Source organism: Mustela lutreola, chromosome 6, assembly GCF_030435805.1.
Source record: "Mustela lutreola isolate mMusLut2 chromosome 6, mMusLut2.pri, whole genome shotgun sequence".
In the NCBI taxonomy this organism is placed as follows: Eukaryota; Metazoa; Chordata; class Mammalia; order Carnivora; family Mustelidae; genus Mustela; species Mustela lutreola.
This window is the reverse complement of record NC_081295.1, coordinates 100444075-100687867: the sequence shown is the minus strand read 5'-3', so window position 1 is coordinate 100687867 and position 243793 is coordinate 100444075. Positions and strand designations below refer to the sequence as shown.

General features: G+C 41.4%; 1 protein-coding gene, 2 long non-coding RNA genes and 1 pseudogene across 5 annotated transcripts; 3 read left to right on the top strand and 1 right to left on the bottom strand.

The window, feature by feature from the left end:
- Positions 1–878: 878 nt before the first annotated feature.
- Positions 879–1676, top strand: LOC131834642 (protein phosphatase inhibitor 2-like; annotated as a pseudogene).
- A 19700-nt stretch (positions 1677–21376) lies between these two features.
- Positions 21377–151253, bottom strand: LRRC1 (leucine rich repeat containing 1). Its single transcript, XM_059178279.1, has 14 exons — positions 150801–151253; positions 101681–101798; positions 67546–67624; positions 63864–63953; positions 48654–48710; positions 48310–48373; positions 47867–47941; positions 45849–45993; positions 43344–43462; positions 41721–41804; positions 31802–31917; positions 25140–25312; positions 23726–23862; positions 21377–21866 (listed from the first exon to the last, which is right to left on the bottom strand). Exons 1-14 carry the CDS (start codon positions 150957–150959, stop codon positions 21708–21710), a joined length of 1575 nt encoding a protein of 524 aa, XP_059034262.1. The 5' UTR covers positions 150960–151253; the 3' UTR covers positions 21377–21707.
- Positions 22530–37113, top strand: LOC131834114 (uncharacterized). Of its 2 annotated transcripts, XR_009354757.1 has the most exons (4): positions 22530–22640; positions 33743–33818; positions 34799–35095; positions 36958–37113. It is a non-coding gene; the product is annotated as an uncharacterized LOC131834114 (long non-coding RNA). The 2 variants fall into 2 exon arrangements; XR_009354756.1 differs by lacking the exon at positions 36958–37113 and having other exon boundaries at positions 34799–36413.
- On the top strand, positions 149739–230769 carry LOC131834112 (uncharacterized). 2 transcript variants are annotated; one of them, XR_009354754.1, is made up of 4 exons: positions 149739–150328; positions 154170–154228; positions 225684–225820; positions 230364–230769. It is a non-coding gene; the product is annotated as an uncharacterized LOC131834112 (long non-coding RNA). The 2 variants fall into 2 exon arrangements; XR_009354755.1 differs by lacking the exon at positions 149739–150328 and adding an exon at positions 151306–151911.
- Positions 230770–243793: the final 13024 nt, after the last annotated feature.

Here is a 243793-nt window from a genome sequence, read left to right as displayed (position 1 = left end):
GTTCCGTGGGTCCTCACTGAAGACATGCATGGCTGTGCTGTGTTTTCCAGCCTATATTCTGGTGCCAGCAGATCTAGGCAGGCATGAAATATGTAACTGGTCAAGCATAAAGTACCCATACAGACTCCACACCGATTAAGATTGAAATGTGAAGTCCAAATTTTTGAACACTTAGAAGATACTCTATTTATGACCTCAGAGGAAGGATTTCTCAATACACATCACGAAAAAAGCATTGTTATGTTTGACTACATCAAAACTTTAAAACTTTCGTTCATGCAATTCAACAGAGCCATCATGACGTGAGGGAAGAGATGAGGAACCAATGGGAAGCTGTATTTGCAAGACACTTAAAAGACTGCAAATAAAGAACATCTATGACATAATAATAATTTTTTTTAAAAAACCTATAAAGCAGGGAAAAGGAAGGAAAAGGAATTTCACAAAAGAGGAAAGAATAACATTTATAATTCCTGAAAAGATGCCCAATCTCATTAAGTTAGACATTGCATTAACCAGGGAGATGCAAATTAATATCATTAGTTATCATTTCACATGCACCAGACTGATAGAGACGTAAAGTCTGATGGTACCAATGATAATCAGGGATGTGCCACAGTGGGAACTCTCATACATTGTCGGTATGATTGCAAATCCCAACAACTACTTCGGAAAAATAACTTGGTGTCACCCAGTAAAATTGTATTTGCTTACACTTTACCAGTTAGTTACCTTTTCCAAGGATTGTAACCAAATAGAAACTGTTGCAGATGCACTGCAGAAGCCATGTTCAAGAGTGGTCATAGTAGCAGTATTCCTAAGAGGAAAAAAAAAAGTCAATGTCTTGATGTCAACCAAAAAAAGATAACATAAAATTGATGGGAATCACAGACCACAGAATATTACAGAGCATTGAAAAAGAAGGAGAGCATCAGTGGGAGATAATTGCGGATGGTGAAGGGTGTGTGGTGACAATTGATTCCACCCTGGCATCGTGGTCCTCGGGTTGTGATTCAGGAAGCCGACCCCATAGCAGGTGCGGTCACTCTGGCCCCAGCGGTAGCCTGGTGAGTGCATGCTGGCGCCCAGCCCTTTCCTTCCTGGTCCCGGTGCTGGGCAGCGGGGCTAAGCTGACCACCGACTCTGGACCTCAAAAGCCCTGGTAGGCCTCACATCGGCCCATCGAGGGGGTCCTGAGGAGCATGAGCTCTGCAACTTCTTCTCGAGAGGCCTTGGCCAAGCAGCTCAGCAAGAGAGTCCACAAAGAACTGGGGAAAAAATCCCAGAAGTGGGATGAAGTGAACATTCTGGCCACCTATCACCCAGAAGACAAAGACAATGATTTGACGAGAGTAGAAGAACCCGGCCCTCCTCACCATAGTATGGTGTGATGGTGAAGATGGGTGCAGTGGTTTGGAAACCACTGCTGCCCTGACCCCGGATTCCTTCCCTAAGAAATCAGCTGCTGCTGAACACTCTCAGCCAAAGTATGGGGTTCACGAATAAGAAAGCAGTGCAGACAAGAGAGACCTCTCACCTGAAGAACAAGGAGAAAAGCAACAATTTGAAATGAAAAGGGAGTGTCACTTCAATGAAGGACTGACTATTAAATTCGCTGGACAAATAATTTTCAAGGACTACATGAGGAGGAGGAAAATGAGGACTGTCAGAGATAGCTGCTAAAGAAAGCATGGAGACCAGGACCTACTGCAGAGGGGCCAATTGCAAAACCAACCACAGAGTTCACAGAAAAGATTCACTCAACTCTGTAATTGTCAGATACAAACCCTATTACTATTACACACTGCTTCTTGTTCTCAACAGTTCATGACTTCAGTACCAAAATGTGTACCAATTATCATATAGTCTCAATAGTTAAATAACTTCAGAGACTTTTAAAAAAGAAAAAAAGGAAGAACTATGTGAATTGATAAGGATGAATCTAAAAAATATAATTGTATGAAAGAACAAGATACAAAAGACTATAGACCATACATAGTTCCATATCTATATAAACTCAAAAATAGATAAAGCTAAATAAAAAAGAAGCAAGGGATGGAGAAACAAAACTTCTGGAGAGAGGTTCCTTCTGGAGAGTGGGGAAGGAAAGGCCACCATCAGTTAGGGCATAGAGAGGAGTTAAAAAATGTTGGCAATATTCTGTTTATGAGCTGGCTGATATGTAAGAGTTGTCATTTTTATTAATGTTTTTTGAGTGTAGTTGACACACAATGTTACATTAGTTTCTGGTGTACAACATTGTGATTGAACACATCTCTGTACTACATGCTGTGCTCATCACAAGCATAGATACCATCTCCGTACCCAGACACCACTGTCATCATACCATTGACTGTATCCCCTACGCTGTATCTTTTAATGCCATGATTTATTCATTCCATAACCGGATGCCTGTATGTCCCACTCTCCTTTACCCATTCTGCCCATCCCCCCACCACCTTTACCTCTGGCAACCATCAGTTTGTTCTCTGTATTTATAGTGTCATTCTGCTTTTTGCTTGTTTATTCATTTTTTTAGATTCCATGTATGAATGAAATCATACATTTATCTTTTTCAGTCTGATTAATTTAGCATACTACCCTCTAGATCCACCCATGTTTTGGCAAATGGCAAAATCCCATTCTTTTTCGTGGCTGAATAATATTCCTCTGTGTGTGTGTGTGTGTGTGTGTGTGTGTGTGTGTGTGTAGCACTTTTCTATCCATTCATCATTAAAGGACACCTGGGTTGCTTCCATATCTTGGCTATTGTAAATAATGCTCTAATAAACATAGGGATACACTATATCTTTTTGAATTAATGTTTTCATTTTTTATAAGTAAATATGCAGTAGTGGAACTATTGGATCATACAGTAATTATATTTTTAACCGTTTTCCACAGTGGCTGCACCAATTTACGTTCCCATCAACAGTACATGGCAGTTGCATTTTTTCCACATCCTCGCCAACACTTTATTGTGTTTTTGATTTTAGTCATTCTGACAGGTGTGAGATGATAGCTCATTGTGGTTTTGATTTACATTTTCCTGATGATGACTGACGAGGATCTTTACATGTGTCTGTTGGTCATTTGTATGTCTTCTTTGGAAAAATGTCTATTCAGATCCTCTGCCCATTTTTTAATTGGATTATTTGTGGGGTTTTGGTGTTCAGTTGTGTAAGTCCTAAATTTTGGATATTAACCCCTCATAGGACATATCACTTTCAAATATCTTCTCCCATTCAATAGATTGCCTTTTTGTTTTGTTGATGGTTTCATGCATTGCACAACAGCTTTTTATTTTGATGTAGCTCCAATAGTTTATTTCTGCTTTTGTTTCCCTTGCCTCAGAAGACATATCTAAAAAAATATATTGCTATGGCCGAAGTCAAAGAGACTACTGCCTGTGTTCTCTTATAGGAGGTTTATGATTTCAGGTCTCACATGCAGGTCGTTAATCCATTTTGAGTTTATTTTTGAGTGACAGAGAAAGGGGGTACAGCAGAGGGAGAGGGAGGGAATCTCAAGGAGACTCCCTGCTGAGCGCAGAGCCCAACCTGAGGCTCAGTCTCATGGGCCTGAGATCATGAACTGAGCTGAAATCTAGAGTCAGATTTTTAATCAAATGAGCCACCAAGTTTCCTCATTTTTAGTTTATTTTTGTGTATGACATGAGAAAGTGGTCTCGTTTCATTCTTTTGCATGTTGCTGTCCAGTTTTCCCAACACCGTCTATTGAAGACTGTCTTTTCCTTATTGTATATTCTTTTCTCCTTTGTCATGGATTAACAGACCATCTAAGTGCAGGTTTATTTCTGAGCTCTCTGTTAGTTCCATTGAGCTACTTGTATATTTGTTTGGGAGGGGGAGTCCTTGTTTAATTTCTATTATAATTGTTTTGAATATATACACATATAAACTTTTTGTGTATTATACATTAACATAAAAAATAATTTTCGATGTAAAGAGTTTGCCTTATAAAGGGTGGATATTGGCCAGTGCCAGGGCAACATCCTGGGGAGAGGAGAGTCCTCTCACGCATTCTCAGAGGCTAGTGGGTGGGAGTGGTCACACTCATGGCACAAGTGAGTAGCCCTTGCCAATGGAGCCTCTCCTTTAAAATCAAGACCTCGGTCCCTGAAACCAAGGCTTGTCCATTTCAAATTCTACAGCAACAGAAGCATTTATGCCACACATGCCTGGTTATGAAAGAAAGCCATTCTGCAAATGACTTGTGGCGAAAGGAAGGTGATGTCACAGCCACCACCGTCCCTTTCCCTCCCACACCTGTGGAGCCCATAGACCTCAGCTGTACTCTTCCAGATGCTGGTTTTCTCCCACTTGGCTCCTGTTAGCAGCCCAGCTAAGGGAAACTCTGAAGATATTTTATCCTCTGTGGTATTTTGGCTTAGCAAGAATTTCAAATTAAGATACTTCCCTAAGGAGAACCTGAAATTTAAAACCAACCTTTACAGGAGGTTTCAATCTGAAGCAGAATGTCTTCGGTATTTCCACAGGATTCCCCCAACTGAATAGACTCCAGTGATTTTGTTTGCTTTCCTCTCCAAAAGGCTACAGAGCAAAAGTGGAAAATAACACAGATTTTGAATCCCAGAGATAGCTCAACTGTGAAAGGTACTTTTATGGAATATTATTTCAATGTGTGGTGATGTAGTTAATGACAGAATAAGCTCAGTCTTGAATGTCCTTGTGTGATGTTTCTTCACATTTAGCAAATATATCCTCATTCCCCAGTTTCAAAAGCATATCATTTTGCTCTGGTTGCTTTTCTTTAATTTTGGCCAAAAAAAAAAAAAAATCACTAGAAATAATAAATATTGTACCACCTTTACAAGATAAAAATACAGGTGGGAAAATTAATTGGTTTATTAAACAAGCCTGATGTGGGAAAAACATGGGCATCCAACAGTTTTTTCCCCACTTCTCCCTGTGATCCTTCTGGTCACTCACAGCTAATGCAAATATCCTCAGTCCAGAAATAGGAGTCCAAATGAGCACTAGATATGAAGTTGTGGTTCCCCACCTTTCTCAAGTGAGGCCATCCTACAGAAGAAAGGGCAGGTCAACGGCCCTCCTCTTCCCTCACTCCCCCCCAACCCATTTCCTCCTCCTTTGCCAGCCTGTTCAGCCATGCTGGCTTCATCCATTTTGTCCTGATGACTGGGTGACGGTTTTTGTCACTGGTGCTTTTGTAGGTGTTTTGGCAGTGTACCCCATCACTGTGGACCTTCCCTGACATTCTTTGGGCCTGGGCATATGCATCTCTATCTGCTGGCTGCTTGAAGCTCCTAGGACTCGAGGGCCATCTTCAGTTTCTCTGTGCTGAGCTGAAATGGCTCTTCCAGGCGGTCTGAGACAAGACCTGAGGCAAGCCCATGCTGCATCTGCCTCTTGCTTGCACCTGGATCTCATCCAGGAGAAAAGTCAGGACAAACTCTAGAAGGTCGGGCTCATCTGGAGCCCAGAGTATCTCATTCTACAGCCACCCAGCTGGTCTCTGGGCCATTGGATTTCTCAGGACAGTGTTCCTCTTCAGTTGGCTCTGACGCTGTGATTCTAGGAATCACATATCTAGCTCTCTGGAATGATATTGTTAAAGTCCCTCTTTCAGGCCTTGAAGAGAGGGCAAGCACCCTCAACCCTCCTCCTTGGCAGGTGCTGGTGGCAAGTCCCCATCCTCTGCTCTTCCAGCACTTTCCACCCTTGGTGTGGGAACAAGGTTTGGAATTCATCATCCAGCTCCAAGCACTACCTCTTCGCAGGTTCTCCAAAGGAGGATACTTTCTCTCCCAACTTCCTTCCATGTTAATCTTCTTGTGCTCTCAGACAAAGATTTCAGTTACTGTCCTGTGTCACCAGGTCAAAAGCAAGGAAACTAGACAGGTGTTTGGAGTAATTGGGAAAATACAAGAACAGAAATGACAGAATAAGAGGATCCAAGCAGGATGTGGTCTGGGCAGTGGTGTTTCAAGGAAGAGCATTGCAGGTGTCAGTGCAAAACTGAGTCAATACCTAGGAAATTTTAACTGTAGACACAGGTGGGAGGAGTAGGTTGATTCAAAGGACTCGGATTTCACAACCGGCAGAACAAGAAAATGAATAAATAAAATATAAATAAACCTGGAGCAGAATACTTAGTTTGTGACCATCCCTCTATTATTTCTCAATGAAGGGGTCTGCTCTGGTTTCTGGTTTTATAAATGTTATCTGTTTCACAGGTAAAGTGATCAGTTTAGTTGTGAGCAGTGACCAAGAGGAGAGTTACTCACTCAGCCAAGCAGGCACAGAGGCTCTGCTGTGCTAGATTCTGAGGAAAGGAAACAATGACGTACAGTCTCTGCTCACAGGCAGATCATTTCTTAGTTGGGGGACCCTAGCAGAGAGGGCTAGACAGGAGCTCATGGGCCTAAGCTGTGATGGGTGATTGCACCACAACGGGGAACTGTGACAGAAAGGTCACTCAGCCAGAGGAGCTGCACCAACAGAGACTTCTCAGAAGGTCAACAGTGCCCACAGCAGAAGCTGAGAGGTGGGCAGGGCACAGCTGCCTCATCCTCTGATACGGTGGCTTCAATCCTGCAGGTGCTCCTGTCTCTCCCATAGCACAAGGAACAAGTAAGGATGATCTAGGGCAAGCGTCAGCAGACTACTGTCTGGGGGCCCAAGCAAAATTATACCAAATCATTACCAGCATCATTCCCAACCCTTACAAGAACCCTGTGTCATAAGCTCCGTGACGTTCACAACGCAGTTGCAGAATCCAGACTCACAGTCTTGAGGTAGCTGAGGAAATTCTTCAGGTCTTGTGTTAATTGTCACCCTAACCAATAAAACCTTTTCTAGATCCTCCCATAACACCCTCTATATCTCCCTCGCAGCTCTTCTGCAGTTACATTCTAACAATGTGATGCCCAGATTCCATGTCGACAGATTCCATGTCGGCAGGGCTCCTGCACGGTCCCCATCAGCTACAGTGTGCGGCAGTGCCCAACGTGTGACAGGAACCCAGGAAACAGCGGCTGAGTGGCCGGCGAACTCCAGCAGTGTCATGAGGAGCTAAGTCCTAGTTTGAAAGCAGGCAGACTGGTCAGACTGAAACTGGCCCAACTAGCTCACCTAGCGGATGGCTGTTGCTCTGTTACCACTATTTCTCCCCCTCTTGTAGCCCCTCATCACTGAGACCCTCTCAAGTTCTTCTGTCCTTTCCTTCACATTTCTTCCTCCACCCCCCATCATTCTTCCTCGCGTCTGTAGCCTTTTCTTCATATACTGCTTCATCTCCCCTTACGAATAGCCCAAAGTCAGGTATAGGTCCCGGGGAAAGAAAGACAGCAAGAAAGGAAGAAAGCAAGAAGGAAGGAAGGAAAGAAGGAAAAAGAAAAAGAGAGAGAGGAAGGAAGTAGGTGGGGAGAGAAGGAGGGAGGGAGGAAGGAAGGAAGAGAAAGGCAGGGAAAGAAAGGAAGGAAGAGAGAGAGAGAGAGAGAGAAGGGGGAGGGAAGGGAGGACCATCAAAATAGAATAAAACGAAAGACCCAAACCGTTCAAAATAGACTATTGCTTAAGTCTGAGAGATGTATTCCCAAAGAGTCATACACTTCAAAGCTCACATAATTCCACTTTAGTTTTTCCATAGACATAAATATAAATTAAGGAGACGTGTTCCCAGAGAGTGTACACACACAAGCACTGTAAACTCAGGGCCTCATTACGATGGGAGTCATATTTCAGCCATGTCTCCAACATTTTCCCTTATCCTTTCTAGTTATTAAGACTTTTTTTGATGCTTTAAAAGTGGACCTATTTTACTATTGCCTCCTATTTTCTAAGCATCAGTGCTAATATTTTGCAGAGAATTTCCTCCTCAATTACTTCACAATGTCTTATTATATCTTCTGTTCTGAATTTTGATTAGGAGGTCTGTCTTCCAACACCAGCAGCAGTATGTAATAAACGCTTGCATAACGTTGTTCTAGGATGTTTAAAAAACATGCGAACTTTCCTTACAGGGAAAGTCCTTGGAGAAGTCCTGATGCTCAAAAACAGCATTGTGGTTCACATGATTGCGATGAGCAGAGTAGCTATTTCTGTTTACGAGATAACTTTTGCCATGAAATGAAAAGAGCACAAATTTAGTCTACAATTTACTCTGCTAGCAAGCTTTTTTGGATGGGGCTAGGGGGTGATTAGAATTGTTCCCTTTTTTGTGTGCAGAAAATGAGACTTAATTTCATATGGTATTGTTTGAAATGCACACAAAATGTAACCATATATATTTGATGAAAATAACAGGGGCCATGCCTTTTAAAACCTTTTAGCCGAGGAAAAAACAATCACTGCTTTATTTCTCCTGCTGTTTCTCTAGCTGCATGCTGAACCTATACACTGATTTGGTATTTTTTAAGTTGATGATGGAGAAACAGAGACGGCAGGAAATCAAGGAAATATGAGATGGTGCAACAACTTGCCATTTTGTAAATTTACTTTTTAAATATTCTCGAAGAAAAAGTAAAAGAACCCAACCTCACCAGCCCTTTGATTGACTAAGCCACTAATAACAAAATGTATCACCAGTGGTTGAGTCCTGATTTAAGAGGTGGAAGATGGGGAAGGCTTTCACTGGACTAGAAATTAGACTATGTAACAACCAGAAGGAGGGAAGGGGGAGAATATATATATATATACATACGTGTGTGTGTGTGTGTGTGTGTGTGTGTGTGTATACACACATATATATATTTGGCAAATCTCTATGGAAATATATATGTATATACATACAAACATATATATATGTAGATACATACATGCATATATATTTAAGGCAAATCTCTATGGAAATATATATATACACACATACATACATAAATCTCTATGGAAATACATATATATACATACATACATATATATGTATGTATGATACACACATATATATGTATGTATGTATATATATGTATTTCCATAGAGATTTGCCTTAAGTTGTCTTCTGGAATCAGGATGGTACTCAATAAGTCAATGATTCAAATGTCTCCTTATGAGATACAATAAATATAAAAAAAAAAAAAGTGAGTTAAAAAATTGAGTCCCAGGGGCACCTGGGTGGCTCAGTGGGTTAAGCCACTGCCTTCGGCTCAGGTCATGATCTCAGGGTCCTGGGATCGAGTCCCGCATCGGGCTCTCTGCTCAGCAGGGAGCCTGCTTCCTCCTCTCTCTCTCTGCCTGCCTCTCTGCCTACTTGTAATCTCTCTCTGTCAAATAAATAAATAAATAAAATCTTTAAAAAACCAAAATTGAGTCCCAGAGGAGAAATAATTTAGTATTGTACAAATTCTCAGAAAATACCCACCCAGACCATTGAAGCAAGTGAGTGTCTGCTGAATGCTCACCCTAGAATCCCGTGCTGCCACCCCCCTCCTCACCCTGAGCTGATTTTCACTGAAGGGAACTGCCTTGCTCAAGCTTATGCATCCTACAGAAGCCTACCTTGTGCTTCATCTAGGCTCCCAAATATTCATTTGAGGGGGGTTGCTGAAGCCTCTGTTGCCACTGCATTGCTGCTCAGCTCCTCCCAAGGCCCTGTCCTGCCTCCTTCACTCCCTTAGCACTGTTGCTTCTGAGAACACTCCCCAGCAAACCCCTTACAAGCTCATCTCCAGCTCAGGGTCAATTTCCAGGGGACTCGCAACAATAAAATAAACAAAAGAGGGAAAGTGGTTTTTTTTTTTTTTTTTTTTTTAGTATGCCTTCATATAGAAATCAGGAAACTATCATTTTCCTATTTCCCATTCAAATATTGTAGAGACAATATTTCAGACAGCAGAAGGCAGAGCAACAAGCAGCCACAAGAATAGAAACAGTGCCTCTAACCTCCAGTTTTCAGAAAAGGGGCTGAGCTGAGACTCTCGAATGTTAACAGATGAGTTGATCTTAGCCATAGTTCTGGAAAATCCTCAATTTCTTAGCCCAACTCTGTCCTTTTCTTTTTTTTAAGATTTTATTTATTTATTTGTCAGAGAGAGACGAACACAAGCAGGGGCAGAGGGAAAGGGAGAGGGAGAAGCAGGCTTTCTGCTGAGCAGGGAGCCCAATGCTGGGCTTGATCACAGGACCCTGGGATCATGTCCTGAGTCAAAGGCACACGCTTAACAACTGAGCCCCCAGGGGCCCCAGACCAACTCTGTTCTGCCTGACGTGCTGTCGACCTGAGAAGCAGGCAGAAGTCTCCAGCGATTAACTTGACACAACATGTAAATATAAAAGAGAAACTTGGTCCAACAGGTTGTCACATGGCAGGAACAATAGAGCTCTCCACTGAGAATGGCCCAGTTTGGGTGAGGCTTTTCCCCTGACTCTTTAATAGGGAAGAGAAAACCCACATGTGATTCTTATCCCATGATGGTAGATTATCTTTCCTCCGAAAGTACACTAGGTACTATGAAACCCTGTATCCACTCCAAAAGTTCATAAAGTCCTGTCAGTTATGCAGATTTCCTTCTTCTTTTGTAATCATCCTCTTTACCTCCCTACATGTCCTACTTCCAAACCCAGTCTCCTCTGGTCACCATGCCTTTCTCAGCCAGTCAACACTCACAAACACTCCTTACATCTCACTTTGCCCTCCCTTCCTCCCCCCGCCCAAACACAACTTCCCACCAGTTGACTATACTCTAGATGCTAATAAACCTGTAAGAGGCTTCCCAGAGGCTTTGTTGCCCCTCCCCCATTTTTATTTGATTTGACTTCTCCCTCTGTAGTCCCTGCCACAGCTAACTGGGCCCAGGGAGACTAACTTGGTAGAACCCATCGGGAGGCTGGACTGGACCAGAGCAACTTGTACTTCTGTGTCTCTCAGTCTCTCTGCATCACCGCCCCATTTGGGATTTGACCTGAAAAGTTTCACAAATATTAGAGCTGAGATTGCTTTTGGAAGTGACCACTGAAAGAATTAAACCAGCCTGGTTCAAGCACAAGACCTACCACTGTGAGCAAGTAAATTATCTGACTTTTGCCTCAGTTTCCTCATCGTTCATATATGGATAATGCCACCAAGCTCATAGTGTGAGAATTCAGACTGAATGGGACTTGTGTCTGTTCTGCAGCCTGGACAGTGCCTGACCCATGCCAGCAGTCACCTGGCAAAGGAGAGCTAGTATCTCTTCCTCTCATACTGATGATAAAGCCGGATGATTTCCCTTGAGTGTGGGTTGCGTCTAGTGACTCATTTCTAACCATAGAGTACAGAAAGAGAACACTGGAAAAAGCACATTGCAACTTTACAGTGCAAAAGACTGGTTCTGTCTTAGATCCTTGCAGAAAACTCACCTGGCTTTTAACTTTGGTTTTGCTCTTAGGTTTGTCCTAAATCCACTGCAGGTACATGTGTTTCAACCTGATGACCCATCTCCCCTGATTTTGACCCAGCAGAGGTGCCTAGGAATTGAACTTGGGACCAAGATCTTTTGCTGTAGGAGCACAGTGTTGAGGTTCCAGAATGGAGACAGATTATGGAATCTGCACCATGAAGAGGAAGGATGGGATCCTCTATGGAAAACATAATTAGGAACAGAAAGCTGGAGGCTGGAGGCAGAACACTGGGGAATATAAAAAATTCTAGGGACCAAGGAGGGTGGTAAGAGATGTAGAAGGAGAAGCAGAGTAGAGTGTCAGGGAAACCAAAAACATAAGTTTTCAAGCCATTTGTGAGTCATGAAATCAATTTACTTAGTTGTAACTAGCACAGAAAAAGAATGGAACTGGAAATATCAGAGTTTCTTGAGCACTCGATTGGGAAACTTTAGTTCACCTGTGTATCTGTATGTGTTTACTGGGTTGCTATGTAAAAAGTTCTTTCTCAAATTGAGTTGCAGTCAAAGAAATTGGAAAAGCACTGAGGTAGGAGTTCCAAGGGGGAGGAGCTGTCTACAGACCCAAATGCAGTAGACAGGTCTAGAAAGGCAAGAGCTGAATCAAAATATCCACGGGAAGTGAGCTCATGCTACAGGGGTAATGATTTCACAATATATAAAGTATCAAATCAACACTTTGCACACCATAAACTTATGCTATGTCAATTATATCTCAATAAAGCTAGGGGGAACACGTCCATCAGATATGGTAACCTGGAGGCCAGGTGACCTGGTCATAGTAGTTTCCATGGTGCACTGGAGAAGGAGTGCCCATAGCACTGGATGGAGATGTGTGTGGGAACTTAGACAGGGTGAGAACAAGAATAGGTCTCCTTGTCAAAAATCTTGGCAGAGAAAAGAAGAATCGGGCAGCTATGGGGGGCGGGTGAAGACCAAGGTGTGTTGCTTACTAAGGACAGAACTTAATCGCTTCTCGGCCTTTTGGCTAAGATCAAGTGTAGGACAGAACTTAAATCTATAGAAGTGCCTGAGACATGGGGCCAAGTGGATCATTGATGAGGTGAGCTCTTGGAGAGAAAGGCTGCAAGAGCTAGTTGTGGTCGGGGGAAAGCAGACAGTCTAATGTGGATGACATGTGGATGCACATTAGTGGGGAGTGGAAACTGTGGCAGTTCACATGTGAAAGCCTGAATTTCCTCCATAAAATAAAGCTGACATTCAGACAGTAGCTCAATGTGCTATTTCATGGGGCAGCCAGTGACTCAGTCAATTGAGTGTCTGACTCTGGATTTCAGCTCAGGTTATGATCTCAGGGTCATGAGACCAAGCCTTGCATCAGGCTCCACGCTGGGTGTGAAGCCTGCTTGGGATTCTCCCTCTCCTTCTACCCCTACCCTCCAGCCACTCTCTCTCTCATAAATAATCTTAAAAAAAAAAAAAAAAAAAAAAAAAGCACTATCTTAACAATTTTTATAATATTGTAGCTCTACCTACAGGATACTAAGGAATTTCAACTTTGGAAGTTACCAGTCACATGATGTTGTCCAGCTAAGCCTAGGACGGTAAGGGCCCCAGGATGGGTGCTGAGGATGGGCTTCAATCCCTGAGCAGCCAAGAAGAGGTGTGCCCAGGCATGTGTTGCACAGCATCTCCATGTTGGCAGAGCACGAGATGGGACAGGTTATGCTGTTGGTGGCAGCGACCAAGGTACAGACTGAGTTCAGCTCAGGTGGGAAGCCAGGGTGTCCGGGCAGATGCCTGGGTATGATAAACTAGTGGTGCATCTAACGCTCCCTAGTGGCAAAAGGTACCATGTGGTTCTTATTGACTAGAACCAGAAACTCCTGTAACATTTTTTGTACACAGGCCAAATACTTGGTATTTTCGGCTTTGAGGGCCATTTGATCGTTGCACATAAAGAAATGAGCATGGTCGTGTGCCAACAAAAATTAAGGACCTCTGCACTTGAATATTTTAATAGGACAAAATTTAAGGACTTGAATATTTTAATAGGACAAAATTTAAGGACCTCTGCACTTGAATATTTTAATAGGAATATTATCAAAACAGCCTGATATTGTTCCCAAATGAAATCATGGCTCAGAGAAGGCTATCATTTAGATAGCGATCATACATTAAACAAGGCTTAAAAAATACACAACTTATTTGGAAATTATGTGCTAATTATTGGCACTACCACCCAGATCTTTAGGAAAATAATTTTCTGGTATAGATAACTTTGCTTTAGTCAATGAAAATCGATGTCATATAAAGTTGAGGCATTGACTTGTATATTACTGCATGTTTCCATACTGATTACTTATTTTGAGGATCATCCTTAAGATGACAAGGAGGGGGATAATGGGTTTGGGGACAGTAATGAAAACCTGGAACAATTGAAATAAAGCATTTTGATTTCCATTTCCTAAGGACACTACAATGACTGTAGCACTGCATGAAGAATACAACTGAGGTCTAGGATTCTGAAATTTTCAGAGATGTCGAGATTGGGAGATTTCTTCTGGACCCACGTGTATCAGCAGATTGTGGGTTGGGGATTTTTGGATCTATATCAGGCACAGACACAAATGAGTAAGGCACGGTTCCTCCATCGGGCAAGTCAGGAAGTGTTAAGTAATTTCTAACCTCATCTAACCATCAGCATTTCCAGGATTCCCCTAGGGCACTCACCCACAGGTAAGCATAGTTTCTACTTCTGTTCCCATTTCCTCTACTCCCAGTAGCTTGTGTATGTTAACAAGAGGATCCCTGACGTCCAGAACTTGGCTCCAGAAGCCAAAGTGCTCTTCTGCTTCCATAGGGAACACGGCATGCATATTTCTAGACAGCAGAAAGAGCTGGTAAGTCTGGAATCATCTGATTCTCTAAAACATCTTGAAGTAGTTATTATTCCCATTGTCGAGATAGATTGACTGAGACTTGAGGAGATGAAAAAAGAAAAAACTTTTCACAAAAAGTAAGCGGCATAGTTAGATTTAAATCCAGCTCTGCTTTACTATAGGCTTTTGCTCCTTCCCATACCCTAGAGCAGTGGTTCTCTGTGTATAGTCCCGGAGCCAGCAACAGCAGCACCTGAGAGCTTATTCGAAAGGCAAATTCTCTCATCTGAACACAGACCTACCAAATCAGAGCTGTGGGGGTTGGGACCAGCCATCCACTTTAGCATGACCCCAAGGGGCTCTAACAGATGCTGAAGTTTGAAACCACTGCACACACAGCCTCTGGGAAAGAGGGGGACTGCAGTAGATTACAGGATGGTGAGCAAGACTAGGCTTGGGTACACTGAGGAGCCCTGAACAAAATACTAAGGTGCTAAGGGAGGAGGCCAGGCAGCCGGACTGCTGATTCTTCTGGCCACCTGATGTCCAGCTCTTTAAAGAGCAAAGCACTCCTACCACACATTGCTGTGAATAAAAAGAAAGAAACATACAAGAGCTTGGTCTTACTTTGCTGATACCGTCTCTTCTAACAACCTACGTGCTACAAAGCATCACTTACCAGAGATGGGGAACAAGCTAGGTAAAGGACCCAAGGCCAAGCTATCACCAGTGACAAATCCTGGGCTTCCAAAGGGCAGCTCTGACCCAGTCCTGGGGGCATAACACCTCTGCCCGCTGGTGGACAGCAGAAAGAGGGGCCGGGGAGGTGAGGGGAAAGAAGACCGGCAGTCACTCATGTGGAGGGAGTCGACATGAAGCAGGTGTCATCGAACTAGTGATGTTTTTACACAGCACACCTTCCAGGTGTCCAGGTGAGAAAACAAGGTGGACGGAGGACACAGCATCTGTCAGGACTGTGCGAAGTGCCGCCCCAGGTGAATTTGCCCTGCTGTGAGAAAGAGGCACAGCCAGAACATAACTCCCAGAGCCATCTATGGCAATGCTCTCTGACCCTCAGACGTTCCCAAATGATTAAAACCAGGAGCAACCCCAACCTAACAACCCAACCCATAGCCTCGTTCTCGAAACTTCCCAAACCAACGCCGAAACCCGCCCCACCCATTATGCCTCCAGGCCAATGGGCAGGACGAAAATTCAGGAAGAACACCCAATGCCCAGACAAGTAAGTGTGTTGTTTTGTTTTTCCAAGCAGTAGTGACGAAGGTTTAAACAAACAAGCACTCATACCTCCAGCCAAGGAAGGGCGGGAGGGGGCAGTCAGGTGTGTGGACCTGATGAACACAGGACGCTCAGGTTCCAGACAGGAACCGACGACCAGGCCCCTGGAAGACCCATGTCCTTTACGTGCTCAGCCAGTGCTTTCCCACAGGGTTCTTGGGCAACTTGGTACAAGCAATGAGAGAGGTGACTCGGGAAAAGGACCTCAAGAGAAGCATTTGCGGATTCTATTTGCACGGCATCGGGTATGGGTTGTCACTCATTATCCCCCGGTGCTAGCAGGCCTTCCTGCAGGGTGGAGACTGGAAGGTCTTTCTACAACCAGGGTGGTAGAGCCTGTTTCAAATAAAATGAAACACTGCTGAATCACACAAGTTTTCTATTCTTCCTGTTTTCTGCCTCTTTGATTAGATGAGAGTTCCTAACTGGGAGCAATCGTTATTTGTCCAATCTTTCACAACGCTTTTTAAAAGAAGGATCTGAAATAATAAATGAGTCACACCCCCCTTATTTCCCCCAAAGGGCATTAAGGTCAAGTTGCAGCTATTGATTTCCAAGTGTTCATTATCTGTCTTTTCTCCAAGGGTAGGCTATTAAAGGTAGTGAGGATAAAAACCATTCCTAACTAATTAGCTCATTCTAGAGCTAACTGCCAATTTTTGGAACATGTTAAAGCTCTCTCAGAGAGCTGGTTACCAAACTGTCACTTCAGTCACTGTTAGAAAACATACCAATTTTTTTTTTTCTGGCCTCCCACTAACCAAATAATTTATCTCCTGTCTCTTGAGATTTGCACACAGTTTGTGATGCTAGAACAAATATCCCCTGAACATTTTCATGGCACTTACCAAGGAACAACATAATATGGAGTGGGCGGTGGGGGGGGGGTAGGGGGGAGGGACAAGGGCAGGGGGTGGGGGACAGGGTAGTGGGAGGGCTAGAGGATGTAAAGTCACAGCTTTGGCTACCACAACTAGAAACAAATGAAGGCCCCAGTCTATATAAATGGTAGCTAAATTTCATTCGGTTCTGTGCCAGGCTTTGATGATAACCTAGGCTTAAATAATCTCAAATTAAAACAGAACCATCAGGGCAATGATAAATACAACTCCAAATACAATTACAGGTTCACTGTAATTTTCACTGAGGGGGACAAAGCAAAATAAAGCAATAAGTCGTGACCACAGACTCCAGTCAACAGAAATGTGAATTTTAATTCCAACTCTGTTGTGTGCTATTTGATCATGGAAAAGTTATTAAAACTATCTGAATATTGATTCCCCCCTTTGTGAAATGAGGACGCCATGACTGACTTCAGGGGATTGTTCTGAAAAACTGTTCGGTTAGCTTGGTGTGTGGCACACAGTGAGTGCTCAGTGAGCACAGCAACTGTCACTACCATGTCACTCCCCGAAGGAGACAGCTCATTATTGGTTTTAGAAATTAGATGTTGATGCTTCAAAAGGTCATTGGAAGATCAGCCCAATCAAATTCGTACCCAGTCAGAACTCAAGAGCCCTGTCCTGTCAGACTGACTGCCCACTCTCACAGTTTAAAGTGACACCGTCCTTCTGGCGGACTGTGAGGCACAAACATCCTTCTCCAACCCTCCACACAACCTGCTGAACAAAAGTAACCCAATCAGGTTCTTCTGGTCGGTTTCCCTTTCCCGCCAGCTGTCAGCTTTTCAAAAGAAAAAGCTCCAGCAAGGTGGAGGTGTCCTCTACACTCCCCAAATCAGGCTGCATTTATTTATTGTATCCTGGGTTTTCTCCATGGATGACCTGTTTCTTAATTCGGCCTGCCGCTCCTGATACATAAAAGCCTCATTGGTCTCCCTTTGAGAGGAGACAGAAAAGGAGGAAGTAATGAAAATCAAAGTGAAATAAAGTAGACCTAAGATAGTAAATGAGCACAAGAGACCCGGACCTTAGAAACCCAAGGACCTTAGAGACCCTTTTCTCAGGCAGAGGTTGAATGCTTTCTTGTAGAAACTAGCTTCATCTCGAAGCTAGCTAGCTAGTAAGTCCAGTTACAATGAGGGGGCTGCTGTGAGACCATGGCTAAGCTCACCATTAAGTGAGCAGACAGGACAATTTAAGATTTCCCTCCCCAATTATGTAACTCAGGGGTCTCTATGCAACATAACAGTTGAGAAAGTGTTCTTGGCTAGAGAACCAGCATGGTGTCCTCATTTCTGAGGAACACTGCTTCCTGACCACATACTCTGGCCCCATGGTAGGGACTGCGGAACAGCTCATAACTTGCTAACAGCAGCAAGAACCATAATAGTGGCAGCCACAAACTTCCTGAGAGCTGATGTTTCATGTCTCCCACTTAATCCTCACTATAAGACTGCGAGAGGTCTTGCTGCCCCATTTTAGAGATGAAGGACCTGAGGCCCCCTGACGTTAAGTAGCTCATCCAAATCCACGTGGTAGGGCTGGGATTCAAATCTTTATGATGTAATCTTTATGATGCCAGTACTGGACTATGCTCTCAAAACCTTGAACTCCAAAGTGCTCCTTTAAAGGGCATATCTGTGCCCTGCCTTTTGTTTTTAAATTATTTCACTGCGCAGTCTTCTTACGGATGTATTTTTTTTTTTTTTTTATTTTTAAAGATTTGATTTGAGAGTGAGAGAGCACAAGGAGGGGGAACAACCGAGGAGGAGGGAGAAGCAGACTCCTGATGCAGGGTTTGACCCCAGGACCCTGAGATCATGACCTGAGCTGAAGGCAGATGCTTAACTGATGGAGCCACCCAGGCATCCCTCATGGATGTACTTTAAAACATAATTTGGTTCCTTCAAAACAGCTTAGTGTTGGTCTTGGGTTGATAACTGTTGAAGCTGAGTGATAGGTATACAGAGGTTCATTATATAATTCTACTTTTGTTATGTTTTTAACTATCTCTAATAAAAAGTTTGGGTGGTTTTTGTTTTGTTTGTAGTTTTTGAATTCACTCTTTGGAAATTTGGGGGAGTCAATACGAATTGCTGGAGTGAGATTTCAACTCTCCTCGATCTCACTGAGCTACAATAACCCTGACCACCTTCTACGAACAAGCAACTCCAGGACTGTCCCTCCTCAGTGTTTGCCCGGCCTTGTCACACTGCTGCCGGTGCGCCCACGGCGGGGGTGTTGGTCCCCAGGCCAGACCTGGCTATTCAGAGTGACTTTCAGATGAAGGCAGAATTTTTCCCAGCCTCCACCCCACCCATGAAGCATGTGCACTCGGGTGTGGTAGATTTCTCAAGAGGCGGCAGGCTGCTGTGGAAGGCGGTGCCTGGCACCTCCACTGGGCTTCCTTACCTGTGACAGCTACCTAAGAAGTTTTTAGATACAAAGATTGAGTTGGTCAGGACCACACCTCTGAACTTGCCAGATTAAAAACAAAAAAACAAAAAAACAAAAAACCCACAACATCCAGGCAAATAGTTCTAGTTTTCTTACCTGTACCCCTTTTCCATCAATGACTTTCATTATTTCAACCCCTCTATTATTTTTTTTATGATGTTATCCACATAGGCATAATTCCCTGGCTAAAAACAGGAAATAAGGGGCCAAAGGAAAAAAAAAAAAAAAGTAGGTGAACAGGTCACAATAATCCTTCCTGCTTTTACCTGTCACTCCCACAAGACAAACAGGCAGGCAGCACGTCGAACTCCTCCCTTTCCTGAAGGAAGGGCCAGACTGCGGGATGGGGGCCACCCCTGCTCCGCTAGGAAAAGGTCAGGAAATTTTGGCACTAGCTTCACAATTGGACAGGTATCCTTTTGCATAATTAAGTTTTCCTTCTTATGACAAGAGAGGCTTCACTGGAAAAGGCTGGCATGTTCTTGAGTTGGGTCTCCTTGGTTAATGTTTCCATTGTGAGGTCTAAGCCTGGTCCCGGAACCCTGAAGGTAAAGGGCACAGCAGTGTCACCCAGCACGAACAAGTAAAATGAAAGTAATTTTTCCCTTCACAAGTAAGGGGGAAACAAAATACTAAAAGCTGAAAATAAAGCAACAAACAAAACGGGTGAATGCATAGTAAAGAAAATAAGCCAAAGGAAACAGATAATTACTTACATAACATATCCTAGAAAAATTTAAGCACACCCTCTATTCTATTCTGTCTACCACATTCCCCCAAAGCTAGGATGAACTGAGTGGTAAAGGGTGGGCTTTATATGAAAACGAACAAAAAATACCATTCGAGTTCTATTGTTCTTTAGCATCAAGATTACTCTTCTTAAATAAAGCCAATTTGCTTATCCGTCAGTTCATGAGTTTAGTGGTATCATCTTCATAGGCCTAAAGCCTAAATAAAGTATGCCAAAATGTTAAAATGGAAAAAAACTAAACCGGTACTCACAAATTGGGGAGCAAGGTATAAAACTGACTAGCCAAAAACCAATTCCATGCCATGGTACTTCCAACTCAATAAACAGATTTTAAAATATATACATATATACAAATAACTTAAAAAGCAAAGTGAATGCAGTAAATTAATGCATAACAGTAATAGAAATGTGTATTTGGCTGGTTGAAAACAAGTTTCTACAGAGTCCAACTGGCCAGAAAGCCAGGATCCAAAGTTATTAGCAAGAGGAAGGCAGTTCTGGGGTCTGTGCTATGTGGCACAACAGCAAGCAATTAACTCAAAACTCACCAGTAGTTTAGATATTTAATGGGTGGGAGCACATCGTCAAAAAACTCAGCTACATCTGAACACAGAAGGTGATAATTACTTTTAAAAAGTTGTATGGTTAATTCCAGGGTGATTTTATTTCATGGAGAGAAAACAAAAAACCAACAGTATCATGATTTTCCTAGATACCACATAGTGACTAGTACTTTCATTCCTTTTTATGACATTATACAAAACAAAAAAAAAAAAAAAAAAGGGAAAGAAATCAATAGAAACATACCAAAGCATACCTCCATGCCCCTTAAATTAGCAGATTTAAAATTAAAACTGGAAGCAAGTATTTGTTATACTTTGATTCAAACTCTATTTACAAATTAAATTGCACTTACAAAGATAGCAACATTTCTAATATGGTTATTTTGCTTTATTGTGGTTTTATATCTCAATATAAAACTTTTAAAGCTTTCTTCCATAAAAATCATACTTTCTTTTGCAGTACATAGTTAATTTATCCACTGAATTTCTGAACCAGTTTTCTCCTTTTGTGCTTTTCTGCTCTATTTTATTTTACAAATGGCATATACCTTCCCAACAGGTACAATCAGATGCTGCACTCATTACAAGAGACTCATTCATAAAAAGTTAAAGTGTAAGACATGAAATATTAGCAGCCTAATCCTTTGGTTCCTCTTTTTTAAAAAAATCTACTGATAAAATTTACAAATTGGTGGTAACTCTTCTTTTTGGTTAAAAACAAATCCACCAGGTAGATTACTGATTAAAATCCAACACTGCTTTAAAAGTACCACTGCTCAACGATGCCACTGCATACAATTGGTTTGACATGATTCGGGATACAGTAAGGCACAAGTGGGTGGTACAAATGAAAACAAATACTTTAGGACTGGGTTTTTTTGTTGTTGTTTTTTCCTGCACAAATGCTAAAATATGTACCGTTTCCAAGATAAAATAACAAAAAAGAAATACACATTTTTTGTTACGAAATACCTATACAAAAATTTTAAATTTACACCATCTGAGCTGCCAAAAAGTTTTTTAAAAAAGGATCAATTATGCGCCGTACATAAAACTATCTCTCATCAGTAGGTCCAAGAGAACTTGGGCTCAAAATGTCCCAGCACTTTATGGGAGGGAGGAGGATCAACAAAATTTCCCTTCCTGCGCTCCCTTACCCCAACATAAGACAGAAACAAAGGTCAGGTGTTTACAGTAGTGTATTCTACTTATGACAAATGACTGGAAGTCAGGGGAGAGGCGGCATATCGGGGGCGCACCGGTGCCCTGGCTGGCTGAGGAGCCGGAGTAAGGCACTTCCATGGGGAGAGCAGCAGCCCCACGTGCGGCCTGGGCCGTGATGCGCACGCGCCCACGTTCCGGCGCGGTGACGTGCACGCACACGCGTTCCGGGGCTGTGACGGGCACGCACAACGTTCCGGTGAAGCCCCAGGGCAAAGCGCGGCTCCTGAGGAGGAGACAGGATCTCAACAGCAGGGGAAGACACGGGAGGTAAAACTCGGAGGTGAAGTTCTATACAGAAGTGGTCACTCGGTCAATGGCGTGATTGACCTCGTTTTTGTTTGAATCCAGTCCTTTAGCAGCATTCATGTCATTCCGTAAATTCTCCACTGTCTTTTTCATGTTCTTTAGCTCCCCTGGGTGTGGAGTGGCTCGCCGCAGAAGTGTTCTCTGAAAACAAGCAGGGGAGTGAGTGTGTGGGTTTTATGTCATTACTCTTTCAACAGGCAGCTTCAAGGTGGGGGCACTCGGGGACAAAGCCTCCCTTCTCGGGATGCAGGCGCTCGGAGGGGGCAGAAGCGCCTCCTCGGGAGCCCCGCGTGCTGCTTATCAGCTGCTCACTGGCAGTTCAGGGAGATGAAGGTGCCACGGGCACCTTATCTGGTCCACCCAGAAGGGTTACCTTCAGAATAAAAGAATACTCTGTAAAATGTAAGATTAGCGTAAGATAAAAATTAAGTTCCATGAAGGGCAAGGAAACAAAGATTTTTAAGATGTTGGTGTGGGGTGTGAAGAAAGAAAAAGATAAAGGGGTAAACAAATTCTAACTTACAGTCATTGCCTGGTCTATCACTATCTGAAGTGGATCTGGCTTCCTTCAACATGGAGGCATGGGAGTGGAAGGAAAAGGGAAGCGAGAGAGAGAAGAGCTTCTTTCCTTGGCCGCTGTGTGTGTTATTTTTATTTACTAAAGAGAGTTCACATTTTTCTAGTAAAGGCCACAGTGCTGGGAGTGAAGTGTTCGGGAAGGGACAATCTTTAAAAAAACCTCTTATTTGACCTATCAGGTGCTCTCTGGCTCCTGAGACAGCATTTCTGTCTTATAAATGGCCTGTCCAAGGAGTTTCAGGAGGAGGAGCCTAAAGTGCGGTGACACAACAGTCAAGAGCACTACTGAGACAGCGAAGGAACCGGTGAATTCCTCATCCTCCAGCAAACCACCAGGTAAGCACTGAGGGCTCCTTTCTGCTGAAGTCACTTTGTTGTGCCTAATTCCCATTCTGTGCTCCATTACTGTAAACATAAAATCCCATTTGGTGACAGCTGGAATAACAGACACCACAGCAGTCATTTAAAAGCCACCCTTTGCTTTGGGGGCTGTAGGTACTCCCTCTTAGCTCTGCTTATGAAAATCTCAATTAGCACAAGGAGTTTAAGAAGCCAAAGTCAACCTGTAGTAATATTTCAAGAGTTGTCACAGACTCCTGAAGATGTCAGCTGGCCGACAGACATTTTTAAAGTGTGGATAGAGTAAGGCTAAGTAATACCTTCAAATCTATTCCTGATTTTTTTAATGAAAACTTGTAAATAAACCCAACTAAGATCGCAAGCACTTCGCCTGAGGGTGAAGAGAAGAATGATTAATTACATAAAGGACAGAGAGAAGCACAGCTCCATAGAAGGCAAGCCAAGTAACACTCTGAAGTGGGAATGGAGTCATTGCTGTACACTTCTAAATGGTGGTGGGGAGGAGACTTCATTCACCAAGAACAACAAAAACAGAAAACAGATTCCTGGCACGTGGGTGGCTCAGTTGGTTAAGCATCTGCCTTGGGCTCAGGTCATGATCCCAGGGTCCCAGCACTGAGTCCCACCTGGGGCTCCCTGTTCAGTGAGGAGTCTGCTTCTCCCTCTGCCCCTCCTAGTGTTTATACACTGTCTCTCTCTCTTGCAAAAATAATTAAAATCTTAAAATAATAATAATAATAATAATAAAAAAGGGGGAAAAAAACCCAGAGCAAATTCCCAGTTCACCGGAGGCGAGAAAGGATGCTATCAAAAATAAGGAACAAGAGTATAAGCTATTCCAAGAAAAAAATCCCAAAAGGTCCATTTGCTTTATATACATTTGGTAAATCAGTACATAGAAATACCTAATTTTGTCTTCTAAAAAATTCTTACATGCTGAAGGCTAAGCAGAGAACAGACAATTTGGAATTAAAATAAATCATTATTAGGTGCCACTATTGGTCTTGGAAGGCTTTTAAATTTTGCATTTTCAGGGAGGCCAACAATCTCCATTTCCATACCGTTTCATTGTCTTCTTCATCTCTCTCATCTTCCAAAAATCGGATTGCACTGACTCTGTTCACTGCACGCTCATTCCAGGCGTCATCCGGGACATCATTCACCAAGCTCTCCAGTGCCCCACAGCGAGGCAGGTTCTCTGTCATGACAAACACCACATCAGCTGGGAACTTGAGTTTGTGTGACTGGTAACTGCTATGTAGTATTTCAAAAATTAAAAAGAAAAGAATCTAGGACAGGGTTACCCTTTTTTTTCAATGTTGCATAATTCTATTTGAGATCATATAAAATATCTGCCAAACTCATGTTTAGTATTTCATCACAGAATATCATGATAATTTATAGAATCCTTTTTCACAGTTCTTTTCTATATGCTAACTTTAAAAACTTTATTGTGGTGAGGGGGTGCCTGGGTGGCTCAGTCAGTTAAACATCCAACTCACGATCTCAGCTCAGGTTTTGATCTCAGGGTTTTGAGTTCAAGCCCCCCGTTGGGCTCCATGTTGAGTATGGAGCCTACTTAAAAAGAAAAAACAAAAAAACAAAAAACCTTTCTCATGACACTGATGTAGTTGTACTTGTTGGACTACAGTACTTTCCTTAGTAACACTTCTGCTGTCTTCCCCTTGGGGTCTTAAAAGCTCCTCTAACAAGGTTGGGATTGGCAAAATTGCTTTGGGGCTTTTCCACCTAGGGGATTCCTATTTTCCCAGTGCACTCTAGTTCTCTTTTATCAAAACCAATAATGGCAATTTGATGTTAGTATGAATATTTTTTAAAACCACACATAATTTCCAAAACAAAGATGCAATGACTTAAAATAACAGACTGGCTTAAAAACTATTTGTCATTGGGGGCACCTGGGTGGCTCATTCGGTTAAACACTGACTCCTCATTTCATTTCAGGTCATGATTTCAGGGTAGTAAGATCAAGTGCCAGTCAGGTTCCGCACTCAGTGTGAAGTTAGCTTGAGATCCCACTCCTTCTCCCTTTGCCCCTCCCACTCCTGCTCTAGCTCTGTAAAATAAATAAATAAATAAATCTTTAAAAAAAAAAAAAAAAAAACACCTGTTTGTCAGTGGTATTCAATACTAATCCTCTAAACCATCAGTTTGGATTTTAAGGGACTCTATCAACTTTTTTAAGAGTACTTGTGTTTTCAGTCTTAGCGATAATTCAAATACAAAAGGCTGTTTAAGAAATTTCAGATATGATAAGCAGGTGTGAGGGATACTTTTTCTTTGAAGGTACTGAGGAAAGAACCTTCCCAGAGGACATCCACAGTGACCTCACCCAGGCTGGCTCTAGGGGCACATTAGACAAATTACAGACGCACATGGGAGTAAGAGGTCTTATGGATAGGTATTAGCTGCTACTTATTCTCATAGCCATGTGAGTATTGTTCTTAATTTCACCTTGGCAAGTAGGTTCAGAAGGCAGCTGAGGAAGCAAGACACAGGTCAAAATCTTCTCTCCTGTGGTGTGGTCTGTGTCCGTCTGGAATGTGAGTAGGGGCTGCGACTGGTTGTCAGACAACCACAAAGCCTTCAGCTTCAAGGCAGTCAGGGATAAAGGCAGATGTAACAGCCTAATTTAAAGCAAAAGAAGACATCAAGGTCTCAGATTTTATAATTACATCAATTCCTATCAATACAGAAAGAAAATAAAAACATTACAAAGAACCTCCTGGGATTGGATTCAACATGGAACAAGATACTGTGTTTATAATAAAACCCTCGGTGTACTCTTTGTGAGCACACTCAGTTTGTCACAGTGCTTCTGCTGTCCTCTCTCTCATAAGCACCTCTGGCCACAGGGCAAAACATTAGGAGGTTTCGATTTAAAGAGAAAAAAAGCCAGTGTGACCATGGAAGGACGCAGTAGCAGGAGTTCTTACTAAGTCAATGGCAACAGCCTCCCTGACGAAGACCTGTTTTCAGTAGCACCTGGCAAAAATGAGGAAGAGTGGAAGGAGATTCCTGGGGTGCTGAAGAGTTTAAGTGGCAGTTATAATAAAGATGAAAACATTTTCTTCCTACACTGCATTTTCTTTGCCTAAGGAGATTATTTTAGGTATCCATCTTAAGCTTGTATCTTCTAGTTTCTAGAAACTTCCACTTCCCTAGACTCCTATGGGATAATGTCCACTTCACATTGTTTCAGTTTCAAGTGAGATCCTATGTATTAAAGCACTTTAAAAACTGTAATGTGACATCTAAAGATTAATTCTTTATTAATGTTTGCACCCATGTCTGACAAAGTGACTGTACCCAGTTAACTCTATTTAGCAAAAACCAGCACCAGGAATCACATACATTTGCATTCACCAAAAGACTACTTTAGTGAGGTGGTTCTTAACTAGGAACGCTTCTGCCTCAGGGACATCTGGCAATGTCTGTAGACATTTCTGGGTGGTACTCTTGGCATCTAGTAGGTAGAGGGCAGGGATATTGCTAAATATCCTATAATGCTTAGGACAGCCGCCACATCAAAGAATTATCTGGCTCAAAATGCTAACAACGGCTGGGGGTGAAAAGACTGCTTTAGTAAAAACCAATGCCTTATACAAGTCTACTAATGTACTATGAAAACAACCAAACCTCTGCAGATACCAGGAATTTAAGGTTTAATGAATCTAAGGTTGTATTTGATCAAGTATTTTTACTCTAAAGATGGCTCCATGTGCATTAAATTATAATCTCAGCAGTGACTTTACAAGCTGGACAGGAATGAGCTGACTGCATTCTGTGAGCCACAAGATAAGGCACATTTTCTTTAAGAAATCCTTGGCCCATGAACTCCGTAAAGAAATCATATGGCAGCAGGTATTGCTAGAGCTCTTTTATGAACTTGGACATCTGTCTCCAGTTTAACACATGTGGGAGGTCTACATATACATCTTACTTACCGAGAGATCAATCAATACTGCATTATCAGACATAGATGCCACCCTGAATGGGCAGGCTTAAGGAAAATTAATTTGAACTCTATGTAGGGATATGAAGAGAAGTTGTACTCCAATATTATTAAACTAATCTAAATAAAATGTAAGCACAGAATGTTGTTACTTTAACAAATGAAGTAAAAATTATATCAAAGAGTACATGGAGAGTGTTAACAACAAATGCACTATTAACAAACTTCCAAAGAACAAATTAATATCATTTACAACATACTTCCAATATATTAGTTATAGAGATGACACAATATTTTCTTTTCCTAACAATTAGTCCAGCAAAGGTTGGCCCATCCCACGCATATGTATTGGGTGCAGTACTGAGTCAGTGGAATTGTACCTTACATGGGAGTTAGGTTCTAGAGTTAATGCATCCATGAGACCTGCATAAGCTAAAGTGCCCTTGAGAAGTCTCTGTGTATCGTATACTCTAGTACTTTGCTAATAAGGGTCAAACAGTGAGAAATACATATTTTTAAATCCCAGAATCTACCGAGTTCAGTGACCGGCTCATACCATGAAGGATGCCCAAGGGATCTGAGGAAGCAGGCCTTTACAGCTCCACTTCCTATTCTGAGATGTTGGGTTTTTGAGTGAGATAGAAAGTGAAATCTCATGCTTATACAACAAATTATTCCTGCCTCTGCCCAAAGGCTGTCACACATTTACTCAAATGCAAGGAAGTTAAAGATAGACGTGTATTTGCCAGATCTGATGACAGGGATTTTTTAAAAACAATATCCTAGCACACTGTGAAAGCTTTAAGTACTTAAAACTCGTTTTCATTTTATTGAATAAAAGGATGATTCTTTTGGAAGTTTCAGGGTCTTACACAAGAAATTTACAGTCAATATCTCTAGATTTCTTAATCATAAGAGCATAAAGAAAAAAAAGAGATTTGAGATTTGAAAACTGGCACAAAACACAAATACTCAAATATGGTCATTGTACCTTCTCAGAATAACTGGCTTTGCAGCTAAGTGCTAAAGCAAAGGCCTAAATAAAATGCTAAACAGAGCAACAATAATAAGTAACAGCTTCTAAGGATAGCAAATCATATGATAAAAGTTAAAATAAACTACTAGTCTTTACAACAACAGATCTTATAATCATATTCAACCAAGCCATATAAGATTAGTGACTTGTCTGGAACACCATTTTCCCCGTCAAGAATCAGAGTGCCAGATTGAAAATGGCTGCTGCCAACTGAGCACACACCTCTGGTACCTTCTGTATACTGCAGACTCAACACAAGAAACCACAGCCCTATTTGTACACATCTCATATCTCCCTGTTTTATTAAGGACCACATCCCCTCAAAATAAAAAGCCTGTGGTTACTATTTACATCAATGGTACAAGGACTAAAGCAAACGAATAATCATACCATGAGCTATGTCTCCCATTTCCAGTTAAATCCCTGACCAATTAACCTGAAGTGACTTTCTCCACCTCCTACTGTAGCAATTGTGCTGTCAAATATACTTAACAACTACACATGGCCTACTGACTTGACCTATAGTTGCATGCTTCTTACAACTGAATGTTTCATCTTTTACCTCCTACCAGAATTTTTAGTTCTCAGTAAGTTTTCAAAACTGCTTAAAGATATGTAGAGAAAACATATCAGTGGGAAAATTTAACTAGTACCAAAATATCTAAAGGGAAAGCCCCCTGTAACCTCAGGCCTCCACTCTGCCACTAGGGGAACTATTATTAATGTTTTGTTATAATACATAGATAGGTTGTTTTAAAAGCAAAAACAAAAATGAGAATGCTGTGTTATGTCCAATAGCTATTCTTCTTACTTGGTACCATGGACATCCTGTGTTACTACACAGAGAAATTATCTCACTCTTCTAACTACTTACTATTCCACAGTACAAGTACACTGCTATGTTGCATTTTGCCTTTTAATAGTTTTTCTCCATTTTACTGAGCTATAATTGCCATGTAACATTGTGTAATTTTAAGGTGCACCCGAGATGATTTGATACATTTATATATTTCCAAGTGACTACCACAGTGGAGTTAGTTAACATCTCCAACCAGTCACATAATCACCACTTTGCATGCATGTGCATGCATGTGTGTGTGTGCGTATGTATGTGTGTCAAGCCCACTCAAAGATCTATTCTCTCAGCAAATTTCAAGGATATAAGGCAGTATTAAGTATAGTCACCATGCTATACATTAGGTCCCCAGAACTTATTCATCTTGTAACTGGCAATTTGTACCCATTGATCAATACCTCCCTACCTCCCCTACTCTTAGCCCATGGTGACCATCATTCTACTCTCTATTTCTAGGAGTTTGGCTTTTTTAGATTTCATATGTAAGATCATACATGATTGTCTTTTTTTGTGTGACTTATTTCACTTAGCATAATGCCCTCAAGGTCTATCTATATTGTCATAAATAATGATTTTCTTCTTTCTTATGGCCAAATAATATTCCATTATATGTATCATACCACATCTTCTTTATCTGTTCATCAGCTGATGTTGTTTAGGTTGTTTCCATATCTTGGCTACTGTGAACAAGGGAGCACAGATCTCTTTTCAATATCCTGTTTTCTTTTCATTTTGCTATATGCCAGAAGTGGGATTGCTACAGCATGTGATAGTTAAATTTTTAATTTTTTGAGGAACCTCCATACTGTTTTCTCTAATGGCTATACCAATTTACATGCCCACCAGCAGCAGGGAACAAAGGTTCCCTTGTCTCCACATCCTTGCTAACGCTGTTATCTTGTTTTTTTTTGTTGTTGTTGTTTGTTTTTTTGTTGTTGTTGTTGTTGTTTTAATAACATCTACTCTAACAGCTGTGAAGTAATATGCTTTAATATTTTTAAATTTAATTTTTGGGATTATAGAATGCAAAGGTACAAACGATTTCCCCATTGACAGCCACCGTTTCTAGTATTTGGTATTACTCTTCCTCAAAGATTCTCAAATACTAGAGATTGTGTAAGGGGATAGTCCTATGGGAAAGAGTAAGAATTAAGGAAATGGATTCCATGTCCATGGGTAGCTGATGACAAAAGACATTTTCTCTGTTACTGTACGAAAAGATTTGATATTTGGTTTCCAAGTGGCATTTTATAGTTACCCTATCAAATTTGTCAAAGAAAATTTGTGGAAACTAACATATAGTCTGTCTGTGTTCTTTGCTATTTTTATATGCTTGAGAGAAGAGGCAAAACTTCTGCTGTATGTGGTATGATCTCCCATGGTGTAACATTTCTGTAAGCTAAAAAGCTGACATTGTAGCCTTTTTTTATTAGTTTCTATACTAATACTTTAAGTAAGTAGTAATTAAATATTTTAATAGGTTAAAATTTGGTTATGAATCTGTATATACATGTGACACATTAAACTGACTCAGATGACAGCTATGTAACTCTACTTTTTAATGGGGTTTTCTCCACCCTAGCCCAAGCATAATGAAAATTTAACTTTCCCTTCTGAGAACTAGAGATTAGAGCCTTCACTCATGTGAAAAACAGTTTTCAGGCATCAGAGCCATCTTCTGCTCAGGAATTAAGGATACAATTTCATGCTCATAGGTGTGGCAAGAGTCTGGGAAGGTTGGGAGTTACTGAGTTTCTACTGCTGGAGATTAGGAAAGAACAATCCTTCCCAAGCTTTATGTTGCATGCAAGACTCCATTCAGCAGAAAGTCAACACTCAACTCAAATTAATTCGGAGTTTCTAGTAACCAGTCAGTGGTTTAAGAATCTATCAAGATATCCTAAAAGCCTTCACTTGAAAATGGTGCCCCCCTCAAGGTTCACTGAGTCCTGCTATTTATTAGTACCACAACCTACAATCCATTGGCCAGAATGAGAAATGGTGGCTTGTGCCTGACCTAAGTGACCAGTTAATCAGCACTTAGCACACAATCCCCCAAACACTCTTCCGACTGCTGTTGCTATCTCTCATTTAAAATCATTGATCATTTTCCCCTGGCTGGGCACTTTTTCTCCTATCTAACTATGTAACACTCGAAAGCATTTTTTTAAATTCCTTTGGTGATGCAGCCTGTGATACAGGCATTTTGCAGTGGCCACCTATTCACTCTACAAAACTAACATTTTTAACCTTTTCATTTGGGTGACAAATATTTACCAGGTTCTATCATGTACCAGGCACTGTGCAGGGATAAAAGGCACAGTGGCACAGATACCACATCTGACATCATACAACTTTAGGTTTAGACATTCACACACGCATAGGCTGGCAATTATCATATGGTGCTGAGTCCTATGCTAGGGGTAATTCAAAGAAGCAGGCTCCATACAAAGAAGGCTCCCTGGAGAAAATGAAAACAGCAGTGGGAATCAGAGAAGGGGGTCTCAGGCAGAAGGAGCAGCTGGGCTAGGCTCGGGGCAAAGAAAGGGCACATGCAATCTGAGGTGACAAAGTTAGTTCAGACTGGCTGAAACAAATCTATATTCTACACAGGTGAACAGAAGGCATATTCCAAAACCAGGAAGTGGTCTACCATGACCTCTCAAGCAGAATTTGAAAAATGGTACTGCTGTGACCTTGGGGAATACAAGTTGGGTAGCTCTTCACTTTGATTATGACTTCTTGGTGATTCTGACATTAGCCAGGGATCCTTTGGCCAGAAATGTGTCCCCGAATACAATTTTGTTTACAATTTCAGGGGGTTCAGAATCACCAGCAGAGTGTATCAAGATCCCTGGTTAAAATACAGTTCAAACTCATTCAAGCTCATTCTTCAGATAAGGAAACCCAGAGGCACACGATGACTTACAAAAACTATAAAGTTAAGGTAAAACCTAAGTATTCCAGTTCTCAGGCAGCACTGTTTCCCTTACATCACTGTACTGCTGTTCTGGGAAGCATTTCTACAGAAGAGTCTACTTAAATGTCAAAGTGTCTCCCACTCAGGTCATCCCTGACCTCTTCCACTCCATCCAGCTCCATCACTTCTGCTCTCAGATTAATAATTTTCTGGGTCCTGGTCATTCAACTAATTGGTACATATTCTATAAGATGGAGCAAAGGCAAGATGGCAAAGACACATGACAAAGGTTGGGGAGAATGAACATTTGGTTCTTTTTCTCAAAAAAAGCAAACCAGAACATGCTTACCTGTTCCCTGCCACATCCAGGACATGAAGCTCTGTGGCCTGCGACACCTCTGAAGGTATCCGAGTTAGTCTGTTGTCACGCACACAGAATACAGTGAGGCTGCAGCACCCTCCAATCTACAATGAGAAAGAAAATACATCTTTTTTCCAGGTTTTTTTTTTTAAAGGTTTTATTTATTTGACAGAGAGAGAGAAATCACAAGTGGCAGGCAGAGAGAGACCGAGGAGGAAGCAGGCTCCTCGAGGAGCAGAGAGCCCGATGTGGGGCTCGATCCCAGGACCCTGGGATCTGACCCGAGCCGAAGGCAGAGGCTTTAACCCACTGAGCCACCCAGGCGCCCCTTTTCCAGGTTTTTTGTGAAAGACGGTGGTGGGACTGGAGTATCTTGTTTGTCAAATGGCATGAAAAGGACACAAAAAATGATAACACATGATTTTAAGTTTTACTAAGACCAACTATGATTAATTTAAATCATACAAAACACTAAGTAGTCCAGTAAGTTCATAAGAATCTTGGCAATGCATTAAATGTATATGTTCTAAATTAAATCAAGAAAATAGTACAGTTCAAAAAAATCTCATTCTGAAAAGCAAGTCATTTTCTGTTGCTATCTAATGCAACTGTATTTTTTAAATATGTTAACTAAGTTACCCAGGTCCAGACAAATATTATTTGGCAATATAGGTAATATTCAGTAAATATTATTTGGTATATTAAGAATTCTAAGTTTCAAAAATAAGGCCAACAATGATACATACACACCCCTTCGAAGACCTGCCCATTATATTAAATCCAGTGTTCCCCGTGTCCCAGTTCATTTCAAAAAACAAAACAAAACAAAAAAAAAAGGAGGAATAAAAGTATACTGGATAGACAATACAGTACATTAATTTTCTATTATACATCTTTTAACTACTTTTGGTCACTCACAGCTTAATTTAGTAAATACGTTATTCATTTCCCTTTCACAAAATCAACAATATTTTAGCAAAACCTGAATGTGGTAAATACACATATTAATCTGGTAAACTTAATATTGTAGAAACATCAATATCTACATCCACAACAAATTTGATTACTATTTTTTTATTTATTTTTAAAGTCAACGATTCAAAGATAATTGAGCTTTGTATGAGCCTGGTTTTCAAAAAAAGAACATAAGCACAAAAGAACTGAATCAGTCTCTTGAGCAAACTGGCTAGTGTTTCTACGGTCAGGAAAGCTGACCCAAAGGGGTGGAAAAATAACTCAATCTCAGACACAACATTCTGCAGGACTCCATACAGTACTACATTCTTCCTGTACTCACTATCCTGACCCAGAGCAATTGCAAGCAAAGGCTCATGAAGGAACCTATTGATGTCTCTCTGACACATGGAAAAATACTCCACAGCTTCCCACTTGAGGAGAGGCAGAAGAATTGCATCTTCAATTATATCTGAGTACATCTTATACCCTTTTCTATGTATATATATGTTTAATACATGTATATACCTTAAAAAAGCAGAATGCATACTTATGAAATTGCTACATAATTACCTTCATGAACAATCTTACTATGTCTTCCCCTAAGAGTTAATATAAAGACTTGAGATCATGTATTTAAACACAGTATTTAACCATAATGGATGTAAAAGAAAAATAACATGGAAGAAAACACGAACTAACATTTGTCTAAAATGGGTTACACCCAGATATGTAGAAAGGCTTTTAGATTGTCTCCATGATCTCTCAGTGTTCACATTTCCCATCCCACCAACTGGTGCATTCACTACCCTCTAAAACATAACATTTTGATTCCACTGTGTCTTATAGAAATGCTTTTTCTGTCCTTCTAAATCTTATCAACTGTCCAGAAGTAGCTAAACATCCTCTACACCATCAAGTCTTCCCCAAACCCCACAGTCCACACTGATATACTGCTCTGTGTTTCATTTGCAGTTATGGTCTATACAAACCCTCTGACAGATTGTTTCACTGAGTTAACTTGCACATGTCCATATAACCACAGTGCTTGGTAAGTACAGTACCCATCCTACCCACCCATCAACTTTTCTCATTTAGGTATGTTTATATGCTTATGTTTATTTACTTACTAGTGAAGGGCTGCTACTTGAATATCTCCTTTATGTGTAGAAATGAAAACCACAAAACTCTTTTAAGAATCATTAGAAAGGGCTCTCTTAGGTTTTATAAATGCAGGGCCCCAATATCGTGCCCTGAAAAAGAACAATAAGATCTTTAAGGGGCTTGGCATTCTTCCCTCTTGAGGAAGGGAATCATTAGTTTTACTCAGATGCCCAGGAATATTAGGGAAGGAATCTAAGCTCTGAATGAAGATAGAGGATAGATATGATTAGATTTTCTCTGATAAACTGAGATGATCCCAACAAAGATCTATTCATGGGAAGAAATCCCCAAGTTCCTCATGGAGGGAATCCCCTGTGACCCTGCTCCCCATGCACTGGCTCTGGGTTCAGAGGTGGGTCTGTGTGCCATGTGGGAGTCTTCCAGGTCAGCATGGGGCTGAGGCTGGACCTCACCTTAACCTTAACATCCTGGCCTGTACTCCAGGGAGGCAAAGCAGTTATGCACATAGACAACCCTCACAATGGCAAAATAAACTACTGGAGCGTGTACAGAACTGAGATTGTATCATAATTGTGGGCACTTTGTCATGAAGCTGTCCACTGCTCCAGCCACCTGTTGGATATCTGTTTGGGGCCCTAATACTATAGCATGTAAACATTTTCAATTTGTATCATGTACATATACTACCTATTAAAAAATTAACTCATTAAAATGGGTTAGAGAGGGCTCTAATAGCTGTTGAAGCAATAAAAGTTCTGAACAAGTAAATACCTCTTAAGACTCTGGGAGGGGGATAATGTGAGTTCCCAATGGGGTGTGTGAGCTATCTACTGTGTTTACATCTCATTTATTTATTTTTTCTTTTTCTTTTCCCATTGTAATCTCAAATCCATTTGAGACCTCAAGGAGTGGAAAACAATTGTATTCAAGAGCCTGCTAGGCACTCTGGGTTGTCACAGCAGGCAGAGTGACCTCCTGATCTCCATTGTCGAAGGGTTTCGGGAAAACAATGAAACAATGCCCACAAAGAGAGAGTGTTATTGCCAGTGTGCCGGGACGCCTTCATCACCCTCAGATGCACATGCTGTCCCAGGCAAAACATTGCACAAACAGAGACCTTTTTCCAAATCATCCAGGAAGGGATGGCACAAGCCTTTGGCTTTGAGAAAAGACTATTAAGCAGTAAAAACCATAATTCAAAAGGTACAGTTTTCATAGACATCAGAGGGGAACATGGAGCCCTGGAATGGATACTCTGGGATCACACAGACCTGGGCTGGACCTGAGGCTCAATCCTGTGTTTTGTGTGTTTGACTATGTTACTTTAACCAAAAGTAACAATAGGATTCAATTAAATGAAACCACAAACACAATTTAGCACCTATCATAGAACCTGGTCTAGTAAATGTGGCTGGCAAACCAATATGATGGTTATTCTCTTTTCAATAAGTCAAAGTCCTGGATCCAAAGGACTGGATCAGTCAACACTTGTGTGTCTGCTGTGTTGTTGGAAATGTGCTGAGGTTGATGAGTTCCTCCCAGAACATCCCTGACCTTCTTAAAAATCTCTCCCTTGCAAGGCATCACAGTGACAAAATGACAAAATGTCACTGTGTTAAATACCAGGGATAAATACACTGTGACTTTACTGCTAGTGAAGCACCGGTTTGATCACAGTACTGTAGGATACATATGGCTCATGTGTGTTTCTGCTTTCTCTCTCAGGTCCAGGAGGTAGTTTACCAGGTCCTTAGTGATCGTCAGAATAAAATGCCTATATCATTTAGAAATTCTAGGAAGCGGAGTCACTATTTAAATAACTTATTACCATCTATGTAGGAAGCTGATATTTTTATACTTCCTAAAACCACATAATAGTACCTTCCCAGAATACAAGGGGTTGGACTTGGAGAACTACAGAATGTAGCTGAGAATCTTTGTTTTGCTGGTTTGTGTATCTTAATTCCAGAGGATACCTTCCTTCACTGTTTGGACCTGATTTAACCCATCCGGAGGAGATGGGACCTGCCGGTCATTGAGCAAACCCCTAGTCGGGTCAGCTGCACCACATGTTAATTGCCTGGAGGTGACATTATTCAAGAGGAAATAATCAGTCAGTGATCCAAAGAGAAAGCCTGTACTAGTCATCATAGCCTACCTATATTCCATTTTCTGAACACCTGCCCCAAGTGTGAAGAAACTTTCATTTTTCCTTCAGTATTGGCCTTTTAATATTCTGTATAACAGAATGAAACCCTTATTTCACTGGCAGAAAGGGAAATGAACAATAAGCGAAATCTGGTGAAAATACAATTTGAGCTGTAATAATATGGTGAGTAATTTTAGAAACCAAAGACTGTTTTTTTGCTTTTCCCATCATCATCTGTGGCATATTATTCAAATGTTCCTATTTCATAAATATTTTGGAAACCATGTGGGTTTGGGAATTCCTGAATTGTTGGGCCACTGACATCAAAATATCCACTAATAGTTACAGCATTTTTCATTTCTAATTATAAAACAGTAAGTTACGTTGATTGGAAAATAAAAACCATAAATACGCACATGTAAAGGCACAAGAAAAAAAACTAAGACCAAATCCTACCCCAAAGGGATAATCGTATTAACATTCTAAAGTACAGTCTTTCAGTATTATTGCCACGCATTTGTGATTTCATATATATATATCTATATATATATATAGTGATTTCATATATATTGTGATTTCATATATATAGATATATATATTTTACATATAAATTTTATACATGTGCACACACACACACACACACACACACTTTGATGAAATTAGGAGCAACACTATGATCTTCAGCACTTCTGTTTAGATATGACATCAGGAGTGTCCTCCCACATCAGTCTGTTTCTAAAAGGACTATTAATGACCACATAAGTATTTCATTCTACAGATGTCTTACAAATCACAAATCTCCCACATAAGACGCTACTAGTTCTGCCATTTTGTGTAATCTTGGTTGAGTTACTGTAGCTGAGTCTGGGTTTCTGGGTCTTTTGGATGTTGATAACGACTTACCTATACCTCACAGGACTGTTGTGAAGATTAGACACGGATATGCAGGAAAGCACAGTGCCGGCCACATGTGAGTTGCCCCTACATCTACTTGAGAAATAGCCTTTTGCCTGGTTTTCCTGTGTACCACAACTGTGTTCCTAGGACAAAGCCCTAGAAGTGGCATTACAGAATCAAAGGGTATGTTCCCTTCCAGAGAAGATGTAATAATTTATACTTCCCTATCATTTATGCATTTTCCCATACCCTCGCCAACATTTGGCATCATTTTTTTTTAATCTTGACAAGTTCATAGGTCAAAAAGTTTCCATTAACATTTCTGTGAATGCTGATGATGCTAAAATTTTTTCACATCAATAATCATTTCTATTTTTTCTTCTCTGAATCACTTATTGCTTATTGTGATGGGTTCTTTGCTTCAATTTTTGTACTTTTCTCCAGTGGAAACCTCTTTTTCTTCATCATTGGGAAGTATTTCAAGTAGAATGAAGTGAGACCTCCTTAATCTGTAATGTTCTAAGTGTCCTCTGGCCCTCAGGGTGTCTCTACCTTCTTGAAGATCAGAAATCTAATTTTCACATAGACAAACCTATCAACTGTTTTTTTTAAATTTTTATTTATTTATTTTTTTTAAGACTTCTTTCCACTTTCAAGTTTGGAAATGCCTTCTCCATTTTGAAATCCGATGGCCAACTACGTTTTATTCTTGTATTTTTAGGTTTTACCTTACCCCTTTTAGCAATAATCCATTTTAGAATATGATGGAAGTTTACACTAAACTGTAATAAGACAGAAAGCTATCCATAAAACGAATTCTCTCTCTGAAAATCAAAATACTTATGGGTAATTAACATTTACAGAGTGCCTGTTTAAAAACAAAAACAGGATTTGATGAATGATCTGTAAATCCTATCTTTTGACTGCATAAGTGTGATGAAGTCAAGATCACTTTCATTTTGACTTAATGGAGACAAAAGACTAGACTCTAAACTTGGACACATGCTCAATTTCTTCCAACCAGAAACTCTTTAAATGGTGCAGACTGTTCAAAGGTAAGATTTGGCTGGGGAATGTTATGAAGTTGCTGGCTCTCCTTCCTCATACCCACAATCACATATAAACCAACTCCCTGTCTGTCCACGCATCACACAACACGATCTCTTTTTAATTCTTCCCTCCACCAAAAACATGTGTTTTTTAGGGAGCCTTCTTTCCCCCAGAAGCATACACACTTACACGACAGGATGAGAAATAAAAGACACAATTAAGTTGCTTGAAAAATCAGAAGCATGCCACATGTAGCAAATAAAGCAAATCTAGCCTTTCCATTAGAGAGAGAATTATGCTGACAAACTGGAGTTCAGTGAAGACAGATGAGCTGCCACGTTATGCCTTTTGGAATTTCTGAATAACTTAAAATGTAATTCACAGAAAAGCATTCTTTTGGGAGAGAACAATCTGAACAAATCTGACAACTGACAAACACATAACAAAATAAGGTTCCAGGCCATGCGGTCATTTAAAAGAAAACAAAAACAAAACTGTGTTTAAAGAAAAATGTCCAATATTTTACAATGAGGAGCACACAAAGCAGTCAGTTGATTTGAAATCTTCATGCATTTAAGAAGCAAAATGGAAGTTAGAGATGCAACTATGGTCTGAACAATACTTACAAGATAACAAGTTTACCCGACTTTCCTAAATTTCCAAGCAGCTAACAATTAAGAAAACAAGAGACATTCATTGATTTGCAAATGTTTACTACAAATAACACCACAAAACACAAACAGAATCTATAATTGTGACCCACACAGTACATTTTCCCTCATTTGGGAGAAACAAACAAACAAACAAAAACAAATAAATGTTGCCAGAGATTAAGGGGCCGTGCTCTAAAACATGATATACACTAGCATCAAATTAAAGAAAGACAAAAAGTAGAACTACATGGCATACAGGACCAATCGCAACTAATACAACTGTGGTTTGGGGGCATATATATTGAATCGGTCAGCATTTTGGTTTAGATATGTCATGCATGCCACTTGTTCAAGAGAGAGTAGTAGAGTTTTGCAAGTGCAGAATCTAATCACGGAAAGTACAGGATATGATCAAATGGTATCAAGCTTGGAGGCAGAGCAAGTGCACACACACATAGTCCCTAGGCCCAGCCCCGCTCCCCGATTCCACACACACGCACACACATGCACGCGTGCACGTGGTTAGGGGCCTACCACACTCACGCACTGCACAGAGACTCATGGCACAGCTGTCAACATGACACACTTCACTGTCAGGTGGCCTGCAGTGGTCCAGCTGCTCAGCCCTGATGGTCAACGGCAAGCACTCAGCAGCTGTTTCTACGGGTTCACCACTGTAACCCACAGCAGAATTAGGGGCATGGGCTCAGTGCATTTTCCTACACCTGGGAGGTGAATGTGCATGAGTAGCAATGAAGGTATGCTAGAAGAGAGCCAGTTCCTAAAAACCTCAACTCTCTCTGCTTCCTCTCCCAGCTACAGGAAAGGGCACAGACTTTATTCAGTTATCAGACTCTACATGCCAGAAAACTAATCACAATTTCAAGGAGAGCACAATTTCAAGTTCGTGACAGCGAACTAAAATGCATTAAAGCTAGAACTACTTTCATACCATGTCCACTTCCCACATCATAAAATGCCATTCTAATAAATTTACACAGACACACAACACATGGTGGGTATATCCCTCCAAAGCCTGAATACAAGTTTCATTCTCTTAAAATGTGAAGAGGGCAGATGCTCACATGAGGACAGATGCTAACATGATGGCAGTAATTTTACACAAAATGTTAACGTTGTGCTTAGGATGTATTCCTTTGCAAGAGAATCAAAAGAGGGGTATGGGCAACTGTGTGGGGAAACTTCCTGGGAGATGGACATTCAACTCCCAAGTGCTCTCTTCAGCACTAACCTTGAAAATGTTCCTGAAATGTATTAATTTTCTAACATGTCCAAACGAAAGACTGTCTGACCTCTCTTTACCATCTTAAGGTCCTATCTTACCTCAGGGCCACATGTGGAAAGGCTGGACTGTGTCCGTATGCCCTGAGTGGCCATGCTTTCCTTGGCCTGTGGAACAATAGTGAGCAGGCTGTCGGGGGACACATCTCTGCAGCCCATTCTACCAACTGCTAGCTATGTGAGGCCTGCTAAGGAAGGCTTTCCACCAGCCTTTGCTTTTTCATCTGTAAAATGAGGAACTCTCACTTACAACCTCAAAAGCTGTTGTGAGGATTCATGGAGTTAACAAACACGACAGCACCGAGTACGGGACGTGGCGTCTAGAAAAAAAGTAAGAAATCTTTTCTACTTCTCTGTGCATGTGTCTACCTGTCCAGTCTGCTACCCATTCAACAAGAATAAAATCAATATTCAGAATATCAGCCCTGTGTTTTGGTTTATCACTGTGAGACCAGAACCACAATGTTCTGATTCGCAGAATCTCTTACTTGTGTCCCAGTTTAGCAGAGGTGTACTGAAGTCTTTCTGTGGGGAACAGTTTTATTTAAGTGCCAGTGCTCAGAGTAAGGGTGGGTCAGAATATGGTCACATTTATGATAAATACCCTCCCTTGCTTCCTTTCAGGAATGTTGGCTGTCTTGCCCGGGCAGAAGACTGGAAGACGGTGGGTGTAGTGTCATGATGAGGGGAGAGAAAGAGAAGCCAAGCAAAGCTCAGACACCCTGGGAAGGGCCCTAGGAAAACAAGAACCCGCAAGTTCTGGCTGGTGGGATGGTAGATTTGAAATTATCCCAAGAAAAATAAAACAAAATAATAAAAAAATAAACAAATAAAATTATCCCAAGAGAAACATTGGAAAGGGTCAAAACAGAGAAAGGAAGGACACTGAGCCTGGCCAGGGATCCCATCACACGATATCATACCTTTTCATGTGAGGCCTAACAAAGGGGGTGGGGCTCACTGACATTCGATGGGGATAAGAAAGGCAGCTGAACTGAGTTTCAGGCTAATGGTTAACAAAAAAATCAACTACCTATCTCCTGGTTCCCCTAGTTATAAATAGAAGGTAAGCCTTTTGTTAAATATCACACATGAGTCTTTGTTTCATCTGCTCTGGGTCCCCTTGTTTTCAGCAATTCCCTTGCCAGGACTGAAGTGCCTCTACATCTGTACAACTAGTCCCCACAAAGCCTGGTGACGGGCTCTTCTCTTGGTTGGATCGTTGACAGAGAAAAAAAAATCCTAAGAATCTGGCTATAGCTTCCCATTCACCTCCCTCCACATGAATGCCTTTGTGAAGAGTTCGTTCGCTCTCTCCCGGAAATGAACACTGCTCGGTATCAATCTCTGTCCAAGAAAAGGGTTGCATCAAGATCCACTTTTATAATTCCATTGGCTTAGGAAGCAGTTTAATTTCACATTAAACTCAATTAGACCCAACGTTATCCGCTTCGTCTGCTAAACCCCCAAGTTACCTATTGCTTTCGATGGTTCTCTGTATGGCAAAGCCAGAAATGTCAAATATCTCCCATCTCCCACTTCAAATCCTATCAACTCACCTTTCTCAAATGCTCATAGTCATCTGGACTCGTCTACCCTTTTTAAAGTCACTGCTGATGGTTCTTTGATATAATTCCTCCAACCATCTATATGCTCACTAATGAGAGTACATAACATTTAAAAAGCACCACATTAAGTCTTTTAAAATGTGTGACACTTTGATCCCCTGTGTGCTATTATTTCTGTATAATCATTATTGTTTTTTTAAAGCACATACCTCTTTTGGTAAAGACACTAATTTATTTCTGTCTGCATTCAAGTTGCTCAACTTCTTAAGTTTTCCAATGCTCTTAGGTAAAGTCTGTTAAAACAATATTTTAATTATTAATTTAATACATTTTTTAACATGACTCACAGTAAAACAGATATTAAATCCTTTCAGGGATTTAAAGAATATACTCTCATCCACTAAGAGACATAATTGTTCTTTCTGAATATCGGATAGGTCAAAGCTCACTTGGAAGATGTAAAATTAAATATTCTATATTTTTGTTAAAACTAGAGTATGTTTCACTGAAATGGAGTCAAAGGCATGGGCCTGGAAACAGAGAAACACCTAGTAAAGAGGTACAACCTAAGTAAGAATTTGAACCTCAAAATTCATCATTCATTGCCTGCACTTTTGAGAACCACACTGGGAGAATGGCTTGGATGACCTAAAAGCCAAAGGGCTGGGAGAACCGGAATCCAAAGTGGGGTGCTGTGAAGCCGGCAGAAGGGTAGGTGGCATGGAAACAGGAGCAAGGCAAGCAGGGCTGGGGGGGTCGGGTACGCAAAGCACTCTAGGAACCAGGTCGGACTCTGGTGGCGGGGAGAGTTTCAACACTCTGCTAGAAGCCAGGCGTGAATGTTAGTTTACCTCTGTAATGATAAATATCTGTAAGCCTAAAACCATAAACTAGCATCAGAAGATTTGGGTACTTCCACAATACCGACCAGAGGAGGATGCCCACACTGCCCGAGGAGAGATGTGGCTTGGCTCCTGCACCAGCTCTGTGTCCTACCCACTCGTGCTATTTTTCTGCTCTTTCCACCTAAAGAGCCTTGCTTATTGTTTTTATAAAGAAAGAAGAAAAGAGAAGAGGAAAAGGAGTAGGGAGAGTAAGGTAGGAAACAGAGTGACAAAATGAAAGAGCAAGGTAGGAATGTAAGCTGAAGCAAACATAGTTGCTACAAGACAAGGAAGAGAGGATACAGTGATCAGTGAGGGCCTGAGGAAAGCAGAGAAAGCAGCAGGAAGGGAGGAGCAACAGAGATCCACTGTCATCCTGCTCATCCAGATCCCCCCAGCACCACGACCAGGTGGCTGACACCAAAGCTTTGCCCTTGGGAGGATGGGGAAGTCCAGCCCAAGAGTGGACACTTGCAGCCACTGCCACCCCCAATTTCCAGGGTGGGGTAAGATCTCAGTTCCACGCTCAGCCCCCAAACAGTACTCATTCCCCTGCCCCTATTCCCACCAAGGCTTTTCTCAGCCAAACACCACTTTCTCCCCTTCTCTCTCTTTCCATCTGCTCGAAGAACCCTAGGAAGGTTGCCCCCGGTGGACCTCGGACACCAGGGTGGAGGCATCAGCACAACCACTGATGGGCTTACCCCTACCCCTCACTGGACACCTCTGTCAGTGGAGCCTAACTACCATTCTCTTCACTGAAGCAGGTTAAAAGCCAGTTGTCTTTATGCCCTGCATTTGCTTTGAAGTCCCTTTTTAGATGTAAGAAATAAGAAAATTTCCACACAGTCCACCCCAATTATGAGTAAGTAGAACCTACCCTGATAAGTCTTTCTGATAGAGAAACCACACAACACATATCCATTTGAATGTGCACCCCACACTCACCAGGAGCCGGTTTTCTGTAAGAACTAATTCAGTGAGGCTTTCACAGTCCCCAACTGCTTCAGGCAGCTGTGTGAGTCTGTTCTGATCCACCTTTAAGATCGACAATTTCTTTAGTTTTCCTGTAAAAGCATTATTTCAGCTCATTAGTTACAACTGTCTTCCTAATCATTATTTGGTATCTCTTATCTGCTGTTCTTTTTGTTTTAAATAGTTACTTTTTTTTCCCCTCACCCAGCTTTTCACATTATGAAACCACATCTTTCTCATTTAGATCACTAAAGGTGGAGAGTTAGTTTTATTGGAACATCAAAAACAGCTAGCAATCAGAAAAAAAATCATTTTAAAAGTCACTACATAAAAAATTGTATCAAAGCCAGAAACTTTATAGAAAAACAAATAACTAGCTCTTGACAGATCTTTAAGGACAGGAAATGTTTCATGTACAAAGGAGAGAGACTTTCATCTTACTCCAAGAAGCATCCTCACTGAAAACAAAAAATAAAGTGTGGTTTATTTTATCACCTGGAGTGAAAGTGGCTTGGTGAAGACTTCTGAAATGAATGGCTCTAGAGATACAGAATAAAATCGAAACCTTTGAAATGCCACATGAAGTACTGAGTGTATTTCACTCAGGGCAGAAAGGGTAGATTTTCTGGTGGTCCCCGCAGGCCATGGAAAACAGGAATGGGGTGAGCACAGCTTCCTCAATGTCCCCACTGAGTGAAGAAAATCTCCAGTCATTTGGATTCTCATTTTCAACCATAATTCAAGGAATAATCCTACAAAACAGATAGCCTTCAATATCTACTGAGAGAGGCTGGCATGGGGACACTGTCCCCAGGAAAATCAGAAAATGGCTTCTATCTTAAAAGAAATGTAAAGCTGAAGAAAAAATGTTGAAAAAATTAACTTGCTTTGTGTGTTTTCACACAGCAGGGCAGGAGAACTAACAGAGTCATAAGTTCTTTGTTTAGCATAGTCAATAACCTACTAACACTGTTTCCAGAGAGCTTCCACCTGTCCTCACCGGCAGGAGAGGCCTTCTCCACAGGGCAGGGCACACTGAATTGAATCGAAAGATCTCCGTGCCACCGAGGAGTCTCCTTAACAATATTACTGGCAGGGCACCCGGGTGGCTCAGTGGGTTAAGCCTCTGCCTTCGGCTCAGGTCATGATCTCAGGGTCCTGGGACTGAGCCCGCATGGGGGCTCTCTGCTCAGCGGGGAGCCTGCTTCCCCCTCTCTCTCTGTCTGCTGCTCTGCCTACTTGTGATCTCTCCCTGTCAAATGAATAAATAAAATCTTAAAAACAAAACAAAACAAAAACAAAATGGTATTACTGGCAAGTGGTGTTGCCGCCTCTCCCTGAACACTTCAATTTACAGGGAGCTCATCCCTTCACTAAGCAGCCCAGACTAATTTGTAACCAATATTTCATTTATATCCTTCCCCTATAGCTGTCTGAACTAGAAGATGCAGTAACAAATTGACTTCTCTTCTATAGGACGGCCTCTCAAATGCTTGAGGTCAGCCATTTCACACTTCCTACTTCCTATGCCTAGCAACAAAATGTCCCCAGTTGCTACAACTGTTTTTGGATACCAAGTATCATTCTCACCGACCATCTCTACCTGGACTCAAAATCCCCATCAATTTTCCACCCAGGCCGAACCAAAAGACAACGTCTGTGTTCCTCCCCAGTTGTTATGATCAGATACTGCTTTCATCTTGACCAAACACCAGAAAGGAAGTGGTTCTCTGTCCTAGAGCTTCTTCAGCTACTGAAAATCCTTCAGAAACCTGCTTTGATATTTTGAATAAAAGCTAAACAAAGGTCAAAGACAGCAACACTTTGTTAACTATGTGGTTAAACATAGTTTCTTACAACCTCTAAGTGGCTTCGCAATGGTGGAGCTCTCGGTCCACGTCTGTTTATACCTTCGGAGTTTATTTTCTCACACAGGACTGAATGCCTTTAGGATAAAGGAAATGTCTGAACTAACTGATTTTAAAGGAAATGACAGACAATGGCTAAAGGAAAAGACTATTCTCGACGTATGAGAAAAGGATCAACTCAAACACACCATTCCTCCCTAGGTCATGTGGTGAGGTCAGAGTCACTTTCTCATTAACTACTTAGGATGCTCACATAAAAATTTCAGAGTTTTATTTTTGAGACTGTTCCCATGCCTGAAACTTATCTATTATTCAGACTAATCTCTACTGAAAACAATGGAGACAAGATACGGAAGAGACAGAGGAGTCAACACTTAGAAGTAATCATACCTATAACTGCTACCGGAACCAGGATGACAGAAATACTTGCCTATCAAGAAACTTCAAGTGCATTAAATGTTCTCTGCATTCCTTCTTTAAGAACAAATAAATGAGACTAAAGGAGCCACATCGCCAGCCTCTGAGGGTGGTGACCAAAGGATCAGAGTGATCTCCAAAGGCCTGAAACAACAGCCAGCACCTTTAGTAGGGAATTACTTTCCGTACTTACCGATGCCATCTGGAATCACTTCTAGTAAGTTCTGGGAAATGACTAAATCCGTTAATGAAGTCAGGCCACTGATTTCTTCAGGAAGTCTTTCCAACCTATTTTCAGAGACATCTAAGCACAGTAGGTTCTTCAGATTTCCTATTTCCTACATCAGTGACACAAAAAAGAGATTCATGCTTCAACCTGCCACAGTACAGAGGAATTTCTTACAGTGATTTTTCACAGTCAAATCCCAAAGTTGTCCCGAGGATGTTTCTTTAGAGTTTATCTATATGAGAAGGCTGGAGTAAATTTCCAGACCCCTTTCCAATGAAAACGGGAAGCTGTAAAAATCACAGACACGGCTCTGGGAGGGATGCCAAGCCCTCCAACTTCAGGCAGGCAAGGAATCATTCTCACGTAACAGATGAAGAGACTGGCACCAAGAGAACAAATGACTCTATGGTTACATAATTTTAAAAAAGGGAGTCTCGAATCCAGTTCCTCAGGTTTTGGAATCAATCACTTCAATAAGCAACTCATACTTCAGGGTGACCCTGAGATTTTCTGTTAAGAAACAATCTGTAGGGCGCCTGGGTGGCTCAGTGGGTTAATCCTCTGCCTTTGGCTCAGGTCATGATCTCAGAGTCCTGGGATTGAGTCCTGCATCGGGCTCTCTGCTCGGCAGGGAGGCTGCTTCCTCCTCTCTCTCTCTGCCTGCCTCTCTGCCTACTTGTGATCTCTGTCTGTCAAATAAATAAATAAAATCTTTAAAAAAAAAAAAAGAAAGAAACCATCTGTACACACACACACATACACACACACACACACTCTCTCTCTTTCTCTCTCTCTCTCTCTTCTCCCATCATGCCCCAGAGCTGGTGTATTACTTTCCTAATAACCCCGTGGTATTTTATTCCCCATCCTGTGACTCCGAAAATAATGAGAATTCTCCCAACCAGGATTTCTCCTAATTTCCTAGAGAAATCTAGATATTAATCAGACCTTCACCACATCAGTTGCTAATCTGTCTCCTTTCTCCAAATGCAGCCAAGACCTCAGAAAGAGACTGCAATTATCTCCTTCCTTCCCTTGGCTGTGAGTGAGGTCCTCATACTTTCAGTGCTGTAACTACATCCAAAACATGCTACGAGTGCTTCGTCCTGGAGTTCGACCTCCTGCATCAACACGGCCTTCCTCACCTACAGCACACGGCACCATCACACCTGCTTCAGCCCACTGAGCAGACACCTGACCATCTGATCTGCTTTAAACTAGGGGCACCTAGGCCATCAGAAAATACACCCGGACTTTAAAGACTGGCTATAAGGTATATCAAAGAATGAAATTCAGGAATAGTTAGAGAAAAATTGAGTAAGAGGAAAACGCTTGTTTTTTTAATTGCTGGGTTTGTTGGCTTATGTTTCTTTCTTTACCAGAAGGCAAGTCTGCTTACAAAAGGACTCCACGAGATGACTATGTACCTAGAAGTCTGTGCAGACTCTAATTCATTTGGAACACGGTTCTCACATTTGATAGGAGTTGGAAAAACCTTAACACTATGACAAAACAGCTAAAACATAAGCAGTATTTGCAAAAATCGTGACATAAAAGCTTTTAACATTTCTTTTACATCAACTATTACAGAACAGAATGTGGTCACAATCATCCCAAAGCACTTGGCACATCACAGACTGTCAGAAATGGACACCATCTAAGACTCAGGAGTCCTCACAATTTACAAAGTTGCTGGGCTTGAAGTAAGCCACATGGGGAGCAAGGATGAAATAAAATACAGACTTCACCAACTAAAGGATGTATTTTCTATCTTTAGAAATTGTGGGTTGAGGCTTTCAATTTTTCTGTGGCAATGTAGCATGATGAATGCTTAATATATGTTACCAAATGTGCTTTTTCAACCAATGTTTTTGGTTTCAAGATCCCCATTATAGAAAATTTCACATAGTAGCAGGGAATACATGAGTGGTGCCTGTGGTTGTTTTATAATTTGGGGGAAACAATGTAAAATCACCACTTACCTGAGGTAATTCTGATAGCTGATTTCCATCCAACCAGAGATCCTTTAGATGTAAGAGAGCTCCAATTGATTCTGGCTAAAACAACAAAAAACAATGCTATGGTAACAAAGTTCCAATGTTGAGTCTTCCACTAAGAAAGAATCCCAATTCAACAGTTAATAAATGGGTACTATAGAGGATGTCTGTTGGGACTTTTCCAATACAAGTCCCCCATCCTAAAAGCACTCCCAGTGCTCTCCAAGCATGCTGGTGATTTCCATTTATGCCCGTCATCTCTAGTCCTGACCCCCCCCACCCCTACATCATAATTCTTAACATGTATGAACTGAAGCATATTCTCTCATGTTGCCAAGCTATATCTGTGAAAATACACCCCTACAGATTTCCCCTAAAATACCACATAGGGACAAAATTAAATCTAAATCTCTTCGATACAGACTTACCAAATTATATATTTCATTGTTTCCTAAATCAAGTTCTTCTAGTCTCCGCAGTTGGGTAAGAGAACTATTAAAATAAAGAAGAAGAAGGAACTCTTAGAGAGTACTTAGAAATGCTGAGCAACATGGTATTCCTCACTTGGATTCATTTCCAAAAACATTCAAACTGCATGGTTCTAAGAATTACCAAGTAAAAACTATTAAGGGAAGGCTGGCATCTCCCAAACTTTCCAAAAGACACAGAATCTCTTTTTGACAAAGTACTATAGTACTTATTATTTTTTTTTTTAATACTTGAAGAAATTCATGTAGTACAAAATCCCCTCTTGTTTTGCCCAGAGACTCACTCAGGAAGATATGTAAGAAGATTCTCTCTCAGTTCCAGGGAAGCCAGGTTATAAAGACTAGAAATGAACAAGAGGAAAAAAATATAAGGAAAATTCCTGAGATTCTTCTTCCCATTCTCCCCTTCATAATATACTCCACAAATAGCAATTCTTAATAAAACCTCATCACTTCCTCCCAGGAGAAAAATATGTATAACCACTACCCCTATCCTCATTAAAAACAACATACTATCTACCTCCTCAGTTTTAATATTAAAATAAAAAGAGAAGCATCATCAATGTAAAGCACCCTTATTTAAATACTTGTACAGTTGATATGTGAAAATAAGTCAGTAGTCCTTAAAGACAAACTACTGCTTGGAACCAAGATAGAAGCCAACTGTATGCTTCCAAACTTTAGAATGTCAAATATGTGCAGGTACCATAAAAAACAGTAATGCCTTTAATCTCACAAAGATCACAGCTCTTCTTCCAAACACCAGTGAGAGACCAACCATGTTTGATAGTAGGCATCTCAGTCCAGAGGGTCCACATGCTATACCTAAGATCACAAATTCTAGGGATGCCTGGGTGGCTCAGTTGTTAAGTGTCTGCCTTCGGCTCAGGTCATGATCCCAGAGTCCTGGGATGGAGTCCTGCATCAGACTCCCTGCTCAGTGGGGCTTCTGTTTCTCCCTCTGCCTCTGTCCCCCCCTGTTCCTTGCTCATGTTCCCTGGCTCTCTCTCGCTCTCTCTCTCTCCCAAAAACACATAAAATCTTAAAAAAAAAAAAAAAAAAAAAAGACCACAAATTCGCAGAGTACCTGGAAGCAACAGTATGGAAATAATGGCCATTTAAATGCATTAAGGACACCTCACGTGGTGCCCAGAACACAAGACCGATTCAATAAATGGGAGCGGTAATGTTTGTTTCATTCCTATGGAACTCTACAGTAGCATGCTTTTCTGCAGATTCTGTTGTCTCTCAGGTGTAATCCATGCCTACCAGGAGCACAATGAAAGGAGACAGATGTTTTCCCAGGACACTAATGATCTGGGTGGAAGCTTCATATGCAGTGGCGGCTCTGCCTCACCAGAAACCTCATATGCCCAGGGGACGTCAGCACGGGCACGCATTACTGATTCGGAAGGTAACAGATTCATCTATTACTCCACCAGGTGCTGTACTAAGCTCTGCACCAATCCCAAACTCAAGGTTTTGCTTGTATCACCACAGTAATGTTCAAATTTGGAGGATTTTTACCATGTAAGCACACAGAACACAAGGAGTCAAACATTATCCCAACACTCTAATCTGCCTTAATCTTCCATTCTCCTTCCAACATAAAAGCCAGAACCAAAGCTGGTTTCATAACATCAGAAAATGTAAATCTAATTTGCACAAACAATATATATACACATGTGAAGACTGTTTCCTGGAAAATGTATCTTAACTTGATGAAATGTACAAATTCTGCATCTCCTCCAATTTTAGAAAACAATACTTCTCACAATTAAGGCAGAAGCAAACAAAACTCTTCAGAACATATTTTTTTAAAAAAACAAAATCCCTGCTAACAATTATGAATTTAATGCTGACATTCTTAAGAAAAAAGGAAGGCCAAAGTTGCAGCAATGTAGCTCTACCTTGGGTGTGTCATGCATTCATACAGAAGACAGAAGAATGGGAAGGAGAGGGAGGTGAGAAGGAATTACCTGGCGTCTATTTCAAAAAGCAACCTGTACACGAGGGTGACAAGTAAACACTGCACTGCTTTGCTTTCAGCTTTGGTGTAAACCCTGGCCAGTTTCACTGGGGAGGTAGTAACCTTTAGCTATTTTCACATTCGTATTTTAACAATCACTGATGAAATTGTAATTTTATCTGTTCAACATTCATTGCTTTCACATCAATTTTGACGCATGAAAGGCACACACTAATAAAAGAAGGAAAAAGTCCTTGCTTCACAAACCTTACTGGCAGGCATCACTGAATGCCCTCTTTAAAAGTGGTCTTCCTGGGGTGCCTAGGTGGCTCAGTCATTCATGATCCCAGGGTGCTGGAAAGGAGTCCTGCATGGGGTTCCCTGCTTAAAGAGGAGCCTGCTTCTCCCTCTGCCTCTTCCCCTTCCCTGCTCATGCTCTCTCTCTCTAACAAATAAACAAAATCTTTAAAAAATAAAATAAAATAGGGGCACCAGGGTGGCTCAGTGGGTTAAGCCTCTGCCTTCGGCTCAGGTCATGATCCCAGGGTTCTGGGATCGAGCCCCGCATCGGGCTCTCTGCTCAGCGGGAAGCCTGCTTCCTCCTCTCTCTCTGCCTGCCTCTCTGCCTACTTGTGATCTCTCTGTCAAATAAATAAATAAAATCTTAAAAAATAAAATAAAATAAAATAACAATAAAAGCAGCTTTCTGCAGGCCTTGATGCGGAGCATCGTCCTGAGGCCTCCCGCCTGACCTGGACCACCTGACCACTCTCTCTGGCATGGCATACAGCTCCTCACACACATCACACTCTCTCATACTATTGATTAGTAACGACCCAGCTGGGTGATGACAGGCCAAGGACACAATTAGGAACGGGGTGCTTTGTGTAAATTCCATTAGGAAGGGCCAAAAGCACAATCCAAGTCTGGTGGGAAGCCAAAACTCCTGCCCTCACCCCACACCGCCTTGAGGCATCTCAGGGGCCCTCTATTCTCTGGACTCTCTTAATAATTTCGATTTTAAAAGCAGCTATCAATCTGGGGCAAATATGTCAGTCTTACCTTCTTAACCGCACCAAGGACACAAGCACTAGCATAAACACAGGTTTATGTCATTTTAAAAACAGGGTACACATTTTTAAATTATCTTTACATTTTCTCTTGAGGGTAAAAGGCACAGGCCACAGTTACTAAAAGCAATAATGCTTGAGCAAAAACACTGCAAAAATGCCCGCAGACTTCCAACATTCTGCAAGTTAGCAGAACTTGCTAATGACCTGTTACAGTCAACGCATGGTTCCCACCACCACCATGCTAACACCCAAGTAAGCAGAATATCCTGTTAAGCAAAAAAGTTCTGATTCCAAAACTTCTTAGTTTCTACTGTTTGGAGGACTTGGGGGAATGAGAATGTATGGGTGTTACAACAACAAAAAAACAGCTGATTTTTGTAACTTTTCAAAATTCAACAATTAATTTAAAACAAAGTATTTAAAATAAGAGCTTTTCTGAGGCAATACTTCCCCTAACTTTAAACTATTTAAAATGAAGGAACTCAAGCATTCCATCAGGCTGTGTGGATCCAGTGGCCAAATGTTACTCTGAGAAGAGTACATGGGGTTGGGCAGGGCGCAGGGAGTAGGGCCCGGCCCTGGCTCCACTCCTGGCTTGTCCCTCACTAAGTAGCTGCTGGACTGCCCAGCTCAGGTGCTACCCCAACCTACCCTAAAATAAAGATAATCATATCTACTATGGCAATTAGGGCAAACTACATTTTCCATTTTCCCATCAAGTCAAGACAGTGTTGCCCCTTATTTCCTTGAGACAGACCACAGCCCTGTGCAGTCAGGTACCTTCTAAGTGGGCCTGTCCTGCTACATGACACTCTACATCATAGGAGTCATCCCCGCTACGGAAGACTCCCTGAAGTGCAGCTCCCAGAGACAGTGAGCTGCTGGCCCTGGCCAACTTGTAGAAAGATACAAGTTGCACAGTCCCAGAGCAAGTACAGAATCCTGCCAGCCCTCTCCAAATATTCTACTAACAGCTTACATAAAAGGAGATCTGCCTGAATGCAGATTTAGACCAGAGAAATTAATATAAAATGGAATAACTAAATGAATGAACAAATGATCTCCCTTAGTCTTTCAGAATACAGCATGCATCGTCAATCCAGATATCAAGATAGTGCCTTCCCATCAAGGGAACATTCAATGTAGCACAAACACCTCTGCCTCCCTTATAGCACCTAATGAAGAAAAATATGCTCCAGCAAATGCGGCACTGGGGGAGTCAGACTCAGTTCTGTCCACTTCTGAGACCAGGCTCTTAATCCCTAGGCCGAGAGAAACAAGGAGACTCAGCCTCCACACGTCTTTATCAGCCACTTCAGTTAAAACATCAGAGTATAGAGACCAAAGAATATGCCAGGTGTTTCTAATATTTTACATGTGAGAAAATGAGACACTGGAGATGCAATATAAGAATTACTGGTTTTTAACACTTCGACTACTAGCAATGATACCAGCAGCTTATTATATGATAGATATAGTTGTAAGCCTTTATAAGAATCAGTAGTAAGTTTTCTGGTTTTTAACACTTCGACGACTAGCAATGATACCAGCAGCTTATTATATGATAGATATTGTTGTAAGCCCTTTATAAGAATCAGTAGTAAGGTTTCCTTCCACCTTCCTCCCTCATCTACCCAGTTTCCCACCACGGAGACCCTTCTCACTGAAAATCACCCGTTCTTTTGTTAGTTGCTTGTGTATTCATACAGAGTTCTCTTCCATGCAAAGACAATCAAGTATCTTCCCAGTCTTCACATGCAATTTATCCCACACACATCTAGAACTTTGCTTTGCTCTGATTTTTTAAAAAGATTTTATTTATTTATCTGTCTGAGAGAGAGAGACAGAGAGAGAGAGAGAGAGAGCACACAACCAGGGGGAGTGAGAGGCAGACAGAGGGAGAAGCTGAGCAGGGAGCCTGATGCAGGACTCAATCCCAGAATCCTGAGCCAAAGGCAGACGCTTAACTAACTGAGCCTCCCAGGCATCCCTGCTCACACAGATTTTTGTCTCATTTCTTATTTATAAATATCTGTACTTTTTTTTTTTTAAATAACTGCATAGTATCTCACTTCTATATACACCTTAATTTTTTAAACTATTCCCTCATTAACAGTTATTTTACTCCTTAATTTTAATATTTGGTGAATTAAACTTCTATGCAATACTGCTGGAGTGATTTCATCCCCATCCTACAAAAACATGATTTTCTCTTCTTCCTCTAACTGCTTTCCACTATTTCTACCAGCAAATGGGGTAAAACAACAATAACCACCACAAACAACTTAATGAGCTCTTACAGAAAAAGAGTACATTAAAGCATTTCTTCTGAACACATTAATGCTTAATGTTTTATACGGTTCATGAGAGCAGGGACAGAAGTTATAATGTAAGTCAGAATGTAGGCCATCTGTATTTTTAGGATTCTATTTCAGGGACTGGATGAGTGGTTACTTTAAAGAATTTACATCTGTTCTCCACTATACTTGAAAAATCCCCTTTTAATCCACTTGGATTTTTTTTTTTCCATTTTGGTAGCCAAAATCATTAAGAAACTAAAGAATAAAATAAATTGAGGTAGAACAAGAAAACAAATGGTAGTACACTATAAAACCATTAAAATATACAATCTATAAATATTCATGGTAATATTATTTGACGGGAGAAAACACCACAATTATTAGGGACAGGGAGAATTTACATAAAATTTCTGCTTTTTAAATACCAAATTAGTATTTAAGAAAGCTATGGTAACAAATTTCTTTATGGTGGTTTTGCTCTAGAAACTTCTAAAAATATTTATTTTTGTTTTTGAAACAAACATTTTATAGAAATTCCTAGGCCTCAAAAAAGAGTAGGGGACGCCTGGGTGGCTCAGTGGGTTAAGCCTCTGCCTTTGGCTCAGGTCATAATCTCAGGGTCCTGGGATTGAGCCCTGCATCGGGCTCTCTGCTCAGTGGGGATCCTGCTTCTCCGTCTCCCTCTGACCTTCTTCCTCTCTTGTTCTCTGTCTCTCTCAAAAACTTTAAAAAAAAAAAAGGGGGGGTGAGGGTAGGGGAGTAAGATTTATTCCTTTCAGGCAGCATGCACTAATATAATATAGGTAAGCAGCTTGGCCCTAGGCCTTATTAGTAAGGCCCACTAAAATTAAGGTCATCATTCCCAAGGGTAGCAGACACAAAATCAGACCTGCACCCTCTATTTCCATCTGCCAGGGAACCCAGGGCCTATGTACTTGCTCTACTTTTATTAGCAAATGGCATAATTAAATGTTTACTGATAATAACCATTTCGTGACTGATAGCTACGTTCTGGGCACCATGCCAGTCCGTTATATATTCCTTCTCCTATAAGAATGCTATTTTTTGAGGAGCAAATCTAAACAGAGTAGAGATATTTGGATATATTTAGACTAACTTATTTTTTGTTCTTTTTTTTTGAGGGTATGTTTCTTTAAAGGCCAAGGATAAGGAATTTCATGGAGACAGATACATAAAGTAAAGACAAATGCCCCCAGATGGAAACAGAGGCTCCCAAGATTCTCAAAATTCTCTACAAGTTCCCAATGGAGTCTTACAACCTCTCAACCTTGCTCCCACTCCTCGTGGCCCGAAGGTCTTGGAGGCTCTGGCTATGTGTACCGCCTTGTCACCAGGTGAGTAACTGATGTGAAATGACTTTAGTGCGTTACTCATGAGGCTACGTTAGAGAGCATTTCCTGCAAGAATAAAGAGGTCAGCCTCCCAGATACAACCTCATCCTTCAGCGACACCAGGCTTAAAGTTGGCCTAAAGATCCATCACCACTACCTAATTCTAGAAAACTGTCATCACCCACAAAGAAACTTCGGGTTTCTGTTGGCCATTTGGATAAGACACTACCTCACACCAGTCAGAATGGCTAAAATAAACAAGTAGGGAAATGACAGATGCTGGTGAGGATATGGAGAAAGAGGAACCCTCCTACACTGTTGGTGGGAATGAAAGCTGGTGTAGCCACTCTGGAAAACAGCATGGACATTCCTCATAAAGTTGAAAATAGAGCTAGCCTACCACCACACAGTTGTACTAGTAGGATTTACCCCAAAGACACAAACGTAGAAATCTGAAGGGGCACGTGCACCCGAATGTTTATAGCAGCAATGTCCACAGAAGCCAAACTATGGAAAGAACCTAGATGGCCGTCAACAGATGAATGGATAAAAAAGATGTGGTGTGTATATATATACAATGGGATACTATGCAGCCAAAAAAATGAAACCTAGCCATTTGCAACGACATGGATGGAACTAGAGGGTATTTTGCTGAGCAAAATAAGTCAGTCAAAGAAAGACAATTATCATGTGATCTCACTGATATGTGCAAAGATAATTGAGGAAGAGAGGAAAAAATGAAATAAGACAAAACCAGAGAGGGAGACAAACCATAAGAGATTCTTAATTTCAGGCAACAAACTGAGCGTTGCTGGATTGGAGGGGGGTGGGAGGGATGGGGTGGCTGGGTGATGGACATAGGGGAGGGTATGTGCTATGGTGAGCACTATGAATTGTGTAAGACTGATGAATCACAGCCCTGTACCCCTGAAACAAATAATACATTACATGTTAATACAGATAAATTAATTAATTAAAAAAAAAAGAAACTTCATATCCATCAGAGGTTGTTCCTTATCCCGGCTCTGCCCTCCCAACACTTACCCTCCCTCACTCCCTACCCCAGGCACTGGCAACCACTCTTCTAATTTCTGTCTCTATGCATTTGCCTATACTGTATATGTCATTTGAATGGAATCAGATACTATGTGGCCTTTTCTATCGGCTTCTTTTACTTAACATGTTTTTAAGGTTCATCCTGTTGTAGCATGTATTGGTATCCCAACAATACCTTTTTGGCTAAATATTTCATTAGATGAATATATCACATTTTGGTTATCAGTTAATCACTGATAGAAATGTGAGTTGTTTCTACCCTTTGGCTATTACGAATAAAAGCAGCTATGAACATCCATGTACAAGTTTTTGTGAGGCATGCTTTAAATTCTCTTTGGTAGTGGAATTGCTGGGTTATATGGTAGCTATGTCCAGCTTTTTGAAGTGGGACCTGCTCCTTCAAGTGTGGGGCATGCATCTCTTTACATTCCCACCAACAGTGGATGAGGGTTTCAGTCTCTACACATCTTCACCAACATTTGTTATTATTGGTTTTTATTAGAATTAGTGGGTCTAAAGTGGTATCTCACTGTGGTTTTGATTTGCTTTTATCTGATAACTAAAATGATGTTGAGCATCTTTTTATGTGACTATTGGTCATTTATCTTCTTTGGACAAATCTCCATCTTTATTTTTTTTAATTGGGTTATTTATCTTTCACTGTTGAGTTTTAAGAATTCTCAATATATTATGGATACAAGGCTCTTATCGGATACATAATTTGCAAATATTTTCTGCCACCTGTACATTTTCTTTTCACTTTCTTCATAGTGGACTTTGATGCATAAAGTCTTTAATTATGATAAAGTCCAGATTTATCCATTTTTTTCTTTTGTTGTGTGGGCTTTTGGTGTCACATCTAAGAAACCACTGTCTAATCCAAAGTCATGAAGATTTACCCATATTCTTATAAGAGTTTTAGCTCTTACAATTAAGTCTTTGCTCCATTTAGAATTAATTTTTGTATGTGGTGTGAAGTAGGGGGTGGGACTTCATTCTTTTGAATATGGATGGATAGTCAGTTGTCCCAACAGCATCTGTTGAAAAAACTATCCTTCCTCACTGAACTGGTTTGGCACTCCTGTCAAAATCAGTTAACTATAAATGGCAAAGGTTTATTTCTGAATTCCCAATTCTATTCCAGTGAACTCTGTGTCTATCTTTTTGTCAGTACCACACATATTGATCACTGAACCTTGCTAGTTACGTTTTGAAATCTGGAAGTGTCAATCCTCCAATATTGCACATCTTCTTTAAGACTGTTTTGGCTATTCTGGGTCTCTTATATCTCCATTTGAATTTGGGGCTCAACATGTCAATTAGTGCAAAACAAAAAAAAATGCCAACTAGAATTCTGATGGGGATTGAGTTGAATAAGTAGATTTATTTGGGGAGTATTGCCATCATAACCATACTAAGTCTCCTAATCCATAAACACTGAATGTCTTTCCATTTATTTAGGTCATTTTTACCTTCTTTCAACAATGTTTTGTACTTTGCTATATACGTGTCTTTCATTTCTTCTGTTATATTTATTCCTAACTATTTCATTCTTTTTGGTGCTTCATAAAGGGAACTGTTTTCTTAATTTCATTTTTGGTTTGCTCAGTGCTAGCATATAGAAATAAAACGGATTTTTACATTTTAATCTTGTATCCTGTAATCTTGCTGAATTCATTAACTAACTCCAATAGCTTTTTGTGGATACTTTCTATATAAGATCATGTTCATCTGTAGGCTAACCCATTTTTGAAAAGTAAAAAAAAAAATCAGTGTGGGATTTGAGTAGAAATTGATAAAACTGATCTCAAGAAAAATATTTCATTAGCATGTTTTTTGAAAGACAAATTCACTTACACTTTGTACCAACATTTGAAAACTCCTTAAAGCAAAAGTATCCTTCCTGGCTTTACCGGTAGAATCCTCCAAGACATTTTAGTGAGAGTAAAGCAAAAAGTCATTGTTCACCAAACATTTTTTTCAAGGGCCTATCTGAAAAGTCAGTATTATTCAGCCAGTGTCCTTAAAGCCTACCCAAGCCTGGGAACTCTGTGAAGACCATAAGGAATGCTTCCCTTCTTGGCTGTTGCCTTCCCATGATAACTGGCAATTTCAGTGATATGTAGTCATTTACTTAATTTTACCCCCAGGGTTTTCTAAAAGGGATATAAAGAGGTCTTTATAAAATGCAAACATGTAAAAAACTTCATGACATAGAAAGTGCAGGTTCTTCATGGAACAAAGTAAGTTCAAAACCCCAGCTCTTCCAGCCACCAACAACACAAATCTGGGTGAACTATCTATCCCCATTTCACAGGCAAAGCTTACGAAACTCAGGATGGTTAACACTAACCACGAGTAGTATTGCTGTACTGATGCTGTATATGTGCCTAACAGAGCATCCCCCCCTTGTAAATGTCAGCAATACAGCTCCTCCAACTCCTCAGTTTCCTGCAACTCATGGTACAGCTGCTCTCACTGATCATCAAAATTAGCTATGAGCTTTCTCATTTTTGTCTCGTAACAAAAGCAGAAAAGGAAATGTGATAAATGTCAGAACTGATATTAAGAGGAAGAAGCTTGGGATGCCTGGGTGGCTCGGTCAGTTAAACGTACGACTCTTGATTCCGAACGGGGTCCCGAGATCAAGACCCACTCTCCCCCCTCCACTCCTTCCCCTACTCTTACTTGCTCTAAAAAATCCTAAAACAAAGAAGCTTACCAGTTCTTCTGGTGAGATTTTTTTCCACCCTGAAAATATATACTAAAATCTGTCCCTAATGGCTCCTTTTATCAGGGAAACTAAGCAATTATTAATGGACAACAATTATTCTTCATTAGAAGGTTTTAAGAGCAATGGAGATAGGTTTCTTTTTTTCCATAGTTTCTTCTTTCATCAACACTATGGCATTAAGCCAGAAAAGTGACTGCATAGGAACATGCCAATGTGGTCCTCAGAAAGCTTTAAGAACCCAACTGGGTTGCCTCATCAGGTTGGAAGCTAGCAGAGTGAAGGAGGTAACACTGTGCGTCTGATCCCGGGTACTCATTCGTTATGTCAGAGCAACACCAGGGTTGGTCTAGACACAAAGAAAGTTTAACAACCAAAGACTCCCCCACTTACAGCGTACAATATGATCCAGGTGCAAACACTTGAACACTGAACCACTAAACCTCTATGTACAGATAAAAGACTAATGCGCTCACTGTGTGGGCAGTAAAGCATCGGTCAGGGAACCTGTGCGTTGAGGATCTACATCACCTCTTCCCATCGTTGGAGAAGGCTTGACAAAAGAGGTAGAATTTCAATCATTTAGTGAGGACAAACCTCGGCCAGTTGGTAAAGACAGGAAACAGGGAAACAATTTTAAAGCTCATTGTCATGACAGGCTCTGAAGCCTTGCACTGGCTTTGAGCAAAGCGTGCTGGGTCTACATCACGGTAAAGGCTCCATGGTGCAGTAGACAAGTAGTACTGGGCAGCAGCAACAGTGGTCTCCACACTTCACTTGAAAATTATTTGCTGCAGACTTTTTTCAGGCAAATATTAAATGCAACATCAATATAATCAATAAATTTGTGCCTGCCCTGGCACAAACAAGGATCAGCAAAGCCCACCCACCAGAGCACCTTTCGTACTCTCCACAGTGGCAGAGTTCACTGCGACCCCTAGGGACCTGAAAAAGAACTGAAGAACCGCCATCCAGCTTAACTGACTCCTAGTCTCTTCCAGAATGGGGGTCCTCACACACTTAAGTACACAGATGTACTTTTCACTTAATGTTCTTTAAGTAAAAAAGAAAGCATTTAAAAATATTTTATTAAAAATTTGAATAAAAAATCTTTTGTGCTGTCAGTGTGAGAGCCCTGTATTATGTAGCCAATTTTTTTGTTTTATGTCTGGGGACAAAACTATTGGTTCTAAATTATTTTAATGCTTGGTGTAATGGCTATGCTAGGTGAAAAAAATTCTTCACAAGTTACACTGACTCTTTCAAGAAGAACCATATTCTCACCTTCATTTATTAAATCGTCATACTAATTTTTAAAAGTATCCTCTGCTTATGGTAAGATCTTTATTGAAATTCTGCTGATAAATCGTCCCCGCCCCCCGATATCAGTCACTTGTTTAGGAAGAGTTATCAGAAGTTGCTGTGTTTTTGTATCTTTAACAAAAAAGAATTTTAAAAACAAAATCTTTTGAAGACGAGTTAGCATCTCACTCACTGTTAAACATCACCTTTACTTTGAAGGACAAGGTACCACACTAATGTGCCATCACAGAAAAGGGTCAGCAAATTGGGGACATTACAACTTTTTAGTAAAAGAAAAAATGTGTGACTTTGCATGAGGGAACCAGTGTGCTCCAGTGTGGTTCAAAAGATTTTCGTGATTATTCCTCGTCTCATTGAGATGTATTAGAAGGACTCTACTCTTCCAGAGACTTGCATTATTAAAGTAACCACAGTGCTGGCACCTGGCCATGGAGTGTAGGATGTGAGCTGTAGTGCTCTGCACCCCTGGAAAGCACGACCGCCGTGTGATGCCAGTTCCCTCCCACACCCTGATGGCCAGGGCTCTGTGCTCCCCAGTGTTCCTAAAAGGGCACTCCAGGATTCAGTGGAGCAACAATTTCGGCTCTCATGCACTGGGGTGCCCAGGGAAATAGCAGCCAGCTCACAGGCACACCACAGAATACTTGACACTTGAGAGGGACACGGCAAGACTCCACATCTTTTAGCCGCTACGTGAACCACGAGCTCAGATCGTTCGGTTTCCACACTAGACAGCGTGACATTCCTTCTAAGACATTGTATGTTCGCAAAGCTGGGTTTTCAGTGACAAAAGGCAACTACCGGGTGAAAAATCAGTGTAGAACGGGAAAAGAGGTGGTGGTGTGAGAGGCTGGGCAGTGCCCGGCAGGGACCTACATCCTGCAGAAATATTTGGCAATGTTTAAAAATGAAATAAAAATATTTATTCTTTCCATTTATAGGTATTGCTTTTTCAAATAGCTACCAGGTTGTTAGGGCAGAAGTACTTAAGTTGGTTAGAGTTACCTATTTAATAACTGCCCCAGTTAGATATCACCAGGGCCACTAAGAAAAGGTTGCTATGCGCTAGGAGTAGTGGGAAACACGGGGCAGAGACCATAAGAGTGTGCTCCTGTTCCAAATTTGCCATCAACCCCCAAACACTCCTCCAGTTGCCCGACCATTGGCAAACCAAACACACTATGGGACAGATGCTCACTGGTGGCCCCAGCTTTGAGGCACGGCAGTTGGCTTGCCCTAAAGGCCTCGCACTCTTCTCCAGGCTGGACGCTCCTGCCTCTCGTGAGATGGCCTATGTCCTTGACACATCCATAGCTTTCCCAGTTCATGCCCAGTACTTGCTAGTTGCTGAAAAGAGAAACTGAGGTCCCATTTTCAGTGATGCTCAAAAGACAAACACTGAGGGGGCTGGGGCATTTGACCCATAAGCCAAATTAATTAACACAAAAACTATCATTTCAGAATCTACAAAGATAACAGTGACTCTGATCATTCAGATGTCCACTTCATTCAGATGTCGTCCTTTCCAAATTTTTTTGGAATATCAAATGTTTGTGCCTGAATTATAAAACCATACTATCTCTGAGTAGTTGTTTGGTTACTAAGTATTTGGTTCAGTGCTCTAGAACCATTTCCTCAAGAAACCATTTGGGAATCCCCTGGGAAACTGAACAATTGTTTTTATGAGGTAAGTCCATAAGTTTCAAATACTGACTTGCTTAAAAATGTAGTATACTTATGCATTTCCACAACAATTTGCCATTTCAACTGTTTCAAGGTCCTTTTCAGCACAGTCTAGGACGCCAGAAGTGCCCAATCTTTTCTAAGGAGTCTGTTCTTTGTTCTTTTCTACTAAGTGAAAACTTGCTGTTACTTTAGCGTGCATAAATCTTAAATCCAACAGGTAGAAATCACGGAGTCTCTTCTTTGATTAAAAATAATAACAATCAGGAACAGAAAACTTCCCTTTTCTCATGTTCACAAATTGACCTAATAGGAAATAGTTGATTCACTTATCTGCCTCGTATTCTTATTTCCTGGGTGATGATTCACCACAGGGTACAAATTCAAAGTGAGAGTTTGTTTTAGATGCAATCAGTATACATAAGGCCATAATAGTAACACAAGATGATTAAGTCTAAAATCAAAACAAAACACAACAGTACCCTTACTATTGACAGAATATGCAGATAAACAAGAAATCCTAAAAACACTGACAGAGTACATATACTAACAGAAAAGATGGAACAAAGGATATGTAATTTATTCTAAAATGATTATTAACACTTTCCAGTAAAACAATACAGTGGGGAGTGACAGGGGTACTTTTGTCTATAAGAATATATTTTCTCTCAAAGCATTCAGGCTTATTAAAAAGGATATGAACTGGGAGACAGAAGGGGTGAACAAGCAGGCAGTGGCAGGCTGAGAAGGAAAAGGAAGGAGAGTATCAAGGGAATTAGATTCCAGAGATTCCTGAGGAGGAAGGGGAGTCAGTTTAGGTATTTAAATGGCTACTACTATATTCATTAGAAATACATCAATCTTGACACAGCAAAAGCGGTAAGTCATGAAATCCACAGTATGACATTATTGTTTCCTCTGCAACAGATCCCATAAACTCAGAGTGTACTGGGGGCTTCCTGTCTCCTTCCCCTCCTGAGACATTAAGGACACAAATCTGCATCAGCAAGTCTACTGACAAATGTTTAAACAGCTTGCATCTCAGAAAAGCATGAACTTGCAGGCTGAAACAGGGGTCAGCCGGCTGTCTTCCGCCTGCATAGGAGGGAGAGGAGGGCAAACTTGTCTGTGAAAAACAGGCTACTTCCACAGACCTCTGGAGAGAGACCCTTTGCAGAACAGACATCTGTCAGACACACTGCAGTTCTCAAAAACGAAATTTCTGTTTTGCCTTAGGACTCAGGCAGGACAGGTGAGCACAAAGGAAATCTTTTATGACCCTGGGGAACACTGGTCCACCAGCTTTGGTCGGCCAGGTTGGGCTTTTAGTTTAAGTGGTAAGGCATGAATCATGAGCCTGACTTAACCCACTGCATGTCCTGGAGGTACAGAAAAGATCTGCTGAGATAATTAATTCATCTGAGGGAATGAGTAAGAGAACATTTTTATTTCTTGACATAGCCGTCCTCCCTGACCTCTAAGCCAGGAACATGGAAATGTACTCATCCCAACCCATCAGTCTCCCAGTTCCACACCTGCTCTCCAAACACACTGTCCCCCCTCCCCCACTATTCTCTGGTCTGTATGGACAAACACTGGTGGACACAGCCGCTGTTCAGTGGTACCCACTCCAAGTTTTCAATAAAATCGCCAAGAGTCATAGTTCCTAACACTACCACTACCTAATTTATTAGCTGCCTATACGACCGGCGTGACCTTGTTTGCTTAAGTTAACTACTTTGGAATCCAACAGTTTGAAGAGCATGTCCAAACAAATTAGGTTTTTCAGTAGTAACAAGCAGCATTATCGTTTTTGGCCCTTAAAATGTAGGGGCAACTGAAAGCAAAAAACACTGGAGTCCGGTTATAATCCTTCTTTAGGGTGAGATTTGAGACTGGATAAGAGGCTTTCTGAGTAGAAAAATCAGAGCTGTAAAAGAGGAGGCTGAAGTGGATGCTATAAACACCCTTCCACCCTGACATACACAAACCTCACAAAAAACTTACTTGCCAATATTTTCAGGCAGGGACTGCAGTGAGATGTCATTTACAGAAAGACACGTCAAATTCTGTAATTCAGGAAAGCTTTCTGGCAATCTGAAACAGCAATGACAACAAAATGTTGTTAACTGAAAAAGAAAAGTGCATGTACAGTGTAAACTAGACATAAATACAATGAGTTTTGCCATATGTTAACTGAAATAACCTCCTATAAACTAAAGTATAAAAGGCATGTTTGCCTTGTCTTTCTAGACAGAAGACACTGATAAGGAAAAAAACCCACGGCTTGATTTACCTAGAAGTACAGAGGCATGATAAATGCTTGGTGGGGGGATCCAGAAATAATTAGAAAAGATATGCAAGCTCTCAGAATAAAGGAGAACAAATGCTGTGGCAGAAAGAAACAGGTAAATAGCTGCTGAAGCGGAAAGTGACTATGAGTGAAAACACTTGATTGATTAGCAGAAAATAAAGAGAAAGTTTAGCCCAGAAGATTATAATAAAACATAGCATAGCAGCTTAATAATTTTTGTTCTGTAGATTATAATACCCAAGGCAAAGCTATGAATTACTCAGAAGTGATCAATTGACAGCAATTGCTGCTTTCTTAATATTTTTCTTTTAACTCGATTTAAGATGCCAGTCACTTGAGATTATTATATGTTTCACTATGTTCTACACAAAAGGAAATTTTTATACTTCCCTTAAATTCTACTGAAGAGTTAGGTTTCAAAATAAAAATATTCAAAAACTTGCAAAGAAAGCTCACTTTTAATATTTCTATGGTTACCTCCAGTTATGGAGGAAAAAAAAAAACTAAAGTTAAAAAGATCTTGTTGAATCTAAAATGCCAAAGGTCTTTATACATAAATCTGCTGATATAGACAACAGAACACATGACCCATTTTTTTTGGAGGGGGAGAAGGAGGGGTAGGAAGAACTTCTTGCTTTAGCGATAGCCTCTGCATTAAAATCTTTCATTTTTTTTTTTTCTTTTCCTAGGTTCCTTTTTTTAAAAAGCAAATTCTAGGTTACTGTTTAACATAAAATATAGGTAATTCTAAGCTTCAAAAGCAAATCCAAGCCCTGTAAGATGAGAGTTCTAGGATTTTATTATTATGAGTGAGATACATTCTCAGGAATGGTGTTGAAACCTCTTCCATAGCATAACAGAGGTAAGATTTTTTATTTATACTTAAGAAGATGCAACTACATCTGCTTACCTGAGTTTCTACTTAAAGTACATATCATTTTATAAAACTAGCTAAAATGAGTTTCAATATAAAGAAAATGTCTTTTTAAATGGCCAATTTCCTTTTTTAACTGGCTGTCAGCATTAAGGGCTGAACCTGTAAGTGTGAGGCGGAAGCACAGACATCGGGCTCAAAGAAGGGAATTCTAGACTGAGCTACCACTCAGAGGCCACATCATCTCAGAAGGTCATTTAGCCTCTCAGCCTCGTTTCTTCAGCCATAAAATAAGTAGGTCAAACTCAATAATGTTTCAGGTCCTTTCCACTCACAGATAAGTCGCCATAATTCTTAAAGGAGTGCACCTGCCAAATCAAAAAGGCTTTAAGAAACCTCCCAAATGTGAAGCCAGGATAAAAACTGAGTAAAGCCTCCTACAATGTGGGTGTGTTCTGGTCCAGGGAGTTTTGAGATAATGCTAAAGTCATGTGTCAGCAGGCATTAGAAAAGGAAAACTAAAGAGGGAGAAAAGGGGATTAAGCAATTGAATGGCTTAAAAAAAAAAAAAAAAAAAAAAAAGGAAAAAAACCTCCAGGGTAGCATAATGAGTATTTCCCAGCTGCCTAAACCTACACGCTGCCTTAAGGATAAATAGCTTAGTTCAGTTTACTCCATTCCAGAAATTAAGGGAGAGCTGGAGGTAAAATGGTAAACAACAGAGGAATATAAGTTAACTTTCTCAGTTTAATTGGGAAGTCTTGGTCAAGGTAAAAACTTAAATATAAGTTCCAAGTGTTAATGAAAAAAGTACACATTGAACATCTCAGAAGCCCCAGAGGGGATTCTGGGGAGTAAGTAAAGGCTTCCCAAAGAAATGTCATGCGGAATATACACCTTACAGGAGTGCAGAAAGAGCAGAGAGTGAAACAAATGACCTATGAGCACTTTATAACAGCGAGTGTGACGTCTACACAGGCAACCAAGGGCAATGAACGTGGAAACACAGGCCAAGTTCAGACACAGGAAAGGGGAGGCGGCCTAACACCTGGAGAAACAAGGACTTTTCCTCGGGGACAGGGACTACAGAAAGGACTGAAGAACAGGGACAACTGTATAGAGGATGGTTAAGAAAAAAGACAAGACTTGAGGGCAGTGATGAGTTAGAGCTCACTAAATTTACTGCTTTTCATAAAAATAGATATTATTAGTAACATAGTCACTGAAATCCAAAAGAGGAAAATCAAAAATATTTTTAAAAACATATTTACTTCTTAAAAATACCAGATATGGGGAAAACAACACCAAATAGACATTCCCTGGTATTCCATACCCAGAAAGACCCAAGCAATGGATGATATGTATCTCAAATTTTAACCTCATTTCAATTTTCCTATTAAAAAAAAAAGAAGAAGAAGAAGAACAGAGGGAAGTGGGAAGAATACATTTATTCTGAGGCTCTTACAGAGTCTAGAAATCATAGACATGGATCCACCCGGCTTAGAGGTACCTCTAGAACTTCTCCTGAGGACTGCCTCTGCATTGCCAGGTGTACAACAATTCAGGTAATCTGGCAACACAGGCACCTGGAAGCCAGTGATCAGTGGCCTCATGACTCAGCCAGCAGCCATGAGGAGGGGCTCATAACAGTGCCACTCAGCTATGCCCAGGCAGGGTGCTGTGTCATACCAGAAGAAGCAAGATCAGAATCAGTAGTAGAACAGCGACAGGTGGCTCTCTGTGGAGGAATAACCCCAAGAAATCCTCACAGTTATTGCTAAAGTAAGGAAACAGTGATGAGTGATGTGAGCAGAGTTTTTGTTTGTCTGTTTTAGAGGGAGAGTTGGAGGAAAGTTGAGACAGTAAATATGCTTCATTACTGGAGTGGAAAAAACATCCCTTATTAGGACTTCTTGGATAAGTAGAGGGTAAGCTCTCTGGGAGTTTAGAACTCAGCCTTACCCCACAAGATAAGCAATAGAGTATTTATTAACTACTTCGGTGCTTCACATGGCTTCAGAAATGTAGTCCTCACTCCTGTTTTGTATACTACTCCATGGTGCCTCCCCTCACCCAATATCTATCTGTTCAATGTTCCATCAATAGCACATGTGTGTCTTTCACTGCACAGTGTGATTTATAAACAAGTATCTGTGAAAGTCAATTAACCTTTTTTTAAAGATTTTATTTATTTATTTGACAGAGAGAGATCACAAGTAGGCAAAGAGGCAGGCAGAGAGAGAGAGAGGAGGAAGCAGGCTCCCCACAGAGCAGAGAGCCCAATGCGGGACTCGATCCCAAGACCCTGAGATCATGACCTGAGCCAAAGGCAGAGGCCTAACCCACTGAGCCACCCAGGCTCCCGGAAGGTCAATCATCTTTGATAAAGATAGCCATCCATCTAGGTACCCCCACGATGGGTGACCAGGTTGTGTTCATGGTTTGGTTCTCAAAAAGGGTATCCTCAGTACTACAGACAGCAAAGCAAGCAGAAAGGTTACCTAGTCAGTGGGTTTCCGCTGAAGTCAGCTATCTGCAGTGCTTTACAGAATGAGATGCTTTCTGGAATTTCAGGAATATCTGTAGGAGCAAAGAAAACATCTATCATTTACCACCATCATTACCACTTTTAATCATCCTCAAGATGGACAAAAGTCACAAGAGAATATCTAGTAAGTACTACCTCTACCTAAACGAGGCATGGATTTCTATTTTTCTATCTTTATTTTATATTTGCTTTCCTAATAGAAGATATATTCTTAGTAGAAGCACATTAAAGAAAAACTATGCAAGAGCCAATGAATGGACCTTATACCAAGTGAAATAAGTCAGAAAAAGACAAATAACATAGACTCAAATTATATGTGAAATCTTATAAACAAACCCAAAAACAACCCATGGAGAGATCAGATTTGTGGTTACCAGAGGGGGGAAAATTGGATGAAGGTGGTCAATGGTACAAACTTCCAGTTAGAGGACAGGTAAGTACTAGGGATGTAATATACAACATGATGACAATAGCTAACACTGCTCTATAGTATATTTGAAAATTGGTAGAGGAGAAGTGCTATGGGTTCTCATCAAAGGGAGAAAATTTCTTTTCCTTTCTTTCTTTTCCTTTTATCTATATAAAATGATGGATGTTAGCTGAGTGGTAATCATTTCACGATATATGTAAATCAGACCGTCATACTCTCTACCTTCAACTTATATAGTGATGAATGTCAATTAGTTCTCAAGAAAAGCGGATGGGACCACCAAGTCCCATCACCCTATCAGAAGTCACAGATGGCATTCTGTCGTAATTCCCAGTAAGCTAGTTTTTCTTATATTTTCACATAGTTATATCAGTACACAGTATTCCAGAGTATGCATCTTTAAATTATGGGCTTTCTTCTTCTGGGTATAAACACAACAATTTGGAAAATACACAAAAGTCCAAAGAAGAAAATAAAAACCAACAGCATTTCCATTGCCTGGAGATAATGATTTACTTTGATGTATTTTTTTCACTGCCATCACACACATGCACACACACACAGTGTATATAAAAAGATTATATTTCAAAATACCAGATTCATGCTGATTTGGGCTTTTTTCACTGTACATCATTTTACAAACTTTTCTCCATCTTTATTTGTCCAGTTTGCCATTTTTAATGGCAGAAAACCCACTGCATATATTTTCAAATTTTATTTAATCAATCCCTCATTGTTAGACATTTAGGTTGTTTCCAAGTTCCTGATGTTATAATTATATTTATATCCATTTCTGATTATTTCCTTAGGCTAGCTCCCAAAATTTTAATTACTGTGTCAAAGGCATTAGCAAGTCTACAGTCTTTGGTAAATACTATTAAACTGCCTTAGAGGAAGGCAAGTTTACTGTTTATACTTCCATCAGCCTGTACAAGGTGCCTAATTCAACACTTCTCTTCCTCCTTTCTTTTTCTTACTTTTAAAAACTGCCAATACTGGGGCACCTGGGTGGCTCAGTCAGTTAAGCGTCTGACTCTTGATTTCAGCTCAGGCCATGATCTCAGGGTGGTGAGATCAAGTCCTACATTGGGCTCCACATTGGACGTGGAGCCTGCTTAAGATTCTCTCTCATCCTCTCTCTAGCCCTCTCCCTACCCCGCTCTCACTCTTAAAACAAACAAACAAAAAACCCTGCTAATATTATTGGTAAAAATAGCCTGGCAACATTTTGTTTTATATTCCTTTTATTACCAGTGAGGCTGAATATTTTTCCCTATGTTTGCTGATCACTAAGTATTTTGATTTTGAAATGACCAAAATTGTTAAATTTCTCTTTATCTTGGTACAAAACCTGGGGTTACAGCTTTTAGGAATTTAAAGATTTATTTTATAGCATTTAATTTCAAGGAAACATTTATTTTGGACATATTAACATTAAGAAGACCTTAAATAGAAAAGGTTCTCCTGGTCCCATGCTGTTTCTTCTACTAATTCTACAAGTACAAGCCGAGTCAAAACATACCTAATATTTCTCAGGTGGGAGTGGCACGGAGAAGAGAGAAATAAAGGGGGAAATGGATGCCCTGGTCCAGCAACCGCAAAGTAATCAGAAGCTATATAAACGCCTTTAGTTCAAACTTCAAAGCCAAAATCATTTAAGTTTGTGGTAACATTCTTGTTACACTCCTCTCTGCCTTACATGGTCATATAAGGTAGTAAAGAACAAACAACATGACCCTAGTTTCATAAACATCACAGCTATACACACACATCCACACACACTTAAGTCCGGAATGGATTTTTTTTTTTTTAAAGATTCTATTTATTTATTTGACAGAGAGAAATCACAAGTAGATGGAGAGGCAGGCAGAGAGAGAGTGAGGGAAGCAGGCTCCCTGCTGAGCAGAGAGCCCGATGCGGGACTCGATCCCAGGACCCTGAGATCATGACCTGAGCCGAAGGCAGCGGCTTAACCCACTGAGCCACCCAGGCGCCCGGATTTTTTTTTTTTAAAGATTTTCTTTATTTAGTTGACAGACAGAGATCACAAGTGGGCAGAGAGGCAGGCAGAGGGTGGGGGGGAAGAAGGCTCCCTGCTGAGCAGAGAGCCCAATGCGGGGCTTGATCCCAGGACCCTGAGATCATGACCGGAGCCAAAGGCAGAGGCTTAACCCACTGACCCACCCAGGTGCCCCTGGAATGGATTTTTAAAACACCCAAACATTTGGGGGTCCTGAGGTACAAATATACTAGGCGGGTCTTTTAGATGTATTACTTTATTTCACCTCAATATAAATTATTTTAACTTCCATTGTACAAAGGGGACAGTAAGGCTCAGAGATATGAAATGACTTCCTCATCATCACAGGCCTATTCCACTGAGTGCCTGAGCCTTCCATGCTGAGATCACAGCACCATCGTGCTTAAGCATGAATGACCACACACAAATCCATCACAGAACAAGCACAGCTATCTAGGAAGTGAGGCAGTGACATGCTGTGGCCTGCTTTGGTCTGAAAGGTGCTGGCTGGCCTGTGCACTCCATGACAGTCCCTCTTCTGCCACTGCTTCAGGCCTGGTGAGTGGTCTTTATAAGACTGAGGAAAGAGGTGTATGCATCATACCAGTAATGTCACAAGTGCCAAAGAAGGTCAAGCGGGACACAGAAGTACACATTTTACATCAACTTGCTGCTCTATCCTAGACAGGGGAAAAAAAAAAAAGACAAGGAAACAGAAAGAGGAAAGGTATGTCCATTAGGTATCATCTTTAATATTCTTCAGAGCACTGGAAACATCACTGAGGCTTGGGAAGATGGGTTTGTCAGGGGAACACATGAAAAGTGGCTCTGAGAAACTCTCATCAGGGCTGTTCTGGAATCTAGAGATCTGAGGGTAACAAAAGCAAGTGCCAGAGAACAGCACAGCTGGACTCAGTCCACGCAGAGCTGACAAAGAGGTCTACTTCATAGGAAGGCATTCCCTCCTTAGGGTAACCTGCTCATACACACAGGAGAAGTAGCAGATCAGCAAAGAGAACACAGGTCTCCTGACTCTCAAGACCATTTCCTTCTATCATATGCACGTTCTGAACTTAAAGAAAGAGAATGTATTTGCTTGTGCAAATAGAAGCTTTAGATAAGGATAGCAAAGGTGTGGTTTGAAGAGTCCTGAGTACAGGTTTGCTTTAGGTTGCTAAAAGTATTGGAATAAAAAAACCAAGGAAGTGGGATGCCTGGGTGGCTCAGTTGGTTGGGCAGCTGCCTTCGGCTCAGGTCATGATCCCAGCGTCCTGGGATCGAGTCCCACATCGGGCTCCTTGCTCGACAGGGAGCCTGCTTCTCCCTCTGCTTCTGCCTGCCATTCTGCCTGCCTGTGCTTGCTCTCTCCCCCTCTCTCTCTCTGATAAATGAATAAAATCTTAAAAAAAAAAAAAAAACCAAGGAAGAAAACATCTACTCATCCTTAAATACCCAGCTAAAATGTCATATACTCATAGACACCTTCCATGGGTCCCAAGATGAGACTGGATTCACCCACTCTCAGGCTTCACCTTTGTGAGAGCTGTGACAGTTTTAATGATTTTGTTTGCAGTCAATCACCTTTATTAAATTCTGTGTTCATTGGAAAGAAAGACCTTGTGGGTATTGTCTGTTGCTGCTTCCCTAAAGCTGACACAGTAGTGAGCTTAAGCAGTACACAAGTGCCAAATGAATAATAGGCTGACGTTACTAAGCCCCTATAACAGTTGCTCTCTCATTTGAGTTATGAACTCTCCCCATAAGGTTAGTATTATATTCATTTTACTACTGGTAGGAACACTGCTTAGTCCCAGATCTTTGACAAGATGGAATATAAAGCTTTTAGGTTATTCTCAGCTGAAATCCCCTTTGATCCTTAAATGTTTTGCTCAGGACAAACAGGAGGTTTGAGAGCAAAAATATGAAAAAATATGCATAAATGCCACCTTCTCAATGAAACCTAGGCTGAGCACTAACCTCATTAAAAAACTAATTTGAATCCTTTCCCCATGCAATTCTTACATTCAATTTCCAAATCCTTCTCATATTCTCTAATTATTGTTCCTGGCCATCTTTTTCTGTCCACTCCTACTGTTATCAAGTTAGTTCAGACCTCAATCATCTAGATGACTGGAATATCCTCTTTAACGGTCTCGCCCTGTATCCAATTTGTCCTCCATCAAATCCAAAGAGCCACAAAAGCAATCTGCACCAGTCTTCTGCATTTGCTAGTTTCATGCCCAAGTGCAAGCTACTTAACCTACCTGTGCCTTGGTTTCCTTAACTGTAAAATGAGTCATCAACAGACTTTTTTTTTTTTTTTAATTAATGTCAGCACATCATACCTTTGGTGCAACACAAGTTCAGAGAAAAGAGAAAATTAGACAAAGGAAACTTACATTTTGAACCAAATAAATAAGAGTGGAGGAGAAACCCAGGCATGAATGGGACAGTGAATACAGTGAGGAGAGGGTAAGTCCTGGGGACAGAAGGTACAGTATAAACTTCAGGATATCAATAATGGAGTATGTGAAGAGAAGGCTGAAGCAAGCTCTTGATAACAGACTACCAAATGCCAGGTTGAGCTATTTACAATTAATTTGCTAGACAAGGAGTTTCCTCTTCTATAAAAAGGGGAAATCACCTCTGGCTTAGGGATGTCCCAAGGATAAAGCAGAGTAGCACGAATAAAAGCACATGGCACTCTGTCTGATCTCTTTCATTAATATTTGAGGGAAACCAGTAGAGAGGACCACTGGTTTCCATTCAATGCCAAATAATCTGAGGAATAACATTAGCATTATTAATAGAGATGAGACGATTTAGAGGGCTTTTGCCATTGTTTTAACTATCTGAGAAGCAGTAATGATTAATTTCTGAACACCTATTTACATAAAAATATTAAAAATAATGAGATTTTCATCTATTCATTAAGGAATGTACCCCCAAAACTTCTACCTCCAAACAACCACCATAGTTCAAGCTTCTGTATAAGGTGAAACAAACAAATTTTAATCATATTTTTCATTATTTCAAACTGGCTTTGTCTCATCTAATCTAAGAATAACAGCATAAAATTTGATATTTACAAAATGTCTATGAATGATTATAAAATTAAGTAACCTTTTCCCTACAACTTTCTTAAGATAACCTTTAATTTGGACCCACTCTAAGCCATGATTATTTCTGAATCAGAATTGCCTCAAATTAGTGAGATATAATCGTACTTAAAAAATAAAAATAGCGAATCTGTAGTTTACCAATGTGACCGTTACTACAGTCTGTATACGGGAAATGGAAAATTACCCCTAACCTCTGTCAGTGCAAAATATCTTCACCGCCACCATAAAACAATCCTGGCACCATTAGCCCCAGGGCTTCCGAGACAGACTACAGCTTTCACCACAGATACAATCAGTTAAATAGTAATTTAAAAAGACATACTCTTTCCTGGACATCCATTTGTAACACACCAAGCTGAGATTCTACCTTCCTCACTTTCCTGCCCCCCAAAATACAGAGGCTTAGCCCACATTCTTCAGTGGGGAATGAGGGCTCTCTTCCTACATGTCCAGAATCCTCATGGTAGACCACACCCTTCCTGAAAAGCTATTGCCATTTTGGGACCCCTCTAGTGATGGAGATAGACTGGACTGATGGATGTCTCAGGTTTCTGCTAAGCACACTTGAGTTTACAAACGTCCAGGGCATTTCCTTTCATGGAGGACTGTGCACAGACAGTCTGTTTTGATGGTTGTCGTAGGCAGGCCCCTGGCCAGGGCGGCCTCCGCCATTAAAAGATGGCGCCTGGCTAGTTGCCAGGTTAGGATTGCCTCGTGAGACTAAGCAAAACGCCCAAAGAGGAAGTAAACAGCATTGGTTGCTAGCGAAGCTGCTGGTTTAGGTGCACAGCCTGATTCGCTCCCTCCTGTACCCTGCTTGCTGATTGGTCATGTAAGCGTATATAAGTGTGTAGACTTGCGGAAATAAAGAGAGAGAAGAGAGAGAAGATGCATCCGAACCAGGGTTCTTGTCGTCCTTGCGGGGCGAGGGCGATAAATGGCGCTGTCACCCGGGAACTAAATAAAGGAATCTTGCAAGGTAATCCGCAGGAAAGCGGGGAGTAAAGGTCTGCAGGTAAGCGGGGACATTAGCCACGTTCAAAAGTGGGAATTCCGCGGTAAAGCGGGGAATAAAGGCCACGTTCAAAAGTGGGAATTCCGCGGTAAAGCGGGCAGTAAAAATAGAAAAACCTTGCAAGGGAGAATTCCGCAGGTAAGCGGGGTAAAACCACGACAAAGGTGGTGGGAAACTTGTACAAGACCGCAATAAGAAGCGGGGCGGCCTTAGAGCCGGGATTAACTTGTACAAGTCTGCAATAAGAAGCGGGGCGGCCTTAGAGCCGGAATTTAGCGGTGAGTCTTTAACGTCCGCATCTGTTCTCTGTGTGTTCATAGTGGGATCTGAAGTATCTAAAGTGCAGTTGGAAGGGTCTTTAGAAGACCTGCTGAAAGCCAATGGAACTCCACTAAAAGCAAAAACTGCTCGGGCCTTTTTGAATACAGTGGAAAAGGTGGCTCCATGGTTCCTAGATGAAGGCTTGCTAAACATACCTCAATGGGACCACTTAGGGGAGGATTTGAAGAAACAGGATGCTTTAACTCTTCGCCTCAAATTTAACATAACAAAAGCACAGGCACAGGACATAGTAGTCGCCTGCAGAAATTGTGTGATCTTACTACCTGCACCGTCCTTGGGGGTTAATCCTAAGGGTTTGTTACCTAATCATATATGGCATAGGGATGTCACACATGTTTCAGAATTTGGAAAGTTAAGATACCTGCTCTGTAGGTACCTGCTCTGGAATAATTTTCGCCTCAGTGCATACGAGGGGGGAAAATCCAGAGATGTTATCGCCCATTGCCTACAGACTTTCGCCGCATGGGGAAAGCCATGCCAATTAAAGACAGATAATGGTCCAGGCTACACCTCACAACCCTTTAAAGCCTTCCTACAACAACTTGACATTCACTTAATACATGGAATACCCTATAATCCACAAGGACAGGGTGTTGTGGAGCGTGCGCATCTTACAATAAAAAATGCGCTTTATAAACAAAAAGGGGGAATAGGGGACACCTTCAGGTCCCCTAAAGATAAGCTCAACACCATTCTCTTTATTTTGAATTTTTTAACGTTGGACAAAACGGGTAAATCAGCTGCAGACAGACATGCAAGTGATGCTGCTGCTTCCCCTAAGCCTTTAGTACTTTGGAGGGACATCCTCACAGGAAAGTGGAATGGACCAGATCCAGTATTAGTATGGAGTAGGGGGTCTGTATGTGTTTTTCCACAGGAAAAGGAGGCTCCAATTTGGATCCCAGAGTGGCTGGTGCATGCAGCCTTGCCTCCAAACACCAGTCATGATGCTGAAGATGCTGATGATAACTCTGGGGATGCTACACCTCCTGTGGCAGACTCAAGCCAGAGAGCTGTGAGCAGTGGTTAAAGCATGGCTATATCCTTTACCACTGACTAACTCTTCTCTCATATTCCCTCCTCTCCCTTTGATGCATGGCAGGTCTGTAACTTGCTAGGAGCATGTACTGAAATCTCAGCAGTGTCCATGTTAAATGGTGGCAAATTCCTCAACTGTTCTTATAAACAAAATGACTCTAGTACCTTTGAGACAACAGTTAATGTGTCTTGACCCAATAATATTACTTATCAGCCCACTCCCATATGGGTCTCGCCACCATTCCTTTTCCTCGTAACAAATACTAGTGAGCTGAATGGTACGTTGAATTGCACTAAGAATTGCTACCTTTCCCAGTGCTGGAATGTCACGGCCTTCAAGCTGGCTGTGATTATGTGTATCCCTACTCATGTTCCTATCCCAGTTTCCATTCCAGAGGACAAGTTACTGGTGGTGCTATCCAGAAAGAAGAGAGATTTTGGTATCACAGCCGCCGTTGTGACAGCATTGTCTATATCAACAGCAGCTGCCATGGCAGCAGCAGTCTTGCTTGCTACAACTATACCCACTGCGGAAGCTGTGAACACCTTGCAGAAGGAACGGCGGCTGCCCTTCAAACATAGACTCAGATCAGTGCACATCTGCAAGCAGGAATCCTGATAGTCAACCAGAGAGTGGATTTGGTTCAAGAACAAGTGGACATATGGGGGGCCCTATTGGGACTGGGATGTATAGTACCCTTCCTGGCAATTTGTGTAACTCCCATAGCCTATACTAATATGAGTGACTTACAGAATGTGTCCCGACAGCTCCCAATACTTGCGGGGGAATTAGTCCGCAGAATTCCAAAACTACACTCAGCAACCTGCTACTAGGCATAACAAGAATAAATAACACCAGAGGTGAGCTTGCAACCCTCCCAGAGATAATCAAAACATTGCAAGATGTGTTAACCTTTACGAAACAATGGGCTAGCGTAATTGGTCTGATGATAATCCTCGTAGTGGGCTTGATTCTGCTAGTAAGGAAACTGGAAATTTGGAGGCGACAGCAACATAGGCAACAGCAAGCCATGGTGCAGGCCTTGTTAGCCATCGAGGCTGGGACATTCCCCCCAAGTGTGGCTAAGTTTGCTGGATCGGTAGTCAACGACGGGTAAGATTGGTGGGGGAAATATACCAACCTAAGACAGGACGCAGATCATTGATATCTGCCGTCTGATGACGGGTAAGGATATTCCCCGCCACTGACAACCTAAGACAGGCACGATCCCTGCCATAAAAGAAAAAAGGGGGAGATGTCGGAGGCAGGCCCCTGGCCAGGGCGGCCTCCGCCATTAAAAGATGGCGCCTGGGTGGCTCAGTGGGTTAAGCCGCTGCCTTCGGCTCGGGTCATGATCTCAGGGTCCTGGGATCAAGTCCCGCATGGGGCTCTCTGCTCAGTGGGGAGCCTGCTTCCTCCTCTCTCTCTCTCTGCCTGCCTCTCCGACTACTTGTGATTTCTCTCTGTCAAATGAATAAATAAAATCTTCAAAAAAAAAAAAAAAGATGGCGCCTGGCTAGTTGCCAGGTTAGGATTGCCTCGTGTGACTAAGCAGAACGCTCAAAGAGGAAGTAAACAGCATTGGTTGCTAGCGAAGCTGTTGGTTTAGGTGCACAGCCTAATTCGCTCCCTCCTGTACCCTGCTTGCTGATTGGTCATGTAAGCGTATATAAGTGTGTAGACTTGTGGAAATAAAGAGAGAGAAGAGAGAGAAGATGCATCCGAACCAGGGTTCTTGTCGTCCTTGCGGGGCGAGGGCGATAGATGGTAGCCCCCATACATTGCACAAGTTCTTTCTGGATAAATCAATTACTCACTGGCATTTCTCATTTTATATAAATAGCATCTCTTTTCCTCCTGGGCTCAAAACTTATGTGACTTTAGTAAGTGAGAATACTACGTTCTCTCCACGGAGAACATCATAAAAACACTACACAAAACAAAAGTCTTAGGTATTTTATGGCTACTCTCTAGGGTTATCTAATTCATGTTGACAGCATTTAGACATAGGAAGTTTAAGAAGCCTAGAAATGCTTAAAGAAATCAAATGCTGACATCCCCCCCCCCGATTAATTCGTCTTTTTTTTTTAAGATTTTATTTATTTACTTGACAGACAAAGATCACAAGTAGGCAGAGAGGCAGGCAGAGAGAGAGGGGGAAGTAGGCTCCCCACTGAGCAAAGAGCTAGACGCTGAGCACTGGATGCGGGGCTGGATCCCAGGACCCTGGGACCATGACCCGAGCTGAAGGCAGAGGCTTTACCTCACTGAACCACCCAGGCGCTCCTTAATTCTTTTTAAAAAATTGCAAAGAATAACATTTTAAACTTCTGGGCCTATTATGTGGCAAGTTGGTAAGTTGAAAAAAGTTATTTTTGAAAGTGGGGCAAGAGCTCTGTAAGCAATCATCTCCACTCGTTGCATCAGCAAGGTGGCTGTGTTAGCTTCATTAGTACAAGGTGCTACCTAGCAAGGTTGGGGGCCTGGATTTGGTCCAAGTGTGGGGCAGCCTCTTTCCCTGGACCCAACCGTGCTACACTCTGAGGACACTTTGTGAAACTTGTGACTGAAAAAACAGCCACGGCTGTGGAGCCTGTACTGAGCCCTTAAAAAAGTATCATGCATGCTTCTCACCACTCTGCACAAATTAACTACCGGAAGTCTTCACCATAACTAGGAAGGCTACAGAGATGGCCTCCATTTTCTGGATGAGGAACAGAGGCACGGCAGGGGTACGGGCCTGGCCAGTAGGCAGGAGGGCCAGGCTTTGAACGTGTGCCTTCTCCCTGCAAGAGCCTGTGCTCCTCACTATAAACTTGTCTTGTCTCTAGAAAGAATGTGTGAGGTCAGGAGAAACCGCAAAATCCAACCCAAGGGCCCTGCTGCCAATAGCTGCCGGCGTGAGCTACTTGCGGAAAGCCTAGGGGAGTGCTGCCTCTGAATCTCCAGACACTCAACTGAAGGGAGCCTGGGGAGGGGGCGGGGGGGGGTTAGGAGGGGATGGGGAGCACCATCCCATCTGACAGTTTAGGACAGTTTCAAACATTTTGCTTCTCCCGAATTAAACAAATTAATTAAACAAAACCAAATAATCAATTTTCAAGATAATGTAATAAAAAATATCGAAGTAACAAGGAAGCTTTAAATTTAATCCTGTGGCATGGTTAATCTTAACTTTCGGTTATGACGCAGTATTGAAGCTGAGTCTAGTATCTGATTAATAAGATAACAGTAAAATGTCTCCTCTTTATTTCTTGCTTAATGTAACTCCCACCAGGCAAGAGAAAGAATTTAACCAATACCACTGACAAGAGTGCAATACAGTGTCATGAAATTTCTATTAAACCTTTGAATCCCCTCAGATAGACTGGGCCTCCCACAGCGCCCAATACTTCTCTCTGTAAGCACTCTGTTCAAAGGTGATTAGTGATAAACATTTACTCAATACCGTGCTTCCCCCTAGATGTGTCCTCCACTAACACAGGGATCAGATCTACAATGTCTCTCAGGGGCTCCCCCGTCTTTACCACAGTGTAGGTCTAACAGGCGGGCGTCCAACAATACTTCCTCACTCACTGCACTGGGCCTGGATCAGAAGAGAGATCTCAGGACCAGCACCCTCACTTAGCATAGGTAAACATCCACTGCTTTGAGCCTTGGGTCCCTCACAAAGGGCGTGTTCAGATTATCTGCCTCATCCAACAACCAGGGCTACTGAGAGGTACAATGAGGTAAGATACAGGATAACTTGGTAAAGTACAAAGATGGAAAAGACTAAAAGAGGGGAGAAAAAGGCAATTCTCCTTAAGCAGCACTGACTGGTTTTGAGTGTGGGTCACTTTTTATATCAACTTCTGGGATCTGGGGCGAATGTTTTCTTGCCTTCCTCTTACACCCAACACAACACTCAAACTAAAGGGGAAAATGTCGTCAAGAACTTCTATCAAAAGACAAAAAATAGGTGTTTAAATAAGTCTTGGTTGTTAGTATCCAATCTTTTTTTTAAATTTCTTTTTTTTAAAGTTTTTTTTTCTTTTCTTTTTTTTAAAGATTTTATTTACTTATTTGAAAGAGAGAGAACAAACACAAGTGGGGGGCAGAGGCAGAGGGAGAAGGAGCCTGCCCACTGAGTAGGGAGCCAGACACAGGGCTCCATCCCAGGACCCTGGGATTATGATCTGAGCTGAAGGCAGATACTTAAACCAACTGAGCTACCTAGGTGCCCCTATTAGTAACCGATCTTAGAAAAAGATTGGTGTAACTACATGAACTGTTAACAAATTTGAAGACAGTACCTCATTACCACATCACTGATGTTAAACCAAGTCAGAGACGAAGGAAAAATAATGCAGCATAAACAGACGGAGCCATCACAAAGAAAGTCACCCTGTGAACTGCCCTGCAAAGAAAAACTGGGCAGAGGCAACCCTAACAGGAACACAGCAATTCACAGCGTGCGCATGGACACCAGAGACAGCTAACCTTGCCTAAACGCTGCACCGACATTCAATAATCCACTTCAAGACTTGTTCAAGGATGAACAACTGCCCATCAGAGTTTAATTACATTTATATTTCTAGTCTATAAAGGGAAAGTATGTAAGACGTGACCTAAAGGTATTAACTGGATTTAAATAAAATAAAAATTTTTAAAAAAGAAAACGAGGGGGGCGCCTGGGTGGCTCAGTGGCTTAAGCCTCTGCCTTCGGCTCAGGTCATGATCTCAGGGTCCTGGGATCGAGCCCCGCATCGGGCTCTCTGCTCAGCAGGGAGCCTGCTTCCCGCCCCCCTCTCTCTCTCTGCCTGTCTCTCTGCCTACTTGTGATCTCTCTCTGTCAAATAAATAAATCTTAAAAAAAAGAAAAAAGAAAAAAGAAAGAAAGAAAGAAAATGAGGGCCATGGCTCACCCTGGTCAGTGCTGAGCGGACAAACTCAGCTGGCCATCATGGTGGTGCCTGTGTGCACACTTACACACATACATGCAGCCCTCCTTCAGTTATACAGACACTTTACAGTTTCTAGCACAATACTGCTGCTTCCAATGAAGATCAAAAATTGCTACCCAATGGCCTGGTACTCAGAGGAGCCTCTTTTGAAGTTAATCACCTAACAGTTATTATCACTGCCACCTTAGCCACAAGTGGAAAGTCAGGCACTCAGAGAAAAAGCTGAGGATAGACTCAAGATAAGGACTAGCGACAGTTACAGCTCTGAAAAAGAACTCCTCCCCTCCAATCCCGGCTGTTCCATTCTGGCTGTACCATGGGGCTAGACAAAGAGGAAGAGCCGCCATCCTTAGGGCCTATGACTTATCAGGTTCTGCAAAGGGCATTTTGCATGAAGCATCTCTAACCCCGACAACTAATTCTGAGATTAACAGATGCAGAAGCAGGCTTGGGAACATTAACTAGATTGTCCATTGTAGAAGAGCAGAGCTTTGAAATTCTAGTTCATCTGCCTCGGGGCTGAGGAAGCCAGAGAGGTAGCTACTGAGGAGCGGGACAGTCAGATCAGTCAGATCTGATCAACTCCAAACAGGTCAAATAAGAGATGCCTGGGGAAATGACTATGGAGAGAAAGAGGAGGTAGAAACACAAGCCTGCAACTCTGAGCTATACCATTTGACAGGCATTTCACATGCAGGTAGGGGTGGATGCACAGTCTGAGAAAGCAAGCAAATGTGAACCTCCTGTTATGGGGCAGGGGCCACCCAACAGGCAGAGGGAAGAGAACTATGGGGGCACAGCCAAGAAGTCAGAGAGCAAAGAGTGTCACCAAGCGACAATCAACAGGTAAAGAAGAGGTGGACTTGGCTACTGGGAATTTGCTGTGACCTTCAAGAGGAAACATGGTTTGAGGGGAAGTCAAAAAACGGAGGCCGAGAGGCCAGTTTTATCCACTGGCTTCTGTGGAAAAAGAGAAAGGGAGTATAAAGCAGTAGGGGCTCAAGTCTAGTAAGAGACACAGGATTCCTAATCAGTAGACAAGGCAATTGAGTGGAAGGTGACAAGATTTTCTGATCATGAAGCCAAATTTATCTAAAAGGACAGCTGTCTTCTGTTTCAGAAATTATATCCTGCCTGGAAGGCTGAAATCTCTGTCTTTTACAAAATGGCATTGATAATTTTCCTTATCAAAATAAAGAACAACCCTGGTGTCATAATCCCATTTAAAAAAATTGTAAGGCCCCATTAAAAATCTATAAGACTGAGAACCTGGGAAAGTATGCCTTCAAAAAGCCTGGAGGAGAGGAAAGGGTTTTGTAGCTTGAGGGAGATACCAAGGTCAAGGGAAAAGTTCAAGTTAATGTTTTTGGGTTCGATTTTTTTTGTTGTTTGGAAAATTGGTGAACAGGGAGGCAGACAGAATGGGAGAAAGCTGTGAAAGCACATTCCCATCTTTGCCCAGAAGGCAACAAGAAGGGCGGCACAGGGAGGGAGAGGAGACCTGGAGAGTATGGATTTCAGAGCTCAGGTTATGAGAAAAGGAGAAGGGAGGAGCCTGGGAGAAGGCAGGCTCCAAAATGGAGAGCCGACACAATGGATGAGAGCCACTTATCCATAGCAGAGGCAAATGACAAAATCCCATGATCCATGGTCTTAAGAAGAAACAAGTCATCATACTATGAACGATTCTTAGAAAAAAACAAAAAAAGAAAAAACAAGAAAGGGCTACTGGGTGGCTCAGTGGGTTAAGCCTCTGCCTTCAGCTCGGGTCACGATCTCAGGGTCCTGGGATCGAGTCCTGTATCGGGCTCTCTGCTAGGCGGGGAGCCTGCTTCCTCCTCTCTCTCTACTTGTGATCTCTCTGTGTCATATAAATAAAATCTTTAAAAAAAAAAAAAAGAAAAAGAAAAATGGGAGGGTCCTATTACCATGGAATCCTTATTATGTATAAAAAACCATCAATGGAGATCTGGCCAGACACAAAATTCAAACACTGCAACTTATAAACAACTAGTGGAGAACAGAACAAGCGTGCAGATAGGGATGCGGACAAGCTGTAGTGAAATACTGAATGCTGTGACTCTGGGCACACTTGGTACATCATATTGCTTCATTGAGAATTATTTACTACTTGGGTAAAACAAGGTCCTTGTGTGCCAAACAGTCTGGCTGATTAAGACACTCTGAATGCTGTAACGCTGCTTGCCTGACTCGATCCTGCCTAAAATATCTGGGATTGTCAAACAAGACTAAATATGAATCCATGAATCAAGTCTGCATTTGCTGCCACAGCTGTTCCTCTGGGTGTGCAGGGGGAGAAGAAAATGCTAAATGGAAATTTTTTTCAAAGGCATCATCCCATTTATCATATTATTCCAACCACCACAGACTCACCCAGGAGGCAGCCAGCCTTGTAAACAAAGGCCTAATTCCTGCCTGAGCAGCCTTCCCCATGCCTGTAAAGGCACAACGTGGAGCAGAAAGGCTGACGCGGGTCTCTCTGTGCAGAGAGAGCCATGGAAGGCCCACAGAGGAAAACTTTGTCAAAGTTTTATTTTAGAGTCTTGGTAACTTCTGCTGCCAAAAAACTTTCCCAGCCCAAAAGGTTTTTGCCTAATTCCAGCCACAATTACCGAAATAACCTTTACGCCTCAGCTTTTCCTCCCCTGCAGAGTTCTGGCTAAGCAAACACAAATATGTCTTGAGACACAAGACTGCGATTTGCAAATATAAAAATAAATTAACCAAAAGGCAAAGAAGAATTACAGAATTGTAAATGTTAAGTTTCATATAGAATAATGGAAAGGGGCAAAAAAAAAAAAAAAAAAAAAACCATGTGGACAGTTTGGCATTTGGGTGAGTAACCCTGTTCCCAGAACAAAATTCTGAATAGCGCCTACTTAAACCTCTTGGTAACAGCAACTAAATACCAAAACCTAAAAAACAGCATTTGTATTCATCTCCTACTTCCACATTCATTCAAAACTGCAGTTTAATTTAATTATTCCCATTTAATAGGGAAAAAATTAAAATGACTGGTATTTATGCATCAAAATTCCCTAGGAAAATTCTAAGTCTTCCAATAGATGAATGCTCTCGATCCAAAAAATTAAGTCTTCAACTTTGCCCCAAGTCTCCTCCATCTTCCCCAGACAAGAGTCCCTCGCCTGAAGTGCAAATCAGGGCCTGTGGTTAGACCCTTCCTTTGCATGAATTCTATAAGCTTGTTTCCCTGTCTCATGTTACCTTTTTGAGTATACTTAATCTTTGCATGAGGATCTGTGACTCTTGTCAACCGAAATTAAGCATCCTACTAAATGTGTTCTCTTCTCACACCCCCACACCAAGTACAGTGTTTGTGAATTGACAGACTCAACCACAGGCTACAATGAGTCATTTAGACCCTAAAATCACTCTGGGTAACAGAATAGAAGAGAGGGTGCAGGGCCAGGAGTGAATGCAGTTCTCCAGAAAGACAAGAATCCATGTGGCCCAAATAAACTAGCCAAAACACGGATTCTCAATGGCTGTCACCAGCTCTTTCCGAGGTGCATCCCTAACCTAGGTCTACTGAAACCACTGCGTGCTCCAGAGCCTAGGGATCCTCAATTTCAGAGTACACTGCAATCACTGAGAGCACTTACTTAATGATAGGGCTGGCCCCCCTCCCAGCAACTGTTTCACCAGGTCCAGGGTCCCGGGAAGGAATCTGCCTTTTTAATGCAACACTCCTGGAGATTCAGATAAAGAAAGTCTTAAAGCTGCTCCTGAGAAACACGGACGCATTTAACTTAATTGGTTCTCAGTCCTGACTGCGTATCAGAACCACCTGGGGCCAATCATCACTTGCGATTCCAATAAATCCACCTGGGGTGGGATTAGGGCAGTACTTTAAAAAGGGCTGAATCTAATATGCAGCCATGTTAGGAACCACTACCCATGAGGCCCTGGTCATTTTAGTGTGTATCTGACAATTACTTGTGGCTCCCATCCATAATTTACCCCTGTAATAAAGCTATTTCTGCTCTTAGACTGAAGCAGAGCCAACATGTAAAGGCTGTGTGTGCCGAAGGCTGTGTTAGGTTGCCTCAAATGGGACATAAAACAACACGTAACAAGGGAAAGTGGTTTGTTGTTCAGTTGAAGATGGGGAGTGGATGGAAAGGGGAACTGCTTGAATCTACTTGAACTGCCTCCTTCCTATATTTAAGTAGAATGAATTTTTAAGAAATCTCTTTACCTATACTACAAGCATACCTTTCCAAAAGTAGCCCTTTAAAAAAAGAGGTTAAACTAGAAAACAGAGTGCAAAAGGTATTCTAAAAAGGGCTCAAAAACATGTTTACATGATTCATAGAAATATTGTAGAAAAAGCTTAATGGCTTAAAAATTACTAATTGCCAACTGACAGAAGAAAACATATGCTATTTATAATGTATTTAACTTCTTAAAAAGAATCAAAATGTATACATTAAAATTAGTATTATCCCCTGAAAGTAGTCATCACATGAGAAATGCATACAAATTCTTCTGGCACCAACACTTGCTAAATGTTCTGGAGCTCTTTCTTAGAGTTACAGTGAGTGGTTTCTCGTAACTCAGTGTTTTGAGAAAACCTTGCAGAATCAATGCTGTTTCCATGAATTATAGAAAATTCAGTCCTAGGGCCCAGTATAAAATATACTCTGTGTTTCAGGGGAACATCACTCTGAATATGATCTATTATGGCAAGTGTGGTTCTATTCTCATATCCCAAAGCAAGCCTCACAGGCCCCCAGCCGCCAACCAAGTTTAGGATGAAAAGGGTTAGAAAGAAGGGGAAATGTTTGCTTTTTTACTGAAGGGTAATTCCAGTTGTTATAATAGACACTAGATTTTTGGACTAGGCAAAAATCATTTCCTGTACTTAAGCCATTTTCTATGGATTTAATTGAAGGTAAGAAAGGTCAGATTGTGAAGACATCAATTTAACCTAAATGCTGTTTGGGATCTTGACCCCACCAGCAACTGTTTAAGTTCTGTTAGTCTCCTAGCTCCAATTTAAATTTACTTGAGTTTTCCTGGGGATTAAAATGCAAACTCCAGGGGCGCCTGGGTGGCTCAGTGGGTTAAGCCGCTGCCTTCGGCTCAGGTCATGATCTCAGGGTCCTGGGATCGAGCCCCACATCGGGCTCTCTGCTCAGCAGGGAGCCTGCTTCCCTTCCTCTCTCTCTGCCTGCCTCTCTGCCTACTTGTGATCTCTCGCTGTCAAATAAATAAATAAAATCTTTAAAAAAAAAAAAAAAAAAATGCAAACTCCAGGGACCCTGCTCAGAAATTCTGATTGTGCAGTCCTTATGTAGGGTGGAAATATGCCATTTTAACAAGGATTCTAACAGAGGCAGTGTCAAGTCCACCTGGAGAAGCACTGCTCCAAGTGAATGAGGAACGTACTCTGAAGTCTACATTTCTAGACAGAAGGAATACTTGTTCTCACCATTCCTATAAGCCCCTTCTTCTGTGGTCTGATGATCAGCAGGGCATTCTCATTTTCCCTTTTAAACCTATAAACATGGTTTTGCCCATGTTGTCGGAACATCTCTGGGGGTACACTGTGGCCTGTCATCACTTGGACAGAATTATTCCTCCTACTGCTGTATACGTGATAGTTCCCCACTGCCTGACACAGACAGGAGGCACAGTAAAGGCTTCCAAACTGTTTGAACTCAGTGCAGAAGTTCAGACATACTTCTTTTTAAGAACCTAAAACACATTATAAATATCTCACCTTCTAATTCCATGGAAGTGCTAAGCTTGTCACCCCTGACAGTCATCTACCAGGTTCTGAATAGATTAACTTTATGCACATAATTGTAGAAATCTGCCCCTCCAGGCTGGATGAAGGGACTACAAACCCTGTCCCTTGTTAAACAGGGCCATCCCTATAATAAGCGCTCCTACAAATCAAAAGGTGACAAAAATAGGTGCTTTCCTCTCAGCCAGTTTCTCTCTGAAAATTACAGTAGAAGGCATGGAAGCAATACTACGAACGGCTAGAAACATTGATTTGTTCATTTATTCATTCATTTGTTCCTTTACCCATTTATTTAAGAAGCTGCCTATGTGGCAGAAAGGACGGTGAATGAGAGAGACACAGTCTTGACCCACTGTGATCCACCATCCAGTGACTGAGAGAGGTATCAGAAACACAGCCCAGTATCGTGTGATGCCCATGACCAGCGTCTCAGCCAGGGCTGGAAGAGACTGGAAGTAGAAATTTCAGGCAGGTTGCTGCCTTTTCCTTCACTTGCCTCCACTGAGTTTTTATAATGACCGTATACTAGTTTTATAATTTTTTTTTTAATTGCAAGGACAAGTAAACTTGGAAATACCAGGGGTACATGCAATTATTAAAGGGTCTTGGACAGAGAGAACTCTGTCTGTGGTCTTTAATACTCAATGGGGAATAACCAGGCTTAAAATGTCCAGAGTCCACTCTGGTCCTAGCTCCAGCTAAGGACCCAACTCCAGAAGAAGAAAATCAGTGGCTGGTGACCCCCACCTTTTCCCCTTGGGGTCTGCTTCTCCAGCAGCAGCAAAGCCTGCATAGCTCATTCCCAAACATGTACACATTCTGGAGAGTTATGAAATTCCTCCCTTAATTATATCACGGTTCGCTGTCCAAGACATATAGCACCATCATGATGGCTCACATCCCCTCGAACTGGCAGATCCAGCAGGAAACAGTGACTGCTGCTGTTTCCTCCTGGAAATGGTCATTGTTGGTGTTTCTCAAGCCTTCCTCTGATCTCTCAGAGTCTGGGGAAAAGTATAAAACAACAAACAAAAGGGGCTGTAAACCACTTTTGACATCGCTTTTGTTGTCACAGATGACCTCCCAGATGCCAAAACCAATGGAAACTTTTCAGTCCACGTTTACCAGACTATTCCACCCCATTTTATGCTGTAGCCTTTCTGGATGTGCTTCCCTGCCTTTGGTTCCACCTTGAGACTCCTGTAGCTCTCCCATTTCTCCTCAGTCCTTTCATGATGGGGCCTGCGAAGGGGCTGTCTTTCTACAGCCCGTGCTTCAGTTACAACAACAACTGCATCCATTAACCTGCAAGCCTGAGCCCCATCCCACAAGCTCAATGCCCTCTGTGATACTTAATGTGATGACTCAGCTCGCCATTCTCCGGCTGGGCCTTTTCTGCAAGAGCAGTCAACAGTGCTGACAAACCCTCCTGCTGTTCCTTCTCTGGATCTTGCAGGGGGCCTCTTCCTCTGCTTTCCCTGTAACAGTAATATTCTGCAGGCTCATCTCCCCCGCAACACTGTATTCTCCTCCTCTCCGTGAGTGACCTCATTTATGCCTATAGCTTCAACCATCACCTACACATGAATGACCCCCAAACCTTTACCTCCTGCTCAAATTTCTCCCCTGAGCGTGAGACTCTTATACTCAGCTGCCTACTGAACACCTCCAATTAGATATCCCAAAGCATTTCACCTTCCACATGCCCACAGACATACTCATCTTTCCCCTCCACGCCTGAGCTTTCTTCAATGTTTCCCATTTCTTTTGCACTGGGAAACGAGGACTTAACCTCTCCCTCACCCTACTGCTCCACATCAAGCAATCTTCCCACTTGTCACCCATACGCCTGGCCGGACGTCTCCTCTTCTCCTGTTCCTCTCTCTGGTCTTTCCACCCCCAACATGGCCTTCAGCATCCAGGCTGCCCTCCGCCAACTTCATGTCCCTGCTAGTAACAGGATGAGATGCGAACCACCCCCCTCCTAGAAACAGTTTCACAGTTCTCCACTGCTCTCAAGGAAACATTCCTCAGCCATTCCACAGAATCTTCAAGATCTCACTGCCATGCACAAATGCCATGCATTTCCCAAATTCATCAGGCTATTTCACACCTTTAAACACACACTCGTGCCATTTCATCTGCCCAGAAATATCCTTCCTGTCATTTATCTCTACCTGTTACTTGTTCCTCAAAGCCTGAGAGTCATCCATTCCAGGGAGAAGACTCCTTAATATCCCCTTCCCCAGGAATGATCAGAATGATCAAGACTCTCCCTCCCTAGACTCCTTCAGGCAGCCTCTGAGATTCTCCACATAGTCCTGGTATCACAGATGGACTTGGTCCCTCCTCCCTTGTGGCCTCAATCCCCTGAGAGCCATCACTAAACAGACTTTTCTATCTCTAGCTCCCGGCACATAACTTACATACCTGGTGCTGGTTAAAAATTCAGGAAGTGACTAAAACTTATTCTAAAACTTTGTTCTTGCTCCCACCTACCTTATCTCAGTGAAACATACATTCTAGCCAGGACTTCAGAGTGCTTTGTTGTGCTTTTCATAATGAAATCTGATGCCTTCATTTAGAACATTTCTTTGAGCTTATCTCTTCCCATATGGATCCCTTAGAAAGGTCACAAGAGTTGGTAACACAGAAAAGAGGGATTTTGGAGATAAGATTAAATTCAATTGGCAGCAGGAAAGGGCTGTAGACCAAAGCATCTGCTCAGAAAATGCCACGCAACTATAGGGAGCAGGTCTCTCTGCCATGCTCCAGTCGATCAAAGCTGAAGGCGGACCAGTTCAGTCAAAGGCAAGGACCCCGATATACAGGAAGAGCAACAGCTACTTGTTCTATTTGCCAGTGTGCAAAGCCCTGAATAGAGTGATGCTTTGAAAGGTGTGTGAGGAGGTACAGGGCAAGTCATGACTTCCGGATGCAAAGGTGCTCCCTGTAATTGTGCTAAAGCACACGCCCATGGCATTTGACTCAACTTACAGCCAACTTCAAGCTGGCCCAGGCCCTTGCTATGCTGTGGCTCCTCGGTCTTAAACAGAGAGGCCACTATGCAAATAGCCAGCTAAGGAAAGGACAGATGCCAGGGACCTGCCCAGTCCCCTCCAGCGGTGTGATGCCTCCCCCTCTTTGCTTAGGCCTCTGCTGCGAGGGCTCAGTCTCCTTGGCCCCTCTGGCATCAACTCAGGATTCCCTCCCAGCACTAGACTGCTTTTGCTTTGGACATGTGTCAAGTTATCGGTGCTCAGTCCTCCCACTAATTTGCTCAGACCCCCTTGTTCATCCTGACCCCCCATTCATCAGCCCCACTGAAAGGAAGAAGGCCTATTCTTTAATACCTCGCAACACCATCAAACAAAAGTGAAACGACATAAGTTAAATACTTCAAGATAGCAACTCTTACTGTGTAAGAGTTTCTCTTAGGGTTTCTCACCAGAAACCCTAATGAACAAAGCATAAGTTAGGTAAATAGAGAACTAATTGCTTCACGATACCTTAAAAGCAGGTGAGCACTGTAGACTTGGTCTGCTTCTGCCCACATTCCTTCCGTCTGTACCTCTGTAACTGTGTGGCCATAGGGGCTAGCTGTGCCTCCCTGACTTCTTTCAACACAAAAATCCCAAATCAGGTAGAAATTTCTAAACTGCTTATTCACCTCCTCCTTCACTCTGTTTGGCTCTGAACTTACCACATCTGTCTGGAAATTCCCCTGTCCTATCAGTTATTTACCTAACACCAATCTTACCTTTGAAACCTATAGCTTCCTGTTGTGTTAAAGTTATAGATCTGTTCATATTTTTCTCCAGAAATATAAGAAAGTAGGAGTTAATTAATCTGCCCTTTCAAACACTTTATCTGCCTTTTACACTTTAACAACAATGAGAATAAGTGAACAAAAGTAAGATACATATGCTGCATAATCTCAATTTTATAAAACCGGTAAAAAAAAAAGAAAGGAAAAAGAAGATAAATAAAATACATTAAAAAACATTATTGATGATTATTTCTCAGTAGTAGGATATAAAATTTTTATATTGAGGAGACAGAACTGTGATTTTGGAGTCCAACAAGCCCGGGATCAAATACCAGCTCCCCTATTCATTAGCCATGTGCCCAAGAAAAAATGTTTTTATCTAAGACTCACTTTGTTTTGATCGAGGTATAATTGAGGTATAACCTTACCTAAGTTTCAGGTATGCAGTGTGATGATTCAGTATTTGTACCTATTGTGAAATGACCACCACAATAAGTCTAGTTAACATCCATCACAAGTCTTTTTTCTCGCAATGAGAACTCTCATGGTGAAAATGTAGTCACAAGTTGTTTTGTTTTTGTCTTGAGAATTTTTAGGATCTACTACTCTAAACAACTTTCAAATATGTAGTACAAGGTTACTACTAATAGTAATTGTGCCAAATATTACATTCCTATGGCTTACTAATGAGACTCCATTTTCTCATCTGTAAAGAGAAGATACAAGTGTATTTCTTGGAGCTGATCTGAGCATTAAATGAGATACTACATGATGCACAGGAAGTGTTCAGCCTCTTAGCTGGCATAGAACTAGCACCCAGTATATATTCTGATAATAGAGATTCACACCGTTCTCTTGGTTTTCCAATAATGTGTCTTTGTGATTCACTATTATTAACTCTTAATAATGGAGGGCTGCTTCCAAGGGACATTCCTGTTGTCTAATCTCTTTCCTTTCAAAGGTAAAACTCCTATCCAGTCTTAGCTTTTGGCTCTCCTTGTTCTACACTTCTAGCAAGGCACCAATCTTCTGTGATTGCAAGCTTTTGCCAAAATGGCACAATTACCTTAGAAGTGTGACATTGCATCTTATTGAGAAAAAGCCCCACGTGCTTCAGTAGATGATGTTCCATTTCTGGCCAAAGAAGATTTACAAAGCACCTCTTAAGGTGGGCCACTTCTACAGGTACTGAATTCATTTACTATGTACATTTCTAGGAGTTTAAATGTCTTCGAATCATTTTTCCATTTTAATCTCCAAATCTGGGGAGCACCAAGTCATAATACTGTCGACATCCTTTCTGTAACATCGAATGAAACGAATAGCCCTACCTTGATCATCTTCAATATGCCCCCAAAATAATTAGCAGGGCCGCTCTTCTGGGTTTCTTACTTCAGCCCAACCATAAGCAGGAGTCTGATTTGGCGCACAGCTCATTTTATTCAAGCCTCAGTTTGCTCATCATTCACCCTGAGGTGCCTCTACGCATCTTACAGGATAGCATATGCGTGAGACAAAACACAGGTGTGAAGAGGTAGCACAGTGCCTGGCCATGGGAGCCAGCATCTAAACGGCACCCTGGGCAGGAACCTCCCTCACCTGTACCACTCCAGCCTTCAAACTTGCTGTGTCCTCACCCCTGCCCTGCATTCTTAATCTCACAGTGCTAGTTCAGATCCCCATGGCCCAACATGAAGGCAATGATGAGATTAATTACAGCATCTAACACTGAGCGCTCCTCGTGCACAAGGCATGGTTCCAAGCACTTTACATACACAGCCTCTTTTAAGCGTGACAGCACCTCTATGAAGTCAGGGCTACTACAGTCTCCCATCTCACAGATGAAGAAACTGAGGCATAGAGATATTAAGTAATTCGCTGGAGATGGTGATTCCTGGCTTGAAAATCTTTAATTTTGCCTAGAGCAAATGCTTCAAACATTCCTCAAATATAAAATTCTAATTTCCAAATTATATTTGTTTCTAAAAATTTAAATTAAAAAACATACTTCCATGCTTGCATAGGTTTTATGCTAATTATTAGGATCAGTGGCTATCAATCATCTTCATCTATGCCTCAGTTTAAAAATTTTGGTGCAGATATGGGAAGAAAGGCTACCTCTTCCTCCTACGGGCATGTACCTAAACTTCCTATAAATGGATCACTCACTGGGAGGTTGGGATAGTGCAACAGGATCCTGTGTATGTGTGCATGTGTTTACTAGGGCAGCATGTGATCAGTGACATAAAAAATCATACAATTCCAGCATTCAATTATTTGCCAGTTGTGGCAGATGATGCTAGTGCTTATGTGAGGTTTCTTTTCCTATACAGGTATCTAACTTCATTCCCCAGCTCCTTTCAGTTAAGCTGGGGACATAAATCGACCAAGAGAACATGGACAGAAATGACGTAGAGCACTTGCCGACATGACCCATAAAAACTACCCATGAAGGGGCACCTGGTGGCTCAGTTGGTTAAGAGTCAGATCTTGGTTTCGGCTCAGGTTACGATCTCAGGGTCCTGAGACTGGGCAGGGATTCTGCTGGGGATTCTCCCTCCCTTTCCCTCTGCCCCTCCCAACCTGCACTTGTGCTCTCTCTTTCAAATAAAGGTTTTTACATAAACCCTTAACATAAAATTACCCATGTACAATCCCCCAACTTCTCCCCCTCCCACGAGGACCTTGGAGGCTACTAGTTGAGTGAAGATGTAGCATTACAAGCAGCAGCCTAAATCCTTGATTGTATAGAGCTTCTCACTACCAACCTCCCTAAGTCTCTGCCCACCCCTCTCTCCACTGGACTATAAGTTGAGCAGTAATAAAGTTGAGCACTTGAGATTTTGCCTTTTTTTTTTCCCCCTTTAAATCAATAGTCAGTCTATCTTGATAACTGCACAGAGCTTGGCATTTCATCTGACAGAACAAATCCTTCACAACACAGTAATAGTCAGCTATATAATAAGAAGAGAAAGAATCCCATGACAACTCATATAATTTCAGTTCTTAAGCACTGGGTACACTTCTTTGATTTTTTGATAAATCTTATAATTTTCAGTGAATATCTAAAAGGCAAGCACTGAGATATTTGCATTTTTAATGATACTGGTGACTCTGTAAATTTATAACAAACATTTGGAAGAAGTCTCCAACAATGACACAAGGCTAAGGAATCAATTCATTATTACCTCCCTCCAAATTTACAACTAAAATATAAGAATTTTAAAAGACTATCTGATTTCAACTTGAAACCACAAGAGCCCCATTCTCCCTTCAAGCTTCTTTCAAATCAGTTACAGTTACTGACAAGGCTCTGACAGCCCCAGCACTTTATTTATGTAACAGTATAATAGCTGTTATGTGCAGTTCCTCATATAAGTCTATTGGGCCTGTAGATTTACCTCCTTAAGGGATGGAAGAGTAAGACAAAGGGCCTTACACAAATATAGTAGGAAATATAGTAGGTGCTCAATAAATTTTACTTAAAATAAAAAGATAATTATTATTATTCTGGGTTATAGTTGATAACTGTAAGTATAAAAAAACAAGAGACCAGCATCCAAGACTTTTTCAAACTGAAAAATAATTCAGAATCATAATTCATTATTAACTTTGAGCAGATATATTAGGTTAAAGATCTATTCAACACTTATAAGGCTAATTTAAAAACCAAATCATTTCTATATATAATCCTCAAGCTGCAGTTCTCGGTACTGCTCCTCAATCACTTTCTCCTTCTTGGATCCTTCATCCCTTTCTAATTTGTGCCTTTCCCAGCTTAATAAGCTCAGAGCACCATTTGCATTCATGGCAGCATGTCTCTGTCACCATCCTGACAAAGAGATGCCATCCAGCCTTTAGCTGCCTAGAGGCTCAGCATCACTTGGCTCAAGGCAGATTCACATGACAAAGTAGGTGACCTCAAAATCAAAATGAAGCAATATGGCTGATCACTTGCAATCACTTTGAGAGCTGGAAACTGTCAAAGTGATGTCTACATAAATTGTCTAATTAAAAAATGAACAGAAACTGTTATCCTACATGTTGGAGTTTTGTTTTATTTCAGGAGAAACTATTTTTTTTAAAACAATTATTTTTGCTTCTCTAACTCTGCCTAATTTAGGCACTATGTAAATCCACCATTGTTTTGGAAATTTTGGCATCTAACACAGAGCACAGCATTTAGAGACCAAGCGAATGAATGAAGTGAGCAGGAACAAAGGAGGGAACAAAGGAGGAACAAAGAATTTAGAGATCCTCAAACTAACTGAAGAGCTTGTTGACCTAAAAAATATATTCAGAGGTGTTATTCTCAAATTCAAAGGTTACCATCTCTACTGCAAACCTAATTAAAAAAAAAAAAAAAAAAGCAAGAGAGAAAGTTATATAAACCTACAACTTATTCACAAAAGTCGCAGCTTTTCTGGTAATAGGGAATTAAGCTATATTGCCATAATAAATAACCACAGTTTACTCTTCTATACATTCTGACAAAGCACGTACAAGACAGGCAACCTAGGGAGACCCTTCTAGATGCCAGAAAAAAGGATTCAGATATTTGGGAGAATGGCTAAGAAAAAAATGCAAAAAGTGTCAAATATGGCCATCAAAAGGGAACTATAGTATCAAGGGTTTAACTTCTATAGATTACCTGAAAATAAAAATACATAATATTCAGACTTTATTTCACTTGTGGAATCACTGTGCAGCATATCTCCATAATGGTTTATATATAATATATAAAGCAAGCTTAGTTTTGCTTTTGTTTTTTTAAGGCAGCTAATACTAAAAGAGAAATAATAAAAAATGTGTAGCTATACTGGATTCTTAGAAGATAAGCGGTCATGAACTTCTAAACTGTGTCTTTGTATTCTGAAAACAGATATAACAGAAAACATATTTAAAGGTGTACCTGCCCTTTGGTAGTTAATACATGATTTTCAGACCTGTTTCCATTGATCAAAGTTTTATGGAACCCTTTTGAAATTGCTATCTGAAGCAGATGTGGAGTACCATGATAATCAGTGCCCTGCTTTATTGCCTAAGTTGACACTGATTGCCTAAGTTGGCATTAAAAAATGTTTGGCTGTTTTTAAAAACTAATCCACTCTAAAAAGTAAAACTACTAGTCTGAGGATATGCAAAATCATACATTACAAATTCTGAAAGAGTTCCAAAAACATTTTGAGCAAAAGACAATGTTCTAAGAATTTCCCTTCTGATTTAGTAATTTGTAAATTAAATTGGGATGGATTTTCAGTTGTATTTGCTAAAATACCATGGATGTTCCTTTACCATCCAGCAGGGAGGGACCTATATGTAAAGCTTATTTCAACTTTTTCAGTATTTGAAATGGTTTCTGTACATACTCACATTTCAACAATGCTCCCTGGTTGTGGGGGGTTGGGGGGAACCTATTTGAACCATGCTAAGATGATTAGAAATATCACATAAGCCTAATTTCTTTCTATCTCTACTTTAAAAATAATAGCTATTATTATTATCTGAAATTAAAACATGAGGAAAAGGGAATTTTTTTTCCTCCATTAACCCTTCTTAACCAAAGTGAAGGTACAAGCTAAGACAGAGAAAGCTCTCATGATAAAAAGTGGCAGGTCTTGCAAAGCTGAGACAGCAGGCTCTGGGTTGGAAAGTGTCCTGCTCTCCAGACACAAGGCAGAGTGGCCTATGGGGCTTTCCTTTATGGGAAGACTTCAACAGTGCTGGTGACAAGAAAACTCGCCTACTGTAATATTAAGCCCAGGCACCAGAGCAGGGTGCTAAACAGAGTGATAAACTTGGGCCAGAATCAGGCTGTGAGAAACGAGAAAACAATGGCTTGACTGTGGCAAGTCTGAAGTCTGCATGGGTACAAGCTGGCTTCTGCCACACTTGGGGTGTGGGTACATGTAGTTACTACAAAAAAAAAAAAAAAAAAAAAAGAAAAGGCTAACTGTTCATAATTAAGTAGGAAGACTTTTAGGCACACTGGACTTACTGCTTGCCAGGAAGAGCTTTTTTCAGGACATACTCAGAAGCACCAAGACTTGATGTTATACAAGGTCATTTCAGTAGGCTTCAAAAACTGGCTTTGGATTTCATTAAACAAACCCACAGCCGCAGACCACAGACAGTGGTCAGCATCTTGTGGCTGGACAGAGGACAGCTAACCCATCCATTTAATCAATGTCTAACCTTTAGACTTTGGGGGACAATGACCCTGCTGGTAGACAGGCAGTCCATCCACTTACTCTAAAGTGTCGTCCTGATGCTTGTGATGACTTGAACTAAAACTATCCTTTAGTTTCTTCAAGTCTGCATAGTACTTAGCCAGGGTATGCGGTCTCTGACTGTGTTTTCCTGTATGCAGTACTATCTGCCCCATACATGAAATAAATTCATGGGCTTTCTGGCATAAGATGCTCATAAGTAAGCAGTGGGGTTTGTCCACACCAGCAAGCCCTGTCCTTCGCAATGCTGGCCCTAGCAGTATAGCACCTGTGTTCTTCAGCAGTTACCTCATTCTTTAAATGTCCTCTTCAAATCTGAGTGAGATTCATTTTTAAAGAAGCAAATTGCTTTAAGTCACTAACATGAATAAAAATGGCTGCCCCCAAATATAGAAGATAAAAGTAACAATAAATATAGTGTCATTAAGTTCCACCAAAGGCAAACCAAAAGGAATATATATATATATATATATATATATATATATATATATTTTAATGGTAACGTTCTCAGCATGACTCAAGATTAAAAATGGCGGTTTTATGGCTCCACTTAAAATCAGCTCTAGCAGTACCAGTGGTGTATGCCTCGTTCTTTGGGAAAAACTGAACTAAATGGATAATGATACAGTATTGTGATGTAAGTCAAATTACAGCATAGGCTATAAAATTCAAATTACCAGCCCTTCAGGCAGGATGCATGACACATTAACAAAGTCTGCCTGAGATTCTTGGATAGCAAGATAATACTATGGGGTAATACCTTTTCTTACATATCCAGAGGTCGTTTCCCTCAAACCGCTAAAAATCAGTTAGCAGAGAATATATACATAGAGTCCAGGCATTAAAATGTTTGCATTTTACCACAGAAAACTGCTTCAGACCTTAATTCAGGGCTGTAAGGTTTCTTTAGGCATTTTAACACCATATTCAGATATTAATTTTTTACACTCCAGTCAGCTTTTAATCTGTATTTATAGGAAACGTCTCATTTCTTTTATTCCAAGTTTATTTTAGCTATTTGCCTGATTAAAAAAGTAATCCACTGTCAGAACAGGAGAAACCTGTCACTTTCCTCGCCTCCCCCAGGGTTTATGTGAAGTGGTGCCTTACCCCAGTCCTTCTCAGGATATGGCCCAACCCTGGCAGGAGAGGCCTGTCCATAGTTGGCCCAGTGCTGAGCAGCAAAGCCAGGGCTCCAACCCAGAGTCCTGCCTGCCAAGCATGTACAGCCATTTTGGAGGCAAAACCATGCTCATCCTAAGCCTCTCTCCTTTTACCCCAGAACAAGTCTCCACAGCCCATATATAAGCTCCAAGCCCTGCTCTCTTTCTTCCTAAGCTCACTGTTCTCTTTTCTAATACAACACACAATCCCCTTGACTTTGTGCCTGAAATAGCAGAAAACAAAGCCACAAAAGTCAGAGTTTGGCAGTCTTGGCAGTTCTTCTTAGCATAGGACTTGAGCCTATAAAAACTTCTTTCCTCCTCATTTATAGACTTTTCTGGAGACAAACACAAAACTTGTCTTTTCTCCCTCACTTGAGGTAGGGAACACCAGGACAGGTCTAATATTTCTCCTGGAATGAAAGCCAACTGGAGCTTGGGTTGTTAACAGCATTTTACCCATTAACCAGTAATATCCTGATTCCACATGAGAAGGTACAGGGCTGCCGGAAGCTGAGCAAAGTCATGCTCATAACTACACGAAGCAGCTGAAGGAACATTAGTAGTGAATTTGGGTAGTGATGGCTCACATCTTGCTACTTAGCATGTTCAGAGGGATCAACAGGGTTGGCAGCCACTGGGGACTTCTTAGCAATGCAAAATCTCAAGCCCCTCTCCAGACCTACTGCATCAGAATCCATTATTTTAACAAAATCCTATGGTAATTCATCACATGCTCAGATTTGATGAGCATTAATCCAATGACTTGAGTGGTCTGGTATTAATATCCTGCCTCCCACCTCCACAGCCAAGCACTGTTCTCTGGAAAATCAGGAATTGAGAAAGCCAGTGAAGGTCCTACCATGACAGAGACAGCCCTGGCTATAGAACAGCCTCTCGATCGTGGAGGAGCAGCCTCAGCACAAGCAACAGAAAAGAGAGGCTCCCACAGGCCTCTAGAATTAAAGCCAAACCCTCACAAATGCCTGTATCCACACAAACGAGGGGTTTTCACAATGCCTCACAGGCTACAGACATTGCAACTCTTATTTACCCACTCAGTTGCCTAGGAAATTCACATTAATGTGATTTTATCTATCAAAAAAAAATAATAATGAGATAGAACAGTGAGATTTGTCTGACCTGGAAACAGCTCAAGACCCATGTTCCTGTTGGTTAAGCTAAATGATGACCTTGTTCTGCTCTGTCCACACACACCACACATACACAAAACACACCACACCCACCACGCATACAATAAACACAATACACCACACACACACCATATACACAACTCACACACCACACACATAAAACACATCACACACCATATACACAACTCACACACCACACACATCACACACATCACCCACACACCACACATCCATGCTTCTGAGCCAGAGTAAAGCTCTAACCAATAGGGACCTGATAAGAAGGTGACAGGATCTGTAGGATCCTTCACAAAACTCTCAACACCTGCAGAAGGAAAGGAAACATTTTGTGTCCTGACACTGACTTCAGAGAAAATTTAATTTCTTTCATCAACATGCAGGAATGTATAAAGGGACACATGCGAAGAAGCATGTAAGTCTTCTTTGTAACTAAGAATGTTCGGCAAGAAACAGCTGATATGAGAACTGGTAAACAGGGCAGCTGCCAATGCCGACTTCCCACGGAGTGGCCCGGTCACGTCAGACTAGGCATCTTCATGTTCTACGTGTCTCCTCTCCCAAATAATTAAAGCCAGTACTTCTCCCCCTTCTCAAGGATTTCTGGACCCCTGCTTATTTTCCCTTCTAATGCCAATTTCAAAATCCTCTTCTATTTCTTCAGATCGTGTGATTTCAGTGACCATTTTCCTAAATCACTGCTTCCTTGCAAAATTAATAGCCAGCTACTCTTTATGATGGAAATAATTGCTGAGACAAGGGAGAGCAGTTTCAATGATATATACATTAGATAAATGTGATACAAGATAGCCTTAGTGGCAACTCTGGCCTCAGATGCCTGTCCCATGCCACACTCTGGGTGTAAGGGAAGCCGCATCTGTGCTGAGGAGTGGGGCCAAGCTTTGCAGGACTCGTCTCCCCTGTCCTGCTGCAGTTGATTCTTAGGCTGTCCAGGGACCTGGAGTTTATGGTTTATATTTGACTTTTTTAAAAAGATGAGCTGGGTCAACCACTTCTCACTTAGAAATATGTCACTGGCAAAGAGATGCCACAGCAGGGGCAGAAGCCAAAAAGTGCATGGAAGAGACCACAACCATTTAGGCCTGGAGAGGCTGTTTCAAGAGAGCAGATCACCCAGGAAGGAAGAACAGAGCACAGACAAGCAGAAGCAGACACACTGCAAGACAGAGAGAGGCCATGAAACTCCAAAGGTGGTCAGATGTCGGCTCCAGGCCAATGCTTCTGGAATGTTAGCTCCACCCTCATCCTTAAAATCAATACCCTCTATCTAAGCAGATCTGGGTCCTCTGCAACCAAATAAGCCACTCCAAAATGCACTAAATAAGTGAATTTATTTTTCATTGAAAAAAAATTTTTTTTTACTTTTACCATTACCTTCAAACTAAGAAATAATTCTCAAGAAAAATAAAAGTAGACCCTATGTCAAGAACATATAGCCTGGCCTACAGACCGTTTCTAATTCCAATTCCAACGGGATCTGGTAGATGACAGAAATTTCATCTGAAATTTAGAAGTAGAAGGTGGGGGGGGTGCCTGGGTGGCTCAGTTGGTTGGACGACTACCTTCAGCTCAGGTCATGATCCTGGAGTCCCGGGATCAAGTGCCACATCAGGCTCCCTGCTCAGCAGGGAGTCTCCTTCTCCCACTGACTTCTCTCCTTTCATGCTCTCTCTCTCTCAAATAAAATAAAAATCTTTCAAAAAAAAAAAAAAAAGTAGAAGGTGGGGCACCTGGGTGGCTCAGTGGGTTAAAGCCTCTGCCTTTGGCTCAGGTCATGATCCCAGGGTCCTGGGATTGAGCCCCGCATTGGGCTCTCTGCTCAGAAGGGAGCCTGCTTTCTCCTCTCTCTCTCTGCCTACTTTTGATCTCTGTCTGTCAAATAAATAAATAAAATCTTAAAAAAAAAGTAGAAGGTAAAATAATTTTTCCTTCAGCACGTTTTCTATCAAGTATTGATTATCACGGCTGTCTTAGAACAGTGACCCACCAAAAAAAAAAAAAAAAAAAAATCCCCATCTAAGCCTTGCAGTTTCTGTGGAAGACATAAGAATGAAAGATCGAGACCTGAGATTCACTGAGAAGAAACTTGTAGATTTTTGTAGGGAAGCAAAACAAAACATGAAACAGGTATGTAATATGAGAGAAGGAAAAAGATCATCATTTCTATAAATAATTCACAGCACAGTGGGGCCTATCCCGAGGAAATTATACTAGTCTTTGTGAGAACTGAACTCCATCACTAAAGACAGGACCACTGGGAACTTCCATTTTAACTTAAAGTAATTAATCGTGTAATTATCGTGACAGGCAGGGGTACCAGTCTACTTCAGGAGTGCAGTTGGGGCTATAATACACAAGGTTAAACCAGGGTACCTATTCAAAAGTGAAAGGCTAAACAAACTAAAAACCCAGTAGAATGTTCAAGTATAAAAGGAAGCACTTCATTCTCGTGAAATCTGGAAATCAAAATAAACTCACAAATACACCACACAAACTCAAGTGGGCAGAACCAACAGTGGCCCAATTAGAAATAATTAAACTGACAGAGAGGCCCGGACAACAAGCTGCTCTGTTCACTATAGGGAGACAGATTCTCACAGGCATGTACCAGGCCACTGAGCCACAGCCAGAGGAACCGAACTCCCCCATGACGGCTGCCCGTCACAGCAGCAGCCTCTGAGCACTGGACAAATGACCACACCAACAGCTCTCAATGTCATGTTCAGTAAAACAAGGTGGTTGGGTTATATTATCTACCAGTCCCCTCTCCAACTCTCTGAATCAGACTGAACCTACTTTGAGAAAATCATCACCTAAAAACTGTGTTATGAAATACCTCTGGTAAATCCCCACAAGCTGACTAAACCATTCAATAATGCCATTAATTTCATCCCCAAATTTATACATAGCTTTCCCATATCTATCAGAAAAAGCATGTCTAACAGCATTCTACCGGCTATATTTACTCAAAATCATGACCAGCACCAAGAGAGACAAATGGACAATTCAAGTGAAATCTTTTCCTTACCATTTCGAGACACATCAAGTTCCACCAGCTGCATGAAGTTTGCTATTTCTGGAGGGAGCCGCTGAATTTCATTATCACTAAGTCCAAGCTTTCGTAATTTGACTAGCTGGAAAAATTGCTGAAAGAGAAAATAATTTCACATGGGTCTCATATATATTTGCAATGTAAACTTTCTGCCCAATACGAAATGTAAAAGAATGTCTTTTAAAAACTAGTGAGGATTGTACCAATATCAATTTCCTGATTTTGATATTGTAAGTCATGTAAAGATACTATCACTGGGATAAACTGGGCACAAAGGACATCTCTGTGCTATTTTTGCAACTTCCTATCAATCGACAATTATAAGTTTTAAAAAATGAGTAAGTACCTCAATGAGAATGGTAATTACTCCTTTAAACTATCCAGTGGGTGGTCACATTTTCTACTTCTAGAAACAGATAATAAATCTGCAGTATTAAGTAAACAAATGTAAAAATTAGAAAATATTTTTAGAAGACATTTTAATAGGAATTACTGTAAATCAGAAAATATATAAATATCCCACAAATGTAAAGGGAAAAAATTTGTTTTTGACCAATCTAAAGCAGAGCCTGCACTGTACACTTCCATTAACCGTGGCACACTGAGCACACGCCTTTTCCCCCATACCTTTTAAAAGTGTACTAATATGACACTAAAAGAATACAGAAATGAATAAAATATAAAAATATGAAATAAATGCATGAAGACAATTAAAAACGAGAGGGGACAAGAAGTACACCAGACATGCCTCAAAATCCTGGAAGCCAGAAAACAGATGAACAAATGGGAACTAAAAAGAATCCAAACAAAGCTGAAATTCAAGCCTGTGAAGTGAGAAGTCAATAGGAAATTAGGTCCAGGTGACCTCCAAGAAGGAAGAACTGGTTGAAAATTTATATAAAGAACAGTTGGGTCCCCACATCTTCTTCTCTACCCTGCATAGCCAAGCAGGAGAGTGGCAATTTCCTCTCTAGGAGACTTGACTCTGAAGGACAGCTGAGGGCAGGGATGAGGCCTCCTACTAAAAATAGGGGGACTGATCAAAGCCGATCAGTGAGATCCCACCCTCTTCCCACAGCCACGTTCCCAGGCATGAGAACAGACCCTGTAGATGTGAATTATAGTAGAGAGAAGTCCCAGGTTGTAAGCCTCACGCATGCACACAGAGCTTCCAACCATCTCCACGCCCCCACCGCCCCTTTCAAGTGTCTGGATATTTCATTTAATCAAAGCCAAGGTTCTCTAGACACTTGAAGAAAGCCCCTAACATGCACGAGAGTATCCATATCCCTTCAAATATGAAAGAAATAGGATGTGGGAGGCAAAAAAAAAAAAAAAAAAAGACTTCATCAACTAAAAAATGTAAGTAACACCGTCAGAGAAATAAGAGAAAATGAAGCAACATGATACCATACAAAGGAAGCTTCAAAGTAATAAGCTTTTGGAAATAAAAAAAAAAACAAAACAACTGTAGCATTAAAAGTGTACTAAAGAATCCAATAAAAGAGGTGAAAAACATAATTAACAAAATACCTCAGAAAGTAGGATAAAAAGACTACAAGACAGAGATATGGGAGAGAAAAAGACAGGAGATCGGTCCACAAGGTATGACATCCAACTAACAGGTATTCCAAAAAGAGAGCACAGGGGACTTCAAAACATGTATTTTCTGGTTTGGAAAAGTCCACCACATGGCCAATAAAATTAATGATAGAGACATGTAAGAATACCAAGAAATATAACAATTCAGAATACCAGAAATAAGAAGATTCCAAAAGCTTCCAGAGACCAAGGGAGTCGGGTGGGGGGTCATAATGAAGAACTAGAATCAGAAAGGTGCTGGACTCCACAGCAGCCTTGAAAGTTAGAAGGCCTTGGAGCAATGCCTTCAAAATTCCAAGAAAACATTATTTCCAACCTAAAATTACATACCCAACAAAACCATCAATCAAGAACGACGACAAAATAAAGACATTTTTAGACATGCATGGTTTTAAAACTATGTATCTTCCTTGCACCCTCAGGAATCCATAAAATGTGAGCATAAATCTCAAAGGAGGAGGATCTGATACCCAGCAATCAGAGAATCAACAAAACAGAGACAAAAGAAATTCCCAGGATAGAACAGTGAAGGGACTTCCAAGATACTGGCTGAGTAGCAGGCCCTGGGAGGGACCAGTCCACACTGCAAACAGGGAGGCTCCCAGAGAAAAGATTATTGGGGGCAAAACACACATCTTTGGGATTATCTGATGTGTTTGAAAGTATCAAGATTTGTTTATTGATAAATTAAAAGCAAAGTAAGCAAAAAGGGTAGGAGTTACTAATTTCAAGAAAAATATAAAGTATGAGAAGACATAATCACAATATAAATTTAAGACCCGATTATGAAAAATATTTAGTTGTAATGTTTTAATAGCTACATATTGATAAAAACAAAATTGGTGTTACATCAATATTGATAGGATGGAGAAGAAATCATAAGTGTTAAAGTTTCATTTTCTATAGAAAGAAATCAAAAGATAACTATAAAGTGAAAAAAAATCAAACTAAAATTAGCAAGCTTAGCAATGTGGGGGCATACAACAGTAGAAACAGCTTAGAGCTGGGGGTTCTCAAGAGCCAGAAACTGGAGTGGGGACAGGGAAGACAAGAGGCTACTCTTCTTCCCTGTCACACTAGGCTTATTGGATTAAAAAAAAAAAAAAAAAAGTGATTTGCATATATTACTTCACTAAAAACAGAAATTGAATTTACAAAGTTAAGAGTCTCTGTAAGATTATAGGCTGCTCCAAATGAATAATTCTGACAATAATAATAATGCTAACAATTAATAAATGTCAGTTTTGGGGGTAAAAGAGACTTTTTACTTCTATAATCAAAAAGAAGACACTAACACTTGGGAAGCAGTAAGACAATACATGGAACATAAGTTTTCAAGTTCACTGACATTTTAATGATACTTTAAACATCTGTTCTTGTAATATAATTGAAAATAAGAAAAACAAGCTATAATGCACAAGATATCTTTGCATTATCAACAAAAATGAAAAACTTGAAAACATACATATCAAAGAAGGGAAATGATTAACATGTTATTAAATAATTCAATACTGACTAAGTGACAAAAGGATTACTATGAAGACCACATAACTTGAAAAAGACTTAGAATGCAAATATGATTTTAAAAAGACAAAAATGCAGGTACATTATGTAAAAAAGCATGTGTGCACATTGACAGGAAGGAAACACAAGAAAAAAAGTGATTTCAGGTGATAAGGAAAATGCATAAACAGCTTTAAATTATTTTTTAACAAAAAAGAAAGATATTTTTAAATAAAATGATGAATCTCAGAAAACGAATGCTACCAATTAGCTGTATATGATAATGAAAGTGCTCCATGAAAGGACTAATCCCTTGGATTTCTTTAATCATACAGTTGAGATTTAATTTCTTAAGAAAGGTATTGAAGTTTCTTGATGCTGGTTGTATGAAAGCATTAGCTGACACAAAAGCCATTCAAAAGAGTCACATATTTGAATAATTGAGCTTATGCCAATTGTTCAAAGAGCTGACAGTTTCATAATGCATCAATGTGTTTACTCAAGCATGAAAACCTCACTTTATTTTCCAGGAAAGATATAATAGCAACAGGACAAAACCATCACTAATTCCATACATTCAGGGACCATTCAGAAATAATCCAAGAAATCAAGTCACTAAGGTACTTCGATCTGCAGGGAATAATAAGTACGTTTTACGACTGTGGCAACAACATACAAATCCTCATAGCCAGTAGAAATCATAACAGCAGGCAAATTAAAGTTTTGTTCTGCATGTTAAAAGCACCCTCAAAGAGACTGTCACAAACACTACCTTCTTCAACTTGGGAAGCACATACCAGACATAAAACACCCTATCTGACAGGTTCCCAAAATGAAAACAGTAATTCCTAAGTCTTTCCCTCACTGCCCTGATGGGATCTTAATTCATCATCCAAATGTTTTATAACTACTTTCTTACAAGACGGACACAATGCCTCTGAGACTTTATGAAATCCTCAGGTTTTCAATGTCCTCAGATAGGGTGAAAAAAAAAAATCCAACAAGATCTAAGCCCTTCTGCCTCCTCTTTGACATTAGCCAGGGCACAGGAAGAACAATTCACGTAGCTGTCTTGGCAGGGCGCCACAGCGCAGAGCGATCATGTGACGCAATACACAGACACCATTCTTCAACTATACCATGTTTGATTACAGCACACTGGCCCACTTTAGAGGACACTGAGTACAATTACATGCAAAGGAACCCAAACAGCCTTGGCTCGTTAGGCCACACCACAGCCTTCTTATAGCCACCCTTGCTTTTAGTAGATGCAGAGTCTTTAATTTGGCTGTACAGCTCGTTTCCTTTTCCCAGTACACATTTCTGACAAGATTCTTTTTCCCTCTCTTTTGGTAGACTGTTGGTGACCTCCTTCTTCTTACAAAGGGACATAGGAGTATTCCTGGGCTACGGAGGTGGTTCAACATTCACAAATCAATCAATGTCATACATCACATTAATAAAAGAAAGGATAAGAAACCCTCTCAATACATGCAGAAAAAGTATGTGACAAGGTACAGCATCCATTCTTGATAAAAACCCTCAACAAAGTAGGTTTAGAGGGAACACAGCTCAACATCCTAAAGGCAATACATGAAAGCTAGTATCATTCTCAATGGTGAAAAACAGAGAGCTTTTTCTAAGTCAGGAACACAAAGGATGTCCACTCTCACCATTGTTGTTCCACACAGTACAAGAAGTTCTAGCCTCAGCAATCAGACAACAGAAAGAAATAAAAGGCACCCAAACTGGCAAAGAAGTCAAAATTTTACTCTTCACAGGCGACATGATAATGTATGTAGAAAACCCAAGACTCACCAAAAAAATTGCTAGAACTGATATAGGAATTCAGCAGTATGGCAGGATATAAAATCAATGCACAGAAGTCAGCTGCATTTCTATACACTAACAATGAAGCTGAAGAAAGAGAAATCTAGGAATCAATTCCATTTACAGCTGCACCAAAAACCACAAGATGCCTAGGAATAAATCTAACCAAAGAGGTTAGTAAAGGATCTATACTCAGAAAAGTATAGAAACATTCATGAAAGCAATTGAGGAAGACATAAAGAAGCAGAAAAACATTCCATGCTCATGACTGGAAGAATAAATACTGTTAAAATGTCTATGCTACCCAAAACAATCTATACAATCAATGCAATCCCTATCAAAATACCATCAGCTATTTTAGAGCTGGAACAAATAATCCTGAAATGTGTATTAAACCAGAAAAGATTCTGAATAGCCAAAGAAATGTCATAAAAGAAAACCAAAGCTAGTGGCATCACAATTCCGGACTTTAAGCTCTATTACAAAGCTGTCATCAAGACAGTATGGTGCTGGCACAAAAACAGACACATAGATCAATGGAAACCAAACAGAGAGCCCAGAAATGGACCCTCAACTCTATGATCAACTAATCTTTGAACATGCAGGAAAGGATATCCACTAGAAAAAAAGATAGTCTCTTCAACAAATGGTACTGGGAAAACTGGATAGCCACATGAAGAAGAATGAAACTGGACCACTTTCTTACATCATACACAAAAACAGACTCAAAATGGATGAAAGTTCTAATTGTGAGACATGAATCTAACAAAATCTTCAAGGAGAACACAGGCAGCAACCTCTATGTCCTTGGTCACAGCAACTTCTTCTTAGACACTGTCTCCAAAGGCAAGGGAAACAAAAGCAAAAATGAACTACTGGGATTCATCAAGATAAAGTTTCTGCACAACAAAGGAAATAATTAATAAAACTAAAATGCAACCTATGGAATGGGAGAAGGATATTTGCAAATGACATACCAGATAAAGGGTTAGTATCCAAAATCCATAAAGAACTTATCAAACTCAACGCCCAAAGAACAAAAATCCAGTCAAAAAATGGGCAGAAGACATGAACAGACATTTCTCCATAGATTTCCAAATAGCCACCTGACATATGAAAAAATGCTCCATATTCCTTGGCATCAGGGAAATACAAATCAAAACCACAATGAGACACCATCTCACACCAGTCAGAATGGCTAAAATTAACAACTCAGAAAAAAACTGATGCTGGCAAAGATGTGGAGAAAGGGGAACCCCCCCCTACACTGTTGGTGGGAATGCAAGCTAGTGCAGTCACTTTGGAAAACAGTATAGAGGTTCCTCAAAAAGTTAAAAATAGAATTACCATATGGCCCAGTAATTTCACTACCAGGTATTTACTCAGAGGATACAAACACAGTGATTCGAAGAGACACCTGCATCCCCAATGTTTATAGTAGCAATGTTCGCAAGAGCCAAAATATGGAAAGAGGCCCGATCTGTCTGTCAACAGATGAATGGATAAAGATGAATGGATAAATGGATACATATATACATATATACATATATATTTCTTTATCTATTCATCTGTTGATGTGTATGTGTGTGTGTGTGAGAAATACAGTGGAATATGAGCCATCAAGAATGAAATCTTGCCATTTGCAATGACATGGATGGAACTAGAGGGTATTATGCTAAGCAAAATCAGTCAGAGAAAGACAAATACCATATGATTTCACTAGTATGTGGAATTTAAGAAACAAAACAGAAACAAAACAGGGAAGGGAAGGAAAAATAAAATAAGATAAAAAGAGAGAGAGACTCTTAACTCTAGGAAACATATGAGAAGGGAGGTGGGTGGGGGAACAGGGTAATTGGGTGATGGGCACTAAGGAGGGTACTTGACGTACTGAGCACTGGGTTTATATGCAACTGATGAATCACTAAATTCTACCCCTGTGACGTATAATACACTATATGTTAACTATACTGAATTTAAATAGAAATTTAAAAAAGAAAGGGACATAGGAGATCTCAGTCCTAAAAGAGCTATGTCCTTTTTAATTACTATATATGGTCAAGGATGAGTCAATTATCCCCTTATTGCCCAAACTTATCCTCAGAGTAAAGAAAACACAAATCATTGTTACAGATTCACCCATAGCATAAAGAATATTATTAAACTCCTGAAAAAGTGTTTGACTCCAGCTATAATGACACCAAAATGACTCACAGATTTCCCTTCTGGATGCATTTGAATGCTTCAACTAAATGGTCACCCCTTTTCATTCTACGTAACTCTCATCACATTCTTACTCTTGTACCCTTTGACCTGAACTACCTTTTTGGACGACAACTTTGGCAAAGCTATGGTAAACCAAAGGTTCTAATCTTAAGAGAGATTAACACCTGTTACAGGACAGAGGTAACCCTTAAACACAGGTGTGAACTGCATTTTTCAATAAATATGGTATACTATAAATGTATTTTCTCTTATGATTTTCCTAACATCTTCTCTAGTTTACGTTATTTATATTATAGGTAAGTCTTCCTGTCAACAGTAGGCTATTAGTAGTTAAGTTCTGGAGGAGCCAAAGTTATATGCAGATTTCTGACCGTCCTCAGGGGTGAGGGGCGGCAGCCCTAATCCATTACCATGTTGTTCAAAGGTCCACTGTATATCATTTGTTCTTTTCTGTGAAATTTATAAAAAAAAAAAGTGACTATAACTTCATTACCCAGAAATTCTATTCCTAGGTATATACCTTTTTTTAAAAAAAATTCTCACATATGTTATTTCAGAATACCTCAAAGAATGTGCTTGACAGAATTAATTGTAACTGTCCAAAACTATAAATAACTCAAATACTCATCAATACTAGATTTAACAGAAAAGTATATTCTTTTTTTTTTTTTTTTTTTTTTTTTTGACAGACAGAGATCACAGAGGCAGGGAGGCAGGCAGAGAAGGGAGGGAAGTAGGCTCTCCACAGAGTGGAGAGCCCAATGTGGGGCTTGAAGATGCTGGGTTCATGACCTGAGCCAAAAGCAGAGGCTTTAACCCACTGAGCCACCCAGGTGCCCCCAGAGAGGTATATTCTTAAAATGAAATTCTACATAGCAATCAAAATGAAAGCTTTTTTACTGTTAGTCATTATAGGAAAGAGTCTTAGAAATAATATTCAGCAAATGAAATTTTCACCAAAAAAAAAAAAAATGCATGTATGTGTGTGTACACACACATACACAATATATATAAAGTTGAAAACTAAACTACTTTGTTCGGAAATGCACACAGAGGTGGTAAAAACTATAAAGAAAAGTCAAGAAGTGATTTCTGTGAAATTGGGGTAGTGGTAGTGGTATACCTATAGGTATAAGGGAGAAGAATGACCAGGAAGAACACGTAATGGACTTTTGGAGTCCAAGCAATGTTAAATGTCTCAACCTGAGTGATAGTTACAAGAATTCATTCCATAATTTGTTTTAAGTTACATTTACACCTTGTGCACTTTGCTATATATTTGTTTTATTTCATAGTAGGAACAGTTCTGAAAGCTTTAAACTATTTACTAATCACGAAGGAAAATACTAGACAATTAGCACCAAGGACATCCAATTCTTTAGTTCATCACAGTGAATGATAATGAAAAGGAGTGACATTATACCTGGAGAAGAGGAGAAAGAAAATGACCATAGTGACCAAAAGCAACAGGAGTAATCATCATGCTACAGCCAAAATGATATAGCGACTGGCCTCTGTTAAGGAACTCTCTGTGCTTGGCCATAAGCTAAGGACTTTACAGGGATTACATTCTTTAATCATCTCAATTTTACCACCAAGCTGGTACCTACATGTACCAGTTAACTACTGCTGTATAACAAACCATCACAAATTCTAAAACGACATTTTTTTTTTTTTTTTTAAATTTCTCACATTCTGTGGGTTGGCTGGGCAGTTCCTCTGCTGCTTTCATCTGAGCTCACTCATGCAACCGTTACCATCAGCTAGAAGGTCAGAAAGGCTGGAAGATCCACCCTGGCCTGACTCTTATGGTCTGGCAATTAGAACTAATTGTTAGCCAGAGCACCTCTGTTGTCCACATGGCCTCTGCCCTCTCCCTTATGATACAGTGGCTTCTCAAGCTCTCCAAGCAGAACTCAAAAGTGGCAAAAGAAGAGGCTGCAAGGACTCTCGGGGCCTTGAAATATGCATGCTGTCATTTCAGCCACATTCAGGGGGCTGGAGAATTAGTCTGTCCTGGCAGATGAAAGAAGCAGTAAAAATCACACTGAAAAGAGGCATGATGGGAGACCTGGTAGATGAAATGGTCTACCATAAAATGAGTAGGAGCCTCAGGGATGTCACAGAAAAACATAAAAACTGGATAGATTATCCTAGAAACTTCTATGCTGGATCACAAAGTAACAACTGTTTAAAGAAAATTTAAACAGAAAATAGAACAATATATTGTACAAACTTTGGCCAAGATTTTTGAGTCATGAGAAAGTTATAGGTAAAGGAAGAAGCCCAAGAGATATTCACAGAATAGTGACAGGATTGGCTGTCTGAAGCAGAGAGTTCAAATAATCATATTTTACATCTTGGATCTGAATTTGAAAGAGTTCTAGCAGACACTCAAAAAGGAGAACTACTGATGAAAGAAGCATTAACAAGACTCTGTGTGTGTGTCTGTGTGTCTGTGTGTGGGTGTGTGTCTGTGTTTTGGTAAAGAGCTATGGAATGGGAATGTCCCCAGATGAATCACTTTGTTCCCTTGTTTAAAAAAAGCGGGGGGAGCATAGAATGATTAAAGGGCTTTTTTTAGTTCTAAAAATTATAAGATTGCATTTCAAAATACCTTCAGTGCACCTTAAGAAAAATGAAAATCCTATTAGCACACAATACAACAAGCATGAGGTTAAAAATGCATAAAATTATAAAAAGTAGATTAGTGGTTGCCTACCAAACAGAGAATGACTACTAATGGGTATGGGGTGATGAGGACATTATAAAATTAATTGTGGTAACGGCCGCACAACTCTGCATATAGTAAAAACCACAGTATCATGCACTTTAAATGGGTACACTGTACAGCGTATGAGTCATAGCTCAATAAAGATGTCCAACCATGCACAGGACTGGCAGACATCAATGAAGAAGGAATCCCTTTTGGTGATAAAAGACTAAGCAAGGGGCACCAGGATACCTCATGTAGTCGAATCCCTACAGGGACCAAGGAAGCTAAGTTTTTTATCTCCACTTAACAAATAAGAAAACTGAGGTTTCCACCCTGTTCAGCGGCTTCCCTAGCACTGCTGCTACTGTTAGTCAATAACATTCTTTAAGGAAAATCCTAAAACACGATTACATTGGAGGCTCATAGAGCAAATAAAATGCTCACATAGCTTTGCGCAGTGGCAGTATCACAGCCAATGAGGTTTATCTGAGGCCCAATTACTGCTAATTAAAATGTGCAGGTAACTGACAAAAAACATTTGGGGAAACTATATTTTCATTAGCTAAATAAAACAAAGCCAGGGGAAAGGGGCTTTCAGGCTTGGAAAAGGGTAAGGAGTTAAACTGCGCCAATGCTGTATTTCATCTTGATGAATGAGCTGAAAGGGAAAGGAAAGAGCACGCTAATGAAAGCAGCATGTAAGAGCACATAAGTGGTGTTGCTGCCCATGAGATCTGGGCCAAAAGAGGAGACATAAAAAGAAAGTAATCTGGACAGATGAGAAAATGAATCCACTTCTTGGATCATGGGCAGGGCAAGTAACTGCAGATAAAGACTGAGACAAGGGGAAGACTGACAAAGACATGGAAAGCAGGAGACAGAAATCTGAAACAAGTTTATAATATGATATAGCAAAAGAGCATAGAAAGAAAAAAAGGCTTGGTCCAGTTTGGGGGCACAGGGCTCCAGGACAGTCCTGGTAAAATTCAAAAAGACTAACAACACTGTCTATTCAACCGGCAATTTTTTTTTTAACCATTTTCAGATAAACTTACAAGGGTATTCAAAAGAAAGTCACAAATACTTAAGAATTTGAAACACCGACTCACAAAATTGAAAGCTTCTATCCAAGCACTATTACATGGGTCAGGTCACAGATACTAAATATGAAATGAGATAAAGGTTTAACTCCTCAATAAAACTAACCACTTCCTCTATAATCTAAAGCAGGAAGAAATCTATTTCCTTGCCCACTTATTTGTCCAAATAAATGAAACATATCACAGGAGAAAAGTCTCCTGTTTTAAAATACAATTTTTTTTAACTAGTTCACAATTCAGCAGCACAGATACCCTTTCTTTGTACAACAAAGAGAAGAATGTGGGCTGTTATACTTACGTGGCCCTTAAAGGTCACAGGTAAATCAAATTTCAGAGAAGGAAATCAGTTTCCCACTGAGTGCTAGGATGTATACTTGAACATTTACAATAAAGATGCTTACATTTACTTTGCTTAAAATATTTCTCTTTCCAATTTTTCTGTCTTCTGGGCTCCACCAATAATTTTTTGTTCTCCCATTTGTTAACATGTTTGCATATTTTTGAGCTGCTTTCATATATCATCAAGCTATAACCATTAATGAACCCTAACAAAGGTTATGAGTGCCCTAAGGATATTCATAATACCAAAATACCCACCCCCAACAATTAAAATAGCTCAGGTGTGAATCACCTTGAAAATCATGAAGCCAGGAATGTTTTATTTATTATGCTATGACCAGAAGAGTAGATAAGGCTGGCAGAGGTATTTGCAAGGGTTTAAAGAGAAAATACTGGGGGATGAAGATGAATTAGGTGCGTGCTTCAGCAGCACATATACTATAAGTAGCATAAATTAGAGCAGCACTACTTTACTGAGAACCTGAGTGAGGGGACAAGCCAAGGACATGGAAGGACACGCCAATGGCACAGATGGAGACCTGACAAGACTTGGATTGAGCAGGACCAGCACAGCACAGAGAAGGGTCAAATATAACAAAGTGGGGGAAAAGGATCAACGTGAAATGCTACAGGGGAAGGATTAAACATAAGATGGTAGATTCAAGCAATAAACTATTATATGACCATTAAAAATCTTGTTTCTCTACTGGAACTATACCAAAATAAAAAGCTGCTGCACAGCAAAGGAAATCACCAACAAAACAAAAAGGCAACCTATTGAATGGAAAAAGATATTTGCAAAAATGTATCTGATAAAGGGTTGATATCCAAAACATATAAAGAACTTATACAACTCAACACTAAAAAATATGATTGAAAAATGGGCAGAGGACCTGCATATAGACAAATTTTCCCAAAAAAGACATCCAGGTGGCCAACAGTCACATGGCAAGATGCTCAACATCAATGATCACCAAACCACAATGAGATATCACCCCACACCAGTCAGGATGGCTAGTATCAAGAAGACAAGAAGCAACAAGTGTTGGCAAGGATGTGCACTGCTACTGGATTGTAAATTGCTGCAGCCACTGCACGGAGGTTCCTCAATAAATTAAAAATATAAATACCATATGATGCAGCAATCCTACTACTGGGTATTTACCCAAAGAAAATGAGAACATTAATTTGAAAAAATATACGTATCCCTACGTTTGTTTATTACAGTATTATTTACAATTGCCAAGGTATGGAAGCAACGTGATCGTCTACTGGTAGATGAGTGGATAAAGACGACATGGTACACACACACACACACACACACACGGGAATATTTCTCAGCCACAAGGAAGATTCTGTCATTACAACAACATGGGTGGATCTAAAGGGTATTGTACTAAGTGAAGTAAGTCAGAGAAAGACAAACACCATATGACTTCACTTATATGCGGAATCGAAAAAACTAACCAAACAAGAACAACAAAACACCAGACTTTTAAATACAGAGAACAAGCTGGTGGTTGCCAGAGGGGAGGTAGGCAGGGGCGGGGCAAAAGAGATAAATGGAATTAAGAGGTACAAACTTCCAGTTATAAACTAAATAAGTCACAGGGATGAAAAGTACAGCACAGGGAATAGTCAAAAATATAGTAATAATGTTGTATAGTTACAGATTGTGACTACACTAACTATGGTGAGCACCAACTATTGCACAGAACTCTCAAATCAGTACATTATATACCTGAAACTATAATACCGTATGTTAATTACACTTCAATAAAAAATGTGTAAGTCATGTGTCTGAGGAATATTGAATAATACAAATACATGTGTTCTAGGGTTATCAAAAAGAATTTAAAATTGTATATATGGTATAGTTCCTATTTTCGTTATATGTCATAGGAATTTCAGGGAAAACCTTTCTTTCTTTTAGTTTAAACTCTAGGTACTTAACATACAGTGCAATATTGGTTTCTGGGCAAAAATTACTTTAAAAAGGTATATCTTCTGGGGAAAAAAAGAACTTAAACTCCATGATTTATGATCATTCTGATGTCTTGATGTTTTGTATCAGAGAAAGCCAAAGATTCTATTTATCTGAAGAGTTGCTTTTCCTTCAAACTTGAGCCAACTGTTTCTTCAAGCAAAACTTGAAATCAGTTTACATACCAAAACAGTTCTTCCAAAAGAAGTCAAAGAAATATTAAATTAAGTTTTATTAAAATGGGCCTTATATTTTGGCACAGGATATTCGATAAAGTTGAATTTTTCATATATTGTACTCAGGAAAGCATTACATGACTCAAATGGAATAAAATGTGTTTAGTGGATGTTCTATCTTGGATTCAAGACAATTTATGCACACTAGTAGCATTAATAAGCACCACATATATACGTAATGGGCCTAGCTGATACAGAGTTTTGAAATGCAGAAAAAGATGTTCAAATAAGATGTAGTCCTTACTCTCAACGGACATCAAGGAGCTGACATAAAACCAATGGCTTAAACTACAAGGGAGAAAAAATGAAAATCATAATAAATGAGGCACAAAATGCTACAAAAGGATAAATGCCTCTTGTCATAAACTACATGTTATGTTCTTTCAGGTTAAATTTTTAAAAGTTTTATGGTCAGTCACGCCACACCAATAAGAAAATCAAAAATTCCTATGAATCAGATTCCTTTGAAAGGTTCCTATGAATCCATTCATAAGAATGGATTATTCAGGGGTGCCTGGGTGGCTCAGTGGGTTAAGCCTCTGCCTTCGGCTCAGGTCATGATCTCAGGGTCCTGGGATCAAGCCCCACATTGTGCTCTTTGCTTAGCAGGGAGCCTGCTTTCTCCTCTCTCTCTCTGCTTGCCTCTCTGCCTACTTGTGATCTCTGTCAAGTAAATAAATAAAATCTTAAAAAAAAAAAAAAAAGAATGGATTATTCAGGGAAATGTTGAGAATACTGTTTCTGAATTTTCCCAGGAAATACACCAACATGTGGATCAGCAAGCAGTTCTTCTGAAGTACCAGGCTCAGCTAAGAAAAAAGATGGGCAACACCGATGCGTCCTTACCTTGGAAGCAGAGATGATCTTGAACTGCCCATGACTTACTGTTTCTTGTCTCCTGAACATTAAATGGACACCCTCCCCAGAGAACATTTGATCTTTCCAGACAGCAAGAAAGAAATGGAGGGATTCAGTCACTGACATGGTATTTCAAAAATTAATCTGAGTTACCAAAGTGCGATCATTCAAGAATGGACCGTAATCTTCTAAGGCAACATTTAACAGCACTTTAGTGTGTACTTATTTATCGAGAGATCTTAAAGGGCTGGGGGAAGGGTCTCACTAACCACTTAGCACATACGGCATTTGGGCATCCTGCAGCCATGCACCCATCTCCAACCAACTGCAGCATGGCTTACAAGGGAGCCCTGTAGCAGCCATCAGGATGTTACTATATTTATTTGGGAGAGTGAGTTTCAAGGAATTGCCAGGGTCCTTTTCCAAAAGAGGCGGGAGTGTATCACCAAGCCATAAAATATAGCAAACATTAAAAGAACAAATAACCCAAGCATCCAGACGCAGACCTACTGAAGTCTCATGGGACTCCAAATAATTTAAATGTGTGACTTGATCTCTGCATAGGCTAAGAGGTCACTGTTAGGCCCTAACCAGATTCGGGCATTTAGAAACATGATGATCAATTTAATAATGGAGAAGGGTTTTAATTGCTCTAAAACATTTTCTACATATTCTAGATACATATGAGCTACCACATACATTTTGGCGTTTCTAGAATCATATTTTAAGATTAAAATTGTGTAATGAAGTAATTTTAGTCGAAGACTGTCCCTCTACCTAGACACGTTTGCCTTCCAAAGTGTTTATAGCTCTTCTAAGAGCAGCCTTGCATCGTTAAAATAGTCCTCTCTGATTTAAATTTCTCACACACACTAAATTCACACAGTTTCCTACTGGCTGACCAAAACAGTTGTGAAAAGCAAGATGGAAAAAACTGAGAGTAGACTCCCTAGCAACTCACAAACAGTTATGCAAAAACAAAACAGAGCTCATGCTGATCGCTACATTTTCACCCCACAAACTGAACTAAATATTAAATTCTAATATTAATCCAGATGAAGAACCACAAACACAAGGCCTAATTTTGAAAACTTTCTGAATCGCCCTACTGTTTAAGGAACAAGAGAAACCATTAGTGTCCAACTGATTCTGCTCAACTCCCATGGTCTGCAGTTACCCCTCATCAAATGCTAAAGCCTAACAAGTCTGCTTTCTTTGTGGCGAGGAAAGGAAAAGCTCTCTCAGAGCTGCATCTTTAAGCTGCTCTTTCTGAGATTCTTTAAATTTTATTTTTACTGTTTACCAGCAAACTTAGTAAGAGGCCAACCTGACATTCCTGGTGCTCATTTAATGTAAGGATATACACCTCAACACACACACACACACACACACAAAGGAATGTACCACAGTGCTACATGGTGGCCTATAGGCCACACAAGGAACCACTCCATTTGCTAACCACAGCATCCATCTAAGGACACGGTTCTTTCATTGTGACGAAGCTCTTTAAAAACTTTCTGTCAGTGGGCTTGTATGGATGACCAGCTGGCTCCCTGGGATGAAGGCCACAAACCAAGCACTTATTCATTCAGAACATCACCCCCTCAGGAGTTCTCAAGAATCAGAAATCTCTTTGTGACATGAGATCAGCAAGAACAGCTTAGAAACATTCAAGAAAAAAGGAAAGGTAGGAATCCTAAAGGAAATGAAGAATCCCAAAATAAAGTATGAGGGACAACAGCTTTCCTTCCATTCCTAGACCTCCAGGAAATAACCAACAGCTCCAAGCATCCAGACAAAATTCCATGAACCCGGCTCCATACAATGTTGTGAGGAGTTCTGGGTTCCCAGACTTCTGTGCTACTGGCCCCGCCTCCTGTTCCCAGCTGAGTCGAGCTTTCTATCCAGATACCTATAATTCATTTTTCTGTGTTGTGGCTCACTATCCCATATCATCAGCACCAATGGGGGTTGGCCCTGACCTGGTACCACTGCCCCCTTTTCTCCCTGGAAAGCACCTTCCACAGTCTGGCAATCCTGAGGGATGACTCATCAAGGACTTCTTTGAAGAAAGAATATCTCCTATGCATGGATTAAAGCAATTTAAAATTAAAATGCTACATTATGAGAGCCGACTTCGACAAGTCTAATTTCAAAAACTTTCCAACACTTTACTTTTTACAAAAGCAGCTCTCAAATAATGAGAAACGCTTCCAAAGTGGTAGGTACTAGTCTACATACATAATGTCACTTACTCCTTTAACTCTGAGCCAGGCAACCACTTTAATTTCACAAATAATGAACCTGGACCACAGAGAGTTTACATCCCTGGACTCAGTTTACAGAGGTGTGTCCACCTGTCTACTGTAAACAGTAGGGCCAAGAAGCACGGTGGAATCCAAGGTCTGTAATCCCAATTCCCTGATTTACTGGTTGGTTGTGTGAGTTCAAATGAGTTGCTTTGCCTATCCATGCCTCGGCTTCCTCAACAGTAAAAGGGGGTAATAAAAGCTATAATCTCTCTCTCACAGAACTGTAGGGATAATTACATGAGTGAATGCAGGTTAAGCGTTTAGAACAGTGCCTGGCATGCAAGAAATGTTTAATAAATGTAAGCTACCACTACTCTTAGGCCACCACATTCACACACCCTCCTCTATATCCAAGTTAGTGAGACTCTTCAAATCTAAGACACTCAGATCCAATTAGACGTCCTGCTGCCTTTGGAGTGTATGGTTAGGATGGAGCTCAATGCTGAACAAGAATCATGCCAATACAAGACTTTTTTTAGACTTCTTTCTTTTTAGACTTCTTTCATTTTCGAAAGGAGAGAAGGACCACAAACAAAAAGTCATTATACAAATAAATCAAGAGATGGCTAGATGGCTGGAGCCCAAAGCTTAAAGCGCCTCAAGAAGAGACCGTAAGTACTAGCCAGCAAGTCCAGTAACCCACATGCAACCAAGTACTCAAGCTACTATGCAAATACAGCAAGTAAATTCAAAACAACTGTTTCATCAAATCATTCATCATAATCAAATCATTAAAAACAAAATAAAGCAGAAAAGTAAACTGTATGGATTTCGGGGAAGCTCAGAGTGTGCAAAGCAAGTCAAGACTCAAGGTGGATCTGACCTGGGCACAAACAGAACACAGGGTGGGAAGGGAGGGTGGGGACGCCCTATCACGAGGAAGATGCTGTGTGCATTGGAGACTTCTGGGCAGCCCACAGCTCAGCTCACCAGCTCTCCTGGGGGGTAGCCTGCCTGGTTCGGCACTGCAGGGGGCTGCGCTGAGGCAGGATTCCTTCAGTCCTGGTCCTGCAACTAGATCCCTGGGCTTCCTTTCCAGTGCCAAAAGCCTTTGATTTTAACTATGAAAAAGGAAGGAAGGAAAGCAGGTGACACCAATTATCCATGTTGCTTTTCGTTGGCCTTTAAACAGAGAGCTTCCAACTCTCAATTGGGTTATGTTCCAAACACTCATTTGTAGGTCACAGACGGAAGCTAGGAACACACACCCATATGCATAGAAACAACATTACTTGCCATGATTAAGCTTTCAAGTGAGCCTGGAAGTCTACTTGACCCATAGCAGTATAAATGTGTCTTCTCAAAAGTTTCCAAGGGCTGTCCACTAGTCCCAGAACAGAGTACAAACTCCTTCTTAATCTCTATTCAGAGAACCCTTAACCTGGGCATATTCTATATTACCCACCATCAAGGTTTTTGTAGGTTTTGACAACTTATAAACTGCCTTCTTCTGTGTCATGCCACCAAAGAACCAGCCAGTGAGCGATCAGTCATTACGAACTGAACTTTAGAAAGGCAACATGGCCCTTCAGGCCACACCTGCATGCAGCCTCTCTGGCTGCCAGTCCAGTGTCCTGTCCGATCTACCTTCTGCCCCACAACTGCCCTCATGGTCGTTCTAAGGTCAGCTGCCACACCCACAGACCCGTGCACCCCACTTCTAGCCCCAGTGACTCACCTGCTATGCATCAGCCTTCCCTGTTCCAAACACCCTTTTCCGGCTATCAACATCTTACTCAGCCTTAAAATGCTACACCCTCTCGGAAGCTTTTCTACCCTATCACCCGGGCAAAATTCAAACCATTCCTCAGAACATTTTGTCCGTGCTCCTCCACTAGGTGAATAAGCCTTTGGGGTATTACACACCACCATGCCCCTCGGAACACCTACCACAGCTCGGCTACACAATAAATACTCGACCTGAGGTTGTCCGTGAAGTGGCCTAAATAAATACTTACTAGAATACTTAAAATACTTACTAGAAAATGAATGCTACATCTTAATTCAGGATACTTAGAGCCTATCTATGCTCTGTAAGCAACACTAGCCCCACACCCACAACCTCGAGTCAGGAAAACAGGGGGGAAGGGAGGAGCGGCTTTTGTGTCAGAATGGAGAGAACCAAACCATCCAAATTTTAATAATTACTGGGGCATTTATTAAGCATGGATTCCTAGGTCCCACCTCAGACCTAGTCATTCACCATCTTCAGAATAAAGGGCTTGGGGATCTGAGAGTTTAACAAGCACTCCCAGTTAACTCTTTTGATCAAGTAAATTTTGGGAACACTAGCTTTGACTACTGGGTCTCCAACCTGGCTGCAGGTTAGAATCACCGAAGTATGCCTTCCCTGAGGTAGAGTCAGGGTTAAACCATGCATTCATTACAGGGATGATAGAGTCCCCAAGAGGATGACAATTAATGGTGGGGTAATTTTAAAAGTCTTACCTATGACAATGGTCTGGGTTCACAGTACATCTGTGGTATTAAAATTTCATGATGGAAGGTGCAATTAGCCAAAGAAGCTCCTGTGGGGGAGAGGGTGGGGGTTATACCCGAACACGCACACGTGTGCACATGCAGCAGAGTGTCACCAGGCGGCAGCAGCCCCAGATGAAAAAGAATAGTCATACAGATGAGCCAGGAGAAGAAAGGCAACTGTGATCATGCCCTTCCTCTGCCTGAAACATCCTTCAGGATGTTAGCCAGGAAGTTAATCCAAGGGGTAGAAGCCAGCAATAACCAGAGAAGGAGAATGGAAAAACATAGGCAATAAAAAAGTATATACCATAAGAAACCAGAAAGTAGAACAACAAAATATAAAAAGTCCTACTTTTAGAATAGCTTAAAGACAATTCAGTTTATGGTCCTAAAAGCTGGGCTATCTCCTGTCCCCCACTTGCCCCAGCAAACCAGTTCTTAGCATAAGCCTCCGGTTCCAAGACTCCATCCTCAGAGAGTCTGAGCCTGCACTGGGGCTGATGCACTTTCATTTATAAAGTTCCCCAGGTAATTCTACTGAGCAGCCAAGTTCTGGAAACACGATTCTAGACCTGCTTTTATAAACAAATAACACAGCTCCCTTCCTCTTCATAAAGGTCTTCCATCTCCCCACCTACTGCTGCTCTATTTCTGAATGCTGACTCAGTACAACTTTTAATGCTATTTGGCCAAAAAATTCTTTGTTTCTAAAGCCACTATGAACTTACCCTGTTTCTATACCTCCAGGGACAGAAAGCATACCTATAATGTTTATAAGACTCCCTATTTTCCACACCAAAGACTTGTCTGCCAATTCCCAGTGTTAATTTTTAAAACAGCAGCAGTAGAGAGAGTTCGCTGAATAAGAGAGGTTGAGCCTAACATGGCATCCAGATTCCATGGCCTAAGAGGACCGACCAGCTGCCCAAAGTAGCAGGCTCCTATATAAGTATATTTTTAAGGCAAGGCAGCCAAATTTTAGAACCTGGTCACTTTTCAAACATTTCTTCCTCCGTGTAGACCCATGAAACTTTACAACCAAAGTGTATTCCTCCCCCATTACATATTCAAGATTTGGAACCTACTACTATCATGAAGCATTCCTAAAAACCACACAAATCAAAAGTGTAAGGAAAACTTCACACATCTTCTCCATGTATGGTTGCCAGGCAAAAGTGAGTACTTGCCAGGATACCAGACCATGCTCAGTACAGAGTCACCAGAACAGCAAAGCTAGTGATAAGAGTTGGTCACAACCTGTGAAGAGCTGAAAGTGGGTCAGGAGAGAAGATTTGCAGGGAATGTCAAATGGCCTCTAAATATTCGAAGGCTTGTCACACGATCATCAAAGGATGAGACTTGTTTGGTATGGCCCAGGGGCAGGAAACTTAAGTCAGAAAAATGTCCCTCTATAAACTGAGCTAAAATGTGACAGGGTCCTGAGAATACAGTGAACCCTCAGTGTAGGCACAGCCCAGAGGACTACTTTGTATGGTTTTATGAAGCAAACTGATAAATCCGATGGACAGTTGATCTAGAAAGTGTCTTTCTGACCCTAAGATTCTACAATCACTATTTCCCTACCATAATCTCCTCCTCCCACTCAAAATCCACCAAGGTTCTTAGATAACAGTTTGTGATATGCACTCTGGCCTACAATTACCTAGTACCAAGTCCAGTATTTGCAAGAAGCAGCAAAGCAATCTACAGGTTATCTGGGGTCAGAAGACAGCATCCAAAATTCATGTCAGAACATGATGTCACATCCCTTGGAGAAAAAGAGGAAACACTGACGAAGTCAGGTAGCAAAAAAACAGCACTACTTTCCTTGAATACTGGATGGAGGGAGAAAAGAGTGTGGCAAGACAGCATCATTGACTTGGCTTTTTCATGAGGACAAATGCTGCGATATATTCTTTATGGAAGGATTCGCATCCTTCCTTGTGAGTTATAAAGAATTTTTAAATATGGAATTTTAATTGATTCTTATTAATAATATTTTCTATGCTAACTGAAGCCCCTTGTCCTATTTTTAAATTTTTTTTTAAAGATTTTATTTATTTGACAGACAGAGATCACAAGTAGGCAGAGAGGCAGACAGAGAGCGAGTAAGGGAAGCAGGCTCCCTGCTGAGCAGAGAGCCAGATGCGGGGCTAGATCCCAGAACCCTGGGATCATGACCCGAGTCGAAAGGCAGAGGCTTTAACCCACTGAGCCACCCAGGTGCACCCCCCCCCCATTTTTAAATTTTAAAAATAAGCCTCCTAGATGAGAACATTGAGAGTGGGAGAGACATTTCTGAGTGAAGTGCCAAAATGTCTCAGACAGAGAACAAATGACCATTGCTTTAACTCTGATCGTAATGAGGATCAGGGAAGATGGAGAGTTCAGGAAACCTTAAAAGTCTGAACTTGGGAGATGCATTCTAGCATCCAATCTATTTTCGTGTCTTTGTGATGGCTGAGCTGGAAGAGCCAAAGGACACATCAATATAATAGGGTTTGCTCAAACACCGCTTCTAGCACCTAAAAGGCTCACCCTCTAACTGGGCTCAGCCTTCCCTACAGATAGGAATGAGTTCATACCTCCCTGGAATATACATGTGGGTTAAATGTCTACAAGAACAAGACACCACAGAGAAGTGTATTCCCCATGAAGCCATTGTTCCGTTGCATTATGAAGAACCATATAGTACCAGGACCCAGAATGGAAAAAATGGAAGGAGAATTCAGTTACAGTCAAGGAGATCTCAATACTTTGCCAGCCACAGGGAGGAGGCCATTTGTCTGGTAATCCTGAGCGAACCACAATCAAAATGTGAACCAACTGCTTCACTGTCCATGCATCTAGTAGGACCTGGCTACCAGCCTGGCCACCCTACAAGCACTGAAAACTTGCCCTCCCTGGCAACCTCGAGGAAGACATGCTTTCACTGCTCAAAGTCATTACTTAGGAGAATAATGGAAATACCAACAACATTCCGGACTACAGAAAGACTGATAGAATAAGCCTCACCTGATTTTGCCTTGACCTCTTCCATTCCAAGGGTGTACCTGAATGAGTGAGCTTTCGCTAGCTTTTCATGGGCCTTTATTTTAGTGTTGCCCATCTGTTTGAACACTCAAGAGGCAAGTTTTAACCACATTCTTTGGTCTCTCTCTGGCATCGGAGCCTTTGCTATTGCTGTATCCTCCCCAACTCCTCTGCAATTTTCTTCCCTCGATTGCTATGTTCTTCTTGTCAAGGATCTGTACTCTTTACTGGCCACCTGACATTTTAACAGTGGATGAGCTATTCTTACAGGACCTAGAAATATACAGCTGGGGTAGGAACAAAGAGAAAGTGGTATTTCAATTCATGACAAGTGCGGTAATTATATTTCCTGTAATAAATTTGTTTCAAAATAATCACTGACAAAGCCTAAGCACTTTTGATTGGCCCCATTCAAAAGAGGAGGGAAGGAAACAATCATATATACCATATATATTTTAAAATTTTTTAAAAAGCCTAGCATTAGAAAGCAGAGCATTAACCTTGACGTGTTTCCAAAGTCAATCTTGCAATGCAGTGTTAATAACATGGGCCAGAGCAGTTAACTGAAAAAAAACCTCCTTTCCAGCCATCTTTAGTAGGGCATGAATCTGCATAGAATCTGGGAAAGGTTACCAAGGCACAATAACCTGAGAAGGAGTAAAGAGAATGTATTAAAAAGGAAAAAGCAAGAGATTATTTCTCAGATAGTTACCAAGACCATCCCATATTCTCAGAGTAGAGGAGATACAAAACAGAACAGTACCACCATCATAAATTGTGTGCCCCTCAAAAAGCAGTGGGAGCTCTCAGTGACAGGTACAATGGAGTCTGCGAGTGACAGGTACAAAGGCGAGTCAGGTGACTCAGCCTTTAGGCAGGGAAGGCATAGGGCTGAGAGTCCAGGATACTTGGAGGGGTGCTCAAAAACGCTTTATTGTCTTTGAAGGTGAAAAGGGAAAAAATGAATAAAGTAACAATGAATCTAGCCTGAATTTTATTTGTCTATCACAAACACAAAATATGACCAATAATAATTTTATGGGGGAAGGGGCCCACAAAAGCAAAGTGCCCATGCTAGAGCCCAGGAGAGCTGTATCCACCTCTGCCTGTAGAGAAAAAGCAAATGCTAGAGAGTTTCTTGGGTCTGAGGCAGGCATGTGAGAATCTACAGGGCATTCAAGTGAGGCACAGCATTAACACAAATGATTTTCCATAGTGAAAGCTCAACAGTGAACTCTATTACAAAGTAAAGAAAAAAATAACTTGCTTTCAATTGTTCAAAGAAAGCGTGGTGCAAGTGACAGATTCTTAAGTGTTCTCTAAATGACAGAAGATAAGCTCTGACACCGGAAGATCAAGTAAGTTAACAGAGCCTGAAGGAGATCCTTCTATGTAATAATAGCATTGACCTTCTAGTGTGTTGCCTTGTTCTTTTCCCCTACTCACTTCTGTTTCACTTTAAAACTGTCTTCTTACCAAACTGTGATTGTACTCTATGTACAATTCAATGTCTTGCCCTTTTTTTTTTTTTTTTTGCATATTATATCAGAATAATTTCCTAAGTCCCTCAACAGAACATCTGGAATGCACCAATGTCTGCGTATGCACCTCTTACGGTGTCCTAGACAAAATGCCAAAGGATAAAATGGAGGGACTCAAGGCTGGTTCAACAATCAAAGTCAACCCAAAGCATGCTGACTAATGGGCTCATTAGCTACCTGTTAGACCGACTACAGGGCTATGACCCAGGTTTTAACTAATGAATTTAAGACACTGATACTCATCAGCAGAGTGCCTACTATGTGCAAAACTGCACTACATGCTTTATACACATGGACTCACCTTACCCTCATAAAAAGCTTGTGAGACAAAGATTTTCCCATTTTATACCAAGGGAAGAGGATAGGGATGGAAGTTCAAGGAAGCTGACGATCTGCTGAAGGTCAAAACTAGCACACAGCAGAAGAGACATCTCAGTTCCGTCTCCAGCTCCTACCTTCTTTCCATTTGATGGCACTTTTATTCCACTTTCAGGGTTCCTGAAACGAGTCAGTAAGTTGTATAAAAATCAGATGGAAGAGGATCTCTTTAAAGGCAGTTATAGAGCCAATGTGCTAATCTAACAAGATTAAATTGAGCCCTGAGAAAAGCAGTCTTACAACTGGATCCAAGGAGACTAAAATTCTGTACAGAATGATGGAGACCTGACCCCAAATCAGCATGCATGAACAAAACTTGGGGATGGCTTTACCTAGAAAGCTCAGTGTTGAGTCTAAGAGTTGTATACCCAAAGGTATACACACTAACTAAACTATAAGCTCACTATGAATCCAATAGCTACATATGCATATCTATATGCTTTAGGACTACATTCATAAAAATATTATGCCCAGACTGAAAGAAGTGACAGTTTTTTGCCCTGGGCTGGTGTATCTTCTCTGGGGATCACATTCTACAAAGTTTTGGCAAAAAATAACATCTCTACAAAAGCATAACCAGGTAAATTAAATGGACTGGAAATTTTTTTTTTTTTTTTCTGAGTATGAGACTAGGTGGAAGTGGGGGTAGGGCTGACTCAAGGACAGAGAGGACAGTGGCTTACATTCCTTCAAACACACAGAGCCCCCACTGACCTCACCCTTCCATCTGACTTGAGATTTCTTTGGCCCACGCAGTAGAGGGTTTGCACTCCTTTACAGATACATGAACAGATAAAGTACCTTCCCAATCCAGGCCTAAAATATTGACGATTCTGCTAACAGCAATTTAGACTTCTCCCCCACAGCTTACTTCATATCTACTCCAGTCATCATTCAGGCACTTCTGTGAAGAGAAGGCAGGGACGCCATTTCTTCAAGTACTTTTCAAGGCCCTGCTGAATGACATCCACCTCCCACTCCTTCCTGCCAGAAGCATAAATCCAGGGAAGGATAAGAAGATAAACGTGACTGGCAACAAAGGGGCGTGCTGAGACGTAAACCCGGAAAAGCTATCTGAACATCGGTTCTGCAAACTGCTTTTGCCTTATTAACCCTCATCATCTTAGCACTTCCACCTAACTCATTTTTCCAGCACAACACCCCAGTCACCATCTGACTCTTAACTGCCTCCATCTTCTATGGCTCTCAGCAATTCTTTCCTTTGATCTTCCAGGGCTTTAACCTGGCCTCTGATCATTCCCCAAGCTGGTCACCGCTGCCTCTTCCCCAGTCTCTCCGCCCAGCAGTGCAGCTGGCTGGCGAGTCCTCCCTGGTGCTGCTCACTGCCCCTGGCGGGGTCTGTGTCCTCCCAGATGGCTTCAGACCCCACATGTGCTGCACAGAGCCTTTAGCTGCCCTAGGTGAGTTCTGATGCTCTGCCTCAGATGACTCAGACCTCAGAACATAAGAACACTGATGAAATAGGATTAAATGAGGACTAAAGTACCCACTGCCACTTCCTAGAAGTGAAAGGAAGTAAATCTGGCAAATTACTTGTATGACCACGATGCTGACTCCACCAGGAAAGATTCAAAGGCATGTTCAAAAAGGAAGAAACAATTTAGGAAGTATTTCTGATTCCTCCCTTCTTTTTCTCCATGCTCATCACATCACACATAAACATGCAGACACATGGTCACTTAGAGTTTATCACTGTTCTGTTAAAAAGAGTTACTGTGCAAAGCAACCTACACCTTTCTTTTCTTACAAAACAATGTATCGAGAAAGATCCTCCATGACAACTAACGAACAAAGCTCTACCTCATCTTTGTAAGGATTGTACAAGACTCATGGCACATTTGCATCATGATTTATTCCACCATTTCCCTGACAGCATTCATTTTATTTGCTTTTCCTTCTTCCCCAACCCCCCTGTTCATTTTTTGTTTGTTTGTTCTTTCGCCACCACAGGAATGCATTAATAAAAATCCTTCCATATATATCTTGACACACTGGTATTTCTATTTTTAAAACAGAATGCCATGGAATTGCTGGGCTTGATTTTTCAATTTTAAAAGATATTGCTGAAATGGCTTCCAAAAGGGCTATTTCACTCATATATCCACCATTGCCCTACATCCCAGAGGCAGCCTTTTAAAAGATCATTTGTATTAATGCTTGTATATCCACGACTATCTCTGGAAAGATACAAAGTAATAGAAAAGCAGCTTTCTGGTCTGAAGAGAAGTACAGGCCTAGGGAAAAGGGAAGGGATACCCACTTTCCACTACACACACTTTCTGCATTGGCTTAATATTTTACCATGTGCCTGTATTACAGGTTCAAGATATAAAATGCTCTTTAAAATATTAGTAGACATTTCAAAGAAAATAAGCATTATCCTTACAGTATTGACTCCATGCAACTAAATGTTGTTAAGTTAAAATAAATGGAATTTGGTTTAAATGATCCTTTTGGAATACCTACGTTACTCTACATTTTAGGGATATAAAAATTACAGCCCCTTCCCTCAAGGAGCTCCGAGTCCAGGAAAGATAAAGACCCGTGAGCGGCATCTGCAATGCCCAGGTGGCAGCTTAGATGCTCAGGGTGAAAGACGACTTTAGGTTTGCTCGGGAGCCAGGAACTGGCATGCAACTGAGGTGTTAGACAATCACCACCTCTGGTTTACAAGAGACTTTTTTCTTCTGCCTCTTTAAATGTTTCTGTATTTGTCAGTTTCAAAATGGGCATCAATATCACTCCCACAGTCAGGGCCAGAAAAACAAAAGGCACTCCCGCCCCAAATTCAATTGCCAGTATCAAAAATGTTAACCCAAATGAAATTTTTTTAGCTTTAAAGTTAAAGCATTAATTAAAATCCTGGTTATCTCTTTTTGTCTTAACTAATGTGCTACCATGTTTTTAAAAAGGAAGACAGCTGGATTTTTAGAGGACACTCAGGCTGTGTCAGATTGCCCGGCACATGAGAAAGCATTCACAAGAAGTAGTGCAGGAATAGGAAAGAAGAGGTGTCATTGTGTCCCTTCTCCTTCCCTCTAGTCTGCATGAGGTTATTTACAAAGAAAAGATTTAGTTTACAAAGTATCCTGGAAAATATTTAAAATCTTGAAAGCATTTAAAAATCTTGTCCTTGGGAATAAGGAACTGTAATATGCTATTTATATATCCTACTGTAGTAAAGCTATATTCAAAAGCATTAACAAGTTTAGCATTACTTTGATTTTGGTAATTCAAAACGAACATAAAAAGGCTTTTCACAGATTTCTATAGTCACAAGGAACTTAGAATTTCCATCTCTGATTTCTCCTTCCCCACATGTTTCCTTTCTTAAGATTCAAGGACCTGCAGGGAGAGATATCATGGGGATCAATTCCTAAAACAAGTCTATATCTTCGGTTAGGTATCACACAGAAGCATTACCATATAATAAGAACACAGACCTAACATCTATTTTGTAGTCCAAGGCTAAATTATCCTGAATATAATTACCATCCCAAGAATGAGGAAACATACCAAACAAGAAAAAAAAGTGCCCTTTGGTACCTTGCTCACCATAATTTGCATGCTAAAAATATCTAATAGCCCAGCGTCAAAGGCAATGAAGACTAAAGCCTCTTTTACTTTAAAACTGCTTCGAAACTTGAATTACATTAGACACACCTTCATGCATTTGCCAAAAGAACTCACGTTATAAAAGCAGAACTTTCAATTAAAATTTTAAATGATTAGCAAGAAAAGAATGCAGAGTTGTTCCACTTCAAAAGTTACAAAGGGGAGATGAAAACGAAAAGCAGCAACATGCTTAGGTACTTGTTAAACCTGCTTAGATCGGGATACAGGAAGTGTTTTGTTTTGACAGCACCATGGGCCAAAACCAAGGCATTATTTTTCAGTGCTAGCATTAAAAACAAATAAAAATAAAACATGTTGTAAAAAGTGGCCTGCCTGTCTTTCCGGAAGATCAACATCATGTTGGCCAAGAGGAAACATTTCATGGGGACCACTGACTGTGCACAGGGCACCCCGTCTTCACGTTCCTGTGGTCACAGGAGAAAGGGAATTTAACCTAGATTTGTCCATTGAAAACTGACACATTCATTTCCCTGTATGTGGAACAAGCACAGGCCAAATGTATGGTCTGGAGAGTCCCCGTGCCTTGGCAGGGCAGGTCTACAGACAACCGTCACCATGTTTCAGTGACCTGAGGGGAGAGGATGAGACTTGAGCAAGGCCTCAGAAACAGCTCCTGAGGACACTCTCAGCTGTGTGTGTATGTTGGGGGAGGGGGTGGTATACGTGTGTACACGCAAGTACGTAGGAGGAAGAAGCCCTAAGGTACAATGTAAAACAAGAGACAGGCAAATCTCAGGTTATGAACTTGGAATTACAGGCTGTGCCAAAAACAGCAGCATGAAGCAGAACAAAGGGGCTGCCATCACCCATGTGCCCCACAGAATACTGGACTCTAGAACACAGGAGAAAGCACAAAATGTGATCCTTATCCTCAGGGGTTAGTTATATACTCCCACTGACAAATATGCCAACTTCAGAGTAGGGATAGGGATCCTTTATTTCCAACAACAGGTAATTAACACGGTTTATGCCCAACAGAGCTGAGCGCTTTGTGTATTGTAAGTGCACTCCTCATAATGCCCTCCCTTCGTACTATCACCATTCTCATTCTCAAACAATGACAGAACCGAAGCTCACAGATGTTAAGTAACTTTGCCATCTTTCCAAAATCACGTAACACTAAGTCTCTTGAGTCTCAAAGCCCACTACACCAGCGTTTCTCATTCTGTGGACACAGGATCACCCAACATCATTCACCTGGGTCACCTGCAAACATTACAGATTCCTGGGGTCCCACACTGATGTAATAAATCCAAATCTCTGGAGATAGAGCCCTAGCATCCATGTTTTAAAACAACTCCTGGGGGCACCTGGATGGCTCAGTTGTTAAGCCTCTGCCTTCGGCTCAGGTCATGATCCCAGGGTGCTGGGATCAAGCCCCAAATGGGGCTTTCTGCTCAGCGGGAAGCCTGCTTCTCCAGCTCCCACCCACCAACAGAAGTTCCTTCTTGTTGTGTCTCTCTCTCTCTGTCATATAAATAAATAAAATATTTTAAAAATAAAATAAAAAAACAACTCCTAGCTGCTTCTGATAAAGAACCAAGTCTAAATGAGCCACTGTGGGGCCCCCGCAAGCGATTTGCCAGTGAGAAGCAGCCTGGTTCTTTAACAGATAGTGAAGTTTAGCAACAGGCTATGTGTATGTGTGTGTTTGCACTCTTTAAAATCATCACTTAGGCTGGCTCAGTCAGTAGGGCATGCAACTCCTGACTTCAAGGTTGCAAATTCGAGCCCCACATTGGGTATAAAGATTACTTAAAAATAAAATCTTAAGGGACGCCTGGGTGGCTCAGTTGGTTAAGCAGCTGCCTTCGGCTCAGGTCATCATCCCAGCATCATGGGAACGAGTCCCACATCAGGCTCCTTGCTCCACGGAGAGCCTGCTTCTCCTTCTGACTCTGCCTGCCACTCTGTCTGCCTGTGCTCGCTCTCGCTCACTCTCTCTGACAAATAAATAAATAAAATCTTTAAAAAAAAATAAAAAATAAAATCTTAAAAATTACTTAAAAATAAATTTTTTTAAAAAAAATCATCACTTAGGAAACCCATTCCCCAGTGGTTCTTAACCTAGAGTTTCCAGAGTTCAGCAGGTCCACAGTGACAATAATGCAGGTCCCAAAGGCTATTTTAGTATTTCGAAGGCCAAGAGAAATTGTACATTCATCTCCAAAAGACTAACTAAATGTCTTTGGAAATGGGAAATTTTAACTGTTAAGCCATTTAACAGATACAATGTATCTGGAAGCAAAGTCTTTAAAGCTGGGCTGAAAGGCACATCTGTGCACCTCTCACCCCCACCCCCAGGGACACACAGCTGAGCAGCACAGCCAACACAGTAGCCTTACTTCACGGTCACACTTCCCTTTCACACAGAGCTATGATCTTGCCCAGGCCAATCCATAACCTTATTCTTATTCAAGAACCCAGTTCTTACCCTGTCCCAACACTAACCGCACCATCAAAGGGACAAAGATCCACAAACACAGGTGATGGCTGAAGTTACATGTAGGTGGTCTGCAGACAAACAGTGCTTTGAAATTTGAGTAAAACCCATGAAGTGATTAATTTGAAGGGCAAAACATGCATTTGGATGTGAAATACCTAAGTTTCACTGTCTATAGTCACAACTCATTAATTCACAAATTTTAAAAATTAAGAAAATATAAAATTTTACTGAATCAATAGCAAAATAAAACAAAACAAAAACTACCCATTACTTTAAACAACTAACTCGGCCTGAACCCTGTAAAAAACTGAAGAGGAGATAGAGAAGTAAATACAGAAAGAAGAAATGAGAGAAAAAAGGGCAGGAAAGAGGGACACCTGGGTGGCTCAGTGGGTAAAGCCTCTGCCTTCATTCAGCTCGGGTCATGATCTCAGGGTCCTGGGATCGAGCCCCACATCAGGCTCTCTGCTCAGCGGGGAGCCTGCTTCACCTTCTCTCTCTGCCTGCCTCTCTGCCTGCTTGTGATCTCTCTCTCTGTGTCAAATGAATAAATAAAATCTTAAAAAAAAAAAAAAGGGCAGGAAAGAAAATGCCATGAACAAGCAAAAGAGAAGGTATGAATCAAGAAAGAAAGGAGTTCAGGGCACCTGGGTGGCTCAGTGGTTTAAAGCCTCTGCCTATGGCTCTGGTCATGATCTCAGGATGCTGGGATTAAACCCCTGGCATTGGGCTCTCTGCTCAGCAGGGAGCCGGCTCCCCTCCCCCCAACAACCCCGCCAGCACCTGCCTCTCTGCCTACTTGTGATCTCTGTCAAATAAATAAATAAAATCTTTAAAAAAAGAAAGAATCTTTAAAAAGAAAGAAAGAAAGAAAGAAAGGAGTTCAAGAATAGTGAACAGAATAAAGGATGCAGGACTTTTGGAAGAAGCTAGCTGATTTTTTATCACGATCTGTAGTTCACTTGAGCCATAGGCTTCAGATTACCATCACTGCCTATTAGCTCCTACTGAAAAACTAATTAGCTAGTTAGTTCTTTATCTTTCAGACCTCCATCCTACAAACGGAATGAAAAAAGGAAGGTAAGGCATTTACCTAGACTCTGGGATTCAGTTCACAAACACTTCCCACCCACCTCCTTCCCGCCACAGTCCTAGGAATGTCAAGGGGTTTGTACAGCAGAGGGCACAAACAGCCCAAGTCCAGTCTGTACATCTGATAAACAGTGAATGTTTAAAACTGTTGAATAAGATGTCACCACCTAAAAACTGGGAGACCTCACATAAAAATTCTGATTTTCAGGGCAAAAACAAAAAACAAATAGCAAGCAAGCACTGAGTGAAGCAGCGCATGTGCGTGCACTTGCACACACACACACACACACACACACACACGCACACACATATACGCAACAGGCCTGCATCCCCATGTGACAGGGCTGGGCTGAGGCTGAGCCTGGGCCACAGTGATAATGGCTGTCCTCCTCATATGCCGCACGTTCTCTCTTCTGCTACAGCTCTGTCTGCAGCTAGACCTCCTGAGACTACACTGTCCAAAGGAGCCTGCCACAGGTGTCTGGCCTCATGGCTCCTAATGGAGGTGACCCATCCAACAAGCAAGCCTAGCAGCTCCTGCTGACTTCCACACCCACTGCACATTACCATCCTCTCCTGGGTCCCTGCCCTGGAATCCTGACCTCACCCAGAGGTGCTTCCTTTCCCCTACATTCAACTCCAGTATTTCGGATCTGGCCATGACCTCTCCCATGGCTTCATTTCCATTATTTTCTCCTGACCATCAGCCTCTTGCTTAAAAATTCCCTTCTTTCTCTGCTTATGCAGCATCACAAATATCTTTTCCATCAGAAATATCAGTGGCCTCATTCCCTCCTATCCTGCCACCTACATTCTACCTTTCTGATCCTGGAATGGTATGGTTGAGCACGCTAGAGGGAAAACAAAAAACAAAAAACACACAAATCATGAAGGCTGCTGGCACCACCAGAAATTCTCACCAATCCAGGGAATGCTCATTAGCTCCCTTTCCAGCACCCACAGGCACCCCCTGCTTAATCCCCACCTCTCACCTAGCCACTGCCCTATCTCATCTTTCCCTGAGGAAAAAAACCACCAGACTCACTCTCTCATTTATCAACATGCTTCCTTTCCCTCATTCCTCAAATCCAGTAAGAGGTACACAGTCACTGAAGCTGAAAACTCAACTGTTACCCTATTATACTTGACCCCTGCAACCACCAGACTCTCCATTTCCAATGTGGTCAGTCACCAAGTCGCCTATTTGCCTCCAAAGTATTCTCCCAATCTCCAGTCTTGTTCCCCTCAAAGCCATCCACAATCTGCTTCAAGTCTGACAAGACACCCCTGGGCTTAAACTCTGGTGACAACAAAACAACAGCCAAGCTCCCTCACCTGGCATTCAGAGCCAGCCATGATGGGGCTGCTGCCTGCCCTCTGACACTCTTTCTCGTGCACCTCCCACAGCACTTGGCTGTGTTGTCTCTCCAGCCCTCCACCACCAGGAACCTTTAGCCACCAGCTCTAAAACTGGGCCTTCATCACCATCTGCTTGGATGCCATCACTAAAACCCAACACCAAACAGAGACTGGCATTCACTTTTGCCTCCCCGGAGCCTAACAACGCAGTGGGCAGTGCCACGCCGGCTGCATGAAGATCTCAAGGCCACTACCTGACCAGATCTGCCAAAGTAACATCTCACAAAGAACATCAGCCTTTGGAGTCTCGCAGACCTGGGTTTAACCCCAATCAGGTTATTTCCCACATGAGTGACATTAGGCCTGGGCATTAACTCGGTTTTCTCACCTGTAAAATGGGCCTTTTAAAAGTCCCCCACAGGGACGCCTGGGTGGCTCAGTTGGTTAAGCGGCTGCCTTCGGCTCAGGTCATGATCCCAGCGTCTTGGGATCGAGTCCCACATCGGGCTCCTTGCTCAGCAGGGAGCCTGCTTCTCCCTCTGCCTCTGCCTGCCATTCTGTCTGCCTGTGCTCTCTCTCTCCCCCGCCCCTCTCTGATAAATAAATAAAATCTTTAAAAATAAAAAATAAAAGTCCCCCACATAAGGCTGAACCCAAAGACGGAACAAATTCTGTGTAAGTGCCTGCAAGTGCAGCTGGAAAACTGTGGGCAGTCAGTGAAGAGCTGCTACTCTCACTTTCCCAAAACTGCAGCTGAGGCTTCATTCCACTCTCCCAAGGCGAGGGCAGGTTATCCCGTGTGTGCAGGGTGTGGGCAGCCCAGCCCACAGCTTCAGAAACACTTCCTGCCTCTTGGCCATTTTGCTCCTCATTAACACCTCCACTCAGAGGCAAGGGGGAGAGGACCTTCCTTCTGTCAACATGACTAATGATGTGTTATCTCTCTGTGCTACTGTTGACCCTCTGCCAACAGGACTTGCTGACTCAGCCCACACCACCACCTCACTCTCAGGTGGACAGCCAGAGGATGGGCTCGCTGGCCCGAGAGGCAGTCTGGGGCTGCCCAGAGATCCTCAGGAGACGCTGGGCTCGGACCAACCCAGACGAGGCTGTGGCGCTGGCACCGTCAGCCCCTCAGAACTCACTACACAGAGGCACTAGAAGGAAGCAGTCAGACACATAAGAAATGCCTGAGGATTTATGTACCTAAACTACACCATAAAAACAACAACAAAAAAAAATACAACATTTTTTTTTCAATGCAACAGACATTTTTGGAGCATTTCTTTTGAATAAGGCACTGAATTCCCAAATGTCTGGGACAGAGACACATAAAATCAGTCCCTGATGACAAGGTGAGGGGAATATACAGTTGCACAACAAAGCCCAGTCCTGACAAACAGTCTGAGAGAAGTGAACTGAGAAAGGGTCAGGGGAGCATGGAGACGCAGATGTGACTGTAGAGCTGGGTAGACTTCATGGAGGTGGTGGCATCGGCACTGAAGAAGAGCATTCCGAGCAGAGCACTGACAAAGGCACAGAGATCGGGAAAACCTGAGACCGTGCAGTCACAGAAATTTAACACTTAAAATGTATAAGAGAAAGTACCAGAAAGTACTTAAAACATACATTAGAATTTAACAATTTAGAAAATAATTTGGTAATTTAATCTTTGTATTTGGTAATTTAACCTTTATAATATCCTATTTACTTCTGTTTTCCTCTCATGAAATTTCACACATAGTGAGAATAAAATCTAGGGAAAAAATGTCTACAAGTATGAGCTTTTTTTTTTCTTTTTTTCAAGAATACTTTGAAACAGAAATCTCTCCTACTAGAGACCTTTCCTGAACAGATGGTCCTTGTGTTTTTGGCAGAAGACATGGGTTAAACCAGAGAGAGACATAACAACGATCCACTACTCACTGGCGGGAAACGAGGGTATCTGCAACAGTCAGCCAGGCTCATACAGTCTGTCTCGCCTGCCTTCCTTCAGCGGCAGGCACTACACCCCACATCCAGCCCCAAACCTCTTATGCCCATCCTTGCCTACCTAAGTCCCACTTAGAGCGGAAAAACAAACAACAACAGACAAGGGGAGGCCCCATGACTCCATGGATGACCCTCCTGGAGATGCCACTCTATGAGGGGCTGTGGCAGGATAGAGGCTCAGTTGGTCCCACCGAAGGCACACCAGTGCCCCATGCCACCACCCCGCTAAAGCAACCCCACCAGCACCTTCCTCCGAGCTTGTTTATAGGTGAGGTGGCGACAGGCCTACTGAAAGCATTTTAGGTTGCAAAGCTTCTTATTTGCAGCCAAGAGTATTCCAGATACACTCCTCTATTTCTCCAGGACAGACCCTCTGTCAGGAAAAACCACCAGGGAACTGAAACCACAGAAGATCCCTGACGCTCCTCTTGAGCCAGATTTACTTGGGATCTATATCTGAACCTTGCAATAAAACACTAAGATACATACATTTTAAAAAGGCTATAGAAACTACACCTCAGCAGCAATAACCCTCGACTTCATTTACCCTACAAAAAATACATATATAATTTTATACATATATACTATAGATTTCAAATATATATCACAGATTATATATTTATATAGAGACTACAGATTTTACATATATAGGTTATAGATTAGATATATAATTTGATCTATAATCTTTCTATATAATATAGATTATACAGATTTTCTTTTTCAGTGGTTAGATACTAAGGAGAGGCAGGGATGGGTTAGGGTGAAGACTTGGTATAGGATTAGCTTCTTTCTTCTCCTGGCCTCAACAGAACTCAGTGAATCACTCAGCAGAGATGCAAGGCATACGTAAAAACCTCTTCTTGCCATTCTAGAATGAAGTTACCAAGAACAAGGTATGTAAATAATTGTAACATGCCATGCACCAAGGCAGGTCTATTGTAAAGCACATATTTTCTGTTAACTTCATCTCAATGGCATCCATTTCCAACAGTACTGGAATATATGCAGTGCCAAAAGGCACATTAGAACCTCTTGATGATAATAACCTTTAGAGTCAAGGCCAAGAACTGCCTCATAAGCGAATCAAATATTTGAGATCATGCTTTGAAAACAGAGACCAAGTGCATAACAGCTGAATAATTAGGACCAGAATTAGTGAGGGTGCTGCCATGTGATACAACCAGTGTTCATTATGTTCAGTGAGACCCACAGGTTTTCCAAATGGATGTGCTTTTCCTTCAGGAGTTTGTAAGGCTGCAGCTATAAGTTACTTGCTGAAGGAGAGAAATCCAGCACCAAAGAATGAGGGCCACTGATCTTCTTTTAAAGATTATGCTTGAGTGAGCATATTAATTTTTGGTGACCTGATTCTTAAAATGATATTTCAGCTCAGCTCTCTTTTTCTTAACGAGGCAAAAATAACTCAGGCATCAGGGGTATCTCTCTGTTCCCTTTCACAGAACAGACACAACTCCTGGCCCATCAGGTGGCTCTTCATGCAGATGACATGGTCACCCATACTTAACCTTAAGGAAGGAAGACACAGTGGTTAGGAGTAATGGCTCTTGAACCAGACTGCATCTGCTTAACCCCACGCTCTGCTGCTTACTGGCTGTGTGACCTCAACAAGCTAATTCATCTGTGTCCCAGTGTCCTCAACAGCAAAATAATGCTATTTATGTAAAATAAAGTAATGTTTGTTATGAGAATTAAATGAGTTAATCAGAGGAAGTTATTTAGAACAATTCAAGGCACACTGCTCAAAAAAAAAAAAAAAAAAAAAAAAAAAAAAAAAAAACGTTTGCTATCTCTATTATAATTATCATTACCCAGACTTCCTCTCCTAAGTTCTAGGTCTCATAAAAACTCCTGACGTGTCCCAACTGAAGTACTTACCAGTTCCTAGTTCCCATGCTGCTATATTCCCATTCCCAGTCCTCTCTAACTCAGTAAATGGCTCTGCCACCCCCCAGGTGACAAAACCAAACCCTGAGTCCAATACAGCAGCAGATCTTCTTGACTTGACCCCCAAGATATAGCTCATTACTCATGCTACCACCCTGATCCAAGTCACCGTCAGCTGTCCTCTAGAACCTTTCATTAAAAAGCCTCCTCTCCCAGTGTCCCCACTTCTCTGAACTCTTCCTCCCTGCAGTCTCTAACCAGCAGACAGAAGGATATTTCTAAAGCCTAAGTCAGCTATCCTATGGCTTTATGATGTGCCATACTTCAACTGACAAAAATCATCATCATCATCATCATCATCTGAACTCCTCAACAGGGTCTCAAGAGCCCTGACATACATGAACCCCACTAACATGTTCACCTTGATTTCCTACTACTTGTCATACTGTGTTGCAGCCTCACTGGCCCTCTTGCTGCCCATAAAATGGCCAAGCTCCTCCACAAGTCTATGCAAGGACCTCTGGCAAATTCACAGCTGCCTCACTGAGCGACACAAACGTCACCTCTTTAGAAAGACCTCCTCCCTCCTATTGCTCCCTACCTACCTCCAGCTCCCTATTCGGTTTTCTTTACAGTTTTTATCCTTATCTGAAATTCTTATTTACTTTTCCACTTACTGGCTGTCTCCCTTACCGGGAATGGAAGCTTATAAGAATAAGGCAAGATACCTATTTTTCTAGATAGAACAATGCCCAAAGCACAGCCAACACTCAGTAAATCTGGGCCATGGATAGCGGAAGAAGGGAGGCTGTGTCAGAATTCAGCAGAGATGCACCCCAGTGCCCATTCCTGAATGGAGCTGCCTAGGAAGCCAAAGATGCCCTTCAACAGATGAATGGATAAAGAAGATATAGTCCATATATACAATGGAATATTACACAGCTATCAGAAAGGATGAACAGCCAACTTTTGTATCAACACGGATGGGACTGGAGGAGATTATGCTGAGTGAAATAAGCAGAGAAAGTCAATTGTCATATGGTTTCACTTATTTGTGGAGCATAAGGAGTAACACGGAGGACATTAGGAGAAGGAAAGGAAAAGTGAATTGGGGTAAATTGGAAGGGGAGATGAAGTGTGAGAGACTGTGGACTCTGAGAAACAAACTGAGGGTTTCGGAGGGGGTGGGGTGGGGGGATGGGTGAGCCTGGTGGTGGGCATGTATTGCATGGAGCACTGGGTGTGGTGCATAAACAATGAATCTTGGAAAACTGAAAAAATAAAATAAAATAAATATTAAGTAAATATCTGATAAATTAAGTATCTAACCACATCAAAAAAATAATTATAATAATAAAAAATAGACAAAAAAGTCCCAGCCTTTTGCCCATTTTACTTCACTTCTAAAAGCTGGGGAAATGCAACTGACATGGAGGAACATCTCAGTGTTCAAAAGTTGTTGGTGTGTGGGGATAGGGAGGTGAGAGCATGTGGGGGAAGTTGGGGGGAGTATGGGTCTATAGGATGGGCATGTACCTATGTGCAGGGGCTGTGGGTCTGCGGGGGCGGGGTACCTGTGAGGGCATGTGGGTATGTGGGAGGGTGTGGGTATGTGGGAGAGCATGGGTCTGTGGAGAAGGTGTGAGGGGGTGTTAGTCTGTGGGGGGGTGAGTCTGTGGAGAGGGTGTGGGTCTGGGGGGGCTGTGAGTACGGGGGAGAGTGTGGGCATGTCAGGGGTGGGGTAATGTTGAAGGGGGTATGGCTATCGAAAGCTGTGTTGGTTTTTGTTGTTGTTGTTTTTGTTTTTTAGGGCTGTATTTTAACCAGAGAAAAGTCTGCTGATCTTTTTCCCTTAACTGGTTCTGGAAATCAACAGCGGACCACAGCGGGTATTTGGAACAGCTTCTCCTTATCATCAAATCCTTGATTATAATTATTAAGCTTAGACTTGTGGTTCTACTAAACCCCATTAGGCAACCTCACAGAGTATGTGCGCAACTGTGGGATCACTCTCCTAAGGTTAGCACTATGGCATGAAGTCATAAAATTTCATAAAATTAGCATCAAGTCATACAATTTCACAAACTTAGACCTCAAAGGGACCCTAAACATCACTGACACCATCCCTTCATCACTCAGATAAGGAAACCCAGGCTCAGAAGATTAGATGATTTGCCCAAGGTCACAATGCTAGGGCCATTGAACAAGGGAAAAAAATCAGGTCTATCAGGACCATGCGGATCTCACTCCATCATGATGCTAACATCCACGCAAAGACTACAGAAAGCCCAGCTCTTTTTGTAATAATCATTAAGCTTTCACCTACAGGTCTCCTCCAAAGCCACTTCTAATTCCACTCCCCAACAGGGCTGAAATCTTCCCCAAGAATGCTAATCAAATATGTATTAAATGTCTGCTCTGTGCCAACCACCCAGTTAGGTAGCAGGAGTGCAAAGAAGAAAAAGTGTGTAGCTTTAAGAAACTCACTTTGATGGGAGGCAGAAATAATTACAAAGAGGTATGAATAATGACACAGGTGTCCCCAGAGACCAGAGAGGAGGGAAGGGAAGGCTTCCTAGAGGAATGTTACCTCCCTAACTGTATCCCACAGGATGAAGAGCAATGAGCCACGCAAAAGAAGTAGAGAAAGAGTAACTCCCGGTACACAGAGTAATAAAAAATGAAGACTCAGAAGCATGACATGATATGTTGGTAACCAAGGGCAGCTAACTCTTGCTGAAACACAAGCTGGAGAGCTCATGCTGGAAAGAGATGGGAGATAAGAGAACAAAACATTGCCAGGTTGTATCCCGAAGGTGTGAGAAGCCACTGCAGCAGGAAGTCATTTGTCACATTTTTGTTTTAGAAAGATCACTCACTCAGCTAAGTACTGAGAAAGGATTTGAAGGAGAAATGGCTGAAAAATTTTGAGCCTCTGGGAGAGGCTGATCCACACAGTCATCACATCAAGTCAGCACCCATGCTTCCTGTCCCCCAACATGCTTTGTATCATCTTGGCCCCTGCTCCAGAAACAGAACAAAGGCAACCCAGAGTGAGGGTCTCTGCTCCACGGCACAACTTGGTGTCGCCTCACAAAAGCTCCCTGTCTGCAATACCTGCCCAGCTTTCCCAGCCCATCTGAACCTACCTTCAGTGAAAACCAGAGTCTTGCTTTCCTGATGCCCCAGTGAGCCTTCTGCAAGGGGCCCCAGTGAGCCTTCTGCAAGGGGCCACAGCAACTCTTGGTTTACTGATCCATGTGACTCTGAGCCACATTAGGAATTCCATGATCCCAAACTTTTCTCCCCAACTAAAGAGTGTTAACTATCTGAAGGAAAGACTTAGCTGCCAGTCTTTCAAATCCCTGGAACACATATCTGATTAACTGTCTAAAGCCCATCTGAGAACTTTTCCAGCCTATAAGTAAAGAGTCACAGCAAAAAATAAAGGAAGCAGAGATGACAGAACCAGTCTCCAGGCTCCTAGAAAATCCACTATTAAAGAAACATTTGTACAGCAGTACAAAGTAATATATACCAGAGTATTTAATCCAGCATGGTTCATCACTGCAAAAAATTAGAAACAATTTAAATGTCCAGCAATAGGAGAAAAGTTAAACCAGTCAACTGTGGTATATCCAACAGTGATATACTGTGGTATATCCAATATACTACAGCACCAGTATCAATGCTAAAATACATCTAGCATACTGATAGAGAATATGTCCAAGACAGCTTTAAGTAAAAAAGCAGGCAGCAAAGCAACTTATATAGTAAGAGTTCTTCATTATAACAATAATAAACATATGGTGGTATACGAAGAGAAAAGATCTGTAAGAATACATTCTAAAATTGCTAATGGCTGGCATCACTTCAAAGAAAGCAAGGGAAATACACTTTTTTCTCTTTGAATTCTTTTAAGCATCCAACCCATATTACTCCTTTAATGAGATAAAAACAAAGCCACGTCATGGTCCAAAGTCAGGCCAGTTGCACTAACAGCATGAGCTCTGAGGTCTCAGCATCTGCCAAATCAAGTGAAGCAGTTGGTGCCCACGTCACATACTAAGCAGTTTAGAAGCCACTTTCTGGCCTTTGCACATGCTCATCCGATTTGAGCTCCTAGTTTCTACCACAAGTCAGCCGACAGCCCCTCCTGATGATTTCCCAAGAAGCAGGTGTAGATTGTGGAAAGAAAGGTGACTAGAGTTGCCAGGGCAGACACAGTCCTCTTCATCTGGCCACGCTACCCAGGAATCAGTCTGGAACATGCTGTAATTAGGTGTAACACCTCCTTCCACCCACTACATGACAAATCCATTCGTTGTGGTTCTTGGAAACTGAAATACCAAATTTCTTCCAACTGTGTCAAATTCTCTAGACTCTAGAGTTACAGCCTAGATAAGAAAACTCTTCAAAATAATAATGAGCAAAAAAATATTTTTTCTTTTTTTTTAAACATTTCATCTTCTAAGAGTTCAAAGTATTTTACACTAGCCGCACATACACACCATTAGATCTTCCAAAATACCACATGCAATAGTAAATTACCATTCCTGTCCACTAAATAATACCTAAGAGAAAGTAAATGGACAACCAGAGGTTTCTCCTATGCATTTAGGAAGATCTGGCCCATGATCTCATCATCCCTCATAACTATCAGATGAAGTAGAGGACAAACATTTCTAGCCCTATATTCTGGGTAGAGTCCTAAAATAAGCAAACTTTCCCAAGACGTCTGTGAACAAAGACAAAAGCCTGTAGCAGTCACTAGATCCTCACCTAAAAGAATCTAATGCCTGTTTGTTCCATGGCACAGCAAGATCATGGTTGAGATTTTTGTCATCATTGCTAAAAAATGTTTACCTTACTATTTCTGACCCTCCTGTATAAATATCAACTATGCTTTATCCCCTGAATGTCAAGTTGGTGGTACAGAGTCCTTTTTAAGAAAATCCCAAGTACCCTATTTATTATGGTATAGAAATTACAAATTCTACACTAGGAAGCTGGGAGGAAGGTTCAAGGTTCCCCCTTTTTCACTGAAAGAGGGGAGGAGGAACTGTGGAAACAAGCTTGTTTTGCTATTTTACCCGTGTGCCTCAACTTTGTCAATTCCAGAAAAGTTTTATTAAATAGTTTTACTTCTCCTCAAAGATTTGAGCCATTAAAAAAAAAAAAAAAAGACATGTAACTTCCAAGTAACTCAAAAATAATAATAATTCTCTAAGTATTAGTCTTTCAGAGCATCAGAAGATGATGAAACTAACATTCATGGTACAGAACACACATTGTACGCCTTCATATTACTCAGAAAAATGGAACCCACAGGCTTGCCAGCATTACTGCGGGTTCATTTTTATAAACTCGATGACCACATTTATCTGAAACCCAAAAATAACAATCTCTTGCCATTCAGAGCACATCTGGCTGTTCTTCTTTCCCCTGAGCCAATGCCTACATACAATGCTTGCCATGTCTTAGCAAGTAATTTGCAAACTGAATGCAGACACACGCTACAATTGAGAAAAACGTGGAGGTAAATGTTTCTTACTTAGCGTTTCACAAAGTATGAAGTACCCCACTCAGTACACTGTTAGAAGGCAGCACCGTGGGAAGAACATTGGACACAAGAGCAGGAAATGCCCAGTGTGAATATCGTGAACAAAGCCGTCTCCCCTGTTCATCCCCACAGGTGCCGTATCATTTTTCTGGCACAACAGGCTCCTGACTAGTCTCCCTGACTCTGTACTCTGCCCTGGAATTATCTAAACAAAGCTCTAACTGTACAGAATCTCTGCTTACACACTGACCATGGGCCTCCTCTACCTACAGGACAGGGTACACCTCCTTCGCAAAACTGTCAAGAGCCTGTCATGATCTGGCCCCAGGCTCCTCTCCAGCCACTCCTTTCCACTCAGGTGTCACCCATTCTAGCCATCTGGAAAGGACTGGGGTTTCTCAACAGCTGACGGGCTTTTTTCTTCCTTCCAGTCTAGCGTGGATGTCACCACCTCTAAAGCCTTCGTTCAGCTCCTCAGAGAGTGTGAGACTCCTCGAGGTTGCCAAGAGCTTTCCGTACAGGCTCACTCCTAAGCTTCGACACACAGTGCCAGGCCTCCTTGCTCCCAGGTGGGCTCCCAGATGGTAAATGCTCACAGAGTTGGGAGTCCAATGTCAGCTCCAGACCTGACCTTGACCAACTTCCCCAAACAAGATTCTTAAATAATTTTCTTAAATAAGTCTCAATTCCTGCCTTTGCAAAAAAAAACTGGAAAAAAAAAAAAAAAAAAAAAAAACAACTTTGCAAAAAACCTGAAATTATAATGGCTAAAGTGTGTTGTTACTCAATTTAAGAGAAATAACTTACGTAGCTAATGTCTGGAGCTCAGTGAAATCTCAGTAACTGATGTTATTCTACTTAATAGGTACCAGGTACTCACTCAATGTCTCTTAATCAGAAAAATTCTACCCTCCACTTACCCAAGGCAAATTACAACTTCTCTAGGTCTCAGTGTCCTTACCTACAAAAGGGGGCGGGGGTGAATTGAGGGCAGGCAGGCGAGAGGTAGAAGGGGAGTTAAACGAGTTAAACAAACACAGAAGAGAATCACAAACAATTGGGCTCCTGGATGGCTCAAGTCTGTTAAGCGCTTAAGGGTCTGCCTTCAGTTCAGGTTATAATCGCAGGATCCTGGGATAGAGCACCCCCCCACCCCAGGCTTCCTGCTCAGCAGGGAGTCCACTTCTCCCTCTCCCACTCCCTCTGCCCTACCCCCTGCTTGTGCTCTCCTGCCTGCGTGCTCGTTCTGTCAAATAAATAAAATCTTTTATTTACAAAAAGAGAGAGAGAGAATCACAAACAATTAAGAACTAAACTGTATAACAAGGTGTCTGAGAAATGAAAACAGCTTTCTTATCTTGACAAATGTGTGGATCATCACTTTTAGGGGGAAGCCCTCTCTTGGGCTCCCTTCTTCTTAAGCTTTGACTTAAGTTATGTTTATGATAATGTTATTTAAGTATGTCTAAACTTAAAACTAGGTATGTCCTCCCTATGCTTTAGCTCTAACAAAACTAGAAGGTGAATCAAGGTAAAAATCTGACAAAAACCAACCAGAAAGAACTCAACATTAATCTAACATGACAGATGACAATGATGCAATTCTGCAGTCCTCACATGGCTGCGTACAACAGTACAGCAATACCTCGGAGCAGGTTCATGTCAGCCTGCACCACCATGGGCTCTGTGACCCCTTCAGCTACCCATCACTCCTCTCTAACAAACAGCCATGAAACCTTTGTTCATGGAACTTCCAGCGATCACCTGACACAAGCACATGATTTCTACAATAAGCCCACGTCTGTTCTTTTCCCCCTATGGCTAGAAACAATTAAGGGAGTGCTCAATCAAACACAGATTATGACACTACTAAAGACCTTATGGCTCTACTCATTTGTGACTTAATCTAGACATATGGAATCTATGATTTTTTTTAAATTATCTTTGAAGAGAACATTAAAGTTTTAATTCTGGTTTAAAAAAAAAAAAATCATTTACAAACTCCCAGGAAAATGTTTTCCAATTCCAGGTTAAGAAACATTGTTTTTTTTGTTTTTTTTTTTTAATATTTTTTATTTATTTATATGACAGAGAGAGAGATCACAAGTAGGCAGAGAGGCAGGCAGAGAGAGAGGAGGAAGCAAGCTCCCTGCTGAGCAGAGAGCCCGATGCGGGGCTCGATCCCAGGACCCTAAGATCATGACCCGAGCTGAAGGCAGAGGCTTTAACCCACTGAGCCACCCAGGCGCCCCACATTGTTTTATTTTTTAAAAAAGGGTCTTGCCATAGTATCTACAAAGACAGACATCTTATATTTGACTGTTAAGTGCTCTGAATGCATTCTCTTTAGTCCCCAGAATAACCCTAAAAAAGCAGGTACTAAAATGGTAAGTGAGGAAACCTAGTCCTGAAGAAAGAGTCCAAGTGATGGAGCAGCATTTAAGCTATCTTATTCTAGCACCCCTGGTCTCTGCTCCTTCAAGACAAGCCCAAAGAGCCTTGGTCCACAGACTTGTTGGCTAGGAAGAATGGCTGTCCCACCCATCAGAAATTGAACTGCAGGAGACAGACCTAAATTGAAACATGGTAAATTTAAGACAAAGGGGACTTATTCCACTTGGAGATCACAGTTGGAGATGTTGAAGTCATAGTGAGAAATTATGTTTACAATGTATAAAAATTATTTCAAAAACAGAAGACAAATGTGCCTGGCATAGAAGAAATGGAGAAGACTGGTAAGACAAGACTACTGAATTCAGAATGACTTTATGCCATGACTATTTTCAATAGATGCGTGTACAGGAGCTGTGAGACTATAGGGAAGGGAACACAATGGCTGAGAAATAGGGGGAGACTACCCATGACATCACATGGGAAGACTCATCCATGCAACAAGCATGTGAGTGCCCACTATATACCCGATTCTGTCCAAGGTTCAGCCATGAACAAAAACATCCCTGTCCTCATGGAGCTGACGTTCTCGTTGGGGAGACAAAGAACAACTAAGCAAGCATATAGTCTAGAGTTAGGTAGTAATAGTGCTCTAAGGGCTGGGGAAAAAATTAAGCAGGATATGAGGAAGAATAATGGGAGGGAGTAGATATTTGAGATAATGTCATCTGGCCATCAACAAAAGGCCAACTGAACTCTAATTAAGAGCAGGTAACAGAGGCACCTGGGTGGCTCAGTGGGTTAAGCCTCTGCCTTTGGCTCAGGTCATGATCTCAGGGTCCTGGGATCGAGCCCCACAATGGGCTCTCTGCTCAGCGGGGAGCCTGCTTCCCCCCTCTCTGCCTGTCTCTGCGCCTACTTGTGATCTCTCTCTGTCAAATAAATAAATAAAATCTTTAAAAAAAAAAAAAAAAAGAGCAGGTAACAAGATGAAGCTCAGTTTTATAAGCTGCCTGGGCTCAACAGCATTCATTCAAAATATTTGCTGCCCATTAGACAAGGCTCTGTATTGGAGTCAGAGAGAGCACAGTAAAACACACATATGCCAAGGTATTCAACAATCCATGCACCTTGAAGGGAAAACTGATGGTGTCAGAAACACTGAGGAGGTACACAGTGGGGCGGAGGAGGAGGACCTTGTAGAAGACAAATCAGCTCCGCCACATCCATGACCTTTAACTTCTGGAGTGCTTTCCAGCTTGAAGCAGCCAGAGATTGTGTGTTTAACCAGCTAGACAGCCCTGGAAAAAAATCACTCCCAACTTGAATGTTCTCAGACTATATTAGAAAAGGATAGATGTCAGAGCAGTGATATGCTCAAGGGAAAAGAAAGAACCAAAGGAGGAAGATTTGTATCTGACTTGTCTAAATTCATTCAACAGATAAAAGCTGTTTACTGAGCAGGACGTACTGGGTGCCAGGCAGGCTCTGTGCTCACTCCTAAGGATGAGCAAAAACACACTAGCATCTCAAGGAGTTTAGAGACTGTCTCTGTTAACACACATGCCACAGATATCTAGCTGGGAGGAAGTGGGAAGGAGATGATGGATGGGAACATCCATCCTGACCATCACCTATCTGGGGTCAGGCTAATCTCCCAAGCCCTCCCTGCAGAAGAGCAGCACTGAGAGGCTATCACAAGGTAGTCAGTCTGTTGAGGATGGGGATGCAGATTCAGCAAAAGGTTAGGTTAGGTAAGTAACCATCAAGCGAACTGCGATGCCCCCTCCACTCCACACTCACCACATCTGTCTCCCCACAAAGCTGTGACTAACTCCTAAGAATCATACCTTCTTTAATCTCTATATTCCCACCAACGACAAATGATGAAAGGTCAATAACTGTTTGGCAGAGGCCAGGCTTAATGATGTAAGAAAAACAGGAGGGGTCAAATAACTGAGGTTTTAATGGATGTGAGAAACTGAATATGCCAGGTTCCTCCTAGGTGTCCAAAGGTGTAAAACGGGGGGGGGGGGGGGGGGGGCGTGGAGAGGGGAATGACAACTATCCAGCTGGACAGCCTTGAAAAAGTCACTTCAGGTCTGAGTTTCAATTTGCAAAACAAGGAAGTCGGATCAAGTCAGAGGTTACAAACCTTTTCATCATTCTGAAGCCTGGATAGTGTGGGTATCTTTGCTGTTGGAGTAGGGGGTGCAGTCTTCCCCCTTGTCTGTGCTTCCAAATAAATTACAGGGAAAAGAACAGATAGCCAGCATGACCACCACAAGGACCTTGTGGGTCTGTCAGCAAAAAGAGGCCCCCTGGTGATGGGGCAGGTAAAGAGAAAGGGGTTGGAGGAGAGGGCAGGGACAGCAGCAAGCAGTGCTAATGAGCACTACAGATCTTAGAGGTGAAATAACAGCCCAAGGACAGACTGTACCTTTGAATGAAACATCTGAGCTTTCAAGGTGGTTGTTCCTGTCTGGTTTATACAAATCCAGGCACCCAGACACAATAAGTCATGAAGAAACAGGTTTTCAACAACCTAGAAACCATAAAACTAATTTCAGAGCTCTAAGAGCAGTAATTACCCATAAGCAAGACCACCTTTAGTCTCTGAAAAGCATGTTTATTTGCTGTATCTATAGAGTGCTATAAGACTATTTTGAGCTTCTGAGAAGTTTCCAGTTAGGATCAGTAAGGATACCTAACACTTTCAAAACCCATAATTTCCCCTTACGAAGCTGAATTCCCCAACATTACAGGAAAACCCACAAACTTTGCAGAAGAGAGTGAAAAGCCAACCCAGTCAAAGGAAATCTTCCAATTCTACTAAAACAAACAAACAAACAAAAATACCACAAGGAACACCAAAACATTTCTAGTTAAATAGCTTTTCACTCAATCTTTTAATAACTTCATTCTGACACACTGAAAAGTATTAAATAATATAGTCTGTATCTCTGGCAATAGGAATGCCTAAAACTTATTTACAACTTAAGGCAGCAAGTGAGCTTATGACTTTCAAGTCAAATTTAAGGAAGTTAAAGGCCAGACAAAGCCATGTTTTTGGAAATGCCTGCAAAATAATAAATGCCCGAGGGAACTGGATGGCTTTTCAGCTTCTAAGCTAAATAAAGCGTGGGGGGGGGGGGGGGGGCGCTTTGCAAAGATCCTAGTGAGGATAATCTGCATGATTACAAAGAGCAAACCATCCAATTCCACATGAACCAAGGAAAAGTTAATCCAAGAATAATACTTGAAATATTAAGAAAAAGCACATTGTTCTCCTTTTTTAAAACACTCTGGCAGGGCCGAAGAAGGTATCAGGTCATTTTAACAAGCCAGATCATTTGACTAGCGAGTGTTTCTGTGACAGTGCCTCGGCCTCATGATCACTAAAGGACAAGAAAGATATCTGTGTTCCAACTCCAGGCCTCGGGTCCTCCCCCTGACTCCCAGCAGTCTAGTCTCCCTACTTCCTGCACACCTTTGGATTACTGCACGCCGACTTCCTGCACACCCTTGGATTTGCGATACCTTCCTCTTCGGAGCTTTACTCAAGTTAAATTCCCGGCGCAAGTTCGAAGGTTAAAAGTTCGCAGTCGCAGACCCTCCATTAAAGCTCAATCAGCATCTGTCCCTTAACAAGTTCGGCCTCAGCCGACTGATTGATTTACGTAAACAACTCCGAAGAGGTAACGCATCACTGCAAGGACGTAAGTCAGCAGGCTGAAGGTACCCGCTTCGGGAGAGGCGGCTGCAAGACTGGCCCGTCAGGCACAGCCTCTGCTGACATTCACAGCGGCTCCCTTCCACGCAACAGGTCCACGCAGGCAGGGGCCCAGCAGCGGGCACCTGCCCACAGCTCCCAAGGCATAGCTCTCCTCCTACCCGATCTCCTCCTACCCACCCCCAATTCTCGACCGGTCCCGGAGCCAAGACCGGCCAGCCAAACTACAGCACTTTCAAGCACTGCCCACCAGCGATAAGGCCCAGGGCACATTCCTCGGAAGATGCCGAGATAGTGCGACTCTCCTGAGGGCTGCCCACCTCCACCGGACCTGTCGGAGCCAACGGGTAAGCGCTCCCTGGCCAGTGATCCAGTGATCGGGGAATGCAGCGCAGGGAAAACTGCCCAGGGAGTGGATGCCACGCTCTGTCCTTTCACCCGGGAACAGCAGGAGCCACCTGGCTCCTCACCTGCTCGGGTATCGGGACCAGCGGTTAGTACTTTGACGTATATCTAAACTACTTACCAGACCAGAACGTTTCCCTAGTCGCACAAGCTCCAGTGACTACTGGGAAAACAGCAAGTCGCTCACTTTGTACAAAACGACAAGGAACTTTTAATGCAGACGGTGGGGCTGGGGAGAAGTAAGGGAGGAAGAAGCAGGTGAATATAGGTAGTGGTGGTTCTGTGGGACCTGCGGCCCGGATCTGGAGGTGGGAGGAGGGTAGAGTGGGGAGGAGAGGGAAAGAGGGGGAGAGGGCTGGCCAGGCTCGTCGGTGTTCTCCCGAAGACTGCGCGCAGGTGAGGCCGGACACTCACCTCTGGCAGCTCGCGGAGCTGGTTGGCGTCCAGCAGCAGCTCCTCCAGGCTGCGGGCGTAGCGGTAGATCTCCTCGGGGACATAGACCAGCGAGCAGTGGCGCCTGTCGATGGTCTCCACATGACGGTTGCACCGCCACAGGGGGATGCAGTGGAACATCGCCGCCCCCGCCGCCGGGTCCCGAGCCGAGTCGCGGAGACTCGGGCTCTGAGCCCGCTCCGTCCCGCGGCTCCGCTCCGCCCGCTGTCCACTCCGCACTCGTTGGCTCCCGTGCTCGCTAGCTCCTCGCGCCGGGGTTCGCGGTCCCAAACACTCCCAGGAACCTCGGGCGGGAGCCCCAGCCGCGTCCCAGCGCCCCCGCCCGCCAGCGGGCGCGTCTCCTCCCACCCTCCAGTCGCGCCGCCGCGGCCGCTACTGCCTCGCGGAGCTTCCTACTCGCGGCTGCCGCGCGACTGAGCATGCGCGCCAGTGGGCGCGCGCGAGGGCGTTTCCCGGCCCGGGGGATGCTCCGCTCCGGGTTTTCCTGGAGACCCAGAGCCCGAGAGGGTCTAAACCTGTGGGCTGGGTGCACGGTATATACCCCTACTCAGGCTGGGACTCGAGGAGCGCTCAGCCCTCCGAGGAAGGCTGACTCCAATGGAGCTTGAGATAAAGATGAAGCAGAGGAGAGATGGCGTGAGGGGAGCAGAACAACTTTGATTTTTAGTTACTTAACTCGCTCTCGGCTCCTCGCTCCCCTTCCCCAAAACAACTTTCTCTTCCGGGGTCAGGCAGGACCGCCCCCGAAGCGTACTTTGCGCGTCCTGGGCGCCCGAAGCTACGAGATTCGGTGTGGTTTTGAGGTACCCTGGTCACCAGCAGCCTCAGAAGTGAGCCGGCTGCCCTCAGCCCCGCACCGCGTCGGGGCCGCGACCGTGCCCTCTGGTCCGCGGGCACCGCCTGCAGGCTGTGTAACCTGGGCGCACCTCTTCAGGAATCATTGTTTATACACTGAGTCAGAGGAAGTCCCTCTCCCCATACCACCAAAAGCATAGGAGTTAGAATCTGTAAGATTCTCATTGGCGTGGGTGCACCCCCTCAGGAGTCCAAATGCAAAAACGAGGTCGCAAAGGTGAGTTCCTGAGCCGGTTCTAACCTGGCCAGATGTTGACTGGCCCCTGGCAACTATTTTGGGCTAGTGAGGTGGGAGGAGTGGGGGGAGGTGGGGAAGATTGGCTGGGGGCAGGGAGCGTCCTCCAACCAGATCCTGCGTTTCTGCACCAACACCCAGTGTCTTGCCAAGAGAGATGGTAGCCCAAGGAGGAGTAGCTGGGGAGGACTCAGGAGGCTCACTACTGGATAATAAGCGACCATTTATTCCGTCGCCCCTGATTCATTCCCACGGACTAGGACCAGAACCCAGAACACCTCTTCTCCCTATTTCCAGAAAACCAACTGGCTCCTTTACAAAGGACTGTCGACCAGATCAAAGTCAATCACATCGATGGATTGTCTTTTGGGTCCTACTCTGACTCCCCTCCTAGCTGCCCCCAGTCCTCACACTTCCCTTCAAGATCCTGTCTGTGACCTCTGCCAGACACAACAGGGCTCTCCCACCCCGAAGTTGCCACAGCTAAAAGCTGGGGTCATCCAATCCAGTTTCCTGCAGAAGACTGGAAGCTGAGCATAATCAGTCACCAAGGGAATTTTTGGTCTCGTTTATACAGGGCATACATGTCTACATAGACTTCCGGTTCCAGCTGCGTGCAGAACAGTTTCCCATGGGGTTAGCAAGGAGGAGGACACTTCATTTCAACTCTAGGAAGAGAACTCCTTTCTCCCCAATCAGTGAGGATGGATCTGAGTACCACTTTTGTTTTTGAGCCCAGAATTATCATCTTAACTTTCTAATTCTGGTCAGTCCCTAAAGTCCATTGCCAAACCCACTCCACTCTCTTTTTTGGTTGTCCTGGTGTGATTTCTACATTCTCAGGGAAGGAAGGCCACCTCAACTTTGGACCTTAGCTACTTACTCTTCCGTCATTCTCACATTCCAGAAGCCACTGTTAGTGGAAAACTGTGGTTCCTGACTAAGAGACTGAGTCTGGAATGTAAGCAAGTCATAGACTTCCCTTCGCAAGTTTTCTAACTTCTTTAGAAAACAACAAAAATAAGAAAGGTGTGGTTCCTTCATTCTAATCTTTGACTTCCAGAGATTACCACACTAGATTATTTTAGTAAACACCAAGTATGTTTTAAAGACATGGCTGGTCTCTTAAAAAATTGAAACCTCAATTAGTATTCCCCATGTGTCTCTCTGTGACACGTACACTTGGTTTATGATTATTTTTGTATCACCTTAATCCCAAGGAGATTGTGACCTCTTGGAAAACAAGTACTGTCTCACTCATAGATCTCTATAGCGACCACAGTGCTACACGCACATTAAATAATTGGCAAACTTCTGTTAACTGTGTGAAATCAGGGCCAGATTTCTTGAATTCCTTTGTTGCCAAGGATCTACTTAGAATTTGTCTTTTTTTTCCATCTTTTTTTTTTTTTTTAAACCCACTGACCATAACACAGCTAATCTGCTTTGAAATTCTCCAGCTTTGGGGCTCTCAGAAGATGCTGTTGTTAGGCCTGCCTCTTGGTGTGTTTTTGTTTTTGATTAAGAGAATTTTTTTTTTCATTTCATTTTATTTTTTCTCATCCTGATAAGTGTACTCTTTAATCCTTATCCCCTAATTCTCCCATCCCCACCCTCACCCATCTCCCCCTCTGGTAACCATCAGTTTGTCCTCTGTAGATAACAGCCTGTTCCTTCATTTTACTCTCCCCACTCGTTTGCTTTGTTTGTTAAATTCCATAGATGATTGATGATGTTTGTCTTTCTCTGGCTTATTTTACATAGCATTATACTGTCTAGCTCTATCCACTGCAAGGTTTCTTCTTTTTTTATGACTGAATAATAGTCCATGGTGTGAATATATATATACATACATATATGTATATATACATGTGCATATATGTATGTGTGCACATCCATGCATACATATGTATGTGCATATATGTACATATCTTCTGTATTCATTCATCTATCAGTGGACATTTGTGCTGCTTTCATAGTTTGGGTATTGTAAATAATGCTGCAGTAAACATAGGAGTACATGTATCCCTTTGAAGTAATGCTTTTGTATTTTGGGGGTAAATAACCCAGTAGCACAATTCCTGAATCATAGGGTAGTTATATTTTTAAGTTCTTGAGGAATCTCCCTACTGTTTTTCACAGTGGCTACACCAGTTTGTATTTCCACTAACAGTGCAAGAATCTTTTTTTTTTCTCCACATCCTTAACCAACACTTAGTATTTTTTTTTTTTTATTTTAGCCACTCTGACAGGTGTGGGGTGATACCTCCTTGTAGTTTTGATTTGCATTTTCCTGATGGTAAGTGATGAACTTCTTTTTATGTTCTGTTGGCCATCTGTATGTCTTCTTTGGAGAAATGTCTGTTCATGTCTTCTGCCCATTTTTTAATTGGATTATTTTCTGGGTGTTGAGTTGTATCAATTCTTTACATATTTTGGATACCAACCCTTTACTGGATATTTCATTTCAAATATCCCATTCCAAAAGTTGCCTCTTAGTGTTATTGATTGTTTCCTTTGCTGTCCAGAAGTTTTCTATTTTGATGAAGTCCCAATAGTTTATTTTTGCTTTTGCTTTCCTTGCCTCAGGAGACATGTTTAGAAAAATGTTTCTATAGGTGATGTCGGAGAGATTACTGCCTGTGTTCTCTTCAAGGATTTTTATGGTCACCAGTCTCACATTTAGGTCTTTAATCCATATTTATTTTTGTGAATGGTGAAAGTGGTCCAGTTTCATCCTTTCGCAATTGGGTGACCAGTTTTCCCAAGACCATTTGTTGAAGAGACTTTTTTTCCCATTGTATATTCATTCCCCCTTTATTGAAGAGTAACTGATCATGTGATTATGGATTTATTTCTGGGCTCTCTATTCTAGTCTGCTGATCTATGTATTTATTTTTATACTGTTTTAATTACTACTGCTTTGTAATATAACTTGAAATCTGGAATTGTGGTACCTCCAGCCTTGTTTTTCTTTCTCAAAATTGCTTTGGCTCTTCAAGGTCTTTTGTGGTTCCATACAAATTTTAGGATTGTTTGCTCTAGTTCTGTAAAAAATGTTGTTGGTATTTTGATAAGGATTGTATTAAATCTGTAGATTGATTTGGGTAATATAGACATTTTAACAATATTTGTTCTTCCAATCCGTGAGCATAGAATGTTCTTCCATTCTTTGTATTGTCATCAATGTTTTATACTTTTCAGAGTATAGGTTTTTTTTACCCCTTTCATTAAGTTTATTCCTAGATATTTTATTGTTTTGGGAGCAATTATAAGTGGTATTGTTTTCTTAACTTCACTTTTTTATTTTTTTTTCAAGTAGGCTCTATGCCCAGCATGGAGCCCAACATAAGGCTTAAACTCACAACCCTGAGATCAAGACCTGAGCTGAGATCAAGAGTTAGATGTGGGGACTCGGTGGCTCGTTCAGTTAAGCATCGGCCTTTGGTTCAGGTCCTGATTCCGAAGTACAGGGATTGAGCTCTGCATCAAGCCCCACATCAAGCCACACACTGGGCTCTGTGCTTAGTGGGGAATCTGCTCCTCCCCCACTCATGTTCTCTCTTACTCACTCTCTGAAATAAATAAAATCTTTAAAAAAAAAAAAAAGAAGATGAAGAGTCAGATGCATAACTGACTGAGCCATCCATGCACCCCTTTTATTTTACTTTCTGCTGCTTCATTATTATTGTGTAGGAATGCGGCAGATTTCTGTATGTTGATTTTATATCTTACGACTTTACTGAATTCATTTATCATTTCTAATAGGTTTTGGTGGAATCTTTAGGGTTTGCTACATATAGTACTGCCTAGAATTTGAAACATCGATCTTGTAAGAGAGGAAAAAAATGAAAATAAGGGAACCAATTCTTTATGCTGAAGAGTTTTAGGCTTTCCTTATTGATATAATCTCTAGCATGTTCCCCATATACAAATGTCTTGATTGTGTTGATGGTTGCATGTGTGTATACATTTAGCTCATCAAACTATACTTTTTTTTTAAAGATTTTATTTATTTATTTGACAGAGATCACAATTAAGCAGAGAGGCAGGCAGAGAGGAAGGGAAGCAAGCTCTCTGCTCAGCAGAGAGCCTGATGTGGGGCTTGATCCCAGAACCCTGGGACCATGACTTGAGCCAAAGGCAGAGGCTTTAACCCACTGAGCCACCCAGGCGTCCCCAAACTATATTTTTTAAATGGGAACTTTTTATTATATAAAATTATTCATTAATAAAAGTAGTTTTAAAAGTTAATAAATAATATACAGGTAAATGTATTTAAGAAGCAGTCTTAAATTACTTCTAGGACCTAGGAATCATATTGTGTCATTTATTTAATGCCCATGGTTGTGCCAGTCACTGGCTTAATTTTCTGGGGAAATAAGGAATAAGACAGAGTTTTCAGCCTTACTAAAAGAAAGGCAGTTATCCAGGGAATTATAATAATCATAGTATAATTTTTTTCTTAATCTGGGGAGTCTAATCTTTGTCCTGTAAAAGGTCTCATGGGTGGCCCTCTGAGTTGTTTATATGCAAGTCAAATAGGCAAATTAAATCTTATTGTATGCAATGCTGGACACTAGGAAGAAATTTGCAATAGAATCCCACAGCCCTCTGGGAGAGGAAGCACTCAGACCCTAACCTCTGTTTCTTCAAATTTGAATTTAAGGACATTTTCTAGAGATTATATATCCCTGCTAGAAAGGAAGGACACCCAAACCATTCAAAAAACATGAGTACCTACACAGTCTCATGGGTAAATCAATGTAGAATTCAACAATCTATATAATCAGAAGTAAAGTTGCCAGTCTAAGATTTCTCTGATTTTCTTCTTGCTACTAAATTAAAATTCCACCCCCCCACCAATTCCTGACTTTTTACTTTGAATGTTTAGCCCTTTAACATTTAATATAATTACCAGCTGACACTTGAACAATGCAAGGGTTAGGGGCACCGACCCCTTCATGGTAAAAAATTTATGCATAACTTCTGATGCCCCAAAACTTAACTACTAATAGCCTCCTATTGACCAGAAGCCTTAATGATAAACATTCAATTAACACAGATTTTGTATATTTATTTTATGCTGAATTCTTACAATAAAGTAAGCTAGAGTAAAGAACATATTATTAAGGAAATCATAAGGAATAGGAAATACATTTATAGTATAGTGCTATAAAAAATCTACATATAAGGGGACTCACATAGTTCAAACCCAAGTTGTTCAAGGGTCAACTGTATTGCTGTGGTTGGATTTAAGTCTGCTATGTTTTATTTGCTTTCTGTCTGTACCATCTGATTATTCATCCTCTGTTCTTCCTTTTCCACCATGTTTTGAATAAATAAACAATACCATTTCATCTATAGGCTTTCTAGTTGTAGTGGCTGTTCTAGGAATTACAACAGACATCCTTAAATTTTCAGTTTACATGTATATACCAAAAGATGTAAAACATAAGACTCTTGTAATTACCCAGGTCCATTTGCCACCTCTCTGCTTTTTTATGTTTTAGCTCTTATGTATATTACATTTACCTATGTTATAAGCTCCACGACAGAATTTTATGATTTTTTAAATAACTATGTGTATTTTAAAGAAATAAGAAAAAAATAGTCTCTTACATTCACTCATATGTTTACTATTTACATTGTTCTTTATTCCTACTTGATCTCATTCCTCTCACCTTTCAGTGAAAGTTGTTGGCAGAAGATTCTTTTGGTTTTATTATGAAATGTCTTTATTTTGTCCTAATTCCTTAACATGTACGGTGCATATAAAATTCTGGGTTGATCGTTTTTTTTCTCTCAGCATTCTAAAAATGAACCATTTTCTTCTGATTTTCATTGTTTCTTATGAGAAGTCAGCAATATTCAAATTGATGCTAAGCTGCTTGTAGTGTGTCATTGTTTCTGTTTGTTTTCAAGATTTTATTTGACTATTATATGCCCGTATTTATGCTGATGGGAGTTTACTAAACTTCTTGACTCTATGAACTTAAACTTTCACCAAACTTAGGATATTTTTGGCCATTGAGTCCTTAAATTTTTTGCCCAATTTTTTACTTTTCTTTTTGATATTACAATTACAATTTCACAAATGTTGAACATTTTAGTGGGTTCAGCCTCTGCCTTCAGCTCAGGTCATGATCCCAGGGTCCTGGGATCGAGTCCTGCATTGGGCTCTCTGCTCAGCAGGGAAACTGCTTCCTCCTCTGCCTTCTTCTCTGCCTACTTGTGATCTCTGTCTGTCAAATAAATAAATAAAATCTTTTAAAAAAAAGAGTTTATGTTCCTTTATATACTGCATATTGCTAATTCCTACTTTAAACTCCTTGTATATTAATATGAACACCTGGGTCATCTGTGTTAATCTCCATTGAATGCCTTTTCTTTTAAGTATGGGTCACATTTTCCTGTCTCTTAAATATGCCTAGTAATTTCCATTTGTATCCCACACATTATGAATGATAGGATCTCTGGATTCTGTTAAATTACTTCAAAGAGTATTGATTTTTTTGTTTTAGGACACAACTTCAAACTCTTATGTCTTAGTCTCTTCAGGCTGCTATAACAAAAATACCATATACTGGGTAACTTATAAACACAAATTTATTTCTTAGACTTCTGGAGGCTGGACATCGATGATCAGTGCAGCACTAGATTTATTGTCACATGAGGACCTCCTTCCTGGTTTCTAGATGTTTTTGTTTTCACTCTGTCTCTACACATTACAAAGGGATGAAGGAGCTCTCTGGGCTCTCTTTGTAAGGACATTAATCCCTTGAGGTGGGACACATATTTGGCCAATACTGTCGTATTTTCTCTATGATGGATAGCAGCTGAAATTTTGTATTCAGTTACTTCATTCTTAATGGTGCTGCTTCAAACAGAGCTGCACATGTATAGGGGTCATGGGTGGAGTTTCTATGCAGAATGTGAAGCTTCTCCTCTCCCTCAGTTCCTTCCAAGGTTTCCTTCTCTCACTTCCCAACTGCCATGGTCACTCATGGTTACAGTACCTCAAGGCAATCAGATTGCTATGAACATTGCCTGTTTTAATTTATTCTTTAAATTTTAGTCCTTTTATGTAGTATAATGTCTATGCTCACCAAAGCCATAAAAACAGAAAATTCACGCATAGTATTTGCTTCTTCCAAGTGTACAGTCCCCTTCAGTTCCTGCTTGCTTTTTGTCACTCTCTAGTACCTTCAAATAGTTTTTAAAAAAAAAATTGGGGGGGCACCTGGGTGGCTCAGTTGGTTGAGCAGCTGCCTTCGGCTCAGGTCATGATCCCAGCCTCCTGGGATCGAGTCCCACATCGGGCTCCTTGCTCAGCAGGGAGCCTGCTTCTCCCTCTGCCTCTGCCTGCCACTCTATCTGCCTGTGCTCACTCTCTCTGTCAAATAAATAAATAAAAATCTTTAAAAAAAAATGTTTTTTGTCTAGCATTAGTATTGTTATCTATGGGAAAGTTAGTCTGATAGTAACCACTCAGTCATTACTGAAAGAAAAACACTAGTCCTTGATTTTTATTAATTATAATCATTTATTTATTCAGCTTCACAGATTGTAATAGTATGTAGAAAATCCAAAATTTCATATTATATAGATTTTAATCTACTCCTCCATTCAGTGAAGTTACAAATGAGCAGCTTGAGTTTCGTTTGCTTTTCTATTTTTCTCAGTCTCCTAATAAATGTGCTAATGATGAGTCTACTATTGAACAACATTTTGCCTTGGTGGAAATGGGCCAAACACTAATCTGTCACATGGGGTGGTATAAAGAACTCATGATTTTGCATCAAATTCTTGCATCTGCCACTACTAGGGATTAGATCATAAGTGAATCGTATTAACTCCAATATCCATTTCCTTATTTCTACAAAAGACATGAAAACTGCCACCCTCAAAAAGCTGTTGAAGGGACTGAATTAATGTAGTGGAAAGAGCTTTCTGTGCTGCAGAAAACTGCACATTAGGCATTAGGCATTGCCAATACCCTTTTCTCAGTTACCCACAGAAAGCCTAAGATGTGCGTACCCTATTTGGGAAAATAGTATGGTGGATTAGTAGAAATGAGACTGTAAAAGTATTTCAGCATGAATGAGAGTACACCAAGGGAGTCCAGTCAAAACAACACCTGCCCCTGAACCCATCTCCCCCACCACCCCACCTCTGCTTCATAGCCTCTTTCTCCAATAAAACTGAATACTTGAAGGATGAAGCCTAGAGGAGGCTTACCATCAGTCTTTCCTCAGGTTGTGGCAATGCTCTACATTTGTATAATGTTTTATAGTTAAAATGAACTAGCAACATCCATTATCTTAATTGATCAAAATACATCCTTTAGTCATTTAAATAAACACAGATGCCTCAGTTCTTTTCCACATTGATTTACAAAGGCTTTTAGGAGATCATTCAGATCAGTCTTGTTCTAGATCACCTTTATTTTATAGTTACAGTTCTTAAAATATGAATTAAATCAATACAGACACTAAGTTTTCATCTTAGGCCAATAACTCTTTTATGAAAGTAAGAAAAAAAGATATAAACAAACGGAAGTGTGCCCTTTCTACTGAGCAGTGCCATTCAGACAATTCAAATACCACTACTAATAAATGTTGATCATTTAACTAAAATAAACCTAAAGGATGCCATGTCTCTCCAGTTAAAATTTCACCCATAAAATTTGGATTGTAAGAGGAGCAAAGGATATCTCATTGTGGTTTTGATTTGTATTTCCCTGGTGGTTAGTGATGTTGAACACCTTCTCATGTACTTGATGACCATTTTGATGTATTCTATAGTAAAATGTCTGTTCAGTTCCTCTGCCCATTCTTTTAATCATATTGTTTGCTTTTTTATTATTGAGTTATACAAGTTCTTTATATATTTCGGATATTGATCCTCTATTGAATATATCATTTATGAGTAGCTTCTCCCATTCAGTAGGTTGCCTTTCATTTTGTTGATGGTTTTCTTTTTTTTTTTTAAAGATTTTATTTATTTGACAGACAGAGATCACAAGTAGGCAGAGCAGCAGGCAGAGAGAGGAGGAAGCAGGCTCCCTGCTGAGCAGAGAGCCTGACTCCGGGCTCCATCCCAGGACTCTGGGATCATGACCTGAGCCGAAGGCAGAGGCTTTAACCCACTGAGCCACCTTGTTGATGGTTTTCTTTGCTGTGCAAAAGCTTTTTATTTTGGTGTAGTCCTGGTAGTTTATTTCTTCTTTTGTTTCCCTTGCCTCAGGAGACATATCTAGAAAAATATTGCTAAGGTCAATGTCAAGGAAATTACCACTTCTGTCTTTTTCTAGGAGTTTTATGGTTTCATGTCTCACATTTAGATCTTTAATCCATTTTGAGTTTATTTTTGTGTATGATATATAATAGTGATCCAGTTTCATTCTTTTGCATATTGTTTCCAGTTTTTCCAGCACCATTTCTTGAAGAGACTGCCCTTTCCCCATTGTATATTCTAGACTCCTTTGTTGTAATTTAATTGAGCATATATGCATGAGTTTTTTTTCTGGGCCCTCTATTCTGTTCTAATAATCTATGTGCCTGTTCTTAGCCAATATTGTATTATTTTGATTACTAGAGTTGTATAATACAGTTTGAAGCAGGAACTTTGATTCCTCTAGCATTGTTCTTTCTCAAGATTGCTTTGGCCATTTGGGGTCTTTCGTGGTTCCATACATATTTTAGGATAGTTTGTTCTATTTCTGTGAAAAATGTCATTGGAATTTTGATAGGAATTGCATTGAATCTGTAGATTCTTTTGTTAGTTTAGATATTTTAATAATATTAATTCTTTTAATCCATAAGAAGAGAATATATTTCCATTTATTTGTGTCTTCTTAAATTTCATCAGTGTCTTATAGTTTTCAGTGTATGGACCTTTTATCACTTAGTTAAATTTATTTTTTTTCTTTTTGTTGCAATTGTAAGTGCGATTGTTAATTTCTCTTCCTGATAGTTGGTTATTAATGTATAGAAAGACAACTAATTTAGTCTTTTGATTTCATATCCTGTAACTTTACTGAATTTGTTAGTAATTCTAACATTTTTTTAATGAAATCATTAGTATTTTCTATATGTAGAATTATGTCATCTGCAAACAGAGAGAGTTTTGTGTCTTTTCTGATTTGGATGCCTTTTATGTATTTTTATTATTATTATTTGTATAGTAGTTCTGGCTAGATCTTTTGATGCTATATAGATTAAAAAAGGCAAGAGTGGCCATTCTGGTCTTGTTTCTGATCATAAAGGAAAAGCTTTCAGTTTTTCACAATTGAGCATCTGTGGGCTTATCATATATGGACTTTATTATGTTGAAGTATGTGTCCCCATACCCAGTTTGTTAAGCACTTTTATCATGAATGGATATTGAATTTTGTCAAATGCTTTTTCTGCATCTGTTGAGATGATTATATGGCTTTTTACCCTTCGTTTTGTTAATGTGGTATATCACACTGATTTTGAGTATTGAACCATCCCTGCATCCCTAGAATAAACCCTCTTGATCATGGTGTATTATTGAATTTGGCTAATATTTTGTTGAGGATTTTTGCCTCTCTTTTTATAAGGGATATTGACCTATAATTTCCTTTTCTTATATTGTCAGGGTAACGTTGGCCTCATAAATTAAATTTGGAATTGTTCCCTTTTATGTTTTTTGGAAGAGATTGAGAAGTATTGGTATTAATTTTTCATTAGTTATTTGGTAGAATCCACCACTGAAGCAGTCTAGTCCTGACTTTTTTGTTATTGGAAGGTTTTTTTATTACTGATGCAATCTCCTTACTAGTCTTTGGTCTGTCCAGATTTTCTATTTCCTCATGATTCAGTCTTGGGTAGGTTGTATGTTTCTGGGAATGTATCCATTTCTTCTAAGTTGCCCAATTTGTTGACATGTAATTGTTCATAATTGTCTCTTGTGATCCTTCTGATTTTTATGATATTAGCTGTAATGTCTCCTCTTTCATTAATAATTTTGCTTATTTAATTCTTCTCTCTTTTTTTCCTAGTAAGTCTAGCTATAGATTTGTTTTATCTTTTCAAAAAGCCAGCTCAGGGGTACCTGGGTGGCTCATTCGTTAAGCATCTGCCTTCAGCTCAGGTCATAATCCCAGAGTTGTGAGGCTCCACACTCAGTAGAGAGTTCGCTTCTCTCCTTCTCCTTCTCCCTCTCCTCCTCTTCATGTTCTCATACACATTAATTAGTTAATTAATTAATTTTAAAAAGCCAGCTCTTAGTTTCATTCATCTTTTCTATTGTGTTTTAATCTCTATTTCATTTATTTCCATTCTGATCTTTATTATTTCCCTCCATCTACTAACTTGAGGGTTTTTTTGTTCTTCTTTTTCTAGTTCCTTGAGATATAAATTTAGATTATTTGAAATATTTTATTTTTCATACTGTAGGTATTTATTATTATAAACTTCCTTTGTAGAAGTGCTTCTGCTGGATCCTATATTTTTGTGTAGTATACTTCCATTTTTATTGTCTTGAGTAATTTTTTATTTTCTTTTGATTTTTCTTCCATTCATTATATGTTGAATAGCATGTTGTTTAATCTCTACATGTTTGTGAATTTTTTTCTTTTTTAATTGATTTCTAGTTTCATACCATTGTGTTCAGAAAGGATGCTACTATGATTTCAATCTTCTTAAATGTATTAGTACTTGTTTTATGGTTGAATATATGATCAAAACTGGAGAATATTCCTTATCCACTTGAAAAGAATGTGTATTCTGCAACTGTTGGATGAAATGTTCTATAAATGACTGTTAAGTCGATCTGATCTAACATCTTTGAGTTTGGTTGTCTCTCTGGATGATCTATCCATTGTTAAATGCATTGAAGTCCTCTAACTATTATTATAGTGCTATCTATTTCTTTCTTCAGATCTTTATCTAGATCTCTGTTCACATTTGCTTTACATATTTAGGTGTCCTTATGCTGGGTTGATAAACACAACTGTTATATCATCATGTTAAATTGACCCATTTACCATGATATAATAACTATCTCTTATTTCTTTGGCTTAAAGTCTGTTTTGTCTGATATAAGTACAGTTATCTCTGCTTTTCTTGGTTTCCATTTGCATGAAATATCTTTTTCCATCCTTCATTTTCAGTTCACATGTGTCTTTGAAGTTGAATTTCTTCAACTTCACACATTTCTTCAACAGCACATGGTTGGGTCTTGGTTTTTTTTTTTTTTTTCATACAGCTCCTTTATGTCTTCTGATTAGAGAATTTAGTCCATTTACATTTAAAGTAATTATTGATAGATATGAATTTACTATTGCTATTTTGTTAATTATTTTTGTTAATTATTTTCTAGCTGTTTAGTAATTCCTTTACTCCTTTCCTCTTGTTCTCTTTCTTTGTGAATTGATTATTTTCTGTAGTGATATGCTTAGATTCCTTTATCTTCTGTGTAACTGCTGTAAGTGTTTGCTTTGTGGTTATCACGAGGCTTATATAAAGCACCTTATATTCATAATAGTCTATTTTTAGGTGATAACAACTTAAAACACAATCTAAACTTTCAATTTTTTACTCTCCACTGCCCACATTTTTTTGTATTTGGTGTCAAAATACAGGTCTTTTTTTATCTTGTGTATCCCTTAACAAATTACTATAGTTATTTTTAATACTTCTGTCTTTTAACCTTCACATTAGATTTATAAGTGATTAACAACTGTCATTACGATATTAGAGTATTTTAAACTTAACTATATGTTTATTTTTACAAGTGAGGATTATACTTTCACATGTTTTCCTCTTACTGACTAGTACTCTTTCATTTCAGCTTAAAGAAGTCCCTTTAACATTTCTGGTAAGACTGATCTAATGGCGACGTACTCACTCAGCTTTTGTTTGTCTGGAGTACTCTATTTCTCCTTCATTTTTGAAAGACAACTTTGCTAGCTAGAGTACACCTGATCGGCAGTTTTCTTCTTTCCTTTTCTTTCAGCTTTTTCAAAAAAAATAAATCGTGCCACTTTCTTTAGGCCTGTAAAGTTTCCACTGAAAATTCTGATGATAGCCTTCTTATAAGGATTCCTTTATACAGAACAGGTTGTTTCCCCCTTGCTGCTTTTAAGACTCTTTTCTTGTCTTTAACTTTTGACAGTTGAATTGTAATGTGTCTTGATGTGGGTGTTTTTGGATTTGTCTTGTTTGAAATATTCTGGGTTTCCCGGACTGGATGTCTTTTTCTTTTGCAGGTTAGGGAAGTTTTCAGCCATTATTTCTTTTCTTTTTTTTTTTTTTTTCTCCTTTTCTTTTTTTTTTTTTTTTAAGACTTTATTTATTTATTTGTCAGAGAGTGAGAGAGCACAAGCAGCAGGAGTGTCAGGCAGAAGAAGTAGGCTTCCCACTAAGCAGGGAGCATGATCCACGACTCAAACCCAGGACCTTGGGATCATGACCTGAGCCAAAGGCAGATGATTAACCACTGAACCACCCAGGCATCCCTCAGCCATTATTTCTTGAAATAAGTTGTCTGCCTGCCTCTTTCTCTCTTCTTTTTCTGGGAGTGGAAAAGTGGAAAAGTGGTCCACTGGATGTTTTTCCTTAACTTACTTAAGCTGTTTTCATTCTTTTTTCCTTTTGCTCTTCTGATGGGATAAATTCCACTGCACTGTCTTCAATGGCTCTGATCCTTTTCTCTGCTTCATCTCATCTGTTGCTGAACCCCTCTATTGGATTCGCATACACATATACTATAACTATAGTTCATTTGACAGACTTACTTCAGATTTCTAAATCTCTTAGGTGATGTAAAAAATAAGAAATGTACAAGTAAAAACTTAAACTAATTATCTTCCAAATCATAAAATATAATTATTAATAAAAGCTACTGAATTAAGAATTCAATTAATCTCAGCCCTAGCTCTTCAACCAAATAACACTGGCCATCAAAAGATTAATCTCTTTCATTCCTGTTTTTCACCCTAAGTGGAGCAGATGGAGTAACAAAGTATATAAGGTCTCTGACAACTCTAACAGGACTAGGATTATACTTCTTCTTCAAAATGTTCTCCTTGTTTATCTTTTAGTGAATGTAAATGGTACAAAGTCCATCATAAGTAAGTGATACTATCACGTTTTCATTTTTATAAACATTTCCCTTTCATTATTCACAGCCAGTGCACCTGTTTTTCTGTTATCACTTTTTCTCTCCCCTTTCCCAATGTAACTATCATCATCAAATCTTTTTGTCTCAGAATATGTACCTGCTCGTGGCTCCTTATATTTCTTTCTTTAACTATTCATCTGGCTCATTTCTGTTTACTTTCCTGAGAAAGAACATTTCAAAAGCAGAAATTATTTACTTTAATAGACTTATTGGCAGGCATAGACAACCCAAATAATTAAATACTATTTCTAATAAAATAGACTCTCAATAATTTATAGAAATGGAAGAGTGCAAATTGTCAAACTGTTATTATTGAATCTACTTTTTAATATCCAAGCAGATTATATATATGTAAAGGATGTGTTTTAATATTTGTACAATAAGGTTTTAATATTTGTAATACTTATTTAATATTTTTATATATTTTACTAGTTATTATTCATATTTTTGTATTTATATAATCCTTTTCCGAAGACTGAGAAGACACAAATATCAAATTTGACCCATGTCAATTCCTCTTGGGAGGTTAACACAATTAGGCAATGCTATGACTAAGATCAGCCACCAGGAGAAAGGGAGAAAAGGAGCCAAGATCATCCCAAGGCAGGATACTTCACTCAAGGGAGATAGCTGGAGCTATGACTTAATTGGGAATAAAAAAACAGGTTACCCTCCAAATATGGGACTGGGAGTAATGTTTGTATTTCACCATGACTACCTACCTGATCTTTGCTGCTCTCTGAGGAAGGAAGCTAGAAAGTGTGTGTGTGTGTGTGTGTGTGTGCACACGCACACGCACATTTGTGCATGTGTCTATAAACCAAAGAAGGGGGAGTGGGTGGAAAATGTACCAAGGATACAGCCAAAGGGGAAATGGTTTTTAAGAAACAAACCAACTGGGTGCCTGGGTGATTCAGTTGGTTAAGCAACGGCCTTCGGTACAGGTCATGATCCCGGCATCCCAGGATCAAGTCCCGCATCAGACTCCCAGCTCCACAGAGAGTCTGCTTCTCCCTCTAACCTTCTCCCCTCTCATGCTGTCTCTCACTGTCTCTCTCTCAAATAAATAATTTTTTTAAAAAATGAAAGAAACCAACTTAAAGGAAAAGTCTAATTATGCATAGAGTAGGAAATGAAAGGTACTGATAGCATGATAACTTGTAGAACTATGAAAAGAAATCATTATTGTTACTATTTTTATGTTGTAAAGTATGTTGAAGTTATTACTGGTATAGCCAGTTACCTACTTAGCAAAGTATATGTTTCCAAAATGTGTAAATTCCTTATGTAAACACAGGACTTTCTGTAAAAACTTTTCCAGAAAATCAGTGAAACAGTTGGGCACATCATAATCCCTAAGCTAGCTCTCTACAATATTTAAACCAGGTAGGTAGACAGACTCTCATATGGCCCCAATTATATCCACATCTTGATATTCATGCTTTATATTATTCCTTCCTATAAAAAGACTCTGAACGGCTTCCATCTTGGGTGCTCTCTATCATTCTCTTGGATTGCTTCCTCTGGAGAAATCCAGCTGCCATGGCCTGAGAGCCCTGTAGAAAGGTCCACGTGAATAAGCTTGGCAACAAATCTCCTGAAGCATGTAAATAGCCACATGAGTGAAGTTGGAAGCAAATACTCTCCCAGTTGAGCTTTGAGATGACTGCAGGTCTAACTGACGTCTTGGCTGTCAGTTATCTTGACTACACCTCCTGAGAGACTGAACCAGAACCACCTGCTAAACTGTTCTCAGATCACTGATGTACAGAAACTTTTAAGAGAATAAATACTTATTGTGTTAAGCTGCTAAGTTTGGGGTAATTTGTTGCAAAGTAATAGAAAACTAATGCAAACCAAAACAGGTAACACATAACATAGCTGAAATGCTGTATGAGGTGCAACAGAAGTAGTCAGAATCAAGGTAGGCCCAGTGTTATAGAGGACCCACATCAAGAGTGCTCACGAAGCACCTGTGTTGCCATAGGCACAATGCCAGGCACCTTACAGACACATCTTAGGTTATCCTCATTACACTGTAATACTGGAATCATTATCCCCACATCACATGTAAGTAACCTAACATTCTGAGGGATTAAATACTTTGCCTAACTTTATACTGCTAATAAGTAGCAGATGCTGGGTTTCTAACTTTCTCTCCCCCATTCCCCATATATACATATGGATATAGAATAACTCCAAAGCTCCTGCTTCTATTACAACCTTAATTGCAATGAATAAAGCAAGCAGATACCTCATAACATTGATAATGAGTGCAAATGCACCCAGCTGAGCCTTTCAGACATAGACCTAACATTTTATGTGATCACAGCTGAGGTAGTATGTGTTCCCACAGCTGTGGGAACATGAAGAGAACAACTGCTGGTAGCATGGTTGAGGATGTAGTGTGGGAAGAGGATGGAGGGAAAATCCCACAGAGGGGATTACATTAGAAATGAACAGCACGGCTTCTCTGTTGCCCCTGGCAGGGCCTGGGCTCTGGAATCAGACTGACATGGGTTCAGACCAGTTTTTGGCTCTGTGACCCAGACAGGTTACTTCTTGCCACCATAGTTTCTTTATCTATATTGATTAAATGAGGCAATGCATATAAATTGCTTGGCAGAGGGCCAGATATATAGCAGACATAGATGTTCACAATTAAGAATGCTATTGTTTTCTCTTCAAAACTGACTTTATTTTCATGAGTGTGTTATTACTAGTATTACCTTTTATGTTTACCAGTCTGAGGGATTTTTTTTAAGGGGGAAAAATAGCTCCCTATGCTAATTGGGCTAGAGTTGAAGGGAGAAAACAAAGAGACACTATGAGAAAAGGAAAAGGTGGGTGAAAACAAACTGTATGTGATTGGGAGGTGATGACTGCATGAGGCCAGTGACTGTCCCTCGGAACAGAGGCAAGGACTCTCTCTGTGGGGAGTAAAAACTGTGCATTTTTCATTTTGTCAAAACACCATTGGGTCTACAGTCCTTCAGAGAGTGTACAATGAACTCATTCATTCTTGCATTCAGCAGATACTATGGAAACCTCTTGTGCACCATCAGGCTTCCTTGAGGGTAGCAGGGCTTATATACTAATGAGACAAGACAGGCAATGAACACATCACATACAAAATAAAACTGTATGCAGAAAGGATGAATACATTTGGAATATGATAACAGCTAGGGAGACATTAAAGCAGGAAAATGGGCTGGAAACACAAAGGAGGGTATTGTGTTGTTTTAGCCAGGGTGATCAGGAAAGTCCTAGATGAAGCAAGAGATGCTGCAGCTGACAGCAACACGCCCCCTCAGAGCCCTGCGGCCAGAGCCTGCGACACACTCACGCAAACGCCAAATCAAGGGACAGGTAGGAATGGGAAGACTAGGTGCTGGTTAATCTCCAAGCGATCATAATGGTAATTAACTTCTAAAGTGTAAAGACTATGATTTCTTCTACAATAGTTTTTAAAAACATATTTAATAACCATTTATAAAAAGGGAAAAGTATGCTTTATTCATTGACCCAGAATTCCAAACATGCTGTTCTTTACCTCCATTGATCTGCCAGCCCTCTGTGTTGTTTGCAAGGCTGTTCAGGACTGCTGTGGTGAGGCCAGTGAGGAGCTGAGGGGCCATTGTGTTATTCTGATAGGAAATGCCTTCCCAAATTTCATTTCTTGGGCTCCTGGCTGGCCTCACCATAGATACCAGCCCTGATTATATGTTTGATTGGTCTGTTAGTGGGTTGTGTTTTGCTTTTGCACTGTATTGACTTAAAAAAAATTGATATGGATGTCTTATTTAAAATGTCACTCAATATAAAAAATGAAAGGGAGAAAGTATTAAAGCATCCCAGGTCCTTCTGCCCAGAAATAACTAACATTAGTCATTAGCATACATTGTTATAATCTCTCTATGCATATATAGAGAAAGAAAGCTGGTAGATATATAAACAATATAGTTAGTCAAAGAAATAAACAGGTATAAACATAAATTATTTTATAAAGAGAGAATAACACTATACATGATATTGTTGGGAAAAATATTAAATCTGATTTTTTTCTTAATTAAATTTAAATTACAGGAATGACTAAAACTTAGGTGAGTGTTTCTTTACCCTTTTCCCCAAAGGCTCCTTCAAATATTAAAGAAAAATAGTTACTGAAATAATTCAAGTGTGGAGAGTGTTAGCAAGAATGCCAGGGCTGAGGAGAAGAGCTAGATTTTTCCAAATCAGTATTGACTTGCTCCAACTAGAAAAGATGAGATGATTCGCACACTCACTTTCCTCCAGACTTCTGATTTTTTTTGTTTTCTTTTATATTCTATTCTGAAACCATAATTTACCCAGTTTGTCTAGAGATAAATTCTGTAATTGATTCACATTAGCTTCCCTGTTCCTATCCTTGCCTGCTACAGAATAATCAGCTTTTCAACACCTCAGTTTTAAATATGAACGGACAATCAAAAATCACAGGGCATTTCATTCATTCCTCCTGTATTAAATAGTGGAACCAAGATAACTTAAAAAAATTTAAAGGGGTGCCTGGGTGGCTCCGTGGGTTAAGCCTCTGCCTTCGGCCCAGGTCATGATCTCCGGGTTCTGGGATCGAACCCTGCATCGGGCTCTCTGCTTGGCAGGGAGCCTGCTTCCTCCTCTCTCTCTGCCTGCCTCTCTGCCTACTTGTGATCTTTCTCTGTCAAATAAATAAAATCTTAAAAAAAAAAAAATTTAGGGACGCCTGGGTGGCTCAGTTGGTTGGACGACTGCCTTCGGCTCAGGTCATGATCCTGGAGTCCTGGGATCGAGTCCCGCATCAGGCTTCCAGCTCCATGGGGAGTCTGCTTCTCTCTCTGACCTTCTCCTCGCTCATGCTCTCTCTCACTGTCTCTCTCTCAAATAAATAAATAAAATATTTAAAAAAAAAATTTAAAGACTCTTAGACGGAGTAAGAAAGGATAATTAGAGTTCTACTTCTGATTTCTGATGTGATGGTGTAAAAGGCTTCACAGACCTACTGCTCAGCAAACTTGTGTTCAAAAACAAAAACAAAATTACGTTCAAAAACAACAATTTAAAATATCTGGAGATTATCCTAAGGGCAAAGAGCAGAGGAAGACATATTTATTCAAGAAAATCTGCTAACACTTCACAAGAACAGGAGTCTGTGGCATTTGAATCGAGACCTATTACTGGCCCCTTTTCCCGGCTCAGAGAGAAAGCAACTCCATTCCGGATAGGTGCCACTGAAAAGACAGGGCTCCCTGTGCCTCCTGGTTAGGGTTAGAGGCCATATTCTCAGAAGTGGCAGGACATCACTTTCCAACTCATCTCTGAGGCCAGGATTGCTCCAATACCAAAAGCAGCCAAAAACAACAGAAGAAAATTATAAACAAATATCTCATGTAAATACAGATATGAAAGTCCTCAGCAAAACACTAGCAAACTTATGAAAAGGCATATAAAAAGAAACAAAAATTTATATATGTAATTATAGATATATAATGAAATATATATATAAATAAAAATAATTACACACCATTCTCTACTAGTGGAATTTTCCCAGAAATTAATACCCAAAAATCAACTACTGTAATACACCATAACTATACAAAAACAAAAAACAAAAAAAACAAACCATGATCGTCTCAATAAACACAAGAAAAACATTGACAAAATGTATCATCCTTTCATGATTAAACAATGGTGGAACACTGGATGCTTTCCCTCTGAGATCAAGAACAAGACAAGGGCATCCGTCCTTGCCACTTCTGTTCACCAGTGTACTAGAGGTTCTAGCCAGGACAATTAAGGAGAAAAAAAAAAAAAATACAAAGCGTCCAGAAAGGAAAAAAGGACATAAAACTATCTCTATCTGAGGATGACATGATCTTACATAGAGATAATCATGAAGAGTCTACTAAAAAACTATTGGAACTAATAAACAAGTTCAGCAAGTTTACAGAATACAAAACAATTATACAAAAATTGACTGTATTTCTAAACTCTGCAACAAACAATCTGAAAATTAAACAATGCCTAACAATAGAGCACTGCTTTCCAAACATCAAGGGATATGGTTTCTAATCTTCTGGTGTGCATTCAGCAAGGCTATTATTGAAATGTAATATAAAGACATTTTCTGACATGCAGAGCCTCAGAAATAATTTATTTCTTGTCTTAGGAAGTTTCCAGAAAATATGCTGTACAAAACAAGAGAGTACACCACAAAAGTGAAAAACCAGAATCTAGGAGGTCCTCAAGGGAATAACACCAAGAAGATCTAGGGGTCTACTGGTAGAGGTTGGAGCAGCACAGAAATCTCTATGAGAGTTTTACTGGAAAAAATTAAAAAGTAATAATAATGATGATGATGATGAAACGAGATAAATATGGAGATGCTTTTTTATTTTAAAAGGTTTTATTTATTTATTTATTTATTTATTTAAGAGAGAGCAAGCAGGGTTTGGGGGACAGTGAGATAAAAGTCTGAAACAGACTCTTTATTGGACATGGAGCCCCATGCAGGGCTCCAGCTTACAAATGGAAGGTCATGACCTGAGTTAAAACCAAGAGTCACACGCTTAACTGTCTGAGCCACCCAGGTGCCCCAACATGGTGGTGCTTTTAAAGAACAAGAAGGAACAAACAGGGGCACCTGGGTGGCTCAGTGGGTTAAGCCTCTGCCTTTGGCTCAGGTAATGATCTGAGGGTCCTGGGATCAAGCTCCACATCGGGCTCTCTGTTCAGTGGGGAACCTGCTTCTCCCTCTCCCTCTGCCTGCTGCTCTGCCTACTTGTGATCTCTCTCTCTCTCTGTTAAATAAATAGATAAAATCTTTATTTTTTTTAATTTATTTATTTTATAAAAAAAAGAAGAAGAAGGAACAAACAAAACGACCAACAAAACAGAAGGATTGTTGTAAGGAAAACATTGCAAAAGAAAGGAAAGATGTTTAGGACAAGGACGAAGGCACACAAGAAAAAAGTATACTCATAGGATACTATTTGGTTCTGCAATGACACTTTTATGCAGGTATTTTCCATTAATTTAACAAAAGGTGATGATATAACTATATTGGAGGACAGAGAGATGAGAGTATAAGAACTAAATCTTCATTTGTCACAGCAGAAGGTCTCACACTGATAAACCGAAAAACAGTAAAGAACACATTATTTAAAGACATGATAACACTTATTTGAAAACATAGCCAAGTAGTTAAAGCTGGCTGTTTCTTGGAGATGGGTAGTGATGAATGCAAAGAATGGCTATCTTTTATTATAAGCTTTTATATTATTTGATACACATTTTTAATAAAGTAATCTATCCTGATAAGGCCTTTCATTATGTATAAAAAAATAATTGCAAAATAATGATCAGCTATTTAAAGACCTATGGTATTTTGGCCAGGAGACTTTTCACCATGAATGTTGCCATTCACCCATCACGACTGTAGTAATGTTAATAATAATATGTTCTCTAATTTGGGGCAACACAATGGCTAACTTTTTTTTTTTTAAGATTTTGTTTACTTATTTGACAGAGATTCAGTGAGAGAGGGAACACAAGCAGGGGAAATGGGATAGGGAGCAGCAGGTTTCCCGCTGAGCAGGGAGCCTGATATGAGGCTCAATCCCAGGACCCTGGGATCATGACCTGAGCCAAAGGCAGGTCATGAGCCACCCAGGCACCCCAACTTTTTGTTGTTGTTACTTTTTGACAGCTTTGTTGGAGACCAGATCTACATTTCTGAATCTTTCATCTTGGTGTTGTTTTATTTGTTTCTTTATCTCTTGTATTGCCTATGAAAAGGAAATGAGGCTTAAAGGCTTGAATAAACACAGGTGAAGCATTTTTGGTAAGCATACTTCACAGAGCTGTATTTCATTTTGAGAACTCATCAGGAGATTAGTGATGTTAAGTATGGTTAGTTGGTTAAGGTGAGGACTACCAGATTCCTCAATTATGAAGACATTTTTTTTTTAAGATTTTACTTATGTACTTGACAGAGAGCGAGATCACAAGTAGGCAGAGAGGCAGGCAGAGAGAGAGGAAGGGAAAGCAGGCTCCCTCCTGAGCAGAGAGAGGGCTCAATCCCAGGACTCCGAGATCATGACCTGAGCCAAAGGCAGAGGCTTAACCCACTGAGCCACCCAGGCGCCCCATATGAAGACATAGTTTAAACAAAAACCCATAACACTTATTACTCTCACTCCTTACTTACATCACAGCCTGAGGATGCCTTCTCTGGCCCCCTTTCTCTACCCCATTCATTGAAGAGTGGCCCACTTTTGTCTGTTTGGGTAATGCAACAAGTTGTTCTGAAATGAACCAGAAGCTTGACGTGGGAGTCAAAGCTTGGGACAGGGAATGCAGGGGAGACGCTACAGAATGACATGAAACCCAAAGCAAATGGTAAAAATGAGCAACACATGAAAAATGTGGGATGGAAAGAAAAACGTAAAAATCATAACAACATCTGACATGTCCAGAAATGGAGCAAAACAGAGCAAGTAACACATCTGGCTGTCTTCGAGTCAGAAAGATTCATCTTTACTATTGAGTGGTGGTGAAGGAGAGCCTTTTCTGTGATTTCAACACTTTTTGCGTTGTTCTGTGTGCCTTTTATTTCTTTTGCTTTGGCCAGTAATTTCAATCATCAGAGAAATCTCCAGGCACAAAATAATGGATAGACTAAATTGATGCTTTCTGAAGTGTGCCTCAAAGACAATGATTTGGGATGTTGGGAGAAAAATCTGTAATAGCTTAATTGTTTTTATCTCACTGTTTTAAAGATTTCATTTACTTACTTGTTTTAGAGAGAGTGTGTGTACGAGTGAGGGGAGAAGCAGAGTGGGAGGGAGAGAGAGAATCTGAAACAAACTCAGCCCTGAGCGCAAAGCCCCTTGTGGGGCTCCATCTTAGGACTGGGAGATGGCGACCTGAGCTGAAACCAAGAGTCAACGCTTAACCAACTGAGCTACCCAGGCACCCCTACCTCACTCTTTCAGATGTATTTTTGTGTTTATAATTTAGAAATGCATCAGTACAGTAGTGTATGATTACAGCATATAAATAAGTAAAATATATATTGGGAGAATTGATTGAAGAAAAGGACATGTTTAAGAAAATCCACAAGTAATTTGTAGGGTGCTACTTAAGCACCACATAAATATTGTTCTCCAGTCATCTTTCACCTACCTAGTAGTTTTAGCATTCATTGGTGATTTTTGCCTGCATCAATTCTTTCTTTCTTTTTTTTTTTTTAAGATTTTATTTACTTATTTGACAGACGGAGATCACAAGTAGGCAGAGAGAGGAGGAAGCAGACTCCTGCTGAGCAGAAAGCCTGATGTGGGGCTCGATCCCAGGACTCTGGGATCACGACCTGAGCCGAAAGCAGAGGCCTTAACCCACTGAGCCACCCAGGTGCCCTCATCAATTATTTCTTAAAAAAAAAGATTTCACTTATTTATTTGAGAGAGAGAAAGCGAGAGGGAGAGCAGAAGCAGGGTAAAGGGCAGAGGAAAAAGCAGACTTCCTGCTGAGCAGGGAGCCTGATGTGGGGCTTGATCCTGGAATTCTGGGATCATGACCTGAGCTGAAGGCAGATGCTTAACCAGCTGAGTTACTCAGGCACCCTGCGTCAATTATTTCAATGAGAACTGCAAAAATCATGCTTTTTCTAGGTCTATTCTTCTAAATTTATTAACTACTTTTGTTCTGAGGAAAGAACTTTCTTCTATTAACTGGGGATTAACTGGGACCATGGAATTTTAAAATTTCAGCCACTGATGACCATTGACATCTCCACCAGAGCTCCTTGTTTATTATAATTTTGCACATTGAGCTTTGCACATCTCAGAGATGGGTGGGGTAGTTGACAGAGTAGTCATTGTAGACTTGAGTAATTATTGTGACAATTTTCTGGAAGATAGAAAAAAGCGTTTAGGAGGGGCCTCTTTTCTAATTTAGATGGAGTTGCATCTGGGCTAGTGGCTGGGACATATGTACCCCATCCCTGGCCACTCACCTTGGAACCCTGGAAAGGGAATCAGCATCTGGAAACCATTACAGGGCCTGGTCTGTTCCCCAGGTGTGCACCTCTCCCCAAAACTCTATCCTGTCAGACACATTTCCTCCATTCTTAGCTTCCTTATCTACCCTCCTTTATCATCTACTGATTGATAGCATTGAGGCAACACTAAATAATTTGGGGTATTTTCTAGTGTGAAGGAAGAAAGGAAAGGCACCTGTCCTTCACTGACCCAAAGGTTTCTGATGTCTCATGTGCTCACCATGTTTCAGGATTTTCTCTCTTCTGTCCTATGCAGAAGTAAACATACCTGCCATTAATTTCTTTATTTCCTTATATTTCTAACAGACTATAATTCTACAAAGCCATACATTTTGCAGTGCATTCACAGGCAGCCAAAAGAAATGGCAAGACATCTTATGCAAAAACATTTGCATACCAAGTCAGTGATTTTTTTTTTTTTTTTTTTTTTTGTGAAGGCAGTCTCTAGCAGAGCAGAGAAAAGTGTCTTCTTCTGGGCTCATTAAATATCTGCAGGGTCACTCTATTCCTGGCTCACCTAGAGCAACTGTCAGCTTAAAAGCTGTCACATCCACCTCCCCTTTGTGCTCTGTGTTAGAGCAATTCACAGAGGACTTTAAATTTTCCCATTTTTCCTCTTCCCCTCTTGCCCAGGGAACCTGTTGGCAATTACAGCCTTTACTTGACAAGGTCCTTCTGACACAGCATGCTGATGTCAGTTGCCTCCATGAGGGTTCTTCTGTTTTTGAAACAAGGTGACAGTTATCTGCTTCGCTATCTGCTGGCTACCACTTTTGTTGTTAAAACTTTTCCAGGACTTTGGAGGGTGGTTATTTCTTCTTGTATCATCATGACAATTTTCTTATCTCTCCATGGGTGCTGTCGTATATAATTAAACTCTGTGCTCCAAAATAAAGTCAGCAGTGGTGTTACATTACCATCCGTTGATGCCACTAACACTATCCCTATGAAATTTAAAGAAACTTCACGTGGTGACTTTTAGTTTTGTTTGCTTTTAACAAGAACTGGTCTAAAAACTACAAGACCGGTTTGAACCATCCTGTCTCTGTCTTGAAATCAGGATTTTTTCACCTTGGCACTATGAACATTTCAGATTAGATAACTCTTTGATGGAGAGAGGGTGTCCTATGAATTATAAGGTGTTTACCAGCATTCCTGCCTCTACCCACTAGATGCCAATAGGACCATCCTCTAAGCTGTGACAACCAGAAATGTCTTCAGACATTACCAAGTGTCCTGAGGGATGGGGAGATAGCAAAATCATCTCTAGGTAGGAATCACTGCTCCAAATGATAAAGTATGGATATAGATTGTGTTCTGTTTGGTAACATACATTTCCTCCTTTTATTTTTTCTTTTACAAGCCTCACAATACCTCTGCTTTGCCTAAGCATATAATAGAAATAAAGTTTTTAATCTTACTTTTCTAAAGAGTTATCCAAAGTGATGCCTAATGAATTTAACCAATGAATGGGGAACAGGGAAGGGAATCCTTTTATTCTGTATAATAGGCTAGGCAATGGCCATTTATTCACAGTGGACAACTTCAGTAAAACTAGAAAATTTATGTGTTTGAGAAACAAATACTGGTCTTCACCAAAATAATGACAGTATTTGTCAAAAGGATGTTGTGAATGCAGTCAAAGATCAGTGTAATTGGGGCACCTGGGTGGCTCAATTTAGAGTTTGACTCTTGATTTCAGCTTAGGTCATGATCTCAGTGTTGTGAGATTGAGCCCCATGGTGGGCTCCCAGCTGGGCATGGAGCCTACTTAAGATTCTCGTGGGACACCTGGGTGATGCAGTTGGTTAAGCATTCAACTCTTAGTTTCAGCTCAGACCTGATCTCAGAGTTGAGGGATCAAGCCCCACCTTGAGCCCTACGTCATACTCCATGCTCAGTGTGGAGTCTGCTTGAGTTTCTCTTTCTTTCCCCTCATCCCCTTCACCCCCTTATTCCCTCCACCCCCTTCTCTTTCTCATGCTCTCCAAAATAAATAAATCTTTAATGTAAGGATAGTCACTGGATGAAAAATAGGGTGACAGGTGATAAAGTATGCATAATTCTAGCCTGCACTCACATAGTTACTCTGTGCCAGATACTGTGCTTAACTGCTGTGACCTCAGAACTGCCCAAGACGGGACATCATTGTCTCCATTCCATCGGTTGGGAAATTGAAACACAGGCAAGGTTAAGTATCAGGCTTGAAGTCACCAGCTAGGAGGTGGCAGAACCAGGGTAGGAATCCAGGTAATCTAGCATCAGTGGCAACACATATAGCTACTATCCTAAATTCTTCTCAAAGTATAAAAGCTAACTGGTTGATTCACTGATATCTGACTTTGAACCCCAGCTCTGCTGGGTGAATGTGGGTGAGTTAGATCATTGACCTCAGCTTCCTCATTTATAAAATGGGAGTAAAAAACCTGCCTCATTGAGATATCATTGGCATTAGAGTGAATGACCTACAGTACATAGTAGGTGCCCATTAAAAGTAGCTTTAATTAGGATAACGATTATTCCCTGAGGTTGGGGAGGGCAGGCATGCAGAGAATGATGGCCCAATTGAAGCCCACTCAGGACATCGGGATTAAAATCTTTTTCTACAACTGAAAGAGCAGAGTTGGAATTTAGCAGGTTTGTGCTGGAGATAGAGAAGTAGGCCTCCCCATGCTGTGCAGAGTATGTGTTCTAAGTCATGGAAGTTTTATTCTCACTGAGGGAGATAGTAAAAGGAAAGAGGAAAGAAGGACAGGCCAGAAGCTAAGACTTGTCTACACACAGACTGTGGGAAGAGGAGCTGAGAAGAAAGCAAACAAGGAGGGGAGGCACCAGGGGACTGAGCATCATAGAGGAGAGAGTCTCAGCATGGGGGACATGGTAAAGGGGTCCACAGGAGCAAGCTGAGTCCTAGGAAAGACGCATTTCTGCAGAAGTCCAGTGGTAAAGGGTTTCATGATAATTGGAGGTGAGGGACTAGAAACTGGGGAGAAGGAAAGAGGAAAAGAAGTGACAGCTTAAGTAGAGAAGCAAATCAAAAGCAGCCCCTTTAAGAAGCAGGAGGTCTGGGTAATATAGAGAAGTGGAGGGAGAAGACAGTGAACAGGCAGGTGAGAGAAGGACCGCTCAGGGAAGCAGGAACAGAGCTGTGAGTGTTAGCTCCCAGAAGGAAGAGGAAGGAGGGAGATAAATGAAAATACTGAGAGATTTGCTAACGTGGAGAGGAAGGAAGTTGATCCTCACAAGGCACAGTCTCCAAATTCATAGTAAAGGCACGATGCGGTTGTATGGAAGGGTGAACCACTGAGGCCTGAAACACGGAGGGTACTGCCATAGGAAGTGTGACAGCGAGTCCAGAAGAGCTGATTCAAAGATGGCTGACTTCAGAGAGGCCTCAGCCCAAGCCCCGGAGGGACTTTGTTAGGCTGCACCACTGAGCTTCTGCATGGAGGAGATCACAGGCTGCCCTTCAGAAAACAGGCTGAGCGTGGATTCCCATTACATCTTGCGCCTACACTCTGTCCATTCAGATGCTATGGCATGGCCCCTGGCTGTTCTAGACCTGAGCCCTGCTCCTGTCCCAGCACTAAGTCTCAGGTGTTCATTCATGTGATCCCCGGAATGTTCCCTGTGGACTCACTTAGCATCACTCTTGGTCCATGAAACTGGTGCCCACATCCTGGCCTGATCCCTGACAGGTCTAGCTACATCTTCATAGTACCGGGTTCTTCTTTGAGCACTCCCAGCTGGTTTTGCCTAGGACCCACCAACAATGCCTCTCTGGGCTTCCCAGCTAATGTTGCAGGGACTGAATAAATCCTCCGGCTTCAAAAGGATTTACTCCCTATTGTAATAAGATGTTAGTTAACAGTACCTGACATTATTGTACCAGAAATACAGAATCGGGTAAGAGTTAAGCAGGATCAAGGATGGGAAAGTGAGAAAATGTGCATGAGGTGGGTGATTTTGAGCTGCTATTTAGAGCAGTAAATAATTGAAGTAAGTGAAGCCAGAATGCAGAGTATACGTTAAAAGAAGAAAGAACATCAGGATGAGATGAGTATTTTCAGTCAGAGTCAGGAAGTGTGCTAGAAATAGCACAGGACTCAGTGTCTGTCAAACCTGGGCTCACATCCTAGCTGTGTGATCATGGATAATATACTTTACCTCTCTGAACCTTAGACTTCCAATGCAAATAAATGGGGGGGGGGGGACTCTGCATTAACCAACGCTTATTAAGATGCCGTTTTTTGAAAAGAAAATCAGTAAAGTCTGCCTTGTATGATTATTGTGAAAATGAAAAGGTAACGTATGTAAATATCTAGCGTATGCCAGCCACACAGCGGGCGCTCGAACATTGGAGCGTACTATGCTAGGGAAGGCTAAGGGAGTTTAATTCAAGATGGAGACTCTGGGGCGCCTGGGTGGCTCAGTGGGTTAAGCCGCTGCCTTCAGCTCAGGTCATGATCTCAGGGTCCTGGGATCGAGTCCCGCATCAGGCTCTCTGCTCAGTGGGGAGCCTGCTTCCTCCTCTCTCTGTCTGCCTCTCTGCCTACTTGTGATCTCTCTCTGTCAAATAAATAAATAAAATCTTTAAAAAAAAAAAAAAGATGGAGACTTAATATTTTCGATCTCGGTTAAAGTCAGCTTGGACTTGACTAGCTATAACTTCAGTTTGAATGCACTGAGAAGTATAGTTGCAGCCAGATCTCCTGTTCATGTGGCACAGGAAGGAGCCAGAGACTATAGTTGAGCCAGACACTATTAAACCACTGACCCTGAAACAAAGGCCAAGGTGACACTTGCCCTGCCCCTTTCAGATCTGCTTGCTCTCCCTTTAGCCTGTTTTTTTTTTTTTTTTTTTTTGTCCTTCTACCCTGGAGTCATTTGTGGCAGCCCCCCTCTCTTCCCCACTCCCTGCCACTGTGACCAGTTAGTTCTCTCTCTGTTGGGTTCTCCACATCCCCTCTTACTGTCCACTGCCCTGACCTTGGTCTTCTCATCTTCTTTTTGGGCTCTGAATAACTCTCATTTCTACTGAGTCCTTCTCCTCCATCAGAATAAGGCATATTAAACATGTTAAGAGTTTATCTGAACACATACCAATTTGAATCAGGCAGCACCACACCCAAAGGGGTTAGAAGTATCTGCCCACCCCCCCCCACACACACACAGGAGCCAAGGGAGACTTTTTATAGAGAAAGGGAAATCATTGATTGTCTATAACCTAAGGCCTATTTGGCTCTTTGTGATTGGTTGTCCTTAGCGTGTTGATTTCATAACCTTGAGACATTTATAGACCTAGATCTTGGTTTGTTATGTAGACCAGCCACCAAGGTATTAGAGCCCACCTCAGTCTAATGGCCTTCTTTGTTTAATAAATTTCACACCTCTAACAACCTTCTATATTGCTTGGTATGTGGCAATTTTCCATGCAAAAAACTGTTCTTTTTTTTTTTTTTTTTTTAAAGATTTTATTTATTTATTTGACAGACAGAGATCACAAGTAGGCAGAGAGGCAGGCAGAGAGAAAGGAGGAAGCAGGCTCCCTGCTGAGCAGAGAGCCCGACGTGGGCCTCGATCCCAGGACCCTGAGATCATGACCCGAGCCGAAGGCAGCGGCTTAACCCACTGAGCCACCCAGGCGCCCCCAAAAAACTGTTCTAAAAATAAACTTGTATTTACTGGCATGTACAGAATGAAGTTAAAGTTCCAGCCTACATTTATTACTCTCAAAATCTGGTTCCTACTTACCTCTTCAACTTTTTTTCCCAACCTCTTCCCAAGTCAAGGCTCAAAGGTCTTTAAACTCACCTATGTGTTCCTGCCTTCCTGCCTTGCTCTCATGATTCCAGATCATTCTTTTTCCACCCTGGTTCTGTTCACCTACCTGTTGCCTATTTCTTGGGGCTGTGTACTTTTCCTTTGCCTCCCTGAAATGCTTCCATAGAACCGTAAATCCAGCCCAAAGTGATTTCCTTCCTTCCCTAAATCCTCAGCATGTACCTTCTACAACAGAAGCTCCTCCCCATTTTCTTGGAATGCTAATAGATGTTACACAAAAATATGTTCCGTGTTGAAATAAATGAGGAACTCTGAGCTAACAAATGATGTGCAGATTATATAATGATAGGATCCTTTAATACACTTGTATGCATGGAGAACCTCCAAGGAAAGGTCTGAATATGAGTGTTTCCCCAACTTAATTGGTCTCAGGACACTTTTCACAGAGCATCTCATAGGGCTGGTATTTCTCAGAAGAGTTTTCTGCATTATTCATGTAACACTTAGCACTGCCACCTTACATTTTTATCTTTGCATTCCATTTTGCCTTCCCTGAAGCATAGAAGAAGCTCTAGGGCAAGGATAAAATCCTAGCCATATACCCAGGAAATGCTCTATAAATGTATGGATATAAAAAAGCACAGTCTACCCCTGCATTTCAGGCCAATACTGCTGGTTGTGCAGAGAGTATCACAATGTTGGGGGCAACATTTGTCTATATTACAGTGTGAGTAACACCTCCCCAAAAGTACACCACCTGGGCGAATACAGCCAGGGGCTCCTATCTTCCAGCCCCTGTGCTCAAGAGGGCTGTCGTGCTCTTCTCTTCACGTCCCAGAACATGCAGATCTCCACGTGCTCTTAAATTCTCCAATCACATGAAACCAATAGTAAGTACCATATATTTTACAGAAGATTTTAGGGGAGAAATGCCAGAGAGAGTTTGCATCACACACCTACAGCATACGTTTAAAAAAAATCACTCATTAGGGGTGCCTGGGTGGCTCAGTTGTTAAGGGTCTCAGGTCGCAATCCCAGGATCCTGGGATCGAGCCCCGCATTGGGCTCCCTGCTCCACGGAAAGCCTGCTTCTCCCTCTCCCCCTCCCCCTGCTTGTGTTCCCTCTTTCTCTTGTGTATCTCTCTCTGTCAAATAAATAAATAAAATCTTAAAAAAGAAAAAATTGCCCATTAAACATTTCTCATTTTCCAAAGACAGTAGTTAGCTCTGCCACAACTTCAGAGATGTTTTCCCCTCTGTCCTTCTGCCTATAGGCACCCTGACTTTCCTCCTTTTTTTTAAAAAGGAAGTGAAGGAAGTAAATACCCTCAAGCCACCATGAAAGTCTTCATTACGTCAAAGAACCGCTGGTGTTTGAGGGTTTTCAGGGATGAAGTGGGAATGTCAGCAAAACAAACCAACATGACTCATATTTAATGACCCAAAGATAAATAGCCACACATACCAGTTGTCTCATCACAATGGGATAAGGTCTATACCATGTGATAGAAATGATTTCAGTGCTGAACTAGTAAATACTGCTGAGTTCTCATCCCTGCCCTAGCTGTCTGAAACTCTCAGCAGCTCATAAAATGCTTCTAGCAGCATATGTGTGCTCTGAGCACCCCCAGCAGGGAAAATGCTGTTGTGTTGTCAGAACCTTATAAAGGGCAGCATTGAAGGTAGACCCTTAGGGTCAGTCTTCAGCCAAGCGCACTTTGTACGTGAGGTCAATTAGGGGTTGGGAGGTGATGTAGGGGTCCATTTGAGACAGGATCGGCAGATTTTCCAGTCCCATGAGTCCAGAAAGCAGCTTCTTGCAACTGATCTTAAAAACTAATGACTTTCTAGGAGGGCAAGGCCCCACACTAAGGAGAGCCACTTTTCTTACACTGAAACACAGAAGCCTAGCACAGTGGACCCACCCTTCAGCTCTAAAGCCCTGAGAGGCTGGGGTCTTTGGACCATTCTTTGAAGTAGTTCTCAGTTGAACTTAGAGCTTGGAAAGAAGGGGAGGGCTTGGGGCACCTGGATGGCTCAGTTGCCTTCAGCTCAGGTCATGATACCAGGGTCCTGCGATTAAGTCCAGTATCGGGCAGCCCCTTCTCCCTCTGCCTCTCTCTATCTCTCTGTCTCTCATGAATAAATACATAAAATCTTTTTTTTTTAAGGAGGGGGGGGGAGCTATAAGCTGATTTACACCCAACTGTATGATATTCAACATTTGTTTCTCTGATGTTACTTGGTATAAAATAGAAATGGCTGGTAAAACATACCATCTTGTTTTGGTTAAGCCCTAAGCCAGTAATTAGTGCAAATCTGAAGAAATATTGTATTAGCACCTTTAATTACCGACAGGCTGCCTCTAGGTCCTGTGCACACTCCACTCTCAGATGACCCTCTCTTGCTTCCTCTCACTGTGTCCCCATGCAAGGGAGGCAGCAGGGTCATGGCAAGCATAGCTAAAGAAGGTAGCCCTCGTAGAATGACAAAGCTCTCCAACTACCTTCCAAAGTGAGCCCAGATGAACTGTTAAACTTCAAAAATAAAACTCTTTGCCAGCTCTTTTACTGGCAAAAGATGGGTTTATTTGGGAATAGCAGAGAATTGCCATCCAGAGCAAAGAAGCTACAGCAAAACCCTGGGCAGATCCCCAGAATGAAGGAGAGGAGGATTCTTTTCTAGAGCAAAGAGGGTTGTTGGGAAGGCTGTTATAAACAAGAAGTCAATTGGAGTAAACCGAGAGTCTGATGCACAGCAGCTTTTACTGAGTTGTGACAGTCTCTCATTGGCTGAACCATTGCTGCTGGGAGAAGGAAAAACCATTCTTCCTCCTGCAGAGGTAATAAAGTAGAAAACACATGCAAAGTCCAACTCTTCCTGTTGGACTTGCAACTGATAATGAGTGATAGGGCATGGGAGCTCCTCCTTGCAGCCTCCTAATTCCATTCTAAAGGAGATTTCCCTTTATTAATTCTCACAAGCTGCAGTGCAGGGTTGGACCCACCCACCGACAGAAAAGAACATGAGAGATCTCAGTTTAGGAGAGGGAGGCTCTTGTGGATTGCATGGGGACCGTGGCATGGGTGGTGACAGAATTCACCCAAGGCAGAGCAAAGGAGATGGAGGGAGCCACAGGAAGGACAGCAAAGGAGAGACTGTGAGCCTTGAGGCAGTGGAGGGTGGGGAGGGCCTATAGTCATAGGGCAGAGTATGGGGACACAGGGAATTTTACCTTTTTTGGTAATCTTCAGAACTGTGCCTGGTTGTAAGGATCCCATTGGTCAGTTAGGGTGTATGGCTTAATAAAACTTTTTGCATCAGGTTGGTGGTCCCTTGGACCCTATTGCCTTGCTCAAGGTTAAGGTTCAAGCCTGTTCCCTAAAAGTGGCCCCTACATCTTGGTGTTTGGGTGCAGTTTGCTGACCCCTTGGGAATCCTGCAGTTCCTTTCAAAGATGCTGACTCTGTCCTTAGGATGTGTTCTGCTTCTCAAATCTGTATTTTTCTCACCAGCTCTGGGTTTCTGAAAGGCCAGCATTGCCCAGCCAAAGTGATAATGTTGTTAGTAACAAATAACATAAAATAATTTTCATTTCTGATTATGTAAGTAATGCTCTATAGAAGGTATCTTTCAAAGGTACAAAAGAGTATTTTAAAGGGTGCTTAGATTTTCATCACACTGAGGTAATTCAGTCTTTTTCCTTGTGGAGTTTGTGATTAAGATATAAGCAATAGTGGGACAGAAGAGACAGATTCATGGAAAGACACAGGACAGAGAAAGAATAGGGACTTGAGTAATTCTTACACAGAGAAATTTAGATCCTCTCTCCCCCAAGTGTGGTCTGCAGACCAGCAGCAGCGACATCACTGGGAGCCTGTTGGGAATGCAGAAACTCAGACTTAAATTCCAGACTTAAATCAGAATCTGCATTCTGAGGTTCCCAAGTGAGTTGCCTACTGAAGTTTGGGAAACGCTGCCCTAGATGCTTGGATGCCACAGCTGTGTTAGATCCAGAAAGCCTTTGTCCTCCTGCCTTCATGAGGCCCGGTGGTATGTGTCTTCCTGTATTCCCGTGAATACAGGGTAGAGGGAGAGAGAAATCTTAAGCAGACTCCATGGTGAATACAAAGCCCAATGAGAGGCTTGATCTCATGACCCTGAGATCATGACCCAAGCTGAAACCAAGAGTCAGGTCCTCAACCAACTGCACCACCCAGGGTCCTGGAGAGTTTTCATTAGGAAAAAAAAAAAAAAAAGAAAAAAACCCTCAAAAATAGCATTCAGTGTTTTGCACTGAGACTTCATATGCACCCTTAGCAGCCTCAGGGAAGTGTTTTGACCAACACTTAGGCTTTCTTACTTCTTTCTTTGTACTGGGAATTTCTTTAGAGGCTCTTGTATTTTAACTTTAAATAGATCAATCATCTACACTGACCATGAACTATAATAAAACAAGAGAGTCATGCTCACAAATGCCTGGACCCAGTCTAAAATAGATTGGGCTGTCTGTGTAGGGAGGAAAAGGATAAGTCCACTTGCTTGAGCGCCACACTCAGGCAATTAGTTCTATTATGGTGATATGAGGCAGGAAAGGAAAAAAGATGCTGTCAAATGCACTGCGAATATATATTCTGGGGGATTGGAAAAGACTCCTGAATTAGGTTTGCCCCACAAAGGCAAATTAATTGTGACTGATGGGGGGAAAAATTCTACATTTTCCTTGCAACTGCTGATTTGAGTCACAATCCACTTAACATTTAGTTATTTGGGAGAATACTAGTTTTATTTTTTTTTTTTTTGCTTTTGTTTTATTCCACACAACATATAAAATGTATTATATAGATCTATATGCCCTGGAAGAAAATAACTGTGAATAAAGAATGAAGGAAAGTGATAAGATGAGGCATAGTTTAAAAATTGTACACTCTAAATTTTATATATCCAAGGTATGAAAGCTGCTAATTACTAAGACAATGGGCTACTAATTGGACTCTAAGATTTATTGTAGCAAAACAATGTATTCAAGCTTTCCCAAAATAAAAGTCTATTATTCCTGTAACTGAAACTAACGAAAAAATACCTCTTGCATTGTCATAAAGAGGACCTTATACCAAACTGAAAAACTTCTTCAACTTCTGTATAGCCAGGAGCTTTATAGGATCATAGCATCAAGTCAGGGAAATAAAATTCCAAGGAGGGGCAGACCGAATACATGTTTATTTATCCACTACAAATGGCTATCTGAGTGGCCAGAACACTGTCCCTCTGGACTCTGACTCCTTTGGGACAGATTCTGGTGCACTTCAGTGAGGGAGGCCTATTTGCCTATCACGCAGCCAGCCCATGGCTGAGGCATTAGGTATAAGAGCTACAATTTATTTTTGCAACCTTTACATACCCTTTGTACTATTTTGAATAATTTTCTTGAAATTGACTTTAAATTTTATTCATTCTAAGCAAAAATGTTTGTGATACCACACTTGTGAAAGATATTTTTCTAACACACATTAAAGTATAATATTAGTTAATTTATAAGTAAGTAGCTAATAAAAATAAACAAAATATTTAAACATTTCTCCACGAACTGCCTTAAGTTGTGTCTCACATCCCATGCTGTAGAAATCACAACTTGCAGAATATGAAGGATCCTGGATTCAGGGTAGCACAGTGGTTTGAAACTATAGATTCTGGAAACATACCACCAGGGTTCAAATCCTAGCTCTGTTTCTTAGTAACTTTGGGACATTGAACAAGTCACTTAATCTTTCTGTGCCTCAGTGTCCTCCTCTGCAAAATAGGGTGATATCACTAGTACTTCTTTTTTTAAGATTTATTTATTTGACAGCAAAAGAGTACAAGCAGGGAAGGGGACAGAGGGAGAGGGAGAGAGTTCTCAAGCAGACTCCCTGCCGATGGCAGAGCCTGATGTGGGGCTCCACGCAGGGCTCGATCCCAGGACCCTGAGATCATGACCTGAGCTGAAATCAAGAGTCAGATCCTCAACCGACTGAGCCACCCAGGCGCCCGATATCACTAGTACTTCTGATGCAGGACTAGTGTAAAAGCTGAATGAGTTATCAGGGAGATCATATGATAGTTGTCTTTCTCTGCTTGACTTATTTCGCTAAGCATGATACGCTCTAGTTGATATGAGGAAGTGGTGATCCAACATGGGGGCTTAAGTGGGTAGAAGAAGAATCAATGAAACAAGATGGAATTGGGAGGGAGACAAGCCATAAGTGACTCTTAATCTCACAAAACAAACTGAGGGTTGCTGGGGGGAGGGGGTTGGGAAAGGGGGTGGGATTATGGACATTGGGGAGGGTATGTGCTTTGGTGAGTGCTGTGAAGTGTGTAAACCTGGTGATTCACAGACCTGTACCCCTGGGGATAAAAATATATGTTTATAAAAAATAAAAAATATTTAAAAAAAAAAGCTGAATGAGTTAATCCATACAAAGTACTTCTAACAGGGCTTGGTGCATGGTAAGTACTCTGTATCTATGTGTCATTATTATTAGGACACAGTAAATAGCTTTTGCGCTTCCAGACTGGTGACTCTGCAGAACTGGGGAGAAAGCGTGTTGGGGATAGTGCCAGGAAGTGATTCTGTCGTCCCATGTCTCACGCAATCCATCCCTCAGATGACTTGTGCAAGTAGTTTACCTTTTTTATCGAATCTGAGGAACAAATTCATGTCTTCACCTATGGACCTCTTACACCTAAATTTTCTGAGTTAATAAAATATAATGAGATTTAAAATTATAATTTGGGAGAGCTATTTGTTACTTAGTGATGAATAGCAGACATAAAGGGAAATGGTGGGGGGAGGTGCCAACGGAAGAAAAGAAAGGACAGAGGTGGGAGGGAATAGCAGGCCTGAGAACTTTGAGAAAATCTGGTTAGTCAGCTTCAAAAAGATGTGGCCGGGTTAAGATAAAACATGGAAGTGGCCACCAGTGAGTGATAGGATAATGAGTGAACTTTATCTTCTTCTTTCTGCTCTTAAAGTATTTACGAAGTCTTCTACAATGAATGGGCATTGCTTTTATAACAAGGAAAAAATGGAAAATATTTTTTAAATTTATCAAATGTGTCATTGGAAAACTCCAGATTACAAAGTTATTCAAGGAGGCAGGAATTCAAGTGATAGTAACTGCATGGACAGTGAGAGAGAGGCTATACCAGGGTAAAAATTTGATGCTCACTGTAAAAGACAACCAAGGATTTCAAATGCATAATTCAGGAAAAGCATTAGCCCCGAAACAGCTTTCTCATAGCTCTCTGGTTTCAGAGTTAACTTTGCTTGGAAAGTAGATTTTCATCACATGGAAAGAGCTAAAGGATGGGGAGGCTGGTGGCAGAGACCACAAATCCTCAGAAGCCCACCTTCTAACAGCTCAGTGCGGGCTTGAGCCAGCAGTGTTTGGTTTCCTGGGGAGATGTTTCATGTGGACTGACCCAGGAGCCTTAGGCCAGGGAGGACCTGCGTGTATGAACTGAGGTGCCCTAGCCCTGTGCCCTGACTTTGAGAACCGGGTTCTCCCCGACTTACAAAGTTGTCATATGCTAAAATGTGTCATTTTTCTGAACCCCCAAGCCTATATGTCTGCAGAAACCCTGTTATGATTATTGAATAGGATTCCACATTCCGGTTGGTCGTTCAAAGACATTTTGTATCCTTTTTCTCATTTAAACCTGGTACAGACTTAATTCCTTTTTTCTTTATCTCTGCTTCAAAGGGAGAAGTATTGAAATCTGCCAGCTTCTGAGAGGAGAATAATAAACTCTCCCAGTATGACTTGGAGTTTGCCAGTCTCTCCCGGTCACGTCAGTTTGTTGTTGTTGATGTTGTTTTTCCTTTACAAATCTATTTCATGGCTCTGTTCTAGGTACATATATGTTTGTTAGAGTTTCTTGGGTTATTTATTTCTTCGTTTGTTTGTTTAAGCAAGCTCCAGGCCCTATGAGGGACTGGAACTCATGATCCTGAGATCAAGAACAACGTGCTCTACTGACTGAGCCAGCCAGGCAACCCCTATTGGATTATTTCTGTTACATATCACGCCTCTATTCCTTAAGGGCTGATGTTTTACTTGGCAGGTGGGAGGGTGCCCAAGGCAGTGCAGGTGAGGAAGAAAGGTCAAATGCAAGGCCACATGAAGCAATGAGTTGCTCTACTGGCCAGTACTTCCCAGATGACTCAGAAACATAGCTTTCATTGTTCGCTGGTAGGACTTTCTCCACAGGGATTACAAGAACTCCTCCCTCCCACTTGCCTTTGATTGAGTCTTATCCCACTGGGACAGAATTCCCCCATACCTCAGTGTTGTCATCTGGCCCTTCAAAAATTCCCAGGAAGCCAACCCCAATATCCAAAAAAGTAACCTCCCATCCAAATCTAGAGCAGAATGGAGTGGGGGTTGATGAGACAAGGAAGGGAGAAGGGAGACAAGATTTATGTCTGGTCTATCTCTCATAACAAGTGTTCTCGTGTTATAATAATACCCTGAGGTCAATTCAACAACCCCCCCCCACACACACACACCCCAAAAGACTGACAAACTCAAAATCAATTCAGTAAACACATGTTGAAGACTTCACTTGTACAAGTCACTGTGCTAGGTTCCCTGAGGGGGAAATGATGCACAAGAACTGATTCGGGGCCTCATGGGAGACGAGCCATCTCTGGAACAAAGATTTCAGGTTCAGACAGAACTAGATTTGAATTTTTGCTCTGCTCCTTAGTGCTCTGTGAATTTGAATAAAATATTTAACTTTCTAAGGCTTAGTTTCCTGAGGAGAATAACAGTTGTTGCTTTACAGGATTGTTCTAAGACTGAAATGAAATAACAATGTTCAAGTAGCCAGTACATTTGATTACTGTTAAAGTGTTATTTCCCTTTCAGGGGCTTAGACTCAGATAACTACAAAAACATCTATTCTAGCAAAGGATGAACAATGGACTTTGAAGCACAGAGAAAGGAAGGGAGAATTTAAGCCAAGGAAGCTCCGGGAAGGCTTCCAGGGCCATAGTAAAAGAGAAAGAGAAACACTTCCCCTTTCCTGGTGCATGGTCATCCCTTGGCAAATTTTCTCTTTTGGCAAACTTGGTCTTTGGCCGTCTAGTTGCCCTATGTACCCATCTCCTGCCTCATGTTTCCTCTGTCTTTCAATCCTTACATGGTGTTAAGCCCGTCCATGTTGCCAGACTTGGAGGTGCAGGCAGAGTAGGCCGTGCTCCCCCGACCCAACTCCCTTGCCTTTGGAGGTACTACTGTTTGTTCAAAAGCAAACGGATTACCGAATCCCAGTCAAGCTGCATGACTGGTGGTGGCCATTACCCTCCTCATGTTTTGTACTTCTTCCTCACTGAAGCTCATTCCACCAAGACAATTCTAATCAAGAATCACCCCCATGGACCGTCTGGGTGGCTCAGTGGGTTAAGGCCTCTGCCTTCGGCTCAGGTCAAAATCCCAGAGTCCTGGGATTGAGCCCCACATTGGGCCCTCTGCTTAGCAGGGAGTCTGCTTCCTCCTCTCTCTCTCTCTCTCTGCCTGCCTCTCTGCCCACTTGTGATCTCTGTCTGTCGAATAAATAAATAAAATCTTAAAAAAAAAAAAAAAAAGAATCACCCCCATGAGTGTCTACCCATTGAGATAGCTCCCCTACGCTTTGTTGGCTTTTCAGGATCTTACTTTCACCATCCTTAGATCCACAGGCTCTGTGGAAGCTGCCCGGTTTTCCACAGCAGCTTTCCTGGAAGAATTCCGGCCCACTGAGCGTTGATGCTACCTTGTAGGGAGCAGGTATTTACCAGTCAGGAGCTTTTTGTTCACAGACCATGGAGGAGCTAGGTTTCCCTACTGCTTCTCTGCATTTTTCAGTCATAAAATATCCTCTCATAAAAATCCTTTCTCGGCATTTTCCTTTTTTCCCCCTTAGCATATAGTCCATGTATTAAAGACAGCAGCCACATATCAATCTTTTGGTTAAGGAGAAACCTAAAGAGGATCAGTGCTTTTAATTGCCTCTTTGAAAAATCCTAGTATTCATATAAGAAACATGCGAAAACAAACTCCTTATTTGATCAGATAAAAGGGGTGAGGCTTACCAGGAACTATGACACACACTTCACCACCTTCACGTAGTCATTTCTCCTGTGCTCCCACTTAGCCTGAGTCTTTCTCTACAGTGAGCCCAATATGAAATGGCTCCTATCTTAATATTTATTCTTCTCACCTGATGTATCAAGAAGTGTGCCTATAGGGAGTGAGAAGGCCAGCTGTGCAAACCTTAGAGGATACTTTGAATTGAATTTAGTGAGGTCTTCCAGAAATGCTCGACCCCATTGGTAAATGATCCTCTTGTCCTGCCTTGTGATGGTGGTGGCAGATCTAGGAGGAAGCAGAGGTGATGGGCCAGTGGAAGGGCCTGGATTGACACTGGGACAAGGTATTTACTGAACCACTTCGTAGCTGTATGTACGACACAGCCAAGTTACTCAATCTTGTGGGGCCTCTTTTTCCTCACATTTAAAATATCAGTGACCCAAAAAAGTAAATAAAAATAAAAATAAAATGTCAGTGACAATAAAATGTAACCATGAGATCAACGAGAAAGGAGATGATTTGACTTGTACAACATATGAACACCTGTGTGCAGAACACCGGGCTAAGTGCTGGGGATGAAGATTTGCACATGATGAAATGCCCACCATCAGTTAGTGCAGAATCTGGTAGGAAAGTCACACATGTAAACACATACATCCGGTGTTGTAGAATTCTATTCTGCAGTGGTTTGCAAGATGGGAGAATATATCAGACACACATAGGGAGCTTTTCAAATTACACACACAGCCACTCCCAGGAGAACGGCGCAACAGTCAGTACTTCTCACTTCTTTAAAACTACTATGACACCTATTTAACCATGGAAGGCATGTAATTTAAGTCAACTCCCTGGCATTTTCCATATAACCCTTTTCCACCCCAGATCCCTAGAACCTCTTCTGTATACCGTATCCTCGGGCAAAACAAGTCACCACCTAGCCTTCAACCTCCACTTGCTTGCTAATGACTGAAATCTGTATCTGCGACTCAGATTGCTCTGCTGAGCTCCCAAACAATGGACTAGTGATGGTTATCTCTCTTGTGGGTGACCCCTGGATTCCTTTTTTACAATAAAAATGATGCTTAACTCTGGGCCCTTCTCCCTTCTTCCAGTGGACCTATTCTCCCATGTCCCCCACTATCCTGAAGGACATAAAGTTTGTCCAAACTAACTAACCTTAGAGTCATCCTAGACTCCTTCTGTCCTTGCATCATTTTTAGTCAGCCACCAAATCCTATTAATGTTGTCTGAAACACATGATATAGATCTTCAGCTCTCTATTCCCACTGCCCTGATCTGCAATAATCTGTCATCATTTTTTTCCTGACCTTCTTGTCTACTTTACGACCTTCTTGTCTACTTTAGAATGTTATTCTGTCTAAACTATAATGTGTCTTTCCTGCCAGTAGATCTGGTGATGTCATCCCCGGCTAAAATTCATCTGATGATTTGTCCTCCTTCCTCTTAACCCCAACACCCACAAATGTGTCTTATTCTTTTTGCTGCTTGATCAGTTCTGGAGCAGGTTGAGGGACTGGTGTGTCCTGGGGAAGGAAGACTTAGAAGAAAAGAATTATAGAAGAATCATTTATTGTTCAATTTGGAAGACACCAGAAGAGTCAAAAATGTACAGGTTATTCAGTGATCACTTACTGAATACCTGTGATGTGTTAGGGCACCAAGCTGTTTCTCAACTGCAGTGATTAAAATGCATGGTTCCTTAGCACTGGAGCTGGGAAAATTGCGACATAGTAAGTTTTGCACCTTTGAATCCGTAACAAGTACTACCAGAGCATGGAGCTGGCCTTGTGACTTGAAGGTGGGGTAGGAAGCTGGTGGTGGGCCTGGAGAGAGAAGGGAACCAGAAGTTACAGCAATAGGAAGGATGGTGTTGGAGAAATAGAAAGCAGTTCATTGCCACAGGAGGGTAGGTGCTCCGGGGAGGATCATTGAGGGGCACGAGAGCAAAGGGTTATTGTGAAGCATTTGTTCATGTATTCACTTTTTTTGTTGTTGTTGTTCATGTGTTCAACCACAAATATTTATTGAACATCCTTTCCAGAGTTTCCTATTAGCCCTGTCAGCCCCAGAGAGCTATGCCTGTGTCCGGACTTAAGTCAAGAACCTGAGGGTCACCTGCGAGGAGATACGAATTCTAAGTGAAATCACCATCAGTCTGTCACTTCCCTCTCCCCAACCTCAACTCTCAGTCCCCATAAGATGCCTTTGAACCCTTAAATATTTCCATCTACTGTGCCAGCCACAGATTAAAGATGACATCCTATAAAAGAATTAGAATGAGAGAAAATAAACCCAACTGAAGAGAAAGGGCTTCCACAGTTGCACAGAAACATCTTTGCTACGATAAATATTTAGCATAGGAAGGCCACACCCTGCCACATTCAGTGTGTAGTTTTCATGTTCTAAACTCCCAGTGTTCAATCATTGCTCTTGTACTGGCAGTCTTTTCTTTGTGGCATGGGAGTTTCTCTCTATTAAATAAGCCTCTCTGTTGGAAGAATGCTTATGGCAATGACTATAATTACAGCCCAGGGCTGAGCTGGAAAATGCAGTGATGTGACAGCTTTTTGTGATAGGAAGGGTAGAGAAAGAATGAAAGCTTATAATTTTCTTTGAGGTATCTTGAAGTCTGACAGTAGCCCTGCCCTTATGATGTAAATGTGCAGTGACCTGGAGACTCAGCACAGAGTAAGCCAGGCAGACAAGCCAAGTCCCTGCTACATGGTCTACCAGTCAGCAAACCAGAAAGACACAGCACAGTGCGAAACTCTGTACGACTTCTTTCAAGGGAATAGTCTAGAATGGTCCCCCCCCTCCCATTTTGGAATAATGTCAAAATGCGTCATTTGTCATATGAAATGTTTTTTATACATGATTTGAGAAAATACATAATGATTCAAGCAACTACACATTTGTTATTATGTTGAGATAAATGCATTTCATCAATCACACCCACATTTATAGATACCTGAAAAACAGAACATACGTTTTTGAAAAAAAGGACTTATTCGGTCTGCCAAGCAAGTTTGTATTTGATGACATTTGCATCAGCCCAGAAGTCTGTGATTTCCTTCTCCCCCTCACTGCCCCTACTTCAAGGTCACAGACTTGGAATAGTGTGTTCCTTTCATTCATTCATTTGTTCATTTGTTTAATTGAATCTTTTCTTATAAAAAAGAAAAAAGCATAGTGGCTTACTATATTTTGGCCATCACACTAGGGATCATAGATACAAGGTCAAATCCTACCTGAAACCTGGCCTTGAGGAATTTAAATCCATTTAGGGAGACAGATGTTTAAATTTTAACATTACAGAGGGCATAGAAGAAGATATGGTCAGTTTTACTCAGGGGAGTTATTAGAAAAACCCTCATGTAAGAGGTATATCCATCAGCTATTGCCACAATAATGCCATGCAACAAATTGAAGACATGATAACTTAATACTTCTGAGCCATTTTAAAAAAGATTTTATTTATTTATTTGACATAACACAAGCAGGAGCAGCAGCAGGCAGAGAGAAAGGGAGAAGTAAGCTTACTGAGCAGAGAGCCCGATGCAGGGCTTAATCTCAGAACCTTGGAACCATGACCTGAGCCGAAGGCAGATGCCTAACAACTGAGCCACCGAGGCACTCCACTTTTAGCCTGTGGTCTGCAAGCTGATGGCCCATTCCCTGTACTGTGCTTGACTCCAGGCTTTGAGCTCCATTCTCAAACTTGCATGTCACATTCAGATCTGCCCTCTATGGTCCTCATCTTCCTTGGACCAGATGTTCTCATAGTGCGTCACTAACAGGCAAGAGGGCCTGACTGTGCAACCATTGTTCCAGTCCCTGCTCTTGCTGCAGTCACTAAAATTCCATTGGTCAAAGCAAGTAATCTGGCCAAGCCCAAAAGTCAAGGAGTAGGGAAGTATACTCAACCTTTCCATAATATGAATATGGGTGCTACTACAGGAAATAAAGAACTGGAACCAAAGGAAGAGAAACCTTTGATCTGCATTCTAAGAGATGATTCCAAGTTTATCAAGTGGACCAAAACATCTGAAATATGAATCAGGAGAAATAGAGGAAACTTAGTGCACAGTATTTGGCGTGAAAGGAATGTTCTGACAGATAGGAGTTGGGGCTTTTCTGGGGGAGCCCTGCTCGGTGTCTGTCATGGAATATCCTGGGGCCATTATTGAGTGGAGATGAGCACAAAGTAGGCATGCCAGAGCTAGAATGATCTGGAGGAGATTTAATGAAATACCTCATCCTGCTGATTCTGGATCCAGATTGACCATGAAAGGGCAGTGTCTCTGGTTTTAACCCAGTGTCTCTGGTTTGATGACCATGAAATCTAGAAGAAAAGCAAGATTCACATTCTCACTGCCTTCTGTACTAACCCATTCTTCATGCTGTTGTTTTCAGAGTACTGAGGTTGTGGTTTGTTCGTACAGGTTTCCTCTTGCCACTATAAACAAATTATCACAAATATGTAATGGCTTAAAAACAACACAAATGAGTTATTATTTATTAGTTCTGAAACAGGTCTTATGGACTAACATCGGGCTGTTGGCATGGCTGCAATCCTTCTGGAGACTCTAGGAGAGAATCTGTTTCCTTGCCTTTTCCCCATTCTAGAAGCCAACAGCATTTCTTTGGTTTGTGGTTCCTTCTTCCATCTTCAAAGCCAGTAGTGTAGCATCTTCAAAACCTTCTCTGACTCTGAACTTCTGCTTCCCTCTTCCACCTTTAAAAGACCCCTGTGATTGTGTTGGGCCCACCTAGTTAATCCAGGATGATCTCCTTATTTTAGGACTAGCTGGTTAGCAACCTTCATTCCACCTACAAACTTAATTCCTTCTTGCCATGCAACATAGGCACGTGGATGGGTTTGAAAGGCCATTATTCTGCCTCACACTGGTATTATGCTTTATGACATACCAAGACTTTCATTTTTTTTTATGCTCTCACTTTTGAATCAGCAGAATAGAAAGCCGAGAACCATTTTGTGTTGTGCTGCCAAAGCGAGCACAGCGGAGAACCATTTTGTAAGTGAATAAATTGTAACTCAGATACATTAAGTGGCAACACAGGATAGCATAATAGTTACTTGCCGATTGTTCAATTACCTCAGGGTCCTCTCAGTGTATCTAGGTCGGCCCCTGTCTCCCTCTGTTGCAATTATTTGTTACATGTCTGTCTTACCACCTCAAGGCAGACATGGAGTCATTCCACGTTCTGTGCCTTAACAGTTAAGCATGATTTAAAAAAAGAGCCTTTATTAGACACTTAAACTGTGTCCATCATGTGCCAGGACTCTATGTGATTTCTATTTTATTCTTTCCCATCCTTGGAGTGGAGTAAACATGGGCTCAAGGTCACACAGCTCTCAGCACAGAATAGGGCTAGAATTCACACTGAGATCTGCCTGACTTCAAAGCCAGCATTCTTTCCTTGTTTCTTATGGCCAGAGATCCCTCAACTGAGTTGTTTTTTTTTTTTTTTTAAAGATTTTATTTATTTATTTGACAGAGAGAGATCACAAGTAGGCAGAAAGGCAGGCAGAGAGAGAGAGAGAGGAGGAAGCAGACTCCCTGCTGAGCAGAGAGCCCGATGCGGGACTCGATCCCAGGACCCTAAGATCATGACCTGAGCCGAAGGCAGCGGCTTAACCCACTGAGCCACCCAGGTGCCCCCCTCAACTGAGTTTTAAAGAAGGGACAGTATGGACTACCTGGATTTAAATGTCTGAAATCAAGGAGCAGTTACAATGCTGTGTTTTTGTTTCTAAATGACTTTGACTTTTCTAATAGAGAAGAGGTCCAACCCTTGTCTTGGTTTCAACCAAACTAGTTTCTTTTATAATGAGGAGGTTGGAGTAGGTGACTTCTAAGTCTTCCTCTGTGATTTGAGACTTCTTAATATTCAGACAGGTTAGTATAGGAAGCGATGGGACTGGGACAGATTTTGTGTCCAGAGCAACACACCTTTTTTCATTATCCCTACTGAGTCTGTGGACTATTCTAGTTTTAAGAGAGAACTTTGGAATGAAAAGTACATAATTAATACATTTGTCCGAATCCATAAAATATACAACACCAAGAGTGAACTGTGGACTTTGGCTCAGTGTTAACGTAGGTTCACCAGCTTTAACAAATGTGGGGGATGCTGATGATGGGGGAGGTATGCCGTGAGGGGTCAGGGGTATCAGGGACAATCTCTGTACCTTCCCCTCAATTCTGTTGTGAACCTAAAACTGATTAAGTTTTACTATGACAAAGTCTGTTTCTCTAAAGCTACTTATATTCTGGCCAAATAAACTATGACACTTTAATTAAAACTCCATTTTTCAAAGATGTAGTGAATTTCTTTGAACTGTTTTCATTGCCTTTTTAAATCGAAACTTATGAAATAATTCAAACATTTTTTAAAGGGAAATAACATGACACCATGTACCCAGTACCCAAATTTAACAAATATTTACATTATATAATACCTGTTTCAATTTTTGATGGAAATACAATGTTACAGATAAAATCAAGTGCCCTAATCTCATACTCCTCACACGTCACTACCCTAAAGCCAGTGTGTAATCTCCCATTCCTTAACTTTGATAAATATATTCATATCCATAACACTTTTATATGACATTATTTTGAGTATTTTTGAAACTTATAAATGACATCATGCAAGAAAGATTCTGTTAACAATTGTTTTCACTCAGTGTCTTAGTTTTACAGTCCCTCCATGTTAATATGTGTAGATCTAGTCACACTATGGAGTATTATGCCTCTATCAGAAAGGATGAATACCCAAATTTTGTAGCAACATGGACAGGACTGGAAGAGATTCTGCTGAGTGAAATAAGTCAAGCAGAGAGAGTCAATTATCATATGGTTTCACTTATTGGTGGAGCATAACAAATAGCATGGAGGACATGGGGAGTTAGAGAGGAGAAGGGAGTTGAGGGAAAATTGGAAGGGGAGGTGAACCATGAGAGACTATGGACTCTGAAAAACAGCCTGAGGGTTTTGAAGGGGCGGGGAGTGGGAGGTTGGGGGAGCCAGGTGGTAGGTATTAAGGAGGGCACAGATTGCATGGAGCACTGGGTGTGGTGCAGAAACAATGAATACTGTTACGCTGAAAAGAAATTAAAAAAAAAAAAAAAAAAAAAACAAAAAACAGTGCTGTACTGAACTTTCTCCTCTAAGTGCATCTCTTTGTTCCTGTGGGCTAGAGTTAACTAGCAGGGCTCCTCAAAGCATGGACCAAAGACTGTTACCAGTTAATGACTAGAAAGAGCAGAAATTGAGAATAAGTATTTAAACTTTAAAGTATGGGGCATCTGGGTGGCTCAGTGGGTTAAGCCTCTGCCTTTGGCTCAGGTCATGAAACTCAGAGTCCTGGGCTTGAGCCCCACATGGGGCTCTTTGCTCAGCAGGGAGCCTGCTTCCCCCCTCTCCCTCTGTCTGCCTCTCTGCCTACTTGTGATCTCTCTCTCTGTCAAATAAATAAATAAAATCTTTAAAAAAAAAAGAAGAAGAAGAAGAAGTAGTAGTAGTAGTAGTACTAAATGACCTGAGTACTTTAACATCTATTGAACTAATAATTTTTTAAAAATTATTCAGGGGTGCCTGGGTGGCTCAGTGGGTTAAAGCCTTGCCTTCAGCTCAAGTCATGATCCCAGGGTCCTGGGATCCAGCCCCACATCAGGCTCTCTGCTCTGCGGGGAGCCTGTTTCCTTCTCTCTCTCTGCCTGCCTCTCTGCCTACTTGTGATCTCTGTCTGTCAAATAAATAAATAAAATCTTAACAAAATAAAATAAAAAATTATTCAGGCTTGAATTTTGTCTGTTTTTAAGGTTCACTTGTTTTATGTTTTTACTGTATTCTACAAAAATATTGATCCTCAACAGGTTGAAGTTTTAACACTTGGTTTTCCAGAGAGTTTGAGAATCTTGATACAGTTTCTACCTAGAAGTAAAATGTCTGAGTTGACCAAACGGTGCATCTATTATAGTTCTATAAGGTGTTAACAAATTGTGCTCCAGAGTGGTCAAACCAATTTCCAATTTCATCTGCTGTAGATGAGTTTCCCTTTTTTCCCAGTTGTGTTGTCAGACTTTAAAATCTTTGCCAATATGATATCCTTGGGAAAATATTTCATCTTAATTATAACATTTATCTGATTAATAGTGAGGTTGCACATCTATATGTTTGTTCAGTCTCCACTTGTGTGACTCTAATAAGGTAGATTTTCTCAGTTTGCCATTGTGGGAAAAATAGGCCTGTAACAAGCTAGCTGTGGGAGGTAAAGTATTATAACAGGTATAACTGGTTTTGACCAGGAAAAGCCTAGAATAGCTCGTTTTGACTTGATGAAGGACAGGAAAATCCCATTGTAGCAAATTAATGCATACCAGGTCTTTTCTGCTATTTGGGGTTTGGGACAATGATTCGGTCGTTGCCACTAAAGCCTTTTCTTCCACAGAGAATCCTGTACTTGTCATCCAGTTCTGATAGCCAGTGAGTTTCAGGTCCTAATGAGGCTGATGACACCAAGTGAGGCTGAATTCACCTGTGAACTTCTTTATTTTCTGGAGCTGCCATCTGACCTCTCACTCACTCTACCTTTGACGTGGGTGAAAGAATCGGGGAAAAGACGTGGAGGTGGGCATGCTGAACCAGGCATTCCCTTCTAATAGCTCTGCAGTCAGCCTGGGTTGTGTTTGTTTTTTTTCTTTTGGTCTGCTCATTCTTTTTATAACGTTTAGCAAAAGAGGTATATTAAAACCTTCCATAATGGTTATGAATTTATCTATTTCTCCTTTTTAGTTCTGAGAATATTATTTCATCTTTTTTGAGGTTATGTGATTAAGTACACACACACACACACAGTGATAATGGTCCAAAGAACCACTCCAACAGGCAGGCCTGAGTTATCCAGGAGAGATGAAAAGACCCCTGGCCTTGAGCTCTCACACAGCTCATTTTTGCTTTGCCACTCTTGGATGTTAGTGGCCTCCTTGTGTTTTGGTACATGCTTAACAAACTCCTGCCTTGGGGCCTTTGAATTTTCCATTCCCTGCCCCTGGAGCACTTTTCTGGGTGTCCTTAAGGCTTGCTTGGTGAGAGATGCGTGGTTCACAGCAGTTACTGTAAGAGGGGGGAAGGAATGCTATGAGTTCAAGTGTAAGGAGAGCTTCATGGACAGTCATTAGGATTCGCCTGAAGAAAATTGAACAGGGATGGAGAAAAAACATATTTTAGTAGTAAACCAACACATGGAGCTATGTAGATGAGTGCTTCTCTAGAAACATCGTAATGACTCCAGGGTTCAGGTAGGGAAACAGTAGCTAATAGGTAAAAAGACAGAAAAATAAGTTGAATCACAAAATAAAAGTCCATGAGGACTAGGCAAAGGATTTTGGACTTTGCGATATAAGTCCTCCTCCCAGACTCTTGATTTCCTTCCTCACTAGAGTATCAGATTCCTGAGGACATACCCAGAAAGATGCCCTGTACTTAACAGGCAAGCAGCTCCATGTGCTGGTGATGAAGTACTTAGGCCATGTGGTGAGGTTGTCTGGGTTGAAATCTTGTTTTATCCCTTCCTTACTGCATGGCTTTGGACAAGGTGCCTAAATGCTCTACACCTCTACCTCCTGGTCTGTACAAAGGGGCTGAAGTACCAGGCTCAATGGGTAGTTGCAAGGGTTAGCCATGACATATAAAGCACTTGCTATACCCTTATCATATAGTAAACATTAGCTGTTATTAATACAGAAAATTCCTAATTTCTACCTTATTTTGAATTTCTATGTAATTATGAATCTCTAATGACTCAAAATTTTGCCCTAAGGGAGAAATTGGTAAGTGGGGTTGGAGGAAGAGAACTCACACCAGCCCACCCAACCTAGTAATTATACCCTATCCCACAGCTCTTTTTAGTTTCCTTGTGACAAGTATTGTCTCTGTTTCCAAATTTTGTTCAGTCAAGTGACAACATAGCAATGACTGCTGGGATTTTGATGTCTCCATGACACCTAAAACTTAAAAAATAAGGAAAGGGTGATTGGGAGGCCTTGTGCTCTGATCATCACTTTGCTTCCAAGAGTGACTTCTCCTTGCTTCTCCCCTCCCAAAGCCTAGCTATTCAAGGGTTGGTTAGAAACCAGCTGTGTGCAATGCCGTAACAGTTGATTTTCCCGACTGTTGTGTTTTATAGGTGACTAGCGCAGAACAGAATACCTTGCCATCAAGAACAAGAAGTAAAGAGATTTACCTAGAACAGGTGAAACAAAACCTAAAATGCAGAACAGATGCAACAGAAAAACTTTTCCGTTCCTGGTTTATGTTCTAACTTGTTGTTGAAGTGTGTGCCAAAAGAGCGTGGTGGGACAGGTGGACAGTACCAGCACTGAGACAACACTGTTACCAAGAAAAGTCACTTGACAAATCCGTGTCTTGCAAAGAGTCTTGCCAGTCGTGGCTCCAATGCTAAGATTAAATTACAGACGTGCCCCAGGAAAACAGACCTCTACCAGTAAGATCCTCCCACCGAGTGTCCTTCATGTCTGAGCTAAATGTACTCAACACTCCTCTCGAGGTCTATTTTCAGTTGCTGTATGAAGGATTAGTGAAAGTAAGCCTTCTAGTGTTGATTAATGTTTCAGAAATATGTCCCATTGTAGAATTCATTGTAGAAGGCCCCTGACTTCCTAGAGAAAAGTCTTCAGAAAAATAAGATAAGGGCAATAAAATCATAGATGTTTGAGTATAAGTAGTGGAATTTTTTTCTTTTGATCTTCAATAACGAATTTTGGCCAATGAATATTTATTTCAAAAGAAAACACATGCACAGCAGCCTTTCTACTAATGGCAGGAAACTACACAGCTATCTAAGTGTTGAATAGTGTGGGGCATCTAGCTGGAGTGGTGGGCTGAGCACCAACTCTTGGTTTTGGCTCAGGTCATGAACTCAGGGCTGTGGGATCCAGCCCCAGGATGAGTCCCACACAGAGCCCCTGGAGTCAGGCTCTGTGCTCCGCGTGGAGTCTTCCTGAGGATTCTGTCTCCCTCTCCACCTTTCCACCTCATTCTCAAGCACACTGTCTCTCTCTCTCAAATAAATAAATAAATCTTTAAAAAAATAAATATTGAATCAATGCAAATTAAGGTGTAAATGTTGGTATTGTTCACTCAGTGCAGAGGTGGACTGCACATTTTACCTTTACTCTCATCTCAGTTATATTTTCTGATGAGCCATGATGACAAATCAGTCCTTTGGAGGACCCAGTGTCTAAATCGTTGTAAAAGAAGGGGGCTAATACTGCTGACCTCACATCATTCTTATGAAAATAGAGCAAAATTAAGTAAACAGTAGTTTTAAAACTATTAAGAGCACAGAGTTATTAATGCATACTAGTATAAGGAAAGGAACACAATGAATTCCAGTCTTCTAATATGATCACAAAAATACCTGCATGCATATATGGCTATGTATTTGTGCTTATTAACTTGAAGCACAGCTTTATAGATCTATACCTAACAAAGGTCTCTGGGAATTTTACAATTAAAGCTAGAGATTTTTCTATCAACATATCAAGCACCTTCTTTGTTTTCTAAAACCATGGCAGCAAATTTTATATTTACTATACCAGAGCATAATTGTGATTATTCTCGTGAACACAGAAAGAACTGTATAAAAACAACAGGTGCAAGAACTCGTAGAGAGTCATTAATGGCAGAGGCTCTGAGGTTTTGGAGCCAGAGCTATAAAATACCGCAGAAGCAGGTGTTCTAGGTATTCCTACAGCTCATATGAGCACTTAGAAATATTTGATGTGGTGGATGGCAGCTTGCTTAACGACCAGGCTGAACAGGACAGCTGGCAAGAGGATTAGTGGCATGTGGGATTGAAGGACAGAGAAAGGTACCGTTAGAGCCCCAGCTGACCGAGCCAAATATGACCGAGTTATTTTCTGTGTTCCCACGACCGTCTGTCTGCTCTGCTGTCTCATTCGGATTCCATGTGTTCTCTACCAGTGAACTGAAGACTGTCTTTGTACTGGGGAGCCCTTCCCCAGCTCCTCTCATGATTGGCTCCTTCTCATTGTTTAGGGCTCAGCTTGTGCTACTTCCTCAAGGAAACTAACACCTCCCCATCCCTCTAGTTCTCTCTAGCCTTTATCACCATCTGCAACTCTGTTATTCAATCATTTGTTTACTGTTCACAGTGGTGCATTGCTGCCCAACAGAAGGTGAGCTTTGTAAGAGGAAGAACTACATCCCCAGCAGGTTCTGAGTCATAGAAAACATCCATCAAACAACTGATGAATGGAGGCCCCAGGTGGCTCAGTCCATTAAGTGTCAGACTCTTAATCTCCACTCAGGTCCTGATCTTGGGGTCTTGAGTTCAAGCCCCATATTGGGTTCCATCCACCCTGGGCGTGGAGCCTGCTTGAAAAACAAAACAAACATAAACCCTGATGAATGAATGGATGCATTGATCTCCAAGGCCCTCTACCCCTTGACCATTTTCTCCTTGATTATCTCTTCCCTTAAAAAACATTAGTTTTGTTGTCCATTCACTGCAGTCCCCCCTTCCCAATTTTTGAGGTAACAGGATGTTAACCATGGCTGATTCTCGTTAGCACGCTAGTCAGCAAATACGACCACACTTTCACCTAACAAAATGATGTCACCTGGTTAAAATTCCTTTGTGATCTAGTTCTTAGAGTATGTAGGGGTGTCCATTTCTAACTATATAGACAATTGTAGAGCCTCCAATTATAAAACACTTAGAAATGCTGAATGAATTATACCATTCTTTTAAATGCTTGGCTGAGGTTACAAGAAACTGTGGGAAAGTATGGGAAAGCTCCTAAAACTAAAAATGAGGATGTTTCAGAGGACATGAATACATGGTTGTTCTGAGGAGCAAGCAGGAGACAGAAGAGAATGTTCACCCAGTAGTCCAAAGCATGGCGTATAAATATACATATGGAGACAGGAGATGTGGCCCCGGACCCATGCATGGCATGGAACTCAAAGTACCATGTTTTCAGAACAAATATATAGCTCGCTGAAGAACCATGCCTCTAATCCAGACCTCACAGGATCTTCACAGATGAAGGCTCACTGGATAGAAACCACAATCTAAAATCCTAAAACACAGGCCACGGTGATCAAGACCACAAATAACCTTGACTGGATGCCTTAGAGTTTAAGAAATAAAACAGTAAGAATCAGGAGGAAAATAAAATTGCAAAGATGAAGGGAAAAAACACAAAACTGCATTTGTTGAAATTAAAAACTCTTAACAGGTTCGGAAGAGCTAAGAGAGCATTGTCATAGTGGAAGACAGAGTGAGTATGAATCACAGGGAGATTAAGAGATGAAAAATATGAAGAGAGATGAAAAGGCATTGAGGGTGAGATGAAATGTTACCTAATAGGAGTTCCAGAAGGAAAATTTGAAAAAAAAAAAAAGGAAGAGGCCATATTGGAAGGTACAATGACTATTTTCCAGGATGTATGAAACATATAGGTCATCTGATTCAGAAAGTTCACAAAATCCTGAACAAGATAAATAAAAGTAAATCCACTCTTAACACACTGTAGTGAAACAGCAGAATACCAAAGACCAAAGATGTTAGCAGTGAAAGCCAGAGAAATGTACCCAAAATATACAATAAGTAGACTTAGATATGCAAGTTCTCAATAGCAACACTGTAAGTAAGAAGACCATGTGTGCACTCATATCTCCAAGGTGCTGAGAGAAGATAGTCATCAAGCTAAAATTCTTTGCCAGACTAAATTATCATTCAAGTAATAACACTAATAACTGGGATGCACCTGTAACAAACTCTACTTCAGGAAGAACAAAACTGAGCTCAAATGGAAGAACTGAGATGCAAAAAGACATAATCAGCAAAGAAATGGATAAATATTTAGATAATTTTATATAGGTCTTTGATTGTATAAAGCTACATCATCGTGATTGGTTTGAGACTTTAAAAATAGGATGGAATCGAAACAAGATGGAGGAGATTTTGGCTGGAAGTGTCCTAAAGTCTTTCAATTAGTTGGGAGCTGAAACATTAGTTAACTGTGAAACAGTTGAAAGGCGCATATGCACAATCCAATGCTAACTACCAACACCAATGGAAATAGAGATTTTTCAAGATACAGTTTTCAAATCAATAGGTGATATCAAAAAGCTTGTGGTCTAGTACGGCTGACAAAGTGTTTCTCAGCACCAGAGCTGGCTTTCTACCTGCTTTTTTCTAAGTCCTCCCGACTTAGAAGTCCATTCCTCTCTCTTCTTGGGGGCCATGGACAAATCTGTAGAGCACATTGTTGTAATGTCCAGTTTCTTAGGTCAATTTCCAGTGCCTTCCTCACCATTATATCCCAATGCCTGGCACAGAGCTGGTGTTCTCATGATTCTAGAATGAACGGATGCAACTTGCTCAAGGTCACACAGCTACTGAGTGGCAGATAAGAATGAGAACTCAGATCTTTGCTCACCCAGGCATATTCCTTTTGGGGGGAAAAAAAAGTTATATCTGAAAAAATATCATTATGTCCTATGAAAATAGTAGCCACTTGATTAAAGTGATAAGAAATCCCTCTGAGATCAAAACACCAAAGAAAACAGAAAAATTCACATCAGTAACTGTTTCCAATCTTCTGTTTAAAGAAAATCCACACATTGCAGATTATGCTGGTTAGAGAACAGGAGTCCTAGAACTCTCTCTGATTTTGCCAGGGAGAACTTGACCACATCTGTCCTCAAGGCAGCCTCTCCAGGAACATGGTCCCAGGGCATAGAGAGCATCCCTACGCACCAGCTTGTCACTGCTGAGAAGTAAGATGTCTTGTTAAAATGCAGTGTGCCTTGAGAACTTACTGATGGTCAGCTAAAGAGGTCGAAAGTGGAAGGGCTGAAAGCTAGCTGAGAATTTGCTCTTAGAAGGTTCTTCACTGAATAAGCAGGGAAGGAAGAGGAATTGAGGAGGAGGCGGACAGGGAGGAAAAAGAAGCTAAAGGTGAAGGAAGATACCAAATACCTATTTCATAATTTTGCTCAGGGCCAACTCTGTTCAGATTTTCAGCCCCAACAACCCACATTTTAAAATGGGAAGTTCCACATTTGATCTCCCTGATCTTACCACAAAATTAAAGGGTGGGAAGGAAGTGGAAGATATTTTGAGATTCTTCAGAGGGCAGTGGGCACCTGCATTAGAGAGAATCTCAAAGGTCTGTCTCTATGCAGCCTTTTCTCCTCCTCTTTCTTATCAGTCAAGAGCCAAGAGGGGCAGGTTATTCCCAAGGCAGCTTTCCTTCAAGAGGAGGATGGTGACAGATGGCAGTAAGGGGAAGTAAGGACTGAGAGTGGGCAACCCTGCACAAGAGGGAAAAGGAGGCCCTGAGGATGAGAGCTTGAGTTTGAGTTCCTGTCTAAACTTAACAGAGGTCAGAGTCCTGCTATGTCTAGGTATATGCCTATGGCAAAAGGATGAATGTTCTTAAATCAGCCACTTCCAAAGCTGGGGTGGCAATCCTTATATCAGATCAATTAGATTTTAAGCCAAAGGTTATAATAAGAGATGAGGAAGGACACTATATCATACTCAAAGGATCTGTCCAACAGGAAGATCTAATAATTTTAAATATCTATGCCCCTAACATGAGAGCAGAGAACTATATAAACCAATTAATAACAAAATCAAAGAAACACATCAACAATAATACAATAATAGTACGGGACTTTAACACTTCCCTCACTGAAATGGACAGATCATCCAAGCAAAAGATCAAGAAGGAAATAAAGGCCTTAAATGACACATTGGACCAGATGGACATCACAGAATATTCAGAACATTTCATCCCAAAGCAGCAGAATACACATTCTTCTCTAGTGCACATGGAACATTCTCCAGAATAGATCAAATCCTGGGTCATAAATCAGGTCTCAACCAGTATCAAAAGACTGGGATCATTCCCTGCATATTTCCAGACCACAATGCTCTGAAGCTAGAACTCAATCACAAGAAGAAATTTGGAAAGAACCCAAATACATGGAGAATAAAAGGCATTCTTCTAAAGAATGAATGGGTCAACCGGGAAATTAAAGAAGAATTGAAAACATTCATGGAAACAAATGATAATGAAAACACAACGGTTCAAAATCTGTGGGACACAGCAAAGGCAGTCCTGAGAGGAAAATATATAGCAGTACAAGCCTTTCTCAAGAAACAAGAAAGGTCTCAAATACACAACCTAAACCTACACGTAAAGGAGCTGGAGAAAGAACAACAAAGAAAGCCTAAACCCAGCTGGAGAAGAAAAATCATAAAGATCAGAGCAGAAATCAATGAAATAGAAACCAAAAAAACAATAGAACAAATCAACAAAACTAGGAGCTGGTTCTTTGAAAGAATTAATAAGATTGATAAACCCCTGGCCAGACTTAGCAAAAAGAAAAGAGAAAGGACCCAAATAAATAAAATCATGAATGAAAGAGGAGAGATCAAAACCAACACCAAAGAAATACAAGTAATTATAAAAACATACTATGAGCAACTCTACACCAACAAATTGACAATCTGGAAGAAATGGGTGCATTCCTGGACACATATAAACTACCACAACTGAACCAGGAAGAAATAGAAAACCTGAACAGACCCATAACCAGTAAGGAGATTGAAACAGTCATCAAAAATCTCCAAACAAACAAAAGCCCAGGGACAAACGGCTTCCCAGGGGAATCCTACCAAACATTTAAAGAAGAATTAATTCCAATTCTCCTGAAAGTGTTCCAAAAAATAGAAATGGAAGGAAAACTTCCAAACTCATTTTATGAGGCCAGCATCACCTTGATCCCAAAACCAGACAAGGATCCCATCAAAAAAGAGAATTACAGACCAATATCCTTGATAACACAGATGCGAAAATTCTCACCAAAATACTGGCCAATAGGATCCAACAGTACATTAAAAGGATTATTCACCATGACCAAGTGGGATTTATTCCAGGGCTGCAAGGTGGTTTCAACATCCGCAAATCAGTCAATGTGATACAACACATCAATAAAAGAAAGAACAAGAACCATATGATACTCTCAATAGATGCTGAAAAAGCATTTGACAAAGTACAGCATCCCTTCCTGATCAAAACTCTTCAAAGTGTAGGGATTGAGGGCACATACTTCAATATTATCAAATCCATCAATGAAAAACCCACCACAAATATCATTCTCAATGGAGAAAAACTGAAAACTTTTCCGCTAAGGTCAGGAACACAGCAGGGATGTCCATTATCACTACTGCTATTCGACATACTACTAGATGTCCTAGCCTCAGCAGTCAGACAACAAAAGGAAATAAAGGCATCCAAATCAGCAAATAAGCAGTCAAACTATCACTCTTTGCAGATGATATGATACTATATGTGGAAAATTCAAAAGACTCCACTCCAAAATTGCTAAAACTTGTACAGGAATTCAGTAAAGTGTCAGGATATAAAATCAGTGCACAGAAATCAGTTGCATTTCTCTACACCAACAAGACAGAAGAAAGAGAAATTGAGGAGTCAATCCCATTTACAATTGCACCTAAAACTATAAGATACCTAGGAATAAACCTAACCAAAGAGGCAAAGAATCTATACTCAGAAAACTATAAAGTACTCATGAAAGAAATTGAGGAAGAAAAAGAAATGGAAAAATGTTCCATGCTCCTGGATTAGAAGAATAAATATTGTGAAAATGTCTATGCTGCCTAAAGCAATCTACACATTTAATGCAATCCCTATCAAAATCCCACCCATTTTTTTCAAAGAAATGGAACAAATAATCCTAAAATTTTTATGGAACCAGAAAAGACCTCGAATAGCCAAAGGAATATTGAAAAAGAAAGCCAAAGTTGGTGGCGTCACAACTCCAGACTTCAAGCTCTATTACAAAGCTGTCATCATCAAGACAGCATGGTACTGGCACAAAAACAGACACATAGATTCATGGAACAGAATAGAGAGCCCAGAAATAGACCCTCAACTCTATGGTCAACTAATCTGTGACAAAGCAGGAAAGAATGTCCAATGGAAAAAATACAGCCTCTTCAACAAATGGTGTTGGGAAAATTGGACAGCCACATGCAAAAAAATGAAACTGGACCATTTCCTTACACCACACATGAGAATAGACTCAAAATGGATGAAGGACCTCAATGTGATAAAGGAATCCATCAAAATCCTTGAGGAGAACACAGGCAGCAACCTCTTTGACCTCAGCCACAGCATCTTCTTCCTAGGAACATTGCCAAAGGCAAGGGAAGCAAGGGCAAGAATGAACTAGTGGGATTTCATCAAGATAAAAATCTTCTGCACAGCAAAGGAAACAGTTAACAAAACTAAAAGACAACTGACAGAATGGGACAAGGTATTTGCAAACAACATATTAGATAAAGGGCTAGTATCCAAAATCTATAAAGAGCTTAGCAAACTCAATATCCAAAGAACAAAATCCAATCAAGAAATGGGCAGAGGGCATGAACAGACATTTCTGCAAAGAAGACATCCAGATGGCCAACAGACACATGAAAAAATGCTCCACATCACTCGGCATCAGGGAAATACAAATCAAAACCACAATGAGATACCACCTCACACCAATTAGAATGGCTAAAATTAACAAGTCAGGAAATGCAGATGCTGGTGGGGATGTGAAGAAAGGGGACCTCTCCTACACTGTTGGTGGGAATGCAAGCTGGTGCAACCACTCTGGAAAACAGCATGGGGGTTCCTCAAAAGGTTGAAAACAGAGCTACCCTATGACCCAGCAATTGCACTACTGGGTATTTACCCTAAGGATACAAACGTAGTGATCTGAAGGGGCACATGCACCTGAATGTTCATAGCAGCAAAGTCCACAAGAACCAAACTATGGAAAGAACCTAGATGTCCATCAACAGATGAATGGATAAAGAAGAGGTGGTATATATATACAATGGAATACTATGCAGCCATCAGAAGAAATGAAATCTTGCCATTTTTCGACAATGTGGATGGAACTAGAGGGTATCATGCTTAGGGAATAAGTCAATTCGAGAAAGACAACTATCATATGATCTCTCTGATATGAGGAAGTGGAGAAGCAATGTGGGGGGTTTGGAAGGTAGGAAAAGAATAAATGAAACAAGATGGGATCAGGAGGAAGACAAACCATAAGAGACTCTTAATCTCACAAAACAAACTGAGGGTTGCTGGGGGGAGGGTGTTTGGGAGAAGGGAGTGGGATTATGGACATTGGGGAGGGTATGTGCTTTGGTGAGTGCTGTGAAGTGTGTAAACCTGGCGATTCACAGACCTGTACCCCTGGGGCTAATAATACATTATATGTTTATAAAAAATTTTAAAAAAAATTTTTTTTAAGTGCATGTGAGGGGCACCTGGGTGGTCCTGTCAGTTAGGGTCCAACTCTTGATTTCAGCTCAGGGTCCTGAGATTGAGCCCTGCATCAGGCTCAAGCTGAGTGGGGAGTCTGCTTGGGATTTTCTCTCTCCCTCCCTCCTCTCTCCCTCCTAAATAAATAAATAAATCTTAAAAAAAAAAAAAAATCAGCCTCTTCCTCCACGTAGACAATCCTTTCTCTCCTTCACCTGCCTCCCATGGGAAGAAACACCAGAAAGCAAATACACTCACCAAAAGTACTGAAAGAGGGTGTGTGTGTGTGTGTGTGTGTGTGTGTGTGTGTTTGTTTGTTTAATGTGTTATCAAGAATGGACAGAGGAATTTGGGTGGCAGGAATACTGAAGTGACTAAGGTTAATTTTCTATCCATCCTTCAACTCTGAGGTACCAGATGAATCGCTCTTTTTTTCATTAATTAATTTCTTTGACACTTTTCCCAGGTTTGTGGAGATTTACCAGAGAGGGATTTCATCGCTATCATCAAGTAGATACAGTGGAACCCTACAGGCTTCCAAGGAGATTCTATAATTAGCATTTCGGTCAAAGCCCTAACTCTGCACAAGGAAAGCATAATGTGGAACAAGGACTGTTCTGCCTCTGGCTCTCTGGGGCTCTGAAGGAGCCGATTGTGATCTAGCACTGAAAACAAAAGCAAGCTTTCTCTCTTGGGCCTTGCTGTTTGTATTTGCTCAGAATGCATAGGCTAATGGACTAATACTTTGATCTGTGATCACTTGCTTATTTCCCGGTAACTCCCTTGCACATGTTTGTTGGGAGGGAGGGAATCTCCATTTTCTCACAAGTGGATTTGAGGTGAGAAGAATCCAGTTAGAGGTAAAGTTTTCATCAGGTAAACGTTTCAAGCATCAGCGTATATGCACTGCCATCATCATCTGTCTGAGTGAACAGCTGTTATAAAGAAGTTCCTTGCAAAATGTTACCTGTGGAACTGCTTCCATGCCTTCCTTGACAACAGATGCTTGGCGTTAATGAATCCACCACTGGGTTAATTAGAACTCAGACTTGCAGCCTGTTCTCAGCTCATAGAATAAACACTGTTTTCCTTTGACCTAATTGCAAGATGTTCTTAAACATCATCATTTTGTGAAAGAAACTGACTACAAATTGCTTCATGAACCATGTCATCGGGACTCAAAATGTGCCTGCAATTTGGAGAAAGTGTTTGCAATTTGCTGACAAAATACCATCTTAGAAGACAGCACTGTTTGCAGGCTGAGGGTGTATTTTCTCTGCAGAAGCTACGCTCTTCCTCCTGTTTTTCCTTTTCTTCTACAGAGCCCCTATCTGAGAAGGGTTAGTTGAGCATCAGAAAACCAACCAACACAAAATCACCACACCACCACTATCCACAATAAAATTCAGAAATAAAGTGACTTTCTTTAAGTCAGTGAGACTTGATTGAACACCTGGGGGTACATAATGGGTCAACTGTTCGGACCACATTGGGTTGTTATTTTAGGATTTTGCTTGAGTATTTACCCTAAGGGACTATAATGCCTGGAGCCTTACCAGACCTGATTGCACAGGTGCCCTTATGTAGTCCGGGAAAATACCTGGGCAGGGAAGGGAGAAAACATCCGAAGGGGCCTGTGGGATGCTGCTGGGATCCCCAACTTTCAGAATGATAGACTCTGATCTGAAACTCCCTTCCAGAGAGTTTCCTCTTCATCCTCCTGTGTATGACTACCGCCTTTAACCAAAGGACTGTAAGATTCTTATTAAAAAAAAAAAAAAAACAGCAAATGAAGGCTGAGGTAACAACTGTGTATGTAATACGCACATTATTATACAAACTGGAGTTTCAATACCATTCTGGAGAGCTTTACCTGGTAGTAATCCCCCGTCTTTGAAGGTGTTCTGCAACTTGGCCACCACTAGAGGGCGAAGCAGACCACTTTCACACATTTCCTCCCACAGAAAGTCAAAAGGACGTTCTCAGCCAAGGAGCTGAATGCTGAAGTCTCTCCGCCCCTTAACTTCACCCAGTCTGGGCATCACTTCTGAAGGTTAGGGGTAGAAGGAAGGGAAGGACAGGGAAGCACAGCATGAAAATCACATGGAAATTAAGTATTTCATCGAAGAAGGAAATCTTGCCTTTGATAATTTTCATCTACTAAAATCTTTCAGCCCTTTCCATAGGTCCAAGACTGGGGAAGTCAATCCAAGTAGCTGTTATTTCCTTCTACAGGCTTACAGTTTAGGCAGCAAGGCCAACATAGGTGAATTCATCAAGCACTCATTTTCTAAATGCAGTACAGCCGAGAGGAGGAGAGGTTAAATCAGATTTGGGTGTGGCTTGTGATCAGGCAGCATCTCCCCACAGACTTAAGAAGCGAATGTGCTGGGAGCTCAAAAACCAAATCAGAAGTCACTAAGTAAAGGAGAAAGATAAGGCAGAAAGAAAGGGTTTTTTTTGAGAAAACGCTTTCAGTATATACAGAATAGATGACAGGAAAAAAAATACCCAAATGCAAAATAAAAGAGAAAAGTCTAAGTAGCTAGTACGAAGAAACCTTTTTTTCCCCCCCCACTATAAACTTTTCTAGATTTCAGAAGCTTCGGGATAAAAGCAGTGTAGGAAGAAAATAATAACATGACCAGACTACAGTGCTATGAAATAAAGCCATTTGAATATCATTCCTGTTGTGTGTGCAGGGGTACCCCTGGGAACTCTACAGGCCACTCTAAGAGTCATGGTAGAACATGCCGCCATTTCTCCAAAATGTCTACCTAATCCACCAAATGTGTCGAGTACATTAGCCAAGTGCTAATGGAATGGGCTAGTCCTGGCTTCACCAAGGTCACTCAGGGAGCTTCTCAAACAAATGTGCAGCTCCAGCCCTTCTGCCAGCTGTGATTTAATTTCAGATAATCTCTTTAGGTTATTCTATTGTGAAGTCAGGGTGGAAATCTACTGAGTTATATGACATTCCAAAGGGAAAACACAAAATTCCATCTAGGATATGGGCATCTTCACCTCCTTCTCTTGAGCACCAGAAATGAACTGCATCTTCTATGTTAACTTTTTGTACCTTCCGTGCCTGGAATGCTTTGAAGGGAAAATATGATATCCCAAAGAAGATAACATTAAAACAAAAATGCATACACAGAGGGTAGAGAACATTGCAAACTATTTCTTTTTACTGTTCTCATGAGTCTTTTTTTTTTTTTTTTTTTTAAATTTCTAAAGAGTCCCTTAACTTTGAAAGGACATCTGGAAATTCCTCCCTTTGGTCTTTCTTCTGTCCTGCCTTCAGGATGCTCTGGATACCAACCACTCCGCCCTTCCCTGGGGCTTCTAGCCTCATCTTGGAATAGCAGAGTGAGATACCCCAGCCTCCAAAACTCCTTCTTGGCTTCATTCTGGACGTTGGGTGGCAGGCAGCCCTTCCTCTGCTTCCTTATGAAGTTTGTGTGGTGATGGTTAGCTCTTTTGAATTCTTTATCCCACAGCATCTATGAAGCTGACATTGCACCCATGTACCTCCTCTCATTTTTATGCTAGTGCTTCACTTAACTTTGTCAGGCTACATCATCTTTCAAATCACGTTTTCCCCAGGACGGTGAATTTGCCTGGGCCATGGGACATCCAGAGAAACAGAGTAAACTTTATTCCTGTGTATCTGCAAGGGTGTTTCTAGGGGAGAATGAAGCATTTGAATTGGTGAAATGAGTGAGATTGCCCTCCCCAACATGGGCATCATCAACCTGCTGGGAACATGAATAACACCGACAAGCAGAGGGAGGTTGAATTTCTCTCTCTCTGCCTGACTGCTTGAGCTGAGAGGTGAGTCTTCTGCCCTGGCAGGCCTCCAGACTCCGACTGGAATTCTACTACCAGCCTTCCTGGGGTTCTAGCTCCTGGACTGTAGATTATGGGACTTCTCAGCTTCTGTAGTTGTGTAAGCCAGCTTCTTTATAATAAATCTCTAGATAATGGATGGATAGATGGATGGATGGATGCTTACTGGTTCTGTTTCTCTGGAGAACCGGGACTGACTACTCGATTCCCCATCAGGAGGGAGTATGAGAGGACGGAGGAAGATAAAGGTGGTGGTGAAAAAGGGACTCTAGCCCTGCCACTTGTCTCACACTTTGCCAGTCTTCTCCAGTGTGCCGAATTGCAGGTTCATATCAAAGGATCCCAGAGTAGTTACTCCGAAGTAGTATATTGAATGCATCAGGATGACCTGCCTTTCTTGCACACTTTGACTTCAACTAGGGTCCAAGACAGCTGCTCCTAAAGTTGATTCTCTTCTTGCAAGAAAGCTGCATCAAGCGAGAGCTCTATTACTGAGAAATTGCCAGGGCTGAAGGCTGATCTTTGGCCATCTCCAGCAGCCAGAAGGCTGGGGAGCCTCTGCTCTGACCTCCTTGTGCCACTAGAGGGCAGGGCAGAGCAGCAGCGCGAGTTGGGAGGCGGGTAGCTCGCATTTCAGCCCCCTTGGCTAAGGAGGGTAGCTCTTAATGGAAAAAGCACGGAATAAAGTGTCTGGCGAGGAAGGCTCCTTTGGAATTTTACTAGAAGAGCAGAAACGAAAAGTAAAGGGTAAGATTTGCTTCAAGCAACTGAGTAATGAGATTTTCTTTCTTCTTTTTTTTAAAAATATATTTATCTGACAGATAGAGATCGTAAGTAGGCAGAGAGGCAGGCAGAGAGAGAGGGGGAAGCAGGCCCCCTGCCGAGCAGAAAGCCGGACGTGGGGCTCGATCCTAGGACCCTGAGATCATGACCTGAGCTGAAGGCAGAGGCTTTAACCCACTGAGCCACCCAGGCACCCTGAGTAATGAGATTTTCTTGCAGTAACCACAACAGCAGGTCTTTTAGAGAGACCGGGAGAAGGGAATTTGGAGGTTCTTTGAAAAAGTGGTTTACCTGGGGAGTGCCTGGGTGGTTCAGTGGATTAAGCCGCTGCCTTCCGCTCAGGCTCAGGTCATGATCTCAGTGTCCTGGGATGGAGCCCCACACGGGGCTCTCTGCTCAGCAGGGAGCCTGCTTCTTCCTTTCTCTCTGCCTAACTCTGCCTGCTTTTGTGATCTCTGTCTGTCAAATAAATAAATAAAATCTTAAAAAAAAAAAAAAGTTTACCTGAGGAGAGACATGGCACGTGTCTACAGAGACAGTGGCGCCAGAAGAGGAGGAACAGTGCTCAACCCTCACCGTTTCATCTCAGATGGAAAGAAAATCCTTTCAGGGAAGGCTCTCCGCCATCACATATTTTCTATTCCTGTTTTGTAATGCCAGTGCTTCTCCCAGTCTTTCCTGAACCTTCCGCCACCCTCCAGATGGAGCTTTATAAGAGAGAATCACACGCAAGGAAAAGTGGATCCCAGCGCCCAGAGAGTTTCCCAGTGTCCTGGAGAAGCTGGGAAGTGTTTCGGGCAGGGCCCCAACACAGTTCAGGTGGCATGCCCCAGTACCAGGAGAGTTCATTTACTGATATGTGGGAAAGGTGAGAGCCCAGGAGAGAGCCCAGAAAGGAACACAGAGCCTTGGCTGCAGGGTGCAGGGAGGGAGGGGACATTAGGCCAAGGCCGCTGATGGAGAGGTCACGGAGAAGCCCCCCTGGAAGAAGGCTGACACAGGATACAGCCAACATCCGGTGGTGCTCTGGTGATGTTTCAGTTTCACCCTCACTGTTCCAAATAAGTTTTTCCTCAGTACTGTGGCCCAGCAGGAAGTAGAGCTGGGCCCAGGGGTTGGGCTTCTCTGTGACACTGAAGACACCCCAGTGGGTACACACTGCTGAACAAGAGGAAACACTTCCTGTAAAAGAAAGAGAGAAAGAAAGACAGACAGACAAAAAAAGGAGATTCAGATACAAATGAAGAAGATTTAGTCATGACTGAAGCACACGGGTTAAGAAACTGCTTTATGGTCATCCGGGAAATGATCTTGGATCCTAAATCAGGATGCCAAGCCTGAAGGACTTATTGCTAAAGACCTACATGGCTCTCCTAGGAGGGGAAATTAAGGCTAATGTGGAAAATGGAGGTTTCCTGCCACCTACATTTTTAAAAAATTATAATTTCTGAAGGATTGCTTTGTGATCACAGCACTAATTACATTATATACATGATCTCTCGATGCTCACAACAATCCTGTAATCTAGGTGCTATTTGTTCCATTTTGGTTCAGAGAGGTTAAGCTACTTTTCCAAGAACACATAACTGCTAAATTCTATAGTTTGAATTCAAATATGGAAAGGTTTTCCTCCAAAACCTATATATGAACTATGACAGAGACCAAGTCCTTTCTCCCCGCCCCCCACAAAAGTAGTCCTAAAACGTATCTGAAAATGCTATTTCCCTCTGAGGTTTTCAGGCTAGGCCAAAATACCATTCTGTGTAAGAGTCCTAAAATTTTTATTCTCTTTTATTGTAAAGCCATGTTTCATACAGTGAGAACTTTCCAGTAGCAAACCATTTCTTATATACTATTAAAAGAAAAAAACAAGGCGCAGAACAACATTATGGCTTTTGAACAGAAATGTGTATGTCTGCAGATAGATACCTGTTTTAGGATATATGCTTTTTTGAGGGGTCATTGGCACATAGCATTATAGTAGTTTCAGACATACAAAATAATGATCTGATATTTGCATATATCATGAAATGGCCACCATGGTAAGTCTAGTTACCATCCAGCACCACACAGTTATAAAAAAAAAAAAAAATGTGTTTCTTGTGTGATGAGTACTTTTAAGATCTGCTCTTAGCAACTTTCAAATATGCAGTAGAGAATTGTTAATCCGAGTCACTATGCTCTGCTAGGATATCTTCTTTTTTATCATGAGGAGATAAAAAGAGGGTGAGGTGTAGGGGAATCTTTTCACCTTTCATTATGTATATACAGTTCTATACAGATTACAAGTGAGTTAAGTGGATGGAGAGGTTGTGGTACATAGTTTGGTTTGTTTTTATACTGCCTTGGATTGAAAAATGGAATTAATATTCATTGTTTTCACAGTTATCTTTTGGAAGTCACTCCTGAAATGTTTTTCTAACTTAAGAAAAAGTAAAGCAGGTGAAAAAGATTTCCTGATGAAGTTTCCCTCTCTCAGGATTCTGATAAAGAGCATAATTTAAACTAATAATTCTGTGTATCGCCCTCCACCTGAAAACTCACAGGGAGCCTCCAGACTACCCCAAACAAAAGATTTGTGTACTTGAACCAAGCCCATATGTATTTGGAGCCCAAATCATCTTGCTTTGAAAAGTCAAGAGAATGACTGATGATAGTACTGAGAGACAATAGGACCCTGGGACACTTGGTGAATTTGGCAACTTTCTACCCTTTGTGCGTGCCAAAGGAACAGAGTTTTCCCGATCCTGTGTTCTTAAAAAATGGCTTTGCTGCTTTATAAAAGTGTTTCACCTAAATACTTCAACTGAATTTACACTGGAATTTAGAAAATTTGAAGATAGAGTACTTCACATAAGAAAAATAACATGTTTTCTTGGTTTAAAAAAAAAAAAAAAAAGCACAGTACTCTCACTATTCAGTTAGGAGACATTTTCCTAAACCACCCCAGAAAATACATTTCACTTGTTGGTAGTCCTATTGCATATGATTATGATGAATACTTTTTTAAAAATTTGTTTGAGAGAAAGAATGCGAGCAAGCAAGTTGAGGGAGGGGCAGAGAGTGAGAGTGTCAAGCTCTCTCCCTGCTGAGCAAGGACCCCCAACCTGGGAGGCTCAATCCCAGGACCCCGAGATCATGGTGTGAGCCAAGACCAAGAGTCAGACGCTTGACAGGCTGAATACTTTCTAACAGCTATTCTGAATATGAAGTTGGAAGCCTTAGCAGCCAAAGGATATAATTTATAAGACTCCCTTTGAGGCGGAAGTGGAGCTCAGATGGTGGGCTATCAAACAAACAAAGAACAAACAGGGTTTCAACATATGTGCTTCCGAAACGTGCCACCTTTGACTGGAGTCCTGCAGGCTGAGAAGCAGTTAACACGACGGAGGAGGGAGAGAGTGGGAAGTGGTGCAGACAGAGCGTCCTGTCTGAAGTTCTCAGTCAGGAGGGAATATCGCAGTTAGACCAGAAATTGGAAGAAGACCGTGGAGTGCAGATTGTTGAAGGGACAGTGACTCCGAAAGACCATGGCAGTGTAGACCATGCAGAATATTTTGGCCTCTGTCCACAGGCTGATGGGAAATTATTGAAAGGTTGTCAATGTGTGGGGGAAGATTCTAAACGAATCGTCAAAAAGTTGGTGGCCTGATCTTGTTCCTTTGGAAGTAATCCTCTTTTCATCATGGCTGTTTGGCCATTTTTGTTACGACATATGTAGTGTGGATTAGTGTCCCTCACCAACTGTGGAAAATTCTCAGCTGTCAGCTCCTTAAGTGTTTCCTCTTTCTCATTTCCCATTTCCCACTTCTTCATTGAGAATTCCAATTCAACCTGTTAGATCTACATACCCTGTGCTATTTGTTTCTTAACCTCTTGGTCAGGTTTTCCTAGCTCTTTTTCTCTCTGTACTGCATTCTGCAAGATTTCCTTAGAACATTCTTCTAGTTTATCCTTCCTTCCCTTTCAATTCTAAAGGTTCTACTTACCCTTTAAAAATTTACTTGTTCATCCTTTTAATTATTCTAGTCCCTGCTCATATCATCTAGTTTTTCCTCAAATTTTATTTATTTTGTTTTACTTTTATTTTGTGATCATTGTAGATTCTCATGTAGTTGTGAGGAATAATACAAGGAAACCCCATGTATTGTTTACCCAGTTTCCTCCAATAGTGACATCTTGCAAAACTGTAGTGGAGGGTTACACCAGGACCTTAATTTAAAAAATATTTATATTATATTGCCTTTTAGTATTCTGTGTCTGATAAGGCCAACAATAGAAAAGCCTTTATAGGGTTTTTTTTATATATGATTTTTAAAATTTATTTCATTTTATATATTTATTTTAGAGCGATTGAGAGAGAGAGAGAGAGAGCACACATGAATGGTGGGGAGGGGAAGAGAGAGAGAATCTCAAGCAGACTCCCCATTGAGTGTGGAGCCTGTCATGGGTCTTGACCTCAAGAGCTTGAAATCATGACCTGAGCTGAAACCAAGAGTCAGAGGCTTAACTGACTGAGCCACCCAGGCCCCCATGGTCTTCTTTTTTTTTTTTTTTTTTTTTAACAATTTTCTTATTTCTTTTGGTTCCTGTTCACAGTGGCTTACTTCCTTTGTGACAATGAACTGTTTTTATTTGGTTCTGTAAATAGGGGGATTGATTTGAGCCTTTGGATTGAAGTGGCATTCCATCAACCAGGACTTGTCTTGGATTCTGGCCAGCTCATTGTGGCACTACCACCCCAAGTCTCCTTTACATTAAATTCCTGGCTGGAGGTATTTTGGAATGACCCAGACAGTTTGAATTTCAGTTGCAAACCCCCATGCAGGCTGTGCGGTGGCTGTTTAGAAAGGTGAGGTCTGGGCCTCCTGGGTGGTTCAGGTGGTTGGGCACCTGCCTTCAGCTCGGGTCATGATCTCCGGGTCCTGAACTGGGCCCCACGTGGAGCTCCCTGCTCGGTGGGGAGTCTGCTTTTCCCTCTCTCTCCACCTCTCCCCTTGCTGGGATCTCTCTGTTTCTCTCTCTCTCTCTCTCAAATAAATAAAGTCAAAAGAAAGAAAGAAAGAAAGAAAGAAAGAAAGAAAGAAAGAAAGAAAGAAAGATAGGTGAGGTGTGCTGGAGATGGTGGCAGTCGGGCCCCCATGTAGTTCATGCCGCAGGGACAGGGACAGTGAACTCAGAAGAGCCCTTTACTGGATTTAATGCTCTGCTGTTACTACCTTAAAATTCTTGATAATTTTGAATGAGGTGTCCTGCATTTTCATTTTGCACTGAGCCCCATAAATTATGAAGCTGGTCATGGAAGGGGTATGGCTCTTTACGGAACCCAGCTTTATAGGCTGATATCTCCAATTTTGTGGGACTTTTTTTTTTTTTTTCTTTCTTGTACTCTGTAACTGGTAAGTCCTTTAAACTTCAAAACTCATATTTGAGTAGTTTGGGAAAAGCACCTTCCGTGTTCTTCTCACTCCATGTTCCTATTTTAGCTTTTGTCCTGAATATACTTCACTGTTTTTCCAGGTCATCAATGCTTTTGAGATGATTATTTAAAATATATATTTTTTTCACTTCAGTGAGAGAGTCAAACCAGGTGCTTAGACTCAAATGCTGCTGGGACCAGAAGCCTGGCCAGTGCCCCAGTGCTGACCCCATTTCCCTTGAAAACTCCCCCCTAAGGTGCACTCTTCCACTCAAAGGATCACCAGCCTCCTTCCAGATCATGCTTCATCCCCTCCTGCTTCCAGCTCCACATCTGTGCAATCCTAATTTGGTCTGCAGGGCCAGCACCAACTATTTCCTCTCCTATATGTTGGTTAAGGCACAGACCCCATCCCCTGATTCCTTTGGGGTTTACTCTTTTGATTCTCAATAAGCCTTTCTTCTATCAAAAGTCTCTGGTTTCGCAAATCCAAAGCTCTTTCAAAAATCTGTGTTGTGGGTGCCTGGGTGGTTCAGTCCTTAAGCGTCTGCCTTTGGCTCAGGTCATGATCCCTGGGTCCTGGGGTCGAGCCCCCTCATCAGGCTCCCTGCTCGGCGGGGAGCCTGCTTTTCTGTCTCCCACTTCCCCTGCTTGTGTTCCCTCTCTCACTGTGTCTTTCTCTGTCAAATAAATAAAATCTTAAAAAAAAAAATCTGTGTTGTAAAAATTTTAAATATATTTAGAACTTTGAAAAACAAATACTGATTTTTTTTTTTCCTTTTTGCTTTCCTACTGTAACAGTCCTGATCCTTCCTTGGGGAAAGGCCACCTCTGAGTTCATGGGGGTGCTGAGGTTGAACACAAGGGAACAACAAAGCAAACCTTGCTCTATGGCTCCCGATCGTGTCCTGCACACACCGTGGCTTAGGTTCTGGCTGTCTCTGAGACCAGCTCCACAGCTGGACTTCCTAGTTAGAGGGGAAAATAAATTCTGGTTTGGGGATGTAAGAATTTGGATTCTTACCTTCCAGATGAAAGACTCTCAACTAATGCAATGGTTAACCAGATGTTGGAGAGCTCTGAACCCCTTTCTCAAGAAGTTAAGAGTGGAGTCCCAGCGAGTTCCAATGCCTATTTATTTGGTGGAAAATAGCAACAGGCAAAGCCGGTTTGGGACACTTGAAGTGTGATTTTAGATTTAGCTTTCATTTCAGGAGAGAGGAAATGTCCAAATGTCAAGCAATGGAAATACCTGTCAGTGGTACTTCCTGGAAAGCAGAGCCGGAACAAACATGGTCTACCAGTTGGTGGCAGCCTAAGTCTACATCAGATATTTCAGGCTCTTCGTGGGCTACCCCTAGTGGTGGCCGAGATCTCCTGGAACCAGTAAGAGTTCATTAAGATGGGATGGGCTGTACTTCTCACTTCTGCTTTAAATTTGGATACACTATGTTGATCCAATTTAATAGGAGCATCATCTTAAGTAAAAGTTGAAGGAAAAAGCCTCAGCAAAGCATTGCCTTTGTTTTTTTTGTCTTAAGAATCCATGTAAGTGCTCTGAATATATTTTTCTAAATGCTCGGAGTCTTGTTCCACCAGAATTCATTCTTTCTTCTTTTTTCTTTAACAGACTTGGGACAAAAATTCATTTTAAAAGTTCTCCTTTTTCCTGACTTTCTGGATAGCCAACATAAGTCCTTCCATTTTTTTCAAGATTTGCTTTCCTTTCCTTTCTATTATCTGCTCCGAATGAGATCTCCCAGATTTTGAAGGGTCCCTTTCATCCTTTGAGTGTTCTGGTGGTTGCTTTGCACCCCTCAAGATAATCTCCTCCTTGGAAACAAAAGTTCCATGGCTCCACCTTCCTTGTTTCCTTCAGAGGCTGGTTTCCTTTTAGTGTTGAATATAAACTCAGTGTGAGAAACAAGCATCCTAAAAGATGCTGTAATAGAGAAACATTGGCCATTGTAATCTACCACCAGGATGATTATCTCAGATGCTGGCTAATGGCGGCCTCAGGCCAGATACCTTGAGGTCATGCTTGGTCCAGGGTGGCAGGAGAAAGCCTCCATGGCTCACATACCACCCTCTATGGGACCTGCCCCAAGGCCACACACAGGGAGGGGGAATGAACTTTTACAATCAGAAACATTATATTCGAGCCTAAAAAAATTGGTACAATAGTCCTCCCTTAACCAAGACCCCCAGGTGACTGAAACTGCAAAAGTACTGAACCCTATAGAGACTGTTTTTTCCTATATATACATACAAATGATAAAGCCTAATTTATAAATTAGGCACAGTGAGAGATTAATAATAATTAATAGCAAAACAGCAAAAATATAACAACATACTGTAATAAAAGTCAGGTGAATGTGGTCTCTCTCTCCCTTTCTCTCAAAATATCCTATTGTCCTGTACTCACTCTTCTTCTTAGCCGCCGCTGCCGCCACCTCCTCCTCCTCCTTTTTCTTTTTAAGATTTTATTTTTAAGTAATTGCTACACCCAATGTGGGACTTGAACTTAAAACCCTGAGATGGAAAGTTGCACACTCTACTGACTGAGCCAGCCAGGTGCCTGCCCCACCCTATTTCTCATGATGATGTGAGAGGCTACCATGCCTGTGCAATGAGCTGAAGTGAGGTGAATGGCGTGGGCAGGGGAACGTAGCGTTAGGCTACTACTGACCTCCCGACAATGCATCAGAAGGAGAGTCACCTGCTCCTGGACCACAGTTGACTGTGGGTGACCGAAATCGCAGAAAGCAAAGCAATGGGTAAAGGGAGACTACTGTATACATTTCTTACAATTACTGACAAATTGTATTTATTTCTGCCATCTTCTTGGTGATGTCTTCCATATATTTTTTGCTTGTTTCTTTTTTTTTTTCCCTCCTGATGTGTTTCAGATTTTTTTTTCTCTCTACTTATACATTATACACTCTAGTTGTATTCTTTTAGTGGTCACCTTTAAAATTATATGTATAATTTAACAAAGCTCCAAGTAGAATAAGATGCAGATTCTGCTTTCCAAAAATATAGGAATCTTAAAAATTTTACACCTCTAATCATTCCCTCTTGGTTGACCTACTATTGTTGTCCAATATTTTGGCTCTGTCTTCTCCATTGGAAAATTGTTATTTTAAAATGGGATACTAAAAATATGTAATATCGCTTTAAGTATATATTTCATGGATAATTATTCTGTGTTCTATGTCTGATAATTCCAAGATCTGAAATCTTACTGGGGTCTAGAACAGTTTGTTTGTTTTGTTTTTGTGGTTCTGGTGAGTCTCACTCATGGTATTAATGTTTCCTGGGGCATCTGGTTATTTTTTACTATGAGCTCAGATTTTAGTAACCCGCGGGAGCTTGATGAGGGTTTTTCTGTCTGGAGAGGATGTACAAATGTACCAAGACTGACACTCACCTGGGAATCACTTCATTTCTAGGTTCAGGGTGTCCCCCGGCTAAGCAAGGGAGTATGGCTTGGAATCCCAGATCCTCAAAAGGGCAGGCCTCTGATTACAGATCCTTAGAGAAGAAGTTGTTACTGTCATTTTTTTCCCCAAAAAGCAGTATTTTTTTGATTATTTGACTGACGGCTTTTGGCAGTGCCTTTTGCTGTGAGGCAGATTTTTGCCCAGCCCACCAGTTCATTCCACTGAGAATGTGACATCTTCAGGTGTCTTGGCTGTATGGAGAACAGGGGGCATCTCAGGTTTAGCCCTGCTTCTATGTTTTCTGGTTCTTTATGTTTACTTACTTATTTTTTAAGACTTATTTAGTTACATTAGAGGTGAGGGAGGGGCCAAGGGAGAGAGAATCTCAAGCCGACTCCGCACTGAGCACGGAGCCCAACATGGGGCTTGATCCCACCACCCTGAGATCGTGACCTGACCTGAAACCAAGAGTCAGACGCTTCACGCACTGCACCATGCAGGTGCCCCTCTGTTTTTTTATTTTTAAGATCATTGCCCTTTGGGCTTACCTTCAGGTCTTAGAAGTTAAGCAAGCCACGAAAAGGTGTACTTGCTAGAATTTATCCTTCATGTAGATGGTTTCAGTGGGATGGCATTTCAGAACATGGCCCTCTCCTCTCTCTCCTAGCTTTTCCAGGCTGCTCTGCACATTCCTGTCACCTGGGAGGACTTTGGGCCTGGAAGCACTGAGAAGCTGCATCAGTTCGCTGAGAACCATTTGGGTGACAGTGACATTGAAATAACCACAGAGCCAAAGCCAAGATGGTAAGGAACACTGAAAAACAGAGAGGGGGAAAAAAAAAAAAAAGGCAAGAAATCCTTAGCCTAAAGAGCAAGCACTCCACTGAGAAAGATAAGAATGAAATGACACTTAAAAATATTTCCAAGATAATCTCATAGGTCCTATCACCACCTTGTACCACATCATCATGAACATCGCATTAGCCATAACCAACTCATGTGGGTTCGTTGAAGTAACAGCAGAGAGTGCTAGAAAGCTTCAGCATAGCCACGGGACCCCGGTCCTGCCACTGGAATCCGGAGTAAGCCTGCCCTGCAAAATTCCCATCAACACATCATTCCTTCCTTCTAAAGCCTTCGTCTCTCCATCCTCAAGGAACACATGAATCATTGCCACCTCCGATGACAGGATAGCCAACACGCACCTGACAACTTCTGCTAAAATGACTTGTTGCAAATGAGTTGTTAATGGCTTTAACAACAGTTCGCTTCCTAAAGACTTTAACTCTTGTTCCTATCCTAATTTTCAGGTTTACAAAGTAGAGAGACCATCATAATATGGCAGTCACATTTTACTGTGATCAGTGCAGTACTGACCTTCTTCTAAGAGGTAGCAATTCTGGTGTCGAATGGCATGACTCCAAGTCCAAACAAGTAGACCCTATTGGACTTCCAGGATAATAAATGAAAGCCTACATAGGAGGAATTTATTCTGAAAGATAATTACCCTTGCCTAGAAGTCCTCTGTCTTAAGATTAATGAAATGTAAAAGCAACTGCTGTATCCTTTCACCAAAAATAACCAGTCAAATAAGAATCATGTGTCATTTCCATAGCACGTGAAGATTACAAATGACATTATATAATTTTTTTAAAATAATGATTCATAAAGTACTGTCTCTTACATGAGCTATGCAGTGTTAAGACTAATGCGGAACACTCAGAAATAGTCTATGATGCCTCATGCATCAGGATCACTGGCTTCGGAAGAGAATGAGCCCCTTTGGCAGCAGGCCTAGTCCAGAGTCAGCAGGACACCAGAGAAGTGACCAATGCCTAGCCATTGGCCTTGGGAAGGCAGATGGTTCCAGCCAAGCCCTGGGATTGGCACACTGACTCAGTCAAGCACAAAAGGTGTTCTCAGTTACAGAGAGACCTCAGAGTGTGCACAGGCTCCTGGGGAGGCCAAGCAAATGCCTTCACAGAGTTCAGTCTGCTTAGGATATATCTGGGCTTTTGGTGAAGTCTAGGAACAACTGAAGCCCAACTTGGGGTCTGAACTCAAATCGAAACTAGGGTCTTTCTACATACACACACACACACACACACACTCCCAGAGTGTGTTAAAGTTCTCTTGCTGTTGTCTTACATCTGCCTCTCCACCATCTTTCTCTGCCTCCTCTGTGTCTCTGGAAGCTGACCTTTAGATTGCCTCGTCAGGATCCCTTGCCCTTTAGCTTTTCGGTTGGTGTGGCTACTGGGAACATTTGCAGACTATCAGAAATCAGAAAGAGAAAGAGGAAGATCTTTTTATTCTCTCTGCTTCTTTCCTGTGTTGCTATAGCTCTTCATTCCATGGTCACAGATCTGGGTAGGCAGTTTGCCTTCTGAGGGTCCCAGCTCTCTCTAGACTCTGTAACAGTTATCTCCCTTTGCCCCTTAAGGACAAGGAGTATAAAGGCTTCTCTCTCTTGCCAGCCCCTTGGTGCTTCCTTCCTTCAATGGTTCCATTAATTCTGCTCCCCGTGCCACCACTTCTTAGTTAAACCCTGGGAGGGTGTTGGCTTTCCTGTTGGTATCCTGACTGATGATATATATGCCTTCCCAAAGATTTGTGTGGGCTCCAGAAAGTCTTATGGTCACATGTTCACTGCTGCCCAGGCATTTCTGCTTCTCTACGTTGTAGATCTAAACAAGAAATAGCTTCTTTAGTGGTTTGTAAACAAAGCAAAATTTAAAATGTAACAAGGCATTCATGAGTATAATAAAGTTTACTAGAAAGTTGGGGGCAATGGCAAGTAGTCCTATCACATGCTTTACAGTCAAGTTAAAAATCCACATTAGTCACATGTAACCAAGTGTTTTGGACCATAGACTCTGGAGTCAACTCTATTGACCAAAAGCCATCTCTTCCACTTTCTAGCTGCTGTGTGATCTTGGGTAAAATACCTAATTTCAGGGCGCCTGCGTGGCTCAGTGGATTAAAGACTCTGCCTTCGGCTTGGGTCATGGTCCCAGGGTCGTGGAATCAAGCCCCGAGTCAGGCTCTCTGCTCAGCAGGGAGTCTGCTTCCTCCTCTCTCTCTCTGTCTCTGCCTGCCCCTCTGCCTACTTGTGACCTCTCTCTGTCAAATAAATAAATAAATAAATTTTTTAAATACCTAATTCCTCTGGACTGCAATCAATTTCTCCCTTCCCCGTCTGTCCCTCCCTCCCTTCCTTCCTTCCTTCCCTCCTTCGTCTTCCCTTTGTTCCTTCCTTCCTTCCTTCCATCCTTCTATCCATCCTTCTTTCCTTCCTGCATCCCTTCCCTCTCTTTTGTAAATTGGGGTGGTCATAACTCCTACCTCCCAGGGTAGTTGTGAGTAAGTTAGTATATATAAAATTCTTAGACACCTGGCCATAGACATTCCCCAGATGCCTTCTCAGCTGGGTTTCTTTGTTTCTCTCTGGGTTTTTATCAACTTGGAACCCTCCTTTCTCCAACTTCCCATTCTCTTCTTCCTTTCACTTGTTTTCTCCAGGACTACCCCAAGGGTTGGTGGGGGTAAAAGGGACAACTTTTTTGCCAGGGCTTTGTCTGTATAAACAACTTGAGTCACTGAAAATCAGCCTGTCAGCCCCATGCTGGCTGCCCAGTTTTATGCAGTTCCATGTGAGAAATACAGATACTGGAGATGATCTACTTGCCAACCTCCCTCCTGGAACCAGGACCCAGCCCCAGGAACCCCAGAAGACCCCCTCGGCACAAAGTCGCCCTGCTCCTCAGGGCATCTAGTCAATCACATATGGGGGGTGGAGGGTAGAGGATCAGAGATTGCCCCCAAAATGGAGGAAAAGGAACCAGAGCCCATGGAGAACCTAGGGCTTTATACAAATCCTAATCTGGGCTCAGGGCACCCCACCAAGAAGATTCTGTCAACCCCATCAGTCCCAGGCACTAGAGGATGACTTTGATGATTTTGAGGAAGTCGGCAGAGATTGAGGCCTCCTCAGGTGCTGGCTTGGTCTTCTCCTCAGTTCCTTCCTCCTGGATGTTCCAGGGCGTCTTCTTCCTCTATAAGGCAGAGTAATAGAACATTCCATAGTCCCAGGTTTCCATGGCCTCACCAATCGAGGTGCTCTGTGGACGAAGAGGACTTCCAGCTCACAGGACCTAATCTCCCTACAAAGCACGTATAGTGATAAACCTTTGGTAGTGACAAATAAGAGAATTAAGAAGAGAAAAATTACCCCTGATTCTACTTCTGTTACCAACCAAGATTGCGTGGCCACATTGAGACTCGTGAAACCATATGCCAGCTTAAACAGATAAACCTAAACATGCAGATACAGAAATGTGTTTGTAGTAATAAGACAGGATGCCCAGTGAAATTTGAATGTCATGTCAACAGTGAATCATTTTTTAGTATAAGTTTATTTCATGCAGAGTCTGAGACATATTTACAAAATTCTTATGGATCTGAAACTCATGTTTAACAGGGCATCCTGTAGTGTTACTTGCTAAATCTGACAACCCATTACTAAGTGAAAAAAGCAAGTTGCCAAACCTGATGTTTAGATTGAGCCCATAAATGTAAAGAAAAATTAATTTATACATAAATATGCTTGCCTAGACACAGACACTCATAGATAAAAAACTCTGGAAGACTTTACCAGAACTAGTGCTTCTTGGGTTAAGAAACAGAAGGGAGGGGAGCTTTTACTTTTCACTTGACTCACTTCTATGTTATTTGTTTACATTTTTAAGCATGAGTTTACTTTTTTTTTTGAAGATTTTATTTATTTAGTTGACAGACAGAGATCACAAGTAGGCAGAGAGGCAGGCAGAGAGAGAGAGGAGGAAGCAGGCTCCCTGCTGAACAGAGAGCTCGATGCGGGACTCGATCCCAGGACCCTGGGATCATAACCTGAGCCGAAGGCAGAGGCTTTAACCCACTGAGCCACCCAGGCACCCATGAGCTTACATTTTTAAGCAAAGTAATTTAAAAGATATAATGATGGGAGCCTGGCTGGCTCAGTCAGGGGAGCATGTGACTCTTGGTGCCGAGGTCATGAGTTCGAGGCCCATGTTGGGTGTGGAGATCACTTAAATAAATAAATTTTTAAAAAAAGATGTAATGAATGTAATGTGGGTGAAAATACTGATGAAATAAATGAACAAGCAAAATGTATAACTGTATATACAGTATAATTACATCTGTAATGATTAAAAACCCTATGCAAGAACATAGACTAAAAAAAGTTGATGGTTCTATACACAGTGCTAGGGGCTTCCATGTATAACATCAGTCCACTCAAATGGTAGGTGTGTGACTCTGCTGTTTGATTTGCTTCTCCCTCCTTTAGATCACCTCCAGTTTACCCAGGGAGACGGGAAAATTGGACATCCACAAAAACGAGAGGGTCTCCTGGCAAGGCTTCAAGCTGTGAGTTCATCGAGCAAGTCCAGGGTGACATTACGTACATGTTTAGTAAGTGCTCATTTAGTACCATGGCATCACCAAAGATGTTCTCTGAAGAGTGAAAAACTTGGAAGGCCCTTGACACCATTTTATTTTTTCAGTAAGTTTTCTATTTTAATTCCAGAATTATTAATGTGCAGTGTTATATTAGTTTTAAGTATACAATACAGTGATTCAACAATTCTACCCTTTTCTCAGTGCTCGCCATGATAAGCATACTCTTATTTCACCCATCCCCCAACCCACTTCCCCTCTGGTAACCATCTTTTTGTTCTCCATAGTTAAGAGCCTCTTGGTTTGTCTCTCTCTTTTTTCCCCCTTTGCTCATTTGTCTTTTTTCTTAAATTCTACACATCAGCGCAATCATATGGTATTTGTTTTTCTCTGACTGACTCATTTCTCTTACCATTATACTCTCTAGCTCCATCTGTGCTGTTGCAAATGGCAAGATTTCATTCTTTTTATGGCTGAGTAGTATTCCATTGTGTGTGTGTGTGTGTGTGTGTGTGTGTGTGTGTGTATGTATAAATTGGTCACTTCTTTATCTATTCATCTATCAGTGGACACTCAGGCTGCTTCCATAGTTTGGCTATTATATATAATATTGTAATAAACATAGGGGTGCATGTATCCCCTTAAATTCGTGTTTTTGCATTATGGAGGTAAATACCCAATAATGTGATTACTGAATTGTAGGGTAGCTCTATTTTTAAATTTTTGAGGAACCTCCATACTGTTTTCCACAGTGGCTGCTCCAGTTTGCACTCCCATCAACAGTGCAAAAGGATTCCTTTTTCTCTGCATTCTTACTGACACTTAATTGTTTCTTGTATTTTTTATTTTAGCCATTCTGACATGGATGAGGTGATATCTCATTGGGGGTTTGATTCACATTTCCTTGATGATGAGTGATGCTGATCATCTTTTCATATATCTATTGGCCATCTGGATTTCTTCTTTGAAGAAATGTCTGTCTGCTCATGGCTTCTGCCCATTTTTTAATGGAATTATTAGTTTTTTGGATGTTGAGTTGTTATCAGTTCTTTTCATATTTTGGATATTCACCAAAATATATATTGGCTATATATTGGACATGTCATTTGCAAATATCTTCTCCCATTCAGGAAATTGCCTTTTAGCTTTGATGATTATTTCCTTTGCTGTACAGAAGATTTTATTTTTATATAATCCCAATAGTTTATTTTTGCCTTTGTTTCCCTTGCCTCAGGAGACATATCTAGAAAGATTTTGTTATGGCCAATGTCATAAAAATTACTGCCTGTGTACTCTTCTAGGATTTTTATTATTTCAGGTCTCACATTTAGATCTTTCATCCATTTTGAATTTATTTTTTTATGTGGTATAAGAAACTGGCCCAGTTTTATTATTTTGCATGTAGCTGTCCCATTTTCCCAACACTTTTTGTTGAAGAAACTTCTTCTCATTGTGTTTTCTTTCCTACTTTGTTGAAGATTAATTGGTCATTTAATTGTGGGTTTATTTCTGGACTGTCTTTTCTGTTCTATTGATCCATATGTCTATTTTTTCCAGTACCACACAGTTTTGATTACTATAGCTCTGTAATATAAAGTATTGAATATTGAAGTCTGGAATTATGATAGCTCCAGTTTTGTTTTGTTTTTCAAGATTTCGTTGGCTATTTGGGGTCTTCTCTGGACCCATAGAAGTTTTAGGATTGTTCACTCTAGCTCTATGAAAAATTTTGATAAGGACTGCATTCAATGTATAGATTGCTTTGGGTAGTATAGACATTTTAACAATATTTGTTCTTCCAAGCATAGAATGTCTTTCTATTTTTTTTCTGCTATCTTGAATTTCTTTCATCAATGTTTTATAGTTTTCAGAATACAGGTCTTTCTCCTCTTTGGTTGTTTATTCCTGATATTTTGCTATTTTGGTGCAATTGTAAACAGTATGGTTATTTAATTTCACTTTCTGCTGCTTCATTATTAGTGTATAGAGATGCAGCAGATCTCTATACTATTCTATATCTTGCAACTTTACTGAAATCATTTATAACTTCCAAGATTTTTTGGTGGAGTCTTTTTTTTTTTTTTTTTTTGGTGGAGTCTTTAGGGTTTTCTCCTTAACACCATTTCAAACACCATTTCTCCTTAACACCATTTCAAGGGTTTCTCCTTAACACCAAAACAAAGTAATTTCCATTTACTATGAAAATATTTTAGGGGCGCCTGGGTGGCTCAGTGGGTTAAGCCGCTGCCTTCGGCTCAGGTCATGATCTCAGGGTCCTGGGATCGAGTCCCTCATCGGGCTCTCTGCTCAGTGGGGAGCCTGCTTCCTCCTCTCTGTCTCTGCCTGCCTCTCTGCCTACTTGTGATCTCTCTCTGTCAAATAAATAAATAAAATCTTTAAAAAAAAAAAAAAAAGAAAAGAAAATATTTTAAATTGGGTTCCTAAGATACTGGGGGCGTTGTTATATATAGGAAGCATCATATAAAACTTCAGAACCTTAGGCTGTAACTACTACTGGCAATGTTACATGTTTAACTTAATCTCTATAAATGGCACGTAGCTATGAACTTGACCAAGTAAGCTTTTTGGCAAAAATCATGCCTTAAAACTTTCCGGATCTGTGTACTTCTCATCCTCTTTGATAACATACTTTCATTTCTTAACTCCTCCAGCCTCCTGCCCCTCAAAATAGGTTGTCAGGCAGACCATTTGTTCCCTTTGATTCTATTTTTAGAATGGCTTTCCTTGGGACAGGGTCATTAGAGCAGCTGCAAGACTGATTTCTGTTCATCTGTAGCAAGAAAAAAAAAAAGAAGAAGAAGAAGAAGAAGAAGAAGAAGAAGAGGAGGAAAGAAAAGACCTTCACAAGTGAGGGGACACAAATACCCTCCCTGAACTACTACAAATGCAACTCTAAGCGGGTGAGCCCTGCTGGTCAAGAGAGGTAGGGCCCTTTTCTTCGAACCAGTTGGTGCTGGATTGGGGGATATTTGTAATAAAAATGTGGGCATAAAAAAGGAAGTGGACTAACTTATAGCAGTTAACATTAAAAATTACTTTTTAAGGATATATTACCAGAAAGCATTAAAGAATAGAAAGGAAGGATTTACATATGCCTTTGCTAGGTTGAATCAAGAAGGACTCAAATATATGTTCTGCTCTCAAGGAGTGAATAGGCTGAGACACAGGGAAGCAAGTGATGAATTTTATATTTAACAACTAATATTTTTGCATGCCAACTGCGTGCCGGTGCTCTCCTAAGCACTTGAACCTGTTTCACTCGTCTTCCCAACCCCTCTGTGAGGGAGGCTACTGGGAAAACAGACAAGAACTGCAAGAATCAGGCAATCACCAGGAGATTAAGTGACATTAAAAAAATGTGAAATTTCATTTCTTCATTCCCAGGCGTGGGCTACGTAAACTAATTCCAAATACCAGCTAGATGGAAGCTCAGGGAAAGGAGGACATGTGTCCACTTGCTGGGTATCCCATAACCCAACCTGCTTCCTCCTGCCAGCAGCAGCCCCAGCAGGCCGCCGGTGCCCCTGTGCTCTGCCCACAGGATCCAAGATCCAAGATCCCAGCGCTTCCCTCAAATGGCCATGAGCAGTGCCTCGGTTGACGTTTCTGAGATGAGGGACAGAAGGAGAGGGTCAGTCCGGAGCCAGAGAGGCAGGTAGCCAGTGACGGTTGCTTCATTAGAGGTAATATGTTTAGCTCTAGGTTAAAGTCCACGGTAAGCTATTTTTACCCCTGGCTACCTCAAAGGAACCTTATTCTGCCCAGAGAGTAACTCAGGCACAATCTGGCTCATGTAATATGACCTCAAATTGTATTAAAATGCTTTCAACTCATGAGTGGCTTTAGGGCAGAGTTGTCAAAATAATGAGCCCCTCCACAGGCCTCCTCTCTGTGGATGTATTGTTTTTAGATTTTGCTTCCCAGGTAAAGCTGAGCAATAAATTTGGGACAGAGACCCTGCCTCGGGTCTCCGGTATCCCCCAAGGCCCGTGGCAGCACTAGGACACAAAGCGCAAGTTCAAAACATCTTGACTGAATTTATCACTGAGACGGAAGTGTTAATTCATTATGGTGTGTCTTCCTGTTCTAAGGGAAATCGAAAAGATGCCAGCATGGAGGAGGTATCCCATTTTTTCCTGGTTGGCGGGCAGAGAGTGACAATCTCCCTTTACACTCTCCCCTCATACTTTCCCCTCCCCGCCGGAGCCTGCCACCTGTTCTGGAATATCATCATGCATATGGGATTACCCCCAGCGAGCCTTTTTAGACAGTGTTTTGTCATGAACTATAAGTAGCAGTGATCCAAAAGAGAGGTTAGAGATGCATTCACTCCTCATCCCTTCCCTCAATACACCCCTTCTGTCCGTACAAGAACAAGAACACGCTGCTGGCTCCTATCTCTGAGGAACACCCCAAAGGAGTGCTTTTCTGAGACGTTCACCCAGCTCCTGGACGTCACCCACGGGCGTGGCCGTGCCCGCCATTCACGCAGGATCTGTTGAGCAGTCTATGTGGGCCAGCAGCTGTGGGAGGCACAGGATGAGTACAATACAGACATTTCCCCGGGGGACTTAGAGAACAGCAGGGGAAATGATACGCACAATTGTAATGCAAAGCAGGAAGGGATAAAATGCTGAGAGAAAGAGACACACAGGACATAGGAGGGCTTGCGAGAGAACAGTCCCCACGTGCAGTCAGGACCTAGCAGGGAGCTGCAGAAGTTGAGGCACAAGGTCGGGCATCATGTAGACATGAGAATTTGATGTCATCAGCATGAGGGTCCATCAAGGGCAATAAGAGGAAATTAAAGTCAGACTCCTGTCAGATCAGGAACCATGTCAAATTACAGCTTACACAGTTAGCCTTACTCCAGGGTCAGTGTTTGGTGCTTAGCAGTGGCATTCAAGGTGCATATGAAGGAATTTGAACCTGGGGCCCTCCCGGGAGGCAGCTGCATGAAACTACCTCTGGGTGCTTCCCAGGCGGAGCCAGAGGGCAAGGGAGCTTCAAGGCACAGTGCCCAGCGGGGAATGGTAGATCGACATCTGGTGGGGCACAAAGATGTCCAGCCTGGCTGACCCTGTACCCCATGTCACAGGGCAGCAAATGGAGGCATGAGAGACCATGTTGTCTGGTGCTGAGTATACTGTCATCCGAGGCAGGATCTGAACTCAGGTGCATCTGACTTCAGAGCAGGTATTCTTGAATTGTCTTAGCCTTGACTTCCTTGCAGAAGCGTTGCATCCATTAGATAACACAGACACGCAATTTAATTCCCATGGCACCCTCTCCGTTTCAGCAACCAACCTTTGGGTCATGGTGGCAGGTGATCCAAAGGGTTGGAAGATGTTACTGTGAAGGGACAGGGTAGGTCCCCCGGGCTTGGTAAAGGAAAAAGAGAATCCAGAAAGGCACCAGGCATCTTTAAAATTAATGAGGGGTCTAGGGACCCGAAGAGGAAAAAAGAAAAGCCGATTATAATAATAGCATCTTGGTAAGTGCTACTCAATGTTGAAATACTTTACTTATGTTATCTGAATTTTCACAGCAGCTCAATGAAATGGGAATAATTAATATTGTCTCTGGCACAGAGAGGTTCATTAACTTGCGTGAGTTCACACAGCCAAGAGAGTGGCAGAGGCAGGATATAAAGCCAGGAATTTCCAACTTTAGAGTCTGTGTACAGAATCTTCACAAACTATCTCTGAAAGATGTCAAGTAAGCATGAAGACATACTCTCTAAATATGGAATAAGACTCATTAGGATTTTGGAGGTTTGTGCTTACTACAAAATCACATAGCCTGTGGCTATCTTGAGATGGCTTTTTCCAAGGTAGCCATTCGTTCTTTATGTCAGGTCAAAGTTTGCTTCCTTTAATTTGCCTCCATAAACATACCGCCAGGGCCTCCCCACCCAGACACTGTTGTTAGCTCTGGCCACTGCTCAGACCCACCTACCTCTTGTTCCTGGCACTAAGCAGTCATGTTCCTGGCCCTTTAGGGCTAGCAGCAAAAAGACTCAATTTCTGGAAGCAGGAATTTCAAGGGTCCACTTAGACATTTCCCCACCCCTTGTCTTCAGTAATAGCATTTTCCTCCCAGGGGCTTCAAAACTTTGAATTTGGAAAATTTAATCTCTCACAGCATCTCTCTAATGTTGGTAGGGCCAGTCAACACTGGGGTATACCTGGCTCTAAGTTCTTTATTCGTATTAGCTCATGTATCCTCAGAAATAACCTGATGAGATGTTACTATAGTTATCTCCAATTTGCGGGTAAGAAAATAGGTTCAGGGAAAGAAAACAGGTTATTTTATCTCTTGTTCCCTGGTCAGATAAATGTTGGAAGCAGGCAAAAATCTGTGTTCTCCACTCTGCACATAAAGTTAGGGCTCATTTACGGCTTACTGGAGCCCTGGGAAGTCCCATGATGCTGAATATTAACATGATCATATCTCTGCTTGGGGGATGGTTGGTAGCCTTCATTCTTGATGACATGCCAAAAAGCGTGGAACCACAGTTAAATCACATTTCAAAGTCACAGTCATAGACCTGAAGGCTTATAATGCATCTACCCACAGCACCATGTTACAGGAGGCAGGAAAACTGACCCAAATCACTTGGAGACATTGGCAGCACATGTCCCCGTTGTCATGTTGTAGAACCACCCTACCTAAGAAGGAAGCCCCAGAGGGGCGGGGATTTGTGGCTCCTGAACGGTAGCTTCAATAGCAAGCTCCACAAGACACTCTGTGGTTGAGCTTTATCTCTCCTTAAATCTCCACCTTCTTAGCAAATGGCTGTATTCTCTGTGGAATCAACTCTGATATTGACCAAATATTGACCGATATTGATCAAATTGACCAAATGAACAATGCTTAGTTTTTATTTTTGTAGTCAAATGCTCTACCACTGGGCTATACCCCCTTTGGTTTTTATTTTTATTTTGTTATGGACAGAGGCAGAAAAAAAAAAAAAACCCTATTCAGATAAACTGATCTGTATACTCAGAAAGAAAAATTAAGAGAAAGAGAAAAGAAATAACAACTTCCCATCAGTGAAATTCCCCTTTGTGCGAAGTTTTGTAATACTATCTTAGTGCCCTAGTCTGAGTATTTCTTTAGTGTAAGTTCCTGGAAGTAGAGTTGTTGTGTCAAAGGATATGATGGGAAGGCTTCTGCAGTTGACCTTTGGACAACAGATTTGAAATGAGCTGGCCCACTTATATGCAGATTTTCACAGCACTGAAAATGTATTCTCTCTTCTTTATGGTTTTATTAACATTTTGGTTTTATTAACATTTTTTTTCTCTAGCTTACTTTATTGTAAGAATACTGTGTATACAGAAAGCATACAAAATATGTGTTAATTGACTATCTTCATGATCAGTAAAGCTCTTGATCAACAGAAAGCTATCAGTAGTTAAGCTGTTGGGGAGTGAAAAGTTATACTGGATTTTCCACTGTGAGGGTGGTCGGTGCTCTTCACCCCCCTCGCCCGCGGTGCACAAGGGTCAGCTGTAATATGCTTCACCAAAACCGTCCTCCAGAAAGGTGTCATCCAGCATTCCAGAAGACCTCTGCTTTCCCACGCTTACCCATGCTGGTATTATCCAGACGTTTTTGAATATTACCCCTGGAATGTGTTCAGATTCTGCTTGGTCTATTTTAATTTCCTCGGAGGGTCTGCAATGCACACATTCTAGCCCCGTCTACCACTCTGATATCGTTTCACACTCTAACTCATCCCTGCTCAGCTCCAGCTCCGGGGGTCTCCTTGCATTTCCTTCAGCGTCTCCTGCCTCTACACCTTCTTTGTACATGGTGCTCCTTCCTTCTGGAATCTCTCTCCCAGGTTCTACCTGGTGGACTCGTACTTTTCCTTCAGCTCTGCACTTGGCTATCTCTTTCTCAGGAATTCCATCCTTCTTTCCCACATGAAGATCAGACCTGCATGCAGTGCCCTTCAGAGTACCTCATAGTGGGTTGAGTGGTGAAACTCAACCCACTATGTGATTTACTTATTAAGGTTCTATCTCCATGACTAAATTTGAGCTCTGTGAACCCACAGTGTTCTGTTACTATTGTTACTGTTGTATTCTTAGCCTATGAGTGCCTAGGGCATGTGAGACACCCAAGAAATAATATTTGAGTAAATGAATTAATGAATATTAACAAACCAAGAGAACTTACCTTCACGCTACTGTGACACAGGGACTATAAGTTAAACCCCACTAAATAGACTGATTGGTGAAACCCTGGAGAGTCTTCTTAGGTCTCAGAGATGTTTTCATTTAAAGAGTTCTCCCTTAATTACTTGGAACCCTTCTGATTGCTCTCACTATATCCCTCCTTGACATTAATACCTAGACCCACCCCCCAACTTTTTCCATTGCCCTTGCTCTGTAATCCAACCACCGACTTTCTTCCTATCTCAATGAAAAATTCTGAGATCCCACTCCAGTGACCAAGGAAGACCTCTTTTCAGAGTATTTGACCATCTTCCTGGCTCAGATATAATCTGCTATAGCCCAGAGGCCAAATAAAGAAAACAATGGTCTGTGTGTAGACTGGTGAGTACACAACACTAGCCAACAAACCAAGCCCTACTTCTCTGCAACATCTCCTCTGTGATTTTTTGCCTGAGCAGTCACTTACTTGTCAAACCCTGAATGTAGCTTCTGTAGAAAAAGAAGATGACATAGATTTAGAAGCAACCCAAATGAAAATGAACCCAAATGAAAAATGAGGCCTTTTCCCTCATTTCTCCCATCAGAGTAGATCTGCTTGACACTGGACCACAAATCAAGTTCATGATATATTTGGTACAACCCAAGAACCAAGCAGATTTGAGGGTTTATGTCAGGAGACTCAAACGGACTACCCCTAGGCTGAATCCAGCTCCCCAAAAAGCTTATGTTTATCCAGAACAGCATGTAAGTGACTGAGAATGTCTGCAGGCAGGGCGTGCTTTCCCCAGCCCATCGTGGCATCTCCACATCAATGCTGTCCCCACAGAGCAGCCCACACCCGCTTCTCACACACACTGGCTATCAGGGAGTCCCTGGGATAGAACGCAGCAGATTATACTGATTTTCCCACTGCCGATAACAATGACTACTCTTCCCACACATATGTTTTCCTTTATTTGTTATTGTGAGATCTTTTTACCTCTCCCTGTTATTTTAAGAATTCTTCTAAAATTTTCTTTCCAGTCTTTCGTCCCCTTTCATCATACATCCCTTTCTACTGTTCACTTGGCCACAAAATCCAATTGTTTTGGAGCCTAGCCCTGAGCATGGGCTCCAGCTTGAATCATGAGACGAGGCTTTATTCTGGACTCTGCCCTTGGTAAGCCATGTGGTGCCGGGCAAGTCACCTTGGAGCCCCAGCCCCCACCTGCCCATCCCAAAGTGAAGAAATAGGCATAGATGACCTCACTTTTCCTACCGACTGTCACGTTACACCTCTGTGATTTTTTTTTTTCTTTTGGTCACAATCCAAGTAAAAGAAAATGTCAGGAGAAGGGTAACATTCACTTCATTTACTCAACAATTATTAGTTGAACAATGAGTAAGTGCTGGGGATAGAGCCGTGAGTAAGACAGGTGAAGTCACCGCCTCCACTAGAGGGAGAGAGTAAGCAAATACACAGGTTGTCAGATTGTGGTACCTGCTTTAAAGGAAATGAAGCACAGTTGCTTCATAGAGAGCTACCGAGTGGTGACTGATGAGGCCAGGGAGGGCATCTCTGAGAAGAACACACCTGAGCTGTGACCTGAGAGAAAGGAAGGGGTGAGCCCCATGAGGAAACTTCAAGGCAGAGGGAACAGCAAGTGCAAAGGCCACGAGGCACATTTAAGGAACGAAAAGCCGGCCGATGTGTCTGAAGAGTGCCAAGCAAAGGGATAGAAGGTACAAGGAGAGGGGAGGGACAGAGGAAAGGTCGGGTCACGCAGGGCCTTGTAGGCTGGGAGGAACGGGATGGTCTGAAGGGTCATAAGCAGCGTGGTGTCACAGGGCAGACTCTGAGGCTCCTGAGGGGGTATGAGTGGGGGCTGGTCAGCGCCAGCAGAGCTGTGTGAGGAAAGCAAACCTGGTTCTATTTTGGAGGCGGGCCTGGCAGGACTTGCTGACAGGCTGCGGAGATCCAGGCAGGCAGCAGGAATTCAGAATCACCCTTGGGGGTTTTGGACTGAGGGGCCAAATGGACATTGTGGCACAGAGCTGGTGTCAGGAGATCCCCAATCACAAACATGAAGTCCAATGACCTTTCCAGTCTTTTCCTGACATCTCCCTGCTCACCTTATAAACACCAGTTAAGACAGCTTTGTTCTTCCATTCCACACATAGTTACTAACTGCCTACTACAGGCCACTTTTGAAGTAACATGGCTGTTTGGTTACTTTGAGTATGGTTGGTTTAGACCACTTCAGTGGGAGCCCACTTAACCAGTAGTCAAATCTACCGATGAAATGAATTCTTTTCTGAGCTTTGGCAGGCTATTTGCAACGAAGGAAGATGTCTCAGCTTCTTACCAGCTGGGAGAAAATAGTTTTGGTTCTCAATCTGTAATATTCTAGTAATTCACAGGAGAGAGCCAAGATAAGGCTCGGGAATGCCTTGCCCTTGTCAAATTCTGTCCAGCGGCACAGCTCAGCTCTCCACGGAAAATTTCATTTGCTAGAGAGGAAAGGCACACATTCAGGGGATGCCTCTGGTGTCTGTCGTGGTGTCTGTTAGTTAAGGGCTGTACTCAGTCTGATCAGTTCCTTAGAACTGATTGTGGGCACAGGTCTGAGTATGCTCCACACAGTGGTTTTGTGTGTTTTTGTTTTTAATTTTTTAAAAACATGTATTTACTTATTTTAGGGAGAGAGTACATGAGCAGGGAGAGAGACAGAGGGAGAGAGAATTCTCAAGCCGACTCCCTGCTGAGGATGGAGCCCTGGGCTGGGGGCGGTGTGCGCAGGGCGGGCTTGATCCTAGGACTCTGAGATCATGACTTGAGCTGAAATCAACAGTCGTCTGCTTACCCCACTTAACCCAGGTATCCCACGCACAGTGTTTTTAAATATTCAAACCTGCAGCTGAGATCATCACTTAGTACAACCTCCAGTCATATATAGTTATGCTACTGAATTATCTGAGACCCTTCCTAACTGGGGCAAAAGAAAAGTGAAGCCTGTTTAGCTGTCTTGAAAGGAAAAGAAGTGAAATCTTGACCAAATTCTGACCCATTTGGGTCCTAAAACTCATAAATTTGGTTATTTTATTCAACTCACGAACCCTGACTTGTTCAAGTGTATTAATATTTCTGCTCTCTTAGGATGATCATTTTAAGAGGCTTCAGATAAACAGGTACAAAGTCATTATTGAGCTTGGTTTGCTTCCAAATGGCAAAAGCCTCATCTAGACTTTGAATATTTTCAGCTGGCATTTGCAGATATTTCTGCTCATTTCCACACAAGCAAGGGTGGAATCCCAAGCTCATGTCCCAAGTTCACTCCCAGCACTCGTCCCTTGAAAGGCTGCAGTTGTCCAGAAAATCTTTTATTTTTCTTGGCTTGAGTGGCTCACAAAGGCTTCCTCACACTCCAGATCCGACCTTCCAATACTCCCCAAATGATGGCCATTAGACGAGGGGAATAGGGTATTAGGTATATGTTTTTTCCCATTGTAGGGAATTTTGCTAAAGCCAGGAGGAAAAGGGAAAAGTCGCTACCACATCCAGCAGCCAGAGGCAGCCTCCTTCCCACAGGGTTGATAGAGAAGCCCCCATTCGAGAACTGCTCCCTAACCTACCCACCTCTACCCCCATTCTTTATAGGATAGCCAGGTGGGAGAAGGGAAGATGGTCTCCTCTCCCCAAACTCTGGACAGGAAGGGAGCCTTGCCTCTCTTTTCCTCTGTTTAAATCAATCCACCCCAGCCTGGCAGAGCTGCGGGGGTCAGAAGAGAGGCACCCTAGGCACCCACCATTTGGCACAAGTCTCCCTTGGAGGGAGGGGAACGTAGAAGGAGGGTCACTAGGACTGGCTACCTCTCTGCCTGGAATCCTTCTTTATACATGTCTCCTTCTGGCCATTCATTGCTCAGTTCAGACATCACTCTTCAGGGAGCCCTCTGGATCTTATGCTCCAGAACACGAGTATTCATTCAGTGGGGAGCATCTTGCATCTAGGGTGTTCATTTTATTACCATAGAGATAGTCCTCAACAACCTCAGTGGGAGGCCTAGAAAACAAAGCTCTTAGAATATCTGGCTTCCGGCCACCTGTGTGGCTCAGTCATTAATTGTCTGCCTTTTGCCTTTGGCTTAGGTCATGATCCCAGTGTCCTGGGATCGAGCCCCATGTCGGGCTCCTAGCTCCATGGGAAGCATACTTCTCCCTCTCCCACTCTCCCTGCTTGTGTTCCCTCTCTGTCTGTCTCTTTCTGTCAAATAAATAAATAAAATCTTGAAAAAAAAAAAAAGAATATCAGGCTTCCTCCCAGAAAGGAAATCAGATAAAGGAAAGTACTTAAGAGTTCAAAGATTCAAGTAATTGGAATACTCCAGAAAGTAGAGATTATTATTAAACAATGCATAGGTCAGGCCATCTCCATTCCAACCCACCACTGGCGGTTTCGCATGGAGGGGAGAGAGACAAGTGATATGTGCTGCCAAAAAATTTTTTTCTTAGGGAGAATCTGAAATCACCTTCACCAGGATGAAATACTTAACACTTGTTATTTTGTGTAGACAAGTGAAATATCTGGTGGTTTCTTTTGTCTGACTCTTTAAAGCCACTCTTCAGGCTAAAATTTGTCCTTTGAAGGTAAGATTATCAGGCCCACCGTTCCAGGTGACACTGGCTTTGTGCTACTGTAACTTTAGAGTTTGGTGTCAAAGATGAGAGAGGTCCCACTGAAGAAGACCATTTCCATATATTCTATCATCTCTCAAGCACATACATGTTAGTATTTTGATCATGTCACATCCCTGCATCACGTCCTTGCATCCCACAAATGCTAATCCCGTTCATGCATGGCTCCTATGGACAATTTAAAACCATTTAGATATGGCTTAGATGGTTCTATGTCTGTGGCAAGAAGCAAGCAATGGTCAGTAGGTAAAAGTCACAAGAGTGTGAGTGTGGGGAAGCGTTTTGTAGAGTACATAGTTACAGAAGCCGATTCAGCATGTATAGGCAAATGCAGATTTGGAAAGAACGCATACCAGCATGGTCAAGTGTGACCTTCCACCTGTATTTTGTGGGGTGGGTCAAGATGATGTTCACGTTATATGATGCCTGCTCTGC

Bases quoted from the DNA above. Each gene is read 5' to 3' on its own strand.
- LRRC1 (XM_059178279.1), bottom strand. From the start codon at position 150,959: ATGTTCCACTGCATCCCCCTGTGGCGGTGCAACCGTCATGTGGAGACC. The intron at 31,918-41,720 runs GTATGTGCTTTA...TTCTCATTGTAG, and splicing joins TAGTGTCTTTACCAAAAGAG to ATTGGAGGGTGCTGCAGCCT. The intron at 25,313-31,801 runs GTAAGCATGTTC...GCTTTAAATTAG, and splicing joins CTGGATGTGGCAGGGAACAG to GCTGTTACATCTGCCTTTAT.